This window comes from Oryzias latipes, chromosome 21 (genome assembly GCF_053564925.1).
Source record: "Oryzias latipes strain Hd-rR chromosome 21, Olatipes_Hd-rR_3.1".
In the NCBI taxonomy this organism is placed as follows: Eukaryota; Metazoa; Chordata; class Actinopteri; order Beloniformes; family Adrianichthyidae; genus Oryzias; species Oryzias latipes.
Window position 1 is genome coordinate 10,007,284 of NC_136257.1, and position 237,422 is coordinate 10,244,705.

A 237,422-nucleotide genomic window follows, 5' to 3' on the forward strand; every position below is an offset into this window, starting at 1 on the left:
AACATGTTGTGAGTTATTATTTCGTGTTGTGAGTTATTGATTTATGTTGTGAGTTATTGTTTCGTGTTGTCAGTTATTGATTCGTGAGTTATTGTTTCATGTTGTGAGTTATTGTTTCGTGAGTTATTGTTTCGTGTTGAGAGTTATTAATTCGTGTTGAGAGTTATTGATTCGTTTTGTGAGTTATTGATTTGTGTTGTGAGTTATTGTTTCGAGTTGTGAGTTATTGATTCGTGTTGAGAGTTATTGTAACGTGTTGTGAGTTATTGTTTCGTGTTGTGAGTCATTGTTTCGTGTTGTGAGTTATTGTTTCGTGTTGGGAGTTATTGATTCGTGAGTTATTGTTTCATGTTGTGAGTTATTGTTTCGTGTTGTGAGTTACTGTTTTGTGTTGAGAGTTATTAATTCGTGTTGTGAGTTATTGATTCGTTTTGTAAGTTATTGTTTCGTTTTGAGAGTTATTAATTTGTCTTGTGAGTTATTGATTTGTGTGTGAGTTATTGTTTCGTGAGTTATTGTTTCGTGTTGAGAGTTATTGATTTGTGTTGTGAGTTATTGTTTCGTTTTGTGAGTTATTGATTCGTGAGTTATTGTTTCATGTTGTAAGTTATTGTTTCGTGAGTTATTATTTCGTATTGAGAGTTATTGATTTGTGTTGTGAGTTATTGTTTCGTGTTGTGAGTTATTGATTCGTGAGTTATTGTTTCATGTTGTGAGTTATTGTTTCGTGAGTTATTGTTTCGTGAGTTATTGTTTCGTGTTGAGAGTTATTGATTTGTGTTGTGAGCTATTGTTTCGTGTTGAGAGTTATTGATTCGTGTTGAGGGTTAATGATTCTTTTTGAGTTATTGTATCATGTTGTGAATTATTGCTTCGTGAGTTATTGTTTCGTGAGTTATTGATTTGTGTTGAGAGTGATTGATTCGTGTTGTGAGTCATTGATTCGTATTGTGAGTTATTGTTTTGTGTTGAGAGTTATTAATTCATGTTGTGTGTTATTGATTCATGAGTTATTGTTTCATGTTGTGAGTTATTGTTTTAATGAGTTATTGTTTCATGTTGTGAATTATTGTTTCGTATTGAGTTAATAATTCGTGTTGTGAGTCATTGTTTCGCGTTGTAAGTTATTGTTTCGTTTTGAGAGTTATTGTTCCATGTTGAGAGTTATTAATTCGTGTTGTGAGTTATTGATTCGTGTTGTGAGTTATTTTTTCGTGAGTTATTGTTTCGTGTTGTGAGTTATTGATTCGTGAGTTATTGTTTCAAATCGTAAGTTATTGTTTCGTGAGTTATTGTTTCGTATTGAGAGTTATTGATTTGTGTTGTGAGTTATTAATTCGTGTTGAGAGTTATTGATTCGTGTTGTGAGTTATTGTTTCGTGAGTTATTGTTTCGTGTTGTGAGTTATTGATTCGTGAGTTATTGTTTCAAATCGTAAGTTATTGTTTCGTGAGTTATTGTTTCGTATTGAGAGTTATTGATTTGTGTTGTGAGTTATTGTTTCGTGTTGTGAGTTATTGATTCGTGAGTTATTGTTTCATGTTGTGAGTTATTGTTTCGTGAGTTATTGTTTCGTGTTGAGAGTTATTGATTCGTGTTGAGAGTTATTAATTCGTGTTGAGAGTTATTAATTCGTGTTGAGAGTTATTGATTCGTTTTGTGAGTTATTGATTTGTGTTGTGAGTTATTGTTTCGAGTTGTGAGTTATTGATTCGTGTTGAGAGTTATTGTAACGTGTTGTGAGTTATTGTTTCGTGTTGTGAGTCATTGTTTGGTGTTGTGAGTTATTGTTTCGTGTTGTGAGTTATTGATTCGTGAGTTATTGTTTCATGTTGTGAGTTATTGTTTCGTGTTGTGAGTTACTGTTTTGTGTTGAGAGTTATTAATTCGTGTTGTGAGTTATTGATTCGTTTTGTAAGTTATTGTTTCGTTTTGAGAGTTATTAATTTGTCTTGTGAGTTATTGATTTGTGTGTGAGTTATTGTTTCGTGAGTTATTGTTTCGTGTTGAGAGTTATTGATTTGTGTTGTGAGTTATTGTTTCGTTTTGTGAGTTATTGATTCGTGAGTTATTGTTTCATGTTGTAAGTTATTGTTTCGTGAGTTATTATTTCGTATTGAGAGTTATTGATTTGTGTTGTGAGTTATTGTTTCGTGTTGTGAGTTATTGATTCGTGAGTTATTGTTTCATGTTGTGAGTTATTGTTTCGTGAGTTATTGTTTCGTGAGTTATTGTTTCGTGTTGAGAGTTATTGATTTGTGTTGTGAGCTATTGTTTCGTGTTAAGAGTTATTAATTCGTGTTGAGGGTTAATGATTCTTTTTGAGTTATTGTATCATGTTGTGAATTATTGCTTCGTGAGTTATTGTTTCGTGAGTTATTGATTTGTGTTGAGAGTGATTGATTCGTGTTGTGAGTCATTGATTCGTATTGTGAGTTATTGTTTTGTGTTGAGAGTTATTAATTCATGTTGTGTGTTATTGATTCATGAGTTATTGTTTTATGTTGTGAGTTATTGTTTCATGAGTTATTGTTTCATGTTGTGAATTATTGTTTCGTATTGAGTTAATAATTCGTGTTGTGAGTCATTGTTTCGCGTTGTAAGTTATTGTTTCGTTTTGAGAGTTATTGTTCCATGTTGAGAGTTATTAATTCGTCTTGTGAGATATTGATTCGTATTGTGAGTTATTGTTTCGTGAGTTATTGTTTCGTGTTGAGAGTTATTGATTTGTGTTGTGAGTTATTGTTTCGTGTTGTGAGTTATTGATTCGTGAGTTATTGTTTCATGTTGTAAGTTATTGTTTCTTGAATTATTGTTTCGTATTGAGGTAATAATTCGTGTTGTGAGTCATTTTTTCGTGTTGTAAGTTATTGTTTCGTTTTGAGAGTTATTATTCCATGTTGAGAGTTATTAATTTGTCTTGTGAGTTATTGATTCGTGTTGTGAGTTATTGTTTCGTGAGTTATTGTTTCGTGTTGAGAGTTATTGATTTGTGTTGTGAGTTATTGTTTCGTGTTGTGAGTTATTGATTCGTGAGTTATTGTTTCATGTTGTGAGTTATTGTTTCATGAGTTATTGTTTCGTATTGAGAGTTATTGATTTGTGTTGTGAGTTATTAATTCGTGTTGAGAGTTATTGATTCGTGTTGTGAGTTATTGTTTCGTGTTGTGAGTTATTGATTCGTGAGTTATTGTTTCATGTTGTGAGTTATTGTTTCGTGTTGTGAGTTACTGTTTTGTGTTGAGAGTTATTAATTCGTGTTGTGAGTTATTGATTCGTTTTGTGAGTTTTTGATTTGTGTTGTGAATTATTGTTTCGTATTGAGTTAATAATTCGTGTTGTGAGTCATTGTTTCGTGTTGTAAGTTATTGTTTCGTTGTGAGAGTTATTATTCCATGTTGAGAGTTATTAATTTGTCTTGAGTTATTGATTCGTGTTGTGAGTTATTGTTTCGTGAGTTATTGTTTCGTGTTGAGAGTTATTGATTTGTGTTGTGAGTTATTGTTTCGTGTTGTGAGTTATTGATTCGTGAGTTATTGTTTCATGTTGTAAGTTATTGTTTCGTGAATTATTGTTTCGTATTGAGTTAATAATTCGTGTTGTGAGTCATTGTTTCGTGTTGTAAGTTATTGTTTCGTTTTGAGAGTTATTATTCAATGTTGAGAGTTATTAATTTGTCTTGTGAGTTATTGATTCGTGTTGTGAGTTATTGTTTCGTGAGTTATTGTTTCGTGTTGAGAGTTATTGATTTGTGTTGTGAGTTATTGTTTCGTGTTGTGAGTTATTGATTCGTGAGTTATTGTTTCATGTTGTGAGTTATTGTTTCATGAGTTATTGTTTCGTGAGTTATTGTTTCGTGTTGAGAGTTATTGATTTGTGTTGTGAGTTATTGTTTCGTGTTGAGTTATTGTTTCGGGAGTTATTGTTTCGTGTTGAAAGTTATTGATTCGTGTTCAGTTATTGATTCGTGTTGAGAGTTATTGTAACATGTTGTGAGTTATTATTTCGTGTTGTGAGTTATTGATTTATGTTGTGAGTTATTGTTTCGTGTTGTCAGTTATTGATTCGTGAGTTATTGTTTCATGTTGTGAGTTATTGTTTCGTGAGTTATTGTTTCGTGTTGAGAGTTATTAATTCGTGTTGAGAGTTATTGATTCGTTTTGTGAGTTATTGATTTGTGTTGTGAGTTATTGTTTCGAGTTGTGAGTTATTGATTCGTGTTGAGAGTTATTGTAACGTGTTGTGAGTTATTGTTTCGTGTTGTGAGTCATTGTTTGGTGTTGTGAGTTATTGTTTCGTGTTGTGAGTTATTGATTCGTGAGTTATTGTTTCATGTTGTGAGTTATTGTTTCGTGTTGTGAGTTACTGTTTTGTGTTGAGAGTTATTAATTCGTGTTGTGAGTTATTGATTCGTTTTGTAAGTTATTGTTTCGTTTTGAGAGTTATTAATTTGTCTTGTGAGTTATTGATTTGTGTGTGAGTTATTGTTTCGTGAGTTATTGTTTCGTGTTGAGAGTTATTGATTTGTGTTGTGAGTTATTGTTTCGTTTTGTGAGTTATTGATTCGTGAGTTATTGTTTCATGTTGTAAGTTATTGTTTCGTGAGTTATTATTTCGTATTGAGAGTTATTGATTTGTGTTGTGAGTTACTGTTTCATGTTGTGAGTTATTGTTTCGTGTTGTGAGTTACTGTTTTGTGTTGAGAGTTATTAATTCGTGTTGTGAGTTATTGATTCGTTTTGTGAGTTATTGTTTCGTTTTGAGAGTTATTAATTTGTCTTGTGAGTTATTGATTTGTGTGTGAGTTATTGTTTCGTGAGTTATTGTTTCGTGTTGAGAGTTATTGATTTGTGTTGTGAGTTATTGTTTCGTTTTGTGAGTTATTGATTTGTGAGTTATTGTTTCATGTTGTAAGTTATTGTTTCGTGAGTTATTATTTCGTATTGAGAGTTATTGATTTGTGTTGTGAGTTATTGTTTCGTGTTGTGAGTTATTGATTCGTGTTGTGAGTTACTGTTTTGTGTTGAGAGTTATTAATTCGTGTTGTGAGTTATTGATTCGTTTTGTAAGTTATTGTTACGTTTTGAGAGTTATTAATTTGTCTTGTGAGTTATTGATTTGTGTGTGAGTTATTGTTTCGTGAGTTATTGTTTCGTGTTGAGAGTTATTGATTTGTGTTGTGAGTTATTGTTTCGTTTTGTGAGTTATTGATTCGTGAGTTATTGTTTCATGTTGTAAGTTATTGTTTCGTGAGTTATTATTTCGTATTGAGAGTTATTGATTTGTGTTGTGAGTTATTGTTTCGTGTTGTGAGTTATTGATTCGTGAGTTATTGTTTCATGTTGTGAGTTATTGTTTCGTGAGTTATTGTTTCGTGAGTTATTGTTTCGTGTTGAGAGTTATTGATTTGTGTTGTGAGCTATTGTTTCGTGTTGAGAGTTATTGATTCGTGTTGAGGGTTAATGATTCTTTTTGAGTTATTGTATCATGTTGTGAATTATTGCTTCGTGAGTTATTGTTTCGTGAGTTATTGATTTGTGTTGAGAGTGATTGATTCGTGTTGTGAGTCATTGATTCGTATTGTGAGTTATTGTTTTGTGTTGAGAGTTATTAATTCATGTTGTGTGTTATTGATTCATGAGTTATTGTTTCATGTTGTGAGTTATTGTTTCATGAGTTATTGTTTCATGTTGTGAATTATTGTTTCGTATTGAGTTAATAATTCCTGTTGTGAGTCATTGTTTCGCGTTGTAAGTTATTGTTTCGTTTTGAGAGTTATTGTTCCATGTTGAGAGTTATTAATTCGTCTTGTGAGTTATTGATTCGTGTTGTGAGTTATTGTTTCGTGAGTTATTGTTTCGTGTTGAGAGTTATTGATTTGTGTTGTGAGTTATTGTTTCGTGTTGTGAGTTATTGATTCGTGAGTTATTGTTTCATGTTGTAAGTTATTGTTTCGTGAATTATTGTTTCGTATTGAGGTAATAATTTGTGTTGTGAGTCATTGTTTCGTGTTGTAAGTTATTGTTTCGTTTTGAGAGTTATTATTCCATGTTGAGAGTTATTAATTTGTCTTGTGAGTTATTGATTCGTGTTGTGAGTTATTGTTTCGTGAGTTATTGTTTCGTGTTGAGAGTTATTGATTTGTGTTGTGAGTTATTGTTTCGTGTTGTGAGTTATTGATTCGTGAGTTATTGTTTCATGTTGTGAGTTATTGTTTCATGAGTTATTGTTTCGTATTGAGAGTTATTGATTTGTGTTGTGAGTTATTAATTCGTGTTGAGAGTTATTGATTCGTGTTGTGAGTTATTGTTTCGTGTTGTGAGTTATTGATTCGTGAGTTATTGTTTCATGTTGTGAGTTATTGTTTCGTGTTGTGAGTTACTGTTTTGTGTTGAGAGTTATTAATTCGTGTTGTGAGTTATTGATTCGTTTTGTGAGTTTTTGATTTGTGTTGTGAATTATTGTTTCGTATTGAGTTAATAATTCGTGTTGTGAGTCATTGTTTCGTGTTGTAAGTTATTGTTTCGTTGTGAGAGTTATTATTCCATGTTGAGAGTTATTAATTTGTCTTGTGAGTTATTGATTCGTGTTGTGAGTTATTGATTCGTTTTGTGAGTTTTTGATTTGTGTTGTGAATTATTGTTTCGTATTGAGTTAATAATTCGTGTTGTGAGTCATTGTTTCGTGTTGTAAGTTATTGTTTCGTTGTGAGAGTTATTATTCCATGTTGAGAGTTATTAATTTGTCTTGTGAGTTATTGATTCGTGTTGTGAGTTATTGTTTCGTGAGTTATTGTTTCGTGTTGAGAGTTATTGATTTGTGTTGTGAGTTATTGTTTCGTGTTGTGAGTTATTGATTCGTGAGTTATTGTTTCATGTTGTAAGTTATTGTTTCGTGAATTATTGTTTCGTATTGAGTTAATAATTCGTGTTGTGAGTCATTGTTTCGTGTTGTAAGTTATTGTTTCGTTTTGAGAGTTATTATTCCATGTTGAGAGTTATTAATTTGTCTTGTGAGTTATTGATTCGTGTTGTGAGTTATTGTTTCGTGAGTTATTGTTTCGTGTTGAGAGTTATTGATTTGTGTTGTGAGTTATTGTTTCGTGTTGTGAGTTATTGATTCGTGAGTTATTGTTTCATGTTGTAAGTTATTGTTTCATGAGTTATTGTTTCGTGAGTTATTGTTTCGTGTTGAGAGTTATTGATTTGTGTTGTGAGTTATTGTTTCGTGTTGAGTTATTGTTTCGGGAGTTATTGTTTCGTGTTGAAAGTTATTGATTCGTGTTCAGTTATTGATTCGTGTTGAGAGTTATTGTAACATGTTGTGAGTTATTATTTCGTGTTGTGAGTTATTGATTTATGTTGTGAGTTATTGTTTCGTGTTGTCAGTTATTGATTCGTGAGTTATTGTTTCATGTTGTGAGTTATTGTTTCGTGAGTTATTGTTTCGTGTTGAGAGTTATTAATTCGTGTTGAGAGTTATTGATTCGTTTTGTGAGTTATTGATTTGTGTTGTGAGTTATTGTTTCGAGTTGTGAGTTATTGATTCGTGTTGAGAGTTATTGTAACGTGTTGTGAGTTATTGTTTCGTGTTGTGAGTCATTGTTTGGTGTTGTGAGTTATTGTTTCGTGTTGTGAGTTATTGATTCGTGAGTTATTGTTTCATGTTGTGAGTTATTGTTTCGTGTTGTGAGTTACTGTTTTGTGTTGAGAGTTATTAATTCATGTTGTGAGTTATTGATTCGTTTTGTAAGTTATTGTTTCGTTTTGAGAGTTATTAATTTGTCTTGTGAGTTATTGATTTGTGTGTGAGTTATTGTTTCGTGAGTTATTGTTTCGTGTTGAGAGTTATTGATTTGTGTTGTGAGTTATTGTTTCGTTTTGTGAGTTATTGATTCGTGAGTTATTGTTTCATGTTGTAAGTTATTGTTTCGTGAGTTATTATTTCGTATTGAGAGTTATTGATTTGTGTTGTGAGTTATTGTTTCGTGTTGTGAGTTATTGATTCGTGAGTTATTGTTTCATGTTGTGAGTTATTGTTTCGTGAGTTATTGTTTCGTGAGTTATTGTTTCGTGTTGAGAGTTATTGATTTGTGTTGTGAGCTATTGTTTCGTGTTGAGAGTTATTGATTCGTGTTGAGGGTTAATGATTCGTGTTGTGAGTCATTGATTCGTATTGTGAGTTATTGTTTTGTGTTGAGAGTTATTAATTCATGTTGTGTGTTATTGATTCATGAGTTATTGTTTCATGTTGTGAGTTATTGTTTCATGAGTTATTGTTTCATGTTGTGAATTATTGCTTCGTGAGTTATTGTTTCGTGAGTTATTGATTTGTGTTGAGAGTGATTGATTCGTGTTGTGAGTCATTGATTCGTATTGTGAGTTATTGTTTTGTGTTGAGAGTTATTAATTCATGTTGTGTGTTATTGATTCATGAGTTATTGTTTCATGTTGTGAGTTATTGTTTCATGAGTTATTGTTTCATGTTGTGAATTATTGTTTCGTATTGAGTTAATAATTTGTGTTGTGAGTCATTGTTTCGCGTTGTAAGTTATTGTTTCGTTTTGAGAGTTATTGTTCCATGTTGAGAGTTATTAATTCGTCTTGTGAGTTATTGATTCGTGTTGTGAGTTATTGTTTCGTGAGTTATTGTTTCGTGTTGTGAGTTATTGATTCGTGAGTTATTGTTTCAAATCGTAAGTTATTGTTTCGTGAGTTATTGTTTCGTATTGAGAGTTATTGATTTGTGTTGTGAGTTATTAATTCGTGTTGAGAGTTATTGATTCGTGTTGTGAGTTATTGTTTCGTGAGTTATTGTTTCGTGTTGTGAGTTATTGATTCGTGAGTTATTGTTTCAAATCGTAAGTTATTGTTTCGTGAGTTATTGTTTCGTATTGAGAGTTATTGATTTGTGTTGTGAGTTATTGTTTCGTGTTGTGAGTTATTGATTCGTGAGTTATTGTTTCATGTTGTGAGTTATTGTTTCGTGAGTTATTGTTTCGTGTTGAGAGTTATTGATTCGTGTTGAGAGTTATTAATTCGTGTTGAGAGTTATTGATTCGTGTTGTGAGTTATTGTTTCGTGAGTTATTGTTTTGTGTTGAGAGTTATTGATTTTTGTTGTGAGTTATTGATTCGTGAGTTATTGTTTCATGTTGTGAGTTATTGTTTCCTGAGTTATTGTTTCGTATTGAGAGTTAATGATTCGTGTTGAGAGTTATGGATTCTTGTTGAGTTACTAATTCGTGCTGTGAGTCATTGATTCGTTTTGTGAGTTATTGATATGTCTTGTGAGTTTTTGTTTCGTGTTGTGAGTCATTGTTTCGTGTTGTGAGTTATTGTTTCGTTTTGAGAATTATTGCTCCATGTTGAGAGTTATTAATTCGTGTTCTGAGTTATTGATTCTTTTTTAAGTTGTTGATTCGTTTTGTGAGTTATTGATTCGTGTTGTGATTAATTGTTTCGTGGTGAGAGTTATTGATTTGTGTTGTGAGTCATTGATTTGTGTTGTGAGTTATTGTTTTGTGTTGTGAGTTATTGTTTTGTGTTGTGAGTTATTGTTTCGTGTGGTAAGTTATTGTGTTGAGAGTTCTTGTTTTGTGTTGTGAGTTAATTGTTTTGTGTTGTGCGTTATTGTGTGTGAGTTTTTGTGTTGTGAGTTATTGTTTTGTGTTGTGAGTTCTTTTGTTGTGAGTTATGTGGTGAGTTATTGTGTTGTGAGTTCTTGTGTTGTGAGTTATTGTTTTGTGTTGTGAGTTAATATTTTAGTGTTGTGACAAATCGCATTCTGTTATTTTGTGTAGTGTTGTGACCCTTCTGAGCCACGGCACATATGTGTTTAGGAAACGCACAGCAGAGAGCGTTATTATTTCGTATTGAGAGTTATTGATTTGTGTTGTGAGTTATTGTTTCGTGTTGTGAGTTATTGATTCGTGAGTTATTGTTTCATGTTGTGAGTTATTGTTTCGTGAGTCATTGTTTCGTGAGTTATTGTTTCGTGTTGAGAGTTATTGATTTGTGTTGTGAGCTATTGTTTCGTGTTGAGAGTTATTGATTCGTGTTGAGGGTTAATGATTCTTTTTGAGTTATTGTATCATGTTGTGAATTATTGCTTCGTGAGTTATTGTTTCGTGAGTTATTGATTTGTGTTGAGAGTGATTGATTCGTGTTGTGAGTCATTGATTCGTATTGTGAGTTATTGTTTTGTGTTGAGAGTTATTAATTCATGTTGTGTGTTATTGATTCATGAGTTATTGTTTCATGTTGTGAGTTATTGTTTCATGAGTTATTGTTTCATGTTGTGAATTATTGTTTCGTATTGAGTTAATAATTCGTGTTGTGAGTCATTGTTTCGCGTTGTAAGTTATTGTTTCGTTTTGAGAGTTATTGTTCCATGTTGAGAGTTATTAATTCGTCTTGTGAGTTATTGATTCGTGTTGTGAGTTATTGTTTCGTGAGTTATTGTTTCGTGTTGAGAGTTATTGATTTGTGTTGTGAGTTATTGTTTCGTGTTGTGAGTTATTGATTCGTGAGTTATTGTTTCATGTTGTAAGTTATTGTTTCGTGAATTATTGTTTCGTATTGAGGTAATAATTCGTGTTGTGAGTCATTGTTTCGTGTTGTAAGTTATTGTTTCGTTTTGAAAGTTATTATTCCATGTTGAGAGTTATTAATTTGTCTTGTGAGTTATTGATTCGTGTTGTGAGTTATTGTTTCGTGAGTTATTGTTTCGTGTTGAGAGTTATTGATTTGTGTTGTGAGTTATTGTTTCGTGTTGTGAGTTATTGATTCGTGAGTTATTGTTTCATGTTGTGAGTTATTGTTTCATGAGTTATTGTTTCGTATTGAGAGTTATTGATTTGTGTTGTGAGTTATTAATTCGTGTTGAAAGTTATTGATTCGTGTTGTGAGTTATTGTTTCGTGTTGTGAGTTATTGATTCGTGAGTTATTGTTTCATGTTGTGAGTTATTGTTTCGTGTTGTGAGTTACTGTTTTGTGTTGAGAGTTATTAATTCGTGTTGTGAGTTATTGATTCGTTTTGTGAGTTTTTGATTTGTGTTGTGAATTATTGTTTCGTATTGAGTTAATAATTCATGTTGTGAGTCATTGTTTCGTGTTGTAAGTTATTGTTTCGTTGTGAGAGTTATTATTCCATGTTGAGAGTTATTAATTTGTCTTGTGAGTTATTGATTCGTGTTGTGAGTTATTGTTTCGTGAGTTATTGTTTCGTGTTGAGAGTTATTGATTTGTGTTGTGAGTTATTGTTTCGTGTTGTGAGTTATTGATTCGTGAGTTATTGTTTCATGTTGTAAGTTATTGTTTCGTGAATTATTGTTTCGTATTGAGTTAATAATTCGTGTTGTGAGTCATTGTTTCGTGTTGTAAGTTATTGTTTCGTTTTGAGAGTTATTATTCCATGTTGAGAGTTATTAATTTGTTTTGTGAGTTATTGATTCGTGTTGTGAGTTATTGTTTCGTGAGTTATTGTTTCGTGTTGAGAGTTATTGATTTGTGTTGTGAGTTATTGTTTCGTGTTGTGAGTTATTGATTCGTGAGTTATTGTTTCATGTTTTGAGTTATTGTTTCATGAGTTATTGTTTCGTGAGTTATTGTTTCGTGTTGAGAGTTATTGATTTGTGTTGTGAGTTATTGTTTCGTGTTGAGTTATTGTTTCGGGAGTTATTGTTTCGTGTTGAAAGTTATTGATTCGTGTTCAGTTATTGATTCGTGTTGAGAGTTATTGTAACATGTTGTGAGTTATTATTTCGTGTTGTGAGTTATTGATTCGTGAGTTATTGTTTCATGTTGTGAGTTATTGTTTCGTGAGTTATTGTTTCGTGTTGAGAGTTATTAATTCGTGTTGAGAGTTATTGATTCGTTTTGTGAGTTATTGATTTGTGTTGTGAGTTATTGTTTCGAGTTGTGAGTTATTGATTCGTGTTGAGAGTTATTGTAACGTGTTGTGAGTTATTGTTTCGTGTTGTGAGTCATTGTTTGGTGTTGTGAGTTATTGTTTCGTGTTGTGAGTTATTGATTCGTGAGTTATTGTTTCATGTTGTGAGTTATTGTTTCGTGTTGTGAGTTACTGTTTTGTGTTGAGAGTTATTAATTCATGTTGTGAGTTATTGATTCGTTTTGTAAGTTATTGTTTCGTTTTGAGAGTTATTAATTTGTCTTGTGAGTTATTGATTTGTGTGTGAGTTATTGTTTCGTGAGTTATTGTTTCGTGTTGAGAGTTATTGATTTGTGTTGTGAGTTATTGTTTCGTTTTGTGAGTTATTGATTCGTGAGTTATTGTTTCATGTTGTAAGTTATTGTTTCGTGAGTTATTATTTCGTATTGAGAGTTATTGATTTGTGTTGTGAGTTATTGTTTCGTGTTGTGAGTTATTGATTCGTGAGTTATTGTTTCATGTTGTGAGTTATTGTTTCGTGAGTTATTGTTTCGTGAGTTATTGTTTCGTGTTGAGAGTTATTGATTTGTGTTGTGAGCTATTGTTTCGTGTTGAGAGTTATTGATTCGTGTTGAGGGTTAATGATTCGTGTTGTGAGTCATTGATTCGTATTGTGAGTTATTGTTTTGTGTTGAGAGTTATTAATTCATGTTGTGTGTTATTGATTCATGAGTTATTGTTTCATGTTGTGAGTTATTGTTTCATGAGTTATTGTTTCATGTTGTGAATTATTGCTTCGTGAGTTATTGTTTCGTGAGTTATTGATTTGTGTTGAGAGTGATTGATTCGTGTTGTGAGTCATTGATTCGTATTGTGAGTTATTGTTTTGTGTTGAGAGTTATTAATTCATGTTGTGTGTTATTGATTCATGAGTTATTGTTTCATGTTGTGAGTTATTGTTTCATGAGTTATTGTTTCATGTTGTGAATTATTGTTTCGTATTGAGTTAATAATTCGTGTTGTGAGTCATTGTTTCGCGTTGTAAGTTATTGTTTCGTTTTGAGAGTTATTGTTCCATGTTGAGAGTTATTAATTCGTCTTGTGAGTTATTGATTCGTGTTGTGAGTTATTGTTTCGTGAGTTATTGTTTCGTGTTGTGAGTTATTGATTCGTGAGTTATTGTTTCAAATCGTAAGTTATTGTTTCGTGAGTTATTGTTTCGTATTGAGAGTTATTGATTTGTGTTGTGAGTTATTAATTCGTGTTGAGAGTTATTGATTCGTGTTGTGAGTTATTGTTTCGTGAGTTATTGTTTCGTGTTGTGAGTTATTGATTCGTGAGTTATTGTTTCATATCGTAAGTTATTGTTTCGTGAGTTATTGTTTCGTATTGAGAGTTATTGATTTGTGTTGTGAGTTATTGTTTCGTGTTGTGAGTTATTGATTCGTGAGTTATTGTTTCATGTTGTGAGTTATTGTTTCGTGAGTTATTGTTTCGTGTTGAGAGTTATTGATTCGTGTTGAGAGTTATTAATTCGTGTTGAGAGTTATTGATTCGTGTTGTGAGTTATTGTTTCGTGAGTTATTGTTTTGTGTTGAGAGTTATTGATTTTTGTTGTGAGTTATTGATTCGTGAGTTATTGTTTCATGTTGTGAGTTATTGTTTCGTGAGTTATTGTTTCGTATTGAGAGTTAATGATTCGTGTTGAGAGTTATGGATTCTTGTTGAGTTACTAATTCGTGCTGTGAGTCATTGATTCGTTTTGTGAGTTATTGATATGTCTTGTGAGTTTTTGTTTCGTGTTGTGAGTCATTGTTTCGTGTTGTGAGTTATTGTTTCGTTTTGAGAATTATTGCTCCATGTTGAGAGTTATTAATTCGTGTTCTGAGTTATTGATTCTTTTTTAAGTTGTTGATTCGTTTTGTGAGTTATTGATTCGTGTTGTGATTAATTGTTTCGTGGTGAGAGTTATTGATTTGTGTTGTGAGTCATTGATTTGTGTTGTGAGTTATTGTTTTGTGTTGTGAGTTATTGTTTTGTGTTGTGAGTTATTGTTTCGTGTGGTAAGTTATTGTGTTGAGAGTTCTTGTTTTGTGTTGTGAGTTAATTGTTTTGTGTTGTGCGTTATTGTGTGTGAGTTTTTGTGTTGTGAGTTATTGTTTTGTGTTGTGAGTTCTTTTGTTTTGAGTTATTATGTGGTGAGTTATTGATTTGTGTTGTGAGTTATTGTTTCGTTTTGTGAGTTATTGTTTCGTGAGTTATTGATTTGTGTTGAGAGTGATTGATTCGTGTTGTGAGTCATTGATTCGTATTGTGAGTTATTGTTTTGTGTTGAGAGTTATTAATTCATGTTGTGTGTTATTGATTCATGAGTTATTGTTTCATGTTGTGAGTTATTGTTTCATGAGTTATTGTTTCATGTTGTGAATTATTGTTTCGTATTGAGTTAATAATTCGTGTTGTGAGTCATTGTTTCGCGTTGTAAGTTATTGTTTCGTTTTGAGAGTTATTGTTCCATGTTGAGAGTTATTAATTCGTCTTGTGAGTTATTGATTCGTGTTGTGAGTTATTGTTTCGTGAGTTATTGTTTCGTGTTGTGAGTTATTGATTCGTGAGTTATTGTTTCAAATCGTAAGTTATTGTTTCGTGAGTTATTGTTTCGTATTGAAAGTTATTGATTTGTGTTGTGAGTTATTAATTCGTGTTGAGAGTTATTGATTCGTGTTGTGAGTTATTGTTTCGTGAGTTATTGTTTCGTGTTGTGAGTTATTGATTCGTGAGTTATTGTTTCAAATCGTAAGTTATTGTTTCGTGAGTTATTGTTTCGTATTGAGAGTTATTGATTTGTGTTGTGAGTTATTGTTTCGTGTTGTGAGTTATTGATTCGTGAGTTATTGTTTCATGTTGTGAGTTATTGTTTCGTGAGTTATTGTTTCGTGTTGAGAGTTATTGATTCGTGTTGAGAGTTATTAATTCGTGTTGAGAGTTATTGATTCGTGTTGTGAGTTATTGTTTCGTGAGTTATTGTTTTGTGTTGAGAGTTATTGATTTTTGTTGTGAGTTATTGATTCGTGAGTTATTGTTTCATGTTGTGAGTTATTGTTTCGTGAGTTATTGTTTCGTATTGAGAGTTAATGATTCGTGTTGAGAGTTATGGATTCTTGTTGAGTTACTAATTCGTGCTGTGAGTCATTGATTCGTTTTGTGAGTTATTGATATGTCTTGTGAGTTTTTGTTTCGTGTTGTGAGTCATTGTTTCGTGTTGTGAGTTATTTTTTCGTTTTGAGAATTATTGCTCCATGTTGAGAGTTATTAATTCGTGTTCTGAGTTATTGATTCTTTTTTAAGTTGTTGATTCGTTTTGTGAGTTATTGATTCGTGTTGTGATTAATTGTTTCGTGGTGAGAGTTATTGATTTGTGTTGTGAGTCATTGATTTGTGTTGTGAGTTATTGTTTTGTGTTGTGAGTTATTGTTTTGTGTTGTGAGTTATTGTTTCGTGTGGTAAGTTATTGTGTTGAGAGTTCTTGTTTTGTGTTGTGAGTTAATTGTTTTGTGTTGTGCGTTATTGTGTGTGAGTTCTTGTGTTGTGAGTTATTGTTTTGTGTTGTGAGTTCTTTTGTTTTGAGTTATTATGTGGTGAGTTATTGATTTGTGTTGTGAGTTATTGTTTCGTTTTGTGAGTTATTGTTTCGTGAGTTATTGATTTGTGTTGAGAGTGATTGATTCGTGTTGTGAGTCATTGATTCGTATTGTGAGTTATTGTTTTGTGTTGAGAGTTATTAATTCATGTTGTGTGTTATTGATTCATGAGTTATTGTTTCATGTTGTGAGTTATTGTTTCATGAGTTATTGTTTCATGTTGTGAATTATTGTTTCGTATTGAGTTAATAATTCGTGTTGTGAGTCATTGTTTCGCGTTGTAAGTTATTGTTTCGTTTTGAGAGTTATTGTTCCATGTTGAGAGTTATTAATTCGTCTTGTGAGTTATTGATTCGTGTTGTGAGTTATTGTTTCGTGAGTTATTGTTTCGTGTTGTGAGTTATTGATTCGTGAGTTATTGTTTCAAATCGTAAGTTATTGTTTCGTGAGTTATTGTTTCGTATTGAGAGTTATTGATTTGTGTTGTGAGTTATTAATTCGTGTTGAGAGTTATTGATTCGTGTTGTGAGTTATTGTTTCGTGAGTTATTGTTTCGTGTTGTGAGTTATTGATTCGTGAGTTATTGTTTCAAATCGTAAGTTATTGTTTCGTGAGTTATTGTTTCGTATTGAGAGTTATTGATTTGTGTTGTGAGTTATTGTTTCGTGTTGTGAGTTATTGATTCGTGAGTTATTGTTTCATGTTGTGAGTTATTGTTTCGTGAGTTATTGTTTCGTGTTGAGAGTTATTGATTCGTATTGAGAGTTATTAATTCGTGTTGAGAGTTATTGATTCGTGTTGTGAGTTATTGTTTCGTGAGTTATTGTTTTGTGTTGAGAGTTATTGATTTTTGTTGTGAGTTATTGATTCGTGAGTTATTGTTTCATGTTGTGAGTTATTGTTTCGTGAGTTATTGTTTCGTATTGAGAGTTAATGATTCGTGTTGAGAGTTATGGATTCTTGTTGAGTTACTAATTCGTGCTGTGAGTCATTGATTCGTTTTGTGAGTTATTGATATGTCTTGTGAGTTTTTGTTTCGTGTTGTGAGTCATTGTTTCGTGTTGTGAGTTATTGTTTCGTTTTGAGAATTATTGCTCCATGTTGAGAGTTATTAATTCGTGTTCTGAGTTATTGATTCTTTTTTAAGTTGTTGATTCGTTTTGTGAGTTATTGATTCGTGTTGTGATTAATTGTTTCGTGGTGAGAGTTATTGATTTGTGTTGTGAGTCATTGATTTGTGTTGTGAGTTATTGTTTTGTGTTGTGAGTTATTGTTTTGTGTTGTGAGTTATTGTTTCGTGTGGTAAGTTATTGTGTTGAGAGTTCTTGTTTTGTGTTGTGAGTTAATTGTTTTGTGTTGTGCGTTATTGTGTGTGAGTTCTTGTGTTGTGAGTTATTGTTTTGTGTTGTGAGTTCTTTTGTTTTGAGTTATTATGTGGTGAGTTATTGATTTATGTTGTGAGTTATTGTTTCGTTTTGTGAGTTATTGATTCGTGAGTTATTGTTTCATGTTGTAAATTATTGTTTCGTGAGTTATTATTTCGTATTGAGAGTTATTGATTTGTGTTGTGAGTTATTGTTTCGTGTTGTGAGTTATTGATTCGTGAGTTATTGTTTCATGTTGTGAGTTATTGTTTCGTGAGTTATTGTTTCGTGAGTTATTGTTTCGTGTTGAGAGTTATTGATTTGTGTTGTGAGCTATTGTTTCGTGTTGAGAGTTATTGATTCGTGTTGAGGGTTAATGATTCGTGTTGTGAGTCATTGATTCGTATTGTGAGTTATTGTTTTGTGTTAAGAGTTATTAATTCATGTTGTGTGTTATTGATTCATGAGTTATTGTTTCATGTTGTGAGTTATTGTTTCATGAGTTATTGTTTCATGTTGTGAATTATTGCTTCGTGAGTTATTGTTTCGTGAGTTATTGATTTGTGTTGAGAGTGATTGATTCGTGTTGTGAGTCATTGATTCGTATTGTGAGTTATTGTTTTGTGTTGAGAGTTATTAATTCATGTTGTGTGTTATTGATTCATGAGTTATTGTTTCATGTTGTGAGTTATTGTTTCATGAGTTATTGTTTCATGTTGTGAATTATTGTTTCGTATTGAGTTAATAATTCGTGTTGTGAGTCATTGTTTCGCGTTGTAAGTTATTGTTTCGTTTTGAGAGTTATTGTTCCATGTTGAGAGTTATTAATTCGTCTTGTGAGTTATTGATTCGTGTTGTGAGTTATTGTTTCGTGAGTTATTGTTTCGTGTTGTGAGTTATTGATTCGTGAGTTATTGTTTCAAATCGTAAGTTATTGTTTCGTGAGTTATTGTTTCGTATTGAGAGTTATTGATTTGTGTTGTGAGTTATTAATTCGTGTTGAGAGTTATTGATTCGTGTTGAGTTATTGTTTCGTGAGTTATTGTTTCGTGTTGTGAGTTATTGATTCGTGAGTTATTGTTTCAAATCGTAAGTTATTGTTTCGTGAGTTATTGTTTCGTATTGAGAGTTATTGATTTGTGTTGTGAGTTATTGTTTCGTGTTGTGAGTTATTGATTCGTGAGTTATTGTTTCATGTTGTGAGTTATTGTTTCGTGAGTTATTGTTTCGTGTTGAGAGTTATTGATTCGTGTTGAGAGTTATTAATTCGTGTTGAGAGTTATTGATTCGTGTTGTGAGTTATTGTTTCGTGAGTTATTGTTTTGTGTTGAGAGTTATTGATTTTTGTTGTGAGTTATTGATTCGTGAGTTATTGTTTCATGTTGTGAGTTATTGTTTCGTGAGTTATTGTTTCGTATTGAGAGTTAATGATTCGTGTTGAGAGTTATGGATTCTTGTTGAGTTACTAATTCGTGCTGTGAGTCATTGATTCGTTTTGTGAGTTATTGATATGTCTTGTGAGTTTTTGTTTCGTGTTGTGAGTCATTGTTTCGTGTTGTGAGTTATTGTTTCGTTTTGAGAATTATTGCTCCATGTTGAGAGTTGTTGATTCGTTTTGTGAGTTATTGATTCGTGTTGTGATTAATTGTTTCGTGGTGAGAGTTATTGATTTGTGTTGTGAGTCATTGATTTGTGTTGTGAGTTATAGTTTTGTGTTGTGAGTTATTGTTTTGTGTTGTGAGTTATTGTTTCGTGTGGTAAGTTATTGTGTTGAGAGTTCTTGTTTTGTGTTGTGAGTTAATTGTTTTGTGTTGTGCGTTATTGTGTGTGAGTTCTTGTGTTGTGAGTTATTGTTTTGTGTTGTGAGTTCTTTTGTTGTGAGTTATTATGTGGTGAGTTATTGTGTTGTGAGTTCTTGTGTTGTGAGTTATTGTTTTGTGTTGTGAGTTAATATTTTAGTGTTGTGACAAATCGCATTCTGTTATTTTGTGTAGTGTTGTGACCCTTCTGAGCCACGGCACATATGTGTTTAGGAAACGCACAGCAGAGAGCTTTACTTTTTCTTCTGCACATTTAGTGATGAAACTGTTTTAACTCTGACTCATTTCTTTAGAAAATCTCAGAGTGAAGCAACCATCCACCCAGGTAAAAAATCTCATTCCTGACCGTTTGCTTTGGAAGTATTTTTACTTTGGATTCTGTTTATAGTTTCAGACCGAGACTGATTTGACAGATTTGCCCATTTTTACCTGCAGACAGAAGGTTTCCACCTGTAAGGACAGCGGTGTGAGAGTAAGGCTTCGGTAACTCTATAGACAGAGTAAACTTCAACCATGATAATGTCTCAGTGCATTGTTCTTTCTTTGTGTGCATTGCTCTTAGTCTGGCCCATCCCCTGTATCAATAGAGCCTGGCAGGGGCTATCAAATGGGGGGTTTTTTTGGGCACGCAAACCCCTCCACCGCGATAAGGTGGCAATTCAAGGAGGGGGAATTTTTTTTTTTTTTTTTGCTTTTTAATTTTACTTTTAAGATACATGATACTTTTGCTATTTTTTTATTTTATTTCATTTTATTTATTTCTTCATTCTAAGTATTAGATCAGAGTTTGGGGCTTTTTTGGACAGAGGGAGAAACCAGAGCGCCTGGAGAAAACCCTGTAGTTAAAATAGCTTTTATAAGATATTTATTTTATTTCATTTTATTTATTTATTTATTCTAAGTATTAGGAGATTAGACATTGGGGGGATTTTTTTTTGGACAGAGGGAGAAACCAGAGCGCCTGGAGAAAACCCTTTTTAGATCAAAGGAGGGCGGGGGGGGGGGGGGGGGCAATACATTTGCCTAACCAACGAGAAAAATATAACTGGGCTATCACTAAAATAAAATATTTTTTTTATCATCAAACAAAATAAAAACTAAGATAAAAAGTAAAACAGAACCAAAGTAGTTAAAGAAAACCTAGCTAAGATGTAAAAGGGGTGTCAAGGAAAGTTCCCTTTAAAACAATAAAATAAAAAATAGACTAGAATATACATATTTACAAGATACACATTTAGAATAGAAAAACAGAAAAAGCCCACAGCAGTTTTTACCCACACAACAGTAATTAAATGTTTAACTCTTTAACACTGGAGCTTTTCCTACAGTTTGGCCGTTCTTGGACGGTCATAACTCCATCTAAGGTGTTAAAAGAGTCAAAGCCTAAATGTGTGTGGGTGTTGGGGGCTTAGTGTGTGTAAGGGCTTTGGGGGGGCTTGGTGTGTGTGAGGTCAATGGCGTATACTTATAAAGCGCTTTTTTACCTTTTCGAAGGTCCAAAGCGCTTTACAGTCACAGACCCATTCACACACACATTCACACACACATTCACACACTGGTGGCGACTCACTGCTGAACACTGGCACCAACCTTCCACCAGAGGCAAGGTGGAGTTCAGTGTCTCGCTCAAGGACACTTTGACACAAGGGTGTGCAGGGCGGGAATTGAACCTGGAATTGTTGTGTGTGTGTGTGGGGGGGGGGGGGGCTGTGGTCGAGGTCCACTCAGTCCTTTTTTCTAGACCTTCTAAACAGGTTCAGGAGCCTCCGACCAACACCTTTCTTTGTGGTCTTCTCTTTCAGCTCATCCACCTGCTGCTGTAGTTGATGAATTTGGACCTGGAAATCCTCTTGAGTTTTTCTGATGATGGTCTTTTTCTTCTTGACAACTTTCTTCAGGTGAGCGATTTGTTGTGAAAGGGTGGACTTTTCTTCTTCCAGCTGTTGTCTTTCTTGTTCCAGCTGCTTCTGGCCTTCCAGTTCTTTCTGGACCAAAGCAGCTCTTAATTTGGTGGACTCCTTTACCTTCAGGTCAAAGCTGAGTTTGGCTACATTTGTTTTGATCCTCTCTTGTTCAATCCTTTCTTGCAACAGGTGTATTTCCCTGCTGAGGTCCATTTTATTCTTGAGAGCGGCCTGTGTTATTGTCTCAAGCTGTTGGTCTCTTTGCTCCAGCTTTTTGCTCCAAATGACTTCAGACTGGCTTATGATGGCATCTTTTTCTCTGATGGTTCTTTGTAATTTTTCCATCTCCTTATTTTCAGTTCGGTGACATGCTGCCTTATGCTTCTCACAATTCCTTTGTAATTCACCAATTTCTTCCAGCAGGGAGTCTTTTTCCTCCTGACATCTTTTTATTTCGCCTTCCATCTGATCCATTTGGGAATTTAACTTCCTATTATAGTGTTCTTCAAGATCCTTTCTCTCCTTTTCAAAATTGTTGATGAGACCCGTAAATTCCTTCTCGTGCTCCCGTTTTAGTCCCTCAATCTGACATTGTAGCTTGAAGATCTCACCACTTGAGGCTGCATTAGAATTTTTTATTGCGGCCTTTTCCTCCTCATGAACTTTTCTTAGTTCAGCCATTTCTTGCTTGAGGGAGAGGTTTTCTTCTCTTTCTTTAGCCAGCTGATTATATGCTTCTGTTAATGTCAGCTCATGGTAGTTAAGAAGACACTCTTTCTGCATTTCCAATTGGCTGGTGAGGTCCAAATGTTCCTGCTCATGCTGCGCTTTTAGGTCGTCCATCTGACGGAGTAGTTGGACATTCTTTTTCTTGGAGACTCTTTTAGATTTGGTCACCTCAGTCTCCTTGTCCTTCAGAGCTGTCTTTAGATGAGCGATTTCTTGTAAGACGGAGGACTTGTCTTCCTGCCATTGCTGTCTTTCTTGGCTCATCTGTTCTTCAAGGTGTTCGGCTTTCCCAGCAGCTTCCCGCAGCATGTAATCTTTCTTCTGTTGCTCCATTTTTAGGTCGTCAATCTGACCGAGTAGTTTTACGATCCTTGTCCTGGAGACCTTTTCAAATTTGCTCATGATGGTCTCTTTTTCTGTGATGGTTTCTCTTAACTCTTCCATGCTCTTCTCATTATTAGAGAGCAATTCCAAAAACTTCTTTTCAGTGGCGGCCTTATCCTCCTCATGAGCTTTTCTTAGTTCAGCCATTTCTTGCTTGAGGGAGGTGTTTTCTTCTCTTTCTTTAGCCAGCTTATTTTGTGCTTCAGTCATGTGGCTCAAAGAGGTTTCAGCTTTTGGTAAAAGTTCTGTCTTGTGGCTCATCTGCTCTTCAAAGTGATCAGCTTTCAGCTTTTCAGCATCCGCCAGCTTCTGATCTTTCTGCTGAAGAAGTTCCTTCAGACACTCTACTTCACTTTTCACAGCAGTGTTCTCTACTTGAAGTGCTTCTGCGTTCTCCACTGAGGTCGACTCAGATGTTGAAGTCGGCTCATCCAAAGCAGTTGTAGTTTGTTTTCCCTTTCCCAAAGGTTTGATTCCCTCAGGCTGAGTTGATTTAGGGACAGACACCGGCTTCACAGGAAAGAATGCAATTGGGCGAAAGGAGACGATTGGAGCAATACTTAAGGGTTTCAACCCTAAGGTTTGGTTTTGCGGGCAGGTTTTTGGCTTGGGGTTTTCCCAATCCTGCTGTCTTTTTGGTTCAGGAAATTCTTCCTCCTCATTTTTATAAAGGGGAGAATAATCATAGTAAGGAGTTTCTGGAGTCTCAGGAAATTCCTCTTCATCATCAGAAGGGGGGGGAGAGTAATCATTGTCTTCGTCAATGTCATCCCAGTCCATGAAAGTAGAATGAAACCCAAATTCAAAAGTGGACTCGTTCTCCACAACAGAATCCAAACTGCTGAGTTGAAAATTCTTTAGGGATTTTCGGACAGAACGGTGTCTTGATGATTCCATGATACGTTTTTTGAGAATTCTAATTAGTTTGACAGCAAAGGTTATTTGTAAACAAAGACACTTGTTAAACTTGGTACTTTGTTCTTTGCGATATACGAAACTTGCGTGCAACAATTGATCAGAATCTCAAGGTTTTTGCTCCTATTAGTAAACTTTTAACACTAACTCATGACAGATAATGTTACATCATATGACATCATTTGACATCAAATGTTTTAATTTAAAGTCATGTGACATCATTTGACATCAAAAGTTAATCTGATGTATCGATTACATCATTGGTGGTGTGATGCTTAGTGATGCAATCAGCTCTGAAATGGGGGAAGGTTTTTGTTTTTTTTTTGGGGGGGGGGGGGGTGTAATTATTGTTTTTACCAAAAATCTATTTTTAGGGTAAAGAAGCACACGCAGACACACAAAAACACACCTTTGCAAAATACACAATCAATCAACCTAAAATGGATCTGAATCCTGATATTGATGGCCAGGTGAAGTTTCAGGAGAGAAAGGGAGGTTAACTCCAAATTCTTGTTATGTTCACAAATGTTTCAAGATTAATTTAGTTCAAGTTTTCATTGATTTGCACATTTAGATTTTTGGCAGGGGGTTTCATTTTTTTCCGTAGCCCCCTTTTGAGGTTACTATCAGGATTGCTTCAGTGTCAGATGTAAAATATTCAGTCTGCATAAAATTGAACAAACCGATTTTTAAGAAAAGTGAAATGCATTTAATTTGAGATCCATTGGCCTCTGTGAATGAATGAATTTATATGTAATAATAAGTGATAAGGCTACCATGTTGGTTGAGGCATTTTTTTCAACTGAGTAAAAAACAAAAAAACAAAGCTGCTTTATTTTGCTTTTCTGGTCCGGCCCAATTGAGATCAGAGGGGTTGAATGTGGCCCCCGACCCAAAATTAGTTTGACACCCCTGATCTAGGATGATGTCAATAGCCCATTAATAGTTCACATATAGATAGACAGACACAGATTCACTCACACACACACGCACGCACGCACGAACAAGTATGTAAATGTTGTTAAAATTGTATTTGGTTATCAAAAAAGACCCCAAATTTGAGGTTTTCTTCATAGATTATTTAACAAATTGCATTATAAACTAAAATAAAAATAATACACAAATAAGCAATTAACATCTATGAATAATTAATAATGTAATACCTAAAATGTAACGTAAAATAACGTAAAGCTCTCATGTGCCTGTTTTCTGATGAATCCAACAGTTCAGGACTTTATTCCTCTCCCTCAGATATGTCACGTGATTCAAAACAAAACCACGTGTTCAACTTTGAGGAAGTAAACTTAGATTAGAGTCAAAAGCAGCTTTCACAGCTTCTCGCTGACTTTTGGTGTCTTCAGGTTTTCCCACATGGAGTTCACCGTCCTTCTGAAGCTGCTGCTGTGTCTCGAAGCGGCTGCTCGGTTCGGGGTTGACGGACAGCAGCAGTGGCCCGTACCGTACAGGTAGGATTTACGGGGTGCCAGGTCATGTGACCGACCGTTTCGACTTTATTCGAGCTGTCCTACGCATGTTTTGTTGTGTTTTCCCCCTTTTTAAATCGAGTTCTTGTGTCACCGCATTAAGGGGAGCATTGAAAGTCTAACAGCCTCACAAAAACGACGAGCTATGAAAGCTGTGCGGCGTTCAAGTGACTCACGAAACTCTGGACTCTGCAATGCTTTTATCCAATTACTGACTTTTTAACATATTTAATGAATGTTCATTTACTTTGAGGCCAAAATGAAGTACAGTGGCAACCGATGTTAGTTGTAGAAATAGAAAAATCAACTCATAGATGCTAAATTATTTTTAAAACGTTTTAATTTAGCTTTCAGAACTAAATGAAGCCTAAGAAATTCCCTAAAATCTCAAAATGTATAAAAAAACTACTAAATGTATATTTTGCCTAAATAATAATAATAATAAATGATTTATTAAAAACTTAAATGATAAAATACTACAATAAATTGAATATAACTCAGTTACCAGATGCAGAACTCCTTCATGTGGCTATTTAAATACAACAATTAATGTTAAAAGGTAAGCAAAAATCTAATTTTTTGCAAATATTGTTTGGCCTTTTTAACTGAAAAATTCTCAAAGTTTATATCAACTAAAGAAGACAATGTTCTGGAAGGAAAAGTGGAAAAAACAAAAATGCAAGTAGGAATTCTGTGAACTTTTTGAGGCCAGATTGTTGAAATATCTGAAGATTATAGTTTATATGCTTATATTTGATTATATGTGAAGAAAACTATGCTTCTGAATGCTACCTTTAGTATTTTAAGTATTGATGCAATAAAAAAACGAATTGTCTTAATACCAAATTGTAGCTCATTAATTTTAGGGACTCTCTTTATGAGACATACATTGAAAACTCTGTTTAATACTAATGTAGCACTGATTTCATAACTCAATGACCGCAAAAGAAATCCAGGAGGTTGGGTGATCGTCATCTTCGCTTTCTCTACCAGACGCTTCGATCATCGTCCGACTGCAGACTCTTATTGTGAAGCTCTGTACCCGTTCTGCCCAACTGGAGACCGAGATGGTCGCATACCTTACATGAGAGAAGATGACGTCATCTCCGTGTACAGGCTGCAGACGCCAGTGTGGGAATTCAAGTATGGCGATCTGCTGGGCAAAGTTGTAAGTGTTTTTGTTTTTTTTCTTCTCCATGAAAACACGCCATGAGTGCAGTGGATCACTTTTCTGCAATAATAAAACCTGAAACACGCAATACTGTGGATGCATCTGGTGAGGTCAAAGAGAAAGGTTTGAAGTAGATCTGGAGGTAGCTGTTATTTAAAAGGAAAGAAACAACATTTGTACAGATGACTGTGTCAGATGATCTTCTCAAACCAGTTCCTGGTAGAGTATCAGAGTATGCCAGGAGATGAAATCCAGCGAAGCTGTCAGAAATGCAGCTGGGTGACTTTATCCACAAAGCCCAGCAGTGCCCAGTTCCCACCTGTTTCTGTTTGCAGCACATCATGCACGATGCCATCGGCTTCAGCAGTTCACACACAGGAGCCAACTACACCATGGAGTGGTACGAGCTGTTTCAGCTGGGCAATTGCACCTTCCCTCACCTCAGACAGGAGGCGCCCGCACCATTCTGGTGCAACCAGGGAGCGGCCTGCTTCTTCGAAGGCATCGATGACCTGCACTGGTCGCAGAACGGCACCCTGGAGAAAATAGGAGAAGTCACAGGTTAGAGGTCAACAAAACTGTTAAGGACAAATAAAACCTCACAGTGTTCACTGGTGTCATTTAAAGGTGATGATAAATACAAATTTACTGAAAACCAATTTATGGAAAGCATACATTGATTCTGAAATGGTTGTAAACAGAAATGAAGCAAGAAAGATGAAACTCCTTAAAAAACTGGAAATGATTTGACCATAAGGACATTTAGACGACAGCCGTAGTCACATGTACCCATGTGGAGGACAGGAAGGGTGGGGCGTCTTTTTACTACTGTTTACCAGCACCTGTCCGCCACCTACAGTTAGAAGAGGCTTAATGTGAAAAACGCTGCAAATCTGGTGAATCTTCCTCCAGGCTTTTTCCTTCACAGCTTTATTCCATGATATGACAAACTTGGTGTCTTAGAATTCCAGCTGGGCACAAACCACAATTTCCAAATTCATGGTTGGCACTTTTGTGGATTGAGACGCACGCCATCCATACGTCCTTAACCAAAGCCAAGTCAAAGTTTATCCTGGTTTATTTGTCAATGCACGTTCAATGGGCGCATGTTTTGTATGTAGATCTCGAAAAGGGTCTTAAAAATGTGCGTAGCTACCCACAAAGATAAACTTAAAAATAGATAAATACAAGTGACACAAAGTATGTAATAAATAAATAAGATGTTAATAAAGTAAAGACAGAACAGAGATGGATAAACAGACAGACTGGCTTAAAATAAATAAAAACCAAAAACACTCACTCACTCACTCACTCACTCACTCACTCACTCACTCACTCACTCACTCACTCACTCACTCACTCACTCACTCACTCACTCACTCACTCACTCACTCACTCACTCACTCACTCCACTCACTCCACTCACTTCACTCACTCACTCACTCACTCAAAAATAAATGTAAAAAAAATATATAGTCTCAACAGGGCATAAGCCAGTGTCACATTTGTGCCGGTCCCAAGCCCGGGTAAACGCTGAGGGTTGTGTCAGAAATGTCCAACATAAAGCCTTGAAGAAAAATCAAGTAGCAGAGCACAGTTAGCATAGTTTTTTTGCATTTCTGGGGCTTGGGAGGATTTTACACCCCAACCATTCGTAGACTTTTCATTAAGAATGGTGGCTTGAACGTGCGTTGCTGGGGTGTGTGCGAACGTAGTTTAAGGGACGACCTGAAAATGGAACGTACCATTGTCATGGTGTCCCTACATCGCACTCTAGTCGTCAGTAAGGTGCGAGAACTGGCTCGTCTCTGACCACACTCCAATGCTGCACTCATGCACGTACGCGAGTGCCTGTAGGAGATGAAAGGCCGCACACCATGCCTGAATATGGTGTGTGCATGCAGCATGCTCAAAGAAAAAAAATGTGCGCGAGCATTTTTTCTATTTCCTGTGCTCCATACAGGTTTGCCCATTTTTCGCCTGCAGGCACCCTTCAACCACCCTTAAGGTCAAAGGTGTGTCCTCTAAAAGTTAGCTCCATACGCGTCTCTAAGCCTGTAATAATACAAATACTACGATAATACAGTGAACAATAATGTCTGTTGAAACTGTGGATAAAAAGAAATCCTTCACTGATGAAACACATGGCAGAATGAATGCAAACCGTCATGCTGTCTGGGTTAAATTCCCACCTGGCCATGAGACTCGTCGGACAGGTTGAATCAAAGCCTTGAGTTCATTTTTTAAGCTGACAGGAAGGTCCTCAGAGGGTTTTCCTCTGCCTGCTTGCCTGCTTTAAGGTTGGAAGTGGCGCACAGAGAAAACCTCTGATGGTCACAAACGGCTCTTTGAGTTTCCTACTCTGTCTCATCAAATACTCTGAATGGCATTCATTTAAACGCTAAAGAAAATAGGAGACACTGAATTCCAAAATCTTCTTCATCAGAAGTCATCCGAAAAATATCTGTGTCCAATTCAAACTATTGATATTTGACTGTGAGTTTTCGGAGAGGCTTCTTAAACCTGTTTTATTGCCAGGCTTTTGACACGGCTGCTGTATTTTATTTTGTTTTTGCTTTTATCAGTAGCTTTACTATGTTTCTTATTTTATACCATTTCACTTTTAATCGTTTTAACCTTTTAGTTGTTGTTTTGAATGTTTTGAGCTTTTAATGTACACCGCCTTGTTAGACTGCAGTCATGTTAAGGGGCCATAATCACAAATTAAATAGAAAATATAATAATAATTCAATCCAAATCTAAAGTTGTTGGTTCATGTGAGGGACTTTTTCTCAATTGTAATTTTTCAAATGTATCCCAATAGATTATTTAACAATGATGTCTAAAAGCAGCTACAACAAATTTACCAAAACATTTTTTTTTAGAAAAACTAGAAGTTGTAGACTTTTCTAATTGATGGAGTTAGGTGGAAATATTTGAATCTTCTCTGTTTTCTTTTTTTTTAACTCTTTTTGAGCTTTGATGTAATATATAAAATAGGTAGATAATCAAGAATTGCAGAACTGTAAAGATAATCTGTAATAAAAATAATGCCATGTACATCGAAAGAAATCAAAACAGGAAGTAAAAAACGTTTTAGAAATAGATCTATGACCAGATTAACACAAGAAAAAAAAAAAGTATTTATATATAGTCTTTATATTTATTTGTGTGCGTGTGTGCGATATTTACAGAAAGAAAAATACAGGAAGATTACAGAATTTTAGACAGTTTTCCACTTGTGAGAAGCTAGAGAATTTGAAGAAACATGTCTTCTACTTTTTGCCCAAACATTTTCTTTGTCCTGTCTCTATGTGTGTGTATGTGTGTATTTTTTATTTCATTTTTTAAATAATTTTTTAAGATACCAGTAATATTAAGGTTAATGTTAATAATTGTTTATATAAATGTTCTAAATCTTTTGTCTTCCTCGACGAAGAATCAAAAAACCCCAAAAAATATTTCCAAAAGCATAAAACGTACAAAGTCTTTGGCTCAAAAAACCTTTTTTTTGAGTCATTCTAAAGTTTTGTATAGGAGCTACATGATATGTACCAAATGTATGCCTATTTATTTACTTTAGGCAGCTTTAATGTTAAAAGTAGATTTGGTTTTTTTTGGTTTTCAAGTTCAACGCAGTTTTCTTCTTTAGGGAGTCAGTTCAACCACATGGCTCAGTGGGTGCAGGATGACAACCGCACTGGGATCTACTATGAGACCTGGACCGTGCGCTCTGACCCCGCCCCCAACTCCACGGTGTGGTTCGAGTCCTACGACTGTTCCCAGTTCGTCCACCGAACCTACAGGAAGCTGAAGGAGCTGGGCGCCAAACTGTCCAGCCGCTCGCCGACGTACTACACCAAGATCTACCTGTACAGCGGAGAGCCCACGTACCTGGGCAACGACAGCGCCATATTCGGAACGCCGGCGCTGCAGAACCTGGCGGCGGACATCCGCAAGTTCTACTTCACCTTCAGGCCACACCAGTCATTCGTAGACTTCGCCTTCACCCTGCTGGAGGCCTACAAGAAGATCGTGTTGGACAAGACTTTTTACCTTTACTACAACTTTGAGTATTGGCATCTGCCAATGAAGTATCCGTACATGCAGATAGTTTATGAAGAAGTGCCTTTGCCTTAACAGTCTAGAAAGACAGAGAGTTTTTAGGGTTTTCATGTCTTTTACTGGAAAAAGTGAGCAATTCCAACTCCTGACAATTCATGTGGCTTTTTAAAAATTCACGTCTGATCCAGAACTTTTTCATATCAGATGGGGAAAAAAACACAAGCAATTCTTTTATCCTCAAAATTTACATTGTGAATTGTTATTTTTCTAAAACCTCTTGAATGATTGCGATAAATTAAAAAAGGATTGGATAAAAAAAATCATTTTTAAGAGCTTCTTTGGATGTGTCTGATAGACTGAAAAACTGATGGCTTGAAATATAACAGTCGTTTGTATTGACTGCTGGCAATGCTTGAAATGTTTTTCTTTACCTGAAATTTGATTTGACTTGCAGAGGAATTTTATGAGCAGGTTGGTGAAATGAGTTTGTCTCAGGGACAGTTTGAGCAGAAAAAAGGCAAATCAAGTTCAATTTAAAACCAAGAAACCATTTTCCTTTCTGAACAGTTTTTCTGTCAGAGATTCCTCCAACTTTGTGGTATAACCCTTGTGCTATCCTAGGCACTTTGGGAGTTGGGTCATCTAGACCCACTAGACAGTGCACTGAACCTTTTTTCTTCAATGATTTGTGATCTTAACTGGTGTCCATGGATTACATGAAATCTTTCCACTTTTGTCATGGTAGGGAGAACACGTCAGTGTAAGGGTGGGGTCATCTAAGATAGCACAAGGGTTAAGAATCAAATCAAAATTGATTCTCTGGCACAAGATCGTAGCTTGAAATTTCATCATTTTTTCTTAAAGTCCAAGGATTTTTGTAAAGCTCTGAAAACTGTTTGAGATCAATTATTTTTGTTTTGTTTTGCATTTTGAAATACATCTTTTTCTCAGTTTTCACATTGTTTTTTTTAGTGTTTTTAGCCTCCAATTCGTTAAAAATGACTTCCAGTATTAGTTTATGGTAAGGTTTTATATGAGAAACTGTTTCCTCTGTAGCTCCACGCTCACTAAAAATCAAGCTGAGACCAAGAAGAAAAAAAAATAACGAATATATTTTTTTGTATTTGGAAATTAGAGAATAGTTGAAACAACAAATAAAGTACATTCACATACTTTTATTTCATAAGAGCACATGTTTGTATATGGATTCAGACTGGTGACCAGTAAAGCAAAAACAATCATCATTCCCCCCCCCCCCCGTACAGAAGCCAAACTAAATCAGCGCTGGTTAACTGTTGATTGATTACTTAGACATTTCTAAACAAATAGTAATGAGAGGCTCGTTTAAGATGACTTAAATACCCGCTGCTTCTCATTTGCAACCTGAGGTGTTTCACAAAACAGGAAAATCCAAATTGCAGATGAAAGAAAACAAAAGCTTTTAGCTGATATGCGTCTGTACCGAAGCATGAGAGGTGTGATGAACCGGAGAGATGAGCTGTGCCTCCTGGAACTGCAGAGCAGAACTCAAATGTCAAGGAATGAAGTTTGGTAGCAAAACAATGTGTTTTTACACAATACTAAAAATATGAAGGTTTTCAGCTGTTTTAATAATTTATTAAAACACTTTTAGACAAAAAATAAAATACTTCAGTGCTGAAAAGTAGATGTTGACATTTAGAAAGGTGAGAATGTTATTGTAGAAGCTCAGCTGTTGAAATGCACTTTTTCTGTAATTAATCCAACAAAATCTCAGATTAAAGTACGGATTTTTGATCTTTTGAAGGTCAGTTTTCCGATCTTCTGATTGCACAGACAGACCCACAGGTGTAACAGGAACTTTCCTGCGGTAAACCTGCAGGAGGGGACTTTTCCGAGCACCTTTGGCAACCAAAAAAAGCAAAACAAAAAAACGAACTTCCTTTCATTGATTTAGAAACATGATCCTCCAATAAAACAGTTGCCAAATCAATAAATTACACGGCTTAACAACTAAAGCATAAAAAAGCTCCAACTATTGAAGGATAACTCGCTTTAGCCTGTTAGGTTAAGCAAACATGGAACCCAGACCGAGGATTAAATAAAGAAATAAGTACGTTTCTAGAATCAAACACACAGCATTTTATATATATTTACATACAAATGCATTGAACTTTCCTCTTATGGGAAAGAAAAACTGATCTGATTTAGCACGTCGCTTCTCTGAAAGCGTGGGACGGACGCGACGTCCTGGTCTGCAGGGTGGATGGGAGCGCAGGAGAAACTAAATCATGTGACGCTGAAGCGGTTCGCTGTGTGCCGTCAGCCATAAAAGGGCAGCAGACTAATGCGTAGCTCCCACTCATACAGCCCTGCTTCTCCTATTTACATGGTTTTCCAGTTAGTAGTTATACTTTGTGATACACAGAATAAACAATCAGCAGATGCTTTGCTCCATTTGGCTGCAGGGACTCGCTTTTCCATCTATGTTTGTACAGAAGCTTTTGAAACGTAAAGAAAATAGTGTTGAGCTAATATACACACAGAAAAGTTTAAAAAAAATAACAAAGGATCAACACTGTACACCTTCACATCACAAACATTAAGACCTATATACATATATCCGTCACTGTCAGCATCTTCAGTTTCTGTGTGGAAAGAGGCGTCGGAAGCCAGCCACTCCTCTGCAAAAAAAACAACCCAAAAAAAAAAAAAACATCAGGAACGCTTGATGATTTAAAACCCGTCTCACAACGCAGCTGTTTGACTTCCTGCAAAAAAAAAAAACAGAGCCAAGAGTTGGTTTCTGAGTGGAGTAATGTAGGCCAAAAGGTGGTGTGAAACCAAGCACGCATGCACCTAGCTGTCCCGATTGACTCCACTGAGTTCAGAAAAGAAAACCTCCCGCACACGCTAATCTCTCTAAACACAGAGGCAGGCGAGCTGAAGTCCACACAGCTGAATAAGCGGGTGTTAAAACGCTGATTACTTTACTCTAATGACAGGGAAAACCGCTTCAAAGAGTTCCGTCTCCACGCCGGCGAGGAAAGTGTCCGCAGTGTCGACAGAAAGTCTACAATTTGGGCGGCGCTCTGTTTACTACAGCTGAGCAGATGAAAGCTGTCCAACACCAACCGCACACGCCGGAGGTCCTCTACCATGTGGGCATCATGTCCGGGAACCAGACCCGGCCCAGGTGCTTGGACACCTCCCAGTGGATCTCATCCAGGGAGTATTTGTGATCGGGGATCAACACCTCCTCCATGATGGAGAGCTGGGACAGCCTCCTGCCGCACATCTTCACAAACTCCACGAAGGCGCTGCACGACACCTCGCACTCGCCCAGCCCGATGGCCGACAGCTGGGTGCAGTGCTTGGCGATGCGGATCAGCTCCTCGTCCAGCGGCCGCAGGCCGTTGGCGCACACCACCAGCTCCACCAGCCGGGGGCAGTGCAGACCCACGCGGCCCAGGACCTCCTTGCTGACGGAGCGGCCGAAATAGAGGTGCGTGACGGGGATCTCCTCGTTGAAGAAGGGGCCAAACTCGTCCTCGTAGAGAAAGAAGTACATGACCAGGTTGAACTTGGGAGAGTGCCGCACCATGGCGTCCCAGCTGCTCTTTTTGATGGTGTGGAAGTGCTGGCCCGGGTTCTCGCTGACCACGTCGATGCGCAGGTGCTCCAGGTGGACGTGTTTCTCAGAGGAGAGGGCCAGCAGGAGTTCGTCACTGAGGAGGTGGTAGTTCAACGCCAGCTCTCTGAGCCCGTGACACTGATCCGCCACGCACAGGATCCCTGAAGGCAGAACAGAACCGTTTATTCAAACACTCTGAAGTCCAGTTTTTCCACTTCATTCAAGACTCCGGAACGCTCAACAAGCAGAAAACTTCAGCTGGAAATTCAGACCCATTCCAAGAAAATCCATTTCATTCTAGAAACCGAAAATGTAAACAACTATCAGGATTGTTTGGCAACAGAATTCAGGGCAAAGAGGCACTCCCATCATCTTTGGATCTACTGAGAAGTGTTCCCAGCAGTCTTTTAATTAAGATGATGCTGTTTATAGGCAACATTAAAACACCTGTTTATAGGACAGTTTCTGCAGAGAAGCAGGAGTTCACTAGAACCTCTGAGTCGTGGGTGGGACTTCCCCCTTTACCCATCATCCCTTTGTGTGCGCTCTCTCCTGCTAGCTTACAGCCTCTCACAACTCCAATCTAACATTAGGTGCAGCAAAAATGGCGAGCAATACTAGAGCTATCCAGCCGTACAGTTTGGATCCAGATTCCAGCTCCCACGAGAAAAAACAAAGATGTACATGGATCTGTTTGTCTGCAAGAGGATGCACCAGAATGAAGCAGAGCAGGGAGCTTGTGGCCCGCCCAGTGCATTGTCTATGTTACAAATACGCTTTTTCAAACAGCATTTTTTGTCTGCTCCTGATTCACAAGGATTTGAATAAAGAAATACTCAGAAATGCAACTTTAAGCATAATTTTCTTTACATTCTTTATATGTAGCTCCTAGGGCTATTTGATTTATCCTTCCAGTAGCTTGTCTCAAAATTAGGCTCAAAAAAGATGAGCACCAGATATGGAGTTTTTCTTCCTCCCAATCCTCAGAAAGGTGTGAGCAACCAGAGTCAGATTCCAAACCGTGGATGTAGCTGCTGATATGACGTTTTGTTTCTCGACTGGCCAGAGGTCAGTCACTGAAAAAGAACCACGAACAGAACAGACACGGGACGCTTCTGTTGTCGGCACACCGTGCGCCGCAACGCCCTTGACAAGTACACACGGGTTCCAGTTCAGCAAGCTGCTGAACTTCTAGATCAGTGTTTTTCAACCAGTATGGCGCGGCACACTAGTGTGCCGTGGGAGATGGTCAGGTGTGCCGTGGAAAATTGCCCTCATTAACTGATTTAACAACATTTTCCATCTCCAGGATATCAGCTCTGTGTTCATCCAAACAGGCCCTGATAAAACACTGAGTAGTTAGGAATATGAAAGATCGTAAAATACTTTTTCCTTTGTGTTTATTTGATTCTATTAAAGACATTTTGATAAGAATGACGGTACCGCGTTTTAGCTGCAACTAAATCCGTTTTCTGAAAAGTCCCGCCCCTTCAACTGTTTCCACCAATCATTCTTGGAGGCTGTCCAATCACACGTCATCAGTCTGACCAATCAGAATCGGTTAAAGTCTTCACTTCCTTGTTCTGATTCTGCTCATAAAGTCTCTCAGTTCTAACAAAAATAACATCTAAAGCTCGTCTTAAGTGGTGCAGATTTCCACAGAATCCGGTGTCAGACCGCGGAACGAGTGGACAAAACAATGAAGCTCAGAGACGCTTGTCTTTCTGCGTTCGACGGATTTTTGCACTACATCTCCCATGATGCATTGGGTTAAAGTGACAGCGTCCCGGCGCACAATGAGTCTCTCCTCTTAACGTCTTGAAACCACAACGAACACACATCAAACAGTTTTTAAATCTTCCAACTCAACGTTTATTACATCTTTTAGAAAAAAAACAGCTGCAGTTTCCAGCTTTTTCTGCCACAATTATCACAAAAATGCATGTGAGATTGTGGAGGGGCTGTAGATCAATACAGACTTTGAGTTTCTCCTTTTTTTTTCTTTTCTTTTTTTGGAAGCTGGTGTGCCGCGAGATTTTTGTCAAGGTTAATGTGTGCCGTGGCTCAAAAAAGGTTGAAAAACACTGATCTAGATAAATGTAGAACTTTCTGAGCTTGTTGTCTCAAGAGGAGCTCGCGTGGCAAATTGTGTGGGAACCCTGCTGTTAAACAACCTGCTACCACAAAAAGGGAGCAAAGACGCCAAAAAACCCAAATCTAAATCATTCAACTGTGGTGAACCAGAGCGTACCTGCAGGGGAGACGTGAGGGCAGCTGCTCATCTTCAGCAGCTTCAGGGTGTCGCTGTTGTTGGCCACCAGCACCTTCAGGGAGGGGTCGTCTACAGGGGTGTCGTCAATCTTCAGCGAGGATAGCGACTTGGAGTTGACGAACACCACGGTCAGAGCGGAGATGAAATGGGACTGCGAGACAAGACGACCACAATGCCCACATGATTTTTCAGATTTGATCCGAGCGACTCTGGAGGAATTCTGGATGAAGAGCGTCTTCTGACATACGGATGTTAGTTTTCACATTCTACTATAATAAAATACAGAATGTCAATCCTGTAAAGCACAAAAATATAAACAACTTGAACTTGGAATAACTAAAAGCATTTAAAGAGACATTTATTTCTTGTTTTCTGAAGAACCAAAAACATTTGGCGTCAGGAGAGACGACACGACAACAAGATTAGACCCACTCCGATGAAAATCAAGATTATTGCATAAAAACGGCAAAATCATAACTAAATGCTTTGAAAATAGATCAAAAGATGATCATAGTGGGACTTTAAAGAAGATAGAAAAGAATCAGAAATAAAAGATCACACCAAAATAAATGTAAAAATTTGCAAAGCAAGAATAAAAAAATAAAAAATAGATCAGCTTTAGGTGTGTGAGAATAATTCCAGAGCGAAGCATCTGCAGGGTTCTGGGCTGTAAACTTCCCACACAGCCTTCAGATCTCTGCATTCCAAAAGGCTGCTCGCGCTTTTGTGCGATGCCGTCGTCTTTGAAGGAATACGTGCGACTGACTGCTTTCCAGGTCACAGCATTCTGCTCTCTGTCATGACAGGCGGTCGCCGTGCACAAACAAATGTACCACAGATAACACCTTTTTGTTTTGTGACATTCTTGACTGCATGACAGAATCCATGAATTTAGGAAGTTGACGGAGAGAAGGATGCTGTGTTTGTGTTTTTGCTTTGCACACAGACAAAAATGACACAATAATGGTCCTTGTAAAGGATGATTCTACCTTGGGAACCTCCATGAAACTGGGTCTGGCAGTGGAGATGAGCCCCAAGGTCTTCAGGGAGCAGTTCACCAGCTGTGAGAGAATGTCGCATGCAGCCTCTGCAGACTCTGTGCTGCTGTCAACCTGCCAGGAAGAAACAGAGTCAATGTTATTTCAGGAATTAAAGACAATACTCTCCATTCAGTTAAGCATGAAAAGAGCAGAATCCAGAGCTGCGTTCTCACCTTGAAGCTGACATACTGCAGGTGGTTGGAGTGTCTCTTTATAATCTGCTTTATAAGGTCTGGATGTGTGGCTTTTAAGTAGGAGCTGGCCGGCTGATTAAGCTCAAACTCAAAGCATCTCCACAGCTCCGGCATATGGAAAGCCTGGTTCCACCCTCGGCACACCTGGGAGGCGTAGGCGCGATCCAGCAGCGGCAGGTACTGAAAGATGTGCAGCAGGAGCTCCTGGGGCAGCCGGGACCAGTCGTACTCCGACACGTCCCTAGCGGGGACCACCTCCGACGCCTCGCTCAGCTCTCTCCGCACCTTCTTGCGGGCCTCCGGCGGCGGGCTTTCACTGCAGGAGCCGTTGCTTCCCTCCTCTCCTCCTTTCACCCGTTTCATTCTGAGAAACAAAAAACGTTTTGAATGTGCAGAATGTCTCAGAACACTGTTGAATAAAAACCCTTTTCAGAATTACATCTCATCACTTTAAGATTCCTTCTTTATCTGTTATAACTGAAAACAACAATTCTCTTTTTTCATTTCAAAAGTGTTCTGAGTACTTCAGAAAAGGCTACACGAATGTAAACACTAAAAGCCGTGTCATTACGGTGGAGCCTGTAGATCAGGAGGGTTGTTTGCAGTTCCCATCGACAAATGAAAACCCGCTGAAGCTTCATGTTTACTAAACATCTTTGTTCAGCTCATTTGGACGCTTGCAAACCTCCCAAAACACTTTTTAACTGCTCATTTGTCTGATTTTTCCTTTTAGAGAATTTTTTACATTTTGTCTAGAAGTGAATTTTCCACAACAAAACCTCTACATGAGTTCAGCTATAAAAATGATTCTCAGAGCTTATTTAGTTAGCCTTACTTTTTAAAAACAGCTACTATAAATTACTTTTTTTGGAGCTAAAATTAGTTAGCAGTGAGAGTCAGTGGAGATTCAACCCCCTTTATTTCCCCTTAACTTTTAAGTTAGACATCGTCTTAACTTTGATGGATGTAGATGGATGATTTGTTTATTTTTATCAGTTGTTTATCATTTTTATAGTTGAAATAACAGTATTAAACTAATATAATGTCAATTAATAGAAAAGGTTTAAAGAATCAAACTACATCAATTCCTTTTTGACCAACAAGCTAAAAATCTGGAAACTAAAGTGAGTTCAGAGTTTGGCCTTTATTGTAGATACTGCATCTGTTTAACACACACAAAACTATTTGATTTCCTCGGTTTTGAATTATCTTCAGAGAAGAAAATATGAATGGAGCACCTTTCTAGATAAGGAAAAATGACGCTGTGAAACTACATCAAGAGAAAACAACAGTAAGTTATCTAACACTCATTTGATAACATCCTAAATTTGAGATTAAGTAACTTTATAAAGAAAACTATGTGTAGAGGTGTTTTATATTGCCTTTTTCTTGCACTAAAGACCCTAGATTAAGATTATTTCCACTAGCTTTTCCGTAAACAATCAAAAAGCTCCAGTTTTTTATACAGTAACCCATTTATTCTTTCAAATAAAATTATGTGTATTTTACCACCCTAGATCCATTTCTGATATATTTTCTGTTACACTGATGTTATAATGGGTTACACAAAAATCATTGACAAAAGGTAATTAGGTTTAAATGGGCAACAGGTGCTAATCGTTGTATTAATTCTTAAAAGTGACAGGCAAATGTGGTTTTCTACAGGGGAATTTTAGCCTGTTTGAAGGTGGTCTGTCGCCAGATAGCATGATCGGGAATTAGACAGACAGAGAAGCTTTGAGGAAAGCAGCAGCAGCACGTCAGCTTCTGTCACAGACACTCAATATGCAGCAGCATGCAGTTCAGGAGCAGAACACTCACCAAAACTCACAGTTTAGTAGCTAACACAATGCTTTGGCGAGAAACTAACTGCATATGTGGAACATTCGCGAAGTATCCCTTCTAGTATGTTACTTTTAACCCGTTTACTAACTAATAACTACTAACTAAGTTAGCATCATGTTGTGTGCTTTGAGCGTCGTCTTCTATTCTATTTAATTTACCATCTCAAAAAACAGATATCGACCACGTTACCATGTCACGAGTTGTCAAATATTCACTCAATGTTCGGAAGTTATGTGTTCGTTAAGCTGCAGCAAGAAAAGACAGCTCGGCCGAGCCTCCTACCTCGTTGTTTACACACACAGCTAGCTTCGTTGGCTGTTAGCAGGGAAACTCAAGCGCGGACTACACACTTCAACCCGGACCCATCAAGGAAAAACTCGTCCGCACGAACCAGGAAACACTCATCGGAAACCAATGATTCAAAGACAGAAAGCAAAATAATCGTTCGGAATGGAAAATAAATGCCACCTCCGCTGGGTTGACCTAATTCCCCCTTAACCTGAAATGGCGAAGCGTTGTTTTGACAGCAGCTATGCATCATGGGAAACGTAATGCGAAATGGCTGTTTGCAAAGATCGTCTGTGTTGAATGGAGGACTCACCTGGTTTTGAATAATAAAATATTTATAAGTTTTAAAAACTCGATCATTGGTAATCTTGCTCACTTGCAGCTTTATATTCTTTTAGAACAGACAATTAACTATTCAGAGGGGGTCTCCCCTACTAGTTCACAGAAACAAAACAACAAAAAATATGTATATGTATTTTTCCTTCTCTACATAAAACCTAAAAACAACAAAACTTAAAACATCAAAACTTAGTTTTATGCCATGAAAACTGTGTTTTTGGTGTTTTAACATGTTCTTGTGGCATTTTTCTGATGACGGTGGACATTTGGTAACAAAATTAAGATTTAAACTTCATTTCTGAGTAGTTGTTTTTTCCAGCCGCTGTGAATCAGAAGCAGACGAAAAAAAATTCTGTTTGCAAAAAAGATTGTATTTGTGACAGAAAACAGACAAGCCACAAATTCCCTGCTCTGCTCCATTCTGATTCAAGTTCTAGACGACTAGATCCATGTACGTCTTTGTTTTCCTCGTCTGACCTGGTATCACTGTGCTAATAACTGTACGGCTGGATAGCTCCAATATTACTCACCATTTTTGTAGCACCAGTAATGTTACGTTGGGGGTGTGAGAGCTGTAGGCATGTAAATAGAGAGCTCTCAGCAACGAGCAGGGGTCATGGGGCAAGGTTGCTCTGTGCCAGTCCTGCCCAAAATTCTGACGTGAATTTCGAACGAACTCCTGACGCTCTGCAGAAACTATGTCCGAGAAAACGACACCGTTTTTTTGATTTTGCCAAAAACAGCATAATCATAATTAAAAGACTACTGGGAAAACTTAGAAAATAGACCAATAGATGATGGGAGTGGGTCTTTAAACAGATATTCCAGCCTTTTGGATAAACACCTCAAAGACCGAGCAGATTTCCAAAATGAAAAGTTAGCCAGCAGAAGAAAAATCCTAATCAAACTAATAATTGGTGTCACTACCTTTGCTTTTTTAAGCTTTTTAACCTGAAAAAAAAAACATTAAGAAAAAAATCTTTTTCATGGGCAGCTTGGCTAAGAGCTCAACAGCACGTCATAAAAGCAAAAGGGTTAAACAACAGAACAAAGACAAGTAAAGTACAATAAAAAGTAACAAACACAATGTTAAGAAAACCAGAACTTCAGATAGAATAGTTAAGATTCTAAATAGCAATAAATTATAAGAATTTGTCTGAAAGACTCTTCTTTTTGCTTCTTATAACAGAAAATGCACAAAGGGGAATTAAATATGACAGTTTCATCTCAGTTGTGTTACAGGCAGAAGGCGATGCATAACTAAAAGCTTATGGGGGGTGGGCGTGGTGCTTTTGGTTGAGCGGTCTACCATTGATCAGAAAAACACACGTCTGTGTCAAAGCAAGAAAGCGTACCCCAAATTGCTCCGGGTGGGCATCAGTGTAAGGAAAACGAGATTCCATCTGTGTGTGAATGTGCACTATGAGCGTAAAGCAGCTCGGGCTGTCATTTGTTTTCCATAGTTGATCTTCTAACAGGAAAAAACGCTAATGATAAATTACTAGAACAAACCAGCATAAGTTCTTCTAGGTACACTAGAAGACACTAGAATACAAGTCAGGGATATTGTAGGATTTTAATCAGGCGAATGATCAATAAATTATACCACACAGGTGGTATAATCAGTGTCACATAGGTTGAAACCCAGTCATGAATGGAACATAAACAGCTGCAAAGGAGGCTTACACTGGTAAAGGATTAGCCAAACTCTGCTAATCAATCATGCAATACCATCATGATTGATTGGCCCCGCCCCACCCCAAACAAAAAGCCAGTCATTGGGGACCATTTTCAGCAGGAAGAACAAGAAGTGATGGCACACCCTACACAAAGAAAATGAAGAATATGAGATACTCTACATCCACAGAAGATCCAAGGTTGGTTTTCCAAGATGTTTGGAACGACCTACCATTTGAGTTCATTCCAAAAAACAAAAATTAGTGCAGGTGTACCTAGAACAGTATTTCCCAGTGCTGGTCCTCTGGGAACACCATCCTGCACTTTTCCAATCCTACACCTGCCTTTGAGGTCTGCAACATCAGGCTTCTGCAGAGCTTAATGACGAGCTGAATCAGGCACACTCAAGCAGGGCAACATGGAAAACATTGACCGAGAAGTGGTACAGAAGAATTTGATTTAGATTTTGCTTTGGAAAGCATTTTGTTCACAGAAATTGCATCAATAGTCACATAGGTAAGCAGAGCACTAAATCTGTTGAGAGGCAAATGTTAAATAAAAAGCTAAAATATTGAGTTTGCTTTTGCATAAGTTCATCTGTTACTTTAACATCACTGCTCAGTAAGGATGACACACTGCACCGCTGCCAAACAGAGAATCAGGTTTATTACCATTCAACTCCATCCACCACAGATATTACAGAAGATTCACAAGTATGAAGCTTTTTCTTTTTTTTTTTTTTCCTTCTTTTTTTTAACAGCAGCCGTTTTCTCCCAAATCATTCCAATCAGTCTCGCGGCGAGGTGTTTGCTCTCCTTTGTTTAGGTTTGATTTTTTTGGTTTTTGGAATATTTCTAAGAGCTGCAAACAGGATGTACATCCACCATCATTCACTGCAGGTGCCAGGGTCCTCCTCATTTCCAGACAAACAGAAGAAAAACATTTAGAGTGGGGGGAAATTACGACTATCTACTGTATAAAAATGTACAGTGGCTTTATTTGACATACATTCCATAGGTTAAACAGCTTCAAAATAGGAGGCACACCTAGTATTGCACTTCAATAAAAGTTCTGGCCCAAAACATCATCCAGAATATCAAAGGAAACTGAAGTGAAGAGAGCAATTTCGGAATACAGCTATTTTGAATGTTATCTTTATATACAAGATTAAGTAAATCGTACACTATTTTCTTCCGTTCATAACAGTCTTTTCCACCAATTCATTTCTTTTGTTCATCACCCAAGATGCACTTGTACAGTACTGTACAAGATTAAGAAAAAAAAATGTTTACATATAATGATATTTTTAAATTTATAGTTGGGGAAGCTGACAGTACAGCTCAATCCTTTTTTTTTATTCAAACCCACACTTATCCAAAGTTGCCCTTAAGCAAAATAATTTCATATTTGATGTTTAATCTGTTACATTTCAGTGACTGGGATGTGTAACGTTTATAGAAGCCGAGGGAATACAACGGCTGCATGCAAACACATCACAAGTTATTAAATTGGTTTATTCTTCTTTGTCTTTTTTTCTTCTTTTTTTGTAATTGCTTCCACTGGGGAATCCCAAAGAGCTACAGCCCTCGCTTGCAGCAGCGCCCGGATACTGATGATGGTATAGGAGCAGACGGGAGTACACTTGGCGTCTAGCAGAAACCTGGTCCAGCATCCAGGGGCCTCCATGGCGTTAGAGCAACGCTTCGCCACCGAGCGTCAGCAGCAGCAGTGGCGGCGGCGGCCAGTAATCACAGTGAACACACTGCTATCAGTCAGGTGGTTGGTGTTTTAGAAGGTGTGGGCGTTCCTGCACACGCCACAACCCAGAGCAAACTCTTCTCCTGTTGGTGGGTGGACCACATGCAAAGGGCACTCGGTACCTTCCAGCTGCTTCCCTTTGGGCCCTGTGATAGAGAGGAGAAGAGTTACTTCCTTAGATAGTTAAAACAATCTGGTTCTTTGTGAATAAAAATTAATAAAAAAAAATTAAATGCAAAAAAGTTGTGAAATCTGCCTAAATATGATATATATATATATATATATATATATATACATATATGTATATATATATATATATATATATATATATATATACATATATGTATATATATATACATATATATATATATATACATATATGTATATATAGGCACAGATGACGTGGAGCATTGGCAGCCGCCACCAGTGTCTGAATGTGTGTGTGAATGTGTGTGTGACTGGGTGAATGGGTCTGTGACTGTAAAGCGCTTTGTCCTTGTAGGAAGAAAGGCGCTATATAAGTATACGCCATTTACCATGGCAGGAAGTGAATCAGCAGATTCTGACACGCAGAAAAGAAACTTTTCATTTGAGCTCTGAACTGATATGCAACACAGTATTAATGTAAAGTGTTACACAACGGTCCAAAACCGCTCAATCTGCAGAATCAGATGATTATATAAACACTTCACTACTGTCAGTTTTTTTTAACAGTCTCAACATATCAACTACCTAGGGCTGGGCGATATGGCCTAAAAATAAAATCTCCGATTTTTAATAAAATTGTATTCGATTTCCGGCAGAGGAGTAGTAGAAGACGGCAGAGCTAACTCAGTTTTTCTCCCGCTGCTTTTTTCCACAATGAATGTGAATATGTGTGTGCTGAGTTCCCTGTTTGCAAAAGGAGGGGGCAGGCACTCAGCGCAAGCCAATGTGTGTGTGTGCTGAAATGTGTGTGTGCTGAGTTGCTGCGTTCTGCGCTCCAGCATTATCAAAAGGAGGGGGCAGACACTCAGCTTAGTGAGTGTGTGAGTGTCAGTTTGTGTTACTCAGTTAGGGAGAACAGTAATTTAAAAAAATAAGGTTTTCCTCCAAAACATGTTAACATGCCTGCGCCTTAACACCCGGTGTGCCTTTTGTATGTGTCAAATATCAAAGAAATTACCCATAACTGAGACCACGCCCTATAACCCGGTGCCCTCTATGGTTGTGAAAATACGGTAGTTTAAAAAAAAGAATGGAGTCAGAATGAAATAATGTTCAAATCCTCGTCTTTAGAATGCAGTAATAGCAGCCGTGTTTTTAAAATCCAGGGAGGTGGAAACGTCACTTTTCTGGATGGAGTTTTCTCCGCAGTGGTTAAAAAATAAGTAAAGGTTAAATGGCGCCATATGCATGTGATTGTACTATGTGCGTAAAATTCCAATCGCAGATGATGTCATCACAATGGAGTTGCATTTTGCAGCCATTTGGGCAATTCCCTTCTGGCAGCCTCAGAAGGGAATTGCTGTGAAGTATAAAGCGGGCATTAGAGTCTGAGCTTAGACCTGTAGTGGACGACAAATCACCTGCGGGACAATGGGGCAGCTCTTCCTTGGGGACGCTGGTCATCCTCTGGAAGTCGTCATGGCAGGCGTTGCAGAAGTGCGTGGTGCCGAAGCAGAAGAAAACCGCCACGGAGCAGCAGTACCGGCACTTATACTCAAGGAAGTCGGTGCCATGCTTGGAGCACATCTGAATCAACACAGCAGGGGTCAGAAAAGGAACTCCACTTTTTCCCATCACTCCAGAGAACCGGAGAATTTTCTTCTAGGCTTTGAAAGTTCATTTGACATTTCTTTTGTTTCTTTCACTTTCACTTTGTTCATTAAAAAATTTTTAGAATAAAAAATAAATGGATAAAATCTAAGAATTAAAAAACAGCGGCCAAATTTGACTCTGTGGTTTCTCCAGGGTTAAATACATTTATTGTGGTCCATTTCTGATGCAATGTTGAATGATTATGAAGGAAGTAAAAAATTAAGATGATCTAAAAAGAAAACCACTGACTTAAAACATAAGTGGAATGCCTAATAAAGAGAGCAAAAAAACGTTCAATTTTCAAAGTTTACATTCAGTTTAAATAAACAAAACACTAGATTTTTGTGTAGCGTTAAGAAGCAGAAAATATTCTAATTCTTCTGCAAAACAATGTTTTACAGGAGTAGTCCCTCATCTTCTTCAGGCCCCAGACCAGTTTAATGTTAGACAATGTTTTCATGGACCAGCCTGTAGAAAGTTGAAGTCGGTGTCTGATTTTCTTTTAAGCTTCAGGTTTCCTATAACTTCTGAGGGAAGTTAATCTTCATCCTCTGTAAAATAACTGTAGCTGCTTCCCACTGTCATTGTTCACTGGATTTTGTGAAAGACCCATTAAAATGTGATCTGCTTAACTTTGCCCTTAACAGTCAAACTGGAAGCTAAAAAACTGAACGCCAACATCTGCGTTTTCTGAAGGCCTGGCAGATAAATACAACTAACTAGAATAGTTTAATGTCACAAAAATTGGTATTTTCTTCACACAATAATAAATGTGAATCCACCATGTTTGAAACTTTGTTAGCAGCATCATATTAGCTAGTCGATGCATATTCTATAGAATGGGGTTGGTAATTGGGACGACTGTCTCAATAAATTCCTATTTCGGGTAAAGGCTCAGGTTTTTGTCTGGTAAATAAATGACCCAAGGATCGAGTCACTGTCTGGGGGTTGGGGACCACCGTTTCACACGGCTCATTCAACTCTTCAGATCGGCTGCAGTTTCTCAAAAACCAACCTGAGCCCGAGAGACATCTGAACATGCTCCACAGATCAGCTCTCTGGGGTCATAGTCATCGCCCTGTCCTGCTTCTGCATCACAGCGGGCTTCTCCCCCAAAGTATGCCTGTGAAAGACAGACGTCATCAGATCTCTGCCTGCGCATCAAAGTGAAACGCTCTGTGTTGCTCATCCAGCACCTTCTTGCACTTGTAGCAGACATAGTATGCGTATCTGTTCATGGCAAAGCCGGCAGGGTCGTTGTGGAAGCGTGCGCCGGGTGTGGTTATGGCCTCGCTCTTGTGCAGACCCTCGTACTCGAGCCTCATCAGAGCCTTCCTCCTCACATCCTCATAGAGCTCCTTAATTGGGTCAAGCAGGTCCTTGATCACAGAGTGATTGATTTTGTTCTGAATCAACAACAAAAGATAAAAAATGTCAAAGTTAGTTTGTGTGGCCGATGACTCGAAGGCACAAACGAGCTCAATTAACCAAGTGGTGCAAGAAAAGCATCAAACCTTGCAAATAGGACACAGCATGAACCCAAAAGTGATCCGGGGCCCGAGCCAGCGATTCTCAAGAACACGCCGAGTGCACTGGAGGTGGAACACGTGACTGCAGTCCAGCTGGAAAAAAAAAAATCCAACAGTTTGAGCAGAATGTTCTAAAAACATTTCTGAACAAACTTTAAAAGGGGAGAGCTACCTGTATGGCAGGAGCAGCGGAGAGGGCTTCTGTGAAGCAGATCATACACATATCGTCTGCATCCTGTTTCAGACAACCGGTGTTCTTATCACAGCCGTGCAAACAAGGCAAGCAGCTCTCCTCGTTCTTGACTCCTCCACAGGGGTGTCCACAGGGATGGGTCCTGCAGCAGGCCAGCTTGGCATACTCCTGACAGGAAACACCACCAGGTGAGATGCCGGGATGAAAAAACAGACCAACACGACACAATAAACCAGCTAAAAAGAAATCCCTTCACCGTTGGCGCAACGCTAAACAATCTTTTTACAGACTCTGTTAAGGTAAAGCCCTTAACACCTGAATGTGCAAATATTTGCTCAGTTTATACAGTTGCACTGATTTTTCCAGATAAAAAGGCACAGAGATGAAATAATCAAACACTATTAAGTTGCTCGAGCCATCTAAATCTATATGTTTGGTAGTTGGACGCCTCTAAACCACATTATTGAATTATCTTGACGTCTTGTAAAAAATAAAATAAAAAAAAAGCTACTAGTGTCCCAGAATTTAAAAGTGCAAGTTCCCCATATTCCATTCATTTGACCACAAACCCATCAGCACATTAGAGGGTGCACAGAAACCAGTAAAAAAAAATCCATTCTAGTTGTTCCAATGGTGGCTTTTGTGGGTTTTAAGCGTTACGTGTAAGTCCATTGTATATTATTTGGTCCATGTTGTTGCCCTGTAGTTCATCATCATTCCACTAAGGACAGTAGAAGGGATTTTTTTCACTCCTTTTTTTGTTGTTTTATAAAACACAAATCATATAATGAATCAAAATAAAACTATGATTTAAAAAAAAAGGAGGTTTGAACCGTTGCATCCCTAATAAAAAACATGGCTAAATTGGGAAAACATAAAACATGCAAATGCATGGTTCATTTACAAACTTTCTTGTGGTTAAAGCACAAGTAACTGATTGAGCTGATTAGTGGGTGAAATTATTTTAATTCCTTTAAAACCAGTTTTTTTGTCAAATGGATCCTTCTGTCGGAGCTGCCTCTGATGGGTATTTTGCTTCCACTGCACTCAGACATACAAACAGATGAGTACCGGTACATGCTTCGTTATAAATCAGAGCGATCGTCACTGAATATGACACCCTCTCTGCTCCAGTTCTCACCTGCTGCCAACCTACTGCCTTCTTGTCATCATTTTCTGTCAGCTGTTCTGCTTCCATTTTAATATATAACTGTGTTACCATAACAAGTATCTTTAAAGATGGAATTCATCCAGTAATACTCGTTATTTATGCTTTAGGTTTGCTACCGGTTACAGGACAGCAGAAGGGGAAGTCCCCATGAATATCAAATAGTAATTTTTCTTAAATTTAAGATACAAACAAATGTATTTTTTATAAAATGATGCATATGATTAAACGGGAACATTGTGTTTTATCGACAATGTTCTTTGTATTTACATATTACATTATATAATATATTACATAATCGCTCACCAAAGATCAAAGTTTTTTCCCCCTCTTTTTCTTATAGCTTTTATTGATCAAATTACAAATAGTCATTATGCAAAACAAGATTCTTACTATTATCTTTTAAATTATATATTTCCAATAAACAAATTAACCCCCCCCCAAAGTTATGGAGTGTCCGATAGATCAATTCAAATACTCTCATCAATGAAATGAATAAAATAATCCTCGTTTAAAAAAAATGGTTTCAACATGGCCTGACATCTAAGTACCCCTAAGTTATCAAATACCAGCGATCAATGTTATATTTACCATGTTTTTGATGGTTGCAGGAAAGACCATTCCCCTAAACTGGTTTAGACCCTCCCCTAAACTGGTTTAGACCCTGCCCATCAACTACAGCTCAGCAGAAACAAAAGTTAAAACGTGTCTATATGACGTGATGAGTGTCTGACTGCCCAACTACGGCGGAAAGTTGACAGTTTTCAAAAAGAGTGTCTACTGTTTTGGACTGATTTTTTTTGGTCCCTGAATGTGTTCGGTTATATCGCCCCCAGTCTACTTGAATCCACTTTTTATTTTTGTGTATTTTCAAGGGTCTCAACACATGTTATTGTTTGTTTCTGTTATGTTATTTGGATCCTTAGATAGTAAAAAAAAAAAAGAACGTTATTTGGACTGATGACGATGAAACTTTAGGCGTGGTGTTTTGTTGAGGTTCAATACCTGACAGTCTGGGTCAGAGCAGACGCTGCCCACTGCAGACAGCTCGGTCCCATTTCTGGTTCCGCAGAACCGGCAAGCTTCGGAGCTGCTCGATGCTGGTTTACCTGCAAACACATCCGATTGTAGAACCTGTTGTGCGCAGAAATGTCACGATTTCTTTACATTATATAGAGTGTTACCTGTGTGTTCTCTGAATTCTACCATGGCCTTCATCGTCTTTGAGTCCGCCAGGGCCATGAGCCAGAAGAGCTTCGTCCTCCCGCAGCCCTCATGGAGATCTACCTTTATGGCCTCCTCTTCCTCCTTGAACACCTGGAAAAAAGGCACAGATATGAACTCCAATTTCAGGAAGTACTTTGTTTCTTTGAAATAAAGTTTTACTGGTTTGTATTGGGGTCAGGAAAGATCACGCTCTCACCTGTCTTTGGTGAGAGCGTGTGCGTCGGTGCAGGTGGAGGAATCGGTCACAGTCGGTGCAAAGGTTTCCACACATGTTGCACAAGATTATAGCTGCTGTCTCTCCATCATCATGGTTGTCACACATAGGCTGTGGGTGGGACAGGAGGGAATAAATTAGAAACAGATTTCATGCCAAGCGGTTGGTTTACTGTAGCTGTGAATCCAGCTCTCACCATCTGCTTCTGCTGTCCATCTTTCCCCATCCAGCGACCAGAAGACAGCCTGTCCACATGATCCTGGTCCAGCACACAGAGAGAGGCCAAAGCCAGCCACAGCTGACAGCCAGAAGCACAAAAAGGAACCCATCATTCACTGTTTTTTAAAGCGCAAAGTCACAATCTGCTTAAAAGATCCCTTTCATACCCTAGTTGTTGCAATGCAGCGAACAGGAGAACGGTGCTCTTCCTCCATTTTGGTGAGGGCTATGATAGTCTCAGCAATTGCATTTTTGGTAACTCTGGACCAGGCATCTGACAGATGACCCTAAAAAAACACAACCCATAACCCTTAGAGATCCTTTCGGTGCTATTCTGACATAATACTGGGAAACAAACCACAGAACTCACAGCTGCCATGTCTTTGACCAGCTTTATGATGATCTCAGCGATCTGTGGAGGGGTGGAGCCTTTCATCCACCAGTGGCTCTCGCCTCTGCGGATGTAGCTGAAAGGAAGACGCAGAGAAGCTGACATTTATCCACTAACCAAGACTTTGAGGCCATCACATTATCTTCACAAATTTGGAGCAAACGCATAACTACCAAATGTTGTAGTTCCTTAAATGACCACTGGAAGCTGGTTTCAGAAGGAAGCAATTTCCCATAGACTTCCATATAAAAGAGTCTAACTTTACACCCAAAAAAGACTTGTGCATAGCCTGGTTAGAATTCATTTTTATTTTCAATTGCTTTGCTTTTTATCCATGTCGATTGGAGGGGGAGTATAATTTATTTTAATCTAAACTCAATCATGAGATTTATTGAATTTCTTTTAATTGACAGGATATCAGAATAATAGATAAACTAAACAAAACATAAATTTACTTTGTCCAAACTTTTGAAAGGTTTTGGACTGAGCAAGCTCCTAACCCATTTCCAGATTCATCTCAGTTGTTCAGAAACCTAAAGGAAATGTAAAAAGATTATTAGTATGTCAACCTGTGGGATCCTCTGGCTCACCTAGAGTTGAAGATCATAGGCAACGTGACGGTTGTGACGCCCTTCCCTGCAGACATGCCGGCTGTGCCGGAGATGGTGGTGCCTTTGGCTTTCAGCTGCACCGTGAGCGCTTTGGCGATGCAGCCCAGGAACATGTCAAGGATCCCAAGTCGGTTCCAGTCGCCCTTCTCCGTGGAGTGAATGATGTCACTGATGTCAGCCGGCGGCAGAGCCTTCACCCCGATAATACTGGCGAGACGCACCGGCGTCACTTCAGGCAGGACCCGCCTGAGCAAAGATGTCACCTGAGGAAAGGAAACTCACCTGTTAAACAAAACTCCCCCAGCCTACCAATAAAGGTCGATCTGACAACATTTCTTCCTTTTTAACACAGTAAAATAAGTTAAATGACATTACTAATATACCATGCTCTTCATAAAGCTAAAAGTAAACCTTGAACACAAGTCATTTGGTAAAAAATTGATCATCTTGTAGCTAAATAGAAAAATACACAAATGTTCTAAAATAAAATTGCTGTAGAAAATCCTTTTCTTTTCCTTTTTTTTTAAATAGCCTCCTCATAGTGCATCGCTGCTAGTATAAAATGTTGATCATGCTTCTGTTAGGGTAAATCAATCATCTCAAAAAAGGGGGAACCAGCTTTGTGATGCTAAAAACTGAGGTTGCCTTATTCCAAATGAGCAAATCTTGCCTAAAAACAGTAACAGAGGCGATTGTGATAAGGTTAAAAGTTTGGATCCTCTCCCACCTGTCTCTGGACTCTCGGTGAAGCAGTGTGCAGCAGAGAAAACAGGTCTTGCATAAGCGTGAGCTGCTGAGCCAAATACTGACGGCCGACATTGGAGCCACTGAGAGCCAGGACCATGGAGAGGAGCTCAAAGCAGTACGCGTCTGAGGACGCATCGTCGTCACTGGGTTGAGAGTTGGCATTCTCTTTACTGGAGATGGCATGCTCCCACTCCTCCCTCACACGCGTGGCCTCCATGCGAATGGCCTGGACGATGTGTGCACACACCTGAAGGGAAAGGTTTACTGTAACACCATAAATCCATGCAGGGATGTCAGAGTTGAACATTTCGCGGAGTCTGTACCTGTTTCTGCAGGTTGGTCAGTTTGCTCCTGCTGAAGATAATTCCCACCATGTGCTCTTTCAGGTCTGCATCAGATGGTACCTGTTTGCAGAAATGCAGGGTAAAATGCTTAGCATGTATGGTTGCACATCACTAGATATGACACAATCAAAGAAGAGATGAAGACCTTGTCCTCTCCCTCTGGTGATGAAAGCAGATTTTTCTCCTCCTGCTCTGGAGTTGGTTCTGCATCTCCACAGATTAATTTTCCAAAAACCTACAAGTGCAAGAGGAGAACGCTTTCAAAAAAGCCCTTAAATGTCTAATGTGTGCAAAGAAAATGCTGAGGACAGCAGTGCCTACCTGTGAGGTGATGAGGCGGAAAACTCTCAGGGTTTCAGTCTCACAGTTCTTCTGTTGGGCCATGCTGGCTGATATTTGTCCAGGTATCTTGATGCTTTCGCCTTCTTTCCAACCGAGAACCTTCACCTGGCGCACCCTCAGGGTGTTTTCAGGACCTTTCAGTTCTACTTTGATCACGTGATGGTCTCCCCCTGGAAGCTCACTGGTCACCCAGCCCATGTGGCGCGAGTCCAGATCCACCTGGGAAGAGATCAAGAATCTTAATACAACAGATGTGGGAAGCTTCACTTTAGAATATCTATTTTTTGTGGTTTTCATTGAAAAAGTAGCACCTTTTTACAGTATTCCTTACTTCAAAATAAGTTTACAGCTCTGTAAATGTAGAAAAGTGACATACTCTGAACTCGAACAGTAAAAAAAAAGTTCCAACCTGCTTGATTCTGCAGAGGTCTTCAATGGCTTTTCCACACAAGAACGTCACTGATGTGACTTTGTTCTGCAAGTTCAGCGAAAATGAAAAATATAAACAAACACTTATAAACCCTCATTTTGCTTTGAATATTTTTCAATGATCTAAATTATCTTTTTCTTCCGTCACATGATGCTGGGTTTGATCTCAACCAAATCTGCTTTTGTACTGATGTTCTACGGCAAAACACGGCTAAAACAGTTAAGGGAGGGACTAAATCTGTCATTGTGACTGTGCTGTGGTTCTATACCCCGATGTCTCTGGAGTTGTCCACATGAACGGACACTTTGAATGCATTGATGCCTTTCACACAGCTGATAGCGATGCTCTTGGTTTTATTTTTGTCCTCGTCTCCAGACTCCCAGAAGGTCTCTGTTGAACCGTCTGTTAGGCTGCCGATCATGGCGGGGCGGCTCGATGTCTTCATGTCTACCACACTGGTAAGGTCTTTTAAACAGGTAACCAAGCACAGATCCTGGAAAGACACACACAGCTTGATCAGACTTTGGAGAAACCGTAGATCTAATGCAAACCCATACAAAAACAGAGATTTTCTTCCTTACCTGGCTCAATGCTTCATAACCAGACTGCACACTGATGTTGAAGCTCTCCTCGCTGTCTCCATCATCCGACTTGGATAAAATATTGTTAATGTGATGGAAAACGTTGCTCTGATGGAGGAACTGATGATCAGACTGCTTAAACTTGAGACTCCAGCATCTATTAAAACAAACCGCAATTATCATAACCAAATCCAGAATCCAGAAACTACAAAACAAAATGTCCCCAAAAGATTCTGAGGCTAAAGAGTCAAAGTTACCTTAATGCCATCTGCTGTAATGAACTGCCACCAGGAAGTGACATCATGAGGTCAGAGATGGTCTGAAGGAGGCGGTGGAAGGTGTGGGGCAGAGGATGGGCGGCCTCGCCGGCGATCACAATGTCCGACAGCGGGTGCTCACAAACGCCAAGGTCTCTTTCCTGTGTGTTGATGGCATTCACTTAACTCCAAGACACAACAGCAGAGCCGCACGGTGCGAGTTTAAGCTGCTCCAACCTGCTCGACGTTTTCTTTGTTCCCTTTGTTTTCCTCCTCCTCCTCATCCTCTGGCTCAGAGGGGGACGGCGTGAGCGATGCCACAAAATGCCAGAGAATGTCGTGCAGACAGGTGGTCTGGATCACATTGCAGAGCAGCCAATTGAAGGCCTGACAGAATCAAAATCAATACAATAATGGATCAGCTCAATAAACAAAATTGCTACAACACATTTGAACACAAATACGTATTTTCTAAGAATAGAAGAATGTTCAGCTGTACAGACCTCCATGGCAAACACCCTGCAGGCAGACTTTCGCAGAGCATGTTTCATTGCCACCTCCAGCCCCTCCAGGTCATGATGCTGGATAACAAAAGCCAGAACGGGCCACTGGAAGTTCCTCTCTCCTTTGCTGAGGGATCCGTGAGCGGAGATCAGCCTGGAAAGCTCTGGAGATGGATGCCGCAAGAGGGAGGAGCCTACTTCTATGTGAAGAGTAGATTAGTGTCATTTTTAAAGTGTTCTTGCACTTTTGTTTGTGTGATATGTCATAATGTGGTCATGAAGGATCACCTGCATCACCACTCTGAACCCTGCGTCTGGGGACAGCTTTGACTCGAGCTGGAGACAGCGAGTGCTGCTTGTCGTACTCGGAGGCCACAACCGAGTAGGACCTCTGGAACACGGTTCGCTTCGCAGTGTCGCTGTCTGTGATCGGGCTGGTCTCAAGACTGAAACAAAGCAGGAAAACGATGAAAACACAGTTTGGCACGTGGTTTCCAAAAACCTGTAAGTAGTGACATTTATTTTAGGACATCAGTGCACAAAATGTTTAGCGAGATGACCTAATTTCTAATGTCAAAAGAAAAGTTTATGCTGATCATTAAAAAGTTAGAAATAAAACAGCAACTAAAACAATGGAGACGTATGACATTTATCATTTCTGATGTCAGCCATTGAATTCTAGACAGCCAAAATCCAGGTTGCATTGACCCCAGTCCCAAAAACGGGGTCCCAAAAAAGTGAAACAAAGTTAAGTTTAAAGATCTCTTGGCTCAGCCCATCTGTCAATTAAAAATCCCCCCCACCACCATCTAAATCTGAGCAAATTACAGCCCTAAAAAAATCAGCATGACAGATCTGACAGATCTTACAAAATAAAATTCATCCCGAACATTTGTCACGAATAGAAAAGTCATTTTGGATGTAAAATCTGACTTTTTAAACAAAAAAGTCAGTGATTTAAATTGTGTTTTTTGAAGTCATGCTTTATGTAACGCTAAATTAAACTCCCAGATCTGTGTTTCCCAAAGCCACTCAGGTTTCTGTAACTAAATTGTCATCAGCCTTTTCCTTCACCAGTTTAATTCAGAACTGAGAAAGCCTTTTAGATAAAAGGAAGAATGTTTTAAATCTTTTCTGCTATATAACATTGGTTTATATTTTAATTACTCCCACAATGGAATTATGAGTTGTTTTAAAATGGTTTTGTATCTTCATTTGACAACAACAAAAGGGTTATATATACCAGAAATTGGTAAAAGTCCATCCATTTATCCCTAGTTTGTGTGAAGATGCGTTTACCTGGGGGGCATGGATTTCATGTTGCTCTCTGGTTCCTCAAAGACGTTGGGGCAGGCGTCAGGGGTGACAGAAATGTAGGGTGCAGGAACAGATGTTGAGCGCAAATACCTCATCTCATCCTGGAAGAGGTTGTCGTCTTGGTAGCCCCCAAAGTTCTCAGTGTGCTGCCTGACATGGCAACAGACACGCAACACATTTAACACAAAACCTGTATTGCTGCAATGCTTTCAGGACCCAAAACAGAAAAGCTTTGAAATACCTGGCTAGTGTCTGCAGGTAGAGGCAGCCCATTTTATTGGGGAGTTCTTCTGACACGCCCTCCTTCAGGCTGGGGAGCAGTTGGGAGTAAGGAGGTCGAGGAGGGTGGTGGCAGAGCATGCTGGGTTCTGCTGCACTGCTAAGCGACAGCAGGAACAGAGCGTTTGCCCGGATCACCTGGTGGGCTTCCATAGTGGGGAGGGCCCTTGGGGTCTTCACTTGCAAAGGCTTTTTTCTTGACTGCTTAACCTGGTTGGAAAATGTGCAGATTAGGGTTATTTTTAAAAGGGAAGATTTACTGTAAGGCTAATATGAAGATGAAACCTTAGTTAGTTAGTGGCCTTTATTAGCTTTTTTTTTCTACAGTATGCTTTATTTATTTACCTACAAATGTATTTTTGTTGCAATGCTTTATATACCAATCTTTTTAGTAAAACCCCAGCTTCTTTTTTGTGCAGGTATTTTTCGTTATATTACACAAAAATTCCACAACAAACAAGAAATTGTCCAAAAGACTAAATTTTGAGTAGTAAATTATGATTTTTTAAACTGCAAAAATCACAAAAATTGAGATCTAACTGTTTTTATGTTTTAAAAACAAAAGATCAAACTTGTAGAAAATAAAATAAAAATGAATAAATCCATAAACGAAGCAAAGACCAGGTCAAAACTATGTGAAGCTCCACTCAGGGATTCCAAGGGGTATCCTAATTATTTGTCATAACTCTAGCTATGTTAGGTTTAAACCAAAGAATTCAAAGCTTAAAAACTTTTTAAAACCTGAAGGTTAACTTTGAATTGAAACTATACCATTGGGTTGTCTGTGCCATTCCAACATCTTTGTATACAGGTTATTGGCAAACCTACTGGTGAGTTTAGAGACTACTGAAGGTTACAAGATGAAGTCCTCTGAATAAGGGTTACCTTTTCCCGAGCCGCACTCTGTTTCTCTCTGAGGTACTTCTCCCGACAGCGATCGCACACCAGGTACCAGGTGCTGCCTCCTATGCCTCCGTCCCCACAGTTTCCAGCCCAACCTCCACAGAAATGACCAATACTGTTGTAGCCTTGGCCCCCAGCATAGCGGCCACAGCCTGAAACCAAAAGACGTAAAAGATGGTTAAAGAAAAAACTGAATGCATTTTTTACCATTTCTTTTTAAAATGCTGCATGAAGCACAACTTCACCCTCACCTGGGTGAGCTTGTCTCATGTGGTAGGTGACAGGGTAGGGATGAGATTCCCCACACAGTTCACAGATGGTGTCCTTCTCCGGTCCTCCCATGGCCAGCTGAGCCATCTCTCCAAACAGATTCCCCCGCGGTCGCACCTCTGCCTTCTCCCGTTTCTTCTTCTCCTTTTTGATCTTCTTACTGTCCTTTTCGTGCTCCTTCTTTTTTAGGATGGCGCTGGAGCCTGGGCTGGGGAATATCATGTTCTGGGTTGCTGCCTTGATTGTGGCCATTGAAATGTCCTCCCAGAATGCTACTAAATGCTGCAACGTTAGGGGCAGGATCGATTTTGTCCTTATAGAGTTGTGGGAGGTCATCTCGTAGGGAGCTGCGTCCAGTTTTCCATCCTCGCACTTTTCTGGCAGTGGGGGTTCCTTCAGCATGGATAGGACTTTATTTTTGTTGATGCTGCCCATCTTTGAGATGTCTGGACCATGTGGAGCGATGTTGAACATGTTGAGTGCGGAGGAAATCTCTAACGAATGGCGGTTCTTCAGCTTGCTCTCCTTCTCCTCGGCTCCCTGTCCTCCCATGGAGCTGCGGATGGGAGCGTGCTCTTTGGTGAGGTCTGGGTTGAACTTAAGGAATGAGGAGCAGGCCATGGCATCGTGGACAATTCCTTCATGCCACAGGAAAGCAGCAAAGACGGAGCGAGCACACTCTGCCACAGAGGGTGACATAGCCTGTTTTGCGGGTTCTGTAACCTTTGAAGTGCTGTCAGTTTTAAAGAGAGGCCCAGATTTTTCCTTCTTGGGGCGAGTGTGACGACTGGAGGTTTTGCGACTGACTTTGGGTGAAGAGCGACTCTCAGATTCCTCCTTAACAGGGGCCTTACCGATGCTGAAATGCACCTTACACGAACCTTCATCCGAATAGGTAACCTCTGCGTTCTCGTCGTTGGCATCCTCGTTGGAGAGGAGGGCGCTGGACGAGCAGACTTCTACCACTTCACTGTGCAGGTTCTCTTGAGTCACATGGGGAGAAGGAGCCCGGTTTTCAGTAGTCTCGATGGATCCTTTATTTGGGTCTTTAGGGGACAGTTTCTGCTTGGGGGAGGTGGATCTGCCCCTAAGAGGCTCTGTAAGTGGGACCTTCTTTTTTCTAAGTGTATCTGGGTCCAGGGTGTACGAGTCTGATTTGGATCTCTCTCTGGGAGGATCAAGTTGGGCTTTAGGAGAAGGGCTGATTTTAGGATGGTAGTTCTTGTCTATGTAGGTTGAGGAAGAGTGTTGTGAGGAGGCACTCGAAGGACTTGATCTGCCTGAGGAGGAAACGGCTTTTTGCTTGGGAGACGAAGAGCGAGAACCAGGGTTTGGAGACTCCGCCCGCACTCCCGAGGTTCTACCATCCGCCTTGAGAGCCTGCAGGGTGTTGTGGTTGGGTGAATGGGAGCGGCTGTGCGAGTCAGATCTCAGTTTGGCCGTATCCGAGCGCAGAATGAGGGCCTCGCTGGCCGACCGGGCCCCCTCGCTCGATTTGTGCCGACTCTGCTCAGATGAGCGGCTCCCTCGACTCTCCTGTTTGGGCGAACGGTTCTCCTGGTGTTGTTTGGAGGACGAGGACACTGAGCGCGCAGCGGACATCGGGTTCCCACGCTCACCTAAACATAATCAAGTTGAACAGTGTTACAAAAGTAACAACCATCTGTGGAGGGATTTATACCTTAAACTCTTGAGACCTGGTGTCCACATACAAGGACATCACATTGTGGGTTTTATTAACAACTGTAGTTAACTCCGATTCCCTGGGGCCCTGTGACTACGGAATAAAAAAAGGCATTTCAAACAAGAGCTTGGGTCTCAAGACTTTAAGTGGAAACTTTTGAGAGCACCATAAAGCTATGTTCACACTAGACGGGAGTTACATATCAGAAACTCGAATGCTAAGACAATGTACATGCGTGATCGGAGGTCCTGAAGTCGTGGCAGCAGCGCGTTTTTGGCGTTGCCTTGAATTCAGAGTTCAAATTTCTGAACTTTGGATTACGCAAAGAGTCGTCTTATCCGACTACTTTTGCACGTGACGTGTTGATGATGTGATTAGTGGGTGGAGTCCAAAAACCAACACGGAGGAGAAACTTATTTTAATTCCTGATCTGTAAGCGATGCTTCATTTTTGTATAGACAATAATAAAAAGGTCCCATAATTTTAATCTTAGTTATATTTTTTCTCTCCTCAGACTCATGCGGGACAGCATGTTGACTGGGTCACAGAGAGATGGATGTACCGCTGAAAGCAGCAGTCATTCAGACACAGCTCCTGCAACATAGTGAACATCACCGACCCGGGAGAATCTCTGAATGATGTCATGAACCCAGAACACGGAGACGTGATTACCAATGCTTTTGTAGAGCTTTTTATAAAAGAAATAAAACCTGATCTCTCAACATCATCCGTGTCTTGCATGCATTGCAATGAGATCCACCGTCAAGGGTTCCATGTTACAATGAAGCTTTTGACAGTAGCTCCTCCCACACGCGTCGCGAGCATAACGTTTTTGAACACATTTTTGACAAGCGTCCAGCAGCAGAATTGACACGGGTCGAAAGAAAGGCAGCGGATGCCAACTTTTACAGGCAAATTGCATTCAATGTGAACGTAGCAGTACAATACAGTGAAGACAAAAAAAAAAGTCAAAGACGAGTTTGTTTAATGCAAAGCAACAACTTCTTATTTTTTCTGAATGTTTTTGCAAACGTATTGTCTGCTGTCAGACTAACTGATGTGGATGATGAAAGCTGCAGAGCCATGACGGTGCTGATGAAGAATGGAGACCAGCAACTCGTGCTTACTGTATGTAAGGATGAACTGACTAATAATGACATAATTAATAACAAATCCCAACATCTATATCATCACCAATGAATTTGTTTTTCTAAGTACAATTTCATATTATTGAAAGCCAAGTTTCCTTTTCCTCCATTTTATTATGAGCTCATGGAGTTTAAGTTATGGCTTTGTAAATGACATATATTATTTTGCACAAAAAAGTCTTGTCACTTCACAGCTTAACATTTTAGGTTTAATAAAAAATTGCTGAATAGATGTGCAAACAAATTTCTAGAATAAATTTAAGTCATGGAATGACTTTGCAGTGTAAAAGAATTACCAGACATGTACAAAAACCTGTCTAGAAATGTAGATTAACTGAATCTTTAAGGGAAATGAATAAATTAATAAGGTTTTATGACTTTTTGAAGCACTTCAAAAAGAAAAAAAATACGAAAATATTTAATTATCTTCAAGATTAAAAATAATTAAAAACCATGTTAGGAATATAATTGATCAGTGTCTGATCAAATTTAGTGTCGTCTTTCAATCAGCTGTCTTCTATATTTGCAGAAGAACCAAATGGGAGGAGGTAAACAAACAAGTGGGCTAATAATCAGAAAACCAATAAGGCTGTAGACTTTAGACATCATGCCTTGGTTAAATCAGGAAAACATAAGGAAGAAAAACAGAGGAAACATGAGGTAATGTTTAGACCTAAACCTCAGAAAAGATTTTGAAGAAAATTCACAAGAAGAAAAAAAAAAAGGAACCTAACTTGTTAATGTATAAAAACCACTTCATTACAGGGATGAATAAAAGTCTTTCGATTGAAAGCGAATTATTTCAACTGCCTAATGATAAATGACGAATCTAAACAAGGGGTAAAAGGGGTAAAATGCAAAAACATTGGTAACATTTCAATAAATATGACAATTAAAAAGTAAAATGAAAAAAAAAATGTTCTTGATGGTTTTAGGGTGCATCAAAAAACATGAAAGGAATAATATAGAGTCTGCAGTAACTGTACCTTGTTGCATTTAAGTTATTTATTTTAAACAGTTTGCGTTTTGCTTATAGAAAAAAAAACTGAGGATAAAATTTACTTCTTCAGAATTAGTTTTTTTTTTATTTTAAATTTAGGATTTTTAGAAACAACAAAAAATCCAGAATGCCCAGCTGTTAAATTTATGGTGTATTTTTTTAATGATCGCTCCTTTACCATCGTCATTCCTGGAATTTATTTTAATGTACAATTTAAACCTTCAGACCCAGAAGACATTAGTGTAAATCAAATTGCCAGAACTGCAAATGCATGTAGCTAGTTAAAGTACATCTAAACTTTACTAGAATTCTAGTATTTTTAGTACTAGCCCTTTTTTTTAAATTAGCTACTTCTAAACAGTTTTTACCCCCAAGTAGACAAACATACAAAAGGGACAAAAACAGATATGTGTTGCGATATATAACCTTAAAACTATTTTTAGAGTTAATTAAGCAAATACTAATATAAGGTACTAAAATGTAATAAAATCTTGTTTAAAATTGAATGCGTTTCCTGAGACAAAGCTTGATTTTATAAGTGTTCTACTAGCATCACTACATTTTCTAATTGTGTTTTTTCTTTTTAGTTTTCAAGCCACTTCTGGTTTTAAGGTTCATCCCCCTCCCCTCTGTTCCGTCTGAGGGGGGGGGGGGGGGTTATGCATTCTGTGATTACCCACCCTTTTGCCTTAAAGCGAGAGATGAGAGAGCAGTGCCATGCCCAGCCAGGGACACACTGCTTTTGTGCACACGCTCGTGAGAAGCAAGGCTGCGTGATGAACCATCTACAGCGGGAAACAGTGGAGCAAGTAAACAAGCCAGACATGGAATGCAAGGAGGCAACCACACCAAGAAAAGAAGGACGTTCAAAGCAGCAACGACAACGAGAACGACACACGACAACATGTTACAAATGACGGGGAAGACCGACATGTAAAGCTGACACACGAAGAGAGACACAATGAAAAACACACAAAATGAAAGAGTCGTGAATGTTTTATTTACTCAGATTTCCTTTGGTGGAAGACTGTAAATTTATGGCTAATTGCATTAAAAAAGGGGAGGGATGTAAAAGGAAAACAAGTAAAAATATTAAAGTTTTGGTCAACAAAATAGAAGTTTTGAGAGAATATTATTTTATAAGTTTTTTTTACTTTCAACTTTAGCAGTGGAAAAAGGATTTACCAGTATTTAAATGTTTGCGTATATTTAGAAATACAGTTCTGATAAATAGAAAAAACTCAAAACAACTTCAAACTATGGATGCAGGATAAAAATTGGGTAATAATGAACAATTATGGCACCATCCAAATTATTCTCATCAGTAAAAGTTTGGCAGCAAAATGGGCCGATAGTTAAAACCTCAAATTTCCCTCTCTCTGATAAGCCTTTCTTCATGTCTCCTCCTCACCCCGCCCTTCCTGCAAGCCACCGCCCCATGTTAGTGATGTCACAGCTCAGCGTCTGCTGAGCGCTCTGGGGCTATGCCCAATTCAACCTCCTGAACTACTGATAAACTATAAAGTGCAGACCTATGTAGTCCCCTGGACTTTAAAAACAATTCAGACACATGCTTACTATTTTTTTTTTAAATGGCAAATATGACATCAACAATACCCCAAAGTAAAAGCCTAATAAAAATGAACCTTTTATGAAGGAATTAGGAATTTGGACGCAACCTCAAACATGACACTGCATTTCCTCGCGTTGGAGACGAATGATTCACTTGCTTTTTGCAAGATATGTTCAACAAAAGGACCACGAGGGGGTTAAGAAATAAATAAAATAAAGTTGGGCTTTATCGCCACAAATCATACGTCGTCTGAAAATCCATCACTGCGTCGTGTGGAAAGAATACAAAGCTGCCACCAGTGTTAACGTAGATGTAAAAAAAAAAATTAAAGAAGACATACCCACAAGGTTAAAAGATTAGATTTGGACTTACAAATAATATTTTTTCTCAAGTATTTAAAACAAAAAGAATTATCGGTAGATTATCGCTATTGGATACAAGAAACAAGAAATGATCGGTTACTGGTATTAGGTATAAATATTCATTATCATGTATCACTACTTTAAACTTTACAGAAGAAAGGGAAATTCAGGGCTAAATTTAGTTCATAGAATATTTAGTTTGTAGAATTTTTGTTTCTTTGTAAAAAAAAAACTTTCAGGACTCTGCAATTCATTTACAGCAATGCCACAAAAACCAAGCAGAGAAAGTAGCACATCAGAATGACAAAACATACATCAAATGCTGAAAAGACGTCAGAAAAACACACAGACCAGGATCTTTTCCCTTAAAAGAACCCTATCAATCTAATTTTAGCATCACTCTTCTGTTGTTGGAAGCAGAAACTCTTCTTTGACTTTTACATTTCTGCTCATTTGGGAACGAATGCAGAAACCCAACAAACGGTGGCAGAAATCAACAGTTTCTTCAGAAGCGTCCGGGTGGTTAAAGAGGAAAACAGACAAAGCATCATTCAATGATGAAAACTGGAGATCTGAATAAAGAAAAGCCAGTATGAAGCAGAAATGATGTAGCAAAACAAGACATTAAAGAAAAAATAAAAGGAGTTTTTTGTTCTGAGCCTAAAAAAAATCTTGTTTTGAAGAATAAAAAACATCAACCCATGCTGATTTTTTATTTCAGAAACAGGATTTTAAGAAATCCAAGCTTGGCTATAAACTCTCTGTAATCTGATGTGCTGCTTGTTGTTTGTGTCCTAAAATATGAGAACATAAAGATCAAGTGGAAACAAGTCAACACCTGTGTCAGCAAGTACTGTCAGAAAGCAGGACAGACTTACTCAGAAGCTGGGGCTGAGACACTTGGGAGGGGGATTGTCCAAACACAAATGGGCTGTGGACAAGGGAGGAGGAAGAGGAGGAGGAGGAGGAAGGAGGTTGGGCAGCTTGCTCAAATATGGAGGCAGAGGGAGCTGCTGAGAGGAAAGGCGCAGACTGAATGGAATTCAGTATGGCACTCAGCCGGTCACCTGCAAACGTGGAGACAGAGGAAGGGGAGACACTACAGCTTACACTATGCTTTGAGGATTCCAGTGGGGGTAAAAAAAATGTGACTTGGTTCAAGTTTCATCTAGTCGTGAGGTCATCTCTTGCAACACATTGGATGTGAGGAGTTATTGTGGGCATATAAGTTCCATGAAGTCTTGTGCAGGGCCAAAAGTGGGGGGGGGGGGGGAGATTGCACAAGGGCTTGAGTGGGCTCAAAACTCTTTGTTGAACAAAAGATCCTGGTCTAGATCAGGTGTGGAGGGAGTTTGTGTCAGTCGTGATCTCTACTCAACAGTGCATTCAAACTGAATGGCTTTTCCATATCTGAACTTTAAATACCCTATGTAGAAGATCTAAAGTGGAGGGGCTGACAAATGGAGAGGGGCAAAGATTAGCTTCTTATGAAATGTGGTTCTAAAAGAGGATTCAAGAGGCTTCAATGCATGAAACCCTGTTTTCAAACGCTTCTGGTTCCGTTCTGGAGGTTCTTAGGTCTTAATGGGGAACAATCAGGTGTTTACATGACTGTAAACGCTGCTTCTTACTCTAGACGAGAAGCAAAGTATAATTTTTGTGACAGATTATGAAGGAGCAAAACCTTAAAATTATGTGACAAGTGAAGCATCGACTATATAGAAGAACCGGGCTGAGTAGCCCCTCCTCCCTCACGTTTCAAACAGGAAGCATTCGCTTTGTTTTTTTCATATCATTTTTTTAATTTTGTAGTCCAAGTTTTTCAAGCTATAAACTGTCCAATCAGATGCATCAATAAAAGTTGGTGGTCTCACATTGAACTTTAGAAACATTTGATTTTCGTGAGCTCAGTTCCTATGGTAGGGATGTTGCCTTCCAACAAGCTCACTCCTGATTGGCAAGAGTGGTTGCCATAAAAACGATGACTCAGACCGATTTGGACCAATCGTTTCTTACTGACGTCATCTGATTCCAACATGGCGACGTCCATGTCACACAAAAATTGTGACTGTTTTTCCGTTGTTTGGTTTGAATGGAAGCAAGTCATTTTCTACGGGTCATGTCTCACTCAGTCCAGTTCTCATATTCAGTTGATGCAGCGAAGTCACAATGAAGCTGAATCTACTAGTTTCAAGCTAAATTCTTTTTTTTGTTTTTTAGTTTTAGCAGTTTAGCACTAACAAACATTTTTTAACCACTTTAGAAGCAAAACAATACAAGGCAGACACATCTTATATCATTTTTTGCACAAAACTTTCTGTTGGGTTCGAATCAGCTTGAGAATATTAATAGGTAGTAAAGGTGGTGGGTCTCATTATCTTTGTTTGCATCTAGTTTTCAAACCCAACTTCACACTAAAATCACATCACTCAGGCTGGATGAGGCACGTATTATTAAAGTTTTGAGGCTTAGAGTATAGTGAGGTAAAATCCTCTGTCCTCATCTGCACTTTATACCGGATCAAATGTTTGGTAGATGATTGAATCACAGCAACATAATTGGTTAGGATAGGAGAGGTACCTAGAGCCAGAGATTTCACTTAGCTGCAGAGCCCACAGAAGTCCAAATGACACAGGCATGCACATGAGCGCCTGGCAATGCAAGCATGGCAGACATGGAACAGCAACAGCAGTGGAGCCGCGAATCACAGGCTGCCTCACACCAGGATACAGTTTGTGATACATGGCCCAAAACAGGACAACATGGGCATGCAATAATTGATAATTTGGTCAAAGTTAAGAATACTACAGCCAATGGATCTGAACATTGATTTAAGCATCTTGTAAATTATTTTGGATAACATGTTTAGGGTTATTATTCATTTCTTTAGCTTTCACTTTCGGGTCAAGAGCTCTAAGTGAAGCATCCATATTTTATGCCAGCGTATCAACAACTGTATTGCAAAAAACATGATTTTATGGCGATATCAACACATATCCCTACACATAGCAGGAACACACACAAAAAAAAACCAGGCAGAAACAACAAAAAAGAGGCTACATGACAGGCAGTTTCCTGTGACTCTAAAGGGACTGAGTTGCACACTGAGGGTATCAGGGTTCGGTAAAATGACAACATTTTCTAGGCTGTATTAATTACCTTTGTTGTTGGAGATGCCATAGTCAAAGCCCTGTGCTCCATTTGAAGTAGTTGCTCTGTTGAAAGCTTGAACTGAAAAAGGGCTAGGCGGTGGGGTCTGGTTCCCATGCTCCAGCAATGCTTGTTCTGCAAAACATTTGAAGCATTTATTGTTTCACTCTGTGTCCCAAAAGAATCCACCGGTCGCAAGACGTGTCTTACCGTCGTCGTGACGGAGGTACTGGTTTCCACCGCGATCTCTGGCCAGTGACCAGGCCTCTCCTTCATCGCTCTCACAGAACTCTACAACACTGTTCTTATCCAGCTGCACCCAGGTTCCCTCAGAGTTAACCACCTGATGCACAAACAATGCTCTTTATCCATAATAACAAGTGCACAGTCCAAAACCATTCACAGCCGTTTCCATTATTCACCTGCTCATTATTCAGCTTAGTGATACACAAGCAAGAAAAGCAGCATCCACAGAAGATCCAAAACATGCAAATGCCGAGCAAGTTCAACTTACACCAAAGTCACAGGAGTAGAACTCAAACTGCTTTAACAAATCGCAGACAGCTGAACAAAACTGAAGTTGAAATAAAACATTTTTAAAAACTGTTCTTGAAAAGTAAATGCATGAAGTTGGATTTTCCTCGTTGTGGAAAAACAGAGGGGTGGAAATATTAGTATTTGCAGACAGCAGCTCCAACATCCACACTATCAACCAGAGGCTCAGGAAACTACTGAACAGCATGGCACACCGCATCAGCCAATGAGAGATCAGAACCAAAGACTGAGCGGCCCAACACCAACATGTCGAAATGTGTGAGTTTTAGTGGAGAATTACACAGCTGTTACAACGCCAAGAATAATACAGTCAAGGCACAGAGAGGCTACATCATTCTGCAGTTAGATTTCTAAGAAAAAGTCCCAAAGAAAGTGGAAAATCATGCCCTGAAACTGATATAAATTCATCCACAAACTAAAATTAGTAGGAAAAGAAGAGGTTAATAGTCCTCAAAAGGAGAAAAGTAGAAAAACGCACATTCACGCCCAGAAAGCAACTTGTATTGACCAAAAGTGTCATTGCATATTAGGCCAAAATTACTAAATTACTTTTAAAAAAAAGGAAAAAGAAAAAGGTATGTTTCTGCTACATAACATTATCCAATAAATATTGCTACAGCCATAGAAAAAAACAGTGGATTATTTGGGGTGAGTGCGTACCTCGCCTATGGCCTTGACCTTGTTGCCAAGAACTAACATTCCAATGGGGATACCCCTAAGGTTAGGGCAGCTTCTGATGTTGTGACCAGAGGGGCCAGTCTTCACTACCTTATAAAGCCCCGGGCCGCCACCCTGCCCTGTCCTGCTCTGCACCCGAATGGGGGCCTCGTGAGTTGGGCAGCTGCTCACCTCCTTTACCTTCTCCTCCGACTGGCCCCTGGCTTCCTGCAAAAGTAAAGGGCACGAGTTACAGTCAGGTTAGACCAATCAAAACTGGTTCTCAAGGGTGAACACAACTGAGCCAATAGGTGTTGACGAATTAATGACTTAAGAAAATAAATTATTTAGGTTTCACTATAAACATTATTTTTTGGCAAGTAATAACCACTTAAGAGAGTGGTCTGTAACCATTGACTGTATATGAAAACTTGACTGAGTGACCCCTCCCCATTGGCATTCCAAACAGGAAGTTCTCACTGGCTCTACAGAGAAATAAATGGCCATTACTCGTTCTGCTTAGCAGAATAACAATTTTTTCTGTTATACCTCTATTAACAAGTTCTTGTAATCTTATTTTTTGTGATAGTTTTTCTGTATTACAAGTTTTCAACTTCTAAACTTATTGATCAGATGCATCAATAAAAGCATGTGGCCTCCATCAAACGTTTGACAGACGTCCTGTAGCCCGCTTTCAATTGGTAGGGGTGAGGACTTCAAACAAGCTCTTTCCTGATTGGTGAGAGTGGTTGTAATTGTAACAACGACCTCTCTCACCGATTTGGACCAACAACTGCTTATTGGCACCGTCTGGTTCCAACATGGTGGCGTGTAGTCCATTACAAGAAAAATGGACTCCAACGAATTGAATTCATTTCGTTGGAGCCAGTTTTTACGGGTGACGTCACACTCACTGTCTGACGTGGTAACTGAACCCAAACTGTTTGGCTGGAAGACAGCATTTCAGCTAACTGGTCTACAGCCACACCCTTGATGGGTTTGGTATAGATATAAGTAAACATATATAAATAGTAACTACACATACCTGCAGCATTTTGTATGCAAAACCAAAAAAACCTCATCTGACACGTATTTTACCCAAGAACACTTTGGTTTAGCACAAACTCAAACAACAACCCCTTTTTTTTATTTTAAAATTATTTTTAAGGATACATGCATTTACATAAATACAGAACCATAATGTAAACAACAGGCCTGTCTCCCAGAAACTCATGCAACAGGTTGTCATATTCCATGCAATTCACAAGTTAGAACGTCTTTCTAAATAAAATCTTTGCCAAAATCTACACAGATGTACACCAATGTACAAACAACCATGCAGCTACAGCTGGACCTCTCACAACTGAAATGCACAATATGGAAAGACAACAAAGTTACAGGGCGCTCAAAAGGACAAGTGGGATTCAAATACACTAAGAGCAAGTAAAACTACTAATCCCGCCTTTCCACAACTCACCTGAGGTGGGAGAATAGTTAATGGGGTCCAAGACAAAAAGCCGATTTCCCTGACTCCTTGGCTGGCATTAAAGACATTCTGACCAACAAATTGCAAGACAGTCAAGAAACAGCAGACCACTCAGAGGTGACGACAAAGAAGCAAAGGGGGAAAGTGAACCCATTTTTTTGGAAGCACAAAAAGGTTTGGATTTTCCGGAAGAGGAGCTGGTTTGAGAACAAAGGAGGATTGAATATTTAGTGCCGAGTTATAAAGACCCTTTGAACACTAATGAAAAAGCTTGAAATACGCTTTGAGTAAAAGTCATGCCATTGATATATTTGACCAGTCTTTAAAAAGGTTAAAAAAGTGAACTGCCCTGAAGCAAATTCACCTCTACTAGATTTATCTAAAAATATTTTTCCCCAAATCCAGGTACAAATTCCCAAATAAACAAACCAAAAAAAAAAAGTCTTCCAAAAAAAAACTTCCCCACATGGATGATGCAGTGTGTCATGCTGTTCAGACAGATACCTTACATGGAAGCCTCCTACCAAGCATTCCAATACAGAGTTGGAATTAATGAACAGTGGTACAACTAGTGGACTGGCGACTGCTTCCTGTCTACCATTGTCACCAACGCAAAATATTTTTTTTATTTCTGTTTTGCTAACCCTTCACAGCAAAAAGCCCCACAATTCACACTTTTGATTTAGCTTCAGTAGCGATCCCCAATCCTTGCCCAAAGTTGCATTTTACATGGAAACACTGGATGGCACCCCCTTGTGGTTACAGTACCTTGCAGTGCCTGCTAGTTCTAGGTGGTCACCCATACAAAGACTAACTGGGCCTAACTCTGCTTAGCAGCTGAGATCAGACGTCTCCAGGGTGGCACAGCAACACATTTTAACAATAATCAGAAGGGGTGTAACAATTCATTTTAACGATTCATATCATAATCTGTGGTTGACGATACAATTCACAGTCGACGTTGGTTCATTTTGAATGATCCGATTCACTGACCTAAAATGGATCCAGGACATCTGCAGCCAAAAATTTAACCAATGTGACTCAGAGAGAAATACCTGGATAACTGAACAGTGCGGGTGAAGTTTTCCAGACTCCTTGCAAGACAATCAAGTGTAAATTAACCCAACAACAAAAACATTAAAAAGGTTTTCTGTGGTGTACTTGGTCTGCGGTACATCTTACATAATTTTTCTAATGGGTTAAATATGGATACAAACAAACAAGTAAAATTAATGGCAAATCCAATCATTTTTTAGTTACAATAAAGTCCAGCTCAATCTTGTTTTTCCACATTAAAATAAACAGAACATTATTAGAACGTTCTACCACACTGTGCTCAAAATTTTTCTGGCTCATTTGCTCCAACTTTTAATCTTGGAGGTGTAATTATAAAAAGGTGTAATCATCTCCAACTCCGGGTCCCACTTCACAGTGGGGGGACACTCATTGTCAGAAAATCTCCGGGTTCTGCCGTAATGCATCTTGGGATATGGACAGCATAGAAGGATACACAAGAGCAATCCTTGAAATTGGGAAAAAAGAGGGCCGTATTCATTGGCCGCTGAGTTTGGACAGCACTTGTTGCGGAGCTGTTGACTACAAATGCAGCCCAGGAAGAATGCTGCCCTCGAATTTGGAGACACCCTTTGTGTTTCCACACATTGGACTGTAATGCTGGACTGATCACTTTACAGTCACTAATCTTTACGTTATAGTAAAATAAACCTAAAGTGCCTAAATCCAAATGGTATTTTCTGATATTGATTATAATAGGTCGATTCAATTAACAGCTTGCCTCAGATCGATTTGGTTGGATTGTAGGAATACAAATATTTCATTAGGTCGATAAATTGTTACACCCCTAATGAACTGTTAAAAAGTTCTACTCAACTGTTAGCCATTTTTTTGATAAGCAACAAGACACCAGTGCTCTTTTGTGTTTACGTCCTAGTCTCATGAGAAGCTCATCCGCTGAGATGAAGCATTTTAGTCTTCAGAATTAGCGTAACGATCAAAGGTTCAGCTGCTTCGCCTCTTCAGAGACCGCCAGTGAGGCTTTCAAACTCGAGGCTGCCCAGATGGAGATTTCATGCAAGAGACCAACAACATGCTTCATAGATGTTTGTGCAGTGAATGCCAAACACCAGTTCTTCCTCAAAACGCTGGCATGGTTACACACAGATGACTTTGTCTTCAAATGGACAGATCAGAGAGCTTTTGGCTCAACAATCTACTCAGGAGACCTTCAGGTACTTACGTCTGCTGGGACCAGCAAGGTCCTGCCCAGGTGCTGATTATAAGACAGGCACCAGGCTTCTGTGTACCCATTCATGTTAGGAACATACTTCTTTACAGTCTCATCATTGAGCCTGAGCCACACACCGTCATCATTGTGGATCTAAGGGGAAAACAAGCAACAGAGCAGAGCACACCCACGCTGTCCTGTTACTACGGACGAAAACAGAAGGTTGGCAACTAAGACACAAAGTCAAAACCACTGCGGCTGCAGGAAAGTTTCAGGTGGAAAAACTACCGGTTCCATCAGGATGCGCATTTTCTCCATTTAATGACCATCACATTTTTATATTTACTGAAAAAAGGCCAAATCAATCTTTTTTTTTTTGGAAAGCAGTTTGTTTTTTTGTTGCATGGAAGTGAGCACAGAGATCTTCTCTGATCCATTCTAAAATTCTTCAGCTGCAGAGGAAGAGTTTTTTTTTCCTTAAAGACGCACTCCGATCATCTTTTAATCCATTTAAAGAGCATTCCTGGTGGTCTTTAATTATGATTATGCCATTTGTAGTGAAAGGAAAAGAAAAAAAACTGTCATACATAGTTTCTGAAGAGCGGCAGGAATTTAATACAAATTCACCTCAAATTGTAGACAGGACCCTCGGTGTGGAGCAACCCCGCCCCCACTTCCCCACCCCTTTGCCAAGAGCTCGGAGCAGGGAGCTTGTAGCCCTCCCAACATGTATTTTTACGTCACATATAAGCAATTTTTTTTTATAAACAGATTTTTTTTCTGCTCCTGATTCACAACAAGTGGAGTAAAGAAATACTCAGAAATTTATTTTTAAGCTTAAATTTCTTTACATATGTCCTCCATCATCACAAGCATGCCACAAGAACATGTTCAAAACATAAAATAAACAATTTTCCTTGGAGTGGATCTTTAAATTCTCACATTACCATTCTGAGTCCGTCTCCCATATGGTTCAATAACAAGCGATTGAATACGAGAGAAATAATAAAATCTGTTGAAAATAGCATTTTACTCTTCTAAATCAAACAAACTAAAATAGCTGCTAAAGTTAAAAGAAAGAGATGTTTGAAAAGTTAGTTATAATTTTTGAAATGAGAACTCTTTGTGTAGAACATTTGAAACGTGTCCTAAATGATCCTAATTGTTTATATTGACCTCAAAAAACTTGAGTTTCAAATCTCAAACACGGCGCATTGAGCCTGAAATGTCACTAATAGCCCTTTAATGAGAAAAGTCCTAAAACTTTCGTGCAGCCTCAGATTGCTTTTAAAAGACTTGCAAACAAGAAATATAAAAGTCATAAAGCACTGATCTTTAAAGAAAATCATATCATTAGATACATAAAAATGACATCATCTATGTTAAGCTGGAGAAATTCTGTCTACACAATGCAAAGAGGAAGAAATTGAGAAATACAGTGAAAATGAGAGCGAGTCTTCCAGCTTTTACATTTTCTGTCAGGTCTTTCATCAATTACCTCGTCAATGAAAGTGATGGTGCCATTGACATGCACTATGCCTATCTGTTCACTCTGCAGGGAGGGGTGACTACGCACACGCAGGCCTGCGCTGTCCTTGGACACAAATTTGCGGACCTGAGAGAAGTAAAAGGAAGATGGAGACAGTGAACGGCTGGAGCAAAGAGCAGAAGCTGAAGCTGAAACTAGAGTAGCAGAACAGGAGAGGCTGTGAGAACAAGAGGGCATGCGTTGACCAACACCAGAGGCTTGACGAAAGGACAGTTTAGACCTCGGTCTTATAGAGGGAAAATCTGGATAAATTATGATTTCCTTTCACTCTGAAGAATGAAAAAAAAAAGCATTCAAGTTTTTAAGATTAAAGAGACACTTAAGATGCACATGATGCTGCTTGTTTCCCCGACCCTGACAGCAGAACTAAATTACAAAAGTCTAAGAAAATGCTGACACCGATGTGCCTACTGGCAGTCTGATGCATGTTCTTTAATTAAATAACAACTCTCTCAGACTCAGGCTCTAAATTATAGCTCAAAACTCAGGAACCCAGTACAGCAGTTATCTGCACACCATAAACAAGCACACTCTCAGTCATCCATCCTTCTGTTCAGCTTGCCTGGAAATACTTCATTTATGTGCAAAAAATGTATTTTTTGACTGTAGTTTAGTCTACATAACCTTATAGTAACATTTGTTTGATTTGTCAAGATAATATTCAAAAAGAAAATGGAATACAATTTAAACATATAGAAACCGAGCTTCATAAATTGAAGAGAACTCTGCATTTGACTGCATAAGGACAAAACAACCTTTTTATGGTCAGTGTTTTTGTTGCGACTGTGAGCTTGCACAGATGTAATCTTAGATGATGTGTGCAATGTAATTTGCAATTGTGAATAATTTTGTCTTAAAGTCTTGTGCATACCTGTATCTTGGGAAGATCAAGTGGCAGAAAAGCTCACCTTGCTGGGCTGAGGTTCAGCTTTTGGTTTGACCATCTGCGTTCCAGGTGGGATCATGCCTTTGGGAGGGTCTTTCACTTCCACCTCTAAACCAGCATCTTGAATAAGATTTTGAAAAAATTAGTTTTGAGATCTTCGAAAAAAAGGGTTCACTATGGGATGTTAAGCCTGACACTGGGAACACACAGGGAATCTGACGCTTGAGCGTGCATTGCAGAGAGTGGTGTGAACCTAGCTTAATACAACAAACAAGGATAAAGAAAGGGTGACGTAAGTGAGACACAGGTGTGTCGTACGGACTTTTTTTTCCTTTTTTTCAACCACCAAAAACCTGTGGACTGCAAGAGGAGCCTGTAAACGATGATCACATAATAAGTGCTGCATAAGGACGAAATTACATTTTATGGTCTGTGTTTTTGCTAGGACTGCAAGCTTGCGGGCTTCTTGTGTGCAGCCTGGCTGTTAGCAATTAAGAAATTAGACAGTGTTGTTTGTGTGGGACTCCTACAAGTGTCCAATGAGTACTTGTGTATCATCTGCACACTATCCGTACGGCGGACTTGGAGTCAGTACTTGCACCTTAATAGCGACTAGAATATGGCTTTGGAGCACCGTACGACAGAGGCAACTATACATCCTAAGTACCTGCAACTTACATTTTCTTTACAATTACCACACGCATGACAACAGTACGTTCCAGTTTCATGATTTCCCTTAAAGGTGACTGTACGAACCTCAAGAGAACTAAATGCAAGAAACACCTGTGCTCGCCTTAAGATGCAGCCACTTCTGGCTACGACCCTCCACAGGCCCGGACAACCCAAAACCCCACAGCACCCGTAGGGGCCAACCCCCATAGGGTGCATATGACTTAGGCTTAGCTGATATTTGTTTACGTAACCGTGAGAGAAGAGAAGTACCAATTTCAATGCCATCGATTGTGACGTGGATGGTGTAGAGCCCCACAGCTCCTGGAGTCCAGTTGGCGCTGTAGGTTCCGTCGGTGTTGGCACGGATCAGCATGTTCTCACTGGGTCTTTAGAGGAAAGATCAATAGGTTTAATTGCTGCCCCTTTGAGGTTTGTTGTAGGTCTGTAAGGTCTCAATTACCTCTTTGGGGTGGGGGAGGCAAAGCGCAGCTCCTCAAAGGAATAGTTTTCGTAAGCCTGAAGAGGACAAAGAAGAATACTTCTAATCTGGAGAAATGTACACCGGTAGTTTTATTTCAAAACATAAATCCTTTCTCTTAATTTACATATATGCTAATTGAGTATTTCAAATTTGACATAACAAATGTAAATAAAATAGTCTTTGTTATTCAAAATATTTACAGAAAATTTGATAGAAACTCCAAGTTCTTTCAAAAACTTCTATAATACACTATAATATTTATACACCAATAAATTTGATAAACAGCTGGAACTTTTTTTGTAATATAACTTCACTTGCTCCAAAAAATGGATAAGCTGATTCATGAATTTTTCTAATGTAACATAATTTTGCACATATTATTAACTTTTGATACTTGACCAAATTTTGCTATGAAAATTCCTGAAACAGGGTTATGTCTATTTTACTGATGTAGTACTATTTTTTAATCATATCAATGACTTTTATAAGTAACATAATCTGCATATATTTTGGATTCTTCATTGCCATGTTGATTTCTAAAAGTTATTTTTTACAAAATAATTTAAGTAATTCATCTTTGTCATGTGCTTTCTAGGAAACGAATAATGATAAATCGTGTAATAAAATGGTTACAGTAGAATAGGGGTGGGATTATATAAGTTCGCTTCCTTCCACTCCCTTTCAAGCAATATTTAATTTTATGTCTAATTATTCCAAGTTTGATTAGTTATTGTATGAATGTATAACTGATGATTGTATTGTTTTTGTGTATTTTGCTTTGTGTATCATTTGATTGCTTGAAATAAACCATTTCAAATCAAAATCAAAAAATGTGAAGTGAAAGAAGCAGCAGCTTCAATGCTCACCTTCATCATTGTGATGGCAATGTATCGTGCCTCTTTCACGATCATGGGTTCATACGTCGCCTCCAACTTCGGCACCGGTAAACCTCCGTAGGTCAGGTCCGGGCCAGTGGAAGAAGGCGAGGAGCTTCCAGGAAGGCGCTGCAGCTTTTTCACATTATCTGGCTGCACGGATTTCTTCTGGGAAACTGGAACAGCCTTCACCTCCACCTGAACACGAGACGAGGTTAAAAACAGGTAGGAAAGATCTGGCAAATACAAAAAGGAACAGGAAGCAGTCATCATTACCTTCATGTTAGGAACATGCACCACGTCCCCATACTGGTCTTTGGTCTGAACAACCACAGTGGTCGGCCATCCACAGCGTATGTCGTCTTTGTTCAGGATCAAAGACGTTTTTTGAGGATCCGCATAAGAGTCTGGCTGCAACCATCTGACCAAGAGAAAATACAACAAGCAAATTCATTTGTTTTACTCAAGATCACGTTTTAGAAATTCCTATAAACACAAAACCTATAAAAGACAACAAGATGTCTGGCGTCGTGGCTGTTGTTGGGTTTCAAACCATGATCAGTGAAGAACTATTCCATTTTATAACCTTTCAACACCAGACGACAGATTTAGCGGATTTACAAGGATTGCTTGAAGAGAGGTAAGCTACGTTTACATCCCCCAGGGCAACGAGAGTTCAAGCAACCACTTCCAATGAAAAGTGTATGTAAATGCTCGTATATGAGCGTTTTGGGCTTTCGCTCTTCCGTTCATGCAAGTTTCTACGACGGTTTTCGGGCTCATTGTACAAAACGAATGGCCATTAAACACGAGTTGTAAGTTAAACCAGGTTGAACTTTTACCAATCAGGTACCCTGGTAGTAGCGTATCGATGGAGTTCCGTTTACATCACAGAAGTGGCAACCATTTGTAAATTGATCATGACGGAAAAATTATTAATTACAGTTTGAGTTCGAACAGAATTCTATGATGCCAAGTCTGTCATATATATCGGAAGAGAGGTGTGAAAGAAAAAGCCTGGAGGACGATTCATGAGCTTTGACATTTCGCACCAAGCCTCTTCCCACTGTAAGTGGCAGACGTGCTAGTATCGGATAGGGTCAGTCAATCAATCAATCAATCACTATTTGTACAGCACCTTTCATCCTATGTATGTAGAGCACCATGTCTTTAACATAAAAAGAAAAAGATTGAAAAAAACTGGTTAAAACTGTAAAGTCGCAAAACCAATCAAACAATAACCCCCCCCCCAACACAAACATAATCATCATAATCATAATAGCTCATCAAAGCGTTACTAGTTAAAAAACAAGAACATATTAACCCATATATAATCTACACACATTTATAATGCATTAAGTGTAAAAGTGACAATATACAACAATGTATATTGTCACATAAAATGAACAAAAAAACACTCATACAAAAAAGGTAATTGAACGAATATGTAAAATCTAAGTTGAAAAGATGTGTTTTTAATTTGCATTAAAAAATCCAATGAGGTATAAACTTTCAGATCCTCAGGTAAGTTGTTCCAGAGGTGAGGACCAAGGAACTGGAAAGAAGCTTCATCATGAGTCTTCCTTCTAATAGCGGGTACCAATAATAGGAGCAGTACCTGAGGATCTGAGAGCTCTGTGTGGTTTATAAGATTGAAGAAGATCTGATAAACAAGACCTAACCCATTAAGATATCTCAAAACAACAAGTCGTATCTTAAAATCCATCCCGTAGCTGAGCCCAGTGGGAAAACCGAATGCTAAACGCGGGTTTAGTTGTTCTTGAACGCGCATCACGTTCCCGGTGTGAACGTAGCTTCACATGTTTTTTAGGTGATGCAACATTCTAAATGGTTGTGTTTAGCCCTTCCATAAAGAACTTTTGTAAGATGTTCATATCACTCCTGAGGTTTAATAGGACAAACATACCTGGCCAGACGCCCACCACTTGAGTTCTGTACACACATGATGAAGTCCTCCAGGAACGAATGCTCGTTGGTTTGCAAGTGCAGGGGCAGGTTCCCCTCCAGAGCCTCCATGATGGTAGGAGAGTGAGACAAGGCCAGGCCCTTCCCCAGAATCCCTGAGTGTGCTTTGCAAACCTGGGGAGGAAGATGGGGGGGGTGAGGACTTTGTCATTTCAAGACAACTAGTTCATTCTCGAGACTAAAGTAAACCTGAAGTGAGGCCTCCTCAAGAATCTCAAGATCCTCCTCCAATTCATTGCCTAGAAATAAAAATAACAAATGCATAATAAATGTTTCAAAAAATGTACAATCTTTCCTAAATAACTGATTTCGTCTTACCAATGGGGAGAGCCAGGTCTTTCTTCATTAGAGCTGCAGCACAAACACTTCCCAGATAAGCCAACTCTTTCTCCAACTGGATGATCCCCTAAAAATGCAGGAACAACAGGCATGACTCGTGTGGCCAAACGCTGGAGAAGAAGCCTCTTCAGATGAAGAGCGTCCATTACCTCATCAACACCGGGATTGAATTCATAACCCACAGCCACACATTTAAACCCATAGAAGGAAGCTTTCTCATCTTTCACGTAATCAGAGGCCGTTTCCAGTGAGAACAGGACTTCATTTCCTTTGCAGAGAAGAATGAAAACGCATTAAGGAATGTAAAAAGAGACAGCTGGCAGAATTCAGTTTCTGAAAATGTATCAACTGCCAGGAGTTGAGCATCATTCAATGTTCCTACTTTCAAAAACAAAGCACTCAGGTCAATGGTTCACCAACATTTTTTTGAGCAACTTTATTAGCAGCATCCACGCACCATTAGACAGCTGGTTGCTAAATATTATGCTTTATTATTGTTATGGTGTGGGAACAACTGTCACGATAAATCTATATTTGGAGTAAAGACTACAGATTTTCCTGGTCTGTTAAATGCAGCTATTTTATTTCGACGATAAAGGCTTTTCTTCTGTTTCCTCACTGGCTCATTTCTGCCAAGAGAAACTTTCCAAATACCTTTGTTTTTTGTTTTTATGCTGCTAGATTAAAAGTTCAAATTCAGCAGTCAGCACAGCCGCTTTCAGAAAGTAGTGGGTGTATTTTTTTGGGGCGACTTGATGTGAATCAAGAATGATCCAGATGTGGTTGAGAGAATCCAGTAGATTTCCTTTTAGAAAAGTTGTAGGTTGTATTTATTTCTGCGACCCGGTACCAGTTGGGGGGCCGCTGATTTAGGGTATGAAAGTTGGATTAAAGTTAGATGTGTTGCCTGCAACAACCACTTTATGCTTCACAGGAATTACTATGGTTAGACTGCAAGTAAAGAACCTGATTTAAAACAGAACTGTCTGTTTCCTCCATTTCTAGTTGTTTTTTTATTTGCCTTTTCGGCTTTATATATAGAGGGTTTTCTTCCACATAAAAAAACCTCAAACCCTGCTGTCTTCAGGTGAAAATCTAGACTAAATATATATTACAGGATCTGGAGAAGTTTTACACAAATAGATATAAGAACTAAGGTGATAACGTGGCAAATGGTATGATTTGAAACTACTTCTATAAAAAGGCAGAGACGGAAACAAAACAACTTTAGGTGGAAAAAGCCTACGCTAACTGCCTTTCTTACCTGGCAGCACGAGAACGGTGGTGGGCCACCCTGTGGAACCCGAGAACTTTTTCAGTTCTGTCCAGGTGTTGATGGTGTCATGGATTAAACGTTTTCCTCCCAGGTTGGACAGGTGGAGCGTGCGGCTGGGAATGAGCAGACGGAGGACATCCTCTGGCTGAGCAGTACCACACTGTGGGTCAAACTCAATGGTGGTCCACCGAACACAGTCTGGGAATGATACCTGCGAAAGAGTCAGGAGCAATGGGATAGAAATGAAAAAAAAAAAACAGCCATAAGATCCCTTAACCCAGTTACTTCTCCCCATTGACTGTGTAGGAGAATTGGACTGAGTGACTCTTCCTCTTTAATTTCCAAACAGGAAGTACCTGCTGGTCCGAAGAAGCCAAAATCCTATAAACTTCTCCTGAGCCATTACTCAGTCAGTCATTCTATTTGTCAGAATAGCCATTCTTGCTCTGTTACCTTTTTAACAAGTTCTTGTTAATCCGGATTTTTTTTTCATACTTTTCTTTATTCTTTTTTTTCTATTCTTTTTTCTTTCAAGTAATAAACTGATCAATCAGATGCCACAATAAAATTATGTGGTCTCACACCCAACGCTTAAAATGCTTGATTGATACCATTTGTTTCGCCTGCTTTCTAGTGGTACGGGTGTGGACTTCCAACAAGCTCATTCCTGATTGGAGAGAGTGGTTGCAATAGTAAAAATGACCTCTCTGACCGACTTGGACCAACCACTTCTTACTGGTGTCATCCATACCGCAAAGAAAGGTGACTAAAAATTGACTTTTTTGGTTGAAACCATTGTCCATGGATGACGTCACGCTCACTCCATCCAGTTCTCATGTAAAGTCAATGGTTCTACCCAGCTGGTCAACATGGCAAAGAGCATGTTACCCTGTATTGAGTGACACTGGCTTGCTTGTAGGGATGGTCGCTCTCGATCACAGAGTAGTGGTTGGAGGTGGTGCAGGCAGACAGGCCCTGTTCAGGCTGGTTTCCGGTGGTGCTGTCAGTTGACTGATTGGGGTTAAAAGTGGGTGGGGCGTACTTTTGGTTCAGAGAAGAGACAGCAGGGAGCAGTTCTTGAACAAGTCCAAAAACTTCAACAGCAGCCTAGCAGAAGAGGGAGGGGAAACATTATCACACGACAAGCCGTTTTTACTATGAGAAAAAAAGTTCACAACTCTCCTTTAGTCTTCGTACCTTTGGCACAGATGCAGCAACTGGGCCGATGTAGGCCAGAATCAGGGGCAAGAGCATAGAAAACAGACTGGAAGAGCTTAACAGCTCAGGAATATCGTCCGCTTAAAGAGAAAGGACCAAATTATTATTTCAGATATCTGAGAAATGACTTGGCTTTAAAATATATGCTTAATGTTCATACCATCAACTGCAAAAGCTCTGTGGAGGAGGTCTTTTGCAGCTCTGACTACAGCACTGACTACAGACAGAGCCCTGCTACAATTTTTGTCCTCCTCATTGGCTTTGCTCAGCAGCTGAGACTGCAGATCTCCGTCATACTCACTCCTTCGGCAGAAGGAATATCTCCGGTCAAATTTGTAAAAGATAACAAAAAAAATTCAAAAGTATTTGAAAATGCTTACCTGTAGTAGAGGATCTGAGGAATCTGACCTCGGGTCTGGTTGGTCCCGTTGCTACTTAAGCTGCAGGTGCTGAAGGTGAAGGACACACCATCAGAGCACTGCACCGTGGTCATACCTCCATCACCGTTTGCCGTCCTGCTCCCGTAGTTTCGCAGTCGGACGGCATACTTCACCCCTTCCTGCAACAGGCAGTATTCACTTAGACGGGCTGCTCCTGGTGACATTCACCAGGCTGGTGGAAGGGTTCTTACTCACTTTGAGTGGTACAGCCTTGTCCAGGCGGATCTCAGCAATGTCACTGGGGGAATCATCTGTGCTGTAGGTGCTCTTCACAAGCTCCAGTGACGTCCACCTGTGAGAATGCGCCGAGTCCCCCGGGTGTTCTGTCTGAGCCTGAAGGACAGAAAAAAAAAAAATTCTATAACTGAACCAAAGCAAGCCACAAAACAGACGGAGACAAAAAAATATATACGATCACCAGCACTTACATCATCAGCCAGCACCTCCAGTTCATACTCATGGATGCCACCGCCCCCGTAGACGCAGACGCCCACCAGGACAACCCCTGGCTTGTCCACGGTCAGACAGATGGCATCTGGGGAGCCGTTGCCTGTGTTCCAACTGCGGCCCTGGCTTGTTTTGGTGAAGCGGTTGGGTGATGCTTTCACAGAGTGGAGTGAGTTGAGTCCATCGATCTAATGAACAGGGACATAGTGAGAACCACAGCAGATAGGTAGCGTATTTTTCCGACTATACGTCACTCCAGATTATAAATCACAGCAGCCAAAAAAGGCACGGTAAAGAAGAAAACAATTAGATACAAATCGCACTTTTACGAGAAATGTAGCTAACAAGAGACAGGAACAAACATTTTATATTGAAAGGAAAATAATGATAACAGAATAATAATACTAATAGACTGAATATCTGCATGCTTCACTACCGTAACAAATTGATGATTTTTATGCTTTGTGAAACATTGGGGGAATCTAGTATATTAGCACAACATATGAACAATTTTTTCAGACAAATAGAGCATAAAAAACATGCTAAGAAGTCAACTAAACTCTTTATATCACTTTAAATCACTAAATCTGTTGAATTCTTCATCCTCTGTGTTGCTTTGGAACAATTCAACCAAGGCCAGTGTAAGACTGAGCAGCACTTCTTCTGCATTGCTGTCTGTAGCAAATAGTGACACAAACCTACAGTACCCTCTTGTGGTTGTTATTAATAAAAAAAAACACACACATAGAAGTTGCTCTAGAGCAGTGTTTTTCAACCTTTTCTGAGCCACGGCACACTTTAACCTTAAAAAAAATCCCGCGGCACACCGGCATCCAAAAATTTAAAAAAAAGAAGGAGAAACTCATAGTCTGTATTGATCTACAGCCCCTCCACAATCTCACATGCATTTTTGAGATAATTGTTGCAGAAAAAGCTGGAAACTGCAGCTGTTTTTTTCTAAAAGATTCAATAAAAGTTAAGTTAGAAGATTTAAAAATAGTTTGATGTGTGTTCGTTGGTTTCATACGGAGCCCGTGTCCTGACATTAAGATATAAAAATATATCTTGTTCCCACAGATTAATTATCTTGTTCCCACAGGTTATTATGTCGTTCGCACGAAATACTATTCCGTTCCCACAAGATATTATTGCGTTCCCTCAAAATACTATTCCGTTCCCTCGAAATGATTAACTCGTGCGAAGACCAATGGTTGGCCGCAAAGCATTCTGGGAAACGTGACGTACTGCCATTGTTGTTATGCTACAAGCTAAAGGTAAGTGCTTTCGGCGAAGCAGCCATCTTAATATGATATTTTTCAGATTTTCATCGAGACAATAACAGATCGACCATTCTTGCTTTTATTTTTACCCTTATTGAATGCTCACAGACACACGGAAGTAGCGGCAGGAAGCGGCTTTTGCAGCAAGATGACTGAGGGTGTACCACAGATCATCATCATGTGAATGAACGTGAATACGATGGATGCTTTGTGCTTTTTGAAATAAATAAATCTGTTTTCTAAACATCCTCCGTGTCTTCAATGCAATGTAATGAGACACACACAGACAGAAATGTGAAGGTATCTGCTGTAAATCTATGACGTAAATTAATAACAGGATCAATGATCGGCTATTCAGTTAGCATGTATCCTTATATCCTTCGAATGTAAAGCGACTGACTGCTAAAGTTAATAAAAGACAAGTCCTGAATATTATTATTCCTGTTCGACCCTAAACTACAATATCAGCTGTCTGACAACAGACCAGCCAGTTGCCCAAATGCCGGCATACATCAGAGAGCTCTGCGGCGGAGCTAGTAGTAGCCTAGCAGGAGCTATCTTATGACAAAGCTGCCTAGTTATCATAAATCTATTGATATTTTTCTTATATTCATTGAGACGGTAATAAAGTGATCATTTTTGTTTTTCATGTTCCTTTTTTGAACGAATATGGGTCACAGAGACACGGAAGTTACCGCTGAAAGCGGCTTTTTTTGCCGGCGTACATAGAGCATATCCGCGTGAATGACTTATCATGACGTGAATAATTACTGCGTTCGAACGGATTAATTATTGCGTTCGAACGACATAATTATTGCGTTCGCACGAGTTAATCATTTCGAGGGAACGGAATAGTATTTTGAGGGAACGGAATAGTATCTTGTGGGAACGGAATAGTATTTCGTGCAAACGACATAATAACCTGTGGGAACAAGATATTAATCTGTGGGAACAAGATATATTTTTATATCTTAATGTCAGGACACGGGCTCAGTAGTTTCAAGACGTTTAACAACAGATCTCCGTATGCGCTGTCACTCTCACAACCCAATGCATCATGGGAGATGTAGTGCATAAAACGGCCGGAGATCGGTTTTCGGAGCTTCATTGTTTTGTTCACTTGTTCCACGGTCTGATACCGGATTCTGTGGAAAGCAACAGCGCAAAAGACGAGCTTTAGCTGGTATTTTTGTTAGAACTGAGCGACTTTACGAGCTAAATCGGGACAAGGAAGTGAAGACTTTAACCACTTCTGATTGGTCAGACTGATGACATGTGATTAAGCCCCTCAAGAATGATTGGTGGAGACAGTCAAAGGAACGGGACTTTTTCCAAACACAGCCGGAGCTGCAGCTGAATCGTGGTACGGTCATTCTTATCAAAATGTCTTTAATAAAATAGAAAAAATAGACGCAAAGAAAAAGTATTTTACGATCTTTTATATTCCTAACTCCTCAGTGTTTTATCAGGGCCTGTTTGGATGAACACAGAGCTGAAATCCTGGAGATGGGAAATGTTTTTAGATCAGTTATTGAGGGCAATTTTCCACGGCACACTTGACCATCTCCCACGGCACACTAGTGTGCCGCGGCACACTGGTTGAAAAACACTGCTCTAGAGTACCCACCCCCCCAGCCAAACTTTGCAAATAATAGCAACGTAAACTCAGAAAAATACTATACTATTGGTTAAACACACTAGTTAAATGAGAATATTGAACAAAGAACAACCTAAATGCAACAAATTTGAGCTTATATCATTTTTTTGTTTTGTCCAATAACCCAACAAAAGGAGAAAGCCAGCGATGACCAGTCCTAAAAACATAAAATGTCCTCCTCTTGGCGTTTTATATTCAAAACTGTCAGTTACTATTCATACCAGACTAATGACTTCAGAGTCAGACACAGATGTAGAGAGACCCATCCAGATACTCAAGGGAGGAGAGAGCCGTTTCCCTGACAACAGACTGGGAACAAACGGGGGTCTGGAGGGCTGCTGTGAAATCAAGTTTCTATGGTAACAGGAGTCCCAATTGCAGCACAGTGTGTTATGATAATTCAATTAAAATGCGCTAGGGGGAGGATGAGAGACATCTGGCACTCCCACTTTGTGACTCAGCATACTATAAGGACAACAAACAAAATCGTGCTCTGCACAATATGGCATCTGGAGCTGAAAAAGATACCTTAGTGATAAGAAAGCTTTTAGCAAAAGATTGTACAGATAGATCCCATTAGCAACCAAAGGAGTTTTAACATTGAGGTACTCAGTGTAGTTTCTGCACGTTATGAATGTTGTGTGTTTGTGTGGAAAATCTGTGTGAATAAGCTAACCTCAGATCCCAAAGCAGAAGCTGTTAGCTCTGAAACGATGGAGGCCAGCAGACCACAGGTGTTTGAGACCAGGTGGGGAGAGAAAAGCTCCAACTCCTTCCTCAAACTCTTTCTGACGGGCAGCACCACAATCACCAGCATCTTCTCAAGCACTTCGCGGAAACTGGTCATGCCCATTAGGTTCTCCTCCGTCTAAGAGAATCAGAAACACCACAGTGCAGAGTACTTAATGAACAGAATATTCAAATCTGTTCAAATAAAATGATAATGTCAAATTTTCCGTTATTTATTTTATTATCTAAAGCTACGTTCACCTCACCCTCGGCAAAGCGCGATTAAACGACCACTTTGAATGAAAAGTCTACGTAAACATGCGTTTCCGGCTTTCCAATCATTTTTGGGATCTACGTACAAAATGCACAGCCAGTGATTGTGCGTTACAAGTTAAACTAGGCAAAATTTTGACCCACAGGGGACTCTGATTTGATAGTGACGTATGAATGGCGTTCCCATGTAGTTTCTGGGAGTACCAACCATTTGAAAATTGATCACGGAGGAGAAATTCCTTTTTGTGTATATCGGAATAGAGCTGTGCTGTGAAAGAAAAAGTCTGGAGCAAGATTTGTACCACTTTGACATTTCACAGCAAGCCTTTTCCAACTGTAGGTGGTGTACACGCACTAATAAATAGAAGAAAAAGAAAGAAAAAGAGGCCCCTCCATGCGTATCCAGTGTGAACACCATGGGTAAAACACATGTTCAACATGTCACGTTTCGCTCGTCGTGTGCGTGTGAACGTAGCATAACACATTTGTGTTTACTGACTGACCACACATATTATAATGTTGTTGAATTGAAAGGCTAGCAGCCAACTAACATGACTTAGCTTCTCCATATGAGCCACTAGTAAAGGGAAGCGGTGAGCAAGGGCGGAGTCGTTCTCGGTGCTGACTTGTTTGACCAGTGAACGCAGCAGCACTTCTCCATCGTATGCAATAGGCAAGATGGAAGTCAGCTTGACGGAGGTGTTGCACAGAGCTGACATCACAGCTGCCAGAAGACGACTGCTCGATGTGCGGAAATTGGCTTCGGCAATGTCCTGAAACACAAAGACAGAAACGTTTTAAACATGCGAGTCTTCTGAAATTCTAGAGACCACACATCTTTTGTGAAATCGTTTTACCTGATCCAAGCAGTTGAGCAGATCACAGAGGCAAGCCCACTGCAGTGCTGGAGTCGGATAGAAGGAGTGAAAGCATGCGGTGAAGGTGTTGTGGCATTCCTGCAGCACGGCTTCCAGCAGTGTGAGAGGCTGAGACAAGTAGCCCTGAGGGTCGTTGTCCAGTTTGGTCAGACAGTTGTCCATGCCTTCGGACAGAATCTTCTTCAGCAAACTGCGTGTCTTTCCCACACATTCTGCCAGCTTACTGGACTCCTCCACCACAGCCTTAGTGCTGGCTAGAAACCATCAGAAGACAGACACTTTATATCCACAGTAATCTTTTGTTTATATATTCTATACCAAGTAACCTAAAAAAAGGCTTTAATGTATCGGAAATTGTGTTTGTCCATGTAAAACATCTGGAGCTGAAAGTACAATTTCCTCATAACAAATCAAACAGGTTGGCGCGCCTACCAGCGATTGGAAAGATCTCACAGATGTAGACCCTGAGCAGGCGGAGGCAGCATGTGCCAACAAAGCGCAACCTCTCCAGGTCTAGCAGGGTGGCTGTGTACTGGAAACCCTTCAGGCCTCGCAGCTCCTCAACCCCCAAAACCAAAGTGGTCCAACTCCAATGGAGGACACTGAGCAGAGACTCGAAACACTCCTACGGGAGGCATTCAGAGCCATGAGCAGCAACGTAAAGACAGACCAAAAAAAAAGGAGGAGTTACTCACCACTGAGACTGTACGTGCGAAAGAGCGTTTGAGGATGTGGACCGGTTCACTCGTCTGTTGTTTCCCTTTGGACGCATTCCCATCGTTTGAAGGAAGCCTAAAGTCAAGAAGCGTTGAAATATTTTATCATCAAAGAAAAACTGTTTTTTTTTGCTTTAAAACCTTTAAATACATGTATAAAAATTTGCTTACCTATAAAGTAATTGAGGGATTTGACCCGCATTAACATCTGTACCATTGTTTGACTTCTTGGAGCTTTTAAACTGAAAGACCACACTGGAAAAAAAAAAAAAAAACAGAAGAAGACACAATCAAAGAATGATCTTATAAGAGAAATAAAGTGACTGGTAGTTCTGTTTGCTAATAGAAACAAATCTATGTATTTTGAGAATATTTGTTTAATTTGTAAACTGCTAAGTTTTACCCGTCATCAGTTGTGATTGTAGCCTGTCCATGGGAGCCACAGTCACTGCTGGGACCAGAGACCCGGGCCCACGCCACGTACCACCATCCCAGCTGAAGCAGCACCGGCTCATCAAACATCATGGCATATTTCTCTCTACAAAATGAAATATCATTTATCAACAACTGTCAATTATTTTGATGATGGTTTCAGAATAACAAGGTGTGGATGAGGAGTTTACCTGGCAGCGCAGTCGTAAGCCAGAACGTCTGTCTCAGCCAGCAAATCACCATCTGTCTCATGATCGCCCCCATCAGGTCCCAGTTCAAACAGCTACACAATATTACCAATTTTGAAAAAAAGTTTTATAATTCATGTATGTATATATATATATATATATATATATATATATATATATATATATATATATATATATACATACATATAGATACACACACACACACATTTATTTGAACCCTTGTGCTATCTTGTGGGGTCCAGATAACCCCAGTCCCAACGTTGATGTGCCTTGGAGGCACGTTAACAGATAAATATTTCTTCAAAGTTAAAATTCCTACTAAAACTTGATTTTTGTACACATTAATAAGAATTTGGTGCATTTTTATTATCTTGTTTATATTTTTCACCACAATTTCCAATTAATAAAATTGAATACGTTTTCCTTTAATGCCATTTCTAGCTTTTCGCAACAGAAAAACTGCTTTGCTGCTTGTTTTTTTTTCTAAATGTTAGCATTAAAAAATCTACCAATTCCAGCACAAAAACCCTAAAGATCCAGTTTTACAAATTAGCAATATGGGCGTTAGAGAAAAAAATATAAAGCAAAACAATTCATAAATTTGTGAGACTATTAAAGGACTGCTCACCTTGATCTTGGCAGTGTACTCCCCACGTCCTCCAAACAAACCCAAACCACCCAGCAGGATGTCTGCGTCCGCGCAGAAGCGTATCGCCTCCACAGAGTGCGCCGAGTAACCCCAACCACCGCCGTGGCCTGCAAGGTCGCACATTAACAGAAGCTTAGCACACTGCAAAGACGCTCAGGTGTTTCTTCATGTAACTAGAGATAATTCAATTATAATATTTGAGACCATTATATATTTGTCCATAAATGTACATTAACTTTAAATAAGCCTCTGCTTCTTTACTGATTTTACACTCAAAAAGTATAAAATTCCCTTACTCTCAAATCGGTTCACCACGCTGTAGTCCTCTTTGGAGTAAACTTTCATCACTGCCTGGGTTTCTTCTTCAGCGTTCGATATGCCCATTTTCAGTTCCTGCATGGCTGCCAGCGTGTCCAAGCAGCCTTAAAGGTTGTTTTTTTTTTTAAGAAAATGATGGTTAAGCTTTTAAAACACTCTACTGAAGGCATCAAGTCTTAATCCAATAATCGTCTAACATTAATGAAAAGATAAGATGTGAAGACATGAAAAGAAATAAAATATTTCCACAAACGATCGGAACACCCTTTAAAGCCTGCAATAATACATTTACATTGTTTTTCTTTGTTACAAGAAAATAGAAAAAATTTTACCATAAATCATGAGTTACTGGGTTGAATGTATTGGAATTCAAAATTACCAAGAATGTGCAGGGCTCCATGCGAGCGCGTCGTGGTTGCATGTGATCCTGAGGGCAATGCGAGCTCTGGACTGAGAATGCTGCAGCGATCCTGCAGATCTGTCACGGAGGGCATCCGGGCATCGGCTATCACAGCATTGTAGCACCACATCTCCCTCGAGGCAGGCAGGAACCTTCAAGATATATAAAACATTAGTAAAATTGTGCACAAATTTGAATACAGCATTTTGCTAATTAAGTCGATGAAATAATAAGAGGTAGTGGTCTTGTGTCACCTCCATATGACGTCATAAACTGGATCCAAACAAAGGCCGAAGCCCTGCAGATCCTCCTGCTCAGAGTCATTGAAGGTTCTGCAGCTGCCATCCAGTTTGTTGATGAGCAAACACTTAAACGGAGGTGGTTCCGACACGAAGGAGGGAACCAGCCCGATGATGTGTTTGCTGGCAAAGATTTCTGACGTAGCAAGGACATGAGAGTTGATGAGAGCCTCGTCGATCCGCAGGAACGTCTGGTCTCCGCTGGCACCGATCCAGGTTGCCTTTCGTCCGTATTTTGCTCCAATGTTGGGCATCGGGGATGGCTTGGCGTTCCAGTAGGGCATGTCGAGGATGGGTCTGCCTAACTGCCCTTTCTGAGAAGTGATGGAACATTTGGACCCAATTAGAAAAGATGATGTCAAACAGATAATATGCATGTTTTTAAATTGTTACTGTATTTTCCACGCTATGAATGGTCTATTTTCCAAATTTTGTCATTTATCACCCATGTGCTATCTTGTGGGGTCCAGATGACCCCGCTCCCAACGTTAACGTGCCTCCAAGGCACGTTAACGTTGGGAGCCCACAACGTCTGGACCCCACAAGATAGCACAAGGGATAAGCTGGGCTTCCACGTTCAAAAGTCCAGCGTTCATGCATCGCTACAATTAAGGCTTTCAAGTGCACCTTATAGTGCAGACAGCACCGTATAGATGTCAACAACTTCTTACCGAGAAACTACCAAATGTGAAGACCTGCCCGTCCATGAGGAGGACCACCGTGTGGTTGCTGCCTGCTGTGACTTGGATACTTGGACCTGGAAGAGCCTGCACTAGAGTCGGAGAACCCCTGAAAGAAAAACATTTCAATTAAGAGGTTAAGAAAGGACAACTTTAGTCCCGAAAGTTCAAAAAGATCAAAGTCCCTGGTACCTGGAGTTGACGTCTCCGTGTCCAAGCTGTCCATGTTGGCCGTATCCAAACGTGTAGACATCACCGTTCTCCATCAGCACCACTGGACAAAAACATAACCACTACTGTAGTTCTGCGAAATTCTTTGAATCAAATCTTGTCTTCTTATGTCTAAAGAACCTACCTGAGTGATGAAACCCACAGCTGACCTGCACAGCCCGCAGCTCGCAGTCAAACCTCACCGTCCCAGGCGGGTAGGTGGTAATTTTGCTGGCGTCTTTCTCCCCACGTTCACTGCTGCCATCTACAAAACAAGCGTCAGCATTAACATGTGTGAGGAGAAAGTTGAGACGTGCCTAAAGTTTGAGACCGCTGAGGAGGAAGTCTCAGCACAATCCTGAAAAACAGCTGGAGGGGAAAAATAGCCTCAAAAAAGAAGGAGGGATAAAGGGGAAACGATGCTGGAAAGGAAAAAAGGCAATATTAGCTCTGCAGCAAAGAAGCTTTAGGTAAAAAGTTGGATTATTACTGTAAGACAGTTTTGCAAAGGATTTGACATCCTTATTCTTTAATACGTTACACTTTTTTCTTATCCAGGAAAAGACTGGAAGATGGTGCAGTGGACAAGGTGACTCAAATCTAGTTTAAATCTATCTATAAACATGAGCATCACTTCTCATTTGACTGGGACTCTGAAAATTTCAGTCATTTCTGCAGCAGAAGTCAGGTGAAGAAGAAAAATATCAAATCTTCCCAGTGGGTAAACAGTGAATACCTTACACACCAAAGCTTTGAACTGCAGAGTGAAAAGTTCAGCACACAACTCTCAAACATTAGTACAAACATGTTCGGTTATGAACACAAAGTCTTTTTGGGGATCTTTTCAGAAACCACTGATGCTCACTGAGCTGGTTCTTAATGTTTTCATTTCATAGAGACTTGTATAGAAAGCACCTTTTTGTTCATGACAAAAGTTAACACAGCTGAACGTCAATCAGAATTTTTTTTGTCTCCAGAGAACATTTTGAACGTTTATGTTGCAGTTTCTGAAAGGATATTAAAATAATGACTTTTGTAGTAGAATATAGATCAGATAGGCAGCAGATGATCCCCACTTTAAGAAAGATCAGGGAGATCATTTGAGACACCTGTGTTTCAACAGCTTTTCTTGGGAATTTTGTGATAAAAGCTTCCTAATGGAGGTGTGACAGTTGGTCTCGGTGCGTTTCCTGCCTTACAGGATTACTGGAGTTGCTTTAGAAAGAACAGAAATGCTTTTTCTTGGTAAAATAAACTTTTTTTAACAGTATAAAAGTCTAAAGAAAATAACAAAAATACTTAAATTGTGTTTAAATGCCTGAATTTAAAAAAACTAAATACAAATGAGACGATTTAGTTTAAGATCATCTCAAAACTATAAAATTAATGTTTGTGTGTTGAAATAATCACTTTTCTTGAAAGACCCACTCAGATGAAAATTGTGTTTTTGACATTTTTAAAAGGTTCTTGTGGCATTTTTCTGATGAAAGAACACATGTTTAAAGAAAACTAAGCTTAAAATTGCATCTCAACACTCGAGACAAAAAAATCCAGTTGGAAAAAGAACCTCTTTGTGACGTAGAAAATATTATTGGCGGGCCACAAGCTCCTGCTCTGCTCCGTTCTGATGCATCCACTTGTAGAGGAGTACATCCATGAACGTCTTTGTTTTCTGTGGCTAAGCTGGAATCTGGCTCAAAGCTGTACGGGTGGACAGCTGCAGTATTGCTCGCCATTTTTGTTGCATCAGTAAGGTTGGGGGAGTGGCGGGCTGTAATGCTAGCAAAAGAGCATGTCAACAAATAACTTTTGGTCATGGATGACAGAAAGGGGGGGCCAGGGTTGCTCCACGCTAGTAGACATTCCCCACAACTCAGAGGTGAGTTGTTAATGAATTACAGCCGGTCTGCACATAGTATGTCCAAGATTATGACAGATTTTTGCTATAAAATAAAATAAATAAAAGCATAATCTTAATGAAAACAGCACTGGGAACACTTTTACAATAGATTAAAAGATGAGCAGAGTGGGTCTTTAACATATAAAACCCTGTTTCCAAGGTAACTTCACTATCTGACACAAAAAAACAACATAAATAAATAAATCACACTAAGGCTACATTTCTTATGTCACATATCAAGCTAGGGTTGTTCTCAGTAGTATTCAATCAAACCCGAAGACTCCAGTGTCATTCATCCCCTGTGAGTTTTGGTAAAACCCAAAAAGTTAGCGCCACGGTTTGTTACCACCAGACCCAGTGAGGACACAAAATTCTGCTTTCAGAAAAGTGAAAGAGGAGGCAGGCGGGACGGACAGCCAGACTGGCAGATGAACCAAAGGGGGTGCCTTTGCAGCTGCTAAGTTAGTGAAGTACCTTTGTGCTTGTCCCGTTTATGCCTTAGTGTCTGAAGGGGTCTTACTCTGGCTAGGGCCTGCTCACGCTGGTTCATAAAAATGGGACCGGGGAAAACAAGGGGGCCTGGGGGAGAAAAAAACTTTCACATGCATGCACAATGCTCACAAATGGGAAAGAACACATGATAATACCACAGCACAACACACACAAGCACACACTAAGAAATTATGTAGACACAAGCAAGGGGGAGGACACCAAAGGACTACATCCAAGGACTAGCACCAGGAGCATGGGGGCTTTGGAAAAGCCTTGCATAGAGGTTTGAGCCCCCCCAAAAGTGTTTTTTTAAATTCCTCCAGTCTCTTTGAGGCTCATACCTCTTCCTTCTTCCAACCTATGCCGGCGGTTGATCCTCTGCCGCTTCTCCTCCTGACGGATCTGAATGTGCTCCTCGATGTTCACGCCTGGAAGGGGAGGGACAGGCACAGCTGAAAACAAAAAAAAGGTGGCAGGCACAGGGCACCGGCGCATGGTGCAAAAGGAGGAGGGAGAATGAAGCAGAACAGAAGAGACACACATCAATGAGTGATGGGGAGGCGTGATCGAAAAGCAACGACTTTCATCAGCAGTTATAACAGAAGGATGGGAGGCCACAACAGCATGAAGAGAAGAGCCTTCAAGCAAAAGCAACAACGTATGTTTGTGCAACAATGTCAACACATGCTTTTTTGGTTAGAACAGCAAAATAACCTGAAATACAAGGGATGCTATTTACATGCTTAATAAAAGTTTACAACTTCAGGTGAAATGTCTGCTTGAACCGTGAGTCCGCCATAATGAATTAGATCAGGTGGAAGATACCATTTTCCATGCATGCATCGTAATCATTGACTGTACATGAGAACTGGAGTGAGTGACCCCTCCCTCCCAGGAAGTACTCGCTGGTTCCAAGAAGCCATAATCCCATAAACTTCGACTGAGAAACGAACAGCTTTTAGTCAGTCATTATATGTGTCCAAAAAACCATTCTTGCTCTTTTTTACTGTGTTCTTGCTAATCCAAATTTTTATTTCAAGATTTTTTTTTTCTTCACTGCAAGTTAATCAAGTTATAAACTGACCAGAGGCCTCACTAAAAGGGTTATATGGTTTCTGCTGGCCCTCAAGTCCAATGTTCAAAACGACTTTTTGTATCCCGCTTTCAAGTGGTAGGGGTGTGGACCTCCAACAAGCTCAGTCCTGATTGGTGATTGTGGTTGCCATAGGCTCAAACCGACTCAGACCAAGCAATGCTTACTGATTTGTCTGGCTCCAACGTGGCGGCATCTGCAAATTAATGGCGACTGAATTGACTTAATTTTGTCGGAGCTGGAAGTAAGCCATTGTTTTATGGGTGACGTCACACTCAATCAGTCCAGTTCTTTATACAGCCGATGGTTGCAACTAGTGTCCCTCCAAAAGATGAAACATTTAAACTGTTCCCCACAAACTGTATTGTCAAACCTTAATTTTATTTACCTAAATAAACTTTGTCTTCTCAAGAAGATCCTTAATTTCTTCAATTCGACTAGTATTTGGTGTTAAACAATTTAAAAAGAATTTGATAGAAATCCCCTTTGTAACCTTGATAATATTAATTTGTTATAATGTATTTATTGCACTGAATTTGTTTCCTAATTTCTATTTCCAGAGTGGCTTAAAGTCTCAAAGGACACATGAAAAGATAAAATCAAACCAATATTGACAGAGATGAACCAGCATCCCAATTTTTAGAACACACCTTATTGGTTGCAATTAAAATGACAGAAACTGTTTCTGTTTTCATCCTATGAAATCAAGAAGGACTAAGAATCAAATACCTAGCAGCAGGTCCAGAGGAATCATCTCCTTCACAGCATCAAAGATGCCCCTCTGCCGGGCCTCCTGACCGTCAAGCTCTCTGGCACAGGCTTTGCAGCAGCCACAAGCTGAGCAGCCAGACTCTCCAGACCCACATCCACAGATACTAATAAACAAAAAGAAAGAAAAATAAGCATATTTAGTCAGAATGATCAACAATGGGGATTATGACCATCTGCCGATTGTGACTTACCCCCCTGGCACTCTGTCTGGCCGTCCACTGCTGACACAACTGGCACCATAACCGGTGCAGTCTCCACAAACGGTGCAAACCATGCACTGGTCCAGCTTCCACTTGTGCATGCCTGGCTGGCACATCATGCTCTTCTCCTCCTTCTCCTCTATGTCATCTTCCAAGTCCTCGTCCATGGCTGTTGCCATGTTCTCTACTCCAAATGCTGTAATGCAGGCAAACCCAGAAATACAATCAGAACAGGATACTGATTGTATGAGGTTACCGTCGTTTCCTCTCCTGCTAGTCTGCTCACCTTTTCCTGCCTGGCTCATGGCTCCAGTATCTCTGCCACACTGGCCTTTGTTATTCACTCCAAATGTCCACACCTCCCCATTCTTGGTGAGAACACAGGTGTGAGCTTTACCCATTGCCACCTGAGTTACAACGTGACCCTTCAGGTCCGACACCTGACCTGTGATGAGAAGCAGATGTAAGGGAGGTTAATATCAATCGACAAGCTAAAAGTGTTTTGTCTAAGGTATATTGGAAAAAAAGCTTTGAAATGATTTTGAGGACGCACAGGTGCTGTCACTGTAAATAGCATCTTTGCCAAACATGTACAGCTCTCCATCCTTGGTGACGATGCTGCTGCTGCCGTTGTTGCATGCTGTATAGACGGCTGTCTTTGTCTCCAACTTGATCATTTTCTTGGGCTTATAAGGCTTGGGCTGTCTGCGACTTTTGGCTGGAGAAAAAAAACCCAACAAAAAATCAGATTTAAATTTTGAAAAAAATTATAAATTATAATCATTATAAACTCTCTTACTCGACTCCCCATCCTCTCCCTTGCTTGCAGAGCCAGTGAAGAACACACTTCCATCTTCAGCCACCAAAAGGGCGTGGGAACCATCATGGCCGACTGAGAACTGAACAATTTTAGGAGACTTTGTGATGGGTAACTCCACCCATTTTCCTGCTGATGGGCCACCCTGTTTTATGCCCAAGCTCTGATACTTCCCAGTGTAATAAATCTAAAATGAAAAGAGATGACAATTATTTTTACACATACCAAAGGGAAAGAAACAATGGTACTGTTCTTCAAAACTACAGCCATGAAAAATTAAATGAATTTGAAGCTTTGCTGCAGTTTTACTACTTTTTGACATTTGCATATATGAAAAAAACCACAAACAATGCTTAGAAGATCTCATACTTCTACAATTCACTTTCACACGCAAAAAGCACCAACAAGGAGCAAGTTATACCCTCTGCATAACAAATACAAGGCTTTAGCAATCTGTCACTAACAACATACCTGACAAAATCAAGTCCACGTCATGAGACATCTTTGTGTCAAGACAGGACAGGTGCTCCTACTTTCTGCCATTCTTGGTTGGTGTTACTTCCACATCAAGTTTGGGATTTAATAAAAAAAACAAAAGCACAAGAAAAATGTGCAAACAACAACCTCCCTGACCTACAATTGACCCCTTGCAATGTCGTCACACATGCATCACTGTCTGCCATTTTGGGAGTCAAACCCACATTATTTAGATACATCCAGCGACTTTGGTGTAGAGAAATAGCCACCAAATTTCTTTATGGTACACATGCCTTACGGTTGGTCGTTACAACAGAAAGATTCCAAATTCAAGCGTCTCTCTTAACAGATTTCTGTGGGATGAAGACAGAAAACGATGGATCCCCGCAGTCAAATGGGAAGTGTGGCAGCCTACAGCTGTCAGAAGACTCTACAGCATGGGTGTCAAACTCATTTTAGTTCGGTGGCCACATTTAACCCGTCTGATCTCAAGTGGGCCAGACCAGTAACATAAAAGCAAAATAACAGCTTTGTTTTAGTTTTTTACTCAGTTGGAAAAAATGCCTCAATCAACATAGTAGCCTAATCACTTGGGGCCAATGGATCTCAAATAAAATTAATTTCAATTGAAGAAAAGTTGGTCTATTTAATTTTATACAGACTGAATATTTTACACCTGACAGTGAAGCTATCCAGAAACTTTTCTTTATGGTGAGTCTCTTAGTGGTGCTGAATGTCATATTCTTTGAGCACTGCGATTTTGATGACATACAAAGCATTTGGGTTTTGCATTCAGCTTCGTGAAAGAAAGAAAAAACTCTGTCCATTTTTCCTGGAAGGCTCTTGGTAAATGGTAAATGAGGTATACTTATATAGCGCCTTTCTTCCTACAAGGACAAAGCGCTTTACAGTCACAGACCCATTCACCCAGTCACACACACATTCACACACTGGTGGCGGCTCCGCTGCCAAACACAGGCGCCCGCCTACCACCAGAGGCAAGGTGGGGTTCAGTGTCTTGCCCAAGGACACTTCGACTCATGGGCGTGCAAGGCGGGAATCGAACCTGCAATCTTACGATCATGGGTCGACCGCCCTACCGCTGCACCACGGCCACCCACTCCACTTCACGTTTGACATTTTGATCATTAGGGAGTCGCTAATGATCATCCTTATAGCAAGATAATAGCGGTAAGGCTCATAAAGGTGCATCTTACCCAGACGCAGAGCTGTTATGTTTCTATGAGGGGCCGTATAAGACATTATTTATTCTGAACCATTCACATTCATACATTCTTGCTCTCACAGTCATATATACTCTCTTTCGCAAACATATATTCTCTTACGCATCCATATATTCTCTCTCTCACATTCATACATTCTTGCTCTCACAGTCATACATACTCTCTTTCGCATACATATATTCTCACTTGCACATTCATATATTCTCTCTCTCGCATGCATATATATTACTTTACACATACATACATTCTCACTCTCATTGTCACTCTTAAAAAAGAATGTATGTATGTGAAAGACAAGTATATATGAACGTGTGAGGAAGAGTTTATATGTGTGTGTGAGAGAGGAGTATGCATGAAACGGAAGTGACTTTGGATGAAAAGGAAGGCACTTTGAATGAAAAGGAAGGCACTTTGAATGAAACGGAAGGCAGATGATTTCTCGTGCTCTGATTGGACGAGAGGCCGCCACCTCCCATTTTGAACACACTCTAAACCCTATCACTTGTACTGACTCATAACTATTAAGGTTACACAACTTAAATGTCATTTTGTAGTTGATTCAACTATAAAGTATTAAGCTCTATCAAGATTTTTTCAAATTTAACTTAACAGTGCTAAATATTTTAAAGCTTATTTGTATCTAGCACTCAAAAATTTTAAGATCCCTGAAGTAGCGTCATGACGTCATCACGTACTGGTGGGAGGGTCTTTCGTTTTCTCTACGTTAGCTCAGGTGGCCATGTTGGATTTGCCGAATGCGAGTATGCGACGTTTGAAATTGAAAGTCGAGCATTTTATTTTTCTGCAAAGCGTTGCTATTTCGTCCCGCTTCAAGACGCCCCAACCTCGGGTTTTTTTTTTTCATCCGCCTCATCGCTGATGGTGCCGTCTTGTCTTCAGCCCTGATTTAATTTGGTAAGTATCGTTCATGGTTTATTTTGAATGAATGCTTTAAGAATGCTCTTATACTACCGTAAATGTGGTTTACTGTTGTTTAAACATATGTGTGTTACGATTGTTTTAGAGCTTAATGTGGCAATGCATACATGATTAGTTTGTCATATTAGCAGACGTATGGCGAGCCAAACCCAAAATGCATTTCTGCCCGTAAGTTACGACAGTGATGAGGTTTTTTTTTTTTTTTCAGAGGTAGAAATGATCTGTTATGCTGCAATCACACTAAACGTGATCCGCGTGTGAAATTCGCGTTGGAGGCCTCTGTCTGTGGCTAAAGTTTGCTGCTGGACATTTGTCCAAAAATGTCACTCAAAGCCTCTAACGGTTGTGTGGGAGGAGCTACCGCCAACAGTTTTAGGCCTGGTTGCTACATGGAAGCATTGGGTTTTGAATGCAGCTTTAAGCTTTTATAAATCACTGATCTCCGTTATAAAAAAGGTTTTTGTAAAAATAAATTAATCAACGTGCTCGTGTTGTGTTCAGGTACCGAACTACAGAGTGTTCAGTGTTTCACCTCAGGTAGACGCCAAGGCCAGCCAGGTAACTTGTCTCCTGATCAGTTATTTGTCTAGAGCTATTTTAAAAAAACAAAAAATGCAATAGGTTGTGTAGTGCAATAAATGTTTTTTGATCAGAATATAATTGAAACATTTTTTAACATTGAAAAATCTCTTTTGGACTTTTTCAGATACTGAACTTCAGAAACTGAACTTCAGAAAGTTCACCAGAAAGTCACCATTTCACCAGAAAAGAGGTGTCAGTGGGTGAGTTTTATACTTATTTAATATATTCATCCTGAACTATTACCATTATTAGATTTATACGGCAGCATGGAAACATTTATGCACATTTTAACTAGCCAAAGGTCTAAATAGAGCTGAAATTATTTACATTTGAACTAAACATATTTAGATTGCAGGCTGAAGGTGGCACAATGGAATGGAGGTGCAAGTTGTGTTCTGTTACTTTGGCACTATGCAGTACTACATATAATACTGCAGTACTACATAGCAAATATTCCAAAGTGTTTCCACTGCCATGTATGTGGAAACACTTTGGAATATTGTCATGTCTTTATGACAGTATATTACAATAATAAAATGATGTTGCATTAGCACCATTCCATCATTTGAAACCATGAAAACTCATCTGTCAAGATCTGAAATGGATTTATGTAGAGTAGATGCAGTCAGAGGAAATTGTGCAGTTTTTACATGTTTGTGTAACTTAAAGCTGCCCTTTTCTGAGACTAAGTCCACCAAAACAGACAGGAACTGGCCAGCTTGGTTAGGATTTATGACCTCCAGGTGAATTTCTAATGTGCATAATTCAAAAACGGATAACAGCTGTAAGAAGCCAAGGTGTAACTTGCCTTAAAAATGACTTTGGGTCTTTGACCTGAAGTGGATCATGCCATGAACACTGTATTGTACTCTCACTAGAAATAGACATCTAGAAAAGGTATCATTTTATTATTTCTTAAAGTTCCTTAAATAAATATTGGAAGTGTTTGCTCTGCATTTGCTTCAAAGGTAATGGATATTTCTTTTTATTCTTTTAGGACCAGCGTGACGTGAACATGAGACGGGCACTTGTCCTCCTTGCACTTCCTGTTTATCTGCATGAAGATGCCTCCAACTTCTTCAAGACCTGTACAGTAAGTGCAAACGACTCCCTGTCAATGGTTTTCACTAATCCTTTAATATTGATTGAGATTTTATTGAGTGACATAATAAATAGGGCAATTGTTTGTAGTTTGTAAACTGAGTGATATTTTTAAATGGTTTTAAAAATGAGATGGAAGATGAGACGAACATCAGGGACTCCTGATTGGAAGGAGTGGGAACATTTTCGTTTACCTTTTCTGCTCCTGATCCATCATTATTTGAATAAAGAAAAATGAAGCTTTAGTCTTAAATTATTTTATAAATGTCCTCCTTCAGAAAAATGCTAAAGAACTTTTTAAAAACACAATTTTAATTGGAGTTGGTCCTTAAAACATCATAGCCAGTTGATTAAAAGCTAACAGAATGTTAGCATGAAAAGATTCCCATTGACAGATGGCAGGAATGTCAGTTTTGGACTTTATTATGATGAATATCTTTGAGGGTCTGAACTCATCTGTGTTTTTTGTTTTGTATTTTCCAGAATACCAGACCTCACAGACACTGCTGTGGGTATCTTCTCAGTTGTCGTGGTGACGCTCCTGATGCTGCCGTCAGTGGTCCCACACATCTGGCTGACTAATCTCTTCTAACTCTTCGGGGACATCTATGCTCTGGACCTACAGCACCCCAAAAAACTTGAACTTGCCTTCATATTTATTCAGAATGCTGTCTTGAACCTTGAGGACAGCAAACCACTGAAAGGACATTTATTGACGCTGAAGAATGTTTCGTTGAGTGAGTCTTCCAGAATGGACTATTTGTTGGTTTAAGTGTTATGTAACTAATGTGTTTTGTTGTGATCATATGCTTTTTCTGCCGTACAATACAAAACCAACTCTTTTTGTCAATATGTTGTGTGGCACTCTTATAATGCAGTTTTATTGCACTTATTGTTTCTTCATCCTCTTGATATTTGTGCTTTTTTTTAAGGAGCAATCAAAAAAAGTGTATTATGCAATCACTATTGTGTGGCCTTCACGTTTGTTGGTTTTTATCAATGTTAGCCTTTTAAAATGTAGTGGGGCAGTATCAATATCTCTGTTTAGAATACATTTTAAGCTGAAGAATTTTAAATATTTTCAATGCTACACATTTAATGAGTTAAAAAATTTATAAAGCATTTGAGTGAATTTTACATATTTTATGAGTTGAGTAATATAAAAATATAGTTAGTTAAAGCGTTTTTTAGTTGGAAAATATTAAAAACTTTAAGTAAATAATCTCTCTTTTATAAGTTGAGGAATCTTAATATTTTTTATATGAAATAATACAAATGTAAGCCAACTGACAATATGAATTTTAATAAATGTTAACTTAAAAGTTTTAATAATATAACTTAACTGTTGCGTAATCTGTTACACAATAATTTTTAAGTTCAGTCAACTCGCTAGGGATTACAGTGTAGACGCTAACATGAACCAGCAAGAAATCCCAAATTAACAGACTTGTGGTGTGGAAAGGTATGTTTTTCAGCTAGCAGGAATAATCAAAGTATCCGTTCTCTGTTTCAAAATGAGATTGCCACAAAACCGTATGTTATCTCATACTGGAACAGCTTTGGATGTAGAATTCAGTGGGAAAAGGTTTGGACCCTGCCACAAAAGTATTTCATCACCAATAAAATCAGAGAAATTTCTTTCAAAATTCTTCACAAATTTTATCCAGTGAAACATTTCTTTACTAAGTTTAAAAAAGATCTGGACATAAACTGTTCATTCTGTCATTCCTCACCAGAAACTGTGCCTCATCTTTTTTGGTTTTGCTCTTTCACTCAACTATTTTGGAAAGATGTGATACATTTTATAAGAACTCATCTATGTGAAGATTATAGATTATTTTACGAGCATATTATTTTTGGATATTTTACACAAGAAAGACTTAATGCAGAAAAAATATATGTAGTTAATTTACTTATGATTATGGCTAAATACTTTATACACAAGTGTAAATATGCCAACAAAAAAAACGTGTTTTATGTTTTTCAGAAAGAAATGGTTTTGTATGTGAACAGTATTAAATCTTCCACTAACAAAAAAGCTGTCAGAACAGTTGAAACATGGTCTCTCCTGAAACTTTAACAGATTCCTTTGCCTTATTATTTTTGTTTTCTTTTTGCATAACCTGTTTTACATGGTTATCATTATGTTTTTTTTGTTCATTCTCATGGCGAACGTGAAGATTGTATTTTGCACACAGTGGAGTTTTGTGTTTGGTATTTTGTATGTGCAAGATATTGTTAATAAAGTTTATTTAAAAAAAAAACGAACCGGCAAGAAGTAGCCACGGGGGTCCTGCAGCCATCGGAACCTTAACAAATATTTCATCTCCACCTCACCGTTGCCTTTTTTAAGAAATGACAGCTGGTTTTCCCACATTTATATGTAGTTATGGATCGAAAACAAGAGGAATTTGTTTTAATGTAAATGCGTGTTCCAGCGTCTACAGGAAGTGTCGCCCATAATTCACGCAAAGGCTCATGGGGGCTAGGAATAAGGTGGATACGGATTTTCTGTTTCGGTGGCACTTCTATTACCATTATTGGTATTTGAGACATTCCTTTGTGTCTCTAGAGATGCAGACAGATTTGTGACCACTTGAGGTGAAGATAAAATATTTCTTAAGGTTCCGATGGCCTTCTTATTGGTTCGTGTTAGCGTCTGTTCAAAATGGGAGGTGGCGGCCTCTCGTCCAATCAGAGCACGAGAAATCATCTGCCTTCCGTTTCATGCAAAGTGCCTTCCTTTTCATTCAAAGTGCCTTCCTTTTCATCCAAAGTCACTTCCGTTTCATGCATACTCCTCTCTCACACACACATATAAACTCTTCCTCACACGTTCATATATACTTGTCTTTCACATACATACATTCTTTTTTAAGAGTGACAATGAGAGTGAGAATGTATGTATGTGTAAAGTAATATATATGCATGCGAGAGAGAGAATATATGGATGTGCAAGTGAGAATATATGTATGCGAAAGAGAGTATATATGACTGTGAGAGCAAGAATGTATGAATGTGAGAGAGAGAATATATGGATGCGTAAGAGAATATATGTATGCGAAAGAGAGTATATATGACTGTGAGAGCAAGAATGTATGAATGTGAGAGAGAGAATATATGGATGCGTAAGAGAATATATGTATGCGAAAGAGAGTATATATGACTGTGAGAGCAAGAATGTATGAATGTGAGAGAGAGAATATATGGATGCGTAAGAGAATATATGTATGCGAAAGAGAGTATATATGACTGTGAGAGCAAGAATGTATGAATGTGAATGGTTCAGAATAAATAATGTCTTATACGGCCCCTCATATGTTTCGCTTTTGGCACGTGCAGAGATATGCTGTTTCAACTGTTTTTGCCTTTCCTTTGATCCCCCTAGTGGCGGAATTGCACATTTCGGTTATTTCTTTAAAAAAATCATAACTCGCCACAGGAATGGACTAGAAAATTGCTTTCTTTTTTAATCACTCTTATGATTTTCACTCTTCATGTGTGGGCCGGAGTAAACCACCTGGCGGGCCGGATAAGGCCCGCGGGCCGTATATTTGACACCCCTGCTCTACAGTGAACATTTTGTCTCACGTAGGTCTACAACACATTTTAATTGTCTTAAAAGTGACACATATTGTGGAATGGGTACTTTTTAGATTTTATCCTGTGCCGGTGCCAATCCGTCTCTTTTAAAAAGGGGCTGTTAATTCAACGATGCTGGGACCAGTACTTGTTTTGTTGTTTTTTTTTTTACTGTGATTGAGTAGTGGAAAAGAAACATGCAAACACGTACAAATGTGAAGCGGCAGCAACACAGGTTCCGGCAGAGCCTGAATGTGCCTGAGCTGTTTAAAGTCCCCGTCCTCCCCACCCATGCCATGTGAATGATAAGATATCATTGCAATGTTAATGCAATTGATGCTCCTTGCATTGTTGTAACATAAAAGCTTTCAGTATTTTGTCAATATATGAGAATAAATCTGAATGATATGTAACCCAGCCTGTCACCATGCGAACTGCGACCTCTTCCTCACGGCCCCGCTGCCCTGATTTGTGTTTTTGTGTGTTGGCGAAGAGGAATCAGACGTTGGTTCTGATCTGTAAAACGCCTTTTTTTTTCCGTGCCGGTGTTCACGCAGGCACCGAGATGTCACATGAAAGGGGTCGATTTAGGAAAAAAAAAACACATTGGGTTCTTTCAAATCTTTAAGTAAAAAACCGTACCTTAAGTTACACCATTGAACTGAATCGTGGGGCAAGTAAATTGTTGCATCCATACTGCATACGCTTACATATGACTACGTTGAAGTGTCAAACACGTGTGTTGTGATCAATTTAATACGTTTTATGTAGTTTTACTACTTTACACTAGGCTCAGTATAAGCTAAAAGAAAGGTTGTTCTTTATGGTTACTTGCTTTTTAATACATTTAAAAAAGGATTATCCTCATATTTTGTTTTGTAAATACACAAATAAAGCCGGAAACAAAACCTTGACCCCAAAATCAAGGTTTGAACCCATTTGTGGAGAAAGTTCCACGACCTTTCAATAAGTTGGAGTAAAACACACCACTTACCTTTCCTGAGGCTGTTTTCATCAGAGCAAACTCCCTGCCTGCTCCCAGCAATGCCGCCTCTTCATCAAAGCCTGTACCTGAGAGAATATCCAACTGGTTACAACCCAGACCTTTCACCCAAAGGTTACATCTTAGTGACATTTTTTTAGTAGTTTTCTGCTGCAACTGTTTAAATTTAAACTTGCATTGTGAAAAAAAGGATTTTTATGTTTTTATTCATTTACATTTGTCACATTTCAATGAATCAGACGCATATTATTTGAAATAAAGATAAAAGATTAAAAGAAACTCAAGCTTAGGAGAAACCTTGAGACTGAGATTTGTGTAGCAGGCGCACAGAAACATGGGCCAGTCAAAGCTTATCGTATGAGTATGTTAAAGCTCTTACTGATTATGTGTAGGTCTTTTTCGAGGTCGAACAGAGAGATACCACATGCATGCAGGCATTTCCTTGCCAGCTTGAGCTGCAGTTCCTGCTGCAGAGCTGGCTCTGAACCCATCGTATAGATCCGCACGACAAAGCCATCCTGCAGGAGGGTGGGCAAACATGGGAGAATGCGTTAAACACCCAAACTCAACACTGTTGATGGTGAAAAACTTAAGAGTCCATCTGAAAACAGGACGACCCTGCGAAAAAAACTCTGCCACCTTTCTAATCACCATACACTACCTTTTTCATTCATAAGACTATATGCATCATAATTGGTGCAATCCGGCTGCTGTGTCTCTTACAAAATTTATTATTTGTGGCCCCAACAACTCCTTTGTAATGGGATTCAATTAAGGACATGTTTAACTATAAACTGTTTATATTTGTTGCAGCAAAAGCAATATTTTATTGGCATGTTTGAATATATTCTCAATATTGTGCTATCAAATGAAAATAACATCTTTATAAATGAACTTGTTAAAAAAAAAACACTAATCATTATTTAATTGACCAGATGATTAAATATTATATTTGGTATTATGATAATCACATATTACTTTTGAAATTGTAATCTTTCTGGATGTGGGGTCATATTAGACCACTTTTCATTAGAAGACAGCCCAGAAGAGTCTGCATAAATGTTTAAACTAAAAAAATCACTTTACCTTAAGGATTAGTTCCAAAATAATAAAATCACTTTTTTTGTTTATAATTTACTATGAGAAAAAAAGTATTTGCTCATCCTGAATAGGAAGTGGCCATCTCTCATATTATACATTCTATTAATACTCAGATTAAGATCTGATTATTGGCAGAAATATTCACTGATGGTTTTCTAACGTTGAAAACATTTTTTGTAAAGAGAATAATAGCAGAATAAGAAAAGAAAAAAAAAACATCAGTAAAAGGTCTTAAATCGCCAGAACCACAAGCAGCTATTTTTTTTTTTTGCTTCACAACTGGGGCATCCAAACACAATGGGAGCCAACAAATCCCCAGCAGGCGCTGTGCAGAAGATTAGACTTTTCAAAAACAGCAGCTGTGGTGATCTACAAAACGTTAAAGCGGCTGTGCCTGTGGTAACCTGTCATCTCAAGAAAACAAGTTTAGATTTAAAACAATGAATAATAATCAAAAACTTAATTTAAGCCCCACTCCAATCATCTCTTGATCTATTGTAAAAGCATTCTCATGTGGACTTTTAATTATGAGAATGCTGTTTGTAGCCAAGATTTAAAGAAAAAACTGTGTGGTTTTCTAGGACATAGTTTCTGCAGAGCGGCAAGAGTTCAGTAGAATTTCACCTCAGAGTTGTGGGCAGGTCTGACATGGAACAAACCCATCCGCCCTTCCCCTCCCTGTTAGATTACAGGCCCTCACACCCCCAACCTAACATTAGCAGTGCAACAAAAATGGTGAGCAATCGAGGAGCTTTCCAGCTGTTCAGTTTAGATCCAGATTCCAGCTCAGACAAGGAAAACAAAGGCGTTCATAAATCTATTTCTCCTTCAAGTGGATGAATCAGAATGGAACAGAGTGGGGAGTTTAATTTCTATGAAACAAATTTGATCTTTTATAAACTGCATTTTTGGTCTGCTCCTGATTCTCAATGATTTAAATTAAGAAATATTCAGAAATGGATTTTGAGCTTAGCTTTCTTTATATGTTGTCCTCCATCATCAGAAAAATGCCACAAGAACAAAGTGATAGTTCATTGTACTTTCATTTCCAAATTTTAACAAATATTTGTCAGACAATCTAAATGGAACTCTGAGTGTGTTCTCCATTCATCACACCACAAATCAGCAGCAGTCCTTTGCACCCTCGATTAACCCTGCAATCACAGCAGATATATGACTTTTCAATGGCTCCCTCCCCCACGCACATTACAGAGTGCTTATGCAGATAACTGTCTGTGAGATTATGATCCCTGGAGAATATTCACATGTGGTGCCACTGGCATCCCCACCCCACCCCACCCAAACACAGATGCACACTTAGGCACAAAGCTGCAGCTCCTCCCCTGGGGGAAAGATTCTCCTGAGTCAGTGACAGATGCTTCTCAAACAAGGGACAAACACCAGCACAGCCACAAAGGAAATTTCCCATTACGGCAAACACAATGATGGGTTTTAAAGCAACAACAAATGAAATCTCCCCTCTAAAAAGGCTCAAAGTCTGTGCTAGCAACTATTCTTTTTATCCTGATCCTCCCTGCTATCACGTAGATCATGGTGACAAAGACGGTAAGATTTCATGTGTAGTAGGTGGCTTTAAAAACGTACATCTTTGCAGGCTGCGATTTGGTTGATATACTCTCCATCTGTAAAGATGATGTTTTGTCCGTCTGAGTGTTGGCCTGAAAAGATAAAGGGAGTCTGGTGTTAGTTGGCATTAGGTCCACTTGGCTTCTTCCATTAAAAATCTCTGCTTTCACACTGGCTGGGTCGGTATGCATCACGCTGTTTATTCTCACTTCCTGTGATTGTGCACTTTGTTCAGCGGGTGGGAACGCTAATTTAAACTCGGGTGTGACAGACCCAAACACATCTGAAGTGAGCGGGGGTGTACCAAAGAGTGTAGAAAAAAATAAAACAGGAACTAATTGGAAAAAGCACAAAAAGGTCAGATTATTTTCTGTTCTGTTTTTAATATTAGTTTTCAGTTTTAAATAAAGGAGTGAAGGCAAAAACATTTCCAGGTGGAATCATTGGTTGTGTAATTACACAAAACCAAATAAAGGTTTGAATTTGAAAATCGACAGTGTGGGAGCTCCGTGAAACAAACCAAACGCACCCGGCATGGTGACCGCCCCCTCAGGCTCCAGAGTCTCAGGGTTGATCTTGATGGCCGACATACTGTGGTTGCTTGTGTCGCGATACAGCAAGTACCCCTTGGAAAAACAAAAACAAAACATATTTCATTCATATTTTATAAGCATTTGGTAAAACCTTGGAGTTTAAAAAATCTAAAAATGAATAATATATTTGACTTTTATAGGTCTGAAGCTCCAAATGGGAAATGTGACCTTCTTATAAAATTATGTAAAGTTTTCTATCCCAAATAAACGGCTCTGTCACTTACCTGAGCAAAGCCCAGCCATGATCTTTTCTCTGTTCGGTTCCTGATTCTAGAGGTGGAGTTGTACACGTGACCCTGTGGAGCAACACATGTATGCAGATAGACTGCTCTTAAAATGAAGTCGGGCAAAAGAGCAGACTTTTTCAAATTAAAGCCATTAAACATAGCAGCATGTCTAAAATTTTAACAAAGATTGGGACTGTCCAATAAAGGATTCTTCAGCTGATCAAATCTGGAAAACATGACGTTTTTTCAGTCATTTATACTAAATGGTCGACGCCCTGCTTTTACCAAATAGGATTCTCTGAGGTGTAAAACAGGCCTAACCACCACAGTCTGAAGCCTTACATACCCGCACAGTACCACTATATCCTGAGCCGACTTTGTAGAGGCCATCTTTGCAGAGCAAATACAGAAAGGAACCATCAGTCTGTAGAAGACAACGCTCATCTTCATCAATGGCGACCTCTTTTAAAACCCATTTGTTCATCAGAGCGGCCCGCTTGATGCCGTTTCCAAACCAGTCCTGGATTTGAATCTTCCCGACCAGGACTGCCTGGACACTCCTCTGCAGTGCGTTCAAAATGGTGGGAACCTGGTTGGATGTCACAAGAGAAAAAATCTTAACAAGACATGACGAAGAGTGTTGACTATTTGAGAGGAATTGTCAGAATATTACTGAATAAAATACTTTTATGTCTTTTTTTTCAGTCCTGGATTCATGATTCATTGATCTGGCTAAACTTTACTCAAACCAACTAATCCATGAGTATGAACACAACAACGGCATCAGAGAAACTAGACTTTTTACCAAACTTTACCGAAAAAGAGTGTTTTTGGCTTTTTTAACATGTTCTTGTGCCATTTTTCGGATGCTGTAGTGCATGTATAAAGACAATTAAGCTTAAAAATTCATATTTAAGTATTTCTTTATTCAAATTGTTGTCACTCAGGAGCAGTCCAGAAAATGCCGCTTGAAAAGATCTCATTTGGGACGTAAAAAATACGATGGGTGGGACACAAGCTCCCCACTCCGCTGCATTCTAATGCATCCACTTATAGAGAAATCCATATATGTCTTCGTTTTCCTTGTCTGAGCTGGAATCTGGATCAATACTGTGTGGCTGGATAGCTCCAAAACAGCTCACAGTTTTCGTCTTTACTAGTAATGTTAGGTAGGATGTTAGGTTGAAGGTTTGAGGGGCTGTAAGCTACTGGGACAGCATGTAAACAGAGAAGTTTAAAGGCGTCCATCCGATTTGTCAAATGCATGAAGGGATTTATTTGATTCGTTAAATGCTTCAAGCTGCCATAAGTTTGTTTTAGGAAATCCAAGGAAACCATTTATTGCAATTTTCGCCGACTTTTGCACAGCTTGATATCGCGATAACAATAAATATCGCGATTTATTGTACAAGCCTACTCAAAAGAGAGTAACAATTTTCACTAAGGATTTGGATTTGTGTAGTTACCAGTTCTATAAAAGTCTATCATTGATTTGACAATTTACCTGTATTGTCTGGCATGCGTGGCTACCATTATTGGTGAGAATGGCAGAGACGGCCTGCAGTATTTTGCCTGTGTCCCCCCAGGCCACCACAAGGCTGAAGAGGCAGGCACAGGACAGGGCGGTGATGGCCTGTCCGGTCGGGTCATTGGGACCCGTGCTCCGCACTGTGGTCTCCAGCAGCAGCTGGAACAGTGACTCTGAAAAAGCACGCAGCATTTGCTTAAAAAGACCACACAAAACTTTTAGCACATAATGTTTGACAAATCGCTTTTACAGAAAAATTATTATGTGTTGCAAATGGAGTGAAGAAAAAAAGTGGTGCTTCAAAAGGTGGTGAATGTGCCGGTGCATAGACGTGTTACCAAGCACATCGGGGGGCTCCGTCTGAAAACCCTCTGGTTGTTGACCCTGCAGCATGTCCAGCAAAGCCTGCAGGCTTCTCAAACACAGTAAGGGATGCGAGAAGCGAGTCTCTTTGATGAGCTCAAAAACCCCACACAGGCCAATTCCAATGATCTGTAAAAGCACAAAACAAACACTTTTTATAGGAAAAAAGAACATTAACATGCTGAGACAACTTGTGAGACCACTGTAGCAAAACCCATGGATACTCAAATTTAGCTTAACCTGTGCTTCTCATCGAAATGAACTACATTCAGCTTTCATTCTCATTGGAACAAGTATATTGAAATGACTTCATTTATTCTTGTAAATTCATTTATTTCTTATTAAAGTAAGGCATAAAAGGTGGCACACACTCGTCTGAGTAGATATCATAATTCAAAAACAAATAGAAAAATCAACATTTAATCTCGGCTGACAGAGGAAATACACTTTAAGTTTTCTTTTCATTAGATCCAAATGAACTACAAGTCTCAGTCTTAATGACATCTAGATTCAAGCTGAAATGTTTTCCATGAGATGTAAAGCTAAACATAGGCAACAATAAAACAGCACAATGGTTTCATTGGGGGGCCTGGTTTTCCAAAAGACTAAAGAATCTTGCCAGTACCGAGTCCACTAAAAACACCAAAGAAGACCAGATTCTGGGTAAAAATGTGGGGTTACAGTGACAACCTGACCAGAACTGGCTCATTGACCAAATATTTTTGGTAAAAGGAGAAAGACACTCTTCAAGAAGATAAATCTAAACAAATAACTGTACCTTTGGTTAATTTTTATGTGAATAATAATGTTTTTTATATTTGAGATTGATAAGTGAGCTTTTGAGTGACAGGTGATAGTAAAATCCTCAGCTGTAGAACGACCTTCCAGAGCCAATCCCTGCAGGCCCAGCTTAACATATTTACTTGAACTGATTTCATCCTTCATGCACAAGAAAGTTGTTTGTTTGTTTTTTTAAGATTTGTTAGGCAATCTTTCTAATGCATATTTTATAGAAAAACTCAATACTGCATTAGCAAAACAACTCATTTGCAGACGGCTACAGTGCCACACATCACCACCCTCAGCAACAACAACAAAATGTGTAGACGGTTACGGAACCTGTATTTCGGTTTGGCCACTAAGTGGAGCTGCATGCATTCCCCTTTATTCCAGAAGATTTGAGCAAAAAATGGCATTAGACCACAAATGGTTACCTTAAAAAAAATGTTTCCTTAAAACAGATCGGAAAATTCGTATATAAAGATGTTCATTTAGTCAGCAAATGTATGTTTTGGTCATACAAGCGTTAGCATTAGCCATCCAATTCTATTACGGGTTAGAATCAAGTTAGCAGATTTTGAGTTTATTGTTATGCATTAGGTCACTGAAAAAGGAAAGGCATAAAAAATTGATCTCTACTTTTATGGATTGATTTTTGATTCATTAAGCTAGGATGGATTCAGATTGATCAATTCTATGAACCCAGCCCTAGATTTAGGGCTCTACGTTCAAAGCATGAGGCTATTGAACGCACATTGAAAGTTAGACTAGGCAAACTTTGACCAGTCAGGCACTTGGTAGTTGCATATGGATGGTGTCCCTTTTAATTCACGGAAGTGCGAACCATTTGAAGAAAAAGCCTGAAGAAAAATTCCAGAACTTTGCACCACTTTGATATTTCACACAAAGCCTCTTCCAACTGTAAGTGACAGATATGGACTAGTTAAGTGTAGAAAAGGAAAAAGAAGAGGAAGCCCCTCCCAGCTTGTACAGTGTGAACACCATGGGCTATATGCGTGTTCACGAACCCGCATTTAACGCGTTCTTGCCCAGTGTCCACGGCTTCATACACCTGCTTGATTCACCATGTTAGATTACTTGTAAAACCTTATAACACAAACCCACTATTATAGTTAGAACTATTTGCTAAAGTATAAACAAGCTGACTAATCCAAGCAAAAAGCATTAGGAGACAAAATGGCTTCAGCTTAAAAGCCTGAAAGTGCATGACCAGCACTGCGAACGATGTAAAAACTTAAACCACCTGACAGCTTTGTGGTGCTTTCTACTCTTACCTTTGGAAGCTTCACAGCTGGCTCGCGAAACTCCTCCTCTTCCTCGCTGTCCGAGTCCCCGCTCTGCACAGAGCTCCTGGAGGCCAGCGCCAGGGAGGCCTCCCTCTGCTGCCAGTCCAGCACACAGTGTCGCACATTGCAATACACATTAAATGCGGATGGGTTGCTGTGAAGCTTGATGTCGGGTACACAGAAAGCTCCATCGAGACTTTCAGCCTGGAGAAAAACAGAGAATGGGGAAGAAAAAAAAATCTGTATTACATCCCTGATGGAAAACACAAGAAATTATCTCGGGCTATAGAAATAAGACGACACAAAATGTCCAGGAAAAATCTGAATACCAGCATTTAGAGAGCAAAAATAAAAGATACAATGCCTATTACATGAAAATCACAGACGACTTTTACTGCTTCTTTAATCAAACGAGTTCACACATTTTGCATTTGTCTCCACTACTGTAGTTTTAAGAAACATTTTTGTCACAATGCAACTGCTGACTCAAGCCGGGGTAGCTCTGCATCACATGAGCGCTTCCACAAAGCAAACCCAGCAGCGGTGCTGCTGACAGAGTGATTACCCCAACGAACATCAGCACATCAACTTCAGGCCCTTTCAGCCATTCTGCCTCTGCAACTACACACTGATGTGCAGCTAATGCTATCAAGATTAGACTGTGAGAAAAGAGCTTTCAAGTGCTGGTCCATTACTGGTTCCTGGATTCTGGAGTCTTTGGCCGATACCCAGACACAATAACTTCTCAGACAACAAAAATATGACCTTAGTTTAAGGATTTCACAAATGAGAATCAAATGTACAGGAATAATAAATGACACAAAGGTACAAAAGAAACTATCATCAACCTGTTTGTGAGTTTTTTCTGCCATCCTTTTATATACCGGTATCTGGAACTGGGCCATGGGGGAGACTTGAACCCTGGACCTAGTCTTAACAAGCTGGTTTAATTATAATTTAGATGTAGCCTGTACATCAATAATATTCACTTTTCAGGTGTAGCATTTATAGGAAAAGATTAAAAGTTCAAACAAAAAAGCCAAAAACTTGACGTAAAATGTACACAAACAGGATACACTAGGATATTTAGAGCTCTATGCTTCCCCAGGGGCTCTTTAGTGATAAAACTAAACAGAAACTCTACCCCAATGATAAAATACAGTCAAGCAAATCCACAGAAACGACACTGCAAGTGTCACCCCCAAAATGATTTTAAATCTTTTCGAAACTCATACAGATCAATGTACTGGCTTTGGTTTCACAGTCTCAGAGAATGATGTCATCTGTTTGGGTAGGAAGGTCATTTGTTGTCAGCTAAACCAGACAGGAGGATGTCACTTCCACTCCCATCTAATAAATCTGTCTATTCCCATCTCACCCCCTCCTTCATTTACCGCAGATTAGTCCAAACATCAGAACATCTACTGAATATAAAGTGTTCCAAAATAAATCCTCCACTTCTTACCCAAGTCATAAACTAATAATAAAATATTATGTCTAAACTTTTGAAACAGTGAGCGTAAACATGTCAAAAACATTCATAAGGTCTTCTGGAGGAAGGGACCTTGCTGTCTTCTGTAAGCACACATCCCTTTGACTCTGTGTCAAAGTCAGATTGATTTCTTAAAGGTTTTTTCAAGGCTCAACCAGCCTTTACTCAATGAGGATAAAACTGGAAAACATAAAATACTGACTTCCAATCAGAGGTTTAAGGACCAACTTCGATGAAAATCATATATCATTATGTTCTTATGACAATTCTTTGATAATAGAGGGCATATATTCAAACAATTAAGCTCAAAATTTCATTTCTAAATATTTATTTCAACTGTTGTGAATGAGGAGCAGACGACAAAAACCTGTCTGACAAAGATTGTATTTGTGACGTAGAAAATACTTAAGGTTCCCTGCTCTGCTGCTCTATTCTGATGCGTCCATTCATAGACGACCGGATCCATCTTCGTCTTTCTTTTCCTCGTCTGAGCTGGCATCTGGCTCAAAAACTGTACGGATGGATAGCTCCAATATTGTTTGGCATTTTTGGTGCACATTTTAGGTTGGGGTTGTGAGGTGCTGTAAGCTAGCTGGAGAGCGTGTAAACAGAGAGCTCAGTTATGGGTGACAAGAAGGGGGGGCGGGATTAATCTGCGTAAACGGTCCTGTTCGCAACATCGAGACAAATTTCAGTGAACTCCTGCCTCTCTGCAGAAACTATTTCCTATAAAAAGACACAGGGGTTTTGATTTTGGCTAAAAAAAACATAATCCTAATGAAAAGACCACTGGGAAGCTTTTACAAAAAAAGATCGAAGTGGGACTTTAACCTTGAACTTCCAACCTCTCCAACAAGAATTTTTTTCTCCATCTATAGAGGTGATGTTTCAAATATTTTATTATAGTTTTTAATGCCATTTGGTATGGAAGCGGTTTTGTAGCATAATTAAAAATAAAAGTCAATACCAGAAATGCTTTTTCATTTTCAAAATAAAGCTGCATTTTTTTTAATTAAAATTAAAAAGAAAAAGCAATCGTTCAAACTGCTTTTTCCTTTTCTACTTCAACACTGCTTATTTTGTCACTTAATTAAATGATAAAGAAATTGGTATTTGACATTTCCTTTTCAAAATGTTCTCTGGTAAATGTGTAGCAACATTCATTTAGAAATGTCTACTTTGACAATTAAAATGGATTAGCAGAAATGCTTTTTCATTTTCAAAATGTAAATGCATCAAATGACTTAAAATTAAAAAGAAAAATCCTTTTCATTCATTTTCTATTCCGTTAAGTCCCTTTCGGGGTCACGGCGCTCCACTTGTGGGCGAAAGAAGGGACACCCTTGACAGGTCGCCAGTCTGTCGCAGGGTAGAATGTCCACAATCACACACCCATTCACTCTCACACTCACACCTATGGACAATTTAGAGTTGCCGATTAACCTATGAAGCATGTTTTTGGACGGTGGGAGGAAGCCGGAGATTCCGGAGAAAACCAACGCATGCACGAGGAGAACATGCAAACTCCACACAGAAAGGTCCCCATTGATGTTGTGTTTTTCATGTCCCCCAGCCGGGACTTGAACCAGGGCCTTCTTGCTGTGAGGCAAGAGCGCTACCCACTACACCACCGTGCAGCCCCAAATGAAAAATCAATACTTCAAAATACTTTTTCATTTTCTACTTAATAACCGCCGATTGCTTTTTTAATTTTAATTTTGAGTCAAAAATGCAGCTTTATTTTGAAAATAAAAAAGGCATTTCTGGTATTGACTTTTATTTTTAATTATGCTACAGAATCGTTTCCATTATTTGGCACTTATAAAATGTTGTTTGGCAGTTCTAATTTCACGTCAATGTAACAATCAAGCATGAAAACACCCAAAACAGGTTTATTTGATAGAAGATCAAACCTGTACAGTCACACTTGACAGGAGCATGGATATCACTTTTTTGGGGTAATTTTTCTAAAAATATAAGACTTTTCATTCTGTCCTTTTAGAAAAGTGTGTTAATGTTTAGCTTTTGTTGTCATGACGGTGTCAGAACAGGAGTGAACACAAATGCATCAAGACTGTCGTGTTGCCACAACCCACGGTATGTGCACGCTTGCCAGCCCCCTCTGCCTATTCCTGATATCTCTGTTTATAAATGGTTCCTGACAAGACTACAAGACACGGACAAATTGAACAATGCAATTTTAACAGGCCTTAACAAATTATTGTATATTGTACTGAATTATCTACATTTGTGTTATCTTTTGCCAATCTCTTTTTAAAAATTTGAAATATTAATATTAAGTTTAAAATATGAGACCACGCTTGTAATTCAAGGCAGACTTTTAAAAACGAAATAAAACCATAAAGTGTGTTTAACATAGTTAAAACATCTACTGAGCATTTGCAAGATAATAAAATCAAATAAATAAATAAATAATAAATAAAAAACAGACACAGGTCTGTCTCCCTCTTTGGATGAAAGAGATTTAGGTAGGCAACTGTTGCCGTGGAGATGAGAAAAGCATTAGGTCGCTCGGCAACAGCCCTTCATGTGCAAGTTGGAGCCACTCCCGATGTGTACAGCCTCTCCATCTCAGCAGCTTCATGTGTGGACGGGCTTACTGGCCTCTGACAAAACCAATCGATAGAAGCATTTGTTCTGCTAAATGCCCTCAGAGATTTTATATATATATATATATATATACTCCACATATACTATACTCCATATATATATATATGTATGGACTTCCATGCTATTGCATGGGCAGGTGTGAGCAATTCCCTTGTTATGTCATTATGAGTGAAGCAGATAAAAGGCCTGTAGTTGATTAGAGGACTCTTGCTTGCATTTTGAAGATTTTGCTGTGAACAGACAACATGCGGTCAAAGGAGCTCTCCATGCTGGTAAAAGGAGCCATCATTAAGCTGAGAAAAAAAACATGCCAGAAATTGCTACAGTATTGGGAGTGGCTAAATCAACAGTGTGGTACATCCTGAGAAAGAAAGAAAGCAGTGGTGAACTCAGCAACGCAAAAAGACCTGGACGTCCACAGAAGACAGCAGTGGTGGATGATCACAGAATCATTTCCATGGTGAAGAGGAACCCGTTCACAACAGCCAACCAAGTGAAGAACACTCTCCAGGAGGTAGGCGTATCAATATCCAAGTCTACCATCAAAAGAAGACTGCATGAAAGTAGATACAGAGGGTACACTGCAAGATGCAAGCCACTCATAAGCCTCAAGAATAGAAAGGCTAGATTGGACTTTGCTAAAAAGCATCTAGAAAAGCCAACACAGTTCTGGAAAAACATTCTTTGGACCCATAAAACTAAAATTAACCTCTACCAGAATAATGGCAAGAGAAAAGTATGGAGAAGGCGTGGAGAAGCTCATGATCCAAAGCACACTACATCATCAGTAAAACACTGTGGAGGCAGTGTGATGGTCTGGGCGTGCATGGCTGCTAGTAGCACTGGGACACTAGTCTTTATTGATGACGTGACACAGGACAGAAGCAGCCCAATGAATTCTGAGGTGTTCAGAGACATACTGTCTGTGCAGATCCAGGTGAATGCAGCCAAACTGATTGGGCGGCGTTTCATAATACAGATGGACAACGACCCAAAACAAACAGCCAAAGCAACTCGGGAGTTTATTAAAGCAAAGAAGTGGAATATTCTTGAATGGCCAAGTCAGTCACCTGATCTGAAACCAATTGAGCAGCATTTCACTTGTTGAAGACTAAACTTCAGACATTATTTCATTTGTCCAATTAGTTACGAGCCCATAAAATCAAGGGATTGTGTTTAAAAAATGCTTTAGTTTGTCACATTTTTATGCAATGTTTTCGTTCAACCCATGGAATAAAAGCTGAGTCTGCACTTCAATGGCATCTGAGTAGTTTTGTTTGAAATTCACTGTGGTAATGTATATCTGCTGTGGTAATGTATATCTGCTCACACAAAAAAAAACAATTATGTAGGTGTGTTATTTTTCTTTCAACATTGGAAATAACATTGAATGAAAAAACAAAGATATAGGTTCATCTCTTACCTTTGATCTTGTTTTGACTTTTGACTTGACCTTCTGTCGCCTCTTCAGTTTCTTCTTACTTAAAGCTTTTTTACCCCTGGAAGTACAGACGAATTTTAAAGATTTGCAACAACAAAGAATTGTGGCATTCAACCAAGACATTGCATTTTAACAAACACATTAGCCAGTAAGATATTGATGTGTTTGCAGAGCTAAGAAGTTTCTGGAAAATGCCAAATGAAAGAAACTCGTCATTAAAAGTAGAGTTTAAAGAACCATTCCAATCATTTTTTAATCTATAGTCAAAGCGTTTCCAGCTGTCTTTTCTTTATGATGATGCCGTTTTTAGCCAAAAATCCAAAAACCTGTGCCCATGTCTAGGACATAGTTTCTGCAGAATGGCAGTAGTTCATTAGAAATTAGCCTCAGAGTTGTGGGTAGGATTAGCAACACTGTCCCGTTTCCTGTCACTCATAACTGAGATTTTCTCTGTTTACAAATTCTGCTAGCTTACAGCCCCTCACACCCCCAAACAACATTACCGGTGTGACAATCTTGGATTTATCCAGCCGTACAGTTACGAGCCAGATCCCAGCTGACATGAGGAAAACAAAAACCTTCGTGGATTTAGTCGTCTACAACTGGATGTATCAGAATGGAGCAGAGCAGGGAGCCTAAGGCCCGCCCATTGTATTTTCTAAATAACAAGACAATCTTTATCAAACTCCATTTTTGTGTATGGTTCTCTTTCTCAACAGTTTGAACAAAGAAATTCTCCAAAATACAACTCCAAGCTTAATTTTCTTTATACATGTCCTCCATCATGGAAAAAAACCCACAAGAACATGCAAAAAAAACACCATTTTCATCGCAGTGGGTCTTTAAAGAGGCAAACAAAACACAAATATATCTCATTTTAGTTTTTCCTAGTCACTTATGTCAAAAATCAACGACCTGCTCCAACTATAGTAAAAAAGTGATAAACCAAAGCAGCAAAGCAAATGATGAGATCAATATAGTAATTTGTAAAAGCAAACTAAAATACCAAAAAAGACATTCACCAAAAACAGCTGAAGAAAGGGTTAAAGAGAATCTATCAAGAACTGGATGCAAATAAAAATCCTTTGTCAATCAGTAAATCTACACTGAACAACAAATATTTTTGGTATAATCCAACATAGGCAGGGAAAGATCACACCGTATAAATGCAAATTTTAGATAAATCTTTTTGATCATCTAAAGATTTAATGGAAATTTGCATTCTACCAATGAAAAACAAAGAACAATAAAATATTGCGTAAGACATGATGTACAAAGCAGTTGTTTGATAAACAACACAAACACTCTTTTCAATAAACACTTTGTACAAACATGGAGGGAAAAATTATTTTAGAAAAAGAAAGTCATTTTAAATATTAATTCTGGAAAACTGATTTAAAATGTGATACAAGCTGGAACTTAATCATTAGGACACGTTGACATTATTCACTTGTTAAAATGAGGATTGATTGCTTGTTAACACATCCACTTTAGTACAATTGATTTTCTAATCCATAATTTCCTGTAATTTACTCTTTTTTTCTGTGCTGTTATACAAAAACAAGCTCAGAAAAAGACATAATCTAGTATTTTTAATACAACTGATAGGTTCAGAGTCAATGATTTCTTTCACACATCCTCAGAGGGATTTTCACACTTCTGTGTACCAAAGGGCTTGGATACTGTGAATCAAGTTGTTACCTTATTATAAAAACTTACTTAAAAACATACACCATCTTGAAGAACAAAAATATCTGTACAAAAACAGTTTATAAAATGTAACTACATAACTTTTAATTGTGTAGTGGCACAAACTCAGTTTGTCAAACAAATAGATTCACTTCTGTCGAAAAGAAAAAAAAAAGACCACACCAATAAACCCAACAGATTATAAGTAAGAATTCTATTTACAAGCATTACAGATATAATACTAGAATGAATTGCAACAAAAAAATCATTTTAAGGGTTTCGTCTGTTTAAGACACTGTAGACAAACATATTTTAGACTGTAATCCAACATCCAGAGGCTGTTTTCCAAGATAACTCACATACATATATAACTGGATTAAATGTAGAGATGGGTACCGAGCCCCGGTTTTGAACGAGCCCCGGAGCAACATTTTTCAAGATGGCAGTACCGTTAAGATCTGACCTCAACGGTTCTATTATCGGTACTGGAGAAGTCGCACTTTTTTGTGTCCCACAAGATATAAACGTTATCTGCCATATTTAACTCACCAAGTCAGTCAACTAATTAATGATATTAATTTCGCTATTGTCGCTAAAGATGAGAGGTCTGTCTGGCTATTTGTGTGCACGGGGGGCGGGGCTGTTGTTCAGACAGTATGCGGCGCGGGGCACACAGGAACACTACCAAAGATATACGATGGCAGAAAGAGCTAAACAGTCCAAAATGCGGCTCTTTTCTCCCTGTGCTGCTGCTCTCTGTGGTTTAGTAAAATAACTATCAGATTGTCGTGGTGCCTTTAACACCGTCAGAGCAGGCAGGAGGAAGAGAGCAGTGTGAGCACGCGGAGGGGGCGTGTCTGCAGGTGTGAACGCCGACCAGAGTCTGTAATGGGATGGGAAGTTTTTCTGGAAAGACAGTCAGTGGCGATCTTGTAGGGGACACGTAAGCGCCCCCCAAAAAAAAAAAACTTTTATCCCCCTAGACTAAAACCACCCATTTCTGCATAAAATTAATTAAATTTGTGTTAGGGCGCCCTTACTATCCTCTCATTTTGCTGCTACGATGACCGTATGTTGGACTGTCTGTGTAGAACACGCTGGGGGGGTTGCAAGCGGAGGAAAACAGCAAACAGGTAGAAAGGCGGGGGCGGGGCTTAGACTCACCGCCTATGATTCCAGACAAACTAACCGCTGCTTCCAAAAAAAAATAGTTATCAATAAAATTTATATAATTTATTGGGTTTATGATATTTAAAGAAAAATAATAAATAGAAAGCAGTCTGCAACGAAGTGAATCTGTTTCCATCATGTCATTCATCTTAACTCTGGGTGACGGACAGAAAAGTCTATTCAAGGTTGTGGAAAATGGACAAAAGATCAAAAGGAAACATCCCGCTCATAGAGGATAAAAATAATTAGATTAAATAATTACATAAATATCCTGACAGCATTTTGAATCAATACAAGTATTGCCAAATGAACTATCATGATATAGCGGCAAAAACATTTTTTCTAAACACACCTAGTGTTGCTGCTCCCTGTGCTTTCATCTCATTGGGAAACTGATCCAAATGGCTCTTTGAGAGGTTCAGGTTGCAGACCCCTGGTCTAGCACATCCACGTGCATTCCAGGTTTTTATTGTAACATTATCATGTATAAGGTAAAATGTTTTGTTAAAAAAACAAGGTTGCTCCTTAATGAGGAAATAAAACACTGTTTTTTTTTTTATTTTATTATTTATTTATTTATTTTTCGTCCTCAAAAAGTATCGATAAGAGTATCGTTAAAATACCGGATCGATAAGCAGCATCAATAAGAGTAGTAGTACCGTTAAAACCCCAACGATACCCATCCCTAATTAAATGTGTTATAGTTATTATTTATCTATCTAGAACACGGGTCTGCAACCTGAGGCTCCAAAACCACACCAGGCTCTTTTTTTCCCTCCAATATGGCTCTATTGCTTTAAAAATGCTAACAATTTGAATAAATAATATTTCCCTTTTTTTTTCACATTTCAGTTTTTTCCATCATAATTAAAATACCAATGAGAACATTTGTGCAATTGATCAAAAGATGATCAGAGTGGGACTTTAAAGCACTTATCTCATCAGAAATCTTTGCATAGGGAGCAAGTCCCAACCGGTGAGTATATGGTGACTTTAAAAGCACTGTTGTTGCTACCCTGCTTATTTTGAGGATATAGTATCCCCACAATGCTGCTGTTTAGGCCCTACTTTCAGTGGTGAAAAGTAGGGCACTCAAGGGCAGCCCAGAAGCCAATTTCTTGGAAAAGGGACCCATAATTGATATGATTCTTCAACTGCAGACAGAAAATAAATAGAAGAGACAGTCAACTGCAGCACGCAAGATAATGATGTATTTGAAGGATCATCTGTTTTTATTAGTTATTGACACACTACTGGATTGTGGATATGGTTGTGAGTATGACAGCTTTATTTTGGGCAATAAGCCAAAAATGCTTTCAAAGTAATAGGAGGGCAGGCATAATGGTCAAACAATATGCATAATACCTCAAAGTCTTTATTTCTACAACAACAGACAAAAGGCTGTCTGTGTCAAAAATGAGCAAAGAACAAATGGACAGTTGGAGGTGGGAGGCTTGGTAACAAAACAAACCCCAAACCGCACAAATTTGTATTCTTGAGAATCGAAACGGCCAAATAATTTAAATAACAGTGAATTATTAATCGTATTGTTGTTGTGAAGGGGGAATGTTGTCATAAAGATGCTCAAAAAAAGAGGAAAAAAAACTGCCTGTAATCAATGACGTAACTGTTTACCGCTCGTGAGTTCATCCCTAGTATCCTAACCCAAACATGGCTCGTGACATTTTACAAAAACCCAGTGTGCCATAATAATCCGGTTCGTTTGCAAGTGTAGAGCTATTCCCAACTCTCCATTCCTCTAAAATAAAAATAGTAATAACTTGAAAGGGAGGCCAGAGAAGAATTCATTGTAACGTTTGATAATTCCAGCTAGCCGTGACGCCGTTGGGCCTAAACCCAAACTTTTCATTTCAGTCTATACGCGAAGTACAAGGTGCTGTTAAGCTAACCTGAGAAACCCAGCAAATAGTTTAGAAAAGAATAGCATAAACCTACAGCTTCGCTTGTTTGTATTTTAGCTTGGTGACACACCACTTAAAGCTACTATTAAGACAGTTTAATTAACTTCTTTAAAATGCAAAGTGTCTGCAAGATGTTATCAGTTTAGAGGAAAAGTCTATTGTATGCACTTGTTTACATGTTTAACACCAAAAGCACGACTTAAAACGATGCTAGTCGTAATTGTGCCATAATTGTGAAGCATCGCATCGCTAGCGGTGACTGCTGCTTCCACAAGCTAAGGAAGTCAGATATAAATATGTCAGATAGCGAAATTATTAAAAAACACAGTTTCAATTCAACTGCGTTGTTGTATTTTTTTAAATTTTGCAAACAATTATACTTGGTCAGGTGGTTAATAGGACAAATGGATAAATTATTAAATAGCTAAATTGGCATGCTAACATTAGCATACTGCATAGCAAGGGTTAGCTTAGTACGGTTAGCCCTTCAAATGACAGAGCAGCTCCTGATAATCATTTCCCCCACTCACCTTCCTTGGTTTAATCCTTGCTCCTTGTCGTTGATGGCAGTGGTATAAATCCGTCTGTATCGTTCCGCAAGGGCTCGTCCTGAGAGTAATAGCTGGTACCGAGTCCGACAATCAGACTGGGCTCCGGGTATAGGGCAAGATCCCATCCCCGAACCGATGGTGGGCACATCGGCTCCAGCTCCAGAAATGACCCTGACACCCAGCCCCATCGAGGGCGATAAGGAAGGCAGAATCCCTCCACCGGCGGCCGCCGCTGCCGCAGCAGCACACATCATCGTTTTGCAGAACAATGCATATAGAACACGCTGGGTATAACTCCGCCAGACAAGATCTAGCTTATCAGATGCGATCCGGTTGTCACCAAACCCGCCACATGTCACATCATTTGTTCACCCCAAGCAGCAGGAGGAGGAGAGAAAAAAAACCCACACAACAATTAGCATCCACGGCTTTCGGTTCTTAAACGCAGATGCAGTTGTTGCCGATTCTGACAGTCACAGTGCTGCGATGGGCTTTCAATCCGATTCCAGCTCAGCCAACGCGCTCCTGAAAAAACCTTCTCAGGCCATCGCCACAAAAAAAAGAAAAAAAAAGAATTCTAGAAGGCGCGACTCTTCTCCAAACCAATGTCGCTTTTGTTTTTCATTCGTTCCTTGATTATTTTTTGAGCCCCGAGAGGCAGCAACCTCAGCCGAGCTGCCATCTTAACTCCATCATCCCTCCCCTCCCGGGCGGAGCCCTGCGTCGCTGCCAGCATGCCGGGGCAGTCATGCTGAGCCGGGGCTGATTTATTCACTCAGATGCCCCCTGCAGAACCCAGTCACAGTTTCATTTACTTCAGCATCACATCAATATTATATTAGTGGACATTCATTAAAAAAATAGATACAAATAAAGCCTATTTTGTTACGTTTAAGGAGATCCTCATTCTTCCAGATCGTGTTGTTCCAGGAAAATGTTCCAAAAGGAAACTAGAGTTTAAGATTATGTTTGGAAATCTCCAGGTCAGAACAACTGAGATGCAGGATCACCTAAACAAAACACAGAAGAGAAGAGCCACAGAGAGATGCAGAGGGATGACTATCATGATGGACAAAAAGTCTGAAGTCAAATTAAAAACTCAAAACATCTTACCAAAATGTACATCAAATAGCCAAGAGAGATACAAAATACTGTTAAATAGGAGTGTAATGAATAACTGAATATTGGATTCTTACTCCCAAAATCCAACTAGATTTATCTTTGAGGCATGTTTTGTAATCGAATCGATCCATACCAGTATAAAATCATTCCAAAATGAAATAAATAATTTATAATCAATCATCATCCCTTTTTTTTACACTCACTCCAGCTAGCTTAGAGCCCCTCACGTCCTCACTCTAACATTAGTGGAGCAACAAAAATGGCGAGCAATAGTGGAGCTATCATCCTGCCGAACAGTTTTAAGCCAAATGTCAGCCCAGGCGAGGCAAATGAAGACATTCATGTATTTGTCTGCACGTGGAGGCATCGGAATGAAGCAGAGCAGGGCGTGGAATGGGTGCCGAAGGAAGCACCTGCATCACTGCTACAGGCTTTTTCCCAACAAAATGTTTTCATCTGCTCCTGAGTCACCTCAATCTATGTTCAGAAATGCAGTCTTAAGCTTAATTTTCTTTGTATTTGTCATCCATCATGAGAAAAATGCCAGAAGAACATGTTAAAACACCAAAAAACCCAAACGGTTTTATCCGAAAATTGAAAATTGTCTGAAAAATATGGTAAGGTTCACTTTATTTGCTCTGATTTACATTTAGTTGGTTCGGTTTACCATTTTATAGTTGAGAAGCTCTAACAACAGTCTTAATGTCTATGTTTATTTATGCCCCCAAACAACATGTTATGCTAATTATAACAGAGGCCTGTTCACCCCCAAGAAAACAGAGCTGAAATTGTCCACCAAGTTTTGAAAATTGGAATCAAGCGAGTTAAAACAGGGCAGTAAAAACTGATAGAGGGATTCATAGCAGACAAGAACATCTTTTTAAAAAAAGAGCATGAATACCTACATTTCTGTGCTAATCCTTTCATCTCACTATCCATCCATGCTTACTGCAGTGATCCCAAATTAGCACACAGAGATGCTTTGTAGAGACAGAGCCTCTGAAAATAGACTTGCACTCTGAAAAACTTTATAAATATCCATCACAGGAGCCGAGGCCTGCTGCTCCCTGGTCTGCCTTTTGGCCTCAATGTGCTTTCCTTGAATACAATAAATATTGTGTTTTTCTTGAACAGTAACACTTATCGGATGAGTGGGGGACAATTGTATAGATGGTGATGTGTTCCTATTGCACTTTCGCATATGGAGTGCAAATTGTTTGCTTTTTCACTTTTAATTAAACTAAAAGAAAACAAAATCCAGTCAAGAAGAGGGTTGCTCGGAAATACTCCAGGTGATCGTGGCCATAAGCAAAAGAAATCTGAATCAGGTGAACTTTTTTTATAGACATCTTTCAGCAACCGGTTTGAGATTTATCCCAGAAGCCCGTAAAGGAGGAAGAGGAGAGCCCCAGTGATATCCTCGGACCAAGGGCATCTTCTCAGGACAGGAGGGCAGAAGAGGAGTCTCCATGGGATTTGCTTTGTATGCACCTTTGGGGAAAAGGGCATCCCACTGCCCCCCTGAAAGGAAATGATGGTGAAGACTGTCACTGGAAAAAATGTCCCCAATGAAAGTGGGTTTTGTCCCAAATTCAGTGATTTTTCTGCATTTGGGTTCCGCAGTGGTGCACTCACAGTCCCTCTAAATTGTATCTTGTACTATTGTAAAAGTCTTTCTAGTGATCTTTTCATGATTACAAAGTTTTTAGCCAAAATATTTTTAAAAAAAATGTCGTTTTGTAGGACATAGTTTCTGCAGAGCATCAGTAGTTTACTAGAAATTTACCTCTGAGTTGTGGGCTTGACCCTTGCCCTCATTTTTCATCATCCTTTTCTTTACACTCTTTCTCATTAGCCTATGGCCCCTCACACCCCAAACCTAACATTACCGGTGCAACATAAACGGTGAGCAATATTGGAGCTATCCAGGCGTACAGTTTTGAGTCAGATGTAATTTCGGACAAGGACAACAAAGACGTACATGGATCTATTTGTCTGCAAGTGGATGCATCAGAATGGAGCGTTGCAGGGAGACTGTGGCCTGCTGATTGTACTTTCTCACTGCTACAGGCTTTTTTCCAACGTCATTTTTTTTGTCTGCTCCTGATCCATGACAATTTGAATACTGAAATACCCAGAAATGCAATTTTAAGCATGTATGAGAAAAATGCCATAAGAACATGTTAAAAACTCAAAGAGCACATAGATTTGTCATGGAACATTTTCATCTGGAATACTTGACCTGTCTGCTCCACTCAACTGAAAGTGATTTCATGAAAACATGGACCCCTATCTCCGCTTTACCAGTCTCACTGGTTCCATACTAAACAGTGTAATTGTTGACTAACTTTATTTTTGTTATTATTATTGTTGTTTTTTTCTATTTTCATTTGTTTTTATTTATTTTTTTAATAAGGAACTTTATTTTGGAATACACTTCTGCAAAAATGTACGTAATTGTGGACCAGTGTTGTGCTGAGCGATGTTTGAGTTTGTGAAAAACTATGCTTAAATGACAATAAAAATATATATTAAAAAAAAACACACAATTTTCCTCAGGGTGGGTCTTTGAAGAAGGGACAGTCAGCAATCTCTCTCTTATACAGTCAATGAGGGCAAACTCAGGAAGCCCACAGAGATGATTGAACTGAAGCAATCAATGTAAAAAATAATCTTCCAGAACATAAACTGTCATTGTGGTCTTCACACAGGGTTTTCAAACAAAATGGTGTAATTTGAGGCTGCAGCCGCATCCAGGCACTGCTTTGTGAATCTCTGACTGTTTCAGTTCTGTCCAGTTGCATCACATAAACTGGGGGGAGGGCTGGAGTTTTCTAGGCCAAGATGAGACCACAGGTCAGGAAACAAACATGAGCAGTTCTGGCAAGAATGAAAGTTGTAACTAATACGTCTCAGAGCTGAGGCTGGTCCTGGAGGGCAGACACGCTGTCTTCGGTGTATCACTCATATTATTTGACATTCCAATAATACAGAAGTAACTATGTAACTACAAACACAACAGTATTAGCAGCTACTTTCCAGCTTTTGTTATCATTGCTCCTGGAACATGCACCAAAAAAGGTTTTAATTGGGATTTATTTATAAAATCATTTTTGCAAACACAGAAATATGCCTTTATTAATAATAAATTAAAATAAAAATAAAACAAAAAAACAATAGTAAAAAAAAGGGTATTCTGCAATCTGTCAGGTCAGAAAAAAGAATAGCAACATATTGGAATATGACACACCTTAGAGCAATACAGAAAACAGTTTAGAACATAATAAAACTTAAATTGTTTGTTAAAATTGTTATTAAACCTGCATATACAGCATGGTTTAACTCAATCTGCTCTTATTACCAGGTATGGATGTTCTTATGTCTGTAACATTTGTAGCCTCATGTTAAGGAAAGCTGCTTTCACACCGTCACTGTCTTCTGCCTCTGATGAGCCACAGTCCACTCACTGTTCTGTGTGAAAGAAGGAGCCGTTCTGCAGCGCTGAGTGTACATCAACAGATCTCTGTTAAATCTCTGCAGACGGCCGCAGAGGCAGAACAGGTGCCGTTTGTACGGGTAAGATGGTGTGCCGCTACAGCCACACGGCGCTGCAATAACATATGATCAATGCCACAAGGCCCTGTGATAAAAAAGAAACAAATCTTCGTATTAACAGGAAACAGACAGTTTCTGACCACTTTTTTCTGTTATTTTTATCATGTGTGTGCAAAAGAAATTGCACAACATGAAAAACAGTTTGACCTGCAAAGGCTTCTGAATCTAGATTGCAGGTTTGTTTGGTTTCAATTGGAGTTTTTGCAATTTATTTTTCAATACATTAAAAGCAGAATAAAATATTTAATGAAAAAGTGAGAATCATCCGGATTTCATTTAGAGACAAATAAATGGATAAATAAATAAAAGTAAATCAGATTGAATTAGAAGAAAGGAAGGATGTTTTTCTTCAAAACAGAAACTCTAATAATACTACAGACAGTGATACCCATATTGGCTAATCAGCTCCCAGCTGCAAATCAATGGAATAGGCTGTTTTATGACGCCAGCTCTAGCAGCTCCGTCAGCACTTTTTAAAACAACCTACAGAGAGATTTAAAAGCTGCTGCAGTGCACACTTCCTGTGACTGTCTATTGCAAGGTTTTCATTGGTTGGTTTTTATATTTTTCTATGACATTTCTTTTTGTGCAACATTTTATCTAAGGTGTGTTTATGTGTGTCTGCGTGTGCAATAACCCCCCACGCCCCCTCCAAACACAAGCTCCTCCCCCATTTCAGAGCCGATTGCATCACTAAGCATCACACCCCCAATGATGTAATTGATACATCAGATTAACTTTTGATGTCAAATGATGTCACATGACTTCAAATGAAAACATTTGATGTCAAATGATGTCATATGATTTAACATTATCTGTCATGAGTTAGTGTTAAAAGTTTACAAATAGGAGCAAAAACCTTGAGATTCTGATCAATTGTTGCACGCAAGTTTCGTATATCGCAAAGAACAAAGTACCAAGTTTAACAAGTGTCTTTGTTTACAAATAACCTTTGCTGTCAAACTGATTAGAATTTTCAATAAAAAGTATCATGGAATCATCAAGACACCGTTCTGTCCGAAAATCCCTAAAGAATTTTCAACTCAGCAATTTGGATTCTGTTGTGGAGAACGAGTCCACTTTTGAATTTGGGTTTCATTCTACTTTCATGGACTGGGATGACATTGACGAAGACAATGATTACTCTCCCCCCCCTTCTGATGATGAAGAGGAATTTCCTGAGACTCCAGAAACTCCTTACTATGATTATTCTCCCCTTTATAAAAATGAGGAGGAAGAATTTCCTGAACCAAAAAGACAGCAGGATTGGGAAAACCCCAAGCCAAAAACCTGCCCGCAAAACCAAACCTTAGGGTTGAAACCCTTAAGTATTGCTCCAATCGTCTCCTTTCGCCCAATTGCATTCTTTCCTGTGAAGCCGGTGTCTGTCCCTAAATCAACTCAGCCTGAGGGAATCAAACCTTTGGGAAAGGGAAAACAAACTACAACTGCTTTGGATGAGCCGACTTCAACATCTGAGTCGACCTCAGTGGAGAACGCAGAAGCACTTCAAGTAGAGAACACTGCTGTGAAAAGTGAAGTAGAGTGTCTGAAGGAGCTTCTCCAGCAGAAAGATCAGAAGCTGGCGGATGCTGAAAAGCTGAAAGCTGATCACTTTGAAGAGCAGATGAGCCACAAGACAGAACTTTTACCAAAAGCTGAAACCTCTTTGAGCCACATGACTGAAGCACAAAATAAGCTGGCTAAAGAAAGAGAAGAAAACACCTCCCTCAAGCAAGAAATGGCTGAACTAAGAAAAGCTCATGAGGAGGATAAGGCCGCCACTGAAAAGAAGTTTTTGGAATTGCTCTCTAAAAATGAGAAGAGCATGGAACAGTTAAGAGAAACTATCACAGAAAAAGAGACCATCATGAGCAAATTTGAAAAGGTCTCCAGGACAAGGATCGTAAAACTACTCGGTCAGATTGACGACCTAAAAATGGAGCAACAGAAGAAAGATTACATGCTGCGGGAAGCTGCTGGGAAAGCCGAACACCTTGAAGAACAGATGAGCCAAGAAAGACAGCAATGGCAGGAAGACAAGTCCTCCGTCTTACAAGAAATTGCTCATCTAAAGACAGCTCTGAAGGACAAGGAGACTGAGGTGACCAAATCTAAAAGAGTCTCCAAGAAAAAGAATGTCCAACTACTCCGTCAGATGGACGACCTAAAAGCGCAGCATGAGCAGGAACATTTGGACCTCACCAGCCAATTGGAAATGCAGAAAGAGTGTCTTCTAAACTACCATGAGCTGACATTAACAGAAGCATATAATCAGCTGGCTAAAGAAAGAGAAGAAAACCTCTCCCTCAAGCAAGAAATGGCTGAACTAAGAAAAGTTCATGAGGAGGAAAAGGCCGCAATAAAAAATTCTAATGCAGCCTCAAGTGGTGAGATCTTCAAGCTACAATGTCAGATTGAGGGACTAAAACGGGAGCACGAGAAGGAATTTACGGGTCTCATCAACAATTTTGAAAAGGAGAGAAAGGATCTTGAAGAACACTATAATAGGAAGTTAAATTCCCAAATGGATCAGATGGAAGGCGAAATAAAAAGATGTCAGGAGGAAAAAGACTCCCTGCTGGAAGAAATTGGTGAATTACAAAGAAATTGTGAGAAGCATAAGGCAGCATGTCACCGAACTGAAAATAAGGAGATGGAAAAATTACAAAGAACCATCAGAGAAAAAGATGCCATCATAAGCCAGTCTGAAGTCATTTGGAGCAAAAAGCTGGAGCAAAGAGACCAACAGCTTGAGACAATAACACAGGCCGCTCTCAAGAATAAAATGGACCTCAGCAGGGAAATACACCTGTTGCAAGAAAGGATTGAACAAGAGAGGATCAAAACAAATGTAGCCAAACTCAGCTTTGACCTGAAGGTAAAGGAGTCCACCAAATTAAGAGCTGCTTTGGTCCAGAAAGAACTGGAAGGCCAGAAGCAGCTGGAACAAGAAAGACAACAGCTGGAAGAAGAAAAGTCCACCCTTTCACAACAAATCGCTCACCTGAAGAAAGTTGTCAAGAAGAAAAAGACCATCATCAGAAAAACTCAAGAGGATTTCCAGGTCCAAATTCATCAACTACAGCAGCAGGTGGATGAGCTGAAAGAGAAGACCACAAAGAAAAGTGTTGGTCGGAGGTTCCTGAACCTGTTTAGAAGGTCTAGAAAAAAGGACTGAGTGGACCTCGACCACAGCCCCCCCCAACACAACGACCCTGGGGCGGTTGTGGTGTAGCGGTAGGGCGGTTGACCCCTGATCGTAAGATGCAGGTTCAATTCCTGCCCTGCACGCCCTTGTGTCAAAGTGTCCTTGGGCAAGACACTGAACTCCACCTTGCCTCTGGTGGAAGGTTGGCGCTAGATGTCAGCAGCGAGCCGCCACCAGTGTGTGAATGTGTGTGTGAATGGGTCTGTGACTGTAAAGCGCTTTGGACCTTCAAAAAGGTAAAAAAAAGCGCTTTATAAGTATACGCCATTGACCCCACACACACCAAGCCCTCACACACACTAAGCCCCCCCACAGCCCTCACACACACTAAGCCCCCCCCCACAGCCCTCACACACACCAGGCCCCCCCACAGCCCTCACACACGCTAAGCCCCCCCACAGCCCTCACACACACTAAGCCCCCACCACCCACACACATTTAGGCTTTGACTCTTTTAACACCTTAGATGGAGTTATGACCGTCCAAGAACGGCCAAACTGTAGGAAAAGCTCCAGTGTTAAAGAGTTAAACATTTAATTATTGTTGTGTGGGTAAAAACTGCTGTGGCTTTTTGTATATTGTATATTTTTGTATATTGTATATGTATATTTTAGTCTATTTTTTATTTTATTGTTTCAAAGGTAACTTTCCACGACACCCCTTTTACGCCTAGTTAGGTTTTCTTTAACTACTTTGGTTCTGTTTTACTTTTTATCTTAGTTTTTATTTTGTTTGGTGATAAAAAAAAATATTTTATTTTAGTGATAGCACAGTTATATTTTTGTCATAGGTTAGGCAAGTGTGTTCCCCCCCCCCGCCCTCCTTTTATCTAAACAGGGTTTTCTCCAGGCGCTCTGGTTTCTCCCTCTGTCCAAAAAAAATCCCCCCAAACTCTAGTCCCCTAATACTTAGAATAAAAATAAATAAAATGAAATAAAATAAAATAAATAGCAAACAAAAGCGTTTTTTAACTACAGGGTTTTCTCCAGGTGCTCTGGTTTCTCCCTCTGTCCAAAAAAAATCCCCCCAAACTCTAGTCCCCTAATACTTAGAATAAAAAATAAATAAAATGAAATAAAATAAAATAAATAGCAAACAAAAGCGTTTTTTAACTACAGGGTTTTCTCCAGGTGCTCTGGTTTCTCCCTCTGTCCAAAAAAAATCCCCCCAAACTCTAGTCCCCTAATACTTAGAATAAAAAATAAATAAAATAAAATAAATAGCAAATAAAAGCGTTTTTTAACTACAGGGTTTTCTCCAGGTGCTCTGGTTTCTCCCTTTGTCCAAAAAAAACCCCCTCAAACTCTAGTCCACTAATACTTAAAATAAAAAATAAATACAATAAAATAAAAAAATTAAGTGTTAAAGTTTTATGTATCTTAAAAGTAAAATTAAAAAGCAAAAAAAAAAAAAAAAAATCCCCCTCCTTGAATTGCCACCTTATCGCGGTGGAGGGGTTTGCGTGCCCAAAAAAAATCCCCATTTGATAGCCCCTGCCAGGGTCTATTGATGCAAGAGGATGGGCCAGACTAAGAGCAATTCACACAAAGAAAGAACAATGAAATGAGACATTATCATGGTTGAAGTTTACTCTGTCTATAGAGTTACCAAAGCCTTACCCTAAAACAGTGGTGGGCAGTTCTGGCCCCCAGGGGCCGGTGTCCTGCAGGTTTTAGAAATGTCCCTGTTTCAACTCACCTGATTTTAATAATAATCATCATCCACACATTAACTAGGTCTGCACAACTCTGTTAATGTCGTGTTTTTGTGGTTGTGTTAAAGCAAGGAAACACCAAAAACCTGCAGGGACACTGGCCCTGGAGGACTGGAATTGCCCACCTCTGCTCTAAAACAAAGCCCCAATGTGCCTCAGTCGCCGCTGTCCTTCCAGGTGGAAACCTTCTGTCTGCAGGTAAAAATGGGCAAATCTGTCAAATCAGTCTCGGTCTGAAACTACAAACAGAATCCAAAGTAAAAATACTTCCAAAGCAAACGGTCAGGAATGAGATTTTTCACCTGTGTGGATGGTTGCTTCACTCTCAGATTTTCTAAAGAAATGAGTCAGAGTTAGAACAGTTTCATCACTAAATGTGCAGCTGTGCGTTTCCTAAACACATACGTGCGGTGGCCCAGAAGGGTCACAACACTACACAAAATAACAGAATAAAAATCGACACAACAATAAACAATTAACTCAAAATACAACACAATAACTCACAACACAACAACTCACAACACGAATCAATAACTCTCAACACGAAACAATAACTCACAACACAACACAATCTCTTATATTAAGAAAAATCATTAAGCAACACTTCTTTATGCTTAGCACCACCATTCTGTTTTCATTCGTCTTTGCAGAGACTTGTGGAACAGACATTAAAACCCATGAAAGTAACTCATTCATGGGAATATTTCTTACTGATGTGAACAAACATCCAATTTGACTAAATCTGAATCTGATTTGAGTTTGCAAATGTTTATGTTGAAAGGTTTCCCTCTGACTGCTTTCGCTCATCCATTGTGTTGTGTCACTACAGGAAAGTCTGCATTCCTTACAGTCAGTAACTAGGAGGTGCTGGTCTCTCGTTGTTATGCTGTCAGTGTCAGCATAACAGGGGCGTGGCAGGCTGTCACGCCCCGGCCTGCTATGCACCTTTCATACCTGCGATCATGTCGAACTCGACACACCCAGTAATAAAAATCTCAGTCACTTTCAATCTGACGTCTGTCATCTCAGAGCAACTGAGTGTCTTCTGTCGTTTGAACCTCCAAAACCTGTAGCAGTACTTATAACAGTATTATTGTTGTTCAGCAGAATTTACTTCAAACTATGTACGTTTCTGCGGAGTGGACAAATGGAAGCATCTTGTGCTTTTATTGCCTTATGAAGTGCAAAGTCTGTTTAGTGTGATAATATTTTAAAAGGTCAGCAGCTATCTGCTGCTGCAGGGTCAAACTTTAAAAAGTTCCCACACCAACAAAAAGAAATTGCACCTTGACAGTAAAGCCTGTTAAACTGCATTTCAAAGCTAAAATTCCGACATTTTACACAAGCTACACTCTTTAGACACTCCACCCAGTTGCCATTCATTTCCAGCCACCAAGCAGAAACTATTTATCTTAGGTGAGGATGGAGCAACAAGCATCTTGAGTGACGAGAACAAAAAAGACGTTTTTTTTCCAGAATTCTTTTTTTTTTTTTGCAGAAGCCACTCCCTTGGGTGGACTTGTGAGGTTAAAAGCAGCTGGGGTGTGACAGACAGGCAGGTATTCAGGCCTGAACGACACCGAGGTGATTACACGATCAGAGCCAGTCACTGAACCACCTGTGCAGGTATGTAGCAAAGCTCTTGATAATTCTTGACTATCGATCATTTGCTTTTATTTTATTTCATTTTTTATGAGCTTGCAGTGTTATAAACAGTAATGAACCCCTTCAGGCCTGTAGTCACAAATGTGCGACAAGTCACTTTCGGCTCCAAAATGACGTAAATGCAGCATCTACTTCACGGCAAATACTTAAGTGAATTTTTTCTCATAGCTGGAAATAAATTCAGGCGTAAGTACAAGTGTGACTATATTTGCTTTGTTTTTAATGGACGCATTTTTAAACCATTAAAATCAAGTCAATATCACAGTGGAAGAGCTTTTATTTTTGTAAAACAAAGTGTCATCACATATCATTTACTGAATACATTTGATTTTTAAATGAAACTATATTTGTTTTCTTTTAGTGTAGCTTTTATTTTGTTGGTATTTTTTAATCTAAAATGGGTTATTCTCTCTGGATTGAGTTTTAAATTTGAATTTTTTATCCTTGTGATGTCTACATTGATGTGTTTTCATAAAGTAGTTGATACGAACAAACATTTGAGAGGCGAGCAACATGAATGAATGTTAGTCTGTACAGGTGTAGCACTTTAACATGTGAACTTTGGCTCAATAAAAGCTATTTATTTACAAACCAAATTGTTTCAAATTTGGCAACATGTGGTCACAAGTCACTTTTTAAAATATTTAGGTGCAGTTTAATTAACGTTAACATTTTGTAACCTGAAATTTTCCCTGATAGAATTAAAAAAAAAGGCAACAACTATTTATTCCAAATTTTTTTCTTTGAGTTCTCTTTTAGTGGTGGAATTTGAAAGGTAACACACAAGTCATCAATTACTAGTGTCTTGTTGCCATGTTACTGTACGCCCCTCTGTTATTCTGACTATGGTATGTTTGGAGAGGGTGTGTTGTCGGCGGCGGGTGTGTCTTCATAAGGGTACGATCAAGACCAACCAGTTCACTGAATCATCAGGTTAGGGGTTGTGCAGTTTCCTGTACTTACAGACCCAACAGGTTCATAATACCTGCAAGGTGAAACGTTGTCTAAACTGAGAAAGAACATGGCATAAATATGGCAATAAAATACATTCAAAAAAAACATTAGCTGTGCTGTGAAATTCTTTTTCAGCAGGAACAGCCTTGGAGTGTGGTGCCACCTAGTGGCTGATTTGTGCTTTCCTCTTGATTGAATCTGTTCTGTGTCCCCGTTTCAGAAGAAGTTCCAACATGAGTCGGTATTCAACACAAAGTAAGTACCACAATAAATTAATATAATAATAATAATAACAACACACAAAATAAACAAAACAAGTGTAAAATGAATCAAAATATAAGGAACAAACATAATCATTGAGATGTTGTCCACATATAGTGTTGACGTAACAAATGTTTTAACATCAAGTTAAAAGGGTAAAAAATATGAAACTTTAATGTTTTTGTGTATTTTTGAGGATTTTAATGCAATTTTTCATTTTATATGATCTTGAGAAATCATTAGCATTAATCAATATTTATAATAAAGATAACTTTATCAATCACAACACAGTAAGCAGAGTAATAAAAAAAAAAGCAGATTGATAAACCTTTTAAAAACAATGAAGAAAAAAATAAATAAATAACAATGAAGCACTGTTAAACAATCAGAAGCTCCTGCGCTGTTTGACATGAATAATCGGGTTTGGTTGTGTTGCCATATGAGCTGAAAGCTGAGGTAGATGACACAGCTTACTAGGCCCTTTTGCACTAATTCAGGTAGACTTACTTCATTAGGAACTCCTGAAGGCAGAGTCACAGGTGTAAAATCAACCATTCCTCAAACCCAAAATAGAAGAAAAGAAATCAAAAATTATTTCATCCTGCCATCCACCCGCTGGATCCCTTTTGGGGTTGCTGGAGCCTGTCCCAGCTACGGTTGGCGAGGGGACAGGCCGCCACTCTGTTGCAAAGCCAAATCTGATTTAATGAACTTTGAAATGATTGACCCCAGAATAAATGTAAAGCTGTGACTACGAAATGATAAAAGAAACCATAAAAGAATGTCGATGAAAAGTTCTGGAGCTCTTTGGATGTACTATTCCATGTGTCGGAAGAGCTAAACTTTCACGTTTCAAGCTGATTTCTACAAACAAGTATAACTATCTACAACAGATTTACTATATCTATTGTTAATGGGACCATGACAGATTCTTATGAAGACAGACAGACTTTTACTGAATCAAACAAACAAACAAACAAATATTTGGTTAAATTAAGTGTGTTTATAAAGTGCAGTTAAACACCTCAAATAATAGATTTTATATGCAGTTCTGCACAAATAGTGCAATAAAACAGTAAATAAAGCAAAAACATGCCTTATTTAAGTCCATGTACTTATTGTAAATAAGAATTTTTTTCTCAATTGATTTAATAAAGGTAAAAATGGAATTTATTTTCATTCTATTTTTGCAATCCAGTCAATTAGACTGAAGTTCAAATAGGCTGTTATTCAGCTAAGCCTGTAAGCAATTTTATTGATATTTTTGTGTGTTTTTTCCTGTACTAAACATTTAATTGTGTGAAAATTTTCATTTTAGTTTTTTGCCAGATATCAAATTAAAATGTTACATAATTGTCTTTTTTCTTTTTAATATGAATTTTAAATATTTGTGTTTTATCTGTAAAACAATTGATGACTCCCATTTGGTGACAAAAAAAAAAAAAACTTTTTCATTGATATTTTATATTATTTTGCAATAAACCCATAAGCACATGGACAACGTGTGCCAGCACCAAAGTGACAGCAAATATTTCCTGTGCTTGCAGTTAAAAGCAGCAGTCCCAGCATGGCGGTTGAGGAAAGCAAAAAGAAGACCAGCCTCCTTAAAGACAATAGCTGGATCAGAAAACTCGATGATGAAGATGAATCTGTCGAGTAAGTCACACAAACAGGAAAAACGCCAGACTTACACACATATCTGCATGAAAGGTTTGGGTGTGACACTCAGTTAGCTAGAGTTCAGAAAATTCCTTTTCTGAATTGTGAAACATGAAAGTGTGCGTTCAATGTTTTCTCTGACAGTCGGGACCCAAACTTTGGCAGAAGTGTGCTGGGAAGATACAAGCCCAATGAAACTTCTACCAGGTAAAAAAAAAAACAACTACTAAGCAAAAATTAGTTCAGGAAAAAAAGGGTATTTTTCCTGCTGTGAAGGAGATTTAAACCTTTTTCTAAGAAGTTATTGTTTTTCTCTGGAGCAGTTCAGCACAAGAGGACCCAAAAACCACCAAACCTGTGAAAACATCAGCATCTGTCCTGGCTCTCAGCAAAAAGTAAACCTTTAATTTGTATTTTATATGAAAAGAGGGGAAAAAAATCAAACCTTGTAACCAGAAATTTCTATCCTTCAGATTCAGTTCTCCTCAAGATCCCGAGACCAGGTATGATTATTGTTCCATGTTTATTTATTTATATAAAAGAAACATTAATTTTAATTGTAACTAAAATGCTTTTTTTTTTTGTGCTGGCAGCCCAACCCCTACCACCAAGTCTACATCCCCCTACACCAAGAGGTAGATCTTTTTTTTTCTTTCTTTTTTAAAAAGTGCAGCACATTTTCAAGTCTGATGAGGATTTTTTTTAAGGTAGATCGTAATTTTTTTATATTTATTTATTTTGTCAGATATTCAAGTGTGAAACCAGAAGCTCCAAGCAGGTATGCTCCACTTTATTCTGCGTTGTCACCATAAAAAAATGTAAAAAAAACATTTAAAAAGCAGGCGACTAATTTTATGGTGTTCAACTGCAGCCCATCTACGGTCAAAGCGGAGACAAAAACGAGGTTTGAAACTAAATTTCAGCATAAATTGAGCTATTAAAAAATATATCTGGGGATGATTTTCATTAAAAATAAAATGGATCTGCTTTTGTAGCACTAAAACCTCTACAGTCACCAAAGATGACGGTTCCACAAAGACAACCAGCACCACCACGAGCACCACCCAGAGCGTGAAGTATGAAAACAGCACTCATAAAAGAGAAGGAAGTTCCCACAAAGTGTTCATCAAAGCAATAATAATTTACTTTCTCCAATAGATCTCCTGAGACCATATCCTCCCCCAAGACTGAGACCTTCTCTGAGCGCGTCAAGTCTTCAAGCAAAGGGTAAAAACTTCACAGTACAGCCAAAGTGATCCGGTTCTTTTGTTTTAAAAAACATATTTAAGCTGTTTTACAAGCATTAGTTGATAGAATTTTGGTTTAAAATAGACAAGAAGGGGGTGCAAATACATTCATTTAGCAGAGATTTTAATCTTTTAGCTTTAATGATAAGGTATTTCTCACACCATAGTAAATTATAATGTTCAGGTAATAGACTTAAATCAGATGTAAATACAGCAAATGTTGGCAAAATTCAATAAAACTGTCAACTGATATTACTAAATTGTACATTTATACTGAGATAGCTAAGGTGTGTTCTTGTTTATGCTCTTTCATACATATTTATTAATAATTGTGGAAATGAGATCTACCCCCTTCTGAAACATTTGAGAAAACATTAGACACTAGACTGTTTTAATATTACTTTGCATGAAAATGCAAGCCTGAAAATTTAGTTTGCACTTTTGTTCCAGTAAGAACATTTTTTATTTGCATGTGTCCATGCCTCACGTGAGTACAAAGGTGACACTTCAATCCCTTTTTCAGATTAGTTTCACTCAATCTCTCTGCGGTTTATACATTTCCAGTGGTGTCAGGGACAGCAGCATCTTTTTTAATGGTGTTAGCAAAGAAATAAAGTTCAACAATCCAGCATTTTAAATCAGTATAACCACATAACCTTTTAGGATTAACTTTAATGAAAATGGTGTTTTTGGTGATTTTAACATGTTCTTGTAGCATTTTTCTGATGATGGAGGACATATATCAATTATAATTACACTTGAAATTTGCATTTCTGAGTATTTCTTCATTCAGATTGTTAGGCACCAGGAGCAGACGAAACAATGCAATTTGAAAAAGCCTGTAGTTTTGACGTAGAAGCCACAATCTCCCAGCTCCACTCCATCCTGATGGATCTATTATTGTTTCATTAACCGGTCATGTTAGTTGGGGGTAAGACGGGCTGTAAGCTAGCAGGAGGCATGTAAATAGATGGGTGATGGGAAGTGGGGCTAACATTACATGGCGTAATTAAAATTAAAAGACCACTGGGAACACTTTAAAAATGGATCGAAAGATGATTGGAATGGATCTTTAGAAAAGATGATCATAGTTATTTTTCCATTACTGGAGGTCAGTATACTAAGTTATTTATTTCAGGTCAGAGATTAAACCAGAAGAGCAGCCATTGTTCCACAGTCAGACATTTATGTTGTGTTTCTGTGGAGTTCTTGCTTTTCCTTATATTTTTAACTTTTTGTCAGACAAACTGAAATCTGCAATAGCTTTGTCCAAAAATCTTAAAAGTAAAACTGATTTCAAAATACAGTAAATTTGAACAATTAGACATTCAGTTTTTCCACTTAGTACAGGTATACTTATGTGGTCATTGTAGATTTTAAATGTAATGTGCACCTCTTAAATGATTTTACCCCAGAAAAAAAGCATGCTGACACACATCAGAAGACTCCTTTTCTCATCCAGACATGCATGTTTCCCACACAGGGCCCAGTACCCCCCCTACTCACCCACCAAACCAACAGTGACTGAGAAACCTGTCAGCAGCACCAAAGAGTAAGACATTCACACAAAATCAAAGTTCAGAGGAAGTCAATTCCATCCATCTAACACCTCGCCGTAAACCTGTGCAGAGCTGAGGACAAGCTGTTTGACTCTCTCACCCCCTCGTCTGTCAAGAGGGATCCATCAACCACAGACAGGTGACATCATCACCGTCAACTGACTAAAAACTGTAAATTTATTTAGGGCTTTTGCACTGAAAGTGTTTATGTCTGTAGTAAATCAACCACCACCACAACCAAAACTGTGACAGTAAGGAGCAGCACTGATGTCAAGTGAGTTTCACTCCTGAAATGTTTAGATTTTTTTGGTTCATTATTTTTATTATTATTATTATTATTTATTTTCATCATTATTTTTGTAGTACATTTTTAAGATAAAAAATGCAATAAAACTGAAGACTTTTAGCTGCTGGTAAATACAAAAAAAGGAAAAACCCACTCAAAATGAAAAATATAAAATACACACAGAAAATAAAAATAAAAAAGTTCTACCAAACGAAGGCGAAAAATATATTTAATTAAGTGTTTGATGTTTTGGAATTACATGAAACAAAACAAAAAAATGTAAAGGGACCTAAATGACCTTTGAAATAACAGCAAAATGAATGCTGTAACGTTTCTGATTATTTTAAAAACCTGTTAAAATCAAAATTATAAATCAATAAAAAATAATTTTAAGACTACAAGTTTATATTCTGACAAATTTAACTGTAAGTTACAACTCTTACAGTCAAAGAATAAGATTAAATACTGAAGCAAATTTTGATCTTGCCCTTAAAGTTCCATTAGAACCTTAGAGTGGAGACCTTTAAAGTCTCCAGAAAACTACCCAGTGTGCATCAAGAGGTTAATCTTTTGATGCCTGAATTTCTTTCCATCTATGGAAAAAACTTTTTTTTATTTTTTTTGCTTTTAAGCAGAGTCTAAATTAATGTAAATTTGAAGCAGAGGCGCTTTAATGCATATGTGTGTCAGTTGGCATCAAGGGGTTAAATGGCCAAAACTCAATCAAATGAGTCCACATCTGAAAATAGATGAACTTTTGTCTGCATTATACAGTGGATTTATCCTAGACTTCTTAAATAGTATATTTCACTTAGTATGTTTTATGTTGCAGCTTCTGTCAGTGTAAATCAATTCATTTTGTTCCATCTAAAGGCCTGAAGATCATCTGTACGACACACTTCTGTCTAAGTCTAAAACATCCGACTCATCCTCACCTGTCAAGTAAGTTTTCAGTAGTTATAACTCTATTTAAAAAAAGAAAAAACATATCAATTTAGCCAGTTTGATGTAGAAAATAAATTCTTGTCTTTGTCTCAACAGATCGAGTGTGACAAAGACAAGCGTGACCACAGTGGAGAGCAGCAAAGACAGCACAGAGTTAGACTTGACCTTTTTTCCCTCTATTTGATTTTTATTTCATCTGTCATTTGTTCTTCATTTGTCTCATTTTTACATGTTTCATTTCTTCATCTCTCTATATTTCTGTAGTCTTTAAAATATTTATTTTCATTTCATTTTTTTCACACTGTTATTTTGGTGTTTGTTTATGAATTAATTCATTTTTGTACTTTTTCTTCTCTTTTTTTTATTTTTTTAATCATTTTAGTGTTCTTCTCCATCCTTCTTTTCCGTTTTGTTTGTTCTTTATGACTTTCTTTCTTTCATGCATTTGTGCATCTTTTTTTTAATTTAAATGTTCATATGTTCAGAATTTCTTTTATATTGTACCAGATTTGATGTGACAAACTCTGACATCCGTACCAGATTCGCTGTAGCACAATTATCTCTACTACAGCCTCTTTCAGCCCGTGTCTCACATCTACTACGTAAATACGAAAAGAAAACACAGAAACAGTGAAAAACATTTCACTTCCACAATCAATCCTTCCAGGGCATTTTCTACGTGTGAAATTTTGGTCTTTCATGATACATGCGTGATCTACGTAATTCATGAGTATTTATTGCATTCCTCATTCGTCAATGTGAGCAGATGTCCGTCAGGGTTTTTGGCTGAAGGGGTCTTTACGTGAACTCGATTTTGAGCTGCTCCAACTTTTTGGTTTGGTTGAGAATTACGTAGTTTACGTGTATTTTACAGCATTTATACACAATTATTATGTAAAGCTTACACAACTGTGTATTTTTTTCCCATTTATTCGTTTGTGGGACAAGCCCCATGAGACGTGTCATCTTGTTTTCAAGGGGGGGTCCTCGACATACAACAAAACAAGCAAACTTAAAATATACAAGACAACGAACACGTGCACACACACACATAAACACACAAACATTTATTTATTACAAGCAGTTAGTTTAAGGGGTAGGAAATAAAAAAGCATCAAATTAAATCAAAAACAGTTACATGAGTGTTGAAGATGTCCTAAACAGGCATTTTTAAATGTATGATTTTTGCGAGATGCGTTGGCAAGTTTGTGGCTTTCCACAATTGTTCCACAAACACTAGCAAACTTTTCACGCATTTACCACTGATGTGTAATTTTTATATCGCGTACACGGTGCACATTTCACGTTCAAATGACGCATCTGACGTATGAATCACCAATGAATTGCTGATAAACAGCTCAATAATCACCCACGGTTTCTACACGATTCGTGGATTGGTTTAGTAGTACTTCTTCTGTGGTTTTAACGTGGTTCATTCGTGATACATCTGTGAAAATTTCGTGTAAAATCCAGAACTTATCTCACTTTTTCCACTTATGACCAATTTTCATCTGTGCAATATTCCCAAATGGTGGTTGTGTGACATGGCCTTTACATTCAGCTCCTCCCTTGTGGACTGTCTAAAAGTCAGGTGGACAGATGTGTTTTTCATTCTATAGTGCCATATAAATTATAAAATAAGAGACAATGCACAACATTAAACATTGATTTGCAGAAATTTGGTGTGTTTTTAACGATTGGCTGCTGCATTTTAGTAACAGAAACAAACATTTCTGCACATTTGACTGAAAATGTTCACAAAGTTTAAAACATTTTTTTCTTCTGAAAGACTGCTTGTAATAAGCACTGCCAAACAAATGTGTAAATGTTTTTGTTGCAGTGCTGAGAACAAACTCTATGATTCGCTCATTCCCAAGGCTATGAGAGGTGATGTCACAGACAGGTGAGGTTTCACTGCAAATGCATTTTCAGTTTTTTCCGAGAAGAAAACTGCACTGATGGAATATTTGATGATTTTGGTGTTTTTTACAGCAAAACCACTGGGGAAAGCACAAAGACTAACACAGACTACAGCATCCCTTACGGGTGAGTCTCCGCAAGGTCAGCTTTTGTTATATGCAAGACTGCAATAACAAAAAAATAAATCCTGTTCTTTTTCTTTTTTCAGAAATTCCACTAAAACCCCACTCACGTCAAAGACCTCAACCTCTTCCACGTAGGATGCAACTCTTCTGATCATGTCTGTAAATCAGAATTTACCTTCTCTGTATATTAAACATTTAATTTCATAAAAAGGACTGAAGATGACTTGTACAAAACCCTCCTGCCCAACTCCATCACCTCTGGTTCCTCTTCTCCTGTCAGGTCAGTTTAGTAACCAGTAATGTGTTTAAACGCAGCAGGATCCATTCAGTCATTCATGTTTCCATCACTTTCTAAGCAGATCCAGCGTCACCAAGAAGGACAGCAGCAATGGGTGAGTTTACAAACTGACTGGTAGAGAAAAAAGGATCTTTTGACTAGTTGGAATGAATATTTTATTTCAATTTGATCAATTTTGATGTCTTTTTTTTTTCAGATTAGACAGCCCAACTCTGACCTCACCTTTTTCACGCACCAACAGGTGAGCAGCTAAATCATTTGCTGCGGAATCCAACAGATCACCACTGAAAATGATCATTTAAGTGATTTTCTGACCGTGTCAGTGTTTTTACATTGAGCTTCATGAAAAAAATGTGTATACCAACATTTTTTGTTTATTTATTACCAAAAACCAACATTTAAATGAAAGATCTGAGCAATTCAAGACAATTAAGGGGACGAATAATAGATGCAATCAGTCATTACATACACAGTTACACAAACCTATAAAAAACAAATCAATAACAAAAAGACTAAACTGATGTTGGTGATCTCATAATAACACGAGGTTCCGCTGACACATGGGACCCCCTTAAATCTTTATGATTTAATCATTGATAGATGGAAAACGCTGTTTACTTGTACAGCGTTTTACTACATTCTCAGAAGGCCCAAAGCGATTTATAGTCACAGTCCCATTCACCCATGCACACACACATTCACACACTGACTGACACTGGCGCCGACCTGTAACCACCACGAGCAAATGTGGCGTTCAGTGTCTCACCAATGGACACTTCGGCACATGGATGGGCTAGACAGGAATCAGACCTGCAATTTATTCAATCAGAGGTCAACCACTCTACCTCTGCACCTCAGCCGCCCAATTGTTGTCATTTGGAGGTCTTCTTGTAATCGATTTTAAAAGCAGTTTTTTAAGAAATTTCAGTTATTTCGTTTTTTTTTACTTTAAACAGTCCGTTTAATGTTAAAATCAACATTATTTTTCTGGTGTCAGTTTTTTAGCTCATTAAACTGTTTAGAGTTTGTTTCTTTTTATTTTGTTTTGGGCTTCATTATTGATTTCATTACTTTTTTTTATATAGTATAGGTCTTTTGTTTTATTATTTTAATCATATTTATTGTATCAGAACACAGGTAAGAGGGGTCTCATGTAAATGTGTGCCTACACATTCTAGCAGTACCTCTGGTTGCAAAAATAAAGTCAAACACTTTTTTCAGAAATTCCACTAAAACCCCACTCACATCAAGGACCTCAACCTCTTCCACGTAGGATGCAACTCTTCTGATCATGTCTGTAAATCAGAATTTACCTTCTCTGTATATTAACCATTTAATTTCATAAAAAGGACTGAAGATGACTTGTACAAAACCCTCCTGCCCAACTCCATCACCTCTGGTTCCTCTTCTCCTGTCAGGTCAGTTTAGTAACCAGTAATGTGTTTAAACGCAGCAGGATCCATTCAGTCATTCATGTTTCCATCACTTTCTAAGCAGATCCAGCGTCACTAAGAAGGACAGCAGCAATGGGTGAGTTTACAAACTGACTGGAAGGAAAAAAAAGATCTTTTGACTAGTTGAAATGAATATTTTATTTCAATTTGATCAATTTTGATGTCTTTTTTTTTTAGATTAGACAGCCCAACTTTGACCTCACCTTCTTTTTCACGCACCAACAGGTGAGCAGCTAAATCATTTCCTGCATAATCCAACAGATCACCCATGAAAATGATCATTTAAGTGATTTTCTGACCGTTTTTTTACATTGAGCTTCATGAAAAAAAGTGTATACCAACATTTTTTGTTTATTACCAAAAACCAACATTTAAATGAAAGATCTGAGCATTCATGTCCAAGACAATTATGGGGACAAATAATAGATACAGTGAGTCATTACATACACAGTTACACAAACCTATAAAAAACAAATCAATAACAAAAAGACTAAACTGATGTTTGTGCTCTCATAATAACATGAGGTTCAACTGACTGTCACTAGAACAGGCAGACGACTGGATCCAAATCCAGCAGGTTTATTAGCTCAGCCAAACGTCCACAAAGCTAAATCAGGGTCAGGCAGACAGGGGTCAATAAAGAGCATGGGAGCATCAGAAAAGAGACGGGAGTAGTCAGGATGTAGGCAAGAGTCAGGGCAGGTAAACGGAGTCAGAGACAGGTTCATGAAACAGAAGATCAGCTCCAGATACACCACTCAGTAACAAAGGCAGAGTGGCACAAGTAATACTTTGAGCTTGGCTCAGTGCAGTGTTTAAGTATTCTGTGATTGATTGGGTGAAATGAGAGTCAGGTGTGTGGCAACCAGGTTGCTGGGAGATGTAGTGAGATAGAACTCTGGAGATGGTTCCTGCCGATGACCAGAGGGGGAGACAGAGTTCTGACTTCTGACAGAGACATGGGACACCCATTTTTAAAAGCACTTTTTAAAATGTTTCTGGTGTTTGTTAGTTTGTTTGTTTTTTTACTTTAATACAGTCAGTTTAATGTTATAATCAACATTGTTTTTCTGGTTTCAGTTGTTTAGCTAGTTCTGCAGTTTAGATTTTTTTTATGTTTTGTTTTGTGCTTCAATGTTGATCTCACTACTTTTTACGTAGTATAGGTATTTTCTTTGAATTTCTTTTATTAATTATTGAATATTTATTGTATCAGAACACAGTTTGGAGGGCCCTTATGTACATGTGTGCCTACAAACACTAGCAGTACCTCTGGTTGCAAAACAAAGTCAAACCTCTGTGATCAGGTCTAAAACACTTATTACTAAAATTGGAGTCATAAATCTTTATATTGCATAAATGAAACTCACGTGAAACTACCAGACAAAGAAGAGGAAGAGGAAGGAAAACAACACTTCACAAAACACAATGTAATGGTGAATTTTATTTTAAATCAGAACATATTTAGTAAGCTGCTGACTTTTTTTCCGTTTAATAATATTTAATCTATTTCCCCCCATTTTTTAAAAGATTTTGGCCTAAGCGTTTGATTAATTCTATTAAAAATACTTACATGATTTTTTTGCTGTACGTAATCTATTGTTTTCTATATTTTCAATGACAGCTACAGTAGTTCCTACTCATACACCAAACCAGACTCCAGGTAGGAAGCACAACAATTAAAGGAAAAGTTGTTTTTGATCTTTATTGTAAACCACATATTCATTTTTAACATGCAACTTCTGATCATTGCTTTTTTACATAGTTATGAGTACACCAGCATCACCAGCCCTTCTACATACACCTCAACATCCTACAAGAGGTATCAAACACATGCAGACTTTCAAAATACTATTTGGCGGTTTAATGGACATTGTTTGTGGCCCCCCTCACTTTTGTACCACTTACATTAGATACCCATGATAATTCCTTCATTATCTTAAATATCACATAGAAAGTGAATCAGAAAACAGAAAATCCTGAAAAACCCTGATAAACTTTCAAAATAAAACGCCAGAAACTTCCCTTGCCTCACGTCACATTACTGTAATTCTATTTTACAAATAGTGGAAGAACCTACATTAAAAAAAACGAGAATTTGTTTATTAATGTAAACCTTTTATGAAGTCAGTGTCACAAACAAAGTTCCACACAGCTTAGAAACGGACAAAGCTGTTCTAAATCTCGGATACTTTTGCCATTAACAGCTTTCTTCTGTCTGATCTTACATCAGACACTTTAAGATGTATAATAGGTGGTCTTTTGCAAATTTGACAGCACTCTCTTAAAAAACCCATGATCTTTACAATGATGAACAAATACAATAGAGAAGAAAAGAACAAACATACAAATTGCATCATAAAGTTCCTGTGATCTTAATGTTTACCTCCCACGCATATCTTTTATGGTGACGTGAGACTTTAACCACATAAAACCAATTTTCACTTTTTTAGCACCAGGAAACGTGACATAACCCATAGAAAATGCCCTCAGGCTCCAACCAAATGAGGTCAATTCAGTCGTCTTTTTTTGCAATACCAACGTCGCCATGTTGGAGCCAGACATCTTCAGGAAGTAATGATTGGTCAGTAAATCTGAGTCAACATTTCTATGGCAACCACTCTCACCAATCAGGAGTGAGCTTGTTAAGAGGCCACACCCCTACCACTTTAAAGTGGGCTTGGAAGAATCTGTCAATCAAACGTTTTGAACGTTGGATGTGAGACCTCACACTCTTATGGAGGCATCTTGATTATAACTTGAATAACTTCTAACAGAGACGAAATATTATGAAATAAATAGGGTTAGCAAGAAATTGTCAAAAAAGGTATCAGGTTGCTCTGACAAACATAATTACTCGCTTTCTATTTCTCTATAGAGGTCTATTGATTTTGGCTTTTACCTATTGTTTGGAACGCCGGGGGGGAGGAGTCACTCAGTACAGTTCTCGCGTGCAGTCAACGGCATTTTCTCATCAGTCTTGACGTTAATATTGACCTTCACTCAACCTTGACTTTTTGGTGGATCAGGCAAAATGAAAAAATGTCAATGCTGTTTTTATATTGCTAACTTGCTGAGGTGAAAGCTGCTAAAATCAAGGCACTTGAGAACAATATTAGTTGCATTCCTTGAACTCTGTCTTTGTGTTTTCCCTGTTTGGGATCTTCTGGCAATAGTGGTGCACAAAATATAACATGAAAACCTGTGTCCCCCTTAGGCCTGATGATATCCCGACAGATTCAATGTCCTCAAAGTCTTCCAGGACGAGTGTGTATGGATCCTCTGAAAGGTATAGTTGAACCGTGACACATGCATGTAAATCCTCTAAAACCCTTTAAGCAGAAGTTGACATGTGCAGTTCATACATGTATACGACTTTTGAGAAAAGAAATAAAAGACCCTTCACAATTTTAGTACCAAATTGATTGTTTTTTTTCCATCACAGGCCGGTGCTTGAGAAAGACCTGTGCACTTACTGCCGCAAGCCGTTCACCGGAGACGCTAAGATGGTTCTGGATGACATGAAGATCAACTGCCACGCTACCTGCTTTAAAGTGAGCTTTATTTTGAAGGATGGGATTTATCTCATTTTGCACTACTAAAGGAAGCATTGGTTTTAAACGGTTCCTAGAACAGCTTAGCACGCAAACACCCACCCAAACCAAAGAGGTACAATGTGAAAAAACTAGGGGTGTACCGATTCATTTTAACGATACGATTCACTGACCTAAAATGGATCCAGGACATCTCTAGCCAAAACTTCAACCAGTGTGACTCAGAAATAAATACCTGGTACTGAACAGTGCATGTATTTCTTATCTTGTATTTCTTGCAAGATAATCAGATATATGTAAAAAGAAACAAGAATTATTGGCAAATCCATTCATATTTTAGTTTCCTTAAGTTCAGCCCACTGTTGTTTTTCCACATCCAAATGATACATTATTAGAACTTTGTACCACACTGTATGGTCACATGTAAAAATTCAGTGTTCCCACACATTGGACTGGGATGCTGGCTTAATCATTTTTTGTGTGTGTTGTCCGCTGTGATGACACTTTTCTTTTTTTTAAACCTTTTTACATTTTAATTAAATAAACCTCAATCCAAATGGTATTTTCTAAATTGAAGCATTTTGAAGCAATTTGATAATAGTATAAGTCTATTCAATAACAAGTGGCCGGGATAGGCTCCAGCAGCCCTGTGACCCCGAAAGGGAATAAACGGTAGAAGATTGAATGAATGAATGAATGAATAACAACTTGCCTCAGACAGATCAATCTGGTTGAGTTGTAAGAATATAAATCAATTCATAGTTTAAGTCTATTAATCGTTACACCCCTAGAAAAAAAATCATGCCGTAATTGTCTGTTTGTGTCGTTACAGTGTGATGTATGCAACTGCTCTCTGGCCCACATGAAAGCAGGTGACAGCATGTGGATCTACAAACGCAGGGTTCACTGTGAGAACTGCTTTGAGAGCACCAGAGGTAAAAAATCAATCAGAAAATATCATCAGACCTGTATAAATCACACATCTTCTGCATATAAACTTGTTTTTTCTTCTTTTTCCACAGGGAAATGGAGATGCTGAGGAACCACAGAGACGATGCACACCATCTTATCAGCATGGGTGACATGGGTTCTTAGACTCTTATAGCAAGTTGACACTTCCTCATAAGGATTTTATCTCAAATTATGGTTACATTATGGATTTATAATATGATGCATGTTACTCAAATAAGTATTCTGCTGTTGAACCTGTGGTGTTAAGGTATACCTGTGTGTACTTCGATACAGAATATGAGTTTCTCTATGTACTAATGGAAACTTGTTAATGGGGACCTAACATGATAATAAAATATGGTAATGTTGAGGGCCGGGGGATTTTTCATTGTGCAATGAAGGAAATGTAATTTCTTTGTTAAAAATAAAAAATAAAAACTCTCCAAATTTCTGATTTTGTCCTCACTGCTTTTTCACTTTGGTCAGATTCTGGAATGGTAAAAATAAAAAAAAAACGTTTCTTTTTCATGGTTAATCTGAATTTCTAAAGGTATTCCTAAAATACTTGCATAAAGTATAGATCTAAATGGATTAAGAACTGAATATAGAGCTGACCACAATGACGGGAACTGTTAACAGATGAGCAGATGTTTTAATGATCCAAACTTCAAAACAAACTGAACGGAAATTATATGTATGTGAATCAAAGCGAACATAGTTAAAAAAAATCTCCAATAAACAAGATCTGCAATGCTCAGGGATGACCTGATGGTACTAATTGAATTGAATTGAATTGTATTTGTATAGCCCAAATTCACAACAACAGTCGTCTCGATGGGCTTCGTATTGGTAATTGAAAAAGTGGAACATAAAGTCAAAAGGATCATAAATACATAGAATCAATAGGAAAATACTAAATTGAACTAACAAACTTACTAAGCTAAATTGGACATCCATGTCCTTAGACCCTCCTTCGCGGTAAGGAAAAACTCCTAAAAAAACGGATTCCGGAGAAAACAAAGAAACCTCAGGGGTGCCCACATGAAGGAAGGATCCTCCCCCAGGACGGACAGGCGATTTACCAGAACTCTTAGAGAAGAATTAACTTATCTAACGCTACAACTACACATTTAAAGTCCAGCAGACGAGCTTCATCCAGACGGAGTTGGGGGCACAGTCAGGGGCGCGAGTCGAGCCGGAGACAGGATCCACAGTCAGGTGTAGGAGCAGTAGTAGAGGCATACATTTTTGCACACAAATAGTTTTTACGGGCACAAAATGCAAATTTGTGTTCACAAAACTATGTGACCACAAATTAGCATTTTGTGGTCACATAGTAGTGGGAACTGCTCATACTAAAATACTCATTTGTATGCACAAAAAGTTATTAAAATGCTAATTTGTGGCCACAAAATATTATTTTAGGCACAAAATACTAATTCACGGTCACAAACTATTAATTTGAGGGATATTTTAAAATAATCTTTATGTCATTACCAGGGTTCTGTAGAGTAAAAAAATTGAAGTGTCTGACATGTCCTGTAGACATATGTTTTCGTTATCTAAATAGTCATCTTGTGCCCAGTGGTTTATTCCCTATTCCTTTTTTCTTTAGTAGTGATAAATAAATATTTTTAAAAATGAATCAATAACAAAAACATTTTAAACCCCTCTTAACCATTTTCATCACTGCATGCACCCTTGTTCTATGATTTATTTAAAATTATAATGCTGCTCATTAGTTATCTTGAATGTTTTTTATCCAGTTTTCCAAGTATGTTTGCTCCACATCACCATTCCTGACAGACACTTCCTGAGCAGAGGAGTGATGGGAGTTCAGCTCCCCGGCTGCTGACCAATCAGAAGTGGGCTGTGCACCATCGCGCGAGTCCGTGTGGGTTGTAGCTTTAAAAAGGGGGGGGGGGGGTGAATCTGGACACCTTCTCATTTTTGAGCACAACACCCCCGCAGACAGACACACACGGCCAGGCCGTTGCTTCCCGCGCCCCTCCGTCCATCCATGTGCGCGTTCCCAAATGGAGGCAGAGGTGCTGAACCCCCGGAGGACGGCCGCCGACGTAAACGGCAACAGCAGCATCTCCGGCGCGGAGCTGGAGGTGCTGAAGCTCCAGGAGCTGGTCCGCAAATTGGAGAAGCAGAACGAACAATTGCGGAGCCGCGCGAACGCCGTAAACAATTGTCCCGTCGGCCCCCGCTTCCAGACGCCGCCGCCGTTGTGTCTGCTGCGCGCGGCCGCGGCGGACGAGCCGTTCGCCTATTTCCAGCCGAGCTCGGAACCCGCAGACGCCGCGGAGGACGGAGGCGCCACCGCCGGGGCTGCGGAGACGCTTTGGGATGAGCTGGAAGTGTTGGACCTCCAGAAGCTGCCAGTCGGAGAGCCGGACAGCTGGTCTGCATGTCATCTCCTTTAATTCTGCAGAAACAAAAAAACTATCCGTTGTTTTATGAGCGCGCGCATGTTGCACTGTGTTGTTTTTATTTCATGTAATTCTACACTTGAATATTATTGATCACACTATTGATCATCCCTGTGGTGCACAGAAAACGGATAAATCCCTATTTTAGGATAAGGGGCACCTTTTCAGAGCATCTCTGCAAAGCTGAGTGACATTTCTGAGATGAAATTAGAAACAAGGAAGGAGGATCAGGCAGCTCTGCTCCCTGCAGCCCCAGGCAGCCTCACACACTTTGAAGCACATTAGCAGCAGACTCTGAGTTCACAGTAGACGGACGGCTGAAGCATTTCCAGCTTGCTGTGTCTAATGTGATGGTGTTAGAAAAGTAGCACACATCTGAGTGCAGCCCTGATCCGGCAGCCCTGGCTTCACTGCTGCCTTGTATCTTTTTTAACATGACAAGCTGACCCCTTTAAAGTGTGTAATAACACTGTAGCCTACTTGCTGAATCAAAGGTCTGTGCAGCCTGGTTTGTGCCACAGTGACACATCAGTTTTTTTCTATTTCTTCGGTTTAGAATACAATCAGAACAAGAAAATATTTTACAATGTTGCTTTTTACAAATAGCAAAAGCTTTATTTCCTCAATAAGGACGTGCTTCCATGATTAAAGACACAGTCTTGTCGCTCTTGAAGCTATTTTAAGCTGTTTTTTTCAGTTGAAAGTCCCACTCCAATCATCTTTTGATCTATTGTAAACGTGTTCCCAGTAGTCTTTTATGATTATGCCATTTTCAGCCAAATTCAAAAAACGTGTTGTTTTCTAGGACCTATTTTCTGCGTAGCGGCAGAAGTTCATTAGAAATGTACCTCTTTGTTGTGTGCAGGACGTAGGTCCGCCCCCTCTTCCCGTCATCCATCCGCACTCTCTCCTGCTAGCTCACAGCAGTTCAAGTCCTGGCTGGGGGGTCTGAAACCAAATCACCAAATGGGGGCGTTCCTGTGCGGAGTTTGCATGTTCTCCCCGTGCATGCGTGGGTTTTCTGTGGGGACTCCGGTTTCCTCCCACTGTCCAAAAGGTTGAGGTTAATTGGTTTCTCTAAATCTGGGGTGCTCATTACGTCGTTTGGGATCGACCATGTGGTTAAATCGCAGGCCATTGTGGATCAATAACCAAAAAAATAAAACAATGTTTTTTAAAAATCCCTCAACGAATCATCTTCCTCAACCAAGAAGTACGGCACTTGACTGACATGCAGAATAGCCAATCAAACATCCTCTGAGAGATAAGTCTGTTTACGTGCGTGTTTAAAAACACTGAGCACAAATTCTGTCTGCCATTGGAAAGCCACTACCGGCACGCTGCGCGACTCCCCGGCGGAAGACCACTCCGACCCGCAGGAGTATTTATTGTGGCCCAAGTCGCCTCACGTGCCCCGTCTGACCCAGCTGACCTGCCATGCCGCCTGCTGCCGGCTCTACGGCTCCCTCCTGGGGGATCTGAGCCCACTAGGCAGCAGTGTTGTCCAGGAGCACGCGCTTCTCGAGCTTTGTCCACGGACCAGGGGCCGCCGTTCGCTCAGTTCGGTTAACCAGATGCTGAGACCCAATTTGCCTCTCAAACTGTTAGCGCAGAGTAAGCCCTCCCCCACTTCCCATCAACCATCTTTTTACAGTCTCTCCCGCTAGCCCACAGCCCCTCACACCGCCAACCTAGCATTACCAGTGTAACTGTAATGGTGAGAAATACTGGAGCTATGCAGCCGTACCGTTTTCATCCAGAGGTAGTTCAGGGAGCTGGTGACCCAGTAATTGTAGTTTCTACGTCACAAATACAGCCTTTTCAAACTGCTTTCTTTCGTTTGGTCCCGATACACAACTGTCTGAAATAAAGAATCAGTTTTCCCTATATATGTCCTCCATCATTTGAAAAAGTCACAAGGAGATGTAAAAAACACAAATTTTACCTGTCTGTATTTTGCTCAAAGCTATTTTAAAAATGTCTGTACAAAATTCTAAAAATAAAAAAAAAGGAAACGGGTAAGTTGTAAAATGGGATCCAAATGATGTTCAACAACACTGCACACAAATTTTGAACGTTCAGTACTCACGGTACCTTTTTATTGCACTTTTGACAAGAATCCTGAAACTCATTAAGATAATTCATTTGATTTGCACTCAAGCTTCATGATGTTGTGTCTCTGACTTTAACTTGTAGTTCTGACTGTGATTTGTGCTTCTCTTCTTTCTATTTTAGGTTGTATGTGAGTCCTAAAGCTAAGATGCAGAGTGAAAGTGCCCTAAGTCCTCTCCAGTGGTGCAGGCAGGTCCTGGACCACCCTGGGCCTGAAGTGGAACTAGCAAAGATGACTTTCTGCCACAGACTGGATCAAGGTACGAGTCATTTTTAACACAGATTAACAGGATTTCAACATGTTAACATCTGGCTCTCTGCATCATGTGATCTTCAACTAAAACTTCTTCACACCATAGTGTTTCTGGGGCAAATTATAAACGCTCCCTGCTTGCGGTCTAAATACGAGATACCTTCTTTTCCAGAGCGATTATGTCTGTGGTATTGCACTTGGATAAACCCATTTGCACTCTTAGCTTCTCTAGAGTCTTTAACATAAGTTTAATGGGTTTGTAAAACAGTGCCTTGTTGAATGGCTGCCCACTGCTCTCAATGTAAATGAGTGTAATGGGGTTGTAACATTTCAGCCTGTTGTTGTAATTAATTAGCATCAGCCATGAGTGGATGCACTTTGATTGGTCTTTAAAGTAATAGGTACCATAAACTCTTTTATTCAAATGCACATTTTTAAAAGTAAAATCCTCCTGGCTTGAATTTCCAGTTGTGTAGAACCGCTTTCATGTACTGAAACACCACATCATTTTCACCGCCTGCTTTCTTCAAGGTGGGGTATTTGTGTTTGTACCCAGAATGCATTGGAGTTATAATCCATCCACTGCTTTCCTTTTTTTCTCTGGAGTTCCATGTGGAAGGTGTTCTCAGATTGGGTAATTTAGTTTACGTTTGTGAACAAGTGTATCAGTTCATTTGAAACCAACTAAGCAGTCTTTCAACCCACTCAGTGGAATAGTGATAAAGGGTTTGCCCTGAGACTGGAAGGTTGTGAGTTCAAATCCTTGGTCAAGTCATTTCAAAGACTTTAAAAAGGGGGCCCAATCCCTTCATGCTTGACACTCCGCACTAAGGGGTTGGACGGGAGGTAAAACTATCAAATGGTTCCTAAGTTAAAATAACATAGTGTTGTTTTGTAGGATATAGTATCTGCAGAGCAGCAATAGTTCAGATTTGCCTCTGAGTTGTGGGCGGAACCATTGGTGTGGAGCAACCATTGGCTGTACATAAGAGTTCAAAAACAGTCAATGGGAGCAACCCTACCCCCTTTTCCCATCATCCATAACTGAGAGACCCCTTTTAAATACCGTCCTGCTAGCTTACAGCCTCTCAAAACCCCAACCTAACAATGCCTGTGAAACAAAAATGGCGATCAATATTGGGGCTATCCAGCCGTACAGTTCTGAGTCAGATGCTAGGTCAGATGAGGAAAACAAAGACGTTCATGGATCTATTTATCTATCTATCTAAGTGGATGCACCAAAATGGAGCATCAGAAATCAGATCTTTTTCAATCTATTTTTTTTCACCTGTTCCTGATTCACAACAATTAGAATAAAGAAATACTCAGAAATGCTTTTTTAGACTTCATTTTCTTCATATATGTCCTCCATTATCAGAGAAATGCCACAAGAACATGTTAAAAGCACCAAAAACACAATTTTCAGAGTGGGGTTTTAGCTAAGCAACAGAACCCTGACATGTTCAACAACAGTGGGAATGCAAACAGACCAAAGATTGGCAGTGAATCAAGAGAGAAACAAACGTTTTTCATATATTTCTTTACCTTCATTGGTGAGTGTGACCTTCACCAACTAGGATCTTTTTTTGGAGTAATTGGTGCTAAAATAAAGCAGAAAAGTAATCATACAATAACAAGAAACATGATGTGCATTTTGAGTATAAAACAGCCAACACTGAAGCTCCAAAAAGTTGACAAATGTCTTTAAGAAGTGAAAGATGAAGGTGTATAATAGTCAACGGAGTCCTTCTCATTAAGTATGTGAACGCTCATCTTAGTCAGAACCAAACCAGCTGGTTTTGTGAATGCATCACCCCTCCACGGTTGTTTGCTTAACTCGAAGTTAAGCTAAATGAAAACAATACGTTTTTTATGGCATTTTAATAACCCAAACCAAAAACTGAACAGATAGCATCCCTAATTCATTCACCTTCACTCATTTTTCTGGTGATGCCTATCAGCACTACAAAAGGCCCCAGTCCAGAATCGCTGATCTGTCATTTATGTGCCAAGCCTCTTCAGAAATTTGGTTCATGGGATTATGGGGATCTCAGAAATGATCATGTCAGATTTATGTGAACATCATACCCGCTACACTTGTTTGCTGCTGAATAGCACTCGCTGCCAGACCCACTTTTAGATCGTCCATTCCTCCCATGCACGGTTACCATAGAAACCATGCTTCCATCAAATGGATTTTTTGAAGATTTGCTCAATAAGTCTTTATAAAAAATAAAAAATAAACTCCTCTCACTGCGTGATAGGAAATGTAGGAAATGTCACAGTATTGTGTTTCTACTCTGCGGCCTAATAAGGCAGAAGTGTTGGTCCTTGTCCTGTGGGTATGTAGATTTTAAGATTATTTTCCTTCTCTAAAGTTAAGTTCAATAAATTCCATTCATGACAGACCTGAGTGCATTTTTGTGTCCACGTACAGTAGCAAGTTTTTTTCACTAGTGTTTGCATTAGCATCTTCTATTTAATAGTTGGAGGAGAGCTATAAAATGAACAGATAATCCTACTAATATGAACAAACGCACCGTTTTGATATTAGGTCTTAATAGCAGGTCGTAGGTCGTAATTGGGAGCGGCTGTGGGTCAAATAAATATACGCAATTTATGAATACTTGCTATCAAGATGCTTTTTTTAATGATTTGAACTGTGGTAGAAAGAATTAGACCTTATAAAATATGAAATCTGAAATAGATGTTAAAGAAGCAGCAATTTAGCTTTAAAAGCCATAAATTCTGGTTTCTACCATTATGTGACCCATTTTAAGTATCCTATAAAGATTCAATCCGCTTTGCTTTGTAAAGTCTTTAGATTAGGAATATGAAAGCAGTAATACTGTAACCTCCTCAAAAAAGTTAATAGGACTGCAGCTATAATTCCCTTTTTGGGAATGGTTTGTAACCTACATGTCCAATCCCTGCTTAAGATAAGATCCGACCAAAAAAATAAATAAATAAAAGCATCAGTGTTTAGCCCAATATGCTGCTTTTCTAAACCCTGCATCTCTTCTGACCAATCATCTACAAGAGCAATGCTGATCTGTCGGAAGCAGATTAGAGTGATCCGACCGTGCGTCAAACAGTGGGGGTTTGAAGGGGTGTACATGCTTGTTTAATTCAAAAAGACTTCAATCACCCTTTTTCTGCTAACATCTTGTCTCCAGCGAGGCGGAGCCGAGGACTCTCCTCCATCCGTCCCTACAGCTGCATTGAGGGGCTCTCCTCCCTCAGCTTCCCCAACCTGCCTTACACTAAACCTGCTGCACTAACTGAGACCCCAGGTAACTTTGGCTTTGATAAACCATCCATCCATCATTTTTTTTATTTGTTCTGATTAGGATTATAGGGGGAATAATTACTCCACCAGCTGAGGTTCATTATTACTGACCCAGAGAAGGCTCTACTCTTCATTTCTGTCCAACAGCCATGAAACTCTCGAAAATAATTTCAATACTTGTACCATGTGAAAATTCTGTTTGTCTTTACATATCTGGATTTCCATATGACCAACGTTTTTATTCTAATAAACTTCTTCCTTGACTTTAAACCGCCCTATAGGGGTCGCCATCTTCTACATCCTCCTTGTTCACTCCATCCACCCTCGTGTCGTCCTTCCCTACATCCACGGACTTCCTCAATTCAGGCCTCTTTCCTGCATGCTTTTATTTTGAAAGTTGAAGTGTCAAATGTCATTTATGTTAAATCCAACTGCTCTACTTGTCATTTCTGCACTGACTTTTGCCAACAAACCAGATTTCTGTTTTGGGGGGAGGGGAATGGAGGGCTGTTACATCTAGATTTACCAGAATATTCCAGATTACTGCATGAAAATAATCCAGTTTCTTAAATAACCTTGTAGTTTCACTCTCAGATGACAGAGAATTAATTACAGGGAACAGATTATGTGGGTAAACTCTTCAGATTGAGTATGAAACTAACAACTCTGCCTCTTTTTCTGTATTTGACATTGGAAAAAAATCATCATTGCAGACTAAATATTCTCTCCTTTGATTTCTTACTCTTCTTCAAAGCCCCTCTGTTGTCGTCTGGCCAATCATTTCTCCAGCCGACTGTCCTCTCTAGAAGCAGCTGCAGCCTCAGTGACAGAGCGCCCACCTTCTTATCAAGCTCCACACCTCACAGTGAGTTCTCACCATTAACGTCCTCTTTGACCTGTCAGTTTCTGCAGTTTAGTAAAATGCGAGACTCACCATCTGACAGATACTGACTGTGACTGTTCCCCATGAATGTGACATTAGTCTGAACAGCCAGAAGGGTGCAAGGAATGCGGAGCATCGTGGCAGAGATGTGTGTGTCTCCTGTGTTTTCGCAGACACGGGGCGGCGGCATGCCGCCATCACGCCTCAGTCTTCCCTGGACAGTGAAGCGGGTGTGTCAGAGCTGGAGGACGAGTCGATCTCGATGAGCTACAAGCTGCAGGACATGACTGACGTGGAGGTCATGGCTCGTCTACAGGAAGAGAGTGAGTGAACCTAAAGCAGAGCTCTAAGCAAAATGGTCTAAAATTCTTCTTTAAGGTCAATTTATTAACTCCACTATATCGGATTTTTCATTTTTACCAGCAATGTAGTACAAACTATTAAACCTGCTGGATTTAGCTCATTTTTTTAAAAGAATAATCTTGATACAACAATGTCAGACAATCCTACACCTGCACCAGATCTTCTGCTGGAACTGCAACTTTTTGTCCTTTTTTTTTCTTTTTTGTAGCTATATTTGAGAATGGAAGGTTAGGGCTTATTAACTCTGGTGGTGAAGAAGAGGACAGGGGCACAGCAGATGTTCAAGAGGACGAGTTCTGTGTGGGTTTTATGGAGGAAATGAATCAGGCTTTGGAAGATCAGGAGGTTCCTCCAGATGACTGGACAGCAGCAGCTAGTGATCATGGAGAACGGAAGGAAGTGTCTTGGTGAATCATCTGGAATGAAATGACTTATGTAAAGAGTTCCACAAGTGTGATGGGAAGATGGAATGTAAACTTTGAAGAGCTGATGAATGAGGAAAATGTTAGGGAGGTCAGAGTAGGCAGTACAGAATTTGGATATTTTCTTGGATTAAGTTTATCGATTTTTATGAAACTTTCCAATAATAGACCAGGTTTAATACTGACAATCATCCGTTTATAATTTTCAGACATTTTCCTGCCTTTTTATTTTGTTTTTAAACCAAAAATTGTCAAAATGAGCAATGGGGCTGATATTTTCTGAGTAGTTGCATGCTTTCACCAGCAGATGGTGCTGTTCCCTACATCCAGCCTCTGATGCACTGAGACTGGATTAGAATAAGGTTTCCTTCTTGACAAATGTAGATCGTTTAAGATCTGAACAGATGAACTTTAGTATGGAGCTCTTACATTTTAGAAAAACGTATGTATACCAGATAAGAAGAAGAAAAGTAGGACATTCTATAGGAAGTTTCAGCTCATGTTCTCCTCAGAATAAAGTGTTCATCCGTTACCTTGCAGGTCTTCGACAAGACTTTGCCTCTACCTCCTCTACCGCCCCATCCAGCCGCCGCAGATCCAGCTTCTCCTTACAGTCCCTCAGGCGTCACGATTTGGACCTGGAAGAGGAGGATGAAGAGGATGAGAGCTACGACCAGCTCCCTCCGCCTCAGCCTCGACTCTTTCGCACAGGGTCTATGCAGCGGGTCAGCCTGCCCCATTCTCACACCTTCTCCAGCATCAGAGACTGCAGACGCATTTCTGCCACTCCTCATTATTCGCACAGTGGGCTCTCTCAGTTCTCTGGACCCTCCAGTCTGATTACAGAAGCACACACAGCATACAGAAGCAGCACAGGTGGGTGTTTATTGACATCTTTGCCCTTTTTACGCCCAAGAAACCTAAATGTGTTTTAGTGCTTGCAAGCTGCTGTGTTATGTTGGCTTGTTTGTGTTTTTAAATACATTTTTGAAACCTTTGCATGTAGAAAATTCAAAATATATGTTAAATAACTTATAAGCCACACTTCAGGGATGGTAAACCCATCCAAAAATCAAGGTTACAGTCAGTCTAAACAGTAGAAAATATCTGGAATTGACTCTCAAGCATCAATGGGTAACACTGCCACCCAGTGTTAGAAACACAAACTGTGACAAAATAAATCAAAGCATTGAAATTCACTGTTTACCTCAACCGTTTTTTTACTGTTTCACCCCCAAACAGGAAGTACCCACTGGCTCCAAGAAGCCAATATCCCATAGACTTCTACTGATTTTATTACTCAGTCATTCTATTTGTCAGAACAATCATTCTTGCTCCAATCCCCCCCTTTTTTTTTTTTTACATTTTCTTGATAATCCTTATTTTTGTCATGATATTTTTTTTGTAGTGCAAGTTATTCAAGTCATAAACTGACCAATCAGATGCCTTGAATAAAAGCATGTGGTCTCAAATAAAACGTTCACTTGATTGACAGATAGCTCAAGCCCGCTCTCTAGTGGTAGGGGTGTGGCCTTCCAACAAGCTCCTGATTGGTGAAAGCGGTTGACATAGAAATGTTGACTCAGACAAATCACTGTTAACTGACAATTTCTGGCTCCAACATGGCGGCATCCGTATGACGGCTGTATTGACTTTGTGCAGTTGGAACAGGAAGTAAGGCATTTTTTATGGGTGATGTCACTCAGTCCAGTTCTGATATACAGTCAATGGCCTTAATCCTGAATCAGTATCTTTAACCCTTGTGCTGTCTTAGATGACCCCACCCTTACATTGACGTGTTCTCCCTACCATGACAAAGGTGGATAAAGGTGGAAAGATTTCATGTAATCCATGGACACCAGTGAAGATCACAAATCATTGAAGAAAAAAGGTTCAGAGCACTGTCTAGTGGGTCTAGATGACCCAACTCCCAACGGTAAAGTGCCTAGGATAGCACAAGGGTTTTAATGTTACAATGTAAACGTCTTCTCACTAGAGGTGATTACTTTCAATCCTTCAAGTTTTAACAGTAGTAGTAGCAGTTTACTACATGTTTGAAGGAGAAATCACTCTGGGAGACCTTAGACTTGTTTCAACTTTGATCTACTCATAAAAAACGTAGAAATTACAGCTGACGTTTGTACAATGACAGATAGATACACCTTCAGAGGTTTGTTTTTTAACATCAAATGACCTCTCTAAGAGAATTAGTCCCGCATTCTGCTCTTTATAATTGGCCAAGTAAAGTAGTGTGAGGCTGGAAAACACCACTACACTGCTGTTTCCCTCTGCTTCACTTGACATATTCTCTACTTTAGTTCCCATTTATTTAGAAATAAGGTAAATCTTTCTTTTTTTACTTTTTACAAATCATCCTAAAATGGATTTAAAACATTTTCTGAGCTCTATCTTCTCTCCTGCAGTTTTTATTTAGACTTTTCTTATGACATTTTAAATGTACTGTTTAAACATAGGTATTTATCATGCCTAAAAACAAATGAAAAAACAAAGTAAATGCTCCTTAAGTATATTTTTTATGGAAGACAAACATAGCAAACTTCCAGATGTTGAAGTGTTCTTTGTACATTGCATGAGTTGATAAGAATTGTCGATGCTGTTGCACAGACAAGCTACGGAGAAGCATGCCCAACCTGATGCGAGCTCCCAGCATGCCAAGTGTTCCCAGTATTCCCTGCGTGGCCTCCCCTTCCACCCCGCCCTCCCACGGCCCCTCCTCTTTACCAGCGATGCCCTCCATGCGGAGCAGCCAGAGCTTTGACTCCTCCAGCGGCTTCGCACGTCTCCAGTCCTCCAGTAAGAAGTCTGCTGCTTGTTCATGAGTTCCTCAACCCAGCAAAGCTTGTGGTTTGGTTTGGTTTCTTGACAAAATGTGTGGCACTGCTTCCAACATGTCCTCTGTTTTCAAATACAATTTTATATGAAAAATGTTGCTGCAATCCAACTCGGTTACCACAACATGTTTGATGGTCGTCCTCTGATCTATAAATCACAGGTTCAGTTCCCGCCTTGTGTTGAAGTGTCTTTGGGCAAGACACTGAACCCTACATTTGTTCCTGGTGGTTGTAGGTCGGCGTCAGTGTTCGGCAGTGTGTGAATGTGTGTGTGCATGGTTGAATGGGACGTGACTGTACAGTGTTTTGGGCCTTCTAGCTCTATATAAGTATACACCATTTACAATGTAATTTAATTTTTCTGAAATCAGGTGAAAGACTTTTGAGTGACAATCCTGTGAAGTAGACATTCATAGGTGGAAAATCTCCTTTTTCAGTCAGTTTTGATACCTGTAACTTTATAGGTAAGGTCTAAGAGGTCTAAGTTAATAGAGGCCCACCAGGTCTGTTAAAAAATACTCACTATTGTGCTGTCGTGTGCATTTGAAGTCTCACATTGTCAAGTCAAACTTTAAACATTTGTCATTGCAATTTCTCTGTAGCCAACTTCAGCCTTTTTATCTTGAAAATATGCAATTTATGCCCTAATCCTGCGATCTATTACATGCCAGAGATTCAAAAGATTAGAACCGAATCAGATTCCTCTGCATCAATCATTGGGTATTACAGGAAATTAAAAACTGAGGAAGAAGTCATTTTGGGCCATCTATAACCGAGAATAATGCAAACAACAAAAGAAGAAATATATATATATATGTATATATATATATATATATATATGTATATATATATATATATATACAAAGTACACATTGTAAACTTAATGGAATTATTAAAAACATTTATTTAAAAAAATTGAAAACAAAAATCTAAATTTGAAAAAAATAATTTTGTAAAGTTGAAAGAAATATTGAAAATTTGAGAAAAAAAATGTAAATTTAAAACTTGAGTAAAAAGAAAAATGTAAACCCAAAACTGGTACCAAATTAAAAAACCTTTCAATGGAGTGAGACTTTAATAGATAAAGTTTTGTTCTTGTCACAGTTTGAGCTGAACTGGGAGTTGGTAGTGGGGGGGTGAAAGCTATTTCTATGGAACGCCCCCTCCTTCAACATTTGTCTTGCTGTGTTTCAGTTCCGCCTCCAGGCCCGCTCAGCCAGCGAGTCCAGAGTGTGGGGAACTTCCCCACCGCTCCACGGCACCCTTTGAAAGCCACGGCTTACGTCAGCCCCACCGTGCAGCAGGGGCCCGCCCCCACCTGCCTGTCCTCCTCCAGCAGCTTCAACTGCATCAGCAGCGCCACCGCCACGAGTCACCCCCTCAAACCCGGCAGCAGCTTGCTCCCACAGCCGATGAAGGGCAGCTTCATCCAGTCCTCCGCCCCCCGCAGTTCCCTCCCCCGCCCAGCCTCTTTCATCGCAGGTGCACCTCCACGTGCGAGTAAAATCTCACAGCCCACTCGGAGGTAAAGGAAAATAACTTCACACACTACATGTATGTGTTTTATATATATGACATCACGGTTCACAGTTGGTTTGGCAGAGATTTTTACGCTGGATACTCTTCCTGTCACAACTTTATAAAGCCCGGTCCGGGCTGGGGACCGGCACAGGGAGACCCAGACTTGGGCCCCCTTGTGGCTACGTAGTTAGGCAGTGTTGTGAAGGGTCCTGCCCAGGAACTCATACGGGATGAAGCTCATCACGCCCCTGGGAATCGAACCAAATCCTGAGCCATCCAGCTGTAAACTTTTCCCACCTGCAGGACAGGACAAAAAAAACATAGTTTAAGGATATTTTCTGTCATCTGCTTTATCTTTTTGGGGAATTCTGTACTTGCTTTAGGTGTGCTCTTCTGCAGTCAAATCGTCACTTTGGTTGACTTAATCGTCTTTTGTGTTTTTTGGTTCTTGTACTGAAACATTTTGACTGTGTGCCATGTGCCACAAAAACTGAATGTGAGATCAATGAGCACAACCAAAATCTACGCATATGGAGCACCAGATTGTAAAAAAGAAAAAACAAACAATCATTTTAAAGTCCTACACCAATTATCTTTTTATCCATTTTCAAGGTGTTCCTAGTGCTCTTTTAGTTATGATTATTATTATAGCTGCTGCAATTGGAACCAGCCGTCTGCCTGTTTTGGGACAATTATGCTTTCTTTAGGCAAAAATCCAAAAACTTGTTTTGTTGTCTGGGACATAGTTTCTGCAGAGCGGCAGGAGTTCATCAGAAATTAGCCACTGAGCTATGGGAGGGACTGCTAGCATGGAAGTAACCCTCCGCTAACATCCCATCATCCCTTTGTTTACACCCTCTCCTGCTAGCTTACAGTCCTTCATAACCCCAAGCTAACATTAGCGGTGCAACAAAAACAGTGAGCAGTATGGGAGCTTTCCAGCTGCACAGTTTTGAGCCAGTTGGCAGCTCAGACGAGGAAAATGAACACGCTAACGGATCTATTTGTCTACAAGTGGATGCATGGGAATGGAGGGTGCCAGGGAGACTTTGGCTACGTTCACACTGCAGGCTGAAACGACCCAATTCCGAATTTTTTTGCCCCTAAGCGGCCCAATTCCGATCTTTTCATGACAGTCTGAATGACACAGATCCGATCTTTTCAATTGCGACCCAGGCCCCGTGGGTTTGCCGTCCTGATTCCGAATTGAAGCCGTTCTTTTCAATTGCGACCGCCGTCTGACCGGCCAGGCGACTTGATTCCGAACTGTACGTCATCGACACGCAACAAACGTCATCATTTTGCGTTGAAGTAGGCGGGAACGAGAACGTAAACATCAACCATGGTGGATGATGCTGCTGAGATCAGACCGTGGAAGGGAAGCAGGTCACGGATTGGATTAATATTTGGGCTGATCGCTCTTTTAAGGCCAAACTCCAGGGCTCTGATCGCAACTGGGCGGTTTTTGAAAAAATTTCCAGATAAATGGCAGAGCGTGGTGTTGAACCTTTCCCGCGATAACTTTTTTTTCTTTCTCCTTTCCCACCGTGCTCAGAAGCGCAGGGGACCCGAGGCGATCCCCCTCCTCCTCCCTGTTCTGATCCTTAGATTCTCCAGAACGGGTTAATAAAGAGTCCATAGCATTTATTCTGGGGGAAACCTTCTTTTATCAGGGGCGGCTGTGGCGCAGCGGTAGGGCGGTCGACCCATGATCATAAGATTGCAGGTTCGATTCCCGCCTTGCACGCCCATGAGTCGAAGTGTCCTTGGGCAAGACACTGAACCCCACCTTGCCTCTGGTGGTAGGCAGGCGCCTGTGTTTGGCAGCGGAGCCGCCATCAGTGTGTGAATGTGTGAGTGAATGTGTGTGTGACTGGGTGAATGGGTCTGTGACTGTAAAGCGCTTTGTCCTTGTAGGAAGAAAGGCGCTATACAAGTATACAAGTAAACGCCATTTTATTACCGTCATCCGTAACACACAACATGAATGCGCGCACACACTGCCCCCCCCCCCCCCTCCCCCCATTCTCTATCGCGGCACCCGCTTGCACACACACGCGGGCGCGCGGGCCCAACACATACACATTCCTCTTCCACAACAGTGGGTACAGACGATCCCGACTCCATTGCCTTCTTAAAATGAGAAGATTGTAATTGTGCTGCTCCTTCGTGAAAATAAATTTAATATTACAAAAAGAGCTCCGCTTTTGACAACACTGTTGTTGACATCCATTGTTAACGTTTGCTCCGCAAACAACAAGTGACGTCGTTCACCGTTGAGTATTCTTCTGGCTTCTGCGCATGCGGGTCTCGTTTGGGTCGTGTCACGGTCACACTGGAGATCACAAAAGTTCGGATTTACTTGGAAATGTGAACGGTCTAGCAAACAATTCGGATTTTTTCAAAAAATCTGAATTGAGCATTAAGCCCTGCAGTGTGAACGTAGACTTTGGCCCACCCATTTCAGTATCTACGTCACAACGGAGAGCTTTTTCAAGCGGCAGTTTTTTATCTGCTCATTATCCATTGAATAAAGAAATAATCAGAAATGCAATCTTAATCTTGAATCCTTTGATATATGTCCTCCATCGACAGAGAAATGCAACAGGAACATGTTAAAAACACCATTTTCATTGGAGTAGATCTTTAAACAAGTATGTTTAGGCTTTGGATTAAAGGTCAGACCTGGAATTCGTTCTCTGAATGTCAGTAGGAAAAAAGACCCAGAGTTTGAAAGAAGAGCAGCTGATGCTCCTCATTCTGTTTGAGGAAAATTCCTTTTTTTTAACGATTGGCACACAAAAAAAAACCCTCAAAAACTACACATTGATGCATACGTTTGATCAATCTTTTCAATAAGTAATTCAGAACTGGACTGGAGTATTTCATGTTCCTCAAACTATGAAAAATATACTAAATAGTTCGTTGTTTTTGAAAAAAAAACGTTTCCGACTTTTAAACTTATTTAGTATTTAAATCATAAATACTCATTTTTTAAAGGAATTTAGCAAAGATGTAATATAGGGTACATCATGTACGCCACTGTATATAGTGCAATAACCACTTTTCCATGTGCAGATGCATTCCTGATACTACATACAATTTTATAATATTGCAGATTCTTTCATACATTCCATAAACTTCTGTGATATTTAATATATTATAGCAAAACTGACCTCTGTAAGTTTGACACACACTGGCTGATAGATTTCAAGTGTTTATGTTTTCTATTTATAATGAAAACCCAAATTCAGTTTCTCACCAGATTTAAATCCTATTTAAAATAAAGGTAGGAAAATGAATGGCACTCTGAGACTCTTTGACAGAATGAACATGCATAGATGTGAGTACTCTGTTACAGCACACGTTGCATTGAGTGATTGCAGCAATGCAGCTGTGGTTCTGCTGAAGGCATAGGAACCCCTCTACCTTTCTACAGTTTCTACTGTCTCATGTCTTTTCCACATTTTTCCGATCAACGATAATGATAACCACGTCCCATAAACAGGGAATCTGTGCTTTTTGCTCTGAGGGGAGAAACTAAGACCCACTGGAAAATAAACTCCTTGGTTTCTCCTTTTTTCCTCCAGACTCTAGGATCTTGACTTTAACCGGAAATGCCAGATTCAGAACTTCCTTACCAATACACAAGATAAGATTTTAGACAAGACAGCAACAAACTGGGAGCTTCTTTCCACATCGTGCCTTATTGTCCCTCTAATACATTTCCATGAGAGAGTTCCTCAAAATTATTTGCAAGTTATAAAAAAAGATGATTTACTCCCTAGAGATAATGATATACAAGCAGAACATATTTATTTCTGAAAAAGTCTGTTTCGTTTGACAGGATGTGGGGTTCTCCTGCCTCCCTGAAGAAGAAACAGAGCACAACTTTGCAGAAAAACTGAAACTTTGAAGTGAATTTGATGTACAGATGCATGATTTGACCGAAGTTGTTTTTGTTTCTTTCTGGCTGTAGTTTGCTGACTCCTCCAAAGAGCCTGGCTGCCCTGAGCGCCCTGAGGGACGGCAGCTGGAAAGATGGATGCTACTGAGCCCAGACCAGCCACAGTGTGAGGACACTGCAGGGGATCGCACGGACTTTAATGTTGCTGCCAGGAAAGCCCGGAGAGAAAAAAAAAGACTGTTATTGAAATGAAGGGAAGTTTCCTTTACTGAAGGACGAAGAACTGAGGTCCAGCTGGCTGGATCTGCACCATCCTGTTTGTAACTAAGATCAACGCAAAATGACAACTGGCAATACTTTCATAATCATTTTCTAAATTTGAAATAGGTTCTCTGGAATGTTTTTTTTCTGTTGTTGTTGTTTCATCATTGTGAATGCAATTTAATTAAGTGACATATAAAATAAATCTCGTAATAAAAGTTTGTAAAAACAGACATTGCTTTTGCATATGCTTTCAATTATTCCATCTGCTGACTGTTTTTTCTTTTTCTTCATTTTTTCTGCTGAATTCTGATGTTGAATGTGAGGTTAACCTGAAACAGGAAGTGGGATTTCACCTGAGCCTGAGTTAAACTTTGCAGCACTTTGGGTTGAAATGTAAAGAAATGCATTCAAGATCTGCTTTGTTTGTTCCGACAAGGATGCTAAAGAAAACGATATCATATGTATAGTTTCCTTCAATTTGTAACGTTCTTTTGAGCAACATAACAGCTGCAGTCAAATTGCAAACAGCCTCACGCATTTCATGGATGATAGGAAAGTTAAAGAGACAATATTTTTCAAACCAATAAAGCTTTTCAGAGCATTTTGTGTTCTGTCTATGTTATTTTTAGTTATAAAAAGTAAGCTCCATAAGATAACCATGTTTGACCAAAACAAAACGTACAAATATTCTGCACTGAGCCCCATCTATTAGTGATAGTAGCGGTATTATTATTTTTACTGTTATTATTAGTATTTTTTGCTGTACTGGTATTACTGGTATTATTATTAGTAGTAGTAGAAGTAGTTGTTGTAGTTGTACCGATATTATTTTTATTATTACCAATAGTAATAGAAGCAGTAGTAGTGCAGTAGTGTAGTGTGTTACTACAATAATCACATTTTCTTCTTAAAAGTTTAGTCATCTCAAACAAAACCTTTGATTTACATTTTTAGAATTACTTAACACTAATCTTTTTTACTGATTGAAAAATATTTTTTTTTAAAAGAATTATGATTAAGTTGTTCTCCAACAAGCCTAGCTTGGTATGTATAAGCTCTCATGGTGATGAAGTACAAATAAGAGCTATTTTTACACACAAACAATGTTTTAAAACACGTTTAAAGTTGTTGCATAATATCTGCTTGTTAATCTTTAGTTTCTTTTTCATTTTCTTTAGTTGTAAAGTTTGAGTAAATATTTAAACATCAAAGACTGACAGAAACATCCGTTTCTTATTATTTTCAGTACATTTTTATATTATACAAGACAAAATACTAAAATATCATTATTAATACCTATTATTAAAAGATTATTAAATAAAAATCATACTGAACCAATTAAAATTTTACTTCATCTTGAGTTTTTTTCTATTAAATCTTTGAACTGAGTTGTGAGATAAATTTGTGTCACAGAATATTTTAAAATAAATTAATGTAATTAATGTTTTTGATCGGTGGACTGACTTTTGCGATACATGTGCTAACATGTGCATACATGTGTTGGTGAAATTTCTTCTTTTTTTTCCTGATCCATAAAGGAAAATTACATCATAGGAAGTATTGACAATATGTTCAATACCCTCTTTTATGTTTCTTTCACTTTCCTGACAAATTTGATTTTTGTTACATCTAAAACAAAACTAATGTGTGGTTAAAGTAACCTCACTGTACTTTTGTAATGCAGACCCTGAAAACTGTCTAATCTTTAACCAGCTGGTGTGTCCAACATCGGTCTCCCCGGCAACTCTTAAACAGACCATCAGATGTGCATTTTCCCAGACTCTGGTGAGCGTTTAGCCTGAACCTGAACTATAAATGTACATCTGACTTTTTGAAGACCACTTCGTCTGCATGAGATCACTTGGAATCCCAGAAAATGCCCAACAGAGCCCAAGAGGTAAGTGCAGGCAGGTTTCATCATCTCTGCCGCGTGGATCACTTCCTCAGAACATGATTAAAGGGTCCTCTGCTTTATTCAGGATGCTGTGATTAACCTGAAGACGCTGCATGAACTTTCTACACAGCTTGGCTTTGAGTGGAGGGTTCTAGCGTGTGAGCTTGGGTTCTGCCGATCTGAGATAGGACGGTTCCATGCCAGATCTGCAGACAGGATTGTGCAGGCCAGGACCATGTTGGAGAGCTGGTAGACAGGCTGTCTTAACATGAATTAGATCCAATTTGTGCTAAAGAAAATATATACATGTATGAATCTAAAACAATTGTTTCTTGTGTAATGGGCATAAATGTCCAGGTATGAACGGTCGTGGGACAAACCCAACAAAACCAAACTGCTTCAAGACGGTCTGGAGCGAGCGGGCAGACGAGATTTGGCTGAAAAACTGCGCTGCCTCCACTGGGGTCACCAGAAGCTGAGCAAAAAGGTGGAGCTCCCTTCGGCTTTCCCCTTCATTATCACCGTCCACAAAACCATCCGCAACCAGGACGCCCTGCGAAGAATCAACGACTTGAGCGGCAGGTTCACCTAAAGATGGATAGAAGGAAAATTCCCAAATATGCTGACTTTATCTATTAAATCGGAGTTGGCACAGTGTGTGACAGTAATGTTGCAAGACTTGTTTAAAATATGTTCTATCACCTGACGTTTGGTGGAAGCAGAAACAGCAGAAAAACCCAACAGCGTTCAGTTCAGTCAGGGAGTGATATTCTTATGTGTAATCATATCAAAGTCTGTCTCTGCAGCGCTAAAAATAATGTACATCCCCCAAAAATAGATCACAAGACAGAATCAGCTCTAGAATGGACTTCACTGCTAATGTAGGAAGATCATTTCCTCTCAATCACCCTGAACTCAATGCTGAATACGGTGACCCAGAAGGGTCACAACACTTTAGATTTCGCAACACAACACAAAATAACGCACTTCAATTCGTCACAACACTAGAAAAATTAACTCACAACACAAAACAATAACTCACAACACAACACTTTAAGTCACAACACAATAACGCTGAAGCCTGTTTGAGGTCTACAAACAAAAGGCCAGATATAGACAAATAGGGCAAAAGGGGCCAATTCCCCCCTAAAATCTGTGACTGCACCCCCATCCCCACCGCCCCCAAAAATCCTAAATTAACGAAAGAACTAAAGAGTTTCAAAAGAAAAAACTCACGAAAAGACAAATAAACAAACAAAAAAAAATAACAAAAGACAACAATCAAATGTAAAAAAAAAAAAAAAGAAATTGAAATAAAATAAAAGACAAAAGAGGTTGGGATAGACAGACGGACAAATAGACAGACATAAAAAAGAGATAAATAATAAAGCAGCTTCATCTTGTGCTGGTCCCACGCCTGGTAAATGCACAGGGTAGTGTCAGGAAGAGCATTCAGCAAAAAACTCCTAATGCTGTGACACGTTTGCATCTAAAAATCAACTGACTCTCATTAATCTTTCATTTCAGATAATGTGACTCCTCAAGTGTATTTAGAAGACAACATCAACAACTGTTTACCTCATGGATGAAAAGAATTCATTTAATGACATTGTTCATTTGATTGAAAATGGCTCATTTAGCTTAGAATTGGGCAACGAATTTTCCAAATGAGGCAAAATATGATTTAAAAGTTCAAAGTTGTTTCCTGAGACTTAAAGTCAATGCAAACATCAGCTTTCTATCAGTTTTGAAATTCCAGAAGCAAAAGTTGTGGTATGAGATATTAAAAATAGGTTTGTTTGTTTTTTCATATTCAATATATAAAGATTTTTTGTTTGTAATTTCCATGTTGATTCCTATTTTAAACTATTATGGTGTCTAGAAAAAGGTTGATGCCTTTTTATTGTTTTGTGTTTATCTGTTTTTATTGCATTCATTGTAGTTTTTCCTTTTGACCTCTTTATTAGTCGCTTTTTGCCACATTGTAGTAGCTTTTCATCCATTTTCTCTTTTTTGTTCTTTCTTTCTGGAAAAAATGTTAAACCGTTGACTTCTAAATTGACCTCAAATGTTAAATACTACCTTTAATTAAATGTAAAGCCGTTCTAACAGAATATTACTTACTATTATGTACTTTTAGCCTAAGGCAGATTAATTTGTTACAGTTACTGGCTTCAGCAGAGCAACCAAACTTTGATGACCCATTTTTTTTACAGACCAATGAAAAGGGCTAATCCTTTGCTTAGCAAGGTTGTGAGAGCGATCAGAGCCAAAGCGGAAGCCATAAATTACTGCCTTCAAAATAAAGGTTTTATTTAAACCGCATCTAAACAAATACAAAAATTTAAATATGTTGATCATCTTCTAAATCCGATAGCTCAAGACTTATGTCTATATTCTGAACATATAAACTAATGTGGCAGAGGAAAAAAAACTACATGAATCTTAGTTTTCAGACAATTATCTCTTTCCATGTCACAATGGGTTGGTGGGCCCAATTCTTCTTTTACTTTTAGAAGTAGGTCATTGAAGGGGAAAGAGAAATAGTCACTCCTCTTCATTCTGAACATGGAGAAACAACACCACTCACTGTTTTTCTTGTCTTGCAGAAGGAAAAATTATTAGGATGGTTGAGTTTTGTATGTTATAATAACTGCTTTTTTGCACTTGTTTTATTCCAAACATTTTAGTTTTCTATTGATTACTTTTTTAAATTATAAAAAAAAAAAAACCTAACTTTTTTTTTCCAAATGTAATCATTTGCTTTACTTGTGTTTCAGTTTTTATTCTACGTTTGTGTTTTCGGTAAACCGCTCTTTGCATTAATTTATTCAGAATGTAAATAATTTGTTTTCCAATACACTTCTGGTTTATTTTAATGGTTTTTTGTTCGTTTTTTAGGTTTGTTTGTTTTATCGTCAGACAAAACCTCTTTTATTTTGTCATTCTCTCCCGGAAGTGCGGCGGCACCTGCGCTCTATCTTTTTTTGTCCGAGTTCCTCCACGCTCAAAACAAACGGAATCAATGAAAACTGTCACCGGTCTGATGACTAACCTCCAGGTTCTGGTGACTGGATGATCCGCGGTTCGTACCGGATAATATGTTCGCTTTGAGAACCAGTAGAACCGGAGTGTTTTGGACCGTCGCCGCAGCTGTTAGGCGCTGGTAATGGGTTTAATCCGAGCGGTTTGAGCTCCAGGCGGATGTGTCCGTGTCTGCGCGGAGGCCCGTCGTGTGATCCCCCCGGCGTTCAGACTGTACGTCGTTTGCCGCTATGGCTTCGGTTCTGAGCTGCTTCTCGGGGCCGGAGGTTCTGGAGGACGTGGGCCACGCTCGGGCTCTGATGAGGGAGCTGAAGCTGCTGTACGACTCGCGCCTGCTGGGGGACGTGACCATCGCCGTGGAGTGTGAGGAGGAAACCCCGGAGCCAGAAGCGACCAGAACCGGACAGCTGTTCCTGTGCAGCCGCAACGTGTTGTCCGCCGCCAGCCCCTACTTTAAGAGCATGTTCACCGGGGGGCTGAACGAGTCCATGCAGGACAGAGTGGTCATCCGCGGCGTGGACTCCGAGTCCATGTCCGTGATCGTGGATTACTGCTACACGGGCAGGGTGACCATCACGGAGAGCAACGTCCAGAGGCTGTACGCAGCGGCCAACATGCTCCAGCTGGAGTACATCAGGAAGGCCAGCTCCAGCTTCATGACGCGCCGGCTGGAGGTCTCCAACTGTGTTGGGATCCTGAAGTTTGCAGACACCTACGACAACCCCGAGCTGAAGGAGAACGCCATGGCGTTCATAGCCAGGAACTTCAGCCAGGTGTGTCACGGAGGAGAGCTCGGCGAACTCAGCTTGGAGCAGCTGAAGGAGCTGCTGTCTCTGGATATCTTGGACGTGGACAGTGAGAAGAAGGTCTGCGCGGCGGCCTTGGAGTGGATCGAGGCCAACGCGCTGCTGCATGAAGAGGACGCGCTACAGGCACTGAAGTGCGTCCGCTGGAACCTCTTCACCGAGAGGGACAAGTGCTACTTGGAGGATCTGGTGACCAAGCCCTTCGTGGAGAAGCACCTGCCGTCCTTCTTCAACCCGTCCACGGAAGGCGGCTGCCTGTCCCCAGCCTGCGATTCACCAAAATGTAGAGTCGGCATGAGCGCGAAGGAGATGATCCTCTTCTTCGGCCTCCCCAACGACAACATCATGTGCTGCGACCCGTACTCAGAGGACCTGTACTTCATGAATCCTCCTTTACAGGATCTCAACGGCCAGGATTACAAGCGATCCACCATGGAGTCCTTAATCGCTTGTGCCACACCTGAGAACAACCTGTACCTGGCTTCGCACTTCTCCAGACACTTCTGGTTGTACAACCCTGTCCTGAACAGCTGGCAGGAGTTGGCGGAGCGGCCTCTGGGGAGGATCCACTCCGGGATGGGCTACCTCAACGGCCACGTCTACCTGATCGGAGGAAGGAATCCGGTGACCGACGCCAGACTGAAGGAGGTGGAGTGTTACAGCATACAGAGAAACCAGTGGACCTTCGTTGCCCCTTTGCCTCACTCTTTGGGTAAAATGCAGGTAGTTGCCCTGAACGAGCAGCTGTACGTGGTAAATAAAAGGAGGATGCTTTGCTACGACCCGAAAAGGAACCGTTGGCGGCACTGCGGTTCGCTGAGAAGGGACAAGCTTCACAAGGCCTGCGTCTTCCAGGAGCAGATCGTCTGCGTCTGCGACATCCCGGTGGTGAAAGCCTACAGCCCCACCAGGGGGGAGTGGAGGAGGCTGGGGGACATCCCCATCGACAGCCGGGCGTTGAACTACCAGGTGATCCAGCACAGCAGCAAGCTGCTTCTCCTCACCCAGACTCTGCTGCAGCACAACAAGAACAGAGTCCTGATCCACGAGTACGACCCCGAGAGGGACGCGTGGAAGAACATCATGGCGGTGTATGTGTCCACGCTAGGACCCGTGTGTGTGTCCACACGCGTGTACCCAGCGTGTCTGGGCTCTGCTCACAGCTTCTCCACCGAGGAGGAGGATGATAGCGGCTCCAGCGCCGACTGGGACCTGGACGGGCTGACAGATCCAGACTCAGATTCTGGCAGCTCGAGCTCTTTCTCAGATGAGAACTGGTAAAAAAAAAAAAGGAAATTAAATTACTTACCAAGTCTTTCTGATGGGATGACAATACTTTTAAGTACTTTAAAGACACCAGCTTGTGACTGCCAGAAACTTTGAATCCTACCACAGATGGTACCAATAAGGCCTTTGCTTTACTTCAGCTTTATCATGGCAATCTCCAGGGTACTTCTTGAGGAGCATCCCTCAAGATATGGTCTGTGCACCAGGTTAAATAAAGGAAACAAAAAAGACTTCAGGGAGGAAGAGTAGGTGTTACAGGCTGGAAAAATGGGAGATTTTCCCATCACATCTGGTAAATCTGGTCCCACCAATATCCATATTTTCCTCCCAGACATCCTATGACATTAGATTTCCTGTCCCAACGCGCCATGTCACAATAAATCATAAGAAATGGGAGGAAACTACCTACATTGTTTTGACTTACTGATGCTAAACTCACTAAATTCTGGGCTTTTTACTTAAATGACCAACTAGAACATTCTTTTATTTTGAAAAGAAAACCTAAAACAGCAGTAAAATCCCTTTTAAAGAGCCGAATGTCTGTCATTTCTTGCAGATAAAGGACGAGCTAATCAGAGATGGAAACAGCTTTTTCTCAAAAGTGCGGAAGCGATTTCATAAAAGCTGAATTTTCAGTATTATAAACATCTCAACCTCAACAATTTCATTCCAGATTAAGCCAAACTTTTATTTTGAAAAATCAGCATTACTTGTATATTTCGTTAGTCATTACATTTCTTTTCAGTATTTTTAATCTTAATTCTTCAAACTCTTAAAATGCTGATGACTGTCGACTTCAGGTAGATGTAAGTTCTTCAGATGGAAGGTGACAGAGTAACTATGATGCATCATACATTTATTGTAAATATTAAGTTTTGAGACGAAGCATCCATTGAGAGCTCAGAGTGCTTATTATACTTTTCTAATTAAAAATGCTGGTTATAAAAACACATTTTACAGCAAAAAGCGATCATTAATGAAGGCCATTGTTCTCTATTAGATTCAAAGTCTGAATATTTTCCAGAAAAAACTTGAATTGCTGTGAAATGCTGTAGGAAACCATGAACTTTGTTAGGTTAAGCTGCGAGACAGAATCTCAAAGAACGAACATGAAAAAACGTTTGTCGCATAAAAGAAGTCATGGACTTGAGTCAGGAATGCTTTAAAACTTTAATCAGTGTTTGGAATTGTGCAGAAGCTGTTTGTTGTGTACTCATATGTTTGTGCGGCAAAATTTACGGAGCCCCAGACATGACATTTGTAAAAAAAAAAAAAAATGCTGACCTGAAATTTTTAATTGGCATTTTGTGGCACAAATTGGTATGTTGTGGATTAATGCACACAAAATACTAATTTCTAGGCATAAACTACTATGTTGTGTCTACAAACAACTAAGTTGTGGCCACAAAATACTAATTTATGAACATAATATGCTAATTTCTGCTTTAAAATGCTCATTGCTGTGCAAAAAATACTAATTTGTGTGCTTTAAATGCTAATAAAATGCAAATTTGTATAAAAAGATTACAAATTTTATTTACAGTATGTGAATAAGTGCTCTCATAATGCTAAGATAATGCTAATTTGTTCCCTTAAAATGCAAACAAAATGCTAATTTGTGCCCTGAAAAGCTGTTAAAAGGTTAATTTGAGCCCCAAAAAGCTAATAAAATGCTATTTGAGGCCCCTAACAATAATTTTTGTGCCCAAAAAGCCAATTTCTGCCTCAAAATGCTAATAGAAATCAAATGTGGCCACAAACTGCTGTTTTATGGCCACAAATATTCAATTTGAGTGAATTCAGTGTAAATGTTTTTAAATGTCATATCCAGGGCTCCCTAAATCATTTCACATCATGGTGTGACGTGAAGCTACACTGGGGAACTCTCAGGTTTGGGCTTCGGCATAAGCCTCTTTTCTTTTCTTGAATGGGTTTCTTTTTGGATGTTTGGTACCGTTAGGCAGTACGTCGTATTTAATAAACATTGTTTTTAGTGAATATTGTTTTCCCCCTTTAAATCCTTTTTGAAATTTAAACTCAAGATTTGAAAAGTATGTTTGCTCAGTTTTCTTTTTTTTTCTCAGCTGAACTTAAACTCTACATTCTTGTGCAGTTTGCAAAACTCCTGACCTCTGGATGTTTGTGTGCAGCTGCAGATAAATGTGTGCATCCAAAAGAAAAAGGAGGAATTATTTATTTTCTGTTGTATTTATGTACAAACGGGTTCAGAAAATGGATGGATGTACAAATAGGTGTTTAGGCCGGCTATTTTGTTTTGGTTTTTGTTTTATTTTATTTCTGTTGTGGTGCCACCTTATATTTAACCTTAATGATGAAATGAGATGATGGTAATTTATTCTGTGAATGTTAAGAACCTGATGTGCAAAAAAATAACCTTTTATTCTTATTGGGGATTTGTCTCAGAGTTTTGCAGTAAACATTGCTTAACATGTTATTTTGGTGAAATTAATGTTAAAAAGTGAGTCAAATGCTACTTTGAAACAAAAATCCCTTCATTTAAATGTTTTGTCATCTTCTGTATTACATAATTTAAAGTATGAAACAAAATAATATTTTATCTATTTGATTTGCTTGTTGGATATGTTATTCTATTCTTTTTTTTTATTATTAAAAAGATGCAATTTAAGCTTTGTGTGGTGTGGAAAAACCAGTATTTTACTTTTTGCTCCATTATTTACAATTTGTTTACATGAAGTCCACAGGTGAGCCATAATGAGAACGTTTTTATGCAGGAATAAGATAATAGTTCAATTACAGTATTATAAAACATAGAAAATGTTTATGGTAAATTAACTGTTTAGTTGCCAACACAAAAATATGTGTAATTTCTCCTTGATTCTTTAAATTCTTCAGATTTTGTCGATTGCTGCAAATCCTCAGATTTGAAATGTATGACAGAAGCTTGTCTTTAGCGACATCTAGTGGTGTCTTCTCTACTTATACTGATCGTTATCGCGATATTTCAACTCCACGATCACGTTCAAGCCGCGAGATGTTGAGAAATGGCAACAGAAAACAAAGCTGAGGAAGAATTTGACACCGTTTTCGGTCTGACGGACTCTGTCGAGCTTTCTTCCCAGCACGACTACGGCCCCACTCGAGCTCGGATCTTTAAAATCATAGTCATAGGGGATTCCAACGTGGGGAAGACGTGTCTGACTTATCGGTTCTGCGGCGGCGCTTTCCTCACGAACCCAGAGGCAACTATCGGGGTGGACTTCAGGGAGAGGACGGTAGAGCTGGATGGAGAGAGCATCAAGGTGAGAAGACCTTTAGCAACAACACATATTCGTATTTTATCCATTAATGTACGAGATTTGTCTAGAGTAACGCTGTGCAAGTCTGTACTTTAGGAAAACAAACAGCTGGCCTGACCCACAAAGGGGATATCAATAAAGACAAAAGCATAAAAAGTTGAATGGAGATTCATGCTCAAAGGTGCAGTGTAACGTTTGCAACTGTTTATCACCAAAGTCCTGTTACTTTCTCAGTTATGCGATTAGTTTTCCCCCTCCTGGGGGCTGTCTTATTTTTTATTTTTATTTTGCATGTTTTTGCATATTTAACACTCTTGTTCAATTTTATGCTTGGATCTCAAATATGTTACAAATGTAGAAATATTAGAGGGGAAAATATCCTGCTTTTGCTGCTTGGTCTTAAAATATTCACTTCCCTGAATCCCTGAGGCCTGCCTGCTGCCTCCCCGTTTGCTAATTCCAGTTAGTCTGTCTGGGATTATATTTTTGTATTAGTTTTTTTGCTGCAAAAATACACATTCCTCTAGTATTCTTTCAAATAAACAACTTTTTTGTGTTTTTTTTTTCTTTGAATTTAAAATAATTTATGTTTGCATTTTGCAAATCTTCATTAGAATTAGAGTTATGGCCTGCAGGCGCTCTCCATTCCCTTTTGACCCAGCCTCAACTGACTGAGTGGCTGTGCTTTTTGTCTCCCCTTCTCTAGCCCTGCCTCCCCGGTTGCATGACAAATTAATTAAAAGACCTATATCATGCTATTCCTAAGCCTTTTCTAGCAAAAAAATATCCATGTATATAATAATATATTACCTTTAGCATACAATTTTTTAAAACTTATTATTTATTTTTTATTATATTATCATTAGTTATTTTTTGCGAGCAATTTTCCTACCTGGAAGGAAGACGACTTGATCTCTGAGGCTCCGCCTTTTGCTTCGTTTGGGTGCCGGACATTTCATGACGTCATCCTAGAGTCGGCCTCGGCAGCGTGACTGCGTTTCTCCCACGAAAACAAACTACATCCAAAGTTTTGCAAAGAGGGATGTGGATATTGTGCATCCAAAAGGAAACTGCTTTGCCGATCATTGCTAACTCTGAGGAGAAAGTGTGTGGGGGCGGTGCTGGCATCACAGACTCTTCCTGGGAAGGGGCTGTTCGCATTGCTCTACATTTCTTTTTGTGAGGAATGAACATTATAACAATGTTTTCAACCAGTGTGCGCCGTGAATATGGTCAGGTGTGCCGTGAGAAATTGCCCTCATTAACTGATCTAAAAACATTTACCATCTCCAGGATATCGGCTCTTTGTTCATCCAAACAGGCCCTGATAAAACACAGAGTAGTTAGGAATATGAAAGATCATAAAATACCTTTTTCTGGGGGGGAGGGGGGGCCCATTATTGGTACGGGTCGGGGGGGCTAACGGGTCGGGGTCTCCGCTGAGGCAATCGGTGGTTGCCTCGGCCGGTTGGCCTCCTCGGTCCCGTCGAGGCCTGACCAGAGCTCCTCTAGGGCTGGCGTCTGGGGGTGGGGGCCTGGGCTTGCTCCGGGGGGGGCGACACTTTCTGGCTCCTCTCTCTCTGTGTGGGGTGGGTGGTGCCGGGCCTGGGGTGTCGGCGCCTCCGGGGGTGGGGCCCTTGGGCTGGGTGGCCCTGGCCCCTTTGCTGGGGGGGGGGGCTGGGGGACGGCTGTTTGACCACCAGGGGACAGTCTACCAGCTGTCCCCAACTTACCCCCTTCCTCATATAACCTCATATTAGGGTGAGGGGGTGGGGGGCCTAGCCTGCGATGCGCCTTGGGGGGGGGGGCTACTTGGCAGTGCCCCCCCCCCCTCCTATGGTTGCCGTATGGAGTGGGCCCCCCCTCTTTCGGTTTTATTTGCACCTTAGACATGTAGGGTCCTTGGTAGGGGGGGTGCTTGGACATCACTGCAAGCAAGCAGCTGATGTCCTCCTGGCACCCTACCCGCCAATTTTAACCGCACCTTAGACATTTAGGGCCCCTTGGTGTGGAGGGTGAGGGGACATCACTGTGAGTAATCAGGAGATGTCCCCTTAGTGCCCTACTCGCCAATTTTAACTGCACCCCCCTTAGTACACACACCCCTCCCCCTTCAATATATACACTCAAACATAAACACACACACATGCACACACACTCCCTGTCAAACACCCATACACGCACACACATTTTACAAGGACGGTGGGACCTGGGTCCATCTGTCCCCTACCCCTTCCCTGGTGGGGGGTGTGGGCCCCTTGGCGATGGCGGCCGTGTCCCTTGGGTGCCGGCTCCCTGGGCCCGGCGGTGCTCTCTCCGCACGGTGGGGGGGTTCATATTACACCTGAGCCGGGGGTGTTCGTGTCCCTTGGGGGTGGGTCCTGGTCCTTGCCCCTGGGCGCTGGGCCCCGCCAAACTTCCAACATGGCCGAGCCTGGTCGGGCCATATTTATAACATCCCTTGTGGGCCGCCCTTTTTTCCCCGGGGTTCCCCCCTCCTGGGCGGGGGCGGCGGGCCCCTGCCTTGCTCCTACCTGGACCAACCGTGGGTCGGGTGGGTGGCTGCCTGGGGTGCGGAGCGGGTCTCCCTTGGGGGGTCCTGGCTCGTACCTGGGGTCGGGGCGGGGGGATGCCCGGAACTCCTGGGTGGTGGTGGGGTGCTCGTCTGGGGCTGTGGGCGTCCCTCTCCGGTGGGGCCCTGCGTTGGGCTCTTCCGGCGCGGCGGGGGGGCTGCTTTCCTGGCTGGGCTGGGGCGGCGCTCTCTTTCCCTCCGCGCCTCCCTGCTCTCTGGCTCTGGGGGCCTCGCGGCGGTCCTGCTGGCTCTGGCCTGGGTGGCGGTCTTGGTCGCCCGGGGGGCGATTGTTCTCTGCCTGTTCCTGTGTGGCGTTGGGGGAATTCCGGCTGCCGCTGCTGCTGCGGCGGGGGTCTGGGTGTGGGGGTGGCTGGGCGCTCCTCCTCCTTCTTTTCACATTCCACCATCCATTTTAGAAGAACATAAACACTCACCTGAACACAGGTGTTAGCTCACCTTTGCACTAATAGTTTGCATGATTGAATGAATGAAAGATTTCACACTAGTTGGTTTTAAGGCATAGGTATGCGTTTGTGAACAGGCCCCGCCCTTTTTGTACTACATTTGAACCGTACTGTAATGATAAACAACCAGTAAGCCTGTCTGCTCTATGCTGCTTCATGGTCTTACCCCCCTTCCCCTCCTTTATCACCCTCCTACCCCCCCCCTCTCTCTAACGTCCCTCTCTCTTTTTCCCCTCTTTCCTTTTCCGTCCGGTCCAACACCAAAGATTTTCAAACATGATTGAAATTAATAAAGTTTGGCCTCAATTACAAAAGGGGTTTATTCAGACATACCTTTGGTTTGTCTGAAGATTAATAACCCCTCTTGTTAAAATAAAATATGTCCAACACAAGAGGCCCTCAGCTCTCATCTGTTTGCCTAGCTGTTGGACGGGTCAAGTTTAAAAAAAAAAAAAGAATACCTTTTTCTTTGTGTTTCTTTGATTCTATTAAAGACATTTTGATAAGAATGACGGTACAGCGTTTTAGCCGTAGCTTCAGACGTTTTTGGAAAAGTCCCACCCATTCAACTGTCTCCACCAATCATTCTTGGAGGCTTAATCACATGTCATCAGTCTGACCAATCAGAAGTGGTTAAAGTCTTCACTTCCTTGTTCTGATTCTGCTCATAAACTCGCTTCAGTTCTAACAAAAATATCAGCTAAAGCTCATCTTTAGTGGTGTAGCTTTCCGCGGGATCCGATGTCAGACCGTGGAACAAGTGAACAAAACCATGAAGCTCAGAGAGTGTTCGCACTACATCTCCCATGATGCATCCTGTTAAAGTGACAGCGTCTCAGCGTAAAATGAGTCTTCCCTGTTACACGTCTTGAAACAGCAACAAACACACATGAAACAGTTTTTAAATCTTCTTGATGAAATCAGAGGTCAACAGTTTAGTTCTCCTTCAAAGGTTTGTGTTTATTAACACCCGAACATCCCAGAGTTTGGTCCAAAGTCATCTTTCTAACTGAAACACTTTTGTAATAACATCTGGATTATTTTATATGTTAAACTTAAGAAGAAGAAGTAATACCAACATTTAAGAAACAGGATTAAGGTGAAGTGGCCAACAGACACAATTAAACTAAAATGAAACAATTTAATCATCTAAAAAGAAATAAAACATATTTGTTAAAGTTTTCAAAGACTTCATTTTTGATTAGACAAAAGAAAAACTAATAAAACTTCAACATGTTCACTTTTTGTGTAGCTACAGAAAACATAAATATATTGTTAGTCTTTTTGTGTTAAATTTATCAAACATATTGTGATCATGTAAAAAATTACAGTTACCTCTTATGTTACATGTTGCCCTTCTAATTAGACGAGGGTCATTTGGAGAATAATTTAAGGTATTTTGACTTTTATTCAAATTAAACTTTTGCAGTGAAATGGAAATGTTTTTGCTGTTTTTGCTAGTTCATTTATCGCAAGTTCTATCGTCATCGCAATATGGATCAATAATATCGCATATCGCGAGTTTTCCTCATATCGTGCAGCACGAATTGGGCAAGTTCTTCCACTTAAAAAGATGGAAGAGAGGCCTGTAATTTCCGTCATGGATATATGTCAACTATGAGAGACAAAATGTAAAAAAAATAGTCAGGAAAAATCTCCTAGTCTGATTTTTAAAGAATTTATTTGTAAATTATGGTGGAAAATAAGTATTTGGGCAAGATTTCTGCACTCACAGACCTGTAACGTCTTCTTCTGTCCTCCACTAGTAACCTGTATTAATGGTAACTAGTTGAACCCCTGTTTGAATCTGCAATAGGTAAGCAGCTTGGTGTGAAGAAATCCTCTGTGGGAGCAATTATTAGGAAATGGAAGACATACAAGACCACTTCATCTGGGGCTCCCCACAAGATCTCATCCGGTGAGGTCAAAATCATCACAACATAGAGAGAGAGAGAGAGAGAGAGAGAGAGAGGGAGAGAGAGAGAGAGAGGGAGAGAGAGAGAGAGAGAGAGAGAGAGGAGAAGAGAGAGAGAGAGAGAGAGAGAGAGAGAGAGAGAGAGAGAGAGAGAGAGAGAGAGAGAGAGAGAGAGAGAGAGAGAGAGAGAGAGAGAGAGAGAGAGAGAGAGAGAGAGGATGATAGGAGGGAAGTGAGAGAGAGAGAGAGAGAGAGAGAGAGAGAGAGAGAGAGAGAGAGAGAGAGAGAGAGAGAGAGAGAGAGAGAGAGAGAGAGAGAGAGAGAGTGTTCATGCGCAGGCACATCTAAAGATTGCTAGAGAGCATTTGGATGATCCAGAAGAGGGTTGGGAGTACTACTGTAAAGCATGGGGGTGGTAACATCATGCTTTGGGGATGTTTTTTAGCAAAGGGATCAGGGCAACTAATCCGTCTAAAGGAAAGAATTAATGGGTCCATATATCGTCAGATTTTGAGTGAAAACCTCCTTTGATCATCAAGGACATTGAAAATGAAACGTGGCTGGGTCTTTCAGCATGACAACAATACCAGACACACTACTCGGGTAACGAAGGAGTGGCTTCATAAGAAGCATTTCAAGGTCTTGGAGTGGCCTAGCCAGTAGAGCTGTGACGGTGTCGAATTTTTCATCACCGCGGTGACGAACCACCAGGGGGCGCGGTGTCGCGGTTCAAATCCTAATGTTTGGTCTGGTTGTGTTTCTCCTCCAGTTGCAGATTTGGGACACAGCGGGTCAGGAGCGTTTCCGGAAGAGCATGGTGGAGCACTACTACCGCAGCGTCCACGCCGTCATCTTTGTTTACGACGTCACCAGCCTCCCCTCCTTCGAAAGCATCCCTGAGTGGATCGAGGAGTGCAGTCGCCACTTGGTGGGGCCGCTGGTGCCCCGCGTCATTGTGGGAAACAAGTGTGACCTGAGGGAGCAGCGGGAGGTGCCCGCATCGTCCGCCCAGCTTCTCGCTGACAGTTACAACTACCCGCTATTTGAGACCTCGGCCAAGGAGCCGTCTGAGAAGGAGCATGTGGATGCCATCTTCCTGACCTTAGCGTACAGGCTGAAGAGCCACAAACCTCTGAGACTAAAGCAGCTGAGTGAGAGCGGCGCCAGGCAACTGAGCCAGAGAGAGCAGGAGGAGGGGCTCTGTCAATGCTGAGGTCAGCGCCGCCTCACTGAATGGACTCACTATAGGGGCTACATCCTCCAGCAGTGCTGGATTAAAACAGTCATAATGGTTTAAACAAAAACACGACTTTTTAGAAAGACTTTATGTTGATTTTAATGTTTCTTTGCTGATGTGGGGCCCTTGGTGCACGAGTTTGCACAATATCAAACCAGAATTATCGCAAGCATTTGCACCTAAGATTAATATTTAGCAATGGGTTTGCTGTGATTGCTCCAATACTGGACTCTTCCATATCCACATACTAATGCCTTATTTGTTTAAAGACTTTACGCGAAGAGAAAAACTTAAAACACAGGGAAAAAAGGACTGAAACTTTGAAAAAATGAGAACATTCTTTAAAATCTTTGTGATTTTTTTCTTCCAGTTCTTGGGATGACTATTGCATGAATGTTGGTGCTATTACTTAGCTTTTTTTGCACACATTAAACCCAATAACCCAAGTGATGAAATTTAGCTGGCGTGTTTGGTTAAATGCAAATCCACACAGTTCATTTGGACTGCATGTTTGAATGTCAAATCTGTGTCACTTGAAGTTCAGAAAACCGTTTCCTCAACGATGAAATCATGTGTGATTTGAAGACCTTTCAGCTGTGTTGGGAGCAGTCAGTATAAACCTGCAAATCAATAAAATGCTCACATCTGTACTTTGTCATTAGAATTTCTTTACTGGTTTGTTTGGAAATTGGAAGTGTTTCAGGAAGCTACACTGATCCACTTCAAATAAATATACTTGGGGACATTGTGTAAAAGTGAAAAATTTGAATTGGGGTGATAGACACAATTATGTCTTTTCTACATCTACATCATGGTCTCACCGTTTACAGTGTGTCTTACTTATTGGGGACAAATCTGGAAAAAAATTGAACAGAAAAACCTTTTAAATGATAACATTCAGTGAGTATAAAAAGCTGATTAAGCCAGTCAGTCATTCCAAGTTCATTTTTCTAACACCCTTGAACAGACGACGTCACTTAATGGACGAGCAGCAGCACCTGGTCATAGAGGGCCTTCAGGTATTAATGGAATAGGTAAAAATACTAGACTGTTTATGCTTTTCAGAAAAAGTTTAGGTATGGAAATTAAAATTAGATATGCGGAGCGGTTTCAGTTCATTAGAAATGCCACAGGAACATGTAAAAAACCCTAAAAGCACCATTTTAATGTAAGTCTATTAACAAAAATTTCTAATATGAAATTACCAATGGAGAAATAGTTGCTGTTAAAGTTTCCAATTAATTCCCAATGGGGAAAACGGCATTTCTTTTATCTGTGTGTGTGTGTGTACATTTGTGTAGCTTTAAATTAAAGTAAAGCTGAGACATTTTTACTCCTTTATTTAAAGGCTAAAGCTATTTTAATTTACCTCAATTTCCAATTTCGGCTTACAATGAGCTCTGCTGATGCATTCAAGAACTCACGTATATTTGCACACAGTGTATCGCTATTAGCTATCCTCCGCTTAACATTAATCTGCGTATTTTAAAAAAATCACATTAAACATTTTTAATGTTTAATCATTCGTTTAAGGTTTTCTGTACCGTTTTTTTTATTTAACAATAATAAATTGATACAACGAAGGCTTAATAGTGTTATTTAGCAGCTTTCCACGTGTCAGTGAAGGCATCAAGATGAGAAGTCTGTATTCCTCAACTGGCGTCTTTGCGGCCATGGTAACACCGAGCCCCGTTCATCGGACAGAAAACCCTCCCCAAGCAAGCAATATTCATGTAGGTATGAGGATTTTCCCGTAAAAAAACATTTATTTAAAAATGTACATAGTTATGTTTTCGGCTGGCAGTTGTTGTGTTTAAACATAAATGTTAAAATACTCAGAGGATTAGGGATGCGCGGTTCTCTGTTAGCAGTTACAGCAGTAAGCTAGCAAAAATAGCTAGCATCGATTAGATAAGAGCATGGCCGGAAACAAAAAAGCTGTTTTGAATAAATCCTTCACATGAGCAAGCTAAGCATAACGACGAGCAGGTGTTTGAGCTCCACTTCGTTCGTAGGCTGCTGGCTTACCCTCACCGTTAAGACGAACTTTAATTACTGCTGGAAATATCCCGTTTATGGTCGGAACCGCTGTGTGTTCAAAGTCCGTGTGCTATATCTCTCTGTAGCTGCTCATTCAACATGAACTTGGCCGAAATCTGTGACAACGCCAAAAAGGCTCGGGAGTACGCTCTGCTGGGAAACTATGACACCTCTGCGGTGTACTACCAGGGCGTCCTGCAGCAGATCCACAAGCACTGTCAGTCCCTCAGAGACCCTGCTCTCAAAGTCAAATGGCATCAGGTGAGCCCACTTCTGTTTAAAAACCTCTTTATTTTACCTAAATGTTTCTCATTTATTACAAATGTTTAAGAGCAACTATACAGTCAGAGCAAAATAATAAATGTCTGATGTCTTGACTGATTTAAGTGATTGTGTAATCTGGATAATCTGATTGTCTTTATCTGACTGTCTGCCATCTGATTATGAGAAATCTGATTACCACAGCTAGATTTCTCATCTATAATCTGAATTCTTCTAGCTTGTATACCTACTTATTTTTTTATTTATATCTGAAAACATTAGGGAATTAAAAATAAAATAAATTATTGTGACCTATTTTGCAGACCTATGCATCCTCATGGAAAACTCTGAGGTCGGCATAACTGCATTTACCAAAGCTCAGATGTAACAGAACATTTGAGTCTTAACTTGAGAATACACAAACTCTAAATAAAAACAGATTATAGATTGAAGGTTACCAATGTTTTTGAATAAACTGGTTTCTTCAGTGCATTTATTAGGCGTTGTAGAGTCTAATAGCTGACAGGAAGAAAGCTTCTTCCTGCCGAGAGGTGTTCAAGTCTCTGACTGAAGGAGCTCCACCGTGCACCAATGATGTCATGCAGAGGATGATGATGAAGAGGATCGCACATGATGGATTCCAGTTCCCGTAACGTCATCCTTTCATGCACCACAGTCACAGACTGTAGGGGACATCCCAGACCCGGAGCTGGATCTTCTAACCTGTCTGTCGATCATCTTCCTGTTCTTGTCAGTGCAAACACCACCCCCACCACCCCAGTAGCAGGTCACACCGTAGGAGAGGGCAGATGCAACAACGCCGTCATAAAAACTTTTTAAGAGTCCTGGAAACTCTGAAGGACTCCTCATCCTCTCCTTTTTGTTTTCTTTTTTTGTTGTTGCCAAGCAACAATAGATTCTGTAAACGATGGACCCGCAGACCGCTACAGACCCAGAAGTGGTGGGAAAATAGTCCACAATAGAGTAGTGGGGAAGCCACTGCACCCATTACATGTAAAAAATTAAAATTAAGCACATGTCCTTCAAAAACAGATTAACAATAAGAGAACAACAAAACTAAAACATAAAAAACAAGTAAACTCACACTGAGATAGTTGGGGGAGGGAGTAATCTGATTACCAGATTTTTGTGGTTGAGAAAACAGGCTTTTTGTCTGTGCTCTGAAAGGGCAGTTTTGTTTTTTCTATCAATAAATTGTTTTAAGACAACAACAAAGCTATGAAATTGGCTTTAGTTTACCAATAAAGACAGTAACAGCTAAAACTGGACACGGTTATCAGTTCCTCTTTTATTGTTATAAATAACTCAAATTGACAAATTGATTAATCTTCACTGTAAACAAAATACAATATATTTCCTTTTATATTCCAAGGAAATCAAGCGGATCTGTCAGAAAATTTCTATTCATTTTATAGTAGCTAAATTTTAAGAGGGCAAAGACACATACCCAGAAGTCAACATAACAGTCATGGAATGTTATCGAGCCACTCCTGTTTCAGTCATGAGATTTTCAGATGGCCGCAAGGACAATAAAAAACCTGGAGAGAAGCTTGTAAAGGTTTTTAAGTATAAACTAAACTAAACTAGTGGACCCAACTGAAAAGCATAAGGACGGGGCTTCTCAATCCTACCAGCCTACCAGTTAACCAGCTCAACCTGTGTGCCTTGCTTCTGGTTACCTGGATCAGATGTGTTCAGCCAATCAGAATGAGGAGACAACTTCATCAGCTAGATCCAGGTTGGGCAGCCCTACTTTAGGACATCAGCTTTTTTTAAAAGACCAACCTTCAAACAAGTGCATGGTTGTAAAAAGTGCATGAACGGTTTTAGCTCAGACGTTTTAAGATAATTTTTATGACCACAATAAAGGAAGTTCTTTTGAAGAGACTGAAGTTAGATTCTGTGTTTGGATAACTTTTAAGCTCTGGAGTGTCGGAAACTTTAAGTAAAAATGTTTTGAAGTTTTTTTTCATCACTTGTGTACATTTACAGTCCTCTTCTTCCTCTACCAGGTGAAGCAGGTACTAGCCGAGGAGTGTGAGCAGGTGAAAGGCATCATGGGAACCCTTGATAGTTTCAAGTCTGAAAAGCCAATGGACGTCTTTGTTCCTCATCCAGAAGAGCTCCCTGGGGATCCAACAGTTTGGCCCCCACCCATCCCTGCAGAGCACAGGTGTGTGTTTGTGTTGCCAGTTCTGAGATAATTCGGGCTAATTTCTCGCACAGAGCTTTAAATGTTTCAGACCCCTGGTAAATGTTGGTTTCTTCTGATTGAGATGTTCAATCCGCCTCCTAAAAGGTAACGTGACAATGTTCAAGAGGTACCATTATGGAAAAAAATGTTTTTTATTATATGGAACAAAAAATGACATTTCTTTTCTCTCTTTTGGTCAATATAAATTGCTGGCCAAAAAAACCCCCTCAAAGAAGTACAATGTTAATCTGAGCCCTGACCCACTTCAATTCATCTGTGGTCACCCTGGTGCTTTCATCATTCTGGAGCAGATTACAAATGGATTTATCAGACTTTTTATGTTGCTCCATGAACAAATTCAACCCTTAGTGGACTTTTTTAACGTTTACATAGCTGTTTAGTTTCAAATCCTTTGCCACCCATTCTTTATGTATTCTAGATTTTTCTTTCTCTGCTTTGCTACGTAATGAAGGATTTATTTCCCCATTCCACAACAGTGAGTACAGACGATCCTGGCTCCAATGCCTTCTCAAAATGAGAAAATTCTAATTGTGCTTGCTCCTTTGTGAAAATAAATGTAATAATGCAAAAAGAGCTCCACTGTTGACAACACTGTTGTTGACATCCATTGTTAACGTTAGATAGATAGATAGATAGATAGATAGATAGATAGATAGATAGATAGATAGATAGATAGATAGATAGATAGATAGATAGATAGATAGATAGATAGATAGATGACTTTATTAATCCCACAATGGGGAAATTTCATTTATCTGTGGCATCAACATGACATTCAGAAATAATCTATATAATATAACATCAATAAAGGACATCACAAATTACATTTATATTAGATAATTAAAAATATTACTAAAATTATTATGAAAAATTATTATCAAAAATGAGATTCTTATTAAATAAAGAAATAAATATTAAAGAAATACAGCTGCAAAAGTGTAAAAAACATGCGGTCTGCAAAACATGTAAACTGTAAAAAAACATTACAAATTTTTTCAAAATACAGAAATAACTAATGAAGTTCACACCAAGAACAAAAACAAACAACTGTTCAGGAACAAAAAACAATTTAAAATTGAAAAACAACAACTACAACAAAAGTAAATGAATCAATGACTACTTCTGTGGTTAGCTACTTCCGCAAACAGCGAGTGACGTCGTTCACCGTTGAGTCCTCTTCTGCGCATGCGGGTCACTTCTGGGTCATTTCACGGTCACACAGGAGATCACAAAAGTTCGCATTTAATTAGAAATGGGAACGGCCTTGCAAAAAAATCGAACTTTTTCAAAAAATCGGAATTGAGCATTAAGCCCTGCAGTGTGAACGTAGCCTTACACATTTCGCACCAAACTTCTTCCAACTGTAGGTGGCAGACTTGCACTAGTATCGGGTAGTAAGAGACCAGTGTGAATAAGTCTATATCCCTTGAGCTATCTTGTGGGGTCCAGATGACCCCACTCCCAACGTTAACGTACCTCCAAGGCACGTTAAAAAAAGGGTCAGATGTTTTCCACTCATCTTAGTGTCAGAATTTCACCTTTGATGTAATATTTGTCTTTCCAGCAGATCTGGTATAATTGTTACAGCTTAAAATAATAACTTATTCAAATCAGTACTTGTATCCCCCACTTTTTCATCTCTTTTCCTTTTACTCTCTTCCACCCCCCCCCCTCCCCACACACACTAAATGTAACAAATAAATAAAAAATAATACAACATAAAGGGGTTTATACAAATCTACACTCTAGTTTTTTGAAGCTATATAACCTCTTTTTGAGATAGTAAAACCTGTCCAACACAAAAAGCCTTCAGCTCTAATCTGTTTGCTCAGCTGATGGACAGAACAAGTAAAAAAAGAAGAAAAAAATAAATAAATAAAAGGGTCAGTGCACTGTCCAGTGGGGTCATCTAGACCCCACTGGACAGTGCACGGAACCTTTTTTTATATTCACTCCTTTTTTATCTTTACTGGTGTCCATGGATTACATGAAATCCTCTCCAATTTTATCCACCTTTGTCATGGTAGGAAGAACACATCAATGTAAGGGTGGGGTCTTCTTGACCCCACAAGATAGCACAAGGGATGTGTGCGTTCGAGAATGCTCGTTCCTGAACGCGCATCACATGCCTGGTGGGAACGTAGCTTGATACCTCATTCCTGTGTCTTTTATAGGAATCCTGTTGCAATAAAGCGGCCCAGCAGTGCAGCGAAGCAGCAGCGGAAGGAGTCTCCTGGTTTGCAGAGAGGCTTTGCACCAGGTGGACGGGGTCCGACCAATCCTAAAGCCGAGCGGCCAGCAAACAAAGAAGCCCGAAGCTCAAAAACCAAAGACGACAAGGTCTAGATTAAAAGCAGCTGATTGGTACCCACCTCACAAAACCAAACCCATCATGTTTCCCAATGTACTTTTCAAGCAGGGAAAAAAGGTTGACCCACAAGGAGATGTGGAACAAAAGAGATTTGATGGAACAGGATATGACAGCAACTTAGTGGAGTCACTGGAGAGAGATATCGTGTCCCGTAACCCAAATATACACTGGTAAGGACAGCAGTGTGTTTGATGTTTTTCTGATGCAGATCTCTGCACTGCTGAACGTTTTCCTCTTATAAACCACAGGGAGGACATTGCTGATCTTGAAGATGCTAAGAAGCTGCTGAGGGAGGCGGTGGTGCTACCTATGTGGATGCCAGACTTCTTTAAGGGCATTCGCCGGCCTTGGAAGGTACACAAAACGCATGATCCCAAACGCATCGTTTAACATATGCAGCTGTGTGTTCACAAGGAGATCATTTCACTCTAACTGTTTTTATGATAATCATATCATAAAAACAGTTTTAGGTCAAGCAGGTAAATGAAATGACTGCTTCAGAGCGGTTTGAAACTTTGAATGTCATTCATACCACGGTCCGGAGGAACATTTGGTTCATTAAAAAATGATAATGGACACTTTTGCTTGACTCCCAGAATGGCGGACAACAAAACGCACATGAATTCACTTCAAGGAGTCCTTCAAATGTCTCTATGATGGACATGACAGAATCTCTACTAACTTGATGACCATTTAACATTAATGCTGCCTTTAATTTTAAATAGTTCGTTCCCTGTCTTTGTGTCCTGCTATCTTATTCCTTGACACAGAGAAAATATGTTTTTTATAAATAATTTTTTATTAGTACCGTATTTTCCGGACTATAAGTCGCTGCGGAGTATAAGTCGCACCAGCCCAAAAATGCATTATAAAGTAGAAAAAAAACACAGATAAGCTGCACTGGACTATAAATCGCATTTTGACGGGAAATTTATTTGACAAAATCTGAGACCAAGAACTATTAACTTGCACAGCCTCATATGACAATCATAGCAGACTGTTTATCTCAATTTCACAGTAATTCTTTCTCATACTTATTTATTTATCCCTTTCATGAAGCATCATTAGCCAAATAATACTCTGTTTTCATCCTGTATTTGTAGAAACAGTTGTCATTTTTATTGCATTTCTGAATCTATGAAATCATTGGAAAATAGAATATTATGTTGTTAGCCTTCAAGATCATACTGTAAAAAAAAGTTTTCTGATTTTCTGAGTCACTTAACATACTCTTAACACTTAACATACCTCATACATCAAATTGACCCAGGAACATCATCTCTGTTCCTCACAAATGAACATAACAGGAGGGTTAACAACGTATTTATTTCAATTTATTTCTAATATAAGTCGCTGCGGAAAATAAGTCGCACCCCTTGCCAAACTATGAAAAAAAGGGCGACTTATAGTCTGGAAAATACGGTAATTGGAAAATGTAATTGTTTGTTAATACAGATTTAATGAACAGAGTTAATATTGAATTCAATAAAAGTGATATAGGAAAACTACTCATGGACTTTGTTTCTTTACAACAAACTTTTGCTTCATCATCTGGTCAAAAACGAGCGCGAAGAGGTGAACTTTCCCTCAGAAACGAGGCTTTGGGTCCCTTCACACAACGTTTAGCATTTATACTACTTTCCTCTGCTGGTTAGTCCTCACTCGGCAGCCACAGCAGAGCGAGCTGCAGGAGCCATCACCATGACAACGCATCACGCCTCATAATAAATGGTCCCCTAAACTATTAAAATGTTAAAAATAACAAGATTAAAGTACTAATAATTGATTTAATAGTTATCTTTTGTATGTGACCATATAAGTGGGATAATGACCAATATGGTGTCTATTATCAGAAATGAATGGATGACGCCTCGTTAATTTCTGATAATGGACACCTCGTTGGGCATTATTCCTTACTTGAATGATATTTTCTTATCCATATAATAGAGCAGGCCTTTTCTCTATCCATTTCTTAACATCCTTTGTTGAACTTCCTCATGTGACCCCGCTTTCCCACAAGCTCCAACTCATGAGACAGTTTTTTAAAGCAGCTAACATTGCACATTGCATAACTGTGACATTCTCATGCTCATCTTTTTTTCTTTTTATTCACATCTGACCTTAATTAGACTTTACATTCATTTTTTTTTTCCCAGACTGCAGTGAAATGAAAAACTACTAAGTTTGTTTGGGGAAAAGGTCACTTCATGTGCGTTACGTTTAGGTCCAGCTTCACATCTGTTTATCACTGCATGGCCACTCCTAACCCTCTTGCTGAGACTCCATCTGCAGTTTGGCTCCAAGTTAGTCTGAATCACTGATCATTCCGCTGTGTTTTATGTAATCGCCATAGCAACAGACACAAATCAGACGCAGCAAAATTAGCCTTGAAGTTGGCAGTGATGATAGTTTTCAGGAAGCTTGCATTGATGTAGTCATAAATTGGGCTTTTCTCTGCACATCCTTAGAAACATGTTGCTCTCTTTATAGTTCTCTTATGCTTAAACATCCTTGGTGACATCTGTTTGTATCTAATTTCTAATTTAGCAGTTTTTCAACATTTTTTAATTGTCTACCTATTTTCTTAGGGAGTGTTAATGATTGGGCCACCGGGGACCGGTAAGACCATGCTAGCCAAGGCTGTGGCCACAGAGTGCGGGACAACATTCTTCAATGTTTCCTCCTCCACCCTCACCTCCAAATACAGGGGCGAGTCTGAAAAACTTGTTCGACTGCTGTTTGAAATGGTGAGTGGGCGCCATCAGTGGGCTCCTGATGTAAGCAACCCGATGTTGTTGAAAAAAACCTCCTGTTCCCCTTTTTGTAGGCCAGGTTTTATGCGCCAGCAACTATTTTCATAGATGAGATCGACTCCATCTGCGGCAGGAGAGGAACATCTGATGAGCACGAAGCCAGTCGCCGGGTCAAATCAGAACTTCTGGTTCAGATGGACGGTTAGTGGAGCAGAGGAATTGTAGTTTATAGACCCACTCTGAAAAAAATTGTGCTTCTGGTGTTTTTAGTAAGTTCTTGTAGCATTTTTCTCACAATAGAGGACATGTATAAAGATAAATAAGATGAAAACGTTTTTAAGTATTTCTTTACTCAAATTGTTGTGAATCAGGAGCAGAAAATACAGCTAGAAAAAGCTTGTCGTTGTGACGTCGAAGCTATAATCGACAGACCATGAGCTCTGCTCTATTCTGATGCATCCACTTGCAGACAAGTAGATTTCAAATACGTCTTTGTTTTCCTCGTCTGAGCTGGAATATAGATCGGAACTGTACGGCTGGATAACTCCAATATTGCTCGCTATTTTTGTTGCAGCGGTAACGTTAGTTCAGGGTGTGAGGGTTTGTAAGTTAGCAGGAGAGTGTGTAAGCGGAATACTTTTAAAACAACAGGTGCTTGGAGTGGGACTTTAGCAATAATGGAATTATTAAAATTGATCAATTAATGTGAAGACAGAATTCATACAATTCCTGTGACTTGCGCTGAACATTTTCCTCCAATGATTTGTGATCTTCACTGGTTTCCATGGATTACATGAAATCTTTCCACCTTTATCCACCTTTGTCATGGTAGGGAGAACACGTCAATGTAAGGGTGGGGTCATCTAAGATAGCACAAGGGTTAAGAATGAATTAGTAAAAATACTCTAAGGCATAAATGCTGCAGCAAAAATTTCCAGCTGGGTCTTTAAAAATAAATTATAGTAATCAGCATCAAATTGATCTCTATTTTTAAACATCAGTATCAATTAATCATTAATTGGATTTTCTTTTAACTAGTATTTTTTGGGCCTTTTTTTGCTCATTTTTTTTCTTACGTTTTTAACATAAGGAATTATTATGAAGAGTCATGCCTTTGTCTAGTTTAAACGAGTAATTATGTAAAATTCATATTTCATACAAAACAAAAACTGATATTGGGTCTCAATGTCGGTTGAATCAGGAAGTTTTGAATTAAAACTGAATCCACTCCGTATGCTTTCACTGACACTAGAGGTTCTGCTTTAACTGTGTCCGTGCTGAATGCAGGAGTGGGAGGAGCCCAGGAGAACGATGACCCTTCCAAAATGGTGATGGTCCTCGCTGCTACAAACTTCCCCTGGGATATTGATGAGGCGTTACGGAGGCGACTAGAGAAACGCATCTACATCCCCCTGCCAACAGGTGACCCCCTTCTGCAAGGGAATTTGAACAAAACCAGATTTTTAAGACACAAATAAAACAATTTATTATCTAATATTGTGGGAAAACAATAAAAAAGGATTCCATTCAAGTCAATAAACCTTATTGGTTCACAAGGGGCATTTTAAAAAAAGCCTTCAGAGCACCATGACATAGACCTAGCATAGAGCTTAACCAGAAATGCGTAAAAATCTGGACAATAAAAACATAAGAACTATTACAATAAAGGTAGAAAGAAAATTAGATAAAATATTTACATACATGGAATTGTGGCATTATGAAAGTTCAGTAGGAACACAATATTATCTCAATATATTATATATTAATCTGAGCTCATTTTAGCTGCTGAATTGTCTGTATGAAATCTGCATCACAATTTCAATTTTACATTTAACAGTATCAATCAGTTTCATGTCTTGCTCAGATTTTGGACTTGTGATCAGTGCTTTGATTGTGCTTGTCTGTGCGTGCAGCTGTGGGCCGTGTGGAGCTTTTAAAGATCAACCTGAAAGAGGTGGAGCTGGCCCCTGATGTGGAACTGGACCTCATCGCCCAGAAGATCGAGGGCTACTCAGGAGCAGACATCACCAACGTTTGCAGGTCTGTCGCTGACGTTGATCGCACTCTTTCCATTTTTAGTGTTTGATTTCTGAAGCAGTATGTTACCCTACAACTTCTCTGTCTCCTTTTATATCAGACTAAATTGGAAATGTTCAGTGGAAAGAATGATCTCAGATCTATATATAAACACTTTGAGTCACCTATTTATGGTCATTTTTCTTGTTAGTAACTACAACACAAACTGGCATATTGTTAGGACTGAAGGCCCGTACACACCGGGACGAATATTCGCCAGGCGTTATCGCCAGCGTTTTTCGCCACGTTTTTTGTGTTCACACCCAGGCGATTTTCGCTGACTGTGAGCCGAGCGAACATGCAGTTTCATTCCCTGACATTAGATGGCGCATAATGTAAATAGAAATACTCCTGTACACAAGGTGGCGCTGCGCAACTTTACGATTCTTAAAGTCGCTTTTCACTCAGAAGAAGAGAGCAAGTATTTACGCGCTTGTCAGAATCATACAAAGAAAACATGAATATTTCAAGCATCAGTTGCTCCAACTGGTACTTGGTAAGTGGATATTTAAGAATGTCCGTCATTATTTCTTCGCGGCAGTGTTGACGCTACTTGGCGTCTAACTTCTTCGCTGGTATGTGTGCTCAGCAAGGCAGTTTTGTGTTTGAGCGCCCCCAAGTTGTGTTTTACTGTAACTTCAGAAGCTCCAGACACGTGTGCAAAAGCGCCATTCTCATTGGTCGAATAGATTTCGACGCAACGCGTCGAAAAAAAACAAACAAACCCGAGGCGTTTTTTTTTTTGACGCTTTGGCGCTTGGCGTTTTTTCGCCTCGGTGTGCACACTCACATTGGTGCCCTTTGTTTAGTCACGAGGCGCTAAACGTCGGCGAAAATCGCCGGCGAAATTCGTCCCGGTGTGAACAGGCCTTGAGACTGAAGGATTTTTACCTTAAAGACCCACTCCAATGAAAATCATGTTTTGGGCATTTCTAATGTTTTCTTATGGCATTTTTCTGATGATGGGGGACATATATTAGAAAAATTATGTTTAAAATTGCATTTCTGAGTATTGCTTAATTCAAATCATTGCGAATCAGGACCAGACGGAAAAGTAATCTGGTTTGAATAAGGGCGTATTTTTGACATAGAAAGTACGCTGGGGGTGCCACAAGCTCCCTGCTCTGCTCCACTTTTAGAAGACTAGATCCGTGAACGTCTTTGTTTTTACTCGACAGAGCTGGCATCTGGAGTAGCTCAGCTATTGCTTGCCGTTTTTGTTGCACATCTATTGTTTGCTTGGGGTTGTGAGGGGCTGGAAGTTAGCGGGAGAGCGTGTAACCAAAGCAATGCTGGGAAATCAGTAGAGGCTTACTTCCGTGGCAACAGGTGAATTTCTGATCTTGCCGATCTGCATAAACTGTGTTCTAGGAAACTGTTCTGTTTTTTTTTTTTTTATTTGGCTAAAAAAGGCAACTCGGAACGCTTTTACAGTAAATCAAAAGATGATCAGAGTGGGGCTTTAAAAATAGAATTTAACAGTTTAGAGATAAAAGTTGTTGTCCATTTCTGCCTCTTACTCAGAGATGCCTCCATGATGGCCATGCGTCGCCGCATCCATGGCCTGAGTCCTGAAGAGATACGAGCCCTGTCCAAAGATGAGCTGCAGATGCCCGTCACCATGGAGGACTTTAACGAAACTCTCAAGAAGATCTCAAAGTCCGTTTCTGCTGCTGACCTGGAAAAATACGAAGCATGGATGGCCGAGTTTGGGTCCGTTTAGAGTATTGCGGGAAAAGGAATTCAGCAAGCGAGCAATTCATGCGAGCAGGAAGACGCATCTGCGCAGACCGTCAGTGGATGTCTTCCTCTTTTACATGTTCTCCCCCTTGAATGTCACATACGGAGGGGCCAATCATCTATTGATGGCTGACCTTAAGGGCCTGGAAGGCATCGACCAAGAATATCTGGCATCAGAAGACTCACAGGCAGAGGCTTCAACGTCATGTTTCCGTTTGCGTGAAGCAATGCTTGTTTTCACAAAGCTGACGAACATTCAGAAGCATTTGGATGACCGTCCTCTGTAAACAGAGACTCCACACTGAGGATATTCCTGGATTTCTGCCTCTCATAAATTGGAGTGTAACACTGTAACTAATGTTTGGATGTCAGTCTATGCATAATTTTAAAAGCATTAATAAAGCTAATGTCAACACCTTGAATGTATTTTCTTAATTATCTAACACACTTGAATTTTAGAGCAGTGTCTGTCATTAAAATGAAATGTTTTTGTTGGTGTTAACATTTGCTTTTTGTTTTTAGTGCTGTTGGTTTGACTAATGTGAACCCCTGACATGTGAACTAGTTATAAGTTAAATTTTGAATACTAACCTAAATGTTTTGTCATTAAATTAAAAACATGATTTCGTCTTCTGCTCATTTTGGTTCATAGAGAATCCTGGAAAAAAGAGCTGCAAAGTTCCACTTTATCCTTTAGAAAAGTACTGTATTTATATTTATGTGCCCATTAATCCAATAGTTTATCAAATGTAGCTTTTAATTATTTCAAATGTAATCACAGAAGTGTTATATTTATTTTCTATACGTAACAATTTCAGCTTCCTTTACTTTTAAAGCAGTTAATACAAATTCCTTTTTAAAATAAAATACAGGTTTTTCTTTATTAAAAATGAAAGAAAGCCGAGTTAGATTTTCTATGATTATGACTTTGATGCATTTTTATCTTTTTTTCTCCTTTTGCTATCAAATATAAACCTGACAACATTGTTGTAGAACATGACATGTATTTGCAATTCTACACTGTAACCCTTGTACTATCCTAGTCACTTTAATATTGGGAGTTGGGTCATCTAGACCCACTAGTCAGTGTTCTGAACCTTTTTTCTTCAATGATTTGTGATCTTCACTGGTGTCCATGGATTACATGAAATCTTTCCACCTTTATCCACCTTTGTCATGGTAGGAAGAACACATCAATGTAAGGGGGGGTCATCTAAGATAGCACAAAGGTTAAGAACTTTACAGAATTTTTGCTTTAAGCTTCTCTAGTAATAAATTCTGAAAGCAGATTAAACCTTTCATCAGTTATCGGACATGTAAAAATCTAGACACAAAACTTCATTCACTAGGACAAATTTAACCAAAGCTACAAACCCATTATTAAGTCAGATCCTTGGCCTTTTTTTTTTTCTTCAAAGCCGAAGAGGAACAATGAAGGGATAAAGGAACCGAATGTGTCTCTATGCCTCAGGTAGCAGACCCCATGTGCTCAAAACCCTTCAGAAACTCAAGAAAACTGAATTTACTGCAGAGTTGCTGTTGGATTGTGTTGACACATTTATTGTGACCATTTGGTCAAAGGTTGATGGGTATTGGAAAAACAAAAAGCACAACTCAAGTTGTCTTGCAGCTGTAAAGATGATAACCTCACTATGCTGTTACAAAAACATACACACTAAATAAAGCTGTTTTTACAAAACCAGCTAAAACTTCGGCTTGTTATTTTTTTTTATTATGATTACTTTGAGCAGAATTGAAGCTAAATAAAAATGTGTCAGCACACTCATAAGAATAACGGCCTGTCATATATATATTGATCCTAAACCTCATGGATGCAATAGCTGCAAACAGCAGGGAACACCTGTGAGCATGAACTCAGTACGTGTCTGTCTCAAAAATTTGACTTCCCAAGCTGGTCTAATCCAGTTATAAGTGCTGCAAAAGAGTAAATTCAAGCCGTTTTTATACAGCACTGAAGCTATTCTAATTTCCAAACAGGCCAAGTTCTATATGATATGGGAAATTAGAGACAGAAGATGACAGCTAAGGAAAAGCGTGTCCTTCTCCTGTGAGCTTGTGTCTCCATAGGTTGTCTTCTACAGTCTTGTGAAGGTTTTCAAGACGACATGACTGACAACTCTTTGCACAGAAGATTTATAGTCAGCCATGAGGTGGGCCACAGCTCCCTTTTCTGTCAAGCCCGTTTGCTCCGATGCCTGGAGTGCCATTGAGGAGTGTTGTGTTCAGGAATGAATCCACATTCTGTCCACCAAGGTTAGATTGTGGGATCAGAAGACATAGAGAACACTGCAGATTTCCTGCACACATATGAAAAACATATTTTGGTGGAGGAAGTGTGATTATATGGGGCATAGAAATATCAGGCTTGTCATTGTTGGAAGCAAACTCAAAGAAGAGAAATATGTAAGTGAGTTTCAGGTGACAATTCCACATCTCTTTGGTCTGCTGTTTGTTCCAGAAGGGCAAAAACAAGCGTGTTGAGCGACTTGATACAAATGGGAGTTTAAGCATGGGCCGATGAAGCATGAGGAGATGTTTTAGAACAAAGCAGATAAATAGGCATGTATATGCAGAAAAATGACCATTGAAAAGAAACTTCAGCATGTTAATCCAATTTTTCACCATCAGATAACTTCAATATAAAAAAAGGAGTTTCAGGAAATCGTGTTTACATGCTCACTAATGTAATTACTCATCAATTACTCTTTCTTGTGTACATGAAAAACAGACGATAAACCCCACTAAGGTGTCAATATATTTAGATAAAAATTAGATGTGCCACTTCAGGGTTTTTCATGTAAATTGCCTAAAGTTTTTTTCTTAATCATTTTATTGACAGACTAAATATTTTGGAAAATAAAGGCTTAGGATCATTTAAAAAAAAATTAATTAAAACTATTTTCACTACATAAAGTTTAGCTCGAATTGTGCTTTAGGGTGATTCTAAGTGAACTTTTCCGGAACGACTTTCAGACCTAAAGTCAATTAACAGTGACTGGAATTCAAATGTTTATTTGTTCATTTCTGAGTAAATTAAATAAGATTGTTTTATGATAAAGCGAATATTGTAAATTAATGTATTTCTGACAAAAATAGTATGTTTGTGGGTCAATTCTGGGACAGGAAAAAACTCCCTGTCAATGAAAATGCATTATACAGGGAGGGTGCTGTTCAGCAATTTCTTTCAAATTTTGACACAATAACCCCATAGCAAATGACAACCCAATATATTTCAATTTTTGTGTATGTTAAATTAATTTAAGACAAGCACAGTATTGAAATGTCATTTTTTAAATGCGATGGCCATGGTGTAGTGGTAGAGCGGCTGACCACTGATCAATAGATCGCAGGTTTAGTTCCTGCCCTCTGTGCCCATGTGTCAAAATGTCCTTGGGCAAGACACCTTGGGTCTTGGCCAATGTGGGTCTTGCCCAAGACCCAAATTGGTTTAGGTGGTTGTAGGTTGATGCCAGTGTTTGGCAGCAGTGTGTGAATGTGTGTGTGCATGGCTGAATGGGACTGTGACTGTAATGCGCTCTGGGCCTAAGGAGGTAGCAAAGCGCTGTACAAGTACTGCATACGCAAATTTTAAATATTGAATTGCAAAATGCCTTTTTAAAATGCATGACCAAATTCAATTCTGAATTGTAAATAGCAAAACCCATGAACAATTAAATGCAGTTGATTTTGCTTTTGTTTAAAATTGTGTATTTAAAAGTGTAAAATTGAATTGTAACTTTTCATGTTGCAAAATGCATTTTTAACATTGCAAGCTCGCAAATGTAAAATCCATTTTAAAATTGCATAATTAGTCCAAATTATATTCTCAATTGAAAATTGAATGTGACTTTGAATTATGGGTTAAAAACAACTTCCATATGTTTTGGCAACCATTAGTGCACTATTTTATTTAAATAAAAAATGAAATTTGTGGGGTGGTTTCTCTCTCTTTGTTTTTGTTTATGATAAAATAATAAAACCTCTTTTTTTTTTTTAGCTTAACTAGGGGCTTGATATTATCGTTCCCCCGCCGTTCGGTCGATCATTAAACCCCCGTTAAAGCCGTCCCTCCCCAGCGGCGGAGGGTGTTGTCTGGTGTTAAACGCAGTGATACATCGCGGGAGTCTATCCTATAACCTGCTGACGGACCCAGTGACGCCGTGCGGCCGCATTCGCGTAGAGCGCAACGCGACAACTCGCGGAGACATTTCGGTGTTTTTTTCCGCTCCCGTTATCGCCACAGCGGCTCGAACGTCGGTCTACAATGGAGACAAAGCCGGTCATCACCTGCCTTAAAACCCTCCTCATCGTCTACTCCTTCGTGTTTTGGGTAAGTATCCCCCACCGCGCCGCCTTTGTTTGTTGTTTTTCCATCAACGCTGCGGACAATAACGGCTGTCCGTCTCCGTCCGCCGCGGTGTATGTGTTTGCATGATGAAAGGGTGCCAGCATCACCGACGGACTACATTTTTTTTAACAAACTTTCACTTAATAAAAACGACTGCAGCCCATTTTTCTTGACGTTCAGACAAAAACAGGGATGTTTGGCCGGTCGAATTACATAAGTGGGGTGATGGCTACTCATATCTTTGAGCTGCTGGGCGTGAGCGCGTGCCCCACGCATCCTCCTAGCATCATGGTTGTTGTCAGTTAGCGAGGTGCAGGATGTTACCATCACCGCAGCGACTGATGGGAGCCGCGCTAGAGGCCTGCTCGGGATGCTTTCTGACCGCTAATTTTTCATTTTCGGAGCCGCTTCCGCGCGCTTTTAACGGGGGAGCTGGACACAGATGTGTTTTATTTGTGTTTAAAGCAAGAGAGTGGGGCTGGGCTGTCACAATAGGGTTCTGCCTGGGGCCCCAACATGTAAGGGAGGGGGCTATGGTTGTCTAGCCCAACAACAGCTGTTCACGACTGAAAAGCCTTTCTGTATTTACTTGATTATATATATGTATTTTTTAAAATAATCTTATGTTTTATTGTGTCAACGTTATTTTTTTTTATTAAATTACATTTAATTTGTTGCTTGATTTTTATACCGGAAGGTTTAAAAAGTAAGGAATTAATAATAGGGAGGGGGCATGTTAAACTGCCCCTGGGCCCCATGAACTGGTTCCTTGGAAAAGCCTCCATGCTTCACTCTGTGAAAGCAACAAAGTGAGAAGACCCCCCCCCCTCTTCTCCCCCCCAGCAAACCCTTATAAAGAGCTCAAGGTTTAATTCGTCTGACCAGGTTTTAAAGATCCACTCCAATGAAAAATCATGTTTTTGGTATTCTTGAGGCTTTTCCTTCATGATGGGGGACATATATAAAGAAAATTAAGCTTAAAATTGCTCCTTTTTTTTGTATTTTTTATTTTCAAACTGTTGTAAATCAAGCTAGACAAAAATGCACTTTGGAAAAGCTAATGGCCACAAGCTCCCTGTTCTGTTCCATTCTGATGCATCGACTTGTGGACGACTATCCATCTACGTCTTTGTTTTCCTCGTCCAAGCTGGCATCTGGATCAAAGCGAGATAGCTCCAAGATTGCTAGCGATTTTTGTTGCACCGATAATGTTAGGTCTGGGTTGTATGGACCGTAAGCTATTGTAAACTGATGGATGATGGGAAATGGGGGGGAGCTTACTCCACACCAACAGTACCTCCCACAAATCAGAGGTGATTGTTTAATGAACTACTGCTGCTCCACTATGTTTTAGAAAATGACAGTTTTTTTTAAAAATGTTATCTTAAAACGATATGATATTATAACTCCTAAATTTGAGATCAGTGCAATAATAGTGGAACACATCCAAACTATGCACTTTCACATTCATCCAAACCTAGTAATGAAAGATTACTAAGTATCCCGATTACTTATTTTTGTTCAAAATTAGAGGAAAAATGTGACCAAAATGTGACCATCCATTAAAGTTGATGATGAAAAAATGAAATTTCTAAAAGTGGATAAAAGGTCAATTTTTTCTGTAAACAAGTGAAATTATGTCGATCTAGTCTTGCATTAAAGCTCCACTCTGATCATCATTTGATCTATTGTAAAAGCGTTGCCAGTGGTCTTTTAATTATGATTTTCCCATTTTAAGCCAAGATAAATTTAAAAAAAATGTGTCATGTTCTGGGACATAGTTTCTACAGACCAGCAGGAGTTAATTAGAACCCCCCCCCCCCCCCCCACTTTATTGCTGTTCCTCTTTTGCGGTCATTGTTTCGTAGATTGTTTTTCAGTACAATTTAGCATAGTTTTTTCTCATTGAACTGTGTTCTGCATCCTGATTGGCTGTAGACCTTGTCAATCAATCTCCTCTATGCTATGTCTCCTGTACTGAATGTGTCCAGCTTTCTAAATAAATTTGGAAAAGATATATTCACAGATGATTAATTGATTTGATTACATACAGTACTAGCAAACAACAAATTACCTCTAAACTTTATATTTCAGAAGTTTTTAACCATTAAGTTGTTTAAAACACAAACACTGTATATTTTTTCTAAATATGTGTAAAACATTTAGAAAATTGTTTATTACTATTATTAAAAGAAAGACAAATAAGGTTTTTTCTCTAAAATGAAAGGACCAAAGCTAAATATTGGGTAGCAACAGTGTTGTCTTTCTAACTTCCAGTAAGCAACTGTTTATATTAAATAGCACCTACATTTCAGTATTCCAGTATGTGATGTGTTTGTTTTTTATCCTTTGCTTCCTTTATACTATAGAGGAAGGATAATGCTCCCTTTTTTTTAACTTTGTCCATCCATCCATCATCCATCCTTTTTCTTCATCTTCATTCATCTTTTTAAACTGGCTTTTAGCTCATTTTTACTAATTTTATTTATTTATTTATCCATTTTATATTGTTTTATGAATTTACACTAGAATTTTAATGCTTTATTTCAATGTTTTATTGTTTATTGCCTTTATCAGTATGTTGTACTCTGTCGTTGTCATGTTTTATTCCCGGTGCCTCCTCAGCTGGAACCTCTCCCTCTGGGTCGGCTGCTGTTCAGCCGCTGCAGCTCTAGATGGGGGCCTGCATCGCCGCTTAGCTGTGGTGGGGCCGGTCCCCACCTGTGATGCTGCATCTGGCAGACTATGCAGCTATTCTCAGAGAGAAAGGTCCCAATTATTAGCTTTTCCAACATCTTGTTTTCGTGCTCAGCCTATTTCTCATTGTCTTTCCCCATCAGTTGGGGGGTGGGAGGAGTGAAAGGAGTGGGGGGGGGGGGTGTAGGTATGGGGAGGGGGGCCCTATTTTTTAACTTTTGTGCTTGTTTATTTTAATTTTCATGGTTGTATTTGTATTATTTCTTAAATTTTGTTTTAATGTAAAGCACTTTGTGTTATGCTTTTATATGAAAAGTGCTATATAAATAAAGTTTGATTGATTGATCCATCCATGCATCCATCCATGCATCCATCCATTTTCTTATCCCTTTTGGGGTCATGGGGTTTGTGGCACCTGTTCCGGGCAAAGGTAGGGTACACCCTGCACAGGTTGCCAATGTGTTGCGGGGCCACACAGCAACTCACAAACCCCCCTTAGGGGCAATTTTAGATTCCCCAATTAACCCGTGAAGCATGTCTTTGGACTGTGGGGGGAAGCTGGAGTTCTCGGAGAAAACCCCCAAATGCACATGGAGAGCATGCAAACCCCACATAGAAAGGCTAAGATATGAACCAGAGCCTTTTCACTAGGTGAGAGCGCTAACCACTGCACCACCGTGCCAACTCTGCCCTAGTAACATATTTAAAAAACGTAATTCCAAAAACCCCATAAACACTGAAATGAAACATTGAAAATAGTTTTTAAACATCAGAAGGCGAGCAGACTGTTTGTCACCCTACGATACCACCCTTTTGTGGTATCAAAATGCTACTTTAAGCATTTATCTTGGACATGCAACCTTCTAATTTACCTAAAACATGACCAAACATGGCGGTGTGAGAGTGATGATATGTACCTGAACCAGAACTGTGCATCATTGAGTTAACTTTTTTGTATTAGAACTCCCCATAGGACAGGGCTGCCCTGGTTTTTGAGCTCCACCTTACTTGTTTTCCAGCCTCACTGTTGCTCACCTAGATCAGGTGTGTTTCTTCAACCAGACCTTGGAATCACATGATCCAGCTGAAGAGTGTGAAACCATCTGTTCAACAACTAAAGGTTGACCAAAATAATAGGACAAAGAGCCAAGGCACGCACAAATTTAAACGCACTAACCATAAAACGACAAGTATAGAGGTGTTGGAAGCTTCAGAAGACTAAGGACGCAGTCTTTGGCAGCTTATTTAACCTTGTCAATCACCCTTTCTCAATTAAAACGTTTAAATATATTTGTTTTTCCTATTGTGACAAAAATGAGAAGTTATATTTTTAATTTCTTAAAATAAAATAGAGTTCACCTATCTTACACACATATCTTTGATTTGATCTTTTTTTTATCAGAATATTCTGTGTAGCTGTGAAGAGCATTCTGCATGGGATTAGAACCATCAGTTCCATCAAGTTACTTTCTGAGCTGCTCAGTTATCATTTCATTTATTGTAGACTAATTGGGAAGTTGGGAATAAAACATAATTTATCAAATTTCACTCACACTGGTCTGGATCCACCATTGTCTAACAGTGGTTGGGTTATTTTTGTCTGATCTTGTTGCTAGAAACCATTTGATACGCCACATCAGTCAAGTTTAGAACAAAATCTAACTGATTTAGTTGCCTTTTTACAATAGTGACTCTTTCTATGATCATTCCTCTGCTATAGTTTAATACTGGAATAGGATTATTTAATTAAAAACTGCAGAGGAGATTTATCACCATGTAATGGGTTTAGGGCGTCAAGTGTACTTGTTCTGCTTCCCACACATTCCCCTGAAAGTCAGAAAGGATGATCGTTTACAATATCGCTAGTGGCCTTATAAAAAAACGAAATGAATCTAAAGTGAGCACAGGAAATATTGTTGGTTTAAGATTATGAGTCGTGAGAGGTTGAAAAGCAGTTGAACTGCACTTTGCACGGAGGACATGTGCTTGTGTTACCACCAACATGTGCTTTTATATTTAGTCTGGCTTGGATGGACTCTAGTAGGACGTTGATATCTACAGCATCAGGTTTCATGCAGCCGGGTTGCAGAAGTGTCTCCGAGCTGGGATAGTCTCCTCCACCCCAGACAACAAAGCACAGAGAAGGCCGGGACTTTTTGGTTCAAAGAGGGAGAAATGTCTCTGTCAGCTCCTGGTTTGTCTGTCAGCGACTTGTCCTGGCCAATAATGTCTTGAGTGGGAAAAGTTGTGTCACAGCAGCGACACACCAGGGAGCGGAATGCAGAGCAGGTGGTGAAGACGGCACGCTGTCCTTGCCAGCATATTTGATCACTTCGCCTTCTGCTTCTTCCAGTGAGCCGCAGGAGGCGAGGGGGAAAAGGAGTGACCTGTTTTGAACTCTGCTCTGTAAGCAAGTGGGCCAGCTGGGCATTGAGTTTCAAACTTTACACTCAGGGGAGGCTGGCAGTGAAGAATCTGAGGTTCTCTTGTTTTCTGCCATTAAAAATAAGAATGAGGCCACTACAAGAAAAAGCTTCAGTAATAAATTTACAGTAAGGTTCCCCGTAACACAGGAGGCATCACCTGAAAACACACGCTCTATGACCCACCTGATTTACGCAATCGATGTAAATCAGCTGATTGTGATGCAGAGAAAAGCAGCTTTTCATATCAGCTTTGAACTGTATAACTGCGCAAAGCCGCTTTTCCCTGCGACAGAATCAACTGATTTACGTCAACTGTGTAAATACTTCACTACTGCAAATTCTTGCATACCAGCACAGAGCTGCTTTTCTCCACTTCAGAATCTGCTGGAATTACATTAATTGCGTAAATTGTTGAAGAGTTGCGGTAGTCAAAAGAATGTCAACACTCTCTAGTGTAAAAGTGTTAAACAAAACCAATACAGTTAAACCAACTGGACATGGCTAAAAACTGCTAAAAGACCAGTGTTCAATCTTCTTTTTTACTACTGAGTTTGAGTTGGGTACTTCAATCTGTAGATACTCGGAGTGGAAGAATATAACCAAGTTCAATGTATAAATTCAATCTGCATCCATGACTGCTGGTGGAGAAGCTGGCCAGCGATTACCATATGATTGTAGCTTTTAACTCAAGATCTCCACTTGTTGGTTGGGGTGTGGTGTACAGAGGCTCTGGATAGACTGACAGGGAAGAAATATTTCTTTAACCTTTCACCGACAGAAATACACTGTGACATTGCCAGTTCAACTGATGAAAAAAACAAGACGAAATCTGAGTCATCAGGATAGCAGTTGGTGGAGTTTTTTTTCATTTGATGTCGTCCGAGAACTGAGCTTACAGGGTTGCTGGGTTCCACCCCTCAAGTTCAGTTCATTTATCTATCTATGCATTTTGAAACGGTGTCTTTAAAAATAGCTTTGGTTACATGTGCAAAATGTCTTTGATTGGATCAAAGATCGGATTAGAAGTGAACTGTGTACATGGGCCCTGAAAAACTTTTAACAAACATTTACATGTGCCACACTTTCGGTCGGAATAAAACATTTTAACATAAGCAGAACTCTCTATAATAACGGAAACAGTCGTAGAAGAAGAAATAGCGAGTTCCGTTGTAAACAAACAAAGACGCATAGACCGAGATGATCTTCTAAAGGTGCTTTTATTATTTTTATGATTATTATTAAGTGCCTGTTTGCTCATAATTTTCTAAATATGTGCGGCCAGCGCTTTATTCTTGATAGCACAAATCCAGAAGAAGAGTTCATGGGGGCAATGTCGCAACCTGCATCTTGTCTACTCGTAAATAAGTGGAAATGACATCAGCCTTTATTTTGTCGGGACACGACTGGTGACACAAAATCACGCGATTGTTGGCGCTGTTTCTCAGGACTGTGCGGGGACCCATTTCTGCATTCGAAAGCCGGTTCCACCAGCTCACATGCCGTCCCAAAGCTCGCTCACGCAGAGCACCCGGACAGACTGCGGTCCTCCTCCTCCTTCTGACCAACAATCAGAATAAACTGTTTAAATGCACGACGATTGGATCAACAATCGGCATAACCCACCAATCTCTATCGTGTGGAAATTTTGATCTGAATGAGTCTGATCGGGGCAGAATATTCTAAACGGTGTGTTTACATGACGCATTTTTATTCTGATCAGGGTTTATTCCGATTACTTTTGTCCATGTAACTGCAGCTAATGATGCGTAGAAGACAATTCTGTCATTTTGCAAAGATGAAACCCATCTAAGGGGGCTGCATTGAGGAGCAGTGGTTAGCGCCCATGCCCTACCCTGGTTTAAATCCCCTCTGGGACCCTTCGATGTGGAGTTTGCATGTTCTCCTCATGCATGTCTGGCTTTTCTTCCCACAGGTCAAAGACATGTGTCATAGGTTAACATCTAACAGTAAATTTCAATTAAATGATTAAATGATGATTTTCTACAATAGACCTTCGCTTGTTTGTTCTCTTTAATATAAATAATATAACAAAATGTACCGTTTTTTAGCTACTTCTAAAACCTTTTAATCTTGTCCTGAATAATGGTGCCATAGAAGTCGGTATGATGAAGCAATTGGATGAGCAACTGTCACGAACTGGTGGTGGAGGACCCAAATGCAGGAGACCAAGCTTGATGACAGGAACTAAAACATTTAATTAGCAAACTGAAACATGACAAAACTATGAGGGGAAAAAAAACCTGTGACAAAACAGAGCAGATGACCTGACAAGGAAGAACAGAAACCAAGACACCTAAATAGGCTGAGGGCAATTAACTGAACTGAAGACAGCTGTGGATCATGAACCTGAAGGTGTGACTGACAAGGAAACCAAAAACATGACAAAGAAAACCAAACCACTGAATCCTTACAGCAACAATACAATTGGAACTTTTTTTTTAATTACAGTTCAAACATTTACAAAAATGTCCAAAAAAGTTACATTTTTGTAGGTTTGTTTTTTGAAGTACTGACAAATATCTTTCTGGTAGTATCCTTCCAGTTGATTTAAAGACCCAGTCCTATGAAAGTTGTGTTTTGAGTTGTAGTTTTGAGTTCTGAGTATTTCTTATTCAAATTGTTGTCAGGAGCAGACAAAAAATGACATTTGAAAAACATTGTATTTGTAGCAGTGGTTAGCGCTCTTGCCTCACAGCAAGAAGGCCCCCTGCAACAGAACAACAGTGGGGGTCCTTTCTGTGTGGAGTTTGCATGTTCTCCTGCATGCGTTGGTTTTCTCTAGGGACTCTGGCTTCCTCTCACAGGCCAAAAACATGCTTCATAGCTTAATTGGTTACTCTAAATGGTGTGAATGTGAGTGTGCATAGGTGTGTGACACCCTGGACAGGGTGTCCCCTGCCCTTCCTCACAAGGGGCCGGAATAGGCTCCGGCAACTCTGTGACCCCAAAAGGGACAAAACTGGTTTAGAAGAGAAATAAATATATTTCTAATATGCTGGGCAGGCCAAAAGCTCCTTGCTCTGCTCCATTCTGATCCACTTGTATAACTAGATCCATGTGCGTCTTTGTTTTCCTGATCTGAGCTGGCATCTAGATCAAAACTGTACCACTGGATAGCTTTAATATTGCTTACCATTTTTGTTGCACCAATAATGTTAGGTCGGGGGTTTAAGGGGGTGTTAGCTACAGAGAGAGCATGCAAACAGAGAGCTGCGCCGGCAGTCACGCCCACAACGCTTTGAATTACAAATGGTAAAAGGTATCTTCAGTAAATGTGCATTTTATGTGTATCTTATTTATTGCTCCTTCTTGCTACCGGCCTGCAGAGCTGAAGGAATTCCCATCATCTTTTTTAAGATTTGGGGTTGCTTGGAAACACGCTGCTCAGACTGTTGTCCCTCATTTTTCCGACAGCAGGACGAGATGCAGCATCTTCTTAAGGCCTGTTCACACCGGGACGAATTTCGCCGGCGATTTTCGCCGACGTTTAACGCCTCGTGACTAAACAAAGTGCACCAATGAGAGTGTGCACACCGACGCGAAAAAACGCCACGCGCCAAAGCGTCAAAAAAAAAAAACGCCTCGGGTTCGTTTTTTTTTTTCGACGCGTCGCGTCGAAATCTATTCGACCAATGAGAATGGCGCTTTTGCACACGTGTCTGGAGCTTCTGAAGTTACAGTAAAACACAACTTGGGGGCGCTCAAACACAAAACTGCCTTGCTGAGCACACATACCAGCGAAGAAGATAGACGCCAAGTAGCGTCTACACTGCCGCGAAGAAATAATGACGGACATTCTTAAATATCCACTTACCAAGTACCAGTTGGAGCTACTGATGCTTGAAAAATTCATGTTTTCTTTGTATGATTCTGACAAGCGCGTAAATACTTGCTCTCTTCTTCTGAGTGAAAAGCGACTTTAAGAATCGTAAAGTTGCGCAGCGCCACCTTGTGTACAGGAGTATTTCTATTTACATTATGCGCCATCTAATGTCAGGGAATGAAATTGCATGTTCGCTCGGCTCACCGTCAGCGAAAATCGCCTGGGTGTGAACACAAAAAACGTGGCGAAAAACGCTGGCGAATAACGCCTGGCGAATATTCGTCCCGGTGTGTACGGGCCTTTAGACTCAAGGAGGTTAGCAGTATGAGTTGGCCCGCAATGGTGTCACATAATCAGCAGCCATTCCTCACACCACTGTCTTTACAGTGCCAGCTGAGACACACACCGCTTCAGCTGGCTCGAACAACGCACTCTTTCATCCGTACCCTTCATTTGAAATGCTAAGAGAGGCGCAACAGGAGGAAGCGTCTCGCCTTGGATCAAAGGGCTTCTTTGATTTGTCCTATATCCTTCCCTCTCTGCCTCTGTGTGCGTCAGGACTGGCGTGTTCACAACAAAGCTGATCCACACCTCTTTTTAGATGGTTTGGTGAGGTTTTATGCCTGCTGTCTCCTCCTTTCCACCTTAATCGTCTAATTTCTTGTTCCACCTTGATCGATTTTTCTCCTCATCTCCTAGAAACGTTCCAAAAATCTCTGTTGTTTTGGTGTGACACCAGATAAAAATCTTCCGTTCTTGTCTGTTCTTTATCTGTCTCATCCATCTCTCCACCCCCCTTTTTAGATAACAGGAGCCATCCTGCTGGCAGTAGGAGTATGGGGGAAGCTGATGCTCGGGCCGTACATCTCTCTGATCGCTGACAACTCCACCAACGCCCCGTACGTCCTCATCGGCACCGGGACTGTCATCATCGTTTTTGGCCTGTTTGGATGCTTCGCCACCTGCAGAGGAAGCCCATGGATGCTGAAACTGGTGAGAGGCTGCAGGAGGAGAGCATGTTGTCATCAGGAGAGTCAGTCGAGCAGCAGAGGAAGATTAATTAGCTTGAAGCTACATCACACCAGCTATAATGGTTAACCTCTATGGCGTGGAGACGTCCCAGAGAAGCTGCAGGACGTTTTTTGTCATGAGAGGGTGTCTGTGTGTGAGTGTGACCATAATGCAAATTATAATCACCAATAAAGGCTTTTCATGCAAACTATGCAAATGTGCTGCTTCTTTCCTCTCCGCACAGTATGCCATGTTTTTGTCCCTCGTCTTCCTTGCCGAGCTGGTGGCAGGAATCTCTGGATTTGTCTTTCGCCATGAGGTCAGTGAGAGCTTGTGGCATCATTTTACAGCATATGTGTGTAACTCTGTAGTGCTAAGCACATATGTTTGTGCTACACAGATAAAGGGAACTTTTCGCAGAACGTACACCGATGCGGTCCTGAACTACAATACCCAGGATGAGGCGAGCCGAGCTGTGGACTATTTGCAGAACAAGGTGAGCCTTTGTGAAAAAGCAGAAAACAGGGGTACCCTTCAACACCGGAGATGTCGCCGGCGACATCGAAATAACAGCTCTTTGATGTACCCGATCACCGTGAATCAGCTGACTCTGACTGCTTCTCATACCAGTTTAACACCCATATTTAAGACTTTACATACGAATATTGTAGCATATCAGTGCAAAGCACAAACATAAAGTGTTGCAGAATGCTGCAAAGCAGCTTTTTCTCCTGGACAGAATCCGCTCATACACATTAATTGTATAAACAGTAGAAGAGTTAACTGTAGTTGAAGGAATGTCAACACTGGAGCTAAAGCTCCGGCATGAAAGAGTTAAATTACAGTATAACCAATCTATCCTTAGAGCCTTTATAGGAAGCCTGTTCATGCAGCAATTTTTGTCCTCACATTAATGCAAAAATGTCTACAACACTGAACAAAGTGAGGTTCAGCTTCTGCTCAGGAGGACTGAAGAATGCATTTGACTCAATTTGAGTTTTTTATATTAAAATATTCCACAGGAATCCAACAAACTCATCTGACCACCCACAATGAATCAGAGCTGTCACTGCTTGGATTTTTCATAAGTTCAAACTTTTTAACTACTTATTGACATTTTTATTGGAGGTGTAAAGGGTACTTATATTTATTAAAATACTCTATCTAGGACTGAGAGAAACAGCAGTATATGTTGAAAGCCACAGATGTGAACAAGATTATGTTGGTATAAAGGTAAACAATCGATCGGGAGGTAAGTAATCAGTTTCTGCTCTACTTTGTCATTTTTCTCTTTCTGTTGTAAACAAAAAGACGTCCAATCACAAACTTCCCTCTACCAAGTCGGATCGATTACAATTGGCTGAAGGTGAACGACAGCGAGAGTCGTGTGTTGCATTCACTAAACCCATGATAACCCTTTGTTTCCACAGCACTTCAAACCATACCGGAATAAATTAATCTAATATGTCACACTTTTTTAACCACAAAGAACAAAACAGTCTAAAATGGCAAGTTTTACTGTTTGAAGTGGTTTTTGTTGCCAAAAATACAGAGTAATTATATATATTATATTACGTATACATATATTTCTATGTTAAAAGGCATTTGATTTCATTTTAAATGCCAAATAAATAATAAATATCTAGATTGCGTATCCATGTAGGTATAAGAATTGGACTGTTATCCCCAAAAAGTTAGTTGGATCTTTTCTGTATTGATTTGTGGACCATGTATAGAGATAGGTGTGGAATCATGTCAGATGGGGTGATACACATCCTGACTTTTTATTTTTCAAAATGGTGTTAGTTATGGTTGAATGTTATGTAAGTGCAAAATGTAGTCATAAAGCAAACACCAACCTTAATGTTCGAGGAAAGCGCATCATGTTTGCTCCAAGGAAACCCCATGGCAGACTCCAGAAACACTTTAACACTCGCCTGGTAGTGGTTTCCTTCAACAGTCTTACTCTAAGTTTTTAAGTACCGGTACCTGGTAATTCAGTCAGTGCTCTCCATTTGATTCTACCTGTCAAGAGGTTTTCCACATTAGCAGACAAACGTGTGTGACCTCAACTCTCGTCTCAATGGAGGAACAACTCCACCGACAAATGCTGTTGATGCTTTGTAAGTTAGTTGTTGACTTAAATTGCTCCACTCTAACACCCCGCCCACAACTCACAGCCAAATTTCTATTAAACTCCTCCTCTGCAGATACTATGTCCTAGAAAACCACATGTTTTTTTTTATTTTGACTAAAAACGGCATAATCTGGATTAAAAGACCACTGGAGATGCTTTTACAACAGATCAAAAGAGGATCAGAGTGGGACTTCAGTGAATAACTCGTGAGTTTTGGCCACATGCAGAAATGTGCTCTTCCTCTTTTTTCATAGCTGCGCTGTTGTGGAGTCTACAACTACACCAGCTGGTTTGCTAGTGTGTATTACCCCGCCAAAGGCATTCCTCCAAGCTGCTGCTTTAACTCCTCTGACTGCAGCTCTGATGACCTCCGCAATGCAACTGTGGCCCCAAGTAAAGTCTACCACCAGGTGGGTTTTCCTTTTGATTTGAAAATGTCTGACCTTTTTAAAAATGTATCTCCTCCATGCACTAACACCTACCTGCAGATACTCTCCCACAAACACGTCCTTCCCCTCATTTGCACATATAACATGTCCCCAAATCCCCCGCCAATTAACCTGCTCCCTGTGTTTCAGGGCTGCTTTGACTTGGTCACTTCCTTCATGGAAACCAACATGGCCATCATCGCAGGGGTGACGTTTGGAATTGCCTTCTCGCAGGTGAGTATGAAGAAAGGAGTGACAAACTTTTGGTTGGAGGATTAACAGATGCAGTTTTGCATTCTTCCTTTTGTGTTACAGCTGATCGGCATGTTGCTCGCCTGCTGTCTGTCCAGGATCATCACAGCCAACCAGTATGAGATGGTCTAGCTGGTGGGACGTGGCAGGTAGGAGCTGAGAACTTGTTGGAAAACAAATCTGGATGGAAATAAAAAAAACTCTTACCTGTACGTTTTCATTTCAGGGGTTTGAAGAAAAAGAGGCATTCAAGTCTTGGCACAAGACAAGGAAATTCCCCAAACGGAATCTGGATTGGAATTTACCACCGTCCGTCTCTCAGCCCGTGATCTTAATGTAATATCTTAATGTATCTTATTGTAAAGCACCATTCCTTGACTCACAGCAGTTGCATCAAAGCTTCAAGCACATATTGCACCGCTTCTTTACGTACAAGATGTTCATCGTAAACAGGAAACTCAGATCAGTGCAGCTCCAACGCAAGCCAGTGACATGTAGACGTTTGAGGCGCCAACAGCCATGCTTTCTTTAAACACCTGCTGCACATTTTCGTACAGACTGAGGTAGCTTAAGCCTGAAAGTAATCCTTTAGTAGTAGTCTGATTTAGTTTTGCACTTAAATTTGCGCTTGCTAATCATTGTAAACTTCTAAGATTGTGAGTCGTGTACCAACGTATCAGGTGAGAAAGAAGATCTAGAGTATTTTTTACCTTAATAAGATAAGAACAATATTTTTTTGTCCAAAATTATACATTTAGACAGGAAATTATGACTTAATTTGAATACCAATTAAAGCTTTATGATGGATTTAACAAATGTGAATTGTGTTGTAGAACTTCCACTGTGACGTCAAGTCGATAGGAACTTAAAAAACAAAACTTTTTAACTTCAAAATGCACTCAAAACCTTTGTTTGCTTTCTAGCTTTATCAGGGGAAAATGCATTCAGATGAGTCTGAGGGCTTCGTAACAAAAGCTGTTTTGAGACACAAAATACGGATTTATTTATCCACTCCCGTTTCCTGTGCTGCCCTTGGGCTCCTGAAGATTCAAAGCAATGACTGAGTACCTTCATTTCTTTCACTTGACTTTCTTTCCTTTACCTCGTGACATTTTTCTGCGAATTTCAACAAAAGACACTTAGGAAGTAACTGTGGAAGTTCTGGTTTTCAAACACAGCGCCCTTCCTCGACATTCTCTGCAAAGAAGCAGTGCCAAGGCTAACGTCTAAACGGTTCAAGCTAAGTGTTTTTGGCTCACAAAGCTGCTTCTTTGTCCACAGTCGTACTTATTAATGAGTGCAGATACTATGGTTTGAGTTATGTCATTGAAATATTCAGAGGAGGACGTTCTCTAACGTGGGCTTGGGGTCCATGGCCTAATTTAAAATTCTGTTAGATTCACATTCTACAAGGTTACAATGTGATTCAATGAAAAGCTGACTGGGTTCCATTCAAATTTTTTTTCAATATTAAATGGAAAATCATTTTCTGTTTTCGAAAAAGAACAAATGGCATTACAGGAAAATCCATACATTTTATTGATCAGTATCACTCCATCGTTCACATCACGTTCAAGAACGTGCCAAAATATGGTGTCAATACGCTACCCCATACTAACCCCTTACCTACAGTCGTAGTGGTGCAAATATCATGAATCTTGCTCCACGATATTTTTTTCACAGCTCTATTCTGATTTATGAAAGACTTGGTGTCATAGAATTCTGGCATTTAATGTAGAAGCTGAAAACAGACTAAAAACTAGCATAGCTTTACGTAAACGCAAGAGTTTTGAACTTAGCAGCCCGAAACACACATTTACATAGACTTTTCATTGGAAGCGGTTGCTTGAACGTGCGTTGCTGAGGCTGGTGTGAATGCAGCATCACAAGGATTTATTATTTTAGTCATTTAAATGAGAAAATATCAGGGAGGGGGATATAACGGAACCTTCACCTCACTCCCCTCAGAGTGCCTCTAGTCCTCTTCTCACAGGTTGGTTGCAAAACATTGTGACCTGGTCTCTCCAGACTCTGAATGCATCCTCTCCGACTCAGTAATATTTGAGCAAACCTAACAAACCCTAATGAACAGCCCGTTTCTGTCAGGAGAAACAGATCAAGAAACCCTGTTGGATCTGATTGTAAAGCGAGGACGAGCTGCTTCTCCTCCAGAACTGACGGTTGAATGAAAAATACTGCTCTACAAGCCAAGAAGCACTTGATTTGAACCATTCAAATAAATGTGATTTTTTTAAAAACAAGATTTTTTTTTTAGCATAAGTCAAACCAAATTATTCAAGTACAAATTCCGAAACAGCTTTCTTCTGGTGGAACCTAACCTGATTTAAATGGGAGGCAGACAGGTGTTTGTGAGAATCTGTGTGACGCATCAACCTGCTGCTTCCACCTCCATCCTCCTCTGTAGATATGAATCAGAAATGTAATTTCTATGATGTAATGTTTCTCCTTCTAATATGCTAACCGGTGTATCCGTGTCACGGATTTGAATCCACATTTTGTGCTGTTAATCTGTATTTGTTGGGTAGTTTATAGAAAACTTGCACTAAAAATATGATAGTGGCTCATTTTTTTGCCGAGAACAACGCACAGTTTCAGTGTATTTAGGATGTTTTTGTTAGCATTTAGTTTACAGTGAAACCCCCTGCTGTGACTCTTTTTTTGTTGTGGTTTTATGTTTAATCTAATTGACGGTTTTTACCTTGAGTGTGTAAGAGTGAGCATCTGCATTCTGTGACCCCCCTGCTGTGCTGCTCAGTACTTTGTCGTTGCTTTTGAAACTGTAAATCGGATTTTGTGAATGTATGTTTTACCTCCAATCTTTTGTTCTGTACATATTAACCTGCAATACCATCCAGCTTACACGTGAGGTCGCCATAGGCACTCAGAGGGAATTGCAACATGCTGTCCACCTCTGACTGAAGTCACCATCAGTGTTCTTATTAATAAAAATCAAGAATAACAGTTGTTTATGGAGTGAATTCTTGCCATTACTGCTTCACATACATGTGGGTTTGTCAGCATATGTGTTTATGTAGGTTTTTTGGGATGTTAGATCATCTAGTTGCTCATTTATTGTTCATTTACATGAGCTGTTCAACTGTGTTCTCAGTAGAAACAGGACTTATTTAGATTTAAAAATAAATAACCTTAGGAGCTGAAATTTTCCAAACACATCCGAGCCTAAATTTTTATATATGCACTCAAAACATTCTCTTTAAATGACTATAATCACAAACAGCAGCTGGATGAATCCGTTAGCTGCACGTGGGACTGGCGCGTGGGCAATCGGGGTTCGTTTCCCAGGGGGCGCGATGAGCTTCATCAGGCAAGACCCTTCACGCCACTGCCCTAAACCATGTAGCCATAAGAGGGCCCAAGTCTGGGTCTCCCTGTGCCGGTCCCCAGCCTGGGTTGTGTCAGGAAGGACGTCTGGTTTAAGAACCTCTGCCGAAACCACATGTGCGAATCTCTGAAAGCTGAGGCGCCCCCTGAAGTGCCGAAAAGTCAACAAGTTACTAACATTACAAGAAATGTGAAATGATGCCAGGAATAAAGTGCCTGTCAGGGACTGGTGGTGGAGGACTCAAAATGCAGGAGACCAAGCTTGGTGACAGGAAATAAAAATTTAATAAACAAACTGAAACATGACAAAACTAAAGGGAGAAACAAACCGGTGACAAAACAGAGCAGATGACCTGACAAGGATGAACAGAAACCAAGACACCTAAATAGGCTGAGGGCAATTAACTGAACTGAAGACAGCTGAGGATCATGAACCTGAAACTGGAGTGACTGACAAAAATAAAACCAAAAACATGACCAAGAACAAAACCACAGAATCTTTACAGTGCCATAAAAACATGGATGAGAAATTGATTTGAAAAATTGTTGATTTCAGTTTTTTCATGTGTACAAAAAGGGACAAAATCTGCATTTACATTTGCAGAGAAAAAAAAGTAGAAGCAGATTTAAATGTACATTTCCTGCTCCTTTTAAAACAAATTTGACTAACAGTTTTTTTTTTACCAACTACTGTTCACTTCATCAGAAAATGTTGTTTTTTCTAAGTTGGATCCAAACAAAGTTTTAAATTCTTTTGATCTATTTCAAAGCATTCCCAGTGCTCTTTTATTTATACTGTAATTATGCTGTTTTTAGCCCCAATCAAAAAACCTGTGTCACTTTCCGGGACATAGTGTCTGCAAACGTTCATTAGAAATTCACCTCTTAGTTGTGGGTGAGACTGTTGGCAGGGAGTGGGGCCTAAGTAAGCCCCCACTCCCCGTCATCCATCTGTTTACACGTTCTCCCGTTAGCTTACAGTCCCTCACACCCCCAACCTAACATTGCCAGTCCAGCAAAAATGGCGGGCAATATTGGAGCTATGCAGCCGTCCAGTTCGGAGCCAGATGTCAGCTTGAACAAGGTAAATGAATACTTACATGGATCTAGTCGTCTACAAGTGGAATCAAAATCCATGGATCTAATAAAGAAATACACAGAAACCAAATTTTAAGCTTAATTTTCTCTTAATATGTTCTCCATCATCGAAAAATGCCACAAGAACAGCTGTCTGATAACATTTAGAATAGAGTTGTTTAGTTACAACCAGGCTTCCAAACACCTAATGCAAAACACAAAAAACACGTTAGTTTACCTGCAACGGAAGTTTTTTACATCAGAAAAAAAAATCCAAAAGCATAATCTCAAAAGTGAATGAAATATTTATAGGAAATTGTGCTGATTTGTTGGGGTTTTTGAAGTCACATGAGCTTTCCCCGTCTGCTGATAATGATGTCCTAAAATGAGCAGTGACTTTCCTCTTCAGCAAACCTTAAACCACAAGTTAAAAAGACCAATACACCCCTAAGTGTTACAGGAAGGCCCCAGAGGACTTGATTTTGACATGTGACGGCCTGGGCCCAGATCCACCGTTCACTTGAGAGAGATTATCCCCACGGGTGCCGAAGCATTCCCAGGAAGTGCTGAGTGGGAAGAAGAGAAGGAAGTTTGGAGATCTCTGCTGAATGCGTTAAAATTGTTGGTTCTGCAGGGGATGGATGGGTGGACGGATGAATAGATGGTTACATCCACTTTCAATTTTCCACGACAAAATGTGAACCGTGAATTGCATTTCTTGCAGAAATGCGGTTTAATGCTGCTTAAAAACTGAAGGAAGCATAAGAAGATGAGGATATTATTGATGCTTGAAGCTAAATTCACAGAAAAATTGAAAATAGCCTTAAAAAATGTAATTAAACTAGCCACCAAATTTGTTGGGAACTTGAATTATTAATAAAACATTAAAAATGTTTAAAGCGTTGCATAATAAAGTAAGTAAATTATGCTAAAAAAAGGCACCTAAAATGAAAAACTGAAAAAAAGATGATTACAGAATGCCCAATAATAACTTGATTCTAAATAGTGGTTCATAAAAGTAATGTAATAAAAGCTTACAAATGCTTAAAAAAACTAAAGAAGGCCACAGAGTATCGGGTTGCTAGGCAGAATCCTGAATTTGTCATCTGATTAAAGTTGCCTTCCCCTCAAATCGCTTATGCAGGGATTGCCACAAATCTTTATAAAGATTATAATAAAACTGTAAGAAACTTTCAGATTAAGTCAACTGGATTTCTAAATATTTTATTAATTTTCCAGAAGATACTGTGGTGTATTTCTTCTTAGCCCTTAAAGATCATGAAGTTATAAAAAGTTTTAAAGTCTTATTTTATCATTTTTAATAAGCATAGGATCGCCTAATGATTGCGACCCAAAATATTTAAATAAATCAATGCCATGAGCGGTGTTGTATGGCCCCGGCCGCCACCTGCCCCCGCCCTCGCCACCCATTCTCAACCCGCCCCTCACTGGCAGCTGCTTCGCGCCCCGACTCTTCCCCTTGGCCCCTGCCACCCTGGTCTGTGAAAGCCGGTGTCTTTAAAAGGCCTATGCCATGCTTTAAGTCTTTCAGAGTAAACTTTATCCATATCTATAATTATCATATCTTACCTTTGCCACACTTACAAACATTTTTCAAATGAAATGTGAGTTATTTCTGCAGCTCATTTTCCTACCCGTGAGTAAGACGACTGGATCCCTGAGGGGCTGCTTCTCATGTATGAAGGTAAAAATGCTCCAAGAAGAACGCACTTGTAGATTTGATTTGAGAACTTGTAATATAGAATGTGAAAACTTGTGCATCAAAAATCTGCATCTGTGTGTGAAACGCCGAGCCGTCACCTGGGTCCGCCACAGCCACAGGGAACGCGTTGATCTAATCTAATGTATTTTTTTCAAATGTTAATCCATATGATTTATAATAAAGCTGCTCAATAGCCCTGGCCCTGTTGTCCTGCTATAACAAAGATGATCTTCCTGTTGACGGTCCGTTCACAGCCGTCTCGCTGCATGTCTGCATTTAAAGCACGAAGAGATCAATTCTCATTAAAATGCAGGAAAAAACAATCTTTTTTCTTTAGAAATGCATTTGTGGTTCACTCTCTGTGTTAATGCAAAATGATTAAGATACTTGCTGTCACATTTGAACGTTTATCAGAAGAGTTATTGTAGCAGGAAGTCCGGATCTCTGAAGACCTTTCTAATTTTACCAAGTTCTCCGAGTCCTGCACTCTGATTGGTTGACTCCGCCTCCTCTTACCCTCCCCCCCTAGTTCCATTTTCGGACAAAGATCAGTTTAGACACAGGTTTCTCGCAAGGAATGTGTCAGAATTCAGAGCCCAGTTGTAGCGCACTTGTGATTTGCGCTAGCAGATTTGAGCACACGCAGAAGCACATTTGAGCAGTTGTAATCACAGATTTCAAGTTGTAACTCTAAATGAACACATGCAAATGGGAATTTGTCAGTTCACAGCAGACGAGTTTTACACACAGATGCAGATTTTTGATGCACAAGTTTTCACATTCTATATTACAAGTTCTCAAATCAAATCTACAAGTGTGTTCTTTTTGGAGCATTTTTACCTTCATACTCATGTATCAATGTGAGGATCTGCTTGCTTTCCTAGCTGGTGGTCAGAGCGCAGGTTTTTAGAGGAGTACTCAGAGATGCGTGAATGGATCAAAATACCGCTTTAGGGTTGTCGTTTTTGTGAGGAATTGACATTATTCTACATTTTGCATTATACAGGCCCTCTGTAAGTCAAGATAGTGGCCTCTTTTCCAAGGTCAAAGGTCAACACAACTGCGGTTATTCTTCCAGACCTAATGTGGCGGCATGTGTAAAGTTTTCTTTTCCTGCAATGTACAAAAATCGTCAAATTTCACACTTTACCACAAAATGGCCGCCAAGCCCTACGCCCTGTGGCCATCCCATAATAATTTCAATTTTTTTCCTTTGGATATCCCGACATGAAGGTTTTGTGTTTCGTTAGTGGATTTTGAAATCTGTTTTTGAGCCCTATAAGAGAATTTTTTCCCATTCAGTTATTGGATGGTCTATTCCACTGTGATGTCATCAGTTTTTTTTGTTGTTTTTTTCGGGTTTGGTGGTGGTGCTGGTGTAGTTACCTATGTCAAAACTTTATTTTCAACAGGTACTAGGTGTGTGTACATTTTGGTCAGTTTTGCTCAAAGGCGCAGAAAGTAAGAAGAATTAATTCAACCTGGTTCTCTTGCAGTTCAGAACTGCTGTGGGACATAACGAAAGGAAGCAAAATAGAAGGAGAAGATGATGTCAGTAAGAACAAGAAAAGGCGTTGTTGGAGTTAATATAACTGTTATTTTGCAGCAACAACTGTGTTTTCTCCTATAATTCAGTAATTGGCTGTTCTCTGACAATTTCTCTTCGTCTTTTGTTTCGCCCTTTTTTCCATTGTCGTACTCTTTTCGTCCACTTGGTGGCGCTTGAGTACCGACGGAAAACGGAACTCGGAGCGGAAGCCCGAGCCAGTGCGGCTGTCCTCCGCGTCTGAAGCGAAGCCGAGAAGGCGCTGAGAGGCTGCGGGCGGGGATTGACGGCAGCCGTACCGGCCGCAGGGTCCGCCGCCCCCACCTTCTTCGTTAGCCAGTGACTGACACCCCCCGCCCGCCCCTTTCGCCAGAAAAAAAAATCCTCTCGAAGCAGCCAGCCAGCGAGCGCGCGGGGCTCGCTCCAACCTCGTTACGCAAATTACCGGCGGAGCGGCGCGGCAGTGGGGCCGTTAATGGAGCGTGTGTGCCGCTGGCTTCCGCGCGCCGCTCCCCCCTCCCCCCCGACTGCACATAATGGGTTATGGGCTAGAGGGACGCATTCACCGGGGAAGCGCTATTACTCACGCGGACACACAAAACGGACTCCGGAGCGCACAGACACACCGCCGCCGTGTGCAGCCTGCGAAAAATGCAGACAGGACCAACGCATACTTCTATTTCCTCTTTCATATTTGAACCTTAAAAAACGGAAAATCTCAGGCTATAAAGCCAGAGCAGCCAGTATTAACATACCTCTGATGTTTTAAGGTAGCACATATTTCATAAAACTACAAAGTCCTGTAAATAATAGGGGTGTTTTTATTCATTTTACCATTCGATTCATAACGTAACTAGTGGTTGACGATACGATTCATAGTCAATATTGGTGTATTCTTAAGGATCTGATTCACTGACCTAAAATGGATCCAGGACATCTTCAGTCAAAACTTCAACCAGTGTGACTCAGACATAGATATCTGGATACTGAACAATGCATGTGAAGTTCTCCAGGTATCTTTGTGTTTTTTGCCAGATAATCAAGAGTAAATTTAATATGTGTACAAACAAACAAGTAAACAAGAATTAATGGCAAATCCATCCATATTTTAGTTTTATAAAGTTTAGCCCATTGTTGTTTTTCCACATTAAAATGATCCAAGCATTATTATAACATCACACCATAGTAAGGGTGAATAATACACACCTAAAAAGAAGTTTTGGTGGTAGGGATGGGCGATATATCATTACCATTATCGGTATCGGACGATATTTGCGTAATTTGAGTTTATCGGAATCGGTCCGATATTAGAAAATCTACAGATATTCCATGTTTTCAGAAACACTTTATTTTTTAAAGGTATACTTATTCCTAATTGAGAATCTTATGTTACAGTCATAGTCAGTAATTGACTGTTTTCAGGTAAATATTATTTTTTATAGGGATAGATGTTGTTCCTACAAGATCCCTGGCAATGGGGAGCTTTAGTGATAGTTTTAGTGATACTTGTTCCTATGAGATCTTTTGCTGTATGTTAAAAAAGTCAAGTACAGTATGATTGTCCAGGAAAAGTTGTGCATTTATAAAGAAACAAAAAGCAAATCTGAACTTTGTGTGACTATAGACACTTAAGTATCAGTATCGGCAAATATCTGCTCTTGTCCACAGTTGCAGGGGAAATATCGGTTATCAGTATCAGTTGGAAAAAATTACCGGTATATCGGCCCAGGCCTAGTCACAAGGCCCAAATGTTCTGTATCACTTCGATGGCTTTTTTTAAACAAACTTTAGCGTCATCATTTGGACAAAAACAGTAAGAGGTGAACTTTGTCTCTGAACTGATGCTTTACTTAACCCACCGTGACAATCAGCATAGAGGTCACTTTCCTTTGCTACTGCAGTCGAGGTCGGTTCCGGCTCAGCCGTTACCATGACAACGCGCTGCACCACGTAATAGTCCGCTTTTTGTGAAAGAGCGATTTAAACCCAAAAAATAAAAAGAATAAAGGACTAAAAATTGATTGAATATTTATTTATTTTGTAACGATCATGGTATAATTGGGATAATGGCCTTCAAGGTGTCCATTATCAGAAATGAAAGAACAACATGGGAGCCTGAGCCGTCCGACGCGTTGCATCCATGTTGTCCGCTAATTTGATCGGGCATTATCCCTAGCGTGTCTCAATTCAAATAGTAATTTCCAATATCACGTATCATTAATTTATTTCAATTTAAAAAGATTTCATGATGGTATAGGTCGATTCAATTAACAACTTGCCTCAGATCGATCTGGATGGATCGTAAGAAATTAAATTGATTAATCGATTAAGTTGATTAATTGTTGCCCCCCAAGTAAATAGCCAATAAAAAACTTAATATTAGAGTAAACACCATCAGGTATAAATCTGTGTTAGCTATAATTGATTGATATTAGTCAGAAACTTTTATTCCTTTTTGTGTTACTAATTCTGTTTTTCATTCACCTGTCATTTAAAGCAGTTTATAAACTGTCTTGTTTACATTATAGAAAAAACAAAAAATTGCACCTCCTTAAATTGTTTTAAAATAATTTAAATTAGGCATCTCTCCTTCTGACTACTATTGATTTTATGTTAAAAGAAATAAAAGCACCTGTAAGAAAGATATTACACATGAGAAAGCTTAATGATGTTTGGCTCTTAGATGAATTTTCAGAATTTACTTAAAATGCATACGGGTTCATATGACAACCTGTGGGAACATGTGGATTTTTATCATAATCCATTCTTGTCTTGAAGCCTCACTTTGATAAAAAAATAAATTAAAAAATTGTGTTTCTGTTTTTAACAAATTGTTCTAGAATTTTTTTGATAATAGAGGACATATATAAGGAAAATTAAGCTTAAAATTGCATTCAGAAGTAGATGAAAGAATGCAATTTGAAAAAAGAGCTTATTTGTTTTGTAGAAAATAAAAAAAGCTCTCTGCTCCGATGCATTCCGATGCATCCACTTGCAGACAACTAGATCTGTGTACATCTTTGTTTTCCTCGTCTGAGCTGGAATCTGGATCAAACTGTTCGGCTGGATAGCTCCAATATTCCTCGCCATTTTTTGCACCTTGCCATGTTAGGTTGGGGGTGTGCCTAGCTGTAAACTAGCTGGAGAGGGTGAACTCTGAGCAACGGACGGGAAAGGGGGCGGGGCTGCTCCATGCCATCAATGGCAACTTAGAAGCAAATTTTTGATGAGCTGCCGCTCTGCAGAAACTTTGTCCTAGAAAACAAAACTGTTTTTTTATTTTATTTTAACTGTAAACGGCATCGCGATTTTTGGACATTTGAACAACAACCATGTGTTCTGTTGTTTGTGTTTACTTCTTCATGACTGCCTTCTTCTTTTCTTTTTTCATAATTAAACCACATCTTCAAAGTTTTACGAGAAAGTTTTCCAACAAGGTGATAAACTGCAGAAATCCCGTCACGTGTCTGAACCACAAATCCACCTCCAAATGTTCTGGCGTCCTGCCACACCTCAGCAGGATCTGCGTCAACTTTAAAAACACGAAATGTTCTTGCCAAACTGTGATCGAATGACAACTTACTGACATCCTTGCAATTTTTGGCTCCAGCGCAAAGTTCTTTTTTATTTAAATAAATTGCAACACAATCAATGCTTTCTTCTGCAAAAAAAATCACACATTTATGATATATTTTCCCATTTTCACAGACTTTTTGTTTTAATTTCCACAACTAAATTTGAAAATCAACCATCTCTAACATAGCGAGCTGTCTATTTTCATGACAAAGCAAAATCCTGAAGCTGTGCAAATAAATGCAACCTCAGTTTCTATAATAAAACCACAAGCGGACTGCAGGCAGATGGTGATGCACCTGATGAACTGCAGGTGTGCAGATCTGTGGGAACGCTGTTTTGCAGTTTTTTGCATGCGTGCAGGATTCCGGTTTGCGTTAGCACAATGCTATGAGGACATATGACATCAGCTGCAGATTTTGGCTTGAAGTTTAATGTTGATCTTCCAGTTCAGACCCAGAGACCTTCACCCCAAGGTCAGAGCGTCACTCAGAAACCTGTCAAATCTGAAAAAGCTTCATTTCAGACCCTCCGGTTTGGGTTAGTGTGTTAAGTGTTCTGAACAGGTTAGACTTGCTTTGAAGAGAAACCAGAGGAAATTCTTTTCATTTCTAAAATTAACATAGAAGTTTCGGTTTGGATGTTTTGCATCCGAACAAATCCCGAGAAGCAAAAGACTTTGGAAAGATGAGATCAAAGTGAAGAGTAATTTGATCGGAATGGGCAGCACACAAACACGGATGAGCACAGATGTCTCATGGGAACTGTCAGGAATGATAGTGACTGGATTTGTGGCTACAAGGCAACTTATTGAACTTTCAACTCTGCTAGGTTATTAAATATTGTAAATCCATTTAAATCTGAAGCCTGATAAGAGCAGCAGGAATCCCTAACAAAGGATCCGAAGGGAAAACCAAGCTGCTGCAACAACCCAGTCAAAGTGCAGAGGTCAGAAGCATGCAGTTTCATCTGTGCACCCAAATAAAAACATACATTTTTGTGAAAACAGGTGCTTGCACTGCCCTGATTTCCAAAATAAAACTACAAATGACAGCATGTTCCACTGTATGGGAGTGGAGGAGCAAAAGAAGCAATTCGAAGAAAAGAAAGAAAAAAATAAGCTGTGGTGTTGCAGACATAACTACAAAATCATTCTGAGAAAAAGACGGCGCCTTAAAAACTATTGATCCTCCTCCCTGTGTGATTAAAGAAGAGACACGGATGGATGTGTGTGATTATACAACTTCTAAAAACTGAAAGGAGATGAAGTTTGCCAGAAGCTGACAAAAATCTGCAACTATTTCTCTCCGGCTGAGATTGCTCCATTTGTTTCCTTGATGGCGCCTGTTTTGGGTTGTCAGTTTGTGACCCCAAGTCATCGAGATCACTCTTTTTCCAGTCATCCCTGCCAAACTGGGAAAATGGGTGATCCCTGGTTCCGATCGACTGAACCTGCCTGATCTAGTTCATCTGCAGTTTGTAGGGCAGGAATGGCTGGAAAACAAGTAAGGTGGGAGTTCTGAGGTTGAAGGTTGGGCAGCCTGTTGCATTCCTGTTGGATTTTTCATTTCCACTTTAACATACCAGACTGGAAGTATTCAGGAAAAAAAAGGTGTGTATCTGAGGAATGTTCAGTGAAGAGAACTATTGTTGCCAGGCCAAAGAAAAAAAACATTAAATGTATGAGTATGATGAAGTTATGCAACATCATTTGTATTTATGAGTTCCTTCGGCTAAAGTTTGTTTTACAACCCCCAGAATCATGGTCTCTATGAATTTTCCTTTGACAAAAATCAGTACACTTGAAGTTTTTTTTATTAAGTATACTTCAATAGAATTATAGTAACTATAGACATATAACTGAATATGTCTTTAGACTAAATTGGAACATTTGAAATTTACTATTTTTAGATAAAATATAAAAAGTAAACTTCAAGTATATTGCCTCACTTTTATAGACTAAGTATACTTGTAGTACACTTAAATTTTTCCTAAAGGTTTCCTCACTGCACTTCTGCTTCGTTTTCACAGAACCCAGAAAAATCTATTTTCTCTCCTCATTCAAGGTTGTGAATTGCATCATTAAAAAAACTGTGTACTTTTGCATGTATATGTGAAGCCTTTGGTTTGTACAAGACAGCCTGTGATGCTTATCATTTTTTACATTTTATTACACCTGCGGTTTTGCTCTCTGTGATTCACCTGTACGGTATTGGAATGAGTCTTTCATCCCCTTTTACAAAGTGTTCATTGAAGAAAAAAAGTGCTTAGTGGGACAAATATTCCTAATTTTATTCCATAATCTGACAACTGGTGTCAGGAATGACTTATTGCAAGTAAACATACGTTTCATCAGCAAGAAACTGTTGTTAATCTCAATAGGTCAGCCAGCTAGCGAGCTAACAAAGAATGTTGCAAATAGAAAAAGTGGCAACGACTTTTTATTTCTTCGACTTAATTTAGATGACGGAATCACATAATTAAGAGTGAGGTGGCTGTTTAAAGACCTAAGTACCAAAACAATTAACTGCCTGGTACTGGATGGTGTTACACTATGACGATTGAAAACCTAGGAGTCATTTGACAAGAAAAGGAATCAAGAAATGACGATTTTCCTCTGTATGAAACCAGTAATGTCCTGTCTCAGTGAGATACAGGGAAGATAACCCTATAGTCTCTTAAACACTGGACTATTTTATTATCAGGCTTTACTTACAGTTCTGTAAAAAGTACTTAGTTGATCCAAAATTCTGAAACAGTCTGATAAAGAAAAATGTTGCTTATTCCCTATTTTTCAAATTTTACACTGCATGTTAACACCAGTATATGGTAAATGCGGTACACTTTTATAGTGCTTTTGTGCTTTCTTTGAATGCTGAAAGCGCTTTAAGCTACATTCTCACCGCCCCTGCCAATGAATGTTCAAGCGTCCACTTCCAATGAAAAGTCTGTGCAAATGCACATTTTAGGCTTCTGCGTTCAAAACTCTCGCATTCACTCGCAGGTATGCAAGTTTTCATGACCGTTTGTGGGCTCTAGGTACATTGACTGTGAGTTTTTAAGTTAAACCAGGTCAAATTTTGAACACTCAGATTTGGCAGTGACGTATGGATGGTGTACTTTTAGTTCCTGGAAGTCCCAATTGTTTGAAAAGGGATCGTGGTGGAGAAACAATAATTGCAGTTTGTGCCCGGTCAGAATTATATAAGACCCAGTCTTTTGTAAAAGAAAACGTCTTTATTTTATTTCTAAATGTGAAAGAAAATGTCTGCAGCAAGATTCATGAGATTCACAGAAGCCCCTTCCTCCTAGTCCAGTGTGAACGCAATAGACTGTACGCACATTCAAGAACCTTCATTTAGCACGTTCTTGTACGCACGTCAAATGCCCGGTGTTTACATAGCTTAATAGTCACAGTCCTCAAACACTGATGGCGGCTCTGCCACTGAACACTGGAGCCAATCTATAACCACCAAGAGCTTCAAGGGTTTCAGTGTCTTGCCCCCGGACACTTCAACACTTGGGTGGCAAGGCAGGTACTGAACCTGCAATCTTCTTATCAGAGGTCGGCTACTCTAGCTCTGCACCACAGCTAATAAATCTACGAAACCAATCTTGAGTACATGTTTAAAAAATCCAATTGATGTTTTCCAGATGATCACTTTGCTTTCAAATTAAAGGATTATTCATCGTTCCTTATTTTTTTCTCAAAAATGAAAACTGAATAGGAATCTGATTTGAGGTTTCTTCCTTGTAGAACCAACTTCCTGTTTAGGTAAGTTTGCAGACACTACTTCTTTCTTTACTTAGAACCTTATTTCTACACAAGACAGTTTTTGGTCTTGGAGATCCTGATCATGCCTTTCAACTCTCTGAACTGAACAAGCTTGACTGGAGTCAATTCTCATTTTCATTGTACAAGCTGTACTGTGTCTATATTGTAGTGTTGCATACAAGCATTGGCCTGAAAAAAACATGATTTTGTTTTGTGCACTTCCGCTTTTCTGAAACTTCTGGATAAACAAAATGATTCAGAAAAGCAGACAGTCTGAGAGTTTGGGATACAGTGTGGATGTTGGTAGAGTGTCCAGCAAGCAGAAAGGAGAAGTAATCCAAGTACAGTAAGTTGTGCCCTTCATCAAAGGAACAACGTTTACGGTAGACTAAAGCGTCATCAGTGGCTTTAGTCTTAGTGGTGTTGTGAGCGTGTGAAGACAATTTTGATTTGAGAGAATCAGTCAGAACAACATAAAGAAATTGAGTTCCCATATGGATTTTTTTTATATGAAAGAGATGCAGCTGAAAAACACACAAACGGATCCCCCAAACTTCCTGGCATCTACAAGGAGCAGAAAGACGCTCCTTGTAGATGCCACACTGATGATTCAGCTACGGCCCTTTAAAGTAACACAGCAGGCCTGTCTCCCTCCACCTGCTCACGATGTCAGGTTTGTTCGCTGCTGTTTCTGCTTCCGCTGTTATTCTAATTGCCGCTGCTGCTGCTTTGCCTCTGGCTTCACGCACTGACACACTTGCCTCCTGCTTCTCAGCAACATGCCATTGGGATGACAAGTAGCCAAGCAGAGTTCCCACTCAAGCTGCCTGTTCCTCCTCCCCCACCACCTCCCTCTCTTTCTCCTCTCTTCCTCTCCCCTTTGAAGCCTCTGGGATGAAGATGATGATGATGACACCAGTCGTAATCTGCGGATGCTCCGCTCTTGACATGATGCACGATCGAGAAACCCTCACAAACGGATCCGGGTCTCTCTGCTGCATTCAGCCGCGATAAATTTTCTGACATGTGGAGAGGCCCTTATGTGGAGAAAAGATGAAGCTCGTGATAGACAAGCCCGTTGAGGAAAAGCATGGCCAGAACCCATTTCTGTCTGATCTCTGCTCAGCAGGGGTGCACATTACCTTCTCTGACCTGTTTGTTTACTGAGTGTTGTAATTTATTTATTTTTCCTTTAGCAAGATCAGGAATCCGCCATAATCTTCAGGGGGACAAACTTTGAACTTGAGATCTTTCTTTCTGAGGCAGGTTAGGTTTCAAAGACAAGAAAAAATGTGGAAACTTATGACTTATTACAACTTATGATAAAAGAATACTTCCTCGTGTGCTATTTTAACCTTTGATAAGCACATTTCTTTTAAGTGACAGCTCTTTCATTTGAGTTGATAGTCAGCTTTTTTTCTGCTCCACTCTGGCCCACCTAAAAAAAAACGTGCAAGTGAATCCTGGTGTGGTTTCACAACAGTGTGAATGCAAACATGCTATTCAGCAGATCAAAAGACTAGACTGAACCAAAAAGAGTACCGTTCTTCTTGGACTATAAGTTGCACTATTGGGACAAAAGTGAACAACTCCACCAAGCCCAGGGTAATGCGGTCACACTAAACGCAATTTAAGGGTCAAATTCTCGTCTGCTGCCTCTCTTTTGACACACGTTAAATTCGCTGCGTGATATTTAACCAAAAATGTACATATTATTTAAATGCTCCCATCGCTCGTGAGAGAAGCTACCGTCAAAAGGGTTTCGCCTTTTCGGTACATGGAAGTATTAGTCCGAGGGAGAAAATAATAAAAATAAGAATAAAACTAGAGGATCTTTTAATTATTGTGTCAATACAAATAAGGCAAAGGACATGATGTTCAGGAGGAGAATGATCAGATTCTCCATGTTGGTTTTGGACTCCACCTGCAGATTACATCATCAACACGTCAGGGGCTAAAGTTCCTGATTTTCCTTAAGTTGTTGCACTACCCAAAACGTGCTGCGACCAGACCGCCGCCCTGCAGCTGACGCTAAAATTGGGGTGCAGGACCTCTGTTGGCACCTGTACATTCACCTAACATTGAAACTGGCCACCCCGATGCACAAATTGTGTTGAGGGGTGAATGCAGCATAAAATTTGCAGACCGATAATTCATTTAGTGCCTTAAAAATAAGCAGCTCTTTACTAAACCACATTAGGCTATGAGAAATGTTCTACTGTTTGTATAGTTTATAGTCAGATAATTTTTTTCTATTATAGTTGCATAGGGCCACCCATTCTCAAAGATTAGTTTTTGCTCTTTGGTTAGTTTATCAGCTTTCCCACTGTAGTGAACCACACCCAAATCTACTTGCAAGTGCACTAAGACTTGTTTTTTGATGGACCAGAGTTAGCTACCGGTTTTTGGTTAAACCATAGTTAAACTTGGCGTTGCACACCCCCAACAACAGGTTAGATGACAAAGCCCGGTCCATTAAGCGTCTCTGCCGTTCACGGAGCTTCAGTACACAGAACTCCAACAGCCATACAGCCTTACGTAGTCCGCTATTATATATTCATGAGTGGAAAAAACCCGCCGAACCGACCCTAAAACCGCCCAAATCATGCATACCCGCCCAAAGCCATTTTTACCCGCAACTTTAGAACCAAAACTGCCCCAATCTGGCAAAAACACTGCTGCTAGCTTCGCTTGTAGAAAAAAACACGCTCCCTCCACAGCTAACTGTGACGGTACTTTCTGTTAGGTAGTTAGTCGCTCAGCCCAGTGAAAATGTCAGAATAAAAGCATTTCAATCAAAGCTTTACTTCCGTTGTGAGTTGTGTTGTGAGTTATTGTGTTGTGAGTTAATGTGTTGTGAGTTATTGTGTTGTGAGTTATTGAGTTGTGAGTTAATGTGTTGTGTTGTGAGTTTATGTGTTGTGAGTTACTGTGTTGTGAGTTAATGTGATGTGTTGTGAGTTAATGTGTTGTGTGGTAGCTTAATGTGTTGTGTTGTGAGTTAATGTGTTGTGTGGTAGCTTAATTGTTGTGTTGTGAGTTAATGTGTTGTGAGGTAAGTTAATCTGTTGTGAGATAAGTTATTGTGTTGTGAATTAATGTGTTGTGTGGTAAGTTAATGTGTTGTGAGTTAATGTGTTGTGCTGTGACCCTTTTGGGCCACCGTACTCTTCTGACATCTGACACTTAGAACATTTCTAACAAACAAACCTTGAAAAAAACGTGTTTGTGAAGACCCAACTTGTACAAAATTGTGTGCAACCTTGTTGTGCGCACGTAAAAAACCAGACCCTCCTCAGGCTGTGGCTTTTAGCAGCATTGATACTATCGTCTCTAAGAGACAACAGACATTCCAAAAGACAACACAGAAGTAGGACTGGCGTGGTTACCTAACAGGTTCCCGCCTTCCTCCAACATTCTTGCTGAGCAAGTGTTGGAGCATTCATTTATATGCCTGCATCTAGAACAACTTGTGCCCGTATGCCTTTTAAGGCAGTTCATGGATTTTTGCTTACGTTGCCTGTCTTCCGGCTTGCTTCGTCATTTTGACGTAATGTAAATCAGTGCGGAAGACAAAGTTTACTGCAAAAAATCTCACTTTGCTTCTTATTTTGTTCATTATAGTTGATTTTGTTTCTTTCAAATGGTGGTTCTGTAATAAAATGAGCACAATTTAAAAGAAAACTCTGGAAGTTCAACAAGAGGTCTCACGGTGTTTTCATGTAACACCAGACACAAGGCAGAAACATGTTTTTGACATTTCTTCTTTACCAGAAGTATTTACAAAAGATCAACTTACTTTCTGAGCACGTCTACCAGTAAACATACTGTAATGGTAGCAATAGGGCTATTTCTGTTGCACGGGGCATGTGGGAATCCGTGTTTACCCCCAGTGAGAAGTTGGGGATGCTATGTTTACCACCATCTGAGCTGAAAACCAGCTGGTGCAACTATCTTGAGTTGGGAAGTAATAGAACAATCCTGTAAGTACTATGTACAGTAGTTTTCCTAGAAATATCTATCAAAATTATTTTGTCAGAACGAAAAATACGTTTTAAAAAAAATTTCTGTAAATTTACGGGGGCAGTGATTTAGAGCTTTACATTATTTATGGTTGTATTTATATATTTATTTATTTGACATGTGTAAATGTGGCCTGAATTTTAGTAAACTCCTTCTAAGCATCCCTAAAATGATCAGATAAAGAAGAAAAACCTAAATATAAGATTTTGTGAATCCTAAGAGCACACTTATACTAAAAGCCTATATTTAAAGTCCCACTCCCATCATTTTTAAATCTATTTTACAAGCATTCCCAGTGGGTTTTTTAAATTATGATTATGCTGTTTTTAGTCAAAATCGAAAAGCCTGTGTTATTCTCTAGGACATAGTTTCTGAATCCATGTTCGCTTCCCATCACCCATCTGTTAAAATGCACACCCTCAACCTAACATTAGCGGTGCAACAAAAATGGCAAGCAATATCGAAAGTTTTGAGCCTGATGCCAGCTCAGACGCGGAAAACAAAGACCTAAATGGATTTATTTATCTACGAGTGGATGGATCAGTATGGAGTGGAGCAGGGAGCTTGTGGCCCACCCAGTGTATTTTTAACGTAACAAATACGATCTTTTTCCAATGGCAATATTGTGACAGTATTTAGATTGGAATACTGAAAAAGGTACAACTTCGTCACACAAAATGAAAAAAACTCTAAAGTTTGAATCTAATACTTCCATTTTCCACCCACAAAGTGCAGCTTTTTCCACCTGTTTTTAGATTGTGAACCTTTTTCAACTCCAAAAAGCCAGTAATTCAGCCAGGTGGTGCCTGTTTTCTGCAGGCAATCACTGGAATCATTAAGGAACATTTTTCTGGAAGGATCTAATTAAAACTCAGTAAGAACTGAACTGTTCTTTACCACCCAAAAACACGTCAAACTTAGTACACGTGTTGCGTTGCCTCTTTGCATGCTGCCAAAATTCATCTCGCATTGGTTCCGGTTGTCTAGCCCCGCCTCCGATACCAAAGCCGCGACGTGATTGGCTGCGAGGAGGGCAAGAGCCATGGGCCGATGGGTCTGCTGATGAATATTCATGCAGCCGGGGCCCGCGTGCGTGCTTCAGCAGTTTATCATCGGGACAGAATGTTTGATTAGCTGATGTAAGGAGAAAAAAAAGCAGCTCTTGCTTTCACCGCAGCAGAAGCCTCACAGTCAGGCAGCAGGACGGCGGGGAAATTTGAAGCGGAACCGTCAGTTGGATCGTTTTCAGTCGAGCCTTTGAAGTTTCCAGACGTTTCTAGGAATCTGGCCTGTACTCCACCTGTCAAGTCGAAGCCACTCCCCCTTTTTTTGTTGTTCACGTAACCTGTCTGGCTGCGGGTTACCTCGGGTCACAGGCGTCGGGTTGCTCTCACAAGAACTGGTCCTACAGGTTTAACCGGAACGACGCTGCTTGCAGTATAAAGGTCTGAAGCTGAAGATATCCGCTCAGAAACTACCGAGACCAAACTCAAGACCACAACAAGAAGAAGAACCAACTCCAGACTCGCTAACATGATGATGATGATGATGCAGCTGCAGGAAACCACCAACCAGAAGAACTCCCTCTTCAACGCCATGAACCGCTTCATCGGCGCCGTCAACAACATGGACCAGACCATCATGGTGCCCAGCCTCCTGCGGGACGTCCCGCTGGACGTGGAGCGGGACATGAGCTCCGTCAAGACGGACATGGACGAGGGGGACATGTACAGCTACTACCAGCTGCTCAAGTCCATCCGCAGGGACATCGAGTGGGGCGTGCGGTGCGCCGACGAGCGCCGCAAGGAGAGCATGACCATCAGCCGCACGCACTCCTCTGCGTCCGTCTCGTCCTCCGGCTCGTCCTACTGCTCCGAGGAGGAAGACGACGAGGAGGAGGCGGATCTGGAGAAGCAGTTCCAGTACCACCTGACCGGGCTGCAAGGGGTGCTGTCCAAGCTGACGCAGCAGGCGGACGTTCTCACCAAGCGCTACAAGAAGGAGCTTGGCATCGGAGGCCAGTGAACGCACGCACGCACGCACGCACGGACGCTCCTCTTCATTACTCTGGCTGAACTGACTTTGTCTGGACGGGCCCAACTTCTGCTGCTCTCATCAAAACTGCAGCCAAAATATCAGACAGGAACAAAGCTGCTTTGTTCTTCTGTGCCAACCTTCATGGTGTTGCTCCAAACTTGACTGTAGATGTGTTGAACCTGAAACAAAATCTCCTTTTTTTGCACTGTAATGTGTTTTACACATCATACTTTCAGGCTAAACGCAGATGAAACATATTTAAGTTATTATTTAATGTATTTATTACCTCAAAAATGTTGGCCTTCAAACGTTATTTCAAAGCTGGTCGAACCACCCCAGCGTTGGGGACACCAACCCATGACTCGGCATCTTCTCAGATGATGACGATGTTGGTGTGTTTGGCTCTTTTCACTCTGATGTGTTTGTGCTTTATTGCTTAATGGCTCTTTGTTAGGAAGGAGGCGGATGCTGACTGTAGCTGCCCATGATCTCCTCATGTCCTACATGCTCCATGAACTGGAAACGACCGATAATTCTTCTGCATCAAGAATAATGAGGGTTTCTATGAGATGCTGTGCTCTGTAATGTTGTCATTATGCCTTTGAATAGATCCATCTGTCAAAAAAAAGTTGCTATTTTTTATGTGCACCTTATGCTGTTGTTGTTTTTTTTTTTTACTGATAAATGTTTCTACAATAAAACTGTTATTTTTTACAACTGAAGTCTCTATTTGATTTCTTTAGTGAGCTGAAACAGATCCTTCAATTGCCTGCTTTTCTCCCCCTTATGCATTCAAAACTGTGTTTAATTTCATTCACAAGTCATGAAATAACAGTGAAATACAGAATTTAGACACAAAAGAGGGTCTCTGCTTGGAAAAAGCTGGATCAGACTGAACGGGAACAGTGCAGAGGCAGGAAGTACCTCCTAAAGAGGAACATGACGGTCAAATAAAAGCTGGATGACAGCTGCAGTCACAGTGCAGACAAGTATTTGCAACGTGAAATATTTCCTGCAGACCTTGACAGTTGTCTTCAGCAAATCCCCACAGAATTTAAAGCCTTTAAGAAAGATAAATTCAGATAAAGAAAGTTATGTTTTTTCCTTCACCTGCAGCAATCCCTGTATAAATTTTACAAGGATTCCTAACTAAACGCAGGCTAAATTATAGCCGTTATTCAGATACCAGACTGTTTGATTTAATACCTTTTTGGAAACACTAAAACTTCAAGAAACAATATAATTTAAATTTAAACAGGCTGGGAAGTTTTATCTCCTGACCACTTTGACTTTATTTAGTCAGTTTTTTTACGTAAAATTGAAAGGTAATATTAATTACGGAACTTTTGGAAATTGGAAAACTAAAACTTAAATTTTCACTGATCGTCTTTTGATCAATTGTAAAAGCGTTTTAATTATGACTATTGCATAATTTAGCCAAAATCCCAAAAGCCTGTGTTGTTTTAGAAACTTTCTGACTTGGATGCCACGGGTTCTAGAATTTAACAGAAGGGCCAGACTAGGAGCTGATGCGGGGAGAGTTTTGGCAATCCTTATAAGAGACAGAAAAAAACAAGGAATCTAGACTAAAATATACTTTAATTTGGATTAAAAATGAATATATATGTTTTAAACAGAACATTTTTCAGTTTGTATTTCCTAACTGTGACTTTTGTTCTCATTTTAGTGGAAAATAAAACACTAAGGATTAATATTATAAATAATTCCAGTTTGGCAGACCACATTAAATAGACTAACGGACTGCATATGGCCCCTGGGCAGTAGTTTGCCCACTCCTGTTTTAGGACTTAGTTTCTGCAGAGCCACAGTGGTTCATTAGAAATTCACCTCAGAGTTGTGGGTGGGACTGTTGGCACACAGCAATCCAATCCCCCCATCCAGGCCCCCATAACCGAGAGCTCTCTGTTTACATGTTCTGATGGTAGCTTACAGCCCCTCCAAACTCCAATCTAACATTACTAGTGCAACAAAACCGGGAAGCAGTATTGGAGCTATCCAGCCGTTTTGAGCCAGATAACAGCTTGGACGAGGAAAATAATGACTTACATTGTCCTTAAGTGGATGCATTGGAATTGAGCAGAGCAGGGAGATTGCAGCCTGCTCAGTGTATAGCAAATACAGTCATATCAAATACAACCTTCTTCAAACGACATTTTTCATCTGCTCCTGCTTCACATTGATTTTTAATAAAGATTCAGAAATGCAATTTCAACTTGATTGTTTTATACATCCTTTGTCATCAGAAAAATGCCACAAGAACATGTTAAAAACACCAAACAGAAAGAAAGAAACATTTTCTTTTTTATTTGTAATTAATGATGTTGTGCACTGGGTTCAATTGTCAGGCAGAAGCATAAATGAGCCCCATTGACCTGAAATGATCACTTTGGACAAAGTTGAAGATAAGCACTCAAACCACGCCCAGAGTACCATGGTCATATTTAGGCTTTGGCTTAGAAAATGTTAGCTAACCTTAGACAACACATATTTCTAAAGCCTTTCATTCAAATCTCATGTATCTGTTTATCTACCTACACACAACCTTTGTGTGAACTTGAGGGTCCAACATTTTTTGACTTAATTTGGATTTTTGTGGGGACAAACAGGTGTGTTTTGTTTTGCAACTTTTGTCTAAAAGGTTTTTTTCCATAATGGCCTGAAGTTTTGTTTCATATAGCTACAATGTGTTTTATCGGTTTAATTTGTACTGAGATGCATGTTTTGCAACACTTTTGGTGAATTAAAAAATTGGGCAAAATCAGTATCTAGTAAAATGTTAGGCCTCTATCCATGTTGTGTGTGAGCGTTTTTTTCTTAAATGTTTGAAAATACAGGGTTTCCCTTAGCAACCAGCAGTGGACGACAAAAGAAAAGGTGGACTCAAAGTTGAATGGAAACTGTGGAATGTTGCCTGTCAGTTGGTTTCAGCCGACAACACCCTGAACATGGACACCCGAACTCAAAGGCCTTTCTTTTTTTTCTTTTTTTCCTTGAACTCAAAACCAAAAGAAAAAAAAAACTTGTCTCCTCAAATATCTTACATGAGACGCATGTTTACAGAATGTCAGTTTGGGGATTTTAATACCTAATTTCCAAGTAAAGTAAAGTTAAATAAAGCATGTGCACAAAGTTTTAGGCTTTTATTTTGTTGGGATGTGTGTGCGTGTGTCATCCAATTAGAAGGTTTGAAAAGAAAAGAAAGACTACTTCAGTTCATTGAACCTATACAGGTCTGAGGG

At 39.5% G+C, this 237,422-nt stretch overlaps 11 protein-coding genes and 1 long non-coding RNA gene across 78 annotated transcripts; 10 read left to right on the forward strand and 2 right to left on the reverse strand.

Annotated features, from left to right (window-relative positions):
• The first annotated feature begins 20,519 nt into the window (after nt 1–20,519).
• Nucleotides 20,520–30,555, forward strand: cln5 (CLN5 lysosomal BMP synthase). Its single transcript, XM_078940074.1, has 5 exons — nt 20,520–20,615; nt 24,011–24,115; nt 25,127–25,301; nt 25,640–25,865; nt 28,957–30,555. The coding sequence occupies exons 1-5, from the start codon at nt 20,581–20,583 to the stop codon at nt 29,442–29,444; spliced, it is 1,029 nt and encodes a 342-aa protein (XP_078796200.1). The 5' UTR covers nt 20,520–20,580; the 3' UTR covers nt 29,445–30,555.
• fbxl3a (F-box and leucine-rich repeat protein 3a) lies at nt 30,525–38,918 on the reverse strand. Its single transcript, XM_004081459.5, has 5 exons — nt 38,616–38,918; nt 36,468–36,852; nt 36,244–36,366; nt 35,234–35,405; nt 30,525–33,143 (listed from the first exon to the last, which is right to left on the reverse strand). The coding sequence occupies exons 2-5, from the start codon at nt 36,849–36,851 to the stop codon at nt 32,503–32,505; spliced, it is 1,320 nt and encodes a 439-aa protein (XP_004081507.1). The 5' UTR covers nt 36,852; nt 38,616–38,918; the 3' UTR covers nt 30,525–32,502.
• A 2,363-nt stretch (nt 38,919–41,281) lies between these two features.
• On the reverse strand, nt 41,282–121,772 carry mycbp2 (MYC binding protein 2). 28 transcript variants are annotated; one of them, XM_023950827.2, is made up of 85 exons: nt 121,042–121,772; nt 115,713–115,788; nt 110,155–110,370; nt 108,055–108,208; nt 107,693–107,889; nt 106,535–106,777; nt 106,186–106,257; nt 105,898–105,994; nt 105,387–105,460; nt 103,060–103,198; nt 102,672–102,748; nt 93,735–93,939; nt 93,489–93,653; nt 93,222–93,380; nt 92,927–93,131; nt 92,694–92,839; nt 91,213–91,299; nt 90,854–90,958; nt 88,625–88,744; nt 88,462–88,543; nt 88,261–88,378; nt 87,545–87,903; nt 87,270–87,442; nt 86,869–86,994; nt 86,552–86,679; nt 85,906–85,997; nt 85,686–85,820; nt 85,454–85,537; nt 85,262–85,358; nt 84,999–85,191; nt 84,546–84,820; nt 84,240–84,461; nt 83,363–83,554; nt 79,731–79,937; nt 79,498–79,635; nt 79,243–79,421; nt 79,023–79,165; nt 78,842–78,942; nt 78,533–78,751; nt 77,633–77,855; nt 76,518–76,636; nt 76,348–76,435; nt 76,219–76,268; nt 75,971–76,143; nt 74,320–74,464; nt 74,035–74,241; nt 73,148–73,203; nt 72,958–73,073; nt 72,038–72,135; nt 71,079–71,195; nt 69,593–69,733; nt 67,327–67,404; nt 65,853–66,077; nt 64,848–64,980; nt 64,647–64,772; nt 62,366–62,554; nt 60,233–60,337; nt 55,702–57,339; nt 55,433–55,602; nt 54,510–54,757; nt 54,251–54,418; nt 53,240–53,397; nt 52,952–53,151; nt 52,686–52,835; nt 52,449–52,609; nt 52,192–52,348; nt 51,879–52,103; nt 51,590–51,655; nt 51,160–51,399; nt 50,984–51,073; nt 50,818–50,898; nt 50,475–50,741; nt 49,727–50,010; nt 49,116–49,212; nt 48,913–49,032; nt 48,723–48,824; nt 48,509–48,637; nt 48,270–48,402; nt 48,091–48,194; nt 45,897–46,085; nt 45,710–45,817; nt 45,392–45,601; nt 45,211–45,318; nt 43,964–44,129; nt 41,282–42,541 (listed from the first exon to the last, which is right to left on the reverse strand). In XM_023950827.2, the coding sequence occupies exons 1-85, from the start codon at nt 121,314–121,316 to the stop codon at nt 42,426–42,428; spliced, it is 14,349 nt and encodes a 4,782-aa protein (XP_023806595.1). In that variant the 5' UTR covers nt 121,317–121,772; the 3' UTR covers nt 41,282–42,425. The 28 variants fall into 28 exon arrangements, with proteins under 28 accessions (XP_023806595.1, XP_023806603.1, XP_023806599.1 ...); XM_023950835.2 differs by having other exon boundaries at nt 66,042–66,077; nt 91,213–91,323; XM_023950831.2 differs by having other exon boundaries at nt 65,961–66,077; nt 91,213–91,323.
• On the forward strand, nt 96,253–98,763 carry LOC144988866 (uncharacterized). Its single transcript, XR_013652918.1, has 5 exons — nt 96,253–96,388; nt 96,914–96,970; nt 97,119–97,194; nt 97,992–98,087; nt 98,579–98,763. It is a non-coding gene; the product is annotated as an uncharacterized LOC144988866 (long non-coding RNA).
• Nucleotides 121,773–132,072: 10,300 nt separating the features above from the next.
• Nucleotides 132,073–148,053, forward strand: scel (sciellin). 35 transcript variants are annotated; one of them, XM_078940054.1, is made up of 33 exons: nt 132,078–132,140; nt 132,223–132,350; nt 133,564–133,598; nt 135,152–135,260; nt 135,408–135,470; nt 135,587–135,658; nt 135,737–135,766; nt 135,857–135,898; nt 136,009–136,041; nt 136,135–136,167; nt 136,259–136,339; nt 136,422–136,490; nt 137,994–138,062; nt 138,140–138,208; nt 138,287–138,343; nt 139,229–139,297; nt 139,397–139,453; nt 141,141–141,203; nt 141,293–141,346; nt 141,429–141,476; nt 141,557–141,625; nt 141,702–141,737; nt 141,840–141,884; nt 142,865–142,912; nt 142,993–143,061; nt 143,138–143,173; nt 143,275–143,322; nt 144,722–144,760; nt 144,863–144,919; nt 146,315–146,386; nt 146,543–146,651; nt 147,484–147,586; nt 147,674–148,053. In XM_078940054.1, the coding sequence occupies exons 3-33, from the start codon at nt 133,577–133,579 to the stop codon at nt 147,688–147,690; spliced, it is 1,788 nt and encodes a 595-aa protein (XP_078796180.1). In that variant the 5' UTR covers nt 132,078–132,140; nt 132,223–132,350; nt 133,564–133,576; the 3' UTR covers nt 147,691–148,053. The 35 variants fall into 35 exon arrangements, with proteins under 35 accessions (XP_078796197.1, XP_078796180.1, XP_078796181.1 ...); XM_078940055.1 differs by having other exon boundaries at nt 141,705–141,737; XM_023950934.2 differs by having other exon boundaries at nt 132,078–132,350; nt 141,705–141,737.
• Nucleotides 148,054–149,516: 1,463 nt separating this feature from the next.
• slain1a (SLAIN motif family, member 1a) lies at nt 149,517–166,507 on the forward strand. Of its 2 annotated transcripts, XM_004081568.4 has the most exons (9): nt 149,517–150,012; nt 152,276–152,412; nt 155,582–155,698; nt 156,449–156,559; nt 156,751–156,900; nt 157,903–158,238; nt 159,988–160,176; nt 161,409–161,739; nt 165,715–166,507. In XM_004081568.4, the coding sequence occupies exons 1-9, from the start codon at nt 149,639–149,641 to the stop codon at nt 165,788–165,790; spliced, it is 1,821 nt and encodes a 606-aa protein (XP_004081616.1). In that variant the 5' UTR covers nt 149,517–149,638; the 3' UTR covers nt 165,791–166,507. The 2 variants fall into 2 exon arrangements, with proteins under 2 accessions (XP_004081616.1, XP_011487617.1); XM_011489315.3 differs by lacking the exon at nt 159,988–160,176 and having other exon boundaries at nt 149,518–150,012.
• A 1,136-nt stretch (nt 166,508–167,643) lies between these two features.
• Nucleotides 167,644–168,457, forward strand: wu:fc50b12 (p53-induced death domain-containing protein 1). Of its 2 annotated transcripts, none has more exons than XM_023950958.2 (3): nt 167,644–167,803; nt 167,886–168,049; nt 168,158–168,457. In XM_023950958.2, exons 1-3 carry the CDS (start codon nt 167,783–167,785, stop codon nt 168,390–168,392), a joined length of 420 nt encoding a protein of 139 aa, XP_023806726.1. In that variant the 5' UTR covers nt 167,644–167,782; the 3' UTR covers nt 168,393–168,457. The 2 variants fall into 2 exon arrangements, with proteins under 2 accessions (XP_023806726.1, XP_078796202.1); XM_078940076.1 differs by having other exon boundaries at nt 167,653–167,803; nt 167,931–168,049.
• Nucleotides 168,458–170,421: 1,964 nt separating this feature from the next.
• kbtbd7 (kelch repeat and BTB (POZ) domain containing 7) lies at nt 170,422–175,585 on the forward strand. The gene has a single exon (XM_004081569.5). The coding sequence runs from the start codon at nt 171,076–171,078 to the stop codon at nt 172,930–172,932; it is 1,857 nt and encodes a 618-aa protein (XP_004081617.1). The 5' UTR covers nt 170,422–171,075; the 3' UTR covers nt 172,933–175,585.
• Nucleotides 175,586–175,916: 331 nt separating this feature from the next.
• Nucleotides 175,917–183,054, forward strand: zgc:101559 (Ras-related protein Rab-33B-like). Its single transcript, XM_004081461.5, has 2 exons — nt 175,917–176,219; nt 181,937–183,054. The coding sequence occupies exons 1-2, from the start codon at nt 175,962–175,964 to the stop codon at nt 182,378–182,380; spliced, it is 702 nt and encodes a 233-aa protein (XP_004081509.1). The 5' UTR covers nt 175,917–175,961; the 3' UTR covers nt 182,381–183,054.
• Nucleotides 183,055–184,007: 953 nt separating this feature from the next.
• On the forward strand, nt 184,008–196,504 carry katnal1 (katanin p60 subunit A-like 1). Of its 4 annotated transcripts, none has more exons than XM_023950799.2 (11): nt 184,008–184,137; nt 184,531–184,705; nt 186,739–186,899; nt 189,116–189,281; nt 189,358–189,482; nt 189,561–189,666; nt 191,901–192,059; nt 192,140–192,266; nt 193,353–193,487; nt 193,979–194,105; nt 195,666–196,504. In XM_023950799.2, the coding sequence occupies exons 2-11, from the start codon at nt 184,544–184,546 to the stop codon at nt 195,862–195,864; spliced, it is 1,467 nt and encodes a 488-aa protein (XP_023806567.1). In that variant the 5' UTR covers nt 184,008–184,137; nt 184,531–184,543; the 3' UTR covers nt 195,865–196,504. The 4 variants fall into 4 exon arrangements, with proteins under 4 accessions (XP_023806567.1, XP_011487622.1, XP_004081510.1 ...); XM_011489320.4 differs by having other exon boundaries at nt 184,011–184,141; XM_004081462.5 differs by having other exon boundaries at nt 184,026–184,141; nt 189,361–189,482.
• Nucleotides 196,505–199,883: 3,379 nt separating this feature from the next.
• On the forward strand, nt 199,884–216,027 carry tspan7 (tetraspanin 7). Its single transcript, XM_004081463.5, has 8 exons — nt 199,884–200,232; nt 210,022–210,210; nt 210,473–210,547; nt 210,629–210,724; nt 212,620–212,775; nt 212,944–213,027; nt 213,109–213,194; nt 213,272–216,027. The coding sequence occupies exons 1-7, from the start codon at nt 200,167–200,169 to the stop codon at nt 213,175–213,177; spliced, it is 735 nt and encodes a 244-aa protein (XP_004081511.1). The 5' UTR covers nt 199,884–200,166; the 3' UTR covers nt 213,178–213,194; nt 213,272–216,027.
• Nucleotides 216,028–231,857: 15,830 nt separating this feature from the next.
• Nucleotides 231,858–234,879, forward strand: LOC101163617 (mid1-interacting protein 1-B). The gene has a single exon (XM_004081464.4). It carries the CDS (start codon nt 233,659–233,661, stop codon nt 234,148–234,150), a length of 492 nt encoding a protein of 163 aa, XP_004081512.1. The 5' UTR covers nt 231,858–233,658; the 3' UTR covers nt 234,151–234,879.
• Nucleotides 234,880–237,422: the final 2,543 nt, after the last annotated feature.

Bases quoted from the DNA above. Each gene is read 5' to 3' on its own strand.
- LOC101163617 (XM_004081464.4), top strand. From the start codon at position 233,659: ATGATGATGATGATGATGCAGCTGCAGGAAACCACCAACCAGAAGAAC.
- zgc:101559 (XM_004081461.5), top strand. From the start codon at position 175,962: ATGGCAACAGAAAACAAAGCTGAGGAAGAATTTGACACCGTTTTCGGT. The intron at 176,220-181,936 runs GTGAGAAGACCT...TTTCTCCTCCAG, and splicing joins TGGATGGAGAGAGCATCAAG to TTGCAGATTTGGGACACAGC.
- cln5 (XM_078940074.1), top strand. From the start codon at position 20,581: ATGATGGTCTTTTTCTTCTTGACAACTTTCTTCAG. The intron at 24,116-25,126 runs GTAGGATTTACG...TTTCTCTACCAG, and splicing joins CAGTGGCCCGTACCGTACAG to ACGCTTCGATCATCGTCCGA. The intron at 25,866-28,956 runs GTTAGAGGTCAA...TTTCTTCTTTAG, and splicing joins GAAAATAGGAGAAGTCACAG to GGAGTCAGTTCAACCACATG.
- kbtbd7 (XM_004081569.5), top strand. From the start codon at position 171,076: ATGGCTTCGGTTCTGAGCTGCTTCTCGGGGCCGGAGGTTCTGGAGGAC.
- fbxl3a (XM_004081459.5), bottom strand. From the start codon at position 36,851: ATGAAACGGGTGAAAGGAGGAGAGGAGGGAAGCAACGGCTCCTGCAGT. The intron at 36,367-36,467 runs GTGAGAACGCAG...TCTTCCTGGCAG, and splicing joins TGCAGTATGTCAGCTTCAAG to GTTGACAGCAGCACAGAGTC. The intron at 33,144-35,233 runs GTACGCTCTGGT...TTCTGCCTTCAG, and splicing joins CCCTCACGTCTCCCCTGCAG to GGATCCTGTGCGTGGCGGAT.
- scel (XM_078940054.1), top strand. From the start codon at position 133,577: ATGAGTCGGTATTCAACACAAA. The intron at 138,344-139,228 runs GTGAGTTTCACT...TTCCATCTAAAG, and splicing joins AGGAGCAGCACTGATGTCAA to GCCTGAAGATCATCTGTACG. The intron at 142,913-142,992 runs GTAGGATGCAAC...TTTCATAAAAAG, and splicing joins AGGACCTCAACCTCTTCCAC to GACTGAAGATGACTTGTACA.
- wu:fc50b12 (XM_023950958.2), top strand. From the start codon at position 167,783: ATGCCCAACAGAGCCCAAGAG. The intron at 167,804-167,885 runs GTAAGTGCAGGC...TGCTTTATTCAG, and splicing joins TGCCCAACAGAGCCCAAGAG to GATGCTGTGATTAACCTGAA. The intron at 168,050-168,157 runs GTAGACAGGCTG...ATAAATGTCCAG, and splicing joins AGGACCATGTTGGAGAGCTG to GTATGAACGGTCGTGGGACA.
- slain1a (XM_004081568.4), top strand. From the start codon at position 149,639: ATGGAGGCAGAGGTGCTGAACCCCCGGAGGACGGCCGCCGACGTAAAC. The intron at 152,413-155,581 runs GTACGAGTCATT...TCTTGTCTCCAG, and splicing joins CTGCCACAGACTGGATCAAG to CGAGGCGGAGCCGAGGACTC. The intron at 160,177-161,408 runs GTAAGAAGTCTG...GCTGTGTTTCAG, and splicing joins CGCACGTCTCCAGTCCTCCA to TTCCGCCTCCAGGCCCGCTC.
- katnal1 (XM_023950799.2), top strand. From the start codon at position 184,544: ATGAACTTGGCCGAAATCTGTGACAACGCCAAAAAGGCTCGGGAGTAC. The intron at 189,667-191,900 runs GTACACAAAACG...CTATTTTCTTAG, and splicing joins GCATTCGCCGGCCTTGGAAG to GGAGTGTTAATGATTGGGCC. The intron at 193,488-193,978 runs GTGACCCCCTTC...CTGTGCGTGCAG, and splicing joins CTACATCCCCCTGCCAACAG to CTGTGGGCCGTGTGGAGCTT.
- mycbp2 (XM_023950825.2), bottom strand. From the start codon at position 121,316: ATGATGTGTGCTGCTGCGGCAGCGGCGGCCGCCGGTGGAGGGATTCTG. The intron at 87,443-87,544 runs GTGACACAAGAC...TATATCTTGAAG, and splicing joins GTTTATGACGTCATATGGAG to GTTCCTGCCTGCCTCGAGGG. The intron at 49,213-49,726 runs GTGAGCCAGAGG...TCTTCCTTTCAG, and splicing joins CCTATGATCTTCAACTCTAG to CTACATCCGCAGAGGCGAGA.
- tspan7 (XM_004081463.5), top strand. From the start codon at position 200,167: ATGGAGACAAAGCCGGTCATCACCTGCCTTAAAACCCTCCTCATCGTC. The intron at 212,776-212,943 runs GTGGGTTTTCCT...CCTGTGTTTCAG, and splicing joins CAAGTAAAGTCTACCACCAG to GGCTGCTTTGACTTGGTCAC. The intron at 213,028-213,108 runs GTGAGTATGAAG...TTTGTGTTACAG, and splicing joins TTGGAATTGCCTTCTCGCAG to CTGATCGGCATGTTGCTCGC.